Source organism: Gopherus flavomarginatus, chromosome 4 (genome assembly GCF_025201925.1).
Source record: "Gopherus flavomarginatus isolate rGopFla2 chromosome 4, rGopFla2.mat.asm, whole genome shotgun sequence".
Classification (NCBI taxonomy): domain Eukaryota; kingdom Metazoa; phylum Chordata; order Testudines; family Testudinidae; genus Gopherus; species Gopherus flavomarginatus.
The window spans coordinates 8,083,692-8,372,049 of NC_066620.1; the positions used below are offsets into that span (position 1 = coordinate 8,083,692).

At 43.4% G+C, this 288,358-nt stretch overlaps 6 protein-coding genes and 1 long non-coding RNA gene across 13 annotated transcripts; 4 read left to right on the top strand and 3 right to left on the bottom strand.

Moving 5' to 3' along the window:
• The first annotated feature begins 11,882 nt into the window (after nt 1-11,882).
• Nucleotides 11,883-28,210, top strand: CHGB (chromogranin B). The gene is made up of 5 exons (XM_050952095.1): nt 11,883-11,971; nt 18,046-18,089; nt 20,959-21,052; nt 23,517-25,312; nt 27,775-28,210. The coding sequence occupies exons 1-5, from the start codon at nt 11,923-11,925 to the stop codon at nt 27,856-27,858; spliced, it is 2,067 nt and encodes a 688-aa protein (XP_050808052.1). The 5' UTR covers nt 11,883-11,922; the 3' UTR covers nt 27,859-28,210.
• Nucleotides 28,211-33,041: 4,831 nt separating this feature from the next.
• On the bottom strand, nt 33,042-56,049 carry TRMT6 (tRNA methyltransferase 6 non-catalytic subunit). 2 transcript variants are annotated; one of them, XM_050952162.1, is made up of 12 exons: nt 55,866-55,955; nt 55,221-55,293; nt 50,884-51,011; nt 50,356-50,465; nt 47,438-47,529; nt 47,270-47,353; nt 45,807-45,931; nt 43,029-43,393; nt 42,552-42,637; nt 37,415-37,517; nt 37,246-37,332; nt 33,042-34,094 (listed from the first exon to the last, which is right to left on the bottom strand). In XM_050952162.1, exons 2-12 carry the CDS (start codon nt 55,232-55,234, stop codon nt 33,921-33,923), a joined length of 1,368 nt encoding a protein of 455 aa, XP_050808119.1. In that variant the 5' UTR covers nt 55,235-55,293; nt 55,866-55,955; the 3' UTR covers nt 33,042-33,920. The 2 variants fall into 2 exon arrangements, with proteins under 2 accessions (XP_050808119.1, XP_050808118.1); XM_050952161.1 differs by lacking the exon at nt 55,221-55,293 and having other exon boundaries at nt 55,866-56,049.
• Nucleotides 56,050-56,188: 139 nt separating this feature from the next.
• Nucleotides 56,189-90,048, top strand: MCM8 (minichromosome maintenance 8 homologous recombination repair factor). 5 transcript variants are annotated; one of them, XM_050952054.1, is made up of 19 exons: nt 56,189-56,392; nt 58,408-58,574; nt 58,784-58,858; nt 60,431-60,513; nt 60,668-60,817; nt 62,929-63,032; nt 63,555-63,753; nt 65,783-65,868; nt 70,352-70,503; nt 71,810-72,008; nt 73,092-73,122; nt 73,458-73,598; nt 79,389-79,530; nt 80,365-80,560; nt 80,827-81,046; nt 84,050-84,259; nt 85,504-85,580; nt 86,169-86,358; nt 89,322-90,048. In XM_050952054.1, exons 2-19 carry the CDS (start codon nt 58,445-58,447, stop codon nt 89,412-89,414), a joined length of 2,478 nt encoding a protein of 825 aa, XP_050808011.1. In that variant the 5' UTR covers nt 56,189-56,392; nt 58,408-58,444; the 3' UTR covers nt 89,415-90,048. The 5 variants fall into 5 exon arrangements, with proteins under 5 accessions (XP_050808011.1, XP_050808013.1, XP_050808009.1 ...); XM_050952056.1 differs by having other exon boundaries at nt 58,420-58,574; XM_050952052.1 differs by lacking the exon at nt 56,189-56,392 and adding an exon at nt 57,178-57,301.
• A 2,255-nt stretch (nt 90,049-92,303) lies between these two features.
• CRLS1 (cardiolipin synthase 1) lies at nt 92,304-104,268 on the top strand. The gene is made up of 7 exons (XM_050952209.1): nt 92,304-92,866; nt 94,077-94,214; nt 97,617-97,746; nt 98,687-98,772; nt 99,308-99,376; nt 99,753-99,844; nt 102,348-104,268. The coding sequence occupies exons 1-7, from the start codon at nt 92,429-92,431 to the stop codon at nt 102,433-102,435; spliced, it is 1,041 nt and encodes a 346-aa protein (XP_050808166.1). The 5' UTR covers nt 92,304-92,428; the 3' UTR covers nt 102,436-104,268.
• Nucleotides 104,269-106,844: 2,576 nt separating this feature from the next.
• Nucleotides 106,845-116,937, bottom strand: LRRN4 (leucine rich repeat neuronal 4). The gene is made up of 4 exons (XM_050952074.1): nt 115,363-116,937; nt 113,466-113,670; nt 109,357-109,494; nt 106,845-108,525 (listed from the first exon to the last, which is right to left on the bottom strand). Exons 1-4 carry the CDS (start codon nt 116,051-116,053, stop codon nt 107,226-107,228), a joined length of 2,334 nt encoding a protein of 777 aa, XP_050808031.1. The 5' UTR covers nt 116,054-116,937; the 3' UTR covers nt 106,845-107,225.
• LOC127050378 (uncharacterized) lies at nt 109,435-124,018 on the top strand. 2 transcript variants are annotated; one of them, XR_007774198.1, is made up of 3 exons: nt 109,435-110,246; nt 111,842-111,885; nt 123,871-124,018. It is a non-coding gene; the product is annotated as an uncharacterized LOC127050378 (long non-coding RNA). The 2 variants fall into 2 exon arrangements; XR_007774197.1 differs by lacking the exon at nt 123,871-124,018 and adding an exon at nt 115,929-116,029.
• Nucleotides 124,019-127,608: 3,590 nt separating this feature from the next.
• On the bottom strand, nt 127,609-155,686 carry FERMT1 (FERM domain containing kindlin 1). The gene is made up of 14 exons (XM_050952115.1): nt 155,517-155,686; nt 153,203-153,436; nt 151,928-152,074; nt 151,026-151,239; nt 149,043-149,145; nt 147,515-147,622; nt 142,740-142,871; nt 142,530-142,579; nt 139,366-139,490; nt 138,416-138,522; nt 137,156-137,377; nt 134,835-134,959; nt 132,437-132,578; nt 127,609-129,754 (listed from the first exon to the last, which is right to left on the bottom strand). The coding sequence occupies exons 1-14, from the start codon at nt 155,665-155,667 to the stop codon at nt 129,581-129,583; spliced, it is 2,034 nt and encodes a 677-aa protein (XP_050808072.1). The 5' UTR covers nt 155,668-155,686; the 3' UTR covers nt 127,609-129,580.
• Between the last annotated feature and the right edge of the window lie 132,672 nt (nt 155,687-288,358).

Genomic DNA, 288,358 nt, shown 5'->3' on the forward strand with positions numbered 1-288,358 from the left:
TGTAGCACTTCAGTGAAGACACTAGCTACACCAGTGGGAGGGATTCTCCTGTCAGCTTGGATAATCCCTCTCCCAGAGAGGTGGTAGCCAGGTCAATAGGCAAATTCTCCCATCAACCTAGCATGGTCTACACCAGGTGTTAGGTCAGTTTAATTGCACTGCTGGGGTGGGGCAGGGGAGGGGGATTTTTCACAGCCCTGAGCAACGTAATTTATACTGACCTAATTTCCTAATATAGACCAAGCCTGGTTTGGGATGGCTACTATTACAGGCATCGCTGTAGCACTCCTATGATTAAAGTTGCTCAACATTTCCTATTATAAAAGACTGTGTTGTCAGTTGCTTATAACTGTGCCAAACATTACGTATTTGAGCAGAAGTCTTCCATACCAGAAGTTTGCCTCAAGCTAAATGTTTTTGGAAAATTGGAACAAGTGAAAAGGATTTTTTGGGGGGGAGGAAGGGGGATGAAGGGACTAGCAACCTTCATCCTGGCACACATTGGGGTACAATACTTCCAGAGCACCTTCTCACAAGCAGGGCTGGTTCCCCCTTCTCATAGCTCCTCAAAAACTCTACCACCTAGTATAGCTGCTGCAGCCACTTGGCCCTCTAGCTAAATCAGTTGTGAAAAACAAAAGTTCATCCCTTGCAGGGTAGCAGACTTCCTTAGCACAAAACACACAGTCTTTGTTCCTGTCCCAAGCTGGGCCCAGCACCTCCTTCCCAAGGAGTCTCTAATTCTTCTGCCAACCCTCTAGGCTCAGCTTTCACCCTGCCCAGGGTATTTCCATCTCTCCCCTCAGCCTCTCCTTGGATCCTCTGGGTTATTCCCTGATCTTTCCTGAGCAGCCATTCCCCAGCTTTCCTACCTGGAGCCTTCCAGGGCCTCTGCATAGTGCTCTTCACAGAACCTCCTCTCCTCCTTTTCTCTCCAGGCAGCTATGATGTGAGGCCTTCTCCTTCTTTAGCTCAGGGGCCTGACTGAGTCACATGATCTTCTTCATTTCCCCCACCTGGGAGGAGAGTTGTGTGTGTCATAGGTAGGCTGAGACCCATCTCCCTTGAATGGGCTAGCCAGCTTGAGACATGGCTTTGCAACCTCAATAAAGTTCTTCTATTATATTTTTTAGTGTGTAATTAGTATTTACTTTGCAATAGTGTGCAAGGTGCTTTACAAGCACATGGGGTAACTGGCCCTGCCCTGAACAGGTTACAATCTAGAAAGACAGACCCAGAAAGGGGTACAACACACAAGAAATGTGCTCACACTGAAGATGGTATTGGCATTGCAAGAAAATCCCAACATGGTGTGCTGAGTTGTCAAAATCTCCTGCACTGCCACTCCCTGCATCCCCTTGTGCAGCACCCCCACAGGGCTTGAATTGGTTGGAGCACTCCCCCCCATAGGCCCTCCTCACTGGGATGAATTTCACCCCAAATAGGTTAAAATATTTCTGACAATGTCTTTAAAACATCTCATCGGGATTGCCAGGCTGGATCAGAGCCGAGGTATGTCTAGTCCAGTACCAGGTCCCTGATAGCGACCACCTTCAGGTGCTTCAGAGGAAGGCGCAAGGAGCTTTGCATTTAGGCAGATGTGGCCTAAACCAAGCACCAAAAGCTCATATGGCTATTTGACAGCCCAGAAATAGAGTGGGCATTTGCAGAAGGGCCAAACAAACCCTAGAACATCATATACAGCATTCAGTGGGGGAGCAGGAATGCTTGTTGTCATATGCTCTGCTCCCGAAACCAGGCTGGCCAGGGCAAGGCCCCCGGGGGAATGTGCAGTGGGGCATATGTTATGTTGTTTTGAAAAATGAAGCAAGTTCCCCCAGCTAGGGCATGAGGCAGATGATGGGGTATGCACAAGGCAATTTGGGGACAGGCTGACATTGTTGCCTTGCCATAGGGGCTGTGGTGCATGGGCCAGGGTGGGATTCAGTTCCGAGTGCTCCTGTCTGCAGCTCTACATCCTCTTCCCCCTTTGCAGCTGCAGCATAGCAGAGAACAGGACGTAGCCCCTTAGCATCTTGTGGGAATATTCTGCATTAAAAAACCTTTGTCCTGTTGTTCCCTGTCCTCCCACTCTTTGCCTGCACAAATGCATTCCAGGGCCACCTGTTTGTTGTTTTTTCTTTGGACAAGCAAACATACACAATGATGTGCATTTCCCAGTGTACCAGGAGAAAAGCGAAGCAGTTTCTCTAGCAGCATAGGCAGACCCGGAATAAAAATCAGCATCCTGGTCCTCAGGAGAAACTTAAGCAAAGAGCCAAAGGAAGAAAGGAAAAGGGCAAGAAGGAAAAATCAAATCTGCAGTTAAAAAACGTGGCAAAAAGTAGAGGAGTGGAGTGAATTTCCCACTGATTTTATGCAGCCTTAACTAGCCATACCGGGCATCAGCATTTGTACGATGTGCTAACTAACCTGTATTCTCCAAGCATAGTCCTTGGGCTGGCAGCAGCATTTCATAGAATCATAGAAGATTAGGGTTGGAAGAGACCTCAGGAGGTCATCTAGTCCAGCCCCCTTCTCAAAGCAGGACCAGTCCCAACTAAATCGTCCCAGCCAGGGCTTTGTCAAGCTGGAAACTTCTGGGGTCTATGGAGTTAACAGCCTGAGCCTTTGCTGCTTGAGCTAAAAGGCCATGCTCCTGAACTAAAGCCGTTCAAATCAATGAGACATTCTACTGACTTCAGCAGGCTTTGATCAGGCCTGAAGTTGGCCACTGTAGCTATCTCATAAACCTCTTATGTGGACTAGCCACTTGTGGGAGACAAAGAGCCACATTCTTCTAGCATGGGTGAAACTTGCTCGGGGCTAGTGTGGCTGTGTAAGTGTGGGGATGGTACAAGGATTCCTCCTTTGCCACAATTTCAGTCCCTGCTCCTTCCTGAGCACAAAGGCTCATCACCCACAAAGGTGCCTGGTGTGCTTGCCCCCTTTCCACACCAGCCAATGGGGATGGCAAGCTACAAAGAAGCATATGCTGCACCCCCTTTCAGAGGTAAAGCAGTGGTCATGCCTCTCCTGCTTCCCTTAAGCATGGGCTCCAGAATCACGATGCCTCCTGGAGCTCGTGCTGAGGCAATGCAGCTTTACACCTATCCCAGCATAGGCCCACAGCTTTAAAGGGAAAACTGAGCTCTCCTCCATATGAGATGGAGGTCACTGCATGATTAACGGCTTTAGTTTTCATTACATGCCAAACACCCCCAAGGAGCCATTTTATCCCCAGCTCAGCACATTGCAGTGTTTCCTGGTGCTATCATCTTGCTTGTCCCTTGCTGACAACTGAAGCAAGCTCTATTCAATCCAGGATTTTATAGCACTGGAGCTTCAGCTATAGTTGTTTTTGTTTTTCTCCCCTGCAAAGCTTCTGATTAGTCTAGCAGGAGATCATTCTCTTTCCTTTGGCTGGGATAGTTTGGATTTGAAAACTTTAGCCTTTCAGGAGCAGGAGACACACAATGAACTTGGAGCGGACCTTTTACAAGGGAAGACCATTAAAACTGCTTAGCTTCCAGAGCCCTCACTGGTTTGACCTGGTGAACTGAGTGGGCTCTTTTCAATCAGACTCTCACTTCCAGCTGTTTTTCCCTAGGGGCTATGTGTATGGCAACAACTGTTTTTCTGGGTGAGTTTCTGAGTCACTCTCCTGCCTAGAATGCCTGCAGGTATATTTTCACACAACGGCTGAAATATCACTCTCCAAGCTGTTACCTAGGTCTGTGGTGGAAGTGTGGCTCTCATCTCAAATGCTTTCATTCTGCAGACTTTGTCAGAGCCAGCTCTTCACACATAGAGTAAGCCCACTGAAGCTGCTGGAGGTACCACAGGGATGACTTCGACTTACAATACAGGATTACTGTAATGGGAGAGGCCTGTTGTCTTTAAGTGCAGAATTATGTGTGAATACATATTCAGATCATTTTTTTAAAAAGTATATTTACCCAATAAAATAGTGCTAAATGGAATCATTATAGTCTGTTGCATATATATATATATATATATACACACAGCCTATGGAATTGGAATTAGCCTCTATGAAGCTTCCAGGACACTAGCAACCACAGAGCAATATTATTCTTGTTGAATGAAGCCTTGTTGAAAGTTGAAACTCTATAAATATTTAAGTAAACAATTTTTTAGGTAAGCCAGGCTAGTCCCAGTCATTGTAAACATTAAGCAGAATCTACATTAGCTGGTAAAAAACTTTAAGTTCACAGTGAGGTGCAGTAAATGAGCTGTTTTATTGTCTAAAGGAGGATTGGTTAGCAGTATAAATGCATTTGGTAAAGTTGTTCTGTTTAATGGTAAATAGCACTTAGGTTGTTTTTCAGAAGCAATTTCCTTTCTTTGTACAGACTTCTCTATACAAAAATCAGTTTTCTCCACCAATTATCATACGAGTGGGATTGTGACCCTGCACATTTAGGTCCAGATATTCCCCAAAGTATTTAGACTCCTAACTAGCATTGCCAATTTTGGATGGATGAATTCCTGGAGGTTTCATCACATGGCATTAAAGATTAATCTTTCATTCCTGGAGGCTCTGGACAAGCCTAGAGGGTTTGCAACTCTACTCCTAACTTCCACTAAAGTATGTGTGTATGAAAGCAACGGAAGTCAGGAGCCTAAATACCTTTGAGGCATATCTGGGCCTTAATTTTCTGGGTAAATGACTAAAATGACCCCATTGGGCCAGAGTTTCACAAATGCTCAATCTGTCTCTTTTAAAAATCTGGCCATGAGTACCATAATCAGTGCTGCTGTGAACTGAACTGTTTTCAAAATCTGTGGTGGTGAATGCTTGAAATTCTGGCCCTTAAGGCACAACCCTGTTATAGGGGGCAGTTTGGAGACACACTGCCCCAGTGGAAGCTCCTGATATGGTTGGCCCTGATTCTCCATTGCCCTGTCCCTTGTACAGTCATTAGTGCAAAGGGAGTGTAAACCACTAGTATTCTACACTCAGAGTACACAGGTGAGTGAAATATGTAAATTACTTCACCCCTTTAAAGCTCACTCGCCTCCCACACTCTAAGAATGCTGGAAGCCATTGTGTTTCCCTAGGGCATTATGTGTGCACTTTCTTAGTGTTGGGCAATTCCAGGCTCCACAAGGAAAATTTGCAGTGGAGGGTGGGTAAGGCAGACCTGTGTCCTTATCCCATGGAGAAGAGGTTCCAGCCATTAGCCATAGAATTCCACCCCCATTCCAGGAGCTGTGATCTGATGGGATTTCTCACTCTTCCCCCATACAGAATTCCCCAGCAAGTTATTCCAGCTTGGCACTTGGGGAAGAGGCTTGACACATGATTCCACCTCTTCAAAGGAATATTAACAGCTGTTTAGCTTAATGATCAATTAAATTGACATGGTAGTCTGACCACTTTCCATTGCTTTTCTAAATTGAAAATCGAATACACCACTTTCGGACTGCATCTGGGAAAGGAAAATCTACACCGATGCAAGAAGTGACAGCCCAGATGCAAGCAAGAGACCCAAAAAAACCAGCTCATCTAATTCACCATTTTAGTATGCTAAAAATAATAAATTGTTGTGATGATTTATATTTAATTGATAATTATTAGGCAAATTAAATTTTACTTATCTGGGGGGGAGGGAAGGGAGGCGCGGAGAATCTAGATTTTGTTTCAGGCCCAAGTCCTCTTTTCCATGAATAACCCACAAGTATAATTACAAGAGATAAGTTACATTTGGTGCCTGAAGCAAACAAACCCTGCTGAGTTGCTGTCAGGAAAGTATTTAAGAAGTGGCCTCATTTTTTAGTGTCAAACATGCTGAGAATACAATATGGAAAAATTATTTTCACTTCAGCAGGCCCCAAAGTGATTTCTTTTTTAAAGTACTGCAATGTGGTTAAGGCTTCCTGTGTCACCAGATGGTCTGAAAATGTGACCCATTGGCACTGAGCTGACAGGGAATCAGGGCTGCAGGAGGTGGGATATTAGCATAATCCACTGGATCCACTGGGATCCACATTGCCCTGAGGGAATCAGTTGAGTTTGAGGCTATATCCCATCCTTCTTTGTTTACCTGTTTCTTCTTATTTATTTATTTATTATTTGTATTCCCATAGCACAGGGCCAGCCCTAGCCCAAATGGTGCCCCAGGCACCATGGTAATACAAATAATAAGTAATAATAATAACCAGGCAAACATGGCCACTGCATCACCCTCTGAGAGGGTTCAGTGTATGTGCTGTATAGCATTTGGTCGACCCTGTTGGTTAGTACAGGGGGAGGGCCCTAATCATGGCCCTTCCCACTTCTCATGCCTCCCCATGCCCTCTAAGGGTGTACCGCTGGCAACGGAAACCTTGACCTGCAGTATCTGAATTCAGAGAAGTTCAAGGATCTATAGTGCAGGCATGTGACTGTGTGTGCAGTAGAGCTTTCTTCCTTATTGTATACCTGCTCAGGGCATGGCACAGTAAAGTGTGATTGTAGCATGGGCAGATGTACCCATGTTAATTTTAATCATGATAGCACAGGTAACAATAGCAGTGTAGATGTGGTGGCACAGACTAACAACCAGAGTATGTACCCAGGGTCTCTGGAAGTCTTGTACTTGACTTGCTAACCCATGCTGAAGCCTGTGCCACCATATCTACACTATGAGATTAAAGATAACACAGGTATACCTTTGGTTCATCTCCTTAGCACCTCCAGAATGTAAGGGATGATTTTATTCATGAATTGGCCTCAAGATTTTCATCCCATAAAAATAACTGACAGCATGTCATAGACATAATCCTGCCTCCACATCTAATTGGAAGAAAACAATGCCCATGGTCCACAGAGCAGCCTGTTGAAATCTCTCAATACAAGATCAGCTTAGAAGCAGACATGAAATTTCATTTATCATCTTTTGAAATTTCAGCTTTTTAGGATGAGCCAAACGGTTATTAAAAAAAAGCTTTTATATTTGAGATAATCCAATAGAATGAATATTGTTTATTCATAAAGTGACAGATTGTCACAGCATTATGTGGTATGCATAACAATGAAATGAAAATTCTGATGCATCTGAAAAGCATGGGTAGGATGCGCCATTCATTTCACTGGCAGTGTGAAAAATTGCCGCAGCCTGCTGTAACCCTTACTCTTTAATGCAAACAAACCTCTTAGAAATAGTAACTTCAGCTCAATGGAAAGCCACCTAACAGATACATGCTTGTGAAGGTTTTGGTGATGACATTTTTGGAAAATATGATCTTGAATAATCCATCATGGAGAAATATTTGGATTATATGTTGTTGCCCGGGTTTTCCAGCACCAACCTAAATGTACTTCACATCATGGTTGTCCAAGTCACGATGATATTCTGTCTGTGTCCATTCAAGCTGGGGTGAAATCCACTCCATTTGACTCTGTTCCTAGTTCTGCTATAGACTTCTTGTGTGTCCTTTGGAAAGCTGTGTGAATTTCATCGGGCCAGATTCTGATCTCAGTAGCAACTCAGTTACTCTTGACATGTACTGATGTAATAGAAAGCAACATTTATCCTTCTTGGGCTATAGTTCCCCATCTGTAAACTGAAGATACAAAACTTCCCTACCTCCTAGGGGTGCTGTGCAGATGGATCCTTCAGTGCCTGTGGAGTACTCAGATTGTGTGGGGAGGAGCATGTTACAAAATCCTGTAAGTAAAAATAAAATATAAATAAATCAACTGCTAAGGCTGAATACAGGGTGGTAGCACAGCTTCCTCTGACTGCTAGTGCAGCCTATGGACTAGAATAGCAGCCACTGAAACAGAGGGATTAGCTCACTGAACCTACATAAACCTAGATATTGTGGGCCTGTCCCAACCCCAGTGCCACCTTCTGCAGCATGAAGCCATCTCTGTGGCTGCTCCATCAGCAATCCCTCATCAATGGGTCAAAAGTGGTGCACATGCTTTGTGTGGGTCTTGTGCTCTGGGGTGAATTTCACCCTGTATGAATATCAAACACATATTAAAATGGCCCAGCAGTTTTAAAAAATATACCTTGTACTGGCAAGTGACATGCCCCTTGATAGTGCAGGGCAAACACAGTGAATTAGTAACTACACAGGGACAACCAAGAAGTGCTATTTAAATAAATGGGGAGGCCAAAGAGCACTTTTAAATGGCAATAGCAAATATTTTATTTAAATCTTTTTTCTAATTAACTGTTGAAAATGATAATTCACAAGTTTTTGTCTCACAGCATTGCCAGGGCCTGAGCCACAGGCCACTGAAGTCAATGAGTTTCTTTCCCTGGATTTCCCACAATCAGTGAGCGGTATCAGGGAACAGGGACAGGGATTGCCTGAGGGGAGCACTGTTGCTTAACTGATACAGGAACTCCAAGACAGAGTGAATGCTGCCCAAAGCACAGACTGGATTGCAGTGTTAAAATGATCATAGATTTGCTTCTACATGACGGCTAACTTTTATTAAGTAACTGTATTAGGTTGGATTCAGATTCCAAAGGAAACTACTTCACACAAATTACAAAAAGGATTATGAAGGCCCTCCAACTTGACTGTATAGTTAAGGCTACCTTCTGACACAAGATTAAAATAGGGCATAAATTCCTGGTTTTCTTTATGCATAGACGGCTATTCGCTGTGAAATTTCATACGGTGTTATGTGTCCCTATGTATCCTGCTTTATGCTCTTTGAATATATATATCAGTCTAGCATCATCAGTGACAATTTGAAGAGGGGACTGTCTATTGTTCTAGGTTTCTACAGTGCCCAGCAGAATGGGATCTCATTCTTAATCTAGGTACTACTAGATTAATCATAAATAAGATAGTATAGAGTAGCTGCTGTTTGGAGACAATCAGTTCACCCATCTTCAGGAATATTGGCACTCAAACATAGGCTCCTGCAAACATGATTTGAAAAGAACAAATGCCTAATACAAAGAAATGGGAACCATCCCTCTAAGATTTAAGGGAGAGGGAAACAAAAAACAAAAACATAAAAACAACCCCCAAACCTGGCTCAGCAATATTTTTGCTTGGCTGTTTGTAGCTGTATTCAGAATTTCTCTCTGCAAAGAGTTTGTTATGAGATTTTATACTTTACATTTCATGGAGGAATAATCAGACAAGATGGGGTCTGTTTAAGAAATTATTTAAAATCTCTTCTCTGTGGGTTTGTTTGGTCTCCCTAGATCATAACAACAAAAGAGTAAATAAGAGGCTGGTGTGAAGATAGTTCATAAGAGATTTGTTTAGTATCACCTCTTGACGAACCATGTGTACCATTCATTCACCAGATGAAATAAGTAGCATGATGTGGAAAGATGTCAAAACCTGATTGCTGCAAAAAGGGCTCATTTACTATCAGTTCATTCTGCACTGCAAAAGGGGAGTATGATCTGTGCCAAAGGCATGGTTTTTTCCAAAGGCTAAGAGGTTGCAGCAATAGCTGTGCTATTGCCAGAATCCCAGAAAACTTTGATCACAAATGAAGTAGAAATGTGTGTGTGTGGGGGGGGGTCTCTGAAAACTATTCCACCCACCCCTCCCCACATGTATCCATGGAAGTAAATGTATAGCCTACCCTGATAATGGGAATGGAGAGTGAAGAAGAAGATTCCACATCCTTTAGCTTGGAGAAAAGGGAAGGGGAGCTCTATTTCCACCCTGGGGGAGATTAGTGAAGGGAAGGAGATTCTACCTCTTGCTACCTTGAAAGGGGGATAGGATGCAGGGGAGAAATAGAGAGAGGGGAGGAGGGAGAAGGGGAGAGAGCTCTGACTTCCCAGTTCTGGGAAGGGGGGACATGGAATGAGATAGGTGAGGGGTTCTTTTTCTGGCGCCTTGGAGATGGGGTGAATAATAGGGAGGGAATGGGGGACAGAGAAAGAGGCTGTGGGGTGGGCAGAGAATGGAAGGGATAAAGTCTCTCTGTGTTGGAGTAGGAGATAGGGAGGGAAGGGGGCATCTGTGTGTGGCAGGGGGGTGGAGTCTGTGTTGGAGTGGGGGTGGGTAGTGAGGGGAGGGGTTGGGCAGCTGGCTCTGTGCCTGGCAGGGGATGGGGTCTGTGTGTTGGAATGGGGATGGAATAGTGAGGGGAGGGAATGAGGGTGGAGAGCGGGAGCAGAGTCTGTGGGTGGTGGGGGAGCGGGGTCTGTGGGTGGTGGGGGAGGGAAGTGGGGTCTGTGGCTGGCAGGGAAAGGGATGGGGTCTGGGTGGTGGAATGGGGATGGACTAGTGAGGGGAGGGAATGAGGGTGGAGAGGGGGAGCAGAGTCTGTGGGTGGTGGGGGAGCGGGGTCTGTGGGTGGTGGGGGAGGGAAGTGGGGTCTGTGGCTGGCAGGGAAAGGGATGGGGTCTGTGTGTTGGAATGGGGATGGAATAGTGAGGGGAGGGAATGAGGGTGGAGAGCGGGAGCAGAGTCTGTGGGTGGTGGGGGAGCGGGGTCTGTGGGTGGTGGGGGAGGGAAGTGGGGTCTGTGGCTGGCAGGGAAAGGGATGGGGTCTGTGTGTTGGAATGGGGATGGAATAGTGAGGGGAGGGAATGAGGGTGGAGAGGGGGAGCAGAGTCTGTGGGTGGTGGGGGAGCGGGGTCTGTGGGTGGTGGGGGAGGGAAGTGGGGTCTGTGGCTGGCAGGGAAAGGGATGGGGTCTGGGTGGTGGAATGGGGATGGACTAGTGAGGGGAGGGAATGAGGGTGGAGAGGGGGAGCAGAGTCTGTGGGTGGTGGGGGAGCGGGGTCTGTGGGTGGTGAAGGAGGGAAGTGGGGTCTGTGGGTGGCAGGGAAAGGGATGGGGTCTGTGTGCTGGAATGGGGATGGAATAGTGAGGGGAGGGAATGAGGGTGCAGAGGGGGAGCAGAGTCTGTGGGTGGTGGGGGAGCGGGGTCTGTGGGTGGTGAGGGAGGGAAGTGGGGTCTGTGGCTGGCAGGGAAAGGGATGGGGTCTGGGTGGCTGACATGAGGGAGCTGGGTCTGTGTGTGGCAGGGGGTGGGATGCGAGGGCGGGGTCTGTGGTTGGCCGGGGGTGAGTTGGCCGAGGTCTGTGTGTAGCGCGGTGCTGGGGGTGGGGAACCGGGGCCCGTGTGTGGTGGGAGGATGGAGGAGGGGGGGCTGTGTGTGGCGGGGGTTGAGGAATTGGGGTCTCTGTGTGGCGGGGGGTGGGGAATCGGGGTCTGTGTGTGGCGGGGGGTGTAGGGGGGGCTGTGTGTGGCGGGGAGGGTCTGTGTATGGTGGGTGGTGAAGGAGGGGGTCTGTGTATGGCGCGGGGCCTGGGGGGGTCTGTGTATGGCAGGGGGCGTGGGGACCCGGGGTCTGTGTGGGCGGGGGGCGTGGGGAACCGTGGTCTGTGTATGGCGCGGGGCGTGGGGGGGTCTGTGTGTGGCGGGGGGTGTAGGGGGGAGGCTGTGTATGGCGGGGGGCGTGGGGGGGTCTGTGTATGGCGGGGGGTGGGGGGGGGTCTGTGTGTGGCGGGGGGTGGGGACCCGGGGTCTGTGTATGGCGGGGGGTGAAGGAGGGGGGCTGTGTATGGCGGGGGGTGGGGGGGTCTGTGTGGGCGGGGGGCGTGGGGAACCGGGGTCTGTGTGGGCGGGGGGTGAAGGAGGGGGTCTGTGTATGGCGGGGGGTGGGGGGGTCTGTGTGGGCGGGGGGTGAAGGAGGGGGTCTGTGTGTGGCGGGGGGGGTCTGTGTATGGCGCGGGGCGTGGGGGGGTCTGTGTGTGGCGGGGTTGTGGGGGGGCTGTAGCTCGGGCCCCGCCCGCCTGCCGGGGGCTTCGTGACGCAGGCTGCTGGCGGGATGGCGCCGGATTCCCCCCTCCCTCAGTCCCGCCGCCCCCGCTCCCCCTTTAAATAGCGCGGCACGGCGGCGCCGCCGGAGCAGCCTGTGCAGCAGCCGCAGCAGCAGCCGCCAGCCCGCGCCCCGCACCCCGCACCCCGCACCATGCCGCCCTTGGTGCTGCTCAGCCTGCTGGGAGCCGCCGCGCTGGCAGGTGAGTGCCTTCAGCACCCTGGAGAGCGGGCTGCCCCCGCCCGCAGCCTCAGCACCGGGCTCCGGACAGCTCCGGGGCCCCTGCCCCTGCCCCTGCCCCAGCCCCAGCCAGGCAGGGACCCCCGCTGCCGGAGCTAGAGACCAGTGTCTGGGCGAGAGCTAGAGAGAGAATGTCACCCACCCGCCCCTCTAGCGTGCGGGCATTATTCATGTAGCCATCCATGAATCGTACCCACCTTCAGTGGCTGTATCTACATCTCCTGTGTGCCTCACTTGTACACAGAGTATATAGTGTCTAGTGTGTGTACATATATAGAGACTATATTCTGTATGCTTCTTGTATATATACACAGACTGATGTGTGTGTGTGTGTGTTGATAGACACATAGCTAGATAGCCTGAGCACTTGCAAATACAAACACGCAAATTTGATCATTTGTGGCTCAGAGTAGAAACAACCGTGACTGTTTTAACTTGACTAGACTAGACAGAAATTAGAACAGCTGAAAGTAATTAAAAATAAAAGGAAGAAATTGTCCTCCTATTGGATTTAGGAGAATACAAACAGGTAATAAATGTCTGGAATCTTTGTCTCTTCTGCAACACCCATCCTCTTAACAGATTTATATGTTAAGGAAAATTCATTGTCTGGGAAAAGAAATCTACTGTGTGGACTCAGTTTAAAATGGTATGTGAACTAAAAGTCCAGACAGATTTTTTTGAAAAACTGGTGTTTGTTTTTTTAGTTTATGTTAGCATACTCTTACAAAATAAATCACAAAAATATGTCCAACCAACTGACCAAAAAAACCTCTTGCTGTTGGAGGGAAATTTTACCTACATTCAGAAGGGAATGTTTTGTCCTGGAGGATTACGCCATCTGTTGAGATTTTGTCATCATTTCTATCCATCCCACTTTAATTATTTAGACTGAGCCTGAATGGTGGCACTTTGCCTCCTTACTGTAACTAATGGATCACTTGAATCAATGGATGGATTTATTTGCTTCAACTGTCAAACAGACCTGAATTCTGGAAGAGGAAAAAAATAATAATTGAGTGGTTTATTTCTGTCAAATGGTCTGTGAGTTTGCATAGTCCTCTGCAAAAGCTGGACACAAAGAGCCCTGGAGGTTTAACAAGATGCTCAGAATGAATAGTATGACTATGGAGAGGTGCTTCGGCAGGCAACGGTTTCTATGTAATGAGTGTTTGCTAAATAAAAGGTGTTTCTAGAAATTTAAAGGGAAAGCATTAACAAAAATCGATATACTATTCATGGATGGTTAAACAGTAAAATTACATGGCTGGAATTCCTGTTAAATTTACCAATTAATTGTATTCATATGCCCGATTTTAGAAACGCTTTAATATGTTAAAGGAAGGATGCAATAACATAGTGTCTTCTTGAATGGCTTTGCCAATTTAGTCTTTCATAATCTGTATTTTTAGTCTGTTTTCTGCTTCTATTCATTTGGGATCTGATTCTGCTACCCTTACTCTCACTGTGTAGTACCCAACTTCTCCGCTATTCCCATTGATTTCAATGGGACTCATCACAGAGTAAGGCACTACTCAGGCTAAGGACCTTTTCATTGTAGTGCTTGGTAATCCTCCTTCCCTGCTTGTTAACTGTATAATTAGTGCTAAGGCTCATTTTTTTTAATACACCTTTTCCTTAAACTACTCAAAAGCCAATCAACCATCTGCTTACTTTGTCTTCAGTATGACAATGACATTGATATCTGAACATCTAATTTTATGCAAAATAAGTTAATTAGAAAGGAACTGGCAAAATGTAATAGCTGATTTTAAAGTAGCAAAGCTAGTATTTTTAGGTAATAGACATTTTTGTTCACATTGTTTTGAATTCACAGGTTTTTATATTAAACTTAACTCAAGCAATTTATATGAGCTATATAACTAAAACCAAAATGAGTGTTTTCTTATACATACTACCTAATTTCATTAGGGAAATTTAAAGGCTAATAGTGCATTTCTGGGATATTATTTCAGGTTTATATACACTAAGAGGCATCAAATGGAACGCAGAGTAAACCCAGCTCTAGAAGTGCAATAATTTCACAAAATGAACTATCTCAAGTATCTTGTTACTATAATAAAGCAGAAATGAAAAAGGAAGAGATAACTGCTTACGTATAGAGCCTGATCCAAAAAGCCCGCTGAAGTCCATCGGAGTTGTTCTATTGCTTCAGGCCTTTATTATTCATTTTTATTTGGCTGTGACATCACTGCCAACACTATGTATATGCAATTTCTTATGTTGACTATATAGCTTTCAAAAGTCACAGGGGTAAGTAAACTATAGGATTGGCAAACCTATTTTTTTAAATGACTAATTCCTGCAGCCTCCTGAATTTTATTTTCATTCCTACCAAACCTGGATTTATATGATCTTTGTTAAAAAATAATTTTTGCTGAAATTTCCATTTCAGTCAGAGATTGTGCTGTCGTGAGTCATCAGCACTAATGAAATTTTGAAACAGTGGCCTATTGGAGAATCTACATGGCTACACCAAGACAATCATAAATGGATGCAAGTAAAACTAATGCTGACTTATTGCTTACTTTTTCATCAAATGTGGTGAGCACTTGCAGTTCTCATGCTTTTAGTGGTATTTGTGATCACTCAACACCTTTGAAAATCAGGCCATCTAGTTTTCGTGTCCTAAATATATTTGATACAGGAGGGGGAAATGTTCATATGATGTCTGCCAGGTAGGTATTAAAAATAAAGTTAAGACAGTGTTTAAATATAGAGGTTGCTTTTCTGTACACTTCTTGGTTTTGTTCCTACTTTATCAAGCTAAAGTTGTGTATGTAATAGAAAAAATGTACGGGGCAGATTCACTGCCCTGCTCCAATCCTTTGTGCTGTTGAGGCAGTGAAAACATCTACGTCTCCCAAGCAGCTACAGAACCAGTGTAGAAAGTTCCTACATGCACCCATTGCAACCCAGTGCAGGATGATTATATAGCCAGAGAGCGCCATACTCCAGTTGTCCCCAGCTGGCAGCCAGTCCTTTGGGACTCTTGCCAGCTGGCACAAGTTAGAGCAATCTACAGCAGGGAAGAACAGAGCAGATTGGCTGCCCGATGGCTTCCCCCTCTGTTGCTTTGAGTGGGTCTTCGCTACAGCAGAGAATCTGCCTCATATATTTTTCAGCTCTCATGTGAATTTGATATTCATTTTATTCCCCTATGGAAGACTAATATGACACTTGTCCAATATTCACTATTTCTCCTGACGTTATGATGGCCTCACACCTCTCATTGGCCTTGGAATGTCATCTTTCATCAGACAAATGTTCCTCAAGCAGCATTTATCTGCCTGTGAAGAGTCTGACTCTTGGAGAAACTGGAGTTTTGGAATGACAGAATGGCACAGCACTGTTTTGATTCCTATATTAACATAATACTCAAGAGACTGCATAGAGTTAGGATTGTTCATATTTTAAAGTGATCAAGGGATGAAATAATTTTATATTCTGTCTTACCAAATTAAACAAGTGTCAGTCAGATGGTTTTCTCTGTGGCTGGATCATTAGAAAGAACACAAAACAGCTGCAGGAAACAGTTTATTCACATTTGTGCAGCAAACTTTGCAAATTCTCCTATGTTTTCTGATGGAATGAGTCACACCAACTCACAAAGATGAGAAGAGGCTATGAGATGGATCATCACCTCCATTACACTGTTCTTCCCACACTGGGATCCAGGGGACGACCCTAGAAAGGGACCCCAAGCACAGGAGCCTCTACTGTACTTAGTGTGTGTGGAAGGGGACAAGTGATGTGCTCTCAAGGGATAAGTTTTAACAGGAATTTGAAAGCTGCCACATACCCTGCAGGACATTGTATGGTGCCACATTTTCTGTTCTCTCTCTCAGAGAGAGTTTCTGCAACAGGTCACTGAGTGTCAGACTGAGGATGCAGGTAGGATAGATTACAGCACCATCAGTACTGTGGTTACTTGGTATATTTCTTCCTGTTATTTAAATAAATGACTTGCTTCAGACAGCCCCAAACACTAATGGTGGAGGAGGTGATTAGCTTTAAACAGCACCCTCACCTGCACCCTAGCTGAAGTTCTGCTAGAAATGATTGGATAGGGACTTATTACAGTTTGGAGGTGCATTAGCTACCTCTGGGTCCCCTCTAGGACTTTAGTGCTGCAGTCATAGGGGAAAACAAGCCTAGGGTAGCACATCTGCTATATCCATACTGCTGGATGAAGGTAGGCCATTGGAGCTACAGAGATTCAGTCATGCGTGAAACAGGCTCCTGACTCTACAAACCCACATACCAAGGGGCTGAAAGGTCTTGCTCCCAGTTGACAATGCAATACCACAAACTCCTCTCTACTGAGTGGAAGAGGTAAGTCTCACAGAATTTTGCTGGTTCTTTGTGAGAAGGGGCAGACGGGCTCAGTTTTCTCTTTAGTCTGCTTTATTATGCCTGTCTTCTAAATCCCACCAGTCATATGGTCATAAAGAAGGCAACAGTTGAATGTGATCTTTATTTGCATAACTATACACAATATGGTGAGGCAAAGGCACAGAGACCATCTTCACTCCAAAGCCCCTTACTTCTGCATAGTTATGTCTGGCTGGCCACCTTATCTAATTCCATTTCCGAAAAAACCCATAGAGAGTCCCATTCATGTGATTCTACAAGGTTTATTATTGGACAGTAACAATGTTTGTTAAGCAGTAAAAGAGACTACTGTAGCACTAATACATGAAATAGAGTAAAAGTGATATATTCACACTCAGCAGCTCCTTCCCAAATGTAAACAGCCTGGGACAGAGTCACTAACTCTGGTGCAGGGAAGTGTTAATTTTATCTCCGTAGTGCTAGCCGGGGGGGCGGGCATGGAAAGAGTGCGGAATTCTGTGACTTCCCTCTCTTGGGAGTTAGCTCCCCTCCAGGAGGCCATTGCATAGGATGCTGCTAAGAGAAAGCTTTGCTGGATCAGCCCATCTCCATGCCATCTTGCCATGCTCTTTCTCTCAACAAACGCCTCACAGTGTTTAAGCTTCACTGAACCTCTGGAGGTCCCAGTTGGAGGGGGCATGATGGCTGCTTTCCATTCTCAAGGTTGGGCTTTTGATCCCACTCAGAGCTTTGAGAGTCTCCCCAGTAGACCTTCTGCACCCTACCAAGAAGTTGCAGTAGAAGCTGAGAATGAATATGGGCCCTTAAAGTGATCACATCTACATGAACTAACTCACTATACAGCTCTTTACTTGGCCCCTGCACGATCAGAATGTTTCCTTCTTATGCTAGAAATATCCATAGCAGCCACAAAAATAACATGTGGGTTGAAATGTGTTGCTGAACTACTAGAATGTAGAACTGAGCTTCAAACATTAATTAAAGCCACACAATGCCCCTGGGAGAAAGCTATTCTACACTGTTACAAAAGGACACCTCTCAGAAACGAAATCACTTATCCAGAGTCACATAATCACTCAGAAGCAGACAATGGAATAGAACCCAAGAGTCTAGATTCCAGTTTCCTGTTCACTAATGCCAGCCCACAACCCAGGCTAGCAGTTGAGATAGGTATTGTCTCTTGAAAGGTATGATATAAAACAGGGGTAGGCAACCTATGGCACGGTGCCAAAGGTGGCACACAAGCTGATTTTCAGTGACACTCACACTGCCTGGGTCCTGGCCACCTGTCTTGGGGGGGTTTGCATTTTAATTTAATTTTAAATGAAGCTTCTTAAACATTTTAAAAACCTTATTTACTTCTTACAACAATAATTTAGTTATGTATTATAGACTCATAGAAAGAGACCTTCTAAAAACATTAAAATGTATTACCGGCACACAAAACCTTAAATTAGAGTGAATAAATGAAGACTCGGCACACCACTTCTGAAAGGTTGCCGACTCCTGATATAAAATAACTCTGGGCTGCACCTGCAAACTCCTCATCAAGCAAATAGCCCATTCAAAGTCAATTTTCCCAATGACTCTTGTCAGTGAAATTAACGGTGGCCTTTGTGTTGTATGAATCCATGATATTGTAAACTTTTCCCCTTCCAGGTATCAATTCCATGCCAATGGAAAAAGACCATGTTGAAGAAATGGTGAGTAGCCATATCCATAAAGTGTTGTATTTAGAGAGTTTCAATCAAAATACTCTCCACCAGTTTTCAAAAGCACTTAAGTGACATAGGCAACTAAATCCCATCAGCTTTCAATAAGTTCCTTAAACCCAGTGTTAAAAGATATTTAGGCACTCTGCACTCAGTGTTGCAATGCCTAACTGACTGAGGAGCCTAAATCTCCTTTGCAAAGTAGATTTAAGTGCTTAGAAGCCTAAATCCCATTGTCAATAGGATTTTGGCTCCTAAGTGCTGAAATCCCTTCAGGATATTGTTTCCAACACCTGACTGAGGATCCTAACAAAAGTGTTGAAATCCCTTCAAATAATTAGAAGCCAAAATCCTATTGACAATTAACGGGTTTTAAGCCTCCGAGTGCCTAAATCCATTCTGAAAATATGAGTTTTAGGCTTCTCAGTCTGTTAGATGTTGCAACACTGAGCTCAGCAATGCCTAAGTACCTTTAAAAAGCTGGGCCTCACTTTTGAAAATGAGAGTTGAGCACTTTTGAAAATTTTATCTTTTTTGTCTGCCTGAAAAATTACCTGAAATAGTCATTTGAATAAAACCAAAATGTGGTTGGATCACAAAGAGTGAGGTCACAAATTTGAAGACTTATAAATGTAGCATTGACGAATGGGTGAAATAAGGAAGACTGGTTATGGATTCTATGAGGAAATCCTCATGTGTTTTCCAAGAAAGATCTGAGCGTAATCTGAGCTCAAGTGATACATTTTATTTATCTGGTGCTCCATCATTAGCACCTGGGCCACTACTCTGTTCCCACTGGTTTATTTCTGACAGACCATGGTGCTGAGCAGCTTCAAGCAGCTGAGAGTATTTAAAAAGAAGCAATTTGTTGCAAAAATGTTTTCTTCTATCTTCACAATCAGCCCCTCAAAATTACATTGTCCTAAGGCCCAGGATGGGTAATAGTTATGTCTTAACCCAATGAGAGATTTGTGGTTGTGAATTATGAGACCTCTGGAGCTTTAACTATTAATAAGCCAGAAGTCCTGTATGTTTTGTTATTAGCTCCAGAAAGCCCTTAAAATTACATTACATTGTTATGTAGGGAAAAAGCTATTTTAGATTGTTTTTAGATTGTTTTTATTTTTACATTTTAGTAGTTAATAATTTTCCTTTCCTTCAGAGGACTATACAGTTGAACTCTTGCTACTAAGAGAGTCAGGCATTATAGAACAGACTTGGGAAAAACAAGAGACTCTATATCACGTTTCTGAAATAGCTGGCTATAAAACATTTATATCCAGAATATAAAAATGATGTGATCCGGTTTATTGGCAATCCTGAGCCATGTGGTCACCCCAAACTCAGCCAATAAAGCCTTTATACCACACCACATCCCTGTGCAATGCGATAGCCAGGAAAAAGATGTTTCAACATTCTGTTTTTTTAAAGTTATTTTTCTAAAGGCTCCTGTTTAACACCATGTGTTGTTTATGACAGTACTTTGCACTTCTACGGAATATTTACTGTAAGGAACTCTACAATGAGTGGATGCCTCCCAGGCATTCCCTCGTGACCCCAGTGCAGCTCTGCAAGTGGCCCCTCACCTCAATTTCCCTTTTAAGTCCCCAGTTACTCCATGGAAGCTTATCTTCTAGTCCACACATAGTTTATTAATAAAACAGTTGAAACCTCCCAAAGCATAATCTGTATCACCTCAGTGCAAGCAGACTCTCAAACTCACATCCTCTGGGTCACTGACATAACACATACCACATTCTGGCACCTTCCATCATACCTGGACTGTCAGTCCTCCTTTGTCCCTCTGCCAGGACAGCAATCCCAGCTCTTCCTGCTGGGGCGCAAACCCACTCTTCCTAAGAGGAACCCCCCTAGACTCTTTGCTGGGAGTATTGTTGGCAGGAAAGCATTCTGTACTCCCCCCAGCCCTCTCACTGTTCCTCAGGGTCCAGCTCTCCAGCAAGGAGACATCAGCAAGGAAGCCCCTCTGCTGCTCCCCCTTCCTTGTGCCTTCTCTGGCTTTTAACTCCATCTCAGAGCCAGCAGGCATCTCCCTCTGCTAGTCCTCCTGCCTTCAGCTCTCCAGCTGTGACTCTGTGGCTGGGGGAGGCCAGGGAGCAAATCCCTCTTCCTACTCTTCAGCTTTAGCCCAGGAACCACTTTCTCTTTCCGGCAGCTCTCTTCTCTTGCCCTTCCTGACTGATCTTTCATAGCCTCCACTTGCTGCCTTGCCCTCTTAATTGGTCCAGCCGGGAGCACATGGACAGGAACAAGAGAGCTGAGCTCAGTTTCATTTAATTGGCCAGCTACCCTGTTATGATCTCAATGAGATTTACAAATTAATTAATTAAGAGTCACCTGAGGCACAGGTGATTTGTGAAATATAGCCCAGTATTAAAACCAGCCCTCTATTCAAACCACTGGACACATTCCTTCTCTTTTTAAAATCATTTTACCAGTACAAATCCTAAATGCTGCTGATATTACTTATTATTTGTATGCTAATAGTGCAGATAAGTGGAGATCAGAGCCCCATTGTGCAAGGCACCGCACAGACTCATAATAAAAGGCCCACCCCTGAAGAGTCTGTTATGTAAAGTAGACAAAAGGTGGGAGAAACGAACCATTATTATCCCCATTTTATCAACATGGAACTGAGGTGCAGAGAGATGAAGTGACCTGCACAACATCATGTAGGAATTCTCTGGTAGAGATAAGAAATGAACCCAGATGTCCTGGAGTCACAGTCCAATGTTGTTATAGCTGAACATCTCTCTGATAGTGCATGATTGGACATATGCAGAATTTTTAAAAGTCTTACACTTGAAATGTGCTTTTCTCCAACTACTGCTTCTTCTAGGTAACACGATGTATAGTGGAAGTTCTCTCTACCGCTCTGTCTAAACCAAATGCTCCACCAATAAATCCTCTGTGCAAAGATATCCTGAAGAAGAGTAAGTGCAATACTAAATGAATTTGAGTCGCTCATTGAATCAGTGTCATTGCTGATGAAGAGAATTTGGTAGATGTGACCATTTTATAAACACAATGACTTTTTTAAGATGTGTTCTTATTTTATAGGGCAGATGCATTTGCCATTTTAATTTCACATATAAGAAAAATGTCTTCAAGGTTAATAGTACTTCTTAAAATGTTATCATTTTTGTTTTTTCTGAGCTCTGAATCCAAACCATATTTTTTCAAAAGTGTTATGAAAAGCCATCATTTGTTTGTTATTCCAAAATGCAAATATGAAAGGATGTAATTTTGTAACATGAACAGTAGAATAACTTATTTTTTCACGGTCAGTAAAGACCTCATTCTTACTGATAAGTTATCCTTAAAGTTGAGTAATCTCTTTTCTGTGAGCAATCCCATTGAAGTGGGAGTATATGCAAGTAACGAATACTAAGAAGAGTAAAAGGTGGAGGATTAAGCCTGTTGTTGATAACGCTAGCAAAATAATGTTAAAACAGTGCATTCTACCCAGCACTACAAACATCTGAATATTATAAGGCATGATCCTCTTCCCATTGATTTCAATGTCAAAACTATGATGGCCTTCAACAGATCGAGGACTGGGTTAATCTAGCCTGGCCTTGAGCTGATGGCTAACAATGGGTTAAGAATGCCAGGCCAGACAAAAGACAATGAACCAAATGCCTGATTTCCTATGCTTAGCTTCTCTTGCAAAGCATGAGAAAATAGATGAGTTTTTCCAGCAAGCCCTGAAGATTAGCAAATTTGGATTATTTTGGACAAAATAGAGAATGCATTCCAAAATGGAGGGAGTTTGCCAGCAGCTGCTTTTTAAACCAACAAGGTTCCAGCTCGAGTGCTTTTGCTGACGACAGCTGAATCAGTGTTACACTGGAAAGAAGCAGTGTTTCAAGTATGCAGGTACCAGCTTATTCCATCCAGAAACTACTTGGCAGCCAATGCTCTTTGCAGAATCCAGAGCATTGGAGTAATGCTCCAAGGAACTGAAAATTATCCTCTCAAGTCTTGTGCTAATAGCAATTCTCCTCAGTGTCATGGAATTTACCACAAAGAGAGAGGTATAAACCTGCTTGCATAGTTTATTAATAGCTATAGTGAAATGTGGCTAAACTTAACAGTGCGGCAAACTACAGTACTCACTTTTTTGTCTTTCCAACTGATGTTTAATTACAGAAAAATAAAAAGAGTTGTGCTTACCTACCAAGAAAACCAATAATAAAAGACCACAGTTGATACTTCCCTCCGTAGAATGATAATCCACAGCCTGGCACAATGATTAGAACACAGTGATTTTCAAATACAGCTGGCACAAATTTGGCTGAGATTTTCAAAAATCAAGAGTGATTTTGAATGTCTTAATTTTTGGGTACCCAATCTGAAGCCCTCTAAAGCTGCCTGATTTTCATAAAGGGCTGAATGTCAAGCACGTTTAAGGAGTCTCAAGTTGGAAATCCAAATATTGACACATTCAAAATCATTTGTCCTTTTTGAAAATCTTGGCCTTGAGCTACTGTATTATAGCTCTTTACGCTGAATGTGCTTATCCTTACTACTTTATCTAAGACCCAAACTGACAACAGGTTGGACACCTTGCATTCCATTCTTGACATCCTGTTATATAATTTCTTGTTGGCATATGTATTCGCTCTCTTCTGCTAAAGAACAACTTTTGCAATGTTAGAGGATGCTATAAATGTAGACAGACCTCTTTCTAGAGCACCAAAAAACACAAATGCAGTCTATATAAAGTAAGACATTTTAAACTGTGATGTTACAATCTGCATATCTAAGATTTTGATTCTGATCTCACTCACACAGGTGTAAATCGGGAATATCTCCACTGAAGTCAATGGAGTTACACTATACCATGTATACATATAATACTATTGCAACTGATTTCAGAATCAGGCTCTCATTTAACATTTTGGAAACACCACAGAGTGTGAGATTTAAGTCTAACAACTACAGGATCATAACTTGGTATCACTTTGGTATTATGCATTCAAAAACCTTGAAAGATTTTCCTATTTGCTTTGAGTATGATGTTCATTCTATACACCAGTCACTTTATTTGGGCAATTTGGAATGGTCTTAGGATGCATGAATTGGAATAATTAAGGACAGACTTTGAAAGATGGCGAGGATCTACATCTCCCATTGACTGTAATGTGAGCTAAAAGTGCTTAGTATTAGAGCCGGTTGAAAAACACCGGCTAATTAAAAGAAAAATGTATATCAATTTTAAAATAATTTTTAGAAGGTTTGACCAGCTTTAAAAATACATTGTATTTTTTTTTGCATAAAAAAGTCAATCTGACCAATTTAGCAGCATCAAAAACTACTCCACTTATTCTGAATGAAGAATGTGTTAATGAAGAGCTCGGTTAACATTTTTAAACATAATTTTTGTTTTTGTAGGCAGCAGGCATAAAGCAGAGAAGAAAAATGAAAACAAGGAGGAGCAGCTTGAAGTGAGGCATTTGAAAGAATCATCAGAGGATGAAAAACATCAGCTTGCGAGTGTAGAGGAAGAGAGAGGTCAGAAGGAAGAAAATGAAGAGAAACACCATCATGAGGAAGATGACAGCAGGGGAGAGGAGGAAAAACACAATGGGGATAGTCATTCTCATGAGGATAGAATCCATAAAAGAGAAAAAAAGCATCATCTGGATATAAGAGGTGAGGAAGAAGAGGATGATGATGAGAATAGCTATAAGAGAAATAACCACAGTGAAGAAGGAAGCAAAGAAAAGCAGCATCATGCTGAAGAGTCAGGAGAGGCAGAGCATGCGCTTCCAGACAAAAAGTTTCACTCTGTAGCTAAAAGCATGGAGGAGTTCTCTCCTGGGGATGATAAACACTCTACGGGTCATAGGCACTCTGAGGAAAAGATGCACAGCAATGAAAAGAGAAGCCATGAAAGTGAGGAGGAGGAGGAGGAAAGCAGTGAAAGGAATCACCATGAGTCTAAGGAACACGGTTTCTACCAGTACAGAGGGCGTGAAGAATCTGAAGAGAGTGAAGAAGCTGAGGAAGAAAAACGACGCTACAAACCAAGACATAATCACAGAAAGCACAGAGCGGGCGACTCCTCCAAAGAGAGGCGAGATCACGAAGGTGAGAAAAGGAACCTGCTTGAGGAATCCGATGAGGAAGAGAACCGATTCTGGGATAAAAAGAGCTACTACGAGAAACACCATTATGAAGAACCAGAGCATCATCGTGAGGAGAAGAGGAATTATTATGGGAAACACAGCTCTGAAGACGTGGAGGAGAAGAGGCACACCGGCCGCAAGAGTGAGGAGTACAGAGAGCAGTGGCATCAGAACAGGGAGAACAGTGAAGAGGAAGACAAGAGGCACCACCTTAGTGGGGAAAGCGAGGAAGAACGACATGAGAAGAGGCACCATGATGAACCACGTGAGGCAGTGAGACATCACTATGAGGGGAGGAAACACCACAGCGAAGAGAGTGAGGAAGAGCTGGATAAGCATCATGGTCACAGCAGCAGGGATGAGAAGAGACATCATGGTGAAGGAAGACACCACCTCCACGACAGGGAAGATGAGGAGGCACACAAGCTGCACAGTGGAGAGAGCAAAGGACAGTCAACAGGGCACTACAGCACTGAGGAGAGGGACAGTGAGGAGAAAAGGCACTATCCTGGCTATGACGTGGTGGACGCTGAAATAGAAAAGAGACGCGACAGCGAGGATGAGAAACAAGACAATGAGGATAGTACAGAGAGAGTGAGGTACCAGGAGAAGGAGTATAAGAGTTACTTCCCTGCAGAGAATGAGAAAAGAGCCACAATTCGGTACAGTCCCTTCTACCACCGCCTACAGTGGAAAAGCGGGCACTTGGACAAAAAGGATAATATGGGGGACCAGATTCTGGGGAGTGAACAGGAAAGTAGACCCAGCCTAAATGAGAAGAATTTCTTCCCTGAATACGACTATGACTGGTGGGAGAAAAAGCAACTTCTGGATGGTCTGAATCATGGGCACGCCGAGAAGAGAAATCTTGGAAGGCTCCACAAACTTGATATGAAAAGACAGTATGACAGGATGGATCAACTCGCCCAGCTTCTGAATTACAGGAAGAAATCGGCTGAATTTCCAGAATTGTACAATTCTGGGGAAGACCTAAAAAAGCGTCACATGATCAGCAGCAACAAGGGAAATCTCAGCCAGAGGCCTCTGACAGAAGAAGAGGTACGTGTTTATGAGTTTCTATGAAAAGAAAAGTGGCACTGATATTACTTAACAAGCTCAGATTTTAGCTCCATCTACAAAAATGGTATCAGCAGAATCTCAGAGCAAATCATCATAAAAAGTGTACTGCAGTTTCATTAAGGGCCAGGTCCTCAGCTGATATAAATCAGCGTGGCTTGACTGAATTCAATGGACCTATGCTGATGTGCTCTTCCAGAACTAATTTTAAAAGGTACATTACACACATCCTCACAGTCTCCAAATAGCCTACTTCCCCACACCAGGACACACACACACAGAGGAGATCTGTCACCTAACTGGGTCTTGGAGAATACAGATTGCTTTACAGACCATAACCATGAACTGCACCCAGAAGCATGCAGTAGCTATTTACTCTTGCTGAAGATGTGTCCCTTTAAATTGTAAATAACCAACTGTTTTGTAGAGCTGTTTGAATAATACAGGGGAAAAAAATCATAGGGAAAAAATATCTTGAGTTTCACATTGAGTTAAATTCTGCCCTCCATTGACTTCATGAGTGTAATGCAGAGTAGAATTTGAGACAGTTTTGTTTGAACTGTTCAGCATGTAGTGCTCATGAACCCCATGGCTAGATTTCACAATATGCTCCAGTACTGCCATTTAAATGAATGTTCTACAGGTAAGAGTGGAAAGTCAGCACACATCAGATGTATGCAGCTGAACTGGTGATGTGTTGCATCTACCTGATACCTTTGGCAGCAGGGAAGGAGGAAATAGGAGTTTTGTGCACATGGAATGGAGAACAATCCTCTTAATACACAGCAGTACATGCCTAAGAGTTTCCCTGGGAGGAATTTGATTTTGTGTGTGAATTTCCATATTGTGCCATTTATGTGTTTCACAACTGTGATCACAACAAAGATTACACTAACTTCCAACGAGCTTGCCTGGATCTTAACCTAAATGTGTGTGATCTCAAGTGGCTAGGATTAGCAACATGTGGAATACTAGCACAGAAGTAGCTAGCATAAGACTTAAAAGCTGATGGATCTATGGTTTGGCCTCAGTGCATAGAACAAGGATATTAGGGACATTCCTTGAGTGTGGTTAGTGAAGTACTCTGGATAGCAGTAGCAACAGGAGATTGCACATAAATTGGGAAGGGTGCTGTATGATACAGAGACAGCTGGCATGGAGTAAATCTTGTTTTTAAATTATGGTAATAGTCTGTTCTCCTGTACAGCCATATTTTTGCAGAATATACCCCTTCTGTATTAGGACACATGACACACACTGTCTGTCTGGGCAATTATTGAACAGAAAGCAGTGAGGCCAGAGGCAGAATGATTTCCTCTATCCTATAAATGTGCATGTGCAGTGATCACTCAAAACTAACCATTCACTCTAGACAACTAAATAACTTTACATCAATATTTATGGTATAAAAGGTATTTCTGACAGTAAATAGCGGGACATACAAGGGAATCCTGCAGCTACTGAGGTACCTTTATGTATGGAAGGGAAAACTAGCAAGTCATGAGACAACTGTACATTAACTGTTTATCCATCTACTAATCTATTTCTTTACCTTGGCACAAATACAGTCTTCCACCACACAATCTGAGTGCCTCACAGCATTTTAAAAAGGAAGAAGAAACATCAACTACATATTAATCAGAAATTTAAAGTCATCATTAGGTCATCAAGTGCATCCTAACTCACGTATATAAACCCCTATTCAGAACTCCTTACTAGAGCTGGGCAAACATTTTTGTTCATTGGCAATTTTGAAAACTGAAAAAAAAGTTGGTCAAAACAAATTAAAAATAAGTCAGCAAAGAGAAAAAAATCATTTTGGGTTGAACAAAATGTTTTGTTTTGACAAAATAAAAAATGATTCATTTTGACAATTTCCACATTTTTTTTTAAAAATAAGATTAATGTTAGCTTTGAAGCAAAGTCATTTCAAACTGAAAAATCGAAATATTTAATTTTGAAAATGACAGAATAAATCAGATTTTTAAAAAAAATTTTGGGGGGGAAGGGAGTGTCAGAAATGTTTCTGAAATTAATAGTTTGGTGAAATCAACACAAATTTAAAAACATTTTGGGCTGCCAACTCTGCATTTTTCTACTAAAAAAGTTGCAGTTGAAAAAAATTTCACCCACTGCTACTGCTTACCCAGGTAACAATACCATTGATGTTAATGAGAGTTTTGCCTGAGTAAACAGTGCTGACTTGGGCTCTATTTAGTTCAACTAGGAATTAATTTGGGGAGTTTTATAGTTCATGTTATGTAGGAGGTCAGACTAGATGATTCACAGTGGTCCCTTCTGGCTTCATCAGCTTTGACTCTATATATAATTGAATGGAGGTGTGTTTCAGTAAACATGTCTTAGTCTCTTTTTTTTGTAATACAAAAGAACATTTGCCTACCTGTTCCATGCCCTAAAATGATCTTGGTTTCAATGCTTCATAGGAAAAAGAGCTGGAAAATTTGGCTGCTATGGATTTGGAACTGCAGAAAATAGCTGAGAAGTTCAACGATAACAGGAGGGGATGAAGAATGTGTACAGTGGTATATTTCAAAGCTAGGTGTAGCTTTATTTACTTAAAATACCTATATTTCTTGGTAATTCACTGTCACTGAAGCGTTGTTTACCCTAAAACAGGAAATGCAGTTTACTGTCCACTGAAGCGTAGTGATTTGCACAGCCAGAAATGTCTTTAATTTGCAATTATGCTATTGAGATCCAACTAGCATGAATTCTAGTACATAAACTTACATGTAAGGCAGATATTTTAATATGCTTGTGAAAATAATTGTATTAGTGTTCTTCAGAAATATATTTGTCTGAGTTTGAAATAATAAAAACATTGATCTTGGACCAAAATTCTTCTCCTTGCTTGACTTGTTTTGGTCTAAATTTTGTGGATATTTTCAAAGAACCCAGATCAGAGAAACAGATCTAAATAAAATACTGAAATGTAGTTTCTGGATGTTATTTCTGAAGGTTAAAATAGAACTACATGCACATTTTCTTTATATTCTAGGTAGCAAGAGCATGCAAAACATGCCAGAACCTTGATGGTTTGCACCAATGACTCAAATTCATTGTCAGTAAATTAGTTTTGTAAATTAGTTTCAGTAAATAAGTTTTGCAAAGTTATTGTATCACCAAATACATGTGGTTGTTTTTTTGGCCATTTATAATGCTTAATTATGTTAACATGCACCGTTGTAAACTGTAAAAGTAGGACCAAATTATACCACGCTTGTTCAAATTGAGTAGTTCCTTACTCTAGGAGTACTCCATTAACTTGTGTGAGTAGGTGCTCCCCATTGTAGGACTTACATCATCTCATCCATCATTTCTCAGTAATAGGAGCTCTCACATCACACCACACTAGTCATCCTTTGCACACAAGTGCCAAATGATAAAGCATGTGGATTAGGAGTTTTACAGTATTATGTTTTAAATGGGCCCAGTTCCTCAGTAAATGAACAACTGGTACAGGGCTTGGATCTGCATAATACAGTCTGATTCCTTGCTAAGAACAACAAGTAGCAGGGCTGTAGAAATAGCTACTCATGAATCGTATGGCACCACACAAGAGCATAAGGAATTTTCACTTAAATAGCTTCAAAACTATTTGTATGTCTTGAGCTCAAGTTTAACCAGATTTATCTACGTTTTTTTTTAAAACTTGCCATGACAATGTCTCTTTTCACTGTATAACATGGGGGAAGGGATACTTATTTAAAGTGTGACGTGCTGCCTGCCTGGATCACAGCATATGTTCTGCCTTGGACTACTTTAATCCAGCTAGCCAGCTGTTTATTACAATATTTCAGCCTAAATCTAACACTGCAAAGCAGCGCAAAGCAAAACGATAGTTTAAGGTCCTCCTCCTGCAAACACTTAGGCACGTGCTACTCACATTGAGTTTAATGGGATTACTCAAGGGCTTGAATCTGTCCCAGTTAAGTCACTGAGGGTGAAACCCTGGCCCCACTGAAGGCAATGGCAGCTTTGCCATTGACTCGGACGAGGACCAGGATTTCACGGGAAGATGTGTCATTGACTTCAACTGGAGCATGAGCAGGCCCTAAATGCGTAAATATTGCAGGAAGAAATGTGTGGTCTGCATATTTCTTTCAGACATCTCCACTCTCTGGAAATGTACAGCATAATGCCATTTTTTCCTCCAGTTCTGACAAAAGAAACGAATCTTTGCCAGCAGCAGTAGTTTTCAGAAGCTTCTAGGGATATGACAAATTCCGCCCCCTCCCTTTTTTTTTTTTTTTAAAAGTATTCAATCACATCAAATACTAGGTTGACATCCATGTCTAGTACTAACTACAGTCAAGTTCATTATAGCATGTAACATTTACAATTCATTGAAGCTTTGCTTTAAAATAATTTAGGATTTAAATAGCGATTTGTATTTACAGCAACCATTATTCATAATAGTCAGGGATATGTGCCATGGTGAAAATATGATCATATAATGTAAGTATGTAATGTAAAGCCCTTTAACCACAACTTACTGAATGTGTGCTGCGAGTCTGTTTCAAAATACAGGTAAATACAGTACTGTAACACCATTTGCAATGCTAATTCATAGGGAATAATGACCTGATATTTTAGCTAAAGATTAAGAATTCAGTCTGCATTTTAATACACATAATGCTCAAGTCTGCTGCAATGTTCTCGGTCAAAAACTTCAGCAGAATTGAACCACCTCTTTGGTGGAAAACTATTCATAGGGCTCCAAACCCACCCCCTCCCCAAACCAGGATAGGACTCAGAAGTTGCTTGCTGCCGCCTCCTCCTCTCACACAGGGTTCTATCCAGCTCCATTCTGCCAACTTCCTGGTCAGCATATATAATTATGGTGATGAGGGCTGCAATTCCTCAACATCCAGATCTGTGCCAGCATTTCATCGGACCCAGGGAATACAGCTGACTTATTTCAGTGTCAGACAAACCTGAAACGCGAATGAGGGAGAGCTGGCCAAGATTCATCCTGGATAAGGGTGACAGGAAAACCACATGCCATCAACTCACTTTCAAGAGAGATCAGACCACCACCTTCAGTGCCCTCGAACTGAAATACAGCTAAACTCTGCTAATTAAAAACAAAACCAACAACAACAACAACAAAACTATTTTCACAAAGCCAGTTCTGCTCCATGACAGTTTTTTCCCTGTCAAAGTTCAACTTTTTAGCCACAGGTGTTTTGGCAGCACAGCTGTTAAAAAAAAGTGTAAAAATTTTTATTTTGTAAAAGTATTTTTCATTTCTGTTAAAAAACAAACAGCACAACTATTTTTACTCAACCTGTCAAAAAAAGTCACCCTCTGACAGGGAACAGGCCTGGACTATTTCATTTAGTTATGGCACACCTGAATGCAAGTTCTTTAGCAACTTGAATTATAGCTCTATTAGCACTCAAGCTCTAACACAGCACACCGGCTCTCTCAGCTCAATAACCGTATCACCAGTAAAGATTTCAGGAAGGCATTCAGGCTTATCTCAACAAACATGAAATTACTAGACCCATAGGACTAGCACAACCTGAACCAGTTTTTCTCACTGCAGCAGCCTTTGCAGTACTCACTGGTCCTGTAGCCCACACTCCTCTTGTTCTTATAACTTAGACAGGTTTTTTTTTTCATAATATCTCTCACTTCGATCTACCCTTCCTCACTTCCTTTACTGTCTACTGACCACGTGGTCACAATCCAATCACATCAATTTACTGTGTGATGTGGACTAGGTTTATGGTCTGTGTGACCAGTACTACACCTAGGTATCCGACCCTCTATTTTTTTAAAAAGCATGGAAACGGAGTTCTTTTCATGTCATCAACTTGATTTTCAATACATATCAGACACACACAAACCTTAGGTGCTGCAATCTAATTCTTCACATTTGCTCTAAAATTCCCTTAAAATTACACAGTAATTTGTAAAATTGCAAAGCCCAAAATACACTAGCAGCGAGCTTATGCAAATTGTAGCAATTATAATTTATTTCTTAGTGCTTTACTCTCCAAGACAGCTTTTAAGACTTTGTTATAGGTTTATATTATAATCAACATGCGTGGACATTTGTCAGCTACATAATATGCACAGATGCACTTCAGTTTGTTCTAATTTGATATGCACTTTGTTTCATGTATTACATTATGCATAAAATTGTTGGTCTGAAAAATGCAATATTCCACTTGACTGCTAATATATTTCTTATATTAAATGAATGCTCATCATATTCTTCTTGCAAGTAGCATTAACACTTGAGGAAAAGGATTATAGTGAATTTTAAAATTAGGTAATGTGGTTCAGTGACAGGAATTAATACTGAAACAGATTGTCAGAGTGTCTAAAGCAAATGAGATCAAGCTAATCTGAGGCATCCGGTTTTAAATAAGTAATTTCTCTCTATGTTCATGTTTCAGTCTCTTCTACAGCCAATTTCTTTTTGTAACTGAATTATACAATCCAAGTATCAGTCAGCATTTTTTTTTGAATTAGCACATCTGCATGACAAACAGCATTAAAATCCTGTTTCTCATGTTTCAAATGGGGTAATACAGTTTCAAAGGTTAGGTTGGGCAATCAACAGTAACCTTAATATTTATCACCTATACAGAGATTTACACCTTCACAGTAGTGGAAAGACAACTAATTAAGCATCTCAAGAACTCAATGAAAATGGCAGGTAGGTACCAGCTATGTCTTACAGGTGGGGAAATTGGGACATACAGCAATGGAGATTTAAACCAACATCACAGTGCAGGAAGTCAGTGGAGTCGGGATAACTAATGAATCCTTAACTTCCATCCCCATACCCCTCACTCTGGGCCAGGCTGCCTCACTTAGCAGTAATACATATATATGCAATAATTTAAAGCATCTCTTATCCCAGCTTCTGTCTTCACTGAAATCAAGTGCATGTGTGAGATAAGGAGTTCACCCCACACTCCACCCTGACCCCCTCCCCGCAAAAAAGGCCTAGAAAAATCAGATTAAATTCAGCAAGACTCTTCTCCAGATAACTAATTAAAAGGACATTAAGTCACATATTGGAATTTTTTTTACTGCTTACTTTTTATTTGTAACCCTTAAAATTACTGAAAGATTCGAGGAAACCATACTCTTTTTCAGTTCATTTTGTGTATGTGCCAGCACTTTCTCCAGTAAATTTTGCCATTTCCCCTATATAGTCAGTTTCTTCCAGTTCGTATGGGTCTTTCATTCAGTAACAAGGGAGAGAATTTTCATAAAATAGGATTGTAAAGGCACAAATTAGCAAAGGGACCTGGAGGCAAAAAACCCTCAATCTATTGTAATTATTTTACTCATGGTTAATATATTCCTAACTTCTTTAAAATGCACACATTTCTATTTTGATTAGATTATTAGTTAGTAGTATGCCAAAAAGTGTTAACCTTGTCTAATGATGAGCAACACTTCACATTTTAATGTAATCTAAATATTTTATTAAAATACACACTTGAAATATACTGTAGCTTCCATCCCTGAGCTCTGATTCTCCATTAGGATCTGGAGCCCTGGAATCAAGCAGAAGCCTGCTGATTCCAGTGGGAGACTCATGGGTTTAGCAGTTCATGCTACCGGATCCTGATATAGGATTTGGGTGGTTTTGTATCATAACCTCCCTTGCCCCCACCCAAAAGCTTTTTCCCACCAAAAGAAGAAAATAAAACAAAATGTGTCTCTTTTTAGAAGAAAATTCTTGAGAGTTTAATTGAAATGGCAAATGTGAAGTATTTTGCAAATTAACAAAAAGTCTAGACACCTAGTAGAGACAAAACAGTAAAATAAATAAGGAAATTTTCAAATTTGTCACATTAAAAAGAATAAAAACTAATACAAATCCAGCTTTCAAAAAAAGAAAATATGAAATAGTAATAGAAACATTTTAAACATTTGGTATTTTAATTTACAAACATACACCTGATGTTTTGCATTTCTTCCTTTCAGGAACAAGAGGCCAAGACGTGATGATTTGGTTTCAATATCCTTCTTTTTCTTTTCGTTTTCCCATTACAAATAAAAGTGCATGATTTTGCTGCATTCCTGACCGGTTTAAAAAAATTACTTAAAATGGCAGGGTTCTGCATTTGAGAAGGGAAGCAGATCACTGTACAAAATATTTTAATCTGCTGTAAAACAAGAAGCTAAATTAGGTATGTTAATTCAAACCCTACTTCTGTAAAGGACTTCAGAGTCTCATTCATTTCTGCAACAACCAAATAAGACGGTTTCATTAATCCATGAATCTCACCCAATAGTTTCTCTCAATGTGATCATCAGAAAGTGTTTCTCAAGTTAATAAACTGTTAACATGTCTGTTGCTTGAGTATGTTAACAATGATGTTCTGACACAAAGTTGCCTCTAAAATTTCTCTCCTTCCTGTCATGTTGTTACCAGAGGGAATGGACAAAATTTTCTCTACAGTACAACTCTGCGTCTGTTGGCAGGTGTGTAACAGACATGTTTTTCTTTGTTGTCAAGAGCACAGAAAGTACATTAGTTACATTACTAATTGTAAGACTCCTGAGAACTAAAAGTACATCAATTCTTCAGATGTTAACAATGAAGCTCTTGAAGTTTGCGCTTTTTAGATGTTGGCTCTTCAATTTTCTGTCCTTCTAAACTGCTGGCATCGGATTGGACCTTCTCCGCGGTCACAGTGATACCTGACAGAAGGTATCCCCCACCTCCACTCATCGTCAGTTTTGGATGGCTGCGATCTGGCAAGACCTTCACAAAGAAGAAAAACATTTGCTGTGAGGAGTCTCTTTTTTTTTAAAAGGAATTTAGACAAAACTTTGAGAGACTAGAATCTTTTAGCCATAAAACCCAAAGGAGGTCTGAGAAGTGCATTTGTATTACGCAATGATATTTAATCATTTGGAGGGCTGAAACTCATTTTTCCAGACTCTGGCAACAGAAATACATAGGGCTGTACATTTGCCATGGTGACCACTGGAGAAAAACAGTTTTGTCACGCAATTACCATAGAAGTTATAAATTCAAACACTGAGGTATGTGAAGCCAAAAAATAACTGAAAGCATCACAGGTTCCTTTGTGTTCCCAATCGCTCGATCTTTCCAAAAACTACCCAAAAGCCCCACTGGTCAAACACCCCATATTACTTAAATAGTAAACACAACAATGTCTGTCTATTGCTAGTTTCCAATTCTACCATCTCCATCAGTGAATTACCGGAGTGGTACGAAGCTTTAACAGAGATGCTAATTTCACCAAATAATAAAATTTCAGTGTGAAAAAAATCCTCATTATCAGATATTTATCATATTTCTACTTTGATTGTTTAAATCATCCCTAGATTTCCTCAAACCAACGTACAGAAATTCCTCATTGACTGCAGCTAACCTACAGATGGAGAGAGTCAATAAAATGCAGGATTCTCCTTAAGAGATGGACCATCTGCTTATAAATCAAAAAGGTGTTTCTGCTGATTTAAGACCAAGAGGAACCTCAGATTTGTATTCATCCCCCTTTTTCTCAAGAGGAAAAAAGAAAGATAAAAGAAGCCAGACAGATGTTTTTCTTGCTTAGAACCAGTTTTCACTGTTTGGGTACAGACTTGTTACTACTTTTATTTTGGAAAGTGTGCCATATATGACAGTACCCAAAACACTGACTTTAGATGTTACCATAGATATGTAGGGCTGAAAGGGATTTCAAGAGGTATTCTAGTCCATTCCTCCATGCAGAGACAGGACCAAGCATACTTAGGTCATCTCTGACAGGTATTTGTCTAACCTGTTCTTAAAAACCTTCAGTGACCTGGATTCCACAACCTCATTTGGTAACCTAGTCTCTTATTTAAATATCCTTCCAGTTACAACATTTCCCCCTAATATCTAACCTAAACCTTCCTTCCTGAAGAGTAAGCCAATTATTTCTTGTTCCCCAGCTCCACTGATGGTAGGACAATTGATCACTGTCCTCTTTACAACAGCCCTTAACATATTTGAAGATTTATAAGGTCTCCCCTGAGTCTTTTCATAAGACTAAACATGCTTTTTTTAATTATTATTTTTTAAACCTTTCCTCATAGATCAGGTTTCTAAACCTTATTATTTTTATTGCTCTTCTCTGGACTCTCTAATTTGTCCATATCTTTCTTAAAATGTGGTGTCCAGAATTGGCACAATATCCAGATGAGGCCTTACCAGTGCTGAATAAATTGGGACAATTATTTCCTGTGTCTTAAATACAACACTCCTGTTGATACATTCCAGCATATTTGCCTTTTTCGCAAGTGCATCACACTGCTGTCTGATATTCAGCTTGTGACCCACTTTAATCCTGAGATTCTTTTCTGCGGTATTGCCTAGCCAGTTATTCCCCCCTTTTTAGCTGCGCGCTTGATTCTTCCTTCCTAAGTAGTACTTGGCACTTGTCTTTACTGAATTTCATCTTGTTGATTTCAGACCAATTCATCAAGTTTGTTTTGAATTCTAATCCTATCCCTCAGAGTGCTTTCAACCCCTCTTAGCTTGATGTCATCCAGAAGTTTTATAACCATCCTCTCCAGTCCTTTACCCAAGTCATTAATGCAAATATTGACAGTATGGAATCCAGGACTTACCCCGTGGGACCCCACGAGATCGGTCTTCCCAGTTTGACAGTGAACCTCACTGATTACTCCTTGAATAGAGTTTTGCAACCAGTTGTGTACCCACATTATAGTAATTTCATCTAGACCACATTTCCCTAGTTTGCTTATGGCAGCGTTTCCCAAACTTGGGACACCGTTTGTGTAGGGAAAGCCCATGGCGGGCCAGGCCAGTTTGTTTACCTGCCCCGTCCGCAGGTCTGGCCGATTGCAGCTCCCACTGGCCGCGGTTCACTGCTCCACGCCAATGGGAACTGCTGGCTGCCGCTTCCAGCAGCTCTCATTGGCCTGGAGCAGCGAACTGCGGCCACTGGGAGCTGCAATCGGCCGAACTTGCGGACGGGGCAGGTAAACAAACTGGCCCGGCCTCCCAGAGGCTTTCCCTACACAAGTGGCGTCCCAAGTTTGGGAAACACTGGCTTATGGGAATGTCGTGTATGACTGTGTCAAAAGCTTACTAAAATCTACAGCTTTCCCCAGGCACTAAATCAGTAACCCTGTCGAAGGAAATTAGGTTAGCCAGCCATGATTTGTTCTTGACAAATCCATGCTGGCTATTTCTTATTATCCCGTAGGTGCTCACAAACTGATTGCTCAATAATTTGTTCTATTAGCTTTCCAGTTATCAAAGTTAGGCAAACTGATCTATAATTCCCCAGGTCCTTTTTGTTACCCTTTTAAAAGATACATTATGTTTGCCCTGCTCCAGTCCTCAAGGATCTCACTTGACCTTCATGAGTTCTTGAAGGCGATCACTAATGGTTCTGAGACTGCTTCAGCTAGCTCCTTAAGTACCCTAATGTGAATTCTATCAAGTCCTGCCAATCTGAATATATCTAACATACCTAAATATTCTTGAAGCTGTTCTTATCCTATTCTGGCTCACATTTCTTTCCCCTTATTGTTAATATTAATTGTGTTACGCCTATGGTCACAAATAACCTTTTTAGCGTCAAGACGGAAGCAAAATAGGCATTAAATACATCATACTTCTTGCTGTCATCTGTTTTTAGTTCTCCTTCTCGGCTATGTAGTGGACCTACATTTTCCTTTGTCCTTCCCTTACTCCTAATGTACAGAACCTCTTCTTATTGCCCTTCATGTCCCTTGCTATTTATGTTATCCTCTGAACACTGCAGGAATTCGGCACAAGAAGAGAAGAGTTTGGATAAAACTACTAATTCATGAGAAGCTGAGTATTTGACATTATTTTCTACAAGATTGCATTTCCCTGACATATAGGCACTCCCTGCAGCTCTTACCTGATAATTTCGTAGCCAGGTTTCAGAGAGCTTGAGGTTAATAACACCACCTTTTTCTCTCAGCTTTGTGTAACATTCTAATAATGGCTGGAAGAAAAAAATGAGTTAACTAAACTTGTCTCTAACTTAAAATACAAAAATAACTAACTATAACATATATTTGATTTACCTCTTTATATTGGCAATAGACAACAAAAGGTCTGGATGGAGCAACAAATTCCAATAAAGAAAGTAACAAAGGAGTTGGATGGAATCTGCTGGCTACAATTAAGCTGTAACAGAAATTTTACAGGTTAGTTTTCTGCTTCCAAGGGGGCAAGAGACTTGTTAAAAACCATCAGTCATCTGACTGCATTAATCACATAAAATACACTTTTAATTATTATAACGTAGTTCTCTAGAAACAAAGAATCAAAAGTATATTTCCAGTTTATTAATATTTTATAGCTATTAAGGGCATTGGTTTTAATATCTTCTTTGATGACCAGATGGTTAGTTTCATTTAGCTAATACAATTTTTAAAATGCTAGGTTTTGTACATTCTTTATTCAATTCAAGTTTCGATCCAAATGTAACCTGACATAAATCCATATACAAAATCATCATCAAGTAAATAAGAAATGCCATTCACCATTTTCTAACATACATTTTCTTTAAAAAATTAAGAATCTGAAAAAAATCTATATTAAGCTGTACAACTACTTAAATAACCAAGTATAAATATAGTGTATCCTCCTGGTTAGCAAAAAGGTGCCAAATGTAATATAAAGGCTATATTTGGCTGCAAATCAACATGTTTTTAATGATTGTATCAACCAATGAGAAAGTTTTTTTCCTAAAGAAAGGGTCAACATACAAAGCAAAACAAGATTAAAATCGATTATTTAAATCAGGGTTTACTGCTTGCTGACTTAAATAATCCACTGCTTTATAAGTAATCTTCATAAATAAAATAAAGTAACATACCAACGGCATCACAAAAGCACCTGTGTCACTATGCAACAACTTTAAGACCCACAATGACCCCAATGTTCTACAGAATTAAAATGCTTTCTTCCCTTGCTTCATCAGTATTGTGCAATGTGGACAGAAGTGTACTAAGTTTGCTTGCTAATACATCCTTTTTATCATATGTAAAAGTTTCTATGCCTGTCATAATGTCTTTCCTAGGAGTTTTTTTGCCACATCCAACTTTCTCCAAACTGCCCTCATTACGATTTTATAAAACAGAGATCTAGTTCCAAATTCACTTGTTAGATTTTTACCATAAACCATTAGCTCTGGCTTATTATTTCAATGTATTTTCACCCAATAGTCTTTAAACCAGGCAAATTCTATTTAAATGTAATCGTTTATTTAAAAAGGTTTAGAACCTAATCTTTATATTCACATTTGTGACTCAAGATCACATCGCACTGAGCTGTTGAAAAAAGAAAGAGTCATTGCCTATTTAATAGTTTCATGTTCAGTATCTTTCAACTCTCATTTAATAGTCCACTGTACAGCATGATCCAATTTACACTTTACAGTTTCCAAAGTTTTAATTAAAAAAGTTACCCTGCTAAATCGTACTTCAAGACACTGTTAACATCTTCTGGTAACTGTGCTTAGGGAGACGTCTATATAAGCTCTTTTTCTAATTTACGAACACTACATTAAAGTTTCAGAGGGGTAGCCGTGTTAGTCTGGATCTGTAAAAGCAGCAAAGAATCCTGTGGCACCTTATAGACTAACAGACGTTTTGGAGCATGAGCTTTCGTGGGTGAATACCCACTTCGTCAGATGCATGTAGTGGAAATTTCCAGGGGCAGGTATATATATGCAAGCAAGCTAGAGATAATGAGGTTAGTTCAATCAGGGAGCATGAGGCCCTGTTCTAGCAGTTGAGGTGTGAAAACCAAGGCAGGAGAAACTGGTTTTGTAGTTGACAAGCCATTCACAGTCTCTGTTTAATCCTGAGCTGATGGTGTCAAATTTGCAGATGAACTGAAGCTCAGCAGTTTCTTTTTCAAAGAGCTTCAGTTCATCTGCAAATTTGACACCATCAGCTCAGGATTAAACAGAGACTGTGAATGGCTTGCCAGCTAAAAAACCAGTTTCTCCTGCCTTGGTTTTCACACCTCAACTGCTAGCACAGGGCCTCATCCTCCCTGATTGAACTAACCTCGTTATCTCTAGCTTGCTTGCATATATATACCTGCCCCTGGAAATTTCCACTACATGCATCTGAGGAAGTGGGTATTGACCCACGAAAGCTCATGCTCCAAAATGTCTGTTAGTCTATAAGGTGCCACAGGACTCTTTGCTGCTTTTACATTCAAGTTCTAATTCATTAACTTGTTCTCCAGTAGATTACAATACTGGAAAGAGTCAAGGTTACCCAGCATGGGGAAGGGACAGTTATTTTGATGCACATGCCCAGGTCACTAAAAACGAAGCCGAAATGGAGGGGAGATCACTACTACTTTCCAGCCCATAAGCCCTTCTGCTCTGCAGAGAAGCTACACAGAACAAGGACTTCCTTTCAGATGCAAAGACAAGCTGAATTCCCTTGGAAAGCCATCAGTTCATGAATTAACCAAGCATGACTTAAAAACAAAAGATTCCCAAGCCTTCTCTAGTACAGTTTGGAGTGCTGCATAAATACTGTGAGGAACTGTGATAGATACCAGGAAGATAAGTGTAAGATGAGGTAAAGTCCAATAATCAAACTTTGTTTTCTTCTTTCACACAACGCCATATATTGGTGCCACCAGGCAATCTGGCCTACTTCACGATTAATGTGATGGACTAATTCTGGAAATACAACCAACCTCTATTTTTCATAACATTTGTAGACTCAATGATATTTCTGCTTACCACTTTATTTTTTTAAAAACACACCTCAGAATGCTTTCATTCCATCCTGTGAAATGGGTTTAAAATCTCCTGAATGGAATTAGAGAGATGGACCCCAGTACAAACATAGCATTATGATCACAGACAAGCAAAAATCTAGGGGAAAAAAGTATATTGCTGAAAAATGGAACTGAATAAAAATTAATCCATTCACTTTGAATAGTAAATCCAGAACACAGTTTATGATTACAACACCTGAGAGGAGCAAACTCATCCAAAGACGGGTGCTGAGTTTACCCGACTCCCATCTTTCTTCTTCTCCAGCAAGAAGCCTTGAGTCCTTCCCCTCTAGCTCAAAACTGAGATAGCTTCTACCTTTCCAGTCCTCCCTTGCTTCCTATGACAAGACCATTCCACACTGATGGCAGAAAGAGTTCAAAGCTCCCTGTCTGCTTCCACTCACATGCTGTACTGACAACCTGACTAGAGCCACTCTGGATCATATGCCAGATTATTTCTGCCCCAGCCTACTTCCCCAAGGTATGCCGCCATCCACTTCACTGTTCTCAGCCTGAGGGATGTAGAGGTAGGGCAGGCTAAAGGAAGAAAGGTGTCCCTGGAAGAGCCATTTGGAATTCTCTCTATGCAAGATTCCAGGAACAGGTTTGCCTCTCAGAAGCCAGAAATGTTCAGTTTCCTCTTACCAAAACATTCCCTAGTGACCCCCAGACAGTCCTTAAGAAGCTGGTCCCTACAGCATAACACATTATTACCAGCCATTATCATATGTCAGAGGAGGAGGAAAAAAATACCCAAATGATTGAAATGGTAGCTGTATTTCACTGACTATTTTGAATGACCTTTTAAGTAAAAATCCTAAAAACCAATATGGTCTGGAAAGAGTACAAAAGGAAACGAGAGATGGTAACTATAAATGTGACTCCTTATTCCTGAAGATGCTCAGCAATGGAAGAGTGCTTACAGTAAGTACTCCTCACTGCAGAAAAATTCAGTAGCAAAAATTGATACTCTAATCCTCACCAGACCCTCATATATAGTCAAATACATTTATTCGTAAGTGTGCAAGATGGACAGCAGTAAAAAGCCCTATTCAGCCTGTTTAATAAAGCACCATATGCAAACCCTATAGATCACACTGTCAGCATATAAGTAAAAATTCTTTCTACTGCCCTTCTGATTATTTTAGAATAGAAACAAGAGTGGAAACATATTACTATCTATATCTGATTCTTCATAAAAAATACAAGTGCTTGGTAATGGCAGCCAACTCATGGCACCTAGTGAAACACACACTAGAATATTTATTATACAGCAAAACATGAAAAAGTGTTGTTTCTTTATAAAACCAAACCAGTCACTATGCACCACACAAACAAACTTTGAAAAACTATTATTTCTACTAACATCTATACTAGGCAAAATAGCTCTCCTCCTAAAAAATACCACTCCCCCCCACCAAAAAAAATTGCACAAAAATAAAAAATGAGAGCAACATACTAAATTTCCTTTTTGTCTAAATCTCCCTTCTACTCCATCAGGATGTTTTAAATACCTGCAAGTATTTCAGACATATCCTCAGTACGATCTCTGTAAGTATGAGTAGCATAAAGAAACCAAATAAGCTTCAGAATAAATAATTTTTGGAGTTACGTCTTACTTTTCAATCTGTAAGTGCTTTTAGCACGAAAAAACTTAATATCAGTGTTGTGAAGTTACAATTAAAATAAGCCAACCTGAGTCACTTAAAGATTCACACTTGTAAAGGTTAGTATGAAAAAAATGGCCTTCTGTAGGAAGCATGTATACTGTACTGGCTTTGGGTTTTTAGAATCACATTTGCTATCACCTTTTTATATGAAGTCTTTATATAATTACCAGTTTAGTGCAACCAATTCTGACAAATCTGGGTTAAACGAAGAAAAAAAAAAGGGTTTCACATGTAGAAGAGAAATGATGTTGTCTGAATGGAGTAGTTACAACTTGGCAAACCGATGATCTAATTTATCCAATTGAAACCCACGATTTTAACTGAAATCACCAACTTCAAATCCAAAATATACCTGCTTCCTTCCTGCAAAGGATACTGATATTTAGTGAGAGTTGTTACCTCTAGAACTGAAAATCTGAAACTTTTTCATAGTGTAGACCACATCTTAATACACTGCTTAGTGGCCCATTGTCTTCCCCACCTATAATCATAACACATTTCTGGGAAACTATTTTTCCTAGCAAATACTTCAGTGTCAAGAAGCAGTTATCATTTCTGAAGAAAGTGAAGGCAGAGGGAAAGATGAATAAGACACCACACACTGAGTAATTGTTGTATTCCATATAAACTGATGAGTGTTTTCAAGCAGCATAGTTTTCACTTTTATTCCAGAGCAAAAAGCTATGTCCTTCAAAATATTTATATTAAGAATAAAAAGTATGGTCTGCAACAAACTCACCCATCAGCATTTTTCTCTTCCAACAAAGCAGCAGTTTCCACCAGTTTTCTCCTCCTTTCTTGCTGTTTTCTTTGTTTTTCCCGAATCTTTGCATACAAGAACAGAAATAACACTTTAACTGGCCAGGATACATCAGATACTTCACACGAACATAGAAACTGCTTTACTTTATGCAGCTTTGTGGTCTTGAATTTACAAAATACAACACTCCAAAGCTCCATTTTGATGGATACAAGAAGAGTCTATTTCGGTGGTTCTGATTCAGGGGACAACAGGTTTTAAACTAAGATACATTATTATAAAATAACCTTCTCCTGCTTTTCCCCCCCTCCCAGTCACTATATAGTTTAAAACTGCACTTTGAGGACTATTAAAAAGTTTCACTAACATTTTGGTTAATCTTTTCCAAGTTACAATACAGTTTGCTTGTCTATAGTCACAGTGACTCCAGGGAAAGCTAGTAAAAGACACACTTACATTTTCTTTATTTCCTTTTTCTTTGGTCTCTTTATATTCTGTATCTTCAGTAGCAAGGTCCATTGTTTCTTGCTCTTCTGTTTCATTGCTCTCCATAACTGCTTCAGTACTGGATTCCTCTTCTGTTTCCTGTGTCAAAGTCTGCTTCTCATCAAGTGACCCATTGCTTTCTTCTTCTATTGGAACATTATATTCGGGCTCTGAAGGCAAAGTCTCAGAAGAAAATGTTCCAGAGACAAGACTGTCCACTTTGCTGAGAGGGAATTCATAAAGAGCGTTGAAAAAAGATTCTGGAAATCCAAAACAACTTGTGGCTGCTCTAACAGGTCCCCCTCCTGGATACATTTGAATAATGGATCCATAACCTTTAAACACAAAATAAATAAAAGCAAATTTATAAGTAATCAGTGACAGACTCTAGTGCCCTCAAGGAGCTCACCTTCTAACCACATTTACCATAATGCCATTGACAGTATCATCACTGCAGGTCTGGATTCAAATCTCAATTTAGAAATAAAGAAATAAGTTGTCTAATGTTAATGTAACCTTTGCAAAATTTAACGTGTAAACAGTTTTTGACTGCCAGGAAAGATGAGGAATGCTTTGCTGAATGAATAATAGGTTACAATTCAGAAGGCACAATGTACCCCTTTAGACCATATGTATTTGTTAAGCAAGCATTTAATACTCCTGGGGGAATTCTGAGCCACTGTCCATGTGCAGAATTTATGTCCTCTGCAGAATTCTTTGATTCCCGGCAGAAAAAATACTTTCTGACAGGGAAGAAAAGGGAAGCCACAAGAATGGTCATGCAACCTTCCCCAGCTGTATGTTTTGGGTGCCCAGTGGAGCCGGCAGAGAGGTAAATCACTGTGGGGCAGAAACCTCCACAAGTCCTGGGGGGAGGCTGCAGAGTGCTCCCCAATGTCATGGTAGAGCCTCCACATTTATTTGACAAAATTGGCAGCATTTTAAAATATTGCATGCAGAATTCTTTATTTTTTTGGCACAGAAGGGCCTTGGGAGTAAGTTAGTTTAGCTGTATTCCCCCATGGTATGTGATCAGTAAGCAGCAGAAACTCACTAATGACACTGGCATTATAAAAAAGTTTGAAACTATTAAATTTCCTTTGGCGCCTTTTTTTTGTTTTTGTTAATGTCAATCAAATGGTTTGGCTGAAAGGTATAATCTGACTAGTTTAAAGGACATTAGAAAATGCAGTGATATATACAGCCTCTTCAACATCAAGGTTACTCCACCACAGACAAACATTTATCAAATATTTATAATTAATTTGGAATTACTACCGCCATCCCTCTGCTTCAGAGAGTAACCCTACTACCCCAAAGTCACTGGCTAGGGCTGCAGGTTTGTCATGGTGGAAGAAAAGTCATGGATAGCATGATTCCCATTGGTCTGTGACCTTTTGACTCACCTGGCAGTAGTGGTGCCTGTCCAGTGGGGCTGGGCCCACCTCCCTGCTTCAGATGTTGCAACTTGGCACATGGAGTCACAGCATCATGGCAATTTGGCATGCTGAACCCTATCATGATGAGGAGGATGAAAGCTGAGCTGCTTGCGCTGCAATCCTGCGCACCAGGTCTCAATGCCCAGAGCAGGGCACCGGGCTTAGCCCTGAGGGACATGAGCCACAGGAGCTGTCACTGCTGGGTGAGCACGGGGCAGGCTCTCTCTCCACGCTTCCCACCCGACTGGGATGGGATTAGGGTTGGCGAGCTGGGGGCGGGGGGTGGTGCTCCTGTATGTGGCTGGTGCCCGCTCCGAAGCACGAGGAGAACTTTTTAAATAAAAAATCAACGAGCAGTCACAGTAAGTTTAGCAACCCATGACTTCTACTACATTTACCTGGACTGCTCTGTGATTTTTCATTCAAAAAATGCCATGACAAATTAGCAGCCCTATGGGAATTGAAAAGCAGGCTGTCAAAAAACATTAAAATAAACCTAACAATGTGGTATGCGTTTGTCAGCGAATACACAGGAATCCTGAGTGCTAAGCCATGATGCTGCAACTTGTGCCTCAACACACACCAGGTGTGGGCATATCAGATGATAAACACACAGCCCATTACATATTGTTTACTTACACGTCCCATTTACCAACACTTCACTTTATTAATAAGAAACTGTCAAGTTGAATTTTTTAAATAAAAATCAAGTTTGATAGCACTCCCTTAGAAAATAAATTCTGCACATGCTATTTAGTTATTGTGTAAAATAGGAGGTTTTCTTCCCTGCTGATATTTACAAAGGTCTTTTTCAATCTGGCATGGTGGGCAAGCCCAAGAACATCTCCCACACACTTGGGGGCCCATTGCTGCCTCTCAAATTGCAGTTTTACTGCTGCTGTTACTGGTAACTTTCCACAGGTCCTGCAAGAGGGAGAATTTGCACATGGGCCCCCAAAGCCATCTTTGAGAGCGATGCATGAGACGGAACTGAAATGGACCAACACCACAACACTGAGACAGACTATACACAAAGTAATGTGGCATGTACAAAGTAAACAAAAATGAAAAGAGAATATATTTTTCTATGTTCTTTCAATTGCAGTAACCTTAGGTATGAACTTTTCAAATTGAAATGTGATTTTCAGTTTGACTGTGTCCCTTTAAATACCACAGAAATTACAAGCAAAACATTAAGCGTTGTTTTAAATTAAGATAAAGTGTTGCAAAGTACTGTAAACAAACACTTATTGCCTCAGTTTCAAACAAGCATCAGTTTTGTTCTTCTCTGAGCTGCTGTACTACTTACCTCCCATTCGCTCCATTATGGCGCCCAGAACCAAGCCCGCACAAGTTTCCATCACAATCATTTTGTTGCCAGCTCGGATATTTCCCAAAGTCAACATTTGAGCCAGAGTATCATATCGCAAATGGCTAGAAAAGAAATTGTTCTTTTACCTTCATTGCAAAACAGTTTTGTCTAGACTTAAAAACATTGTGCATCAGCCCATAAAACTGTCACCAGCAAGAGGCAGGTTAAAAAAGGAATTGTCCAGGAACTAGATCAATGACATGCTGGGTCAGGGTGCAGCAGAATACAACTAAGTCTGTTAATCAAGACTGAGAACAAAACAAACACGCAGTTAGACGCAGTGAGGCATTTAGTATATAAAAGAGTGTTCAGTGAAAGTATTAAAGGGTAGGAGATGGAACGGTGAATGTACTGATGCACTGATATAAGTGTGCACCAGCCAGAGTGCAAGTTCTTTCAAGTTCCTGTATAATTCTGTGAAATACCTTGGAGTCAGTTTTGTATGGACATGAACTGTCTTTAAAAGCAATTTTATTCCCAATAATGCACACTTTGTAATTATTTTTATAATATTTTCAATTCCCTCTCTGGAGCAGTAGCACCTACAGGCCCCAATCATTAATCAAGGTCTCATTGTGCTTGGTGCTGTATACATGCAATTAGAAAGTTAGCTAGAGCCCGAAAGAGCTTACAACACGACAAGAGTTAACAGATGAATAAAATAAATGAAGGAGGGAATGGAGGGGAAAGAAAAGATAAAAGTTTAACAATCATGACTAAAATAATAAGCAGCAGTCTAATCGATAGTCTCAATATCTTATGGCTACTTTATATGATTAAAAAACAATGAATAAGTCCAAGTTGGGAAGAAAAAACAAAATTATATATCTATATCTATATCTATACATACACACACACCCCCACCCCCACCCCAATAGGTGATTATTCCATTATATAATTTAAATTAAGTCAAATGTGGCTTTGTTTGTTTTCAACCCCAACTGCATTTTAAACATTTGGGAGGGTTCTGGAAAGTAATAATTATGTTTTTTAAACTCTGAAAAAACAAAGAAGGAAAGTTGTTTTTTAATTTTTTTCCCTTCTTTATTTCTGCTAGATGGCCCCATTTCTTGGCTGCTGACCCACAATACAGAGGCAGGATCCTGTCTGACCAGAAAGTGGGAATTGACAGCTCACCAGAACTTGTTCAGTAGCAGCTGAGGGGATTTATGTGATGAGATAAAAAGGTACAATTGGTCTCATATAGATGTTTTACTTTTCTTACCAAGTCCAAGGGGATATTAGTTCCTCAATTATTTTTCAATATTTAGAAATTTTGAATTGACAGGAAAGAATAAATGTATAATTCATCATTTTTAATTCATAACTTTAAAATATCATGTTTTCAATCATACTTTAAAAATGCATCTTCACATATACTTCTTTTAAAATATACTTACTTGATTTTCCCAGGTTCCCTTGCATAGTACATTGTTGAAAGAATGCGGGTAGATGGCTTTACAATTGTAATAACTGCCTCATATCTGTAAGTAAAAGCACAGTAATATTCTTAAAGCTCTACAAGTTAGAGAACTACTAAACTTCCCTGTTTTGTGAACTTAACTTACTTTTTCTTCTTCTTCTTTATGTACTTATCTTGGGCAAATTCTGTTTTGCCTCGAAACGTTGTACTGTTCTCTATTAATTGTTGAACTATTTCCTGGAAAAAGAGATTAAAGATTATTTTTATTGTATCCAGTTATTTCCCACTTATTTCACAAACAGCATACATTTTAAGGAAGGCGTTAACATAAGAAACATTTCTCACTCACTAAAGATTTGTTTGTGCAGTTGCCATTAACATCAATGAAAGTCTGTATGGTAAATTCCTGCTCATTATTGGAGCACATAAGACATCTGTCTCTTTCAACAATACTATGTAATTGCAAATGGGAATTAAAAAAAAAAAAAAAGGGCAGCAAAAATGGAGAGACATTCTTTCAAGAAATAATGGCAGCTTAAAAATTACATTGTGAGAATGTTGTTCTTTAGCGCAGGCATTGTCTTTTCAAGGTGTGTGTATAATGCCTAGCAAAATGAAGCACTGATCTTGACAGGTGCAACCGCAATGTAAATATACGGCAAACAACATAACCTAAGATCTCTGTAACTGAAATAGAAAAGAGCCATCATATTTTCAGTTTGTTTATTTTAGGCAATTGATAACACTTGGTATATAGTCAATTTAATAGTTTTCCCTGCAGAGTCAGTTTCCTCTGTGTGAGTCTCATGCAAAGTTACAGAGGAGAGAAAAATATTTTAAAAATAGGAAAATGTAACAAAAATCACTCAAGTTGGCAGGGAATCTCAGGGGCATGTATACTATTTTAAGCTACTTTAAACTCATTTTTAAAAAATTGACTAGATTTCAAATTAATAGTGTCCCTTTAATGTATTTTGGATGATGGAGGTGGCAAGAGAAGGATTAATTTAGGGAGTTTGGGCAATTTGTTTTTAAACATTTTCTAAAGTGACAACAGAACTGCGTTCTAATTTCAAGTAACACATACACGTGCCATTCAAATCTATACTAAAGAAAGTCTGCCAAAGGAAATAGTGGAAGCCTGCTATCTACAGGCATTTAAACATCTAGACATAACACCAGGGAAGAAAATTAAAACTGCCAGGAACAAGTCTGTTCTGACAAAGAAATTGGCTAGATGGCTTTTTCCAATCACTAACGCTGTAATTCTGTGAAACATAAATCAGTGCTCTTCTTCCAGTGTACATGACAATCTGTGCCACATCTACCACCAGCCCAAACTCTAATAAAGCGGTCACATTTTCAGAAGAACTCTGCTCTATACTGGGCATCTAAATTAAGTGGCCAGTTTTTCCAGATGTACTCAAGAGCTTCCACTGAGCATAATGCCAGATAGACAGCAAAATGAAGCATCAATTTACAGGGTGCTGAAATCTTCTGAATATCCGGTCCCAACTGAAGGTGCTGATCACTGTTCAAAAATTTTGTCCCCTCAAGGAACAAGCCTTTTCCATCTTTAATTTAGGAGAGTCTATGAAAACTTTTGACACAAGAAAATGCAGCTAACAAATTGTTTTGTACTTTCTACCACTCCAACTGCAATTTCATGAAGGAACACTGTCTATGGAAGCTAACATCACACACGAAATGAAGTCTTGGATATACTTCAGTAATCAGTTACCCCAAAGTAGAATATTTTAATAAACTGTATTAACAATATAGCACAGATATGGCACAGAGATGCTGATGATACACAGGAAAGCAATTATCCACATGAGATGTCTTCTATCACAGATGAGAACAAACAAAAGTTATTAAAGCTCTCAAACTGATTAGTGCATTCCTTTGGAACTGATGGATATCAACAGTTGCACAATAGAACAAATAACTCTTCAGTCTCTATCTATTAGAAGGCAGGAACACAAGCAACATGAGAGCTGCTTTGAACAGGAAGATAAAACTGGACCTTGCAAGGAGAATATAGCAAGTTTATTCGATATAAACATAAGAGATCCCCCAAACTCTACTAGAAAGGAAATACTGGAAATTTGAAAGTTTTATATAATGAAGGGTATGTCTACACTGCAATTAAACACCCATGACTGGGCCTTTTCAGCTGACTCACTTGCTTGCAGGGCTGTTAAATTGCAGATTAGATGTTCAGGTTTGGGCTGGAGCCCCAGGGAGAGTCCCAGACCCAGGTTTCAGCCCGAGCCTGAATTTCTACACCATAATTAAACAGCTTCACAAGTCCAAGTCAGATGACATAGGCCAGCCATAGGTGTTTAATTGCAGTGTAAACATACCCAAAACATACATGGGAGAGGTCATAAATTAAACATTTTAAAATCCTTTTATCTGTTGCTAGCGTAGTATGAAATCGAGTAATTCCTTCTTCAAGAAAGCAAAATTAACACCTTGAGACTGTTTAACTCTTAGCTATGCAGATGCATATAGAAACAAATTTATCAATGAAGTCTGCTTTCTAGGTACAACCTAAAAGTATGTGGTACTATATTCACATTAACATTTGCATACTTTCACATCCCTAACTCTTTCTTGGACCTCTGATAGTTACGTATCATTGTATGACCTTTAATATCCATCTGTACCATGGAAATATTGCATTATGTATCTGACCTTATTTAAATGAAGGTCAAAATTGAATGAAAATACTGGGCACATTATATACATTCTCTCTGGTTTCTGGGTTTCCCCCTTTTTTCTTTTGATGTCATGACAATTCTTAATGTGATAAGAGTTCACAAATCATGTTCCTCTTTACCTGTTCAATTGTCAACTTAAATGAAAACCTTTCCAGAAAATACTGTCTTTGTAAAAATACATTTTGAGAAGTTATGTAGAAAGGAAAAGTGAAACAAAATGTCAAAGAAAAAGTATTGAAGATTGTATTTCTACTAAAATTAAAAAATTGTCCCAATTCATAAACTCAAATACAACCATAAGAGTAGCACAGAAATGACACCAAAACCTTAATGTTACCTGTCCTTTAATACCCTTGTCCTTCAAAGCCTTTATGTCATCATGAGTCAGTTTTTGAGACTTTCCATCGTCAACTATGTTACGATTATCGGTACCTGCTTCTTTTGTTTCTAAAGAAAAGGATATAAATTTGTAAAATACTCTAGTTCTAAATATCTGTTACTAAAGACATGTATTTTAATTTCACAGAAAGCAGACCTCCAAGGATTCAACCCACATGCTTAGTGGCTTTACACTAAATTTCCTAAGCAATCAGCTAACCATAATAAATAAAATAAAGTATGTCTTTACCCATGTTAAAGATCAAGTTCTCTCATGCCAATATTAAAAATCTTTCCTTACTCTTCATAGCACTATTGAAATATTAGCACAGCAGAACAAAAAAGTGCACCCTGTGACAGACAAAATACGGCTCCTGAAAGCTCATAAAATTCTTAATTGAAAAATAATCTCTCTCTTTGTTCTCAGTAAGGAAGTCATTTACTTGGTGTTAGTTTTTTCCAATTACAAGCCAATCTCATCAAATACCTGTGGTAGTCTCTTCCATCTTTTCCTTTGGCTGAAGGCTCCCACCACTAGATACCTCAAATGTCGTTCCATAAATATGTCCAATGGCATTATCCAGATAGAACCACTGCTTTTCGAAAATAACTTTCCTGAAATAATTTTTAAAACTAAATTAATAAAAATAATCATTTCAGTATCAATTTGCCCAAGAGACTGTGAGATACAGGGTTAAAATCTACTTACAATTAAACATAGTACTATAAAATTCAAGTTCAAATATAATGTCCTATAAGAGTGATAATAAGCACGCACTTACTACAATCTATATACATCCATGCTAGCATGAAACTGACCAGGAGTGCAGCAAACTTAAAGGACCAAAGAAATTAGATTAAAAGAAAAAAATATATATTTTTCAGTTCATGGAAGTACACCTTTACCCCAATATGACGCAACCCAATATAACATCAATATGGATATAATGCGGTAAAGCAGCGCTCTGGGAGGGGTGCGGCTGTGCACTCCAGTGGATCAAAGCAAGTTCGATATAATACGGTTTCACTTATAACGCGGTAAGGTTTTTTGGCTCCCGAGGAAAGCGTTATATCTGCGTAGAGGTGTATTAACAACATACTGATTGCCAAGGTAACATAGCAGGGTGTAGTAATGGTATATCTTGAATTAGGTCTTAGAATAAGAATTGGCTCAAAAATGTGAGCATGAAAATGGAGGAATACAGCAGAAATAGGGTAAGTTTGGGGACTGTCATTCAGAAAGGAAAGCTGAGTGGAGACTTAGAAATCCATAAATCTTGCAGTGTCCCTTTGAAAGGACTTTAGCAAAAACTTGGGGAGAAGGTCTAAGAAACAGGTGGAAAGACTAGTTTTCCCAACACACACTCAAATAAGTGAAAGTTATCTCCTTACAGTTAAAATAGTATTACGGGAACCTTGCATTTTGGTTTAACCTCTGAGATTTAAAACAAGAAAAAAAAAATCAAAACAACAAAATTACTCCTTGAGGCCCTAATCCTGCAAGCTGATCAGTGCAAATGGACCTTTATGCTGAGCAAAGTCTTACTGATTTGTTTAAGCCAAGGGTAGGCAACTTATGGCACGGGTGCCGAAAGTAGCATGCAAGCCGATTTTCAGTGGCACTCACATTGCCCGGGTTCTGGCCACTGGTCAAGCGCGGGGGGGGGGGGCACTGCATTTTAATTTAATTTTAAATTAAGCTTCTTAAACATTTTAAAAACCTTATTACTTTACATACAATAATAGTTTAGTTATATATTATAGACTTACAGAAAGAGATCTTCTAAAAACGTTAAAATGTATTACTGGCAGGCAAAACCTTAAATTAGAGTGAATAAATGAAGACTCAGCACACCGCTTCTGAAAGGTTGCCGACCCCTGGTTTAAGCAATGTACCTGCCAGTTTTTGTGCCATACATAGGTTCGTATCCAGACTGTCTCTTACCAAGTCAATGAAACACGTATAGGACCAAGTTTTTAGACAGAAAAAAAACAAAGCAAAGAAACATTACATTCTTTGATATTCTAACACTCCTTTGCCTGGAATTTGTAATTCATATACATTTTTAAGTGTGCAATGATTATTGTACTTCCAAATACAATCAAATATTTAAATCAACCATGCAAAAATAATCAAAAATATGATGGTCCAAACACAAAATTTACTTGTATATTTATCTTAATAATGGCAATGAAAAAACTAATGGTATTTTACTTGCTTATCTAAAATACTGGCTTGTCCCTGGGCAACAGATCAAAAGAATTTTGCAAAGTTAAATACTAGAAAGACTATGATTTAATAAAAGCCAAGTAAATGTATATAAATGTGTCCTCATACTTCATGGTGACGCACTCAAGACAGAATACCCACACAGAATTCATAAGCCTGAAGTCAGGCTTTGAATTTGCTGACTCTTATCAGTTTGTGAAATAAAATAACCTGCTTAATGCTGAAGTTATTTAATTTCCTGTAGTAATATTGATTCTTACTGATATCTTGTGCCTTCATTCATAATTTGGTTTGAGAGTGGGGAAGAGACTCCTGGAAATTGAATGTTAAAAAAAAAAAAAAAAAAAAAAAAAGTCTATGACTTTTGGGATTTAACAAAAGATTTTAATAACAGTGCTGTGTAATAGTAAGAAAGATTTATTATTTTGGAGTTCATGCTACTTGGCAGTTTTTGAAAAACACACAAGTGCTCAGTCATCTGCTGGAATGGCAAGAGCTGAAGACACATATGGAAGTAATTTGGACATCTACTCCAGGGCAGTGGTTCTCAACAAGTGGGGGGCCGCAAATAGGTTTCAGGTCGGCCAAAATAAACCAGAGAGCAGGTCCGATGTTAGACTCACTGGGGCCTGGGGCTGAAGCCCAAGCCCCACTGCCCTGGGCTAAAGCCGAAGCTCAAGCAACCTAACTTTGCAGGCCCTTGTGGCATGGGGTCCTAAGCAATTGCCCTGTGTGCTATTCCCTAATGCCAGCCCTGGTTTTTAATTTATTGGATATGCAGAAAAAGTGTTGTTGGGGCATAGGTGGGCCATCGAGTTTTTATAGCATGGGAGGAGAGGGGGCTCAGAAAAAGGTGAAGAACCCCTGCTCTTGGTGGTAGCATTCTCCACTGTACCACCTCCTCCACAGAGAACAGGTGGGAGGCCCCTCTTCCAATGCATCTTTACCAAAACAATGGCATCTGTACACCACAGAAGAAATAGCTGGCTTTCTCCTACCACCTGAAAAGCAGTAACAGCAACTGATGTAGTCTCTCCGCACAATTAGGAAGATGTCATTGTATCTCCATCAAAACTGATATCCCGTTGTTGTGCAAATGCAATACTCAGTTTATCCCTTTCATAGCGATTATTTCAGATTGTCTGCGAGCAATTAACTGCTACTCTTCATCCACTTTACACAGATGTACCAGGCACAAAGTGAACACAAAGTAACTGTAAGGTCTCCTTATACCTGGCCGTTTTTCTTAGAACAACATAACCAGAAGCTGCCTTGCCCCAGTAGGATTCCCTGGCACAGAAGGCAAGAGTAGGGTAGGGCGTAGTCCTACATCCTGGTCACCACAACAGTCCAGAGTTGCAGCTAAATTGCAAATTAGTTAGAGCTATCCCTGAGGCTACTCTACTGTACCAGGAGCCAAAGCAGACCCTGACAGCCCCAGATTTGTCATGGTGCACTACCTCTTTTTTCTTGGTCCCTGCACTGCGATCAGCATCAGAGTAAGGATGAACTGGTACTTCTGTCTCAACAGATTCAACACAACATTGGTCTGCAGTCAGTTCATACTAGGAAAGCTTGTTTACAACCACAGTAACTGGAAACTTACAAAAATAAAATCATGGTACTTGCCCAGAAGATTGACACTCAATCTTGGCAAGTGGATTTTTCCAGCCCTGCTTCTTGGTATGAAGATTTTGCTCTTAAATGGAATAACACTCTACCTAAATATGATGTTTTTAGTTATTATTTTTAAAAATTGAACACTAACTTATTCCAACAATTTGTCTAAGAATTTAAGAGTGATACGCAGACTCTCTTAGCAAGATAACAATACAGGGTAAGAAGGTAAGTAGCACATCTGCAGACATGACAGACATGGGAAACAGACTACAGGAGTCCCGCCAATCAGACTTCTGTTCTAAGCAGTTATCCACATTAACAGAAAAGGCAAACGGTATTACACATAAAATCTGCATCCTGGATGTGTTTTTTTCTCTTTCCTGTCAAAGTCACATTATGTGTACAACAATGGTTTTCAGGACCAATTCTGAAAGAGTAAGCCTAACTTGAAAAGTGACCAGAGCTTGAAAAACTGACTTTCCCATAATGAGCAACAAAAACTTCTACATACTCAAAGCTTTCTGTTACGTTTCTAGCCTTTACGGTTGAAAGTATAACACTCTAAATGTGAACTAAATATAAACTAATGTAGTGATGTATTCCTAAATCTGCAGTCTACTCCAAAGGCTCTGTAACCATTTATAGCTGCAGAGCAAACACAAAAAAGTGTTGCCAGCTTTTTTCACTACTGGTACCCTGCCACCAAAGCCAAGATGCTAGGGCAGAGAAAGGTTGAGTAGCAGACCTCCTCCCCCGCATATAACTCCCCAGACACAAACCTTTGCTGCAGCCAGGATTGTCTATGGCAGAATAGGGAACAAAGAAAGGGCTTCTTCTCTACTTTGCAACAATACAAGCATTTAAAGTATTTCAGAGTTATCAGATGTATTAATATCCAGTTGTCTAAGAATGCAGACCCCAAACGAGAGGTAACTATTTCCCTGCAGCTACAGGGAGATAGATTGATTTCTCACCTGTGCACTGCCATTGAATAATGAGTATGTCCCGGCCACCACCTTTTGATCTCTCTCTCTGGCTCTTATATGTCTAGGGGCAAGGAAGAGAGACTGGGCAAGTCTGATAGGATGAGTTTGAAAAGTACTATTGATAGAGCAAAGTTTTGAGGGAAGGGCAAAACAAGATCCAGGGAGAGGGAAGAGAACAATGCTGAGAAAGAGATACAGACTGTGGAGGATGAGAGAAAGGAGACAGACACAGGACAAGAGGGAAAAGCTACATCTTATTAACTACGTTAAACAGAAACTAACATGTGCTTCTGTTTACAGCTTCTCCTCCTCCCCGGTGCAAGGGGAAGGAAGCGTCACACCCATTAGCTGGGCAGACCGTTAACTGATGGACACAGCGACCCACCAGCACCGGGCTCTGCCGCCGCGGCCCCCGTCAGGTGTCACCGGGACCGCTGGACACGGAGCCGCGCTGAGGGGAGCTCCTCGCCCAGGCGGCGGCTCAGGCTCAGTCGCGCCCCGCGGAGCCACAGCGGGGGCGCTATCGGGGGGAGGGGCAATGCCGGGACAGCCACAGCAGGGAACAGGGCTGCTCGGGTGAGGGAGCAGGGCCGGGCCGGGCCCGGCCCGGCCCGGCCGCTCGCCCGCCCTCACCTCCGCCTCAGCACGAGCACCGCCTTGAAGACCTCGTCCCGCTTGAGCACGACGCAGTCCCCCTCGCGGATGCGCAGACCTGGCTTCGCGCTCTCTTCCATGGCCCCGCGCGCGCGTCCCTCACTCGACCGTTGCCGGTTCCGTGTGCTGCCTGCTGGGCCCTCGCGCCCCTTCCGGTGGGGACCCGCACTGCGCACGCGCCGCGAACCCTGACCTACGTTCTCATTGGCGGCGGCCGGGTGCGCCAGCGCAGCGTTGTTTCTCTCAGCGGGGGCGTGGGAGGCGGGGCGGGGAGGGAAGGGAATATCACGTGACAGCGCAATAGGCTTTGGCGGACGAAACCACCCTTAACCAGTGAAAGAGGGCGGGGAGTCCCTTGCTGTAACCATGGTAACGTGGTGGGGCGAGGCATCGACCCAATGCGACCCTGTGATTGGTGTTGGTACCGGAAGCGGAAATAACACAAAGCTGGCGCCAAAATAGAATGGCTGAAGTATATCAATTGCCCTGGCACAGCAGGTGCTGAGGTGAGTTCCGGGCCGCTGTCTGTCGCTTTATGTTCCCTCGTTGCGGGGGTTCCGTGCGAGACACGCGGGTCGCTCCGCGAGGAGAGCCTGCCGCACGGCCTGTGACAACCGCCTCGCGTTGGGGCTGGGAGCAGCCTACCAGCGCCAGGCCTCTGCTTAGTGCCTGCTTGGCAGCCAGCCAGCCAGCCAGCCAGCGCCAGGCCTGAACGCTGAACAGATCTGGGGCGGCTCTGTCCACAGGGTTCGGGGCCTTGTGGGCCACGTTCTTCCTGGGCCAAGGATGGGGACTAGCCTAGGTAGTAAGAGGTCTGACCTGTGCCTAAATCTAGATACCCTGCTGGGAGCTGTGTAAAAGCCTGTGCCCTGAGCTAGGGTGACCAGCCAGCAAGTGTGAAAAATCAGGACAAGGAGTGGGGGGTAATAGGAGCCTATATAAGAAAAAGACCCAAAAATCAGAATTGTCCCTATAAAATTGGGACATCTGGTCACCCTACCTTGAGTACCATGATCAGCCCCACCTAACCCCCAACATAACAGCTGGGATGGATGATTCTTCCCTTGACCTACCAACTGCCAGAGGGGTGAGTTATCTCTCCTGACAGAAGAAAACTGTTCCATCCGTCTAGGAAGCACCTGTGCTACAGCTGGCCTTGCACTAATAAACCCAGAAACTCTCACCTGATCATTATCCTCTAGAGTTGGTTGTGCTGCAGATGGGATGCATCAAGGGGTAGTGGTGTGTGTGTATGTAATTAAATAGACTTATTTTATTTGCAGGTTAACAAAACATTTGAGTAAATATTTATAGGGATTAAATGAGTAGAGGTGACCAAGGCTTCCACAAGTAATGGCCATGTCATAAGAAAACCAGTTACTAAATGTTCCTGTATGACAACTTTCCCGTCCACGGTAAATGAACACTTATTTGCTTATCTCAATTCTCCTTTAAGAGCATCTGGTCACAGGATTTAGGAACATTAATTTATCTGTTCATGTGATTTACCAGAATAAAGATGCCTAGCCTTTGCCTTCTGTTTAGGTTAGGATAACAGGATCTTCTGACATTAGATCAGTGTTTCTTAAAGTGTAGGATGGGTTTGTTCAGAGTGGAAGTGAGCAGACAGGTTTCTAAATTGTTTCCCGGAGTTCCAATTTCCATTGGGGGGGAAGCCAGTTTCTATTTGTTGTGGTCACAAAGAAAACTTTCAAAACATGAAGCAAATGTAATCATGTGATACATCTGCCTGAGTTTGCAGAGAGACTGAAAAAGCACTGAGGAGTGAATTGCCCCTTGCATTTCAGTGAGGGCTACCTCAGATGCCACTGGTGTTGCTTTAAATGTCAGCGTTGTCTATTTACTGCTCATCAAAGCATATAAGAATGGAGAAGACATAAAATATACAGCAGTGTTTCCCTATGTCTGCATGGGGAGGCTGGGTGCGTGTGCACAGGACTAGCTGGAAGGGTACTCAAGATGTATGAATTAAGATGTGTAGACTCTTAGCAGCACAAGACGGGCACAGTTAGTTTCATTTTTCTGAAGTGGGGCTCGGCTTTCAAAAGTTTGGAAAATGCTGTTTTAGATTCAGCTCTTTGTCCCCCAAACCGATCTATACGTAAGAGAAAGACATTTACATGATCCATATCTTCATGGTATTTGAGAACCTAGATAGATTCCAACTAGTTGAAAGTACTAGGGAGTATAAATAAGAAAAAATACATTCTGCACTTGCAATCCTTATTTGTTATGAGGAGGCTGGGCAGCCAGCCAGCCAATGTTTTATAGAATTTGAAAAGTTAACCTCACACCCACTGTGAGTATGTAACCAATCGTATTTTCATCACCTATTGTTTTGAGAAGGGAGGATCCTGAACTCATTCCACATATGGCTGGTCTTCTCTTCTAAAAAAAAAAAATTTAAAAAAATAACAATATATTAATAACTCTTGGTTAAATTATTATAATCACCATAGATTATTACTATAACTCTTCATTGACAGTCTTACCCTATCAGTTTAATTCACAGTTTGCAATTTCAGTCACATGGTAACATGAGTAACGAATTAAGAGGTAAAGGATCTGGACGAGGAAGAGGTGGCTTTCAAGGCTGGAGAGGAAGATGGCGAGGAAGAGGAGATGGAGGAAGAGACTGGAAAAGAAACACTGGAAAGTCTGAGTCTGGTAAATTGGTTCTACATAACAGATTATCATTAATCTCTGATGCTAGAATACAATGATCAAGCATTTTAAAGCAGCAGTGCATGTTTACCTGCTCTTGTGTGCAACAGCTGCAGCTGTTTGCTTACTAGTGCTCTAAACAGTAACTGACAAAGTTTGAGATGCTACTGTACTTACACTGCTTTAACCAATCTTATTTTCATACTTTTCAGCACAACCTCGATTAATTCAGTCAACACTGGACCAGATTACTCCATATAAAGGGTGGAAGCTTTATTTCTCTGACGGTATATTAAATAATTTAGAATAAATATTTTACCTCCCTTTCTCCCCTAGATTTGTGTATTATAGGAGGAAAAATAGATTAGAGGGTTGAAGAAATGAGTGACATTACAGTTCATTCTTAAAAAAAACAACAACAAGGAGTCCTTGTTAGTTTGTTAGTCTCTAAGGTGCCACAAGGACTCCTCGTTGTTTTTGCTGATACAGACTAACACAGCTACCACTCTGAAACCAGTTCATTCTTAGACCCTTTTTAAAACCCTTTTTAAAAGTACAGTAGAGGAAGATGGTAATAAAAATGTAAATAATTTTGTCTTCTAAAAATGGAGGGAGACATGAGCAAATCCTCCTTTTTTCTGCCCTTTTTTGCAATCTTAGCCTTTGCTGCTCTGAAGCACTAATTAATCTTAAGCAGCTTTGTGATTTCTATCTAAGCCAGTGATTTTGAGTCTTGGTTGCACTCCAGGATCCTTTGAGTTGGCTGCTGTGACACCACCTTTGAAATACTGCAATAGCTTATGGAGAAGATCCTGGAGTGTATGCAGAGCATGAAAGAGCTATATACTCTCACTCAAGGACTCTATCTCCAAATCAGATGGATTGCTGGCCAGTGTTGCCAGTGGCGAAGTGTTATCTACTGCTCATCTTCCCTCATATCCAAAATAAATTTGAATGAACAACTTGTAATCTCTCTGTGGGCAAAGAGAGATTGTGTACAATGTAAAATGCGCTCCATCTTCATCCAACCTATGTTAAACGCAAGCCAAAATATTGAACAAATTCTGATGCTCGATAATTGTATTGCAGTTCACAAATCATACTAAATCTGCAGTCTGCTGGAGATGCAATTACTTACTATAATGCCTCACCAACAGTCTTCTGTTGGTCCTGCCTCATGATAGTCCCCCCCTACATGGACAACCATCTGCACCCCACAACTCAGAAGCATTAAAATACCCCTTCCATTGCTTCCTTTCCTTTGAGGATTGATCCCACATCATCCTGGCTAAAAGTATGTATCCTCATAGTTCTTAACTTAGAAGAACCGGAGTATTACTGAGACTTTCCCCAATCTTGGCACACAAACAACATAATATCACACTTTCTAGGAAAGGCAACCTGAACCTATTCTACCAGTCCTGTGAAATGCTGCAAGACATCATCATGATGGCATAAGACCTGCTATGACCATATCTTATTATAGGTCTGTCTTACAAGTTGGTACAGTTGGCATCCCTTCCCTACCTAACTTTCCTTTCTCTTCCTTTCTTTTCTGTCTCATTAACTTTAATTGTATTGTGATAAACTCGAGAAATTATTCTAGCCAGTCCTTTGAAGGAAGGTGGCTGTGCTGTAGATGTTTGAGAGAAAGGTGCAAAAACCATGGAGGGTAAAATGTGTGTGAAAGAAGTCTCATAGAAGGATTATTTAAATAAAATACCCATTTTTTTTAAATCAATGTCTTTAATGGATGAATTGGTTTCTATAATAAATTCTAGTTACAAATAAAGCATATGATGTGTTGATGTACATAATTATTTTTGGGTTAATGACTAATGCGATATGTATCTGATTAGCTTATGATGGCAGCTCTCCTTTTGTCCAGAAGATTCAAGCATTTGAAAAGTTTTTTACACGTCACATTGAACTTTATGATAAGGTAAGACACCTACAACAGCTGCTGCAATAGCATAATAGATCTGTATATATTTTCTTTTGTCTAGATTTCAGCTACAGTATCTCAAGAATATTAATCAAGACTTTTTGTTTTATCTCAGAATGAAATGTGTTTTGTGACTTGAAATGTTTTGTAGGATGAAATAGAAAGAAAAGGGAGTATTCTTGTGGATTACAAAGAGCTGATACAAGATAAAGAGTTAATTGAATTGATACCAAGTATATCTACTGATTTAAGGGATATGCCTCAGAAAATACTGGACTGCATGGGTTTGGCAATACATCAGGTAAATATGGACTCCAAATAGATGTTTAGTAGGATGTATGTATGTATGTAATTATCGCTTGTACTTTAAGTTTTAAACCACATTTATATGGAAGACCAGTGCTCACTGTCAGAAGGGTTTTTAACCAGAAACAAATGTATAATTACTACAGCTATGAAAATTTCAATTGCTGTTTTTAAACTCTTTATTACATTTAGAAATATTGACTTTTTAACAACTTAGTTTATTCTTAAAGGTTGATAGTTTTGAAGTGTGTGGCTTTCAAAAGATGTGAATGCCAAGTACATTTTGCAGGATTGAGGCTTTAATTTTTAAAGATTAAATGGTTTAATTTAATGCATCAAGTTTCCTGGGCCAAAAATTTGACCTAATTTACAATTGTTACGAGTAGAAGTAGTAAGTCCTCCAAATATTAAGTATAAAGGTTTTCTGACTTATAAAAATCTACTGCTTCACTGACCCCCCCCCTCCAAAAAAACCCCAACCCAAAAACAAAAAAAAACCCTCTTCCTCTGTACACCATTGTTGTGTGTCTTACAAAATCATATCTTGATAATACTTTGGGCTTAGTGAGCTATGCCTCATAACAACTCTATATTTTTTTTAATTCCCATTTTTTAAAATGGGACACTGAATCACAGATGTTAAAGTACTTGTTCAGAGTCACATAGGAAAACAGTGAACAGACCCTAGATCTCCTGGCTCTCAGTCCTGTGCTTTGAAAAGTCCTAGCCACCTTATGCAGGTTCTGCAGTAGCAGCAAATATGTTTGCAGATATCCTGAGATTAATGATCTCAGTACATACACATAGTTTAGAATTAGAAGTTACTCTATGTAGTAGCCAAGAGAAAAGATACCAAGTATTTTTAGGATATAGAGGTGAAATATAAGTGTTTATTAATATTGTAACAGTGAGCCTATAGTCCTCAGGCCTGTAAGATATTCAGCTTAGCCAAACAAGGCCTCAGGCCTGAAACAGGCTGGCATGATTAGTTGACCGGAAGATAGATAATCTTGTACTAGTAAAGTGTAAGATTACAGTAAAAGATGTGATAAGTGCTGATGTTCTGGAAACTATGCTGCAATAGACTGAAAACTATGGTGCAATGTGCCATTTAATACTGCAAGATGCCAGATAGTACCATTTTGCAGGATTCTGTTATAACCTCAAGTTGCTATGATACCCCATTGACATAAATGTTAATGAGAATAAGGGGAGCTAAAGGGATAGCCAATGAGAAACAGAACGCCCCTAAATTAGTGAGGTGTGGAAGTATGGATAAGGAAAAGGGGGTTGGAACATATTTGCATATGTATGAACCTTAGCAGGCATAAACATTGCTTTGGCTCATAACTCAGAATAAAAAGGTGTTGCCTCACCTGTGTGCTGGGAGTAGATGCATTGGGCGATGCCAAGATGACAGCCACAGATGATAACGATGAGGAGGAGGAAGATAATGATGGGCACTCTAAGATCTCCCAGTGGGAGATGTGAGCAGTGCAAATCATCGGGCTAAACACTTTGCACTGTCTATCTGCTATCATATTTCAGTGCTGTGGGATTGTTTATCTGCTTAGTGGATTTGTCGATAAAGGGACTTGTGACAAATTGGAATTGTTTCTCATGCACTTGTAGGGTCTCTTATTTTAGTGATGCTGATAATATTCCTGATGCTGTAGTCCTCAGGAGACCAAACCTTTTTTAACTACCCCGGTCAAAGAGATTAATAAATATTTGATTGATTAATCAATCAATCACCAATCCATTGATAAGGCTACAATGCATTCCGTTTTTTATTCAAAACAAAGATGTTAATTTAAGATCCATGTAAAATATGGAAGGAAAATCTATGGTTGTCAAATGGAAAAGTACAAAAGCAGTAAAATAATCCTCATGGTTGGGCTTAATAGTCAATGAGACCTTCTGCAGAGTTGTGCAGAGGTTTAAAACTGCAGGATAAAGTAGCAAAGCTCAACTGCAAATGAACTATCATGCCAAACCCAGGGAGGAGAGCAGCATGTTAAAGGAGAACACTATGAAAACTCCACTTCAACAAATACTATTACCCATTCCTTCCTAGCCTGTGTTTATTTTTTCTTGTCTATCTAGGTATTAACTAAGGACCTGGAAAGGTATGCAGCTGAACTACAGGAACAAGCAGGATTACCTATTGATGAAGAACCTATAATAAATGTGCCACATATTCATGCACGGTAAAGGATGTTTGTATTAATTCTCTATTAGGATTTGAAAGATTCATTTGCCCAGAGAGAGTAAGAAACTCTCATGGAAAATTGCCATCAAATGTTAGTCCTTTCTGTGCTTCAAGACTGAAATATGTGTTAAACCATGGCTGGGATTTACTGTGTTATTATAGGGTCTCCATATATGGTAGTTTCTATAGAGTAAATGGGACCTAAGAGTGTTTGTTAAGAACAGTGAAAGGTGTGTATACTATGTATTCTCTTATAGTTTGGGAATTCTGAACGTTAGAATTTGACTGGGCAGCCTTCACTTCCTCTTAGGGTAATAGGAGTTAACAGTTGTGTCATGTATTCTGGGTAGAGGTTAGATTTACAATAAAATATTAGATTTGTTTTCTGTTGATAAAACCTTTCCTCTGGCTATATCTCTGTTAGTGTTTAGTACATACATGCATGCATATTTGATAACAATATTTTTTGTTCTTTAAGGATAACAAGAGTTTTAAAATTGTGTGGTAACCTTTTATTTAGGGTGTACAACTATGACCCATTGACTCAACTGAAGAATGTTCGGGCTAATTGTTATGGGAAGTATGTTGCTTTGCGTGGCACTGTCGTGCGTGTCAGCAACATTAAACCTCTGTGCACCAAGATGGCCTTTATATGCAGCACATGTGGGTATATTCAGAGTTTTCCTCTGCCTGATGGAAAATATTCCCTTCCCACAAAGGTAATTTAAAATATTTTTTATCTTAAAAATTTCCTCTTTGCTATCTCCTGTATTTGGAAACTGTCAACACGTGGTGTTTAGATGTTAAAAAATAGTTATAGTATTTAAAGAGGGATGAAATGGATTTAATACTTCAGCTAAGTTAGTGATCCACAAAAATCACTGTACACCCCAATGTTAGTATAAGTCTTCTTCATGTGAGGTAGGCATTTTTAAAAAAAAAAAAAGCTGCCTTGATTTTGTTTGCCATTTAAAATGGAAAACCAAAAGTATAGAAACTTCCACAAATTTAAAAGAATTCTTCTCTTCTCTTCTCCCTGAACCCACCCCACCCCCTTTTAGAAAGGGCTATTTAGTGTTCTGACTGTATTTAGCAGTTTTATCTAGGACTAGAGCTGGCTGGAAAATGAAAATCCCTTCCTGTGAAAAATTTCAAATTTTTAAAGGAAAAAATTTTTTTGTCCCAGAATCTTCAATTTTTCCAGAAAAATTCCATTTTGGGACTACCAAATGGATTTTTTTCAGTTTGCTGGCTGCCCACCACAGGCTTTCTGGCTGGCTAGCTGCCTGGGAGGCAGTGTGCTGGGTAGTCCAGGAACTGACCAGCTGCAGAGCTTGAGTAGCCCATGGCTGTGTCTATACTGCAAAAAAACACCTGCAGCAGCGGTTCTCAGAACCTAGGTCTACAGATTTGGGCTTATGGAACTTGTGCTGTGGTGCTAAAAATAGCTAGGTAGACGTTTATGCTTGGGCTGGAGCTCAGCCTCTGAAGCTTAGGAAGGCGGAGGTGGGTTTCAGAGCCTGAGCTCCAGCCCGAGCCAGAATGTCTGCATGGCTATTTTTAGCACCACAATGCCAACCTGGGCTCTAAGACTTGCTGCTGTGAGGTTTTGTTGTTGTTTTTGGCTTTGATTTGGCTGGGAAGACATACCTCATGGAGCTGGTGAATGTGGTAGTCTGCCAGGCATGCAGTCTGGGAAGCCCCAGTTCCCCAGCAGGCTGCCAAGGAACTAAGGAGCAGCAGGCAGGCAGGTTTCCAGGAAACCATGCACTTGATTTCTGTCTAAAGTTTAGATGGAACCAACATGTTTGCATAGAACATTTTGATTTTGTTGAATCAGCATTTTCCACTAAAAGACTTTTGACCCGCTCTGTCCAGGATTTTGTATTTCAGTTTTGTTATTCTTCCTAGCTTGATCTAAGACCCCACAAGATATATAAACAAAATAATAATGAGGTAACTGTCTAATATTATTATTATGTGACCAAGTGAGAAGTTTTCTCCTTTTGCGGGGACCTGAAAATAAAAATAACAGACACTAAAGATGCAGTATTAACACGTTTTTGTTTTTTTTTCCTAGTGCCTAGGAGTTAAGATCGGTTCTGTTCAATATCTTCATCAATGATTTAGATAATGGCATAGAGAGTACACTTATAAAGCTTGCAGATGATACCAAGCTTAACCTTCTTAATCTCTGAGGATAGGAGAAGCAGCAATGGGCTTAAATTGCAGCAAGGGCGGTTTAGGTTAGACATTAGGAAAAACTTCCTAACTGTCAGAATGGTTAAGCACTGGAATAAATTGCCTAGGAAAGTGGTGGAATCAGTGGCATTTTTAAGAGCAGGTTGGACAAACACCTGTCAGGGGTGGTCTAGATAATACTTAGTCCTGCCTTGAGTGCAGGGGACTGGACTTAGATGACCTCTTGAGGTCCCTTCCAGTTCTACGATTCTATGATCTATGAATCTAATGCAAGGTGTTTAAACGGTGCCACAAGTACTCCTGTTCTTTTTGCGGATACAGACTAACACGGCTGCTACTTTGAAACCTGTTTGGGTGACAGTTTTCCATTAATTATACTCATGCCAGCTGGAATTCCTAATCTAAGATTAACTGTAGGTTTTCTTTTTATATGCTGCTAATGAGCTGCACACCAGTTTCAAAATCAAATGAGGCACCTTAAACTATTGTAATAAAGAGAATAATTTTCTTTATGTCAATCCTGACCGTCAATTCATACTGTTACAGTGTCCTCTGCCTGAGTGCCACGGACGATCGTTCACTGCAGATAGAAGCTCTCCTTTAACAATTACGGTGGACTGGCAGTCTATTAAGTAAGCAACCTTAGAGTGTCTGTTCCTTTCACAAACAAATTTAGTTTAACAGATTTGAAAGGATATCACATTTATTAAAGCAAATGTGCATTTTTATTCATATTATCCATTGTGTAAAAAGAAGCATTGATCAAAAGAATATGCTACAAAATATTTGTTTTACCAAAGCACTATTCCATATTATATATTGTCCCTACTCAGTATAATAGGTTAATTGAAATTCTTCTTATCTAGACTATAGCTTCATTGTGAACTGTTTCAGGTCATGCTGTGAACATGATCACATCCATTCTATAAATGTGATCACATCCATTATAAATTACCTTCTGTAATGACTGAGCTGTAAGGAAAACATCACAATGGTTGGCTAGCAGGGCATTGTTACATGAACTGAGAGAGCTGAATGAGTTGTATTGAATTTTAGTGTCAAAATCTTGGTTTAAAGTTGTATTGAAAAAAACACAAGCTAATCGGAATAGGAATGAAATACGCATACTTAAATCGTTTCCCTGTTTTTCTGCTTTCTACATCTAATCAAGTAAATATACCTTAAATTGTGAGCTGTCTGTGGCAGGGACTGGCTTTGTTGTCTTTTATTTGTACAAGAATAGAAAAAATGGGGCCTTTACATATTACTGCAATAGAAATAAATAATACACCTCTACCTTGATATAACGCTGTTCTTGAGACCCAACAGATCTTACCGCTTTATAGGTGAAACCGTGTTGTATTGAACTTGCTTTGATTCAACAGGGTATGCAGCCCCACCCCTCCTCCACCCTGGGGCACTGCTTTACTGCGTTATATCCAAATTCGTGTTATATCAGGTGGCGTTATATCGAAGTAGTGGTGTATAAACGTCAAGTGTTTCTTCTAGTCTAAACTAATCAAAACTATTTCTGAAATTGATTTTTTACAATTTGTTTTAGAACGGATATAAAGTTAAGCAGCATAGTATTTGGAAAAGCTCTTAGGCCCTATTCCAGCACAGCTGAATTTTATGCATTTGTGGGTTGACTTCAATGGGACTACTCAGAAGGTGAAATCCTGGCCCCATTGAAGTGAATGGGAGTTCCACCATTGACTTCAGAGGGGCCAGGATTTCACTGTGTGCGTGTAAGTCTTTGCAGAACTGGTATCCTAATTTGTTTGCATTGTGGGTTGGGGCTTTTTGGTACAGTACCTCCGTTGTTAAGACAACTTCTGTGGTAATCTGTCAGGTGGGTGTTATCAGGGGGACTAAATAACTTGATATCCTCTGCCTTCCTAATATCAGTATAGTGTCTCAGAAGTAATATTTTATACTTGCTGTACCCTGACTTCTTTTAAAATAACATTTTATAATAAACTGTTTATAGTAAACTACAGCAATGTTAAGGGTCTGACTTAGACCGATGAAACAAAAAAAAAAAAGATTATTTTACTGTTATAAAAATAGACTGTGAAAATTGTCACGTTGTTGCTCAGCAACAGATCTGCTCCCTGTGTATAATCAGTCTACCTGTTCACTTTAGTGACTAAAATAAATTCTTCCTTGTTTAGGCTCTCTCTTCTTATGCTTTACCTCTGCTGTGAAGTTGAAGAGATAGGATCAGACCTGTCAATCACCGGGCAAGGGGCTAGGTCTCTCCTTCAGGACCAAAACACAGCTGACAGTACAGACTGTCTCCTAGTAGTAGTAGCCAGAGGTGGTTCCTAGATCTCCTGCTTTACCTGAAATACAGAGTATAGGAAATGCTTCAAAGGATTCAAATTTGGTTCCAAAATGATCTTTTTGCTTGTCTCAGCTGGTAATCTTTGTGGGCACTTTTTCAAGGCACAGGTAGTTTGCTCCACTTTTTCCAGGAACTGTTCTCCGTTCCAAGCAGGAAAAAGCCTCACATGCAGTTCCTCTGCAGCCTTTGCTCTACAGATCCACTTTTGCCTGCCTGCTCTGGCTTCCAGCCTCAGCCATACTGCTGGGACTAACAGGTGTGTTTCCTACTAGTATGCAGCGCTTGGGATGCACTGCTCATTCACAAGCTAGTGTGCTCCACACCTACCTATGAAAGGAGGCTATCTCCTATGCAGTTGCTGAGCCTGAAAGCAGACCCTAAGGGTATGTCTACATAGCAAATAAAAACCCACAGCTGGCCTGTGCCGTGGGGCTTGGGCTGGGGGTCTGTTTCATTTCTGTGTAGACTTCTGGGCTTGGGTTGGAGCCTGAGCTCTGGGACCTTCCCATCCCTCAGGAAAAGTGCAACTGTGCGGGTGCATCTGCAGAGGTTGATAGCAACTACTGTAAGGCTTAAGGGGTGTTATATGCCCTTATGGTTTACCCAGCCATGCTGTGATAAGGTTTTCCCCTTTACTGCTGCCCTCTTGAAGGAGTAAGGGGTTGGGAGCAAGTCATAATTAAGACTTATGGATTGGGGGATGGGGAGCAATGACTCCTCTGTTCTCCCACAAAAGCTGAAATTTGGGGGAGCTGGCTCCAACAGGGAGAGGGATAGTTTCATGTCATGGTTCCCTTCCCACTGAAATCAACAGTATTAAGGCTTCTGGGTGGTGGGCAGTGGCAGGTAATGGATTATGGTTTGGGGGTGGGCGCGAAGGCTCTGAACGGTGATAGGATGTGTCTGAAAATTGTTTGTGGACTTGAGCTGATGTTCACAGGTAGGAGGAGGACCCTGTTTCAGTCTGACTTCAGGTGGTTTTGTGGTTCTAGTCAAATACTCTTATACAGCCCTAACCAGTTGCCCAGTTCACAGGCACACTTTTATCTTTGGAGGAGACTTAAAGATTTGTGCAATCCCATTAAAGGAAATCACTGAGGCAGTAAAGATATCACCCCACAACAGCATGTCAGAATCACTTCAAAGGATACGAACACTCATTCCCCCATTTCCACTGCACTCGTACCATCTCCGGTATTAGAGCAGAGTGCCTGCTCAGAAAAGTTCATGATGTTCCATTGTTTCTGTGCAACAATACCATAACACAGCTAGAGGCACAAAAGGTGGAATGTCAGTATAGAGAAATGGGACTCTTGAATTTACCCATCTTGGAGGTTTCGGTCAGAGTCCATATTTTCCAAGCTGACATTCTGTATCCAAATTTTACAGATCTAAGTATTAAAAACTTTAAAACAAGTTATTGTGAGCAGCACAGTCTTAATGTTGAGACCCCCCTCCCACAATTCCACTCTTTTTTTCATTTACAAACCCTTAGAAAATTAAATAAATAAATGTGTTAGTCTGTAAGGTGCCACAAGTACTCCTGTTCTTTTTGCGGATACAGACTAACATGGCTGTTACTCTGAAACCTTAGAAAATTAAGTTGTACCATAGCACTAACAGATTCTTAACGGTAGCACTAGGGGGTGCTATTAATATTTCCTGTAAAGAAAGGCTCAGAAGAGAAACCTTTGGAACTTACAAGTGTTACATACACATCCTAGAGTTCATTTAGCAGGACTAAAATACAACATAGTTAGGCAAAAAGACAATAATTAAAAGAAAACTGTCTATTTTGTTTTGAAATATCACTATGTTTTTAGTTTTATTTTGATGGAGGTGTATTTAATTTGGAAGGTTATAAAATTAATATAATCCATGATAGATAAAGACTGGAGGAAAAGGATATTTAAAGAATGGATATATACTTATAAATAAATGTAAATGTATTTAAAAGGGAAAGAGAATTCACTTAAGCAAGTGTAACACTAATATCTATGTTGGAAAGTATAGAAGAGCTACAGTAGTGTACAGTGCAAATTACCATTTATTATTTGTATTTTGGTAGCACCTAGAGGCTGCAGTCAGGAAGAACATCAGGGCTTGTCCACACAAAGCTGTGATGGTAGGAAAACCAACATGGCTGTTTTGTATGCCAAGATTATACTTGTGACTACTACTGTAAAACTGGCAAAATTCATAAAACTATAATTCTGATTTTCTCTCTCTGATCATCACCTCCAAAATTCTCCCTTTAGGAGGAGGATTTCTTTGCTTTGTCATGGCTCTAATATGGATTTTTTTGAACGCTTGACCCCATTACTGTAAGCCCTTTTTTAAGTTAGAGGATGAAAATAAGACACAATATTAGCGTTATCAGCATTTCCCTGCTCACTTCATGCAGATTACTGAAAACTGACAACATTTTTACAGTTCGAATGTACATGTAATTGGACCTCACTGAGTTGTAGAATTGACAGTTTTTTAATCTAGAGTTCCTAAAGTTAAGGTTCTTTGGAAACACGCTCTGAAGTATTTGCAGAAGAAAAACTGAAGTGCTTTTTAAGTTTCTGGTCCTGGAAACACTTAAAACTTTTGGAATTTCCTGACTTTCTTTTAACAGCACTATTTCCAGTGTTCTCAATCTGTATTCTCTCTTCTCATCAAATAAAAAACGATTGATTTGAAGCATAAATGTGAGGACTTTTATATAAGAACTTAAATAGAAACACTGCAGACTGGTCATTGGTATGTTGTGTGTATTTTAGGGTTCAGGAACTCATGTCAGATGATCAGCGAGAAGCAGGTCGAATTCCTCGCACAATAGAATGTGAGCTGATTCAGGATCTTGTAGACAGTTGTGTCCCAGGAGATATGGTCACAATTACAGGAATTGTTAAGGTGTCAAACGCCGAAGAAGGTACAGTACATCTGGTTTGAATTTTTTATCGCCTTCTGTATCTTGCACAATGCTAAACAAAAGCTTACTCTTTGTTCTCTAGTTGTTGATTTTTCTCTCAAAGCCTGAAGTCACTTATTTGTTGCATTTTTTAGAAATAAGTAAAAGGTATAGGGGAAAGCTGTTGAACAGATAAGGCTCTGTAGAGAAAAAGAGAGAGGACAAAATACGCCAACTGGGAGGAGAGCCGTGTACACCTTAGCATCCCCTGACCTTACCTGACTCTGGTGTAGTCGGCATTGGGCATGTCTTGTAGCAGCACTCATGCTCTGTTAAGGATGAGGAATTGCATTTCAACTATCAGTACAGGCTTCTCATGTTATAGAAAGTCAGTTGGATAGAAAGATCTTCCTTACAGTAGTAAAGGAAACAAGGTGTTGAGATGGATTCTGTTTTCCAGATTTGTTTCTAGAATAGTCTTATTGAGGCTAGCGATTTGACACTTTTTATCTTTCATTTGAAAGAAGTGGTTATCAAGGTTATTTAAAAAAAAAAAAAAAAAGGAGAGAGAAATATTAAGGGAACTGTTATGGCTGCACATTCTTTCATGGCTTGCTTCTCTCTGCTTGAAGAAATCTTACAAATGCTTTTAATGGAGAATGTTACAAAGAATTGTCATAATCAGTTTGTGAACCATGTTGCTTTATGACAGATCAGTAATTTTCTGTTAAGGATACAGAGAGTGTTTAATTTTTAACAACATTTTTCTATCTTTTCTGCTACAAGTCTTGTCTTTTATTTAAAATAATTGTTTTAAGAATAAGATAGTGTATAGTATAGTAGATCAGGCTAAAGACGCTTAAAATGTAGCCAGTTCAGAGAGGCAGAATGCTCTCTGTGTTTTCAAGGTTAAAATTTTGAATAGAACAAAATTAATCTTACATTTCATTCAGGCCCTGATCCAACAAAGCACTTGAGTATGTGCTGAACTTTAAGTAAATTAAACAACATTCCTTTCCGTTTATAAAGCTCTGAATCTGAATGTGTCACCAGAAGCTTTTCCTGGCTTTTTATCAGGCTTTGAGGAAGCAGTTGTTCAAAATAGTTTCCATTAAATTGTTCAAGGGCTATATCTTCCAGTATTCAGGAACTGTGATAATGGGTTAGACATTTTAATTTGTTATATGTTGTTACAAATATGTCCCAAGTTTTAATTAGCACATGGATTTTAATATTTCTGAATTATTTTAATCACTACCTGTGCATAACCCCAATACTTAGATGAAAACATGGCTTCCTATTTTTGACAGTCTTTGTAATCTAACAGGAGCATCTAGAAACAAGAATGACAAATGTATGTTCCTGTTGTACATTGAGGCAAACTCTGTCAGCAATGGTAAAGGACAAAAAGTCATGAATTCTGAAGATGGGACTAATCACCGAGTATGCATGGAGTTTTCACTTAAAGATCTTTATGCTGTTCAAGAGATTCAAGCTGAGGAAAATCTGTTCAAGCTAATTGTCAAGTATGTTGTCTCTTACATCTTTAGCAATTTAAATATAAAAGCACCACAGCTTTTCCCTTCTTGTACTTTCAAGTGTGTGGTTCATTATTTGCTATCTCACATCTTGATCCCTCCAAAACAGTCAATTTGGGACAAGTAACCTATACACCTTTGTGTACTTGTGCCTATGTCCCTCTTTTAGTCCAAGGGTGGGAGGTGAAGTTAATCACATATATTTGTAGTTTTAACTAGTTGTTGAACTTTCATTTGCCCCAGAATATGAATATTGTACTTCAAAAGAACACTGTTCTTAAAATAAATACAAACACATGTTCGCTCCTGTGGTATCTTGTTCTTCCTACCCTCCTTCTCTTTCCCCTATTTTAGCTTCCACATCTTGCACTCTTCTGTTCTTTGCTTTGCCCTGTGGCCTTTGCAGCACTGGGGGGGTGGGAGTGGGGGGGATATGAGAGCTGAGGGCATGAAACAGACAATGCAGGACCATGCGGTACCATTGGAGGATTACAGGATGCTGCAGCTAAACCTGTGGAGTACAAGACCACCTTCAAACTCCAGCACAGTTGAGCAATAGACTTATGATGATTAAACATAGTTCTGCTCCGGATAAGAGTGGGTGCAGCAACCACGGTGTAACAGGTTCTCATTTGTGCGTGTGTGTGTGTACAGATTTAAGTGAAGTACAGCTCTCTTTATAATGAAAAGCATGCTTCACTGTCCAAAAATTTCAAGAACTTTGATAGAGCATTAAAAAAAACCCTGGTTTTGTTGGGAATTAGAAAAGAAAGTGAATTTCTATGGAACTTGTTGCAGTAGAAAAACTAGTTTTGTAATTGAGATGGGACAAATGATCATAGCTCAATGGTTTGAGCATTGTCCTGCTAAACCTGCGGCTGTGAGTTCAATCCTTGAGGAGGCCATTTAGGGAACTGGGGTGACAATCTGTCTGGGGATTGGTCCTGGCTTGAGCAGGGGTTTGAACTATATGACTTCCTGAGGTCCCTTCCAACCCTGATATTCTATGATTTAATGATAAGAGATTTTGTATTAATCACATACTAATGTCAAATGTCTTGGGTTTTTCAGCTCACTTTGTCCTACTATCTATGGCCATGAGGTAAGTAATTTTAGAAGTCTGCTTTCATTCTAAATTCAAACTTCATTACAAATTTGCCTCAGTAAACTTCCAAGACCTTTTAAAGGTTGGCAAGGCGGAGAAAATGATATATTTTTTATTTTTGGATAAACAGGTTTTCTTTTTCCTATGTCAAAACAGCCATAGAAACCCCCAAATGAGAAATAGGTAGTGCATTGGGCAATGGTGGGAGTTCAGTTCCTTGTATGTTCTTTTCTGCAGGACACAATGTTTTCTGTCTGAATTTACTATGATGCAATTGTTAGTAATGGTAGCTGTTGTCTAATGCTGACTAGCATTTGTATGTACCATTATAGATTGTAAAGGCAGGTTTGGCACTGGCATTGTTTGGAGGATGCCAAAAGTATGTGGATGACAAAAACAGAATTCCAGTGCGAGGAGATCCGCATCTTCTGGTGGTTGGAGATCCTGGATTGGGAAAGAGTCAAATGTTGCAAGTATGGGTTCATTTACTACTATTAAACTTAGCTAATGAAGGGGGAATGGATTTTTTTCCTTTAGCTCTAAACTGGTGGTCCTCAAATGTTTTTTTCGTGGACCACTTGAAAATTGCTGAGGGTCTCAGCGGACCACTTCATGATCTTTCCAAATGTTGTCTGTACCGTTAGCTAACTCTTGTAATGCTCTATATAGAAAAAAAAAACCTTAATAATTTAACTTTTTTGTTCTAAAATAAAAGCACACAACTCATTTTATTATCAGTAGTCTTACCTTTCTAATGTGATGGATGTGCCCTGTCTCCCTGCAGTGGCAGCCCCCAAGCTGGGGCTAGGAAGGAAGTGGGGGGGGGGTTCTCCCTCTCTCCCCCACCGCTGCAGCACCCAAGCTGGGGCTGGGAAGGGAAAGTTGCCTCTTTCTCTGGCCGCTGCAGTCCTGCGCGTTCCTAATTCCCTGCACCCCCTCTTCTCACCCACTGCCCCCTCCCACCTACTCCCTAATCACCCCAAGGCCACCACCTCACTTTACATGTGCGTCTTCTCCAAGGTCCAGGCACCTAATTAGTGAAGCCATGCCTTCGCCGCCCCGCTAATTAGGTGGGTGGCCCTTCATTCTCTTGTGTGCAGCGGCCCAGACGCTCACCTCAGAGGGAATTATCCATGGACCACCTGAATGGAACTGGACCACAGCTTGAGAACCTCTGCTCTAAACCTTTATGTTTAGTCTTTCACTTACACACAACCATTCGTTCAATGAGAGACTGTCTCTTTGTATATAATTTATAAAATCTCCCTTTTAAAGTATATAATTTACCATGCCCCACATTTTTGTCCCTAGTTGTGAATTCTGACTAAAATAACGCTCACATTTTTTCCATTTGTCATACTCTCATTTAGACAATCACAGTTGTTACACATCAGTAGTTCTCCAAATAATTGCACAACCCTTCTGTTCTGTGATAAATACAAAATACATCTCTCGGAAGGGTTCTCGTTTTATTTTCATTTGTCACAATGACATCGAGAAGTGCGTAAGTGGTCAGTTGAGTACAGCAGCCAGTATAACTCATGCAAATTGAATATTTGTCACTTGGATGGCATGCTTTTATGTAATGAATGAGGGCAAGGATGGTCCTGTGGCTGAGACACAGAACTGAGAGTTGGGAACCCTGGATTTTATTCTTGGTTCTGCCTTTGATGTCCTGTGTGACCTTGGGAAAATCACTTGGAGATTTTCAAAGACACAAATGGCAGTTAGGCACCTAGCTCTCTGTGACTTCCAATGTTGATTGAAAATCTCCATGGACATAGACTTCTCACAAAGTACGGGCTGGGCAATGTGCCCCGGCAATGTGCACATCATCCTGATGAGCTCTGCATGGTCACCTGCGCTGATCAGCTCGCTATGCTGGCCAAACAGGAAATGAAATTCAAAAGTTCGCGGGCCTTTTCCTGTCTACCTGGCCAGTGCATCTCAGTTGAGAGCACTATCCAGAGCGGTCACAATGGAGCACTCTGGGAAAGCTCCCGAAGGCCAATACTGTCGAATTGCATCTACGCTACCCAAATTCGACCTGGCAAGGCCGATTTCAGCGCTAATCCCCTCGTCAGAGGTGGAGTAAAGAAACAGATTTAAAGAGCCCCTTAAGTCAAAAAAAGGGCTTCATCGTGTGGACGGGTTCAGGCTTAAATCGAGGTAATGCTGCTAAATTTGACCTAAAATCATAGTGTAGACCAGGCCTTAGTGTCTCTGTTTCCACATCTGTAAATGAGGATTATAATACTTAGTTTGCAACAATTATTTTATTGAGTTTGAGAACACCATGGTAAAAAGGACTTTGAGATATTTGGATGAAAGATCCCAGAGAATGACAAAGTATTATTATTGTTGGAGTTATTTTTTTGAGGAATGGTCATATTCAGAATGTCCAATTATGATAGCAAGGTCATGGGCTATATCTGAGACCTCCTGGTAAATCTACTGACAGTATTTTTGTGTGACACAGAGGTCCTAATGACATATTGCTAAGAGGAGTTAGTCTGATTATTGGTACATTCATTTAGAATTCTCATATTTCTAAGGTGCTTGTGCAGATATTTTAAAATGTGCATTATCGAGATCATTTCATGTTTTTCATAACATCACTGGCAGGAAATTGCATTTAGATGGAAAAACAGTAAATGTAAGTAAGATTTCCAGGAAAAAAGTCATTATTTTCTATGCGACTGATAATATGCATTTAAATTAAATTACTTTCTAAAGTGTATGACCTTGGTTACTATCTGGCATAAATCTTTCATGAAAAAGAAGAATCCTGATAGAAAAGCAGAATGAAAGGCAAACAGTGTGTTGACCGAGAAATCCAGAAAACAGATAGATAACGTGTGAATCTTTAAAATTAGAACATGTGATTGATAGAGGTAGAATTCAAAGAAGGAACTAAAGGAGAGGCAAATATTATGGAATACACGTATCTTTGCTCCACTCTCCCTCTCCTGGTGTCCTTCTCCTTAAAAGCATCTTCTGTTGAGAGCGGTATCTGTCACATGTACTTTATTCTATGAACAGTATTTGCAAATCACATTCTGATCAGTATGATTCTTACGTGCTCCTTTTCAGACCAAGTGTATCTGAGTGTTCTCTACAGTAATCTTTAAATATTTCACTTGCCGGCACAAAGCTTTATGTTTAAAATGTAAGCCTGTCAATTAATTGCAGTTAACTCATGCGATTAACTTAAAAAAATGAATCACGATTAATCGCACTGTTAAGCAATAGAATACCAATTGAAATTTATTAAATATTTTTGTATGTTTTTCTGCATTTTCAAATGTATTGATTTCTATTACAACACAGAATACAAAATGTACAGTGCTTACTATATATTTTATTACAGATATTTGCACTGTAAAAATAAGTCTTTTTCAATTCACCTCACGCAAGTACTGTAGTGCAATCTCTTTATCATGAAAGTGCAACTTACAAATGTAGATTTTGTTATGTTGTTTTGTTTTTGAGTGCAGTTATGTAAAACCTTAGAGCCTACAAGTCCCCTCAGTCCTACTTCTTGTTCAGCCAATCTCTCAGAAAAACAAGTTTGTTTACATTTACAGGAGATGCTGCTGCCTGCTTCTTATTTACAATGTCACCTGAAAGTGAGAATAGGCATTCACATGGCACTTTTGTAGCCAGCGTTGCAAGATATTTATGTGCCAGATATGCTAAATATTCATATGCCCCTTCATGCTTCGGCCACCATTCTAGAGGATATGCTTCCATGCTGATGATGCTTGTTAAAAAATAATATGTTAATTAAATTTGTGACTGAAGTCCTTAGGGGAGAACTGTATGTCTTTGTCTCTGTTTTACCTGCATTCTGCCATGTATTTCATGTTATAGCAGTCTTGCATGATGACCCAGCATGTTTGTTTTAAGAATACTTTCATAGCAGATTTTTCAAAATGCACAGAAGATACCAATGTGAGATTTCTAAAAATAGCTACAGCATTCGACCCAGGGTTTAAGAATCAGAAGTGCCTTCCATAATCCGAGAGGGATGAGGCTTTCAGAAGTCTTAAAAGAGCAACACTCAGATGCAGAAACTACAGTACCCAAACCACCAAAAAAGAAAATCAACCTGCTGGTGGCATCTGACTCAGATGATGAAAATGAACATGCATTGGTCCATTCTGCTTTGGATTGTTATCAAGCAGAACCCATCATCAGCATGGACGCATGTCCTATGGAATGGTGGTTGAAGATGAAGGGACATATGAATCTTTAGCGCGTCTAGCATGCAAATATCTTGCGACGCTGGCTACAACAGTGCCATGCAAACGCCTGTTCTCACTTTCAGGTGACATTGTAAACAAGTGGGCAGCATTATCTTCTGCAAATTGTAACAAGTTTGTTTGTCTGAGTGATTGGCTGAAGTAGAACTGAGTGAACTTATAGGCGCTAAAGTTTTACATTTTTATTTTTTCAATGCAGTTATTTTTTGTACATAATTCTACATTTTTAAGTTCAACTTTCATGATAGAGAGATTGCACTACAGTACTTGTATGAAGTGAATTGAAAATACTGTTTTTTGTATTTTACAGTGTAAATATTTGTAATGAAAAATAAATGTAAAGTGAGCACTATACACTTTGTATTCTGTGGTGTAATTGAAATCAATATATTTGAAAATGTAAAAAAATCCAAAAATATTTAAATAAATGGTATTCCATTATTGTTTAACAACATGATTAAACGCACGATTAATTTTTTTAATCGCGTGACAGCCCTATTAAAAAGTTTTTGAATCAGTTCAATTTCTAATATTGGCAAAGCTGTGATGATAGTTTAGCATACCTAAGCCAAGTTTGTATAAATGGCTTATAAAGAAATATTTGTAAAAGCAGCAGAGTGTCCTGTGGCACCTTATAGACTAACAGAGGTATTGGAGCATGAGCTTTCGTGGGTGAATACCCACTTCGTCGGATGCATGTTGACATGCATCCAATGAAATGGGTATTCACCCACGAAAGCTCATGCTCCAATACCTCTGTTTAGCCTATAAGGTGCCGCAGGACTCTTTGCTGCTTTTACAGATCCAGACTAATACGGCTACCCCTCTGATAAAGAAATATTTAAAGTACTTGTTCCTATTTCACCCTAAGAAGCAGTCCATTTGCACACCATGAACGATTTGTTTTCTCTTTCTTTACTAAATACTTTGATGCCATTCATAAAAAGTTGGCCTGAAGCCATTCTGAGATATGACAAGATCACACTGCAAGGTTTGTCCAGATCAGAATTTTCATGGGGAAACTCAAGTAGGAGCTGGTGCTGGTGGTTCAGTAGTCAATACTTTTCTCTTAGCGTCAGTGCTGAACAAATGTTGTTCTGGCATAACCTTCAGGAGCATTTTGCAGATTTGTGCTTTTGAATAAAACAGGTAGTGGCAAGTGACCAGCAAAGATTCTTTGGAAAAGAGCAGTGATGCTAACTGGAGTGCACTAGCCAAATTTAACCTGAGCTATTGCATTCTGTCTGCCTTCCCACATAAAAATGAAACTTGGAGAAATTTTATGCTGTATCTTTTTCACTTTTCTCAAACTTCTGTAGAGACCTAATGCTTCAAGTTTTAAGACAATATCTTAACTACTAGAGACCATGAGGAGACCTCATTTGGGGGACGGATAATCCCACATCTCACTCTTATTTCTGGGAGCACTACTTACACCTTCCTCCAAAGTATCTGGTGCTGGCCACTATCAGAGACTGGGTTCTAGGCCAGACAAACCTCCAGTCTTGCAATTCCTATGTGACGTGGCTGCATTTCAGTGATGAAGAATGCTGTATTTGGGTTTTTGTTTGTTTTTAATATCCGCTTAAGTCTGAACTGCTTTGTTTTTGAAAAAATATCAATATAAGATTCTGTTTAATATAGGTGATCTAGTTAACCTTTACAGCGCCATAATCTAGTACATTCAAATCCATGTCATGCAGCATAGTCTCAGGGTTTACTATAACATAGCAGATGGTACTTTGACCCCAAACATGCAACCAAAAATGATTCCCATCTTCTGCAGTTCTGGATGTATATCTCTAGGGGTACTCAGTTAATAACCATTATACTATTGACTCATATTAAATTGAAAATAGTAAAAAAAAAAAAAAAAAAAAAAAAAAGTCAAACACATTAACGTTTTCCCATTTGTGGTATTTTTCTAGTATGAGTAAGTTACAGTTCCACATAATATGGTTCTGTAACATTTTAAAAATTTGTGATTGTTTTCCACAGGCAGTATGCAATATTGCCCCTCGCGGTGTGTACGTTTGTGGCAATACCACCACCACCTCTGGCTTGACTGTGACTCTATCTAGGGATAGTACCTCTGGGGATTTTGCTTTGGAAGCTGGTGCTCTGGTACTTGGAGATCAAGGTAACACTAAACTGCAACTAAATTGAATGGACAAATGTGTTTAGCTAAATATTTCGTTCAGATTTTCCCTCAAACTGGGGGATAGCACTGCGATATTGAGTCTAGGATTAACATATGAATGATGCTACTACTAACTACAGAGCTGAGGCTAACTTTCTTTTTTAAATAAGATCTTATGCTTAAAAATAAAGTTAAGAAATTTGTGCAAATGTTCAAAATGTGATTCCTCATTCTCTGCTGGTCTCCTCCAGCTTGGCTTCCTCTTGGTGGGTCTTGAAAGCCCTGATAGACTCCACTGGTCTTTGTGGTCCCCGTTAGTGAGGCTTGGGTGACACACTCAGCTGAGATTGGGTGCCTAAAGTTAGGTTTCTAAGATTTGCAGAGAGTCTTTATTTATGTGCTTAAGTGGCCAGATTTTCAAAATTTAAATGGGAACTACTGAGTGCTTAGCACTTTTAAAAGAGAGGTTCCTTAGTTAGGCACCTTTTTTTTTTTTTTTTTTAAATGAATCTTGGTTCCAACTTTTTTTAATTGAAAGCTTAGATTCTGGAGTGCAAGTTGGCAGTCATCAGAAAATAGTGCACTGCCCAGACAGCTGTTGTGAGCCAGACCAGTTGGATCCCTGCCTTTAATACGTGCCCCTCCAGACTTAAAAATCCACCAGTAGAGTCCCAGGGGCAGCATAGAAAGGAAGCAAGCCACGCTAACAGGACTGAGGGGAACATTGCAATGAGTGGACTTAGGATCAGGCTCAAGGTGCATAGTGGATCAATATTTGGCCAATGACCTGTGTGTTTTCTGATACCTTTTATTCTGTGTTAATTATGTTTCCAGGTATTTGTGGAATAGATGAATTTGATAAGATGGGGAGCCAACACCAAGCTTTGCTGGAAGCTATGGAACAGCAAAGTATCAGCCTTGCTAAGGCTGGCATTGTTTGCAGCTTGCCAGCTAGGACATCTATCATTGCTGCAGCAAATCCAGTTGGGGGACATTATAACAAAGCTAAAACGGTCTCTGAGAATTTAAAGTAAGCACTTTTTGAAATGTTAATTATTGTAGCTTGCAAGAGGAAGTAGCTTTGTTTTTGCTTTTTTTTTTTTTTTGGTCAGTTTGTGAATAATGGCACTTTAGTTTCCTGGAGGATGACAGTAGATTTTTATTATAATTGCTTTGATTTCAGCTCTCAACACAGATTTATTTCTTGAGTTGTACTTGTGAAGCAGGGTAATAGGTAAAGTTGCTATAGAGTTCCATTGTGTCTGTTTTTATAAGCAATGTATTATTTTTGTCTAGAATGGGGAGTGCCTTATTGTCCAGGTTTGACTTGGTATTTATCCTGCTGGACACTCCGAACGAAGATCATGACCATTTGCTCTCTGAACATGTGATGGCAATGCGAGCTGGAAAACAAGCAGTACACAGCAGCGCTGTAGTGATTCGCACCAACACACAGGATTCAAACACCTCCATTCTTGAAGCAGTCTCAGATAAACCATTATCAGAAAAACTAAAGGTAGAATTTTCTTCTCTGATTTTTGTTTTGCATCTCCCCACCCTGCGTCTCCCACTGGAACCAGTGCAGGCTGCCCGCTGATGTTGAATCTCAGCAGTTTCCCCTTCCACTTTCCATGTGGGAAACCAACTCCAGCCTTAAAGAGCCATGGGATGTCTATAGGAAGTCCCTATGCTCCACAGGTCCTGCCAATTGCCTGTAGTAGCAGCTCTTGCAGGGTGGATGATGGTAAACTGGGGCAAACTTAATGCCACAGAACCACCTTTACACTGTCCCACCCTAGTGAGGCTCAGATTTTGCTCAATTTTTTAACTTTTATATTTTTTTGCTGTGAGGGATGGTGGTTCCTTCCTTCATCTACCAATGCTACTTTGTGGATTTCCTCACCCCTTCCTCCTCCGGTTTCTCCTTCCAGTTTCCACTCCTCCTATTTTTCTCTTCTGCTCCTCCGCCTCTCTACTCCCTGTCCTGTTCCTACATTCTCCTCCCCCATTTCAACCCTGGTTTCTCTCCTAAATGAAAACAAGTGTTATCCTGTCCTCACTTGTCCCACCTGCCTCCTTGTTTGGTTCTTCCATGGTGTGTCTCTGTCTTTAGCCCTGATCCTGCAATGAACTCTGTGTGGGTGGGTACCTGTTGATGTCTGTGGGGCTCTGTGACCAGATTCCCTGGGGAGCCAGCTGAGGTCACTCAATTAGGGTGAACTGCAAAGAATGGGGCAGACAGTCCCCAAAGCTGGTGAATATTCCAATACTTAGATTTACCAAGCCAGCACAAAACAGATTATTTATTATCTCACTGGTTACTCAGAAGTCAACAACACAGTTCTCTTGAAGTAACCCAGCCTCAGGCCTCCACCTAGACACCTAAGTCAGATATGATGAGGCTTAATGAATATCTTATTCATTATATATAAAAATTTTACCAATCCCAAAGAATAGGACACATTATCTCCCAGGTTAATGAATACTCCAGATCTTATCCAAATACATGCTTACAGCCAATTCTTATTAACTAAATGAAAATTTATTAAAAAAGAAAGAGAGTATGGTTAAAAGATCAATGTACATACAGATATGAGTTCAGTTCTTGAGGTTCAGATTCATAGCAGAGATGGTGAGATTTGAAGTTGCAAAGAATTCCTTTAGAATTTAGTCCATAGGTTATAGTCCATTGTCCAGTATTTTATTCAGGCTGTTCCAGTTTAGAACTGGGATCTCAATCTTTATGGCTTAGACTTCCCCTGCATGAAACCTCAAGCAGATCTGAAATAAAAAGGATTGGGACCCAAAGGTATTTTATACAATTCCAGACTTTTTTTGACAGGTTGGAGTCCTTAGCTGAACAATAGGCACTTGTGAATTTTGAAGTGGACTCATTTCCTATGCATAGCTGGTAATTATCCACACAGATTAATGTTCCACCATTCGCAGATGATTTGCTATACACTTCAAAGAGAGATGAATACAGCGATATTCTATGTTTAGGGTATGGCTACACTTGGAGATGTGCAGCGCTGGGAGTTACAGCTGTGTTCGTACAGCTGTGTAGGGAAAGCGCTGCAGTGTGGCCACACTGACAGCTACCAGCGCTGCAGTGTGGCCACATTTGCAGCGCTGTTGGGAGTGGTGCATTGTGGGCAGCTATCCCAGCGTTCAAGTGGCTGCAACGTGCTTTTCAAAAGAGGGGGGTGGGGTGGAATGTGACAGGGAGCGTGGGGCAGACAGAGAGATTGGATTTTTGGAGCTGCCACTGTTCTCAGCTCCCTGCCTTGCAAGTTCTAAGGACTGGAAGATACACAGTGCCTACCTTCAATCATTTCTAAAAGTTTTGACCTTTCCCCCACCTGTCTCTTATTCACTAAATGCAAATTGTGCACTCCTAAATAGTCTTTAGACCATATAAGCAGCTGCTCAATGCTACCCCTCCCCTCTCTCCTCAAGCAAACAGCTGTGAACATTCCAAAGCAATTCCCCTGCCTCTGCTCGCTTGCTGGAGCAAAGAGCAGCTGTGTTTGTTTTTTAGCTAAGTAGCTACGGAGATCGGAGTTCAGCCATTCTTCTGGTTTGTTGTGGACAGGAATTCTGGGATACCTCCTAATACCCTTGAGGCCAATAACAGTGCTTTTGGTGGCTACACTTGATGACCAGCGCTGCATCACCAGCGCTGGAATCGCTACACCCCAAGCAAACCAGGTGTACAGCCAGTGCTGCAACCAGGGAGTTCCAGTGCTGGCCGTGCTTTGCAAGTGTGGACACAGAGTGAGTTGCAGCGCTGTAACCCCATCACCAGCATTGCAACTCTCCAGTGTAGCCATACCCTTAGAATTAATTTAAATGTTAAGAGATTCTTTTGATCTTTGAATTAACAGACTACAGCATAGACAGAGACTGTTTGATTACATTGTTGACCACTCCCAATATATATGTAAATACACAAAAACAAAAACATTATTTCCCTCTGTTTTTAAGGGTTGAATTTGAGTCATTTATTTTGCAGGATGCTTAACCCTTTCTGGTCATGCGTCACAGGCTCCTTATGGGCACAGAGGTCCATTGCGTGGGATTAATTGCAGGATCAGAACTCTTCAGGGACCGTGTCTTATTATATGTTTATACAACAAGAAAAATAGAGCTCCTTCTCTTGATTTTTTTTGCCATAAAATTATATCTGCCAGATTCTAATCTTAAACCACACCCATGATTTGATTCAGTACAGTCACCTTTTCAGTATCATTCTCATTCATTGTGAAGAGTCTTTTTTGAAAGAGGACTCTTGATATTGCCCAGTTGCATTTGGCGCTTTCATTTTTCTTCACTGCAGACTAGAGGTTTCTGCTGTCTGGAAGAGACCAAACTAATACCATTTATAATGCACACCCAGTTGAGAACTGAGAATCGAGTTCATAGAAGAAAGACTAGAGTATAAAACCTACTGAATACTGTAATCCTGTTGTAATTTAGAGTCAATGAACACGAGTGATGTGTTTTGTAATTGACTTAGGTCATGCCTGGAGAAAATTTTGATGCCATTCCACACCAGCTATTGAGGAAGTATGTTGGATATGCTCGGCAGTATGTCCACCCAAAGTTATCTCCAGAAGCTGCTCAGGTCCTCCAGGAATTCTACCTTGAGCTCCGGAAACAGAACCAAGGGGTGGACAGCACACCTATCACCACAAGGCAACTAGAGTCACTGATTCGGCTTACAGAGGTACACTTCCAGCTGTAATCCTTTTTGCTTCTGGCACCCTAGCTAATAACACTCCCAGGAGTTGCCAGCAACTGACTTGTGGCTCCCAGCCTGCTTCTGTTCCCTCTGTTTTCTGCTGATCAGAATTGCTGTAGATCCCTGTAACCACTCCTTCACAGCACCAAGAGTGCCTAGTCCTTGCACTGATTCCTCCAGCTTCTCTTCTGAAGTGTCTGGATTCAAGGGTGCATTAGAGGAAACCAGGGGCAAGAGGCTCAATGTTAAGTTATAATATGAAACGTTGGGAGCCGTTGTTTTAGGCCTATGCTCTCAGGCGAGGCCAATGGAGGCAATGAGGTACACCTGGACAAAGAATCTTAATTTTTTTCAGCCTTTATGCCATTCTGAAAGGGCTAAGTGGAAGACAGACATTTCGGCTTATTTGTTCCTAGAATCCATTAGTCTGTGCCTCATTGCCTAATACGCCACAGCTCCAGCAGGGTGATTAAATTAAAACAGCTTTTCCATCCCAAACTGTGTCTAAGCCCATTCTAAAAGTAAAGGCAAATTGGGATGTTAGTTGGGTATCCTGGTTCTAGCTTATGGACCAACATAACATTAAACCAAATAACTGTCAAACTCGTAAGACTAAATGGCTGGTTGCAAGAGGTTCATAAAACCCGAACAGCTGTATAAGGAGCTGTGGAGGGCTTCCCCAGCCTTTCCATCACAGAAAAATCTACCAGGCTGGGAACTTGCCCATCCTTCCCTAGATCCTATTCCCCTTTTTCTCCCACTGCTGTATGTGCCAACAGGGAGAGGAGCTGGATTCAGGGATACCCACCTGGCTTTTCAGAAGAATCTTCTTTGACAGTATAGAGAAGGACCTGTGTCTGCTCCTCCCAGGCCTTATTGCTATTGCCACATATTTTAATGCTGTGCTCTAATAGCATTAGTCATGCATTGTTGTTGTGCAGCGAATGCAGTATTAAAAATCAAATCAGCAATTTCCAGACCACAACCCACTAACACAGTTTTGAAGGTAGAAGTACTGCTACTTATTGATAGGGCTTTATCCTGCAATTATTAGTCAAAAATTCCATTGAAGAATGTGGCTATGTTTGAGAGTCCTGCAGGATCAGGTCCCAAGTATGTCCTTAGAGCTTGACACAACCATTGTGACTGAATGATGAAGACTAAGCCTTTTTTATGTGGTGGCTACCACATAAGTTCAGCTTAATTGTTAAATATGTTTTTTGTTTAAGGCACGATCAAGGCTGGAATTAAGGGAAAAATCAACCACAGAAGATGCCAAGGATGTAATTGAAATAATGAAATACAGGTGATGTAAATTCAGAACAAATAGTGGTATTCATTTAAAAAAAATACTGTTTTTCTACTTTTCATAAACTAAGAGAATGCTTAGATAGCATGGTTCAGATCACTGATATTTATATACAAACTCTATTGCCAAAGTGTCTATCTTTGGGTTTGGCTGAATAGGGTAGCAATGTAGTAATGTACAACCCTGCCTTTTATGTTAATTTTATCATGTGAATCATGACCACTATGATTATAGACAACTCAAAGAATACGATCACACTGTAGTGTAGGGAAGATTCAGTCCTCTTTGCCTTTTAGTAAAGATACACCTCTAAATGTCTTCCATTTACTCAGAGGCCAAATTCTTGCTGTGAACTGATTAAGGCCAAAGGTGGTTGAGATAGACCCCTAGAGAAAGCCTCCAAACTGCTAGCTTTATTCTTAGTGGGAGGAGTTGCACAATTTGTGAGCCCCTTTGGAGACCTGAGACTTCAATGACTCATTCTTATATTTTTATATTTCAGACAGCTAGCAAGACCCTGCCCAACCAATCCATTCATTTCTACCTTTACCTTCTGTTGATTCTCATTTGGTTGGTTTTTTTTAGCATGCTAGGAACTTACTCTGATGAGTTTGGGAAACTGGACTTTGAGCGTTCACAGCATGGTTCTGGGATGAGCAATAGGTCACAAGCAAAGAGATTTGTTTCTGCACTCAACAATATTGCAGAAAGAACCTACAACAATCTCTTCGCATTTCAACAGCTTCGGCAGATTGCAAAGGAGCTACAAATAAAAGTAAGTGGGAAAATCCAGATTCTCTTAAAAAACAGTTTAGGAGTCATTAAAGTTATCAGCTGAAAAATTAAATGAAGATATTAAAATCAGAAACAGCAGCCATATCTCTCCATTAAACAGGGATGAGCAAAACATAATGCTGCTGTTCTGAGCTCTGTCATGGAGACATTTCCATTGTAAACTTTCTAATGTCGCTAGCCTTGCTAACTACAACATCTTGCATCAACAAGCACTAACTTTGCTGCTATTATTAACGTTTGTCTCTGCCTTTTTTCTGCCAAGGACAAGTTGGTCCCAGAACATTTTGCTTCCTCTGGCACCAGGACTATTTTTTTGGTCTGTTTGTATAGAGCCTAGCACAATGAGGTCCATGACTGGGACCCCAGGGCACTATGATAATGCAAATAATTCTTCTTAATAATCCTTATGATCATTTCCAATTTATGCTCCAAAAGTTGTGCCTGCCATATTGAAAATGTTCTTGTGTTTCTGTTCTGGTCTTCCTTCTGATGTCTGTAGGTTTTCATTCCTGTTCCAAACTTTCCTAATGTGAAAGTGTTGCTAATCAGACAGGAAGCATATCAAAAACACATACGGCAGCAAGTACAACATATCCTGTGATCTTCAACTAACCTTATACACATTTGATTTTGTCTAAGTGAAAATAATTGTCAGCTAATTCTGCATTTCACTTCATGGTGGAATACCTGAAACATCCAGTGAAAAGTGATCTTTTAAATATTTTCAGTAAGATTTTGGTGCTTGTGAAAAGTGCTGGAAACTGAATTTCTCTATCCATAGAACTGTTATAATGTGGGCAGTGATATTATTTTTCGGATAGCCCTCCTCTAGGGATGAGATAGTAGCGTCAATCTCCAAGCCCTCTCTGTTGAGGATGCTAATCAGGTTAAACGTTGTGGATACCTGTCCAATTGTGATTACCAACTCCTTTTACATAGGCCATCAGTCAGTCATTTGGTGACTATTTCCACTCCTGTCTAGGATGGGTTGTAGATCCCTGATGATGCATTGGAGGGGTTTTAGCTGGGGACTGTATGTGATGGCCAGTGGAGTCCTGTTGATTTCTTTCTTGGGTTTGTCTTGCAGTAGGAGGCTTCTGGGTACACGTCTGGCTCTGTTGATCTGTTTCCTTATTTCCTCATGCGAGTATTGTAGTTCTGAGAATGCTTGGTGGAGATTTTGTAGGTGTTGGTCTCTGTCTGAGGGGTTAGAGCAGATGCAGTTGTACCTCAGTGCTTGGCTGTAGACAATGGATCGTGTGGTGTGCCCGGAATGGAGGCTGGAGGCATGAAGGTAGGCATAGCGGTTGGTAGGTTTTCGGTATAGGGTGGTGTTAATGTGACCATCACTTATTTGCACCGCATCATCAGGGATCTACAGCCCATCCTGGACAATGATCCCACACTTTCACAGGCCTTGGGTGGCAGGCCAGTCCTCGCCCACAGACAACCTTCCAACCTGAAGCATATTCTCACCAGTAACTGCACACCGCACCATAGTAACTCTAGCTCAGGAACCAATCCATGCAACAAACCTCGATGTCAACTCTGCCCACATATCTACGCCAGCAACACCATCACAGGACCTAACCAGATCAGCCACACCATCACCGGTTCATTCACCTGCACGTCCACCAATGTAATATATGCCAGCAACGTCCCTCTGCTATGTACATCGGCCAAACTGGACAGTTTCTACGGAAAAGGATAAATGGACACAAATCAGATACTAGGAATGGCAATATACAAAAACCTGTAGGAGAACACTTCAACCTCCCTGGCCACACAATAGCAGATCTTAAGGTGGCCATCCTGCAGCAAAAAAACTTCAGGACCAGACTTCAAAGAGAAACTGCTGAGCTTGAGTTCATCTGCAAATTTGACACCATCAGCTCAGGATTAAACAAAGACTGTGAATGGCTTGCCAGCTAAAAAACCAGTTTCTCCTCCCTTGGTTTTCACACCTCAACTGCTAGAACAGGGCCTCATCCTCCCTGATTGAACTAACCTCGTTATCTCTAGCTTGCTTCTTGCTTGCATATATATACTTGCCCCTGGAAATTTCCACTACATGCATCTGACGAAGTGAATATTCACCCACGAAAGCTCATGCACCAAAACGTCTGTTAGTCTATAAGGTGCCACAAGATTATTTGCTGCTTTTACAGATCCAGACTAACACGGCTACCCCTCTGATACTATTTCCACTCCAAACCAGTATCCTAGGGGTGAAAGGCTCAGAATCCTTTCTCAAAACTCACAAACGTGTTACCCTTCCTTCCTCTTTTTACCTTTTTGTGAAACTAAAAAAGGAATTACAATTTACTGTTTTCACTGCATGTGTAAAATGTTTTGCCACATCCTCAATTCCACCTCTTTTCATAGCATAAAGACCTAAGGTGAAATCCTGACACCACTCAAAGTCAATGGGAGTTTTGCTGTTGATTTCAGAAGGACTGGGATTTCTCCCTAGAGCTTTTGTGTTCGTTCAATTGACAAAAGATTTTCATGCCTCTTTTTTTTTTTTTTTTTTTTTTTTTTTTTTTTTTTTTTTTTTTTTGAACCCACACTATCTCCCCCTTTGAAACACTCATTCTTCCGGAAACTCCCTCAGCAGATGAAATGTCATGAAACTTTGATTTAGGTATATTTCATTAATTTTCCATGTGGTAAAAACAGGAGCAATTTTATGTTGATATTTATAAACTGTACATTTTTTTAGTGAGGTGAAACAAAGCAAGGAAAGATACAGACAACTTTTACTTAGCCTTCAGGTGATCCAAATGTTTGTGGCGAAAGTTAAACCCTTCACACTAATTTCATTTCTGTGATTCATTTAAAAAATGTTTAAAAGAATTGCAACATACCTTGCTTTACATCAGACATAATACATATTGTTTCTCACACTGAATAAACATATTTCACTCTTTATTTTTCTTCCAGGTATCCGATTTTGAAAGCTTTGTTGGCTCTCTAAATGACCAGGGTTATCTTTTGAAAAAAGGTCCAAGAGTTTATCAGCTTCAAACTATGTGAAGGAACCACCACAATGGAAGCAAATGTTCTTGAGGCACAGTAATTCTATTTGAAATGGAATAATTGGTGGACGTGGTGCCAGAGGAGTCCATTACCCTATAACCTGCAGTCTACTAAGGATATTCCTAAATGTTATAGATGTCCAAAGCTTCTATTAGCTGAGACATGACACTCCCAGAAGAACTACCCTTTTAAAAGCAATACTTTCAGGAATGAGTGACACTACCATATTTACTTCCAGAAGTGTTATTAGAGAAGATGATATTTTGTGCTGCCATTTGGAGGTACTGTAGTTCAAATAAGAGTTATTTGAGATGAGGATCTCCATCATCAAAGATAATAGCACGAGGAGAATGTGTATTTACATTCATCCTAACAAAAGGACAATCATAGATTTTACTTCTAGTTCAAATAACTCATGATGCCTGAATAAATGAATAGAAATGTTACAGAAAGTATTTTCTCAATCAAACGGTAATATTGAAAAAATTTGAGAGTAACCCAGATTTTAGCAGTGTAATTAAATCAATTAAAAACTTCAGCACTATTTTGAAATGTTTTCAAGAAATTGATAGTTTTCATGCTGAGGCTCCATGCAATGTATAGTTTTAAGGAATGTGATATTTAATTGAAATAAATTAATTTGTTTATTTGAAGTTTCACTTTTGCAACTTACTATTTAATGAGCTGTATACGGTACTTGAGCTTTTATTTAAAATGTTAATCTGAAAAAATCAAACTCTAGTTGTACATATTAAATATTATAGAAGTGAAATAGAATGTGTTTATATACATACTTCATTTAAAATCTATTAACTTGTTGGTTGAATCCCAAATTTGTCTTTAAATGACATTAAATACTTAATAGCATGGAAATCTAAAGCAATTTTATCATAATGTACATTTTGTATATTAATTTGTAGTATTCCTGATGTATGTTAAACTGACTTAAATAAGGACATTCAACAGAAGTGAGTCAGTGTGTGTATATAAGATCTGCTGCTTTGATGCCTGGTAATCTAGTTTTTTCCTAAAGTAATTTTCCCCATAATATAAATGCAAGATGGGGAACATGTCTGGAATGTTATATATTGAGGTCACTACAAAGATTGATTTTATCAGAAAGGTAATATGAAGACTTTCTGTTTTAAGACTTTGTTTCTGATCCATCTTTGTTTCTTTTTTGAGGCAGATTATTACTTATTTAAGAGGAAGCATTGGTTTTTAAACAAATTCAATAAACTCTCCTCAAATTATGTTTAAAGAAGAGTCCTGTTCCTCTGAAGTTTTGTGCCTTGAGATGAAATCCCAGAGTGTGAAAGAGAGATTTAGGATCCCCTCACACAAACAGTTGAAAGCCCCAGTCCTGCAAAGGGATACAACCAAGCAGTTCCTTTACTAACATGGAAAATGAATAGAATTATATGTAGGTGTAAGGATCTATCCATTAGAAACCCTTCTTAGGATCACGACTTAACAGCAAAAAGGCAAATGAGGGGTAATTTCAGTTATAGCTCTTAATTTTAAAAAAACAAAACACCAACATGCATGCATCTGAGGAAGTGGGTATTCACCCACGAAAGCTCATGCTCCAAAACCTCTGTTAGTCTATAAGGTGCCACAGGATTCTTTGCTGCTTTTACAGATCCAGACTAACACGGCTACCCTCTGATACAAAACACCAACAGTTTGTATCACACTTTGCTTGAATCTAAAACTGAAAATCCTGATTGTTTTGATTTCTGTTGTGTATGACAATTCCCTACTGCTAAAGAATCCTTGTGCAGTATATTTCTGCATTGACTATCTAGTTTAAGATTTGACTGAAGATATATTTGATCTTCAGTTATCAAATACCATAGTATTTTCTAGGTTTATACAATGAATCCACTCAAAAAACTGCAGAATTTTCATATCCAGTTTTCCATAGAATCATAGACTATTAGGGTTGGAAGGGACCTCAGGAGGTCATCTAGTCCAACCCCCTGCTCCAAGCAGGACCAATCCCCAGATTTTTACCCCAGTTCCCTTAATGGTCCCCTCAGGGATTGAACTCACAACCCTGGGTTTAGTAGGCCAATGCTCAAACCCCTGAGCTATCCCTCCCCCCCATACTGTGATTTTGTTTTGTTCCTGTTTTGAGAGAGGTTACTTATTTCTGTAGGAGCTTCTATTGGCTTTGGTCACCTAGCTGTTAACACACATGTACTATAACTCTTCTGTCGCCTACCCTATGACTGAATTGTCTGTGCTCTAATTCAGAAACTGATTTACCCAATGTGGAATAGTTAATGAAGGCACAAAAACAGTACAGGAGTTCATTAAAGGTCTAGTCCAAAGCCCCCTGATGTCAACAGAAAGTCTCACTGACTTCAGTTAGATTTGGATTGCATTCTTGTAATTTTTCTTTAGCCCTTGTAAACCATGGAAAGTCAAGTGGCACTTAAAAAAACCCTTCAAGTTACTCAGTATCGCTTCAGTATCACAGCCCTTGCATGTACCTGAGAGCGTGCACCGCTTTGAAGAGTGAGTTACTTTAAGACACAAATATGCAACACGGGAGAGAATAGCAGGGTGCTAATATGTACATGAACTCTTAACGGGCAGTGAGTTTCAAATACAGTTTGGCTATTGCAGGCTGGTCGGCTGCAGCTATCAAATAAACCCCATTTCCCCGCGCGCCCTGGGGCTTTGCCATGGCTGGAAGCGCGGCAGAGCCCTCCAGGCCCCCCCACACAGATAGCACGCAGCCTCCTACCGTGCCCCCGACTCGCTCCCGCGGGGGCGGAGCCGCAGGACCACAGGCGCGGGCGTACGCCTTTAACGGGGGAGGGGGGGAGGTGATTGCCGTAAAGCACAAAGGCAGCTGTCGCAAAAGTCGCAAAGCCACCCCAGCGCCTTCAGGCAACATCTGTCCGGTGAACGGCGGCTGAGGGGTGGCTGCCCCCTCCCCTGCGCCTGGCCGGGCTGAAGTGCGCCCAGCGCCCTTACGGGGGGAGGGGGTGGACGCCGCCATGTTGGCCGCCGCCTGGCTGGGCAGGTGCTCCTGGGGGCTCCTGAAAGGTGCGAGCCGGCCCCTGGGGGGCAGCGGCGCGAGGCCGCTCGCGAGCCGCTCCCGGGCGACCGGAGGCGGCGCCTGGGGCGGAAACAGCCGCCGCGGCTTGTGCCTCGCGCCGGGCTCCTGCCCGCTGAGCGGCCTCGCGCCGCGGGCGCCTTCGTCCTTCCCCGGCGCGAGGCGGGAGCCGCAGCTGCTGCTGCGGCGCGCGCCCTCGCCGGCCCCGCTGTCCCCGGAGCGGCTCGCGAGCGGCTCCCCGCGCCCCGGCGGCCGCGGCCTGGGCAGCGCGCAGCGGCGCCCGCTCCCTGCCGGCGGGGAGAGCCCCTCGCCGAGGCGGCGCAGCGACGGTGCGGCCGGCCCGCCGGGGGATACAGCGCCGAGGGGCTACTCGGAGCTGGTACGTGCTTGTGAAGCAGGCCCTGCCGGTCCCGGGGCCAACACGCCGCTTTCCCCTCCACGCAGCCGCCTCAGCCTGGCCCGATCCCCTGTCCCCCGGCCGCCCCGAGGGCACCAGCCCCCCGCCTGCGGAAGGATCCTCCCACCGTCACCGGCCTGCCCTGGGGTCCCCCTGTTGCGCCCGCCTGGCTCCTCAGCCCGTTCTCAGGCTCCGCAGCAGCCTGTGCTGCAAGAAGGCCCCGAGTCCCTCTTGTACTTACGGGTCAGTGCGATGTTGCTTGTCAGGCACCTGCTAGTAACTGTCCCTGTTGTGCCCGTCTGGGCAGGCGCCAGCATGGCCTCTGGATCGCGTCCGCCCTCTGCTCTTCACTCAAGATAAAATCCTCGTGAAGACGTGAGTTTTCACAGCAGTGAGCAGGTTGAGTGTAAAAACTGAGCCTCCCCTATCTCTGCCTGCTAAGTCACATGAAAACTACAAAGTGCCCTGTCTTGACTAGGATCTCACATCAAATTAGTTAACTTGAGTTGAGAGCACATCCTTTTCCCTAGTGAAGTCATAGCCTGGGGGTCCAGCTGCAGGGAATTCCTGAGCAGCCAGAGGCTTGAGTGATCTAAGTGAGGTTTATTAAGAAATTAGTAAAATGAGATTCATACAAAAGAATCAATTTGCATAAAGTAGCTAATCTGCAGAAGGTAGCTAATCTGCAGATTAGCAGCTGTTGTTTGCTCGCCTGCGCTTAGTTTTGCATGCTAAGGTTGAAGATGAAGATGTTAACATGAAACCAACTCAGTCTACTAAAACTAAACTGTCACAACACTTGGAGCTAATGACAGCTCAGTTTTATCAAATAAAAAGTTCTAATAACGAGCATTATAAATTTTGAAATTTTTCTTTTCTAGCAAACTTACCAAGATGTATTTTGCATGTTTTAATACACATCATTCTTTTTATTTTAAAAAAAAAAAAAGGTTTGGTTGCTCATTGGTGGTCAAGTATCAGAATAAAATGGCATGTGGTTTTGGAGCTGTTCAGGCTCCCCTTCTTGTCTTGGTTATAGGCTCAGGTCTGGTCAAGAGAGGTTTGAGGTTTATTTTCCAGTATTTCAAGGCATTCTGGAAATCCAGGTTTCAATCAAATATGTATTTATCTTGAATATTCAAATCACATGCAAGGCTTGACTGACTCTTTTTTTTAACATTTTATTTTCCAGTATGAAAACCCATGGACAATCCCAAATATACTTTCTCTGGCAAGAATTGGTTTGGCTCCGGTTTTGGGTTATTTGATTGTAGAAGAAAATTTCAACATTGCATTGGGTGTTTTTGCTTTGGCTGGGATAACAGACTTGGTATGTTGCATAACAGAGTTTTGAAATGTATTTTGTTTTTTAATTTAAAATCACACTTACTGCATCACGTATAAATGGTTTGCTAATTCTCTTAAAATTTAAGTCAGTATTTTGAAATGAGATCAGCTAGTATACTAATTATTTTGTAGAAATGCCTGAGAAAGCCATGATGACAAGACAGGGCCAGATTCTGCCACTCTTTAAGGCTGCTTTGTGCTGCTTTCTTGGTGCAAAACAGCCTTAAAGATTCCCTAAACAGTAACTGAGAATCCCCCAGTGAGTTCTGTATAAACTGTATTTACACATGCAACTGCCTGCTTGCAAATTCAGCTTAAGAATTTCTGCATCCAGAAGAGGTAATTGTGTATGCGGATTAGATACATTTCTGACAATCAGGTGCACTGTTAATTACCTGGAATTAGGATGTGCCCACAAGCTTCTAGACTAGAATCTGAGTAGTGAGATGGAAAGTGTGCAATACGTTATTTATATCTTCTAACAAAGTTAACTGATAGGGCTCTCGATTAATCACAGTTAACTCATGCGGTTAACTCAAAATTAATCATGATTAAAACTGTGATTAATTGCGATTAATTTTTTAATCGTACGTTGAACAATAGAATACCAATTGAAATTTATTAAATATTTTTGAATGCTTTTCTACCTTTTCAAATATATTGATTTCAGTTACAACACAGAATACAAAGTGTACAGTGTTCACTTTATATTACTATTTTTATTACAAATATTTGCACTTGAAAATGATAAATATTATTTTTCAATTTACCTCATACAAGTACTGTAGTGCAATCTCTTTATTGTGAAAGTACAACTTAAAAATGTAGATTTTTTTTTTACGTAACTGCACTCAAAAACAAAACAGTGTAAAACTTTAGAGCCTACAAGTCCACTCAGTCCTACTTCTTGTTCAGCCAGTCTCTCAGAAAAACAAGTTTGTTTACATTTACAGAAAACGCTGCTGCCGTCTGCTGCTTATTTACAATATCACCTGAAAGTGAGAACAGGCATTCCCCTGGCACTTTTATAGCCGGCATTGCAAGATATTTCTGTGCCAAATATGCTAAACAGTCGTATGCCCCTTCATTCTTCAGTCACCATTCCAGAGGACATGCTTCCATGCTGATGATGCTCATTTAAAAAAAAATGTGTTAATTAAATTTGTGACTGAACTCCTTAGGGAAGAAATGTCTCCTGCTCTGTTTTACCTGCATTTTGCCATATTTTTCATGTAATAACAGTCTTGAATGATGACCCAGCACATGTTGTTCTTTTTAAGAACACTCTCACTGCAAATTTGACAAAGTGCAAATGAGGTACTAATGTGAGATTTCTAAAGCTAGCTACAGAACTTGACCCAAGGTTTAGGAATCTGCAGTGCCTTCCAAAATCTGAGAGGGATGAGGCATGAAGCATGCTTTCAGAAGTTTTAAAAGAGCAACAATCCAATGCAGAAACTACAGAACCCAAACTATCAAAAAAAACAACAACAACAACAACTTTTGCTGGTGGCATCTGACTCAGATAATGAAAATGAACATGCATTAGTCTGCACTGCTTTGTATCATTATCAAGCAGAACCCGTCATCAGCATGACACGTGTCCTCTGACATGGTGGTTGAAGCGTGAAGGGACATATGAACCTTTAGCGCATTTGACATATAAATATCTTGCAATGCCAGCTACAACAGTGCCATCCGAACGCCTTTTCTCACTTTCAGGTGACGTAAACAAGAAGTGGGCAGCAGTATCTCCTGCAAATGTAAATAAACATGTTTGTCTGAGCAACTGGCTGAACAAGTAGTAGGACTGAGTGGACTTGTAGGCTCTAAAGTGTTACATTTTTATTTTTGAATGCAGGTTTTTTTTCTTACGTAATTCTACATTTGTAAGTTCAACTTTCATTATAAAGAGATTGCACTACAATACTTGTATTGGGTGAAGTGAAAAATACTATTTCTTGTTTCTTTTTCAGTGCAAATATTTGTAATTAAAAATAAAGTGAGCACTGCACTCTTTTTATTCTATGTTGTAATTGAAATCAATATACACCTCTACCCTGATATAACGTGGTCCTTGGGAGACAAAAAATCTCACTGCGTTATAGGTTAGACCGCGTTATATCAAACTTGCTTTGCCCCCTCCCCGCCCCATGCATTGTTCCCTGACCGCCCCCTCCAGAGACCCCTTTTCCTAATCACCCCCAGGATCCTACTCCCTACCTCTGACTGCTCCGACCCCTATTCCGCCCTCCCCCCCGACAGACACTCAGCAGTGGCGGGAAGCAGAGCAGCCCGGCCCCAGTCTGCTCCACTCTGCCAGCTCCGAGTGTAGGGAGGTTAGGGAAAGGACGCCCCCCCACCCCCGCACTCACCTGCGGCGGGAAGCGGAGCGACGCAGCCCCAGCCCGCTCTGCTTTCCTTGCCCCGCCCCAGCCGTGTTGCTGGGATGCGGCTGGGGAAAGGTCCAACACTCACCTGCTGCAGGAAGTGGAGCGCTACGGCTGGGAGCTGGTGGAGTGGAGCTGGCTGGGTCTGGGCTGCTCCGCTTCCCGCCACCGGTGAGTGTGGCAAGGTTGGGGAAAGGACGTCCTCAGCCCGTTCCACTCTGCCAGCTCCCAGCCACAGCACTCTGCTTCCCGCTGTAGGTGAGTGTGGCGAGGTTGGGGAAAGGACGCCCTCTGCACTCACTGACAGCGGGAAGTGGAGTGCTGCGTCTGGGAGCTGGCGGAGGGGAGCTGGCTGGGGCTGGGCTGCTCCGCTTCCTGCCACTGGTGAGTGTGTTAAGGTTGGGGAAAGGGCGCCCTCCGCACTCACTGGCAGCGGGAAGCGGAGTGCTGCGGCTGGGAGCTGGCGGAGTGGAGCGGGCTGGGGCTGGGCTGCTCCACTTCCACCGATGCTGGTGAGTGCCGCGGGGATTCCTTCCCCCAAGCCCTCTCCACCAAGCGACACAGCTGGGGCCGGGGCGAGGGAAGCAGAGCGGGCAGCTCCCGGCCCCCCGCTAATCCCCTGGGCCGCTCTGGGATTGTGGGGCCCCCCAAAAGTGCCCTCCCACAGCTCGTGCGCCCCAGACCCTGTACTAACTTTACCACATTGTATGTGAACCCATGTTATATTGGGTCGTGTTATATTGGGGTAGTGGTATACTTGAAAATGTAGAAAAACTTCCAAAAATATTTAAATGGTATTCTATTATTGTTTAACAGTGCAATTAATCACAATTAATTTTTTTAAATAGCTTTACAGCCATTCTGATAATACTTTATAACTTTTTAATTACCTACATTATATTAATTTTGCTTATCACATATCCTGGTAACAGTAGTAGATGCTGATTTTTTTTTTCTAGCTCTCAAACATTCACATATTAAACTTGTATTTATAGTTGGATGGCTTTATTGCACGAAACTGGGCCAGTCAGAAATCTGCTCTGGGAAGTGCCCTTGACCCGCTAGCTGATAAAATTCTTATCAGTGTTCTGTATGTCAGCCTCAGTTGTGCAAGTCTTATTCCAGGTAAGATCGTGTTTAATTCATGTATTTTTATTTTTTTTCATAAGATAGTACTAAATAGTATGGAGAAGTGGATTTAATGCAGGAACACGCTTCTTATGTTGTCAAGGAGGAAAAGCTTACAACAATTTTGTCAATTGGGTTTTATTATTGGCTGTTTAAAAGAAAGTTTAAAGAACTTTATTGAAATATTAAATCATAAAATTCTGACTTTTAATTCTATTCTGCTGTTCAGCACCTGAACAGTCTCTGTCACTAGGTTCAGCTTCAGCAGTAGTTTTTGTTTTTAACAAAGAATATTTTTATTGCACTTTCCACTCATAAAACTCACATTTTAAAAGAAAACATACGTCTTACACAACTACATCAAACCACTGTTCTGAGACTGATATTTCTCACTTTGTCAATCTCTATGCTAGACTCCAGTTTTCCAATCTGAAATGGGATGATTGGGGCCACCCTTGCCAGTTAATTCAGTTTTGTCTTGTCTGCTCTGGAGTTCATGCTTACTGACAGTTACTGAAAATAGATGATGATGTTTCTGGCAGGAGGGTGTTTTTCTCTCCACAGACAACAATGGAACCAATTAACCTCTGCCATCTGCATGGGTCTGACTGTACAGGAAAGGTGCTGGTTGCAGGAAGTGCTGCAGGATAATATAATGCTCTTCTGATACCGTTAGATGTTGCCATTGAGTGCTAAATCATACATTTTTGCCTCCTACCCTCCCTCCCTTCTCAAATTTGCATTGCTTTTTATTTAGATGGAAAAGATGAATGGTTTGTATTTTCTTTGTGTTAATGGAGATTGCACATGTGAACATGTAGTAGTGTGGTGTATCATAGTGGACTTTGTCTATCTACATTTAAAAACCTGTTTAAATCAAATTTTTCAAATCCAGACAATTTCTTCTATATCTATATTTTGTTGATTTGTTTTTCAGTTCCACTGACTACTTTGATCATTTTGAGGGACATAGTGCTAATTGCTGCTGTTTTTTATGTGCGATACAAAACACTGTCCCCACCGGTAAGTGTGTGGCTTTAAAACAAAGTGCGATGGACATGAAATCAAATAGGTTTGAACTTTGAATAGGTTATCTGTCAGGATGCGTATACTGCAGGGGTAGGAAGCAGCAATTACTTAACAAACATATTGGCCAAAGCTTTGTTATGCAGCTTGGTGTTGATCCAAAACTTAGGGGGAAATAGTGAAGCTTTACCTGGCAGGAGAACAACATTACATATGAGACTATGAAATTTAGGAGACCATAAACTAATACTTTACAAAATGAAATCCAGCAATTATATCAGGGCACAAAAGCAAGGTTCCATCACTTCACTAGTTATTAAGTAACCCTTTTATTGTCTCTGTATTGCCACTTGTATTGTTATATTTCAGTTTAATGCTTTTACATAATTTTTTTTGATGTCAGTTTGTCATAGAGTAGATTAGCGTAACACAAACTCCAGTGCTGTGAGTGATTTTCTGTAGTGTGTTCTTTGTGGAGGTTTGTTTCAAACGCACACATTAAACATAAACAACCTTTATCTTTCTTTCACAGAGAACACTTGGTAGATATTTCAACCCCTGTTATGCCACTGCCCAGTTAAAACCAACTTTCATCAGCAAGGTAAAGGTGATCATTTTATTATAAATTACTGTTTCTTCAGCATCCAGGAGCTTTCACCATTCTGAAGCACTCTTAATTTTCTGACTGCTGTCTTCGGTAGCACTTAATATTGACAAATTCTTCTATAGGGCTTTATTCCACAAAGTCCTGAGTACTCTGGGTGTGAACCAGCAAAGCACATGTTTAATTATAAGCACATAAGTTGTCTGATTAACAAAACAAACATGCAGCAGCTATATCTCAAAACTTTTATATTTTGCCTGGTTTTCCATATGTTAGCTTAAGGTTATCAATAACCTCTTAAGTAATGTGTAGGACATTAGTGTGGTAAAGTTCTATTTCGGTACAGCCACAACTTATATTTAATTTTTACCAGATGAATACAGCAGTTCAGCTAATCTTGGTGGCAGCTTCTTTAGCGGCTCCTGTTTTCGATTACGTAGATAGCATATATCTACAGACTTTATGGTAAGTTACGTTTTTATTTTTTGTGACATCTGTAATGTGCTTGTAAAGAAACTAACATTCCGATTGAATTAAAAAGTTAAATTCGTGGAACAGAAGCATGTGCCTCATTAAGCCTAAATTAGATTACAGACATACATGGTTGAACTCTTCCAGATGAGATTTTCTTTTTGACTGAAACCAAACCAAGGAATATATCAGTGCTTAATTTGTTATGAGAGAAATAGCTGAACACATGAGGAAGCCAGTCAAAATCCAAGGATGAAAAGTTAAGAAACTAAGTCTTCCAAATCAGCATGAAGGCATTGCAGAAGGTATGCACATCCCTAAATTAAAATATATATTTATGGCATTTTTTCCAGTTAAAAGGGTTTCATGGCTAAAATTGTAGCACAAGTGATGCCAGTAGAAATGGACAAACTATGGCAGGTAAAACGAACTAGAAATTAACCAATTTGAAGAGCAAATAACTGTAAAAAAAATAAGTTCTTTAAGTATCACTGAAATAAGATGCTCGAGGGAGTCAGTGATGTCTGCTAGATTACTAGGGAGTATAGGTGCAATCTATGAAAGTAAAATCGTGTTTTTTTCCATCAGTCTTTCCTGGCGTAGCTGTTGTCACAGTTCAGGGCAACTGCACCTGTATTTTCCCTGCATGGGCCCTCAAAGGCACCGCCTCTAGGCTCCTAGCTCCTCAGCCATCACTTCTTTTTGGCAGAGACCCTCGTGTTTTTCCAGGATGCAAAGTTCCCTATCTATACTGTGATTTTACCAGCAAGCCAGATTGACTAAACACACCAGTGTCTTTGCTTTGCTTTCTCTCTGAAGGTTTATGAATAGCATAATTACCAGTAGTTACAAGTTACCACACAGCTCTTTAGAAGAAAGCACATTTATTCTTAAGGTGAAAACATTACAGAGAAAACATTAAAAAAACAAAAAAAAATAGTTTTTATGCACATGCTAAAAGTTCACCACAAGTTACTTATCAATCTTATAGGGCCTCAGTAGGCCAAAGTTCTTTCAACCTTTCCCAGGAAGAACTGGGACTCCTCTTGGACAGTTTGCTGGATCAGAAAGAAGGCCCTGAGTCAGTTTAAACTCAGGCTGGGCATCCCAAAGTCCTTTCTTTGTCAGTTGGTCTTTGGTGAATCCAGTTTGAACTAGTATATATGAGTCTTCTTAGTTGGTGTGATACTTCTCGGGAGGTGTTACAACCTGATAGAATTTGCTTAATCACCTGTACTACTGTTAGTTCCCAGAGGAGCTGTGGTTCCCCTTCCCTGTGAAATTATATTCAGTCACTGACCCACGATACATAAACTTAATTTAGCAAGATCTCCCAAAGATATTGCAGGAAATTGCCAAGTCTCTCTCAGCTGTTTTCAGGTATAAAGGTGAGACACTGTCAATTTAGGATGTTTAGAAAAAATTGATAATTTAAATTGAGGCAAGTGACCAGACTAGATGGTATTTGTCCATGAATTCTAAAGGAACTTACTATAAGAATGAAGTGGCTGAGCACAATCTAGTATTAGTTAGAAACTATACTAAAGAACTGGTGGATCCAGTATACCTATTTTTAAAAAGGTTCTGAGGAATTAGTGACCTTATTTCAATAACCAAGTAATTGTGTTGAAAAATTTATAAGCTGATACTATATGGAAGGAAGCTGAGATAGCTTCTGTAAAGGGCATTTTTGCTCTCACATATTAGGATTCTTTAAAAGTTAACAGAATAGTGAATAAAGGAGAACTGGTAGATATAACTTACCAGAATTTTGAAAAGATCTCACAAGAGACCATTCACATGGCCTCTAAATTAACTATAAAAACAAATTAGATTATACTCGTTTTTAGAATAGAGATTTGACTATTGCTTGCGTAGCCATTATCGGAGTGCAATTAATTGAAACAGTAGCATAATGGATATTTTAAGATGTAGCAAGCAAGAATTATTATCTTGATTTTAGTTTGGGGGGGCGGTTCTGGTAGCAGTTGTCATGCATATGTTTTTGCAAACAAGAAACCCTTGGAAGTAATCCTTTTGAACTGGGAATAGTCTTTCAGTGTCAGCCAGTTCTCAGGTTGGTGAACACTGCAAAAACACTGAGCCAGATTCGTCCCCACTTTTCTGTCACAGGTGTAACTGGATTAAAAATTCAGCCCAGTACATGATGAAGTCTATGGTGAAGCAGACTACTGAACAATGAAGCTTGCTTATGTGAATACACTTTGCTTTGCAGTGAGGTTTAGTTTTGAATATGAGATTTGTTGTTTACAGTCGAAGTTAGTCATTAAAATGAGAAGGGGTGGGTGAGAATTTCCCTAATCACACTTTCTTCAACCTTTGACCTCAGTCTCTGTGGCTAGCATAGGCTGTCCCATAATATACACACTTAGATTGTAGCAAAGAATAGGGAAACCATTTAAAATACAGTTTGGAACATTATTCAAATATTTAGGCACAAAGAAACTAATTTATATTAACCATTTTTTCCCCAAAGGTGCATTACAGCTTTCACAACAGCAGCGTCTGCATACAGTTATTATCGTTATGGTCGGAAAACAGTCCAGGTAATAAACAACAAATGAAATGTTACAGGAAGGACCATCTCATCACATCACTGTTTTTTATATTGCAAAGGACAATATAACTGGCCTATGAATAAGAACTCTATTTTTCCTTAGGACAGTTGTTTCAATTCAAACCATGTCACCACAATTGGGCTGATATGAAGTAAAAATGAAGTCTGATCATGTACTGTAAATGTATTGAATTTTCAATGTATTTTTGAAAGTTAAAAATAAAATTAAGAAAAATCACAATGTTCTTAAAGACACTTTTAAGTCACCAGTGGCAGTCTTGCATTTTGAATCTTGTATCTCTTTTTATATTGCTTTTCAGAAGCTAGAGTTTGCACACTTCCCACAGAATTGGACAGTTAGATTCTATCTAGAATCTAGATGTTAGATTCTAATAGCGTGCTGACGAAGCTCCCTTTTCTTCTCAGATCTAATATGCATGGAGTTATAAAGACAAACTGTTGTATACTGTCTTAAGACAGAATCACTTATTAGGATTTACTAAATATTATAGTTTGCAGCAAAGGAAAGCATTAAATAACTAGGGAATGATACCTTCAGAAGTGTAAAGTAATCTTCCCCCCCACCCCAAGTTTTTAAATCCTAATTGTGGTATGAATAATAGTCCATACAGTACTTCAGAGTTATTCTCTTTAGTAAAAATACCAAAATGTCCCCAGAGAGAAGGTTCTAGTGACACTAAGGCTCATGGTGTAGTGTCAAAGACGAAGATAAATTGAGTTCTTAAATAGAAGCATGTTTCTAGTACTGTTGGTTTAATAGTAGTTGAGAAACCAAGGTACTGAACTTCCTGTGTGAGCTATGCTGTGCGAGTTTAAAAACTGCTTGGTCAGTTTGAGATCTTCTTGGAGCAGAAATATCAATATAAATAGAACTGAGAAAAATCAAGGCATTTTAAATGCTTGTCCAAATCACGGGATTAATTAGAAACAGTTAAAGCTGCATATTCTGTGTGGGATTCTCCTATATCTCTGACTGCATTGTTCATCAGGCATTGCTATGATCTCAATTTATCACCTGTGCTCAAAGAATAGAGCAAAACTATTTAAAGTTACAGAATTAAACGCCTGTTCCTTGTTTATACTCTGATAGCCACAAAAAGTATCGGACAAGAGATTTCATATTAACAGTAATGAAATCTTCTTATTAAATACCTTGGAGCTAGAGGTGTTTTTTGCATGTAGTAGCAAAGAACTGAGGTGTGAAGAAGTAAAGTAACTGAAAAATACGTAATAAATGTTGGACTATGGTGCTCTATCACCAAAAGTGAATTTATTGTAGATACATACTGATTTTGAGGGGTTGTGGTTGTAGGTGTGTATATAAAACATTTTAATTTTTATCTTTTAACTTGTATAGAAATGGTTCAAAGACAATGCTGCATTTTTATTCAATATCTGTCTCATAGCTATCACCATATACAGCAGTCCAAATCTCTTATTTGCAATGGAAGGATAAATGTAAAGCAAATCCTTTAAAATGTTATTTCTTAATGTGCACGTTTAGTTAATTGGGAGTATTGTATTTCTTCAGCAGCACATTTTTAAAATGGAGAGATGACAAAGTCCATTCAGGTTATTCCTTTTTTTGTTCATAACCACCATCTCGAATATAGTGAGGGTACACCTGAATGTTGTTCCGCTAGGGGATGGCAAAATGTTGAGGCTACTGAAGGATCATGTCAGCATGCAGGTGCCTCAGCACATATATGAATACCATGGCTACACCATTTCATGATTTGTCTTTGTATGTAGCTTATTGTACAATTTCTTGGAGTTGTGTCTCCAGGATATTTATATTAAATGAAGTTGTTAAACAGTGCAGAGCTGCTGGCTGTTTCTAGCATGTACATTAGTTGCTGCTTCTGTCCTTACTGGTTTATTCTGGATATTAACTGCTTCTAATAAAACATAGCTAAGGTATCGAATTGATGCTCCACCTTACCCATGAGAACAATCATGGACTCAGCATCCCACCTCTTTGTTGTGCACAAATAATCACCTTGGGGCAGACATCTGAAAAGCAACTGAGTTCAAATGGCTGTATTTGTCAGGATGAAAGCTGTCCTTATTGGTCCATTCTGCAAGTGAAGAGTCTTTGAACAAGTAAAAAAAACAGGAGTACTTGTGGCATAACGAATTTATTTCAGCATGAGCTTTCGTGAGCTACAGCTCGCTTCTTCGGATGCACAGCATGGAACACACAGACAGGAGATATTTATACATACAGAGAACATGAAAAGGTGGAAGTATGCATACCAACAGGAGTCATCTAATCAATTGAGATGAGCCCCCCCATGGTGGCACAGTTATTGGCTGCATTTCCAGGTTTCATGGTGGTGAGAAACAATGCTGCTTTGGTTTGTTTTAAGTTCATTCTTTTCATGTGAGGTTGGATTGATGGGGAAATAGTTTAGACTCTCCCTGCAGACATGTAGTTATTTAGGTCTTAATGCTGTATGTTCCTGGAACAAGTAGAGCCAAAGTCAGACTAATTAACAGTTCTTTATAAGTGTGGAACAGCTTTTAAAAAAAATTATATATTAACGATAATAGGAAACTTAATTTGCAGGTTTTAAAATAATTTTTCCATTTTGCTGATGATGCCTGAAAAAATTAAAATTATGATTCATGCTTCCTTTCTATATCATAGGGATTGTGCTCTTTTGGTCTATTTTTCTGTTTGCAAGTCACCTTTAATATAGGTTTCATTTATGGAAAGTTAGTGAGCATAACTGACATCAGTGACTCAGAGTGGTATAAAAGATATTCTCCAAGGCATAGGGTAGTTATCAAAAGATGGTGCCAAGCATTAACTGCAGCTGGAGTGGAGCAGGAGGGAAAAAACTGGGACTCAGTGATGACAGGCACTAGTAAACATATTAAGGTTTGTGATACAGAATGAAAACCCAACAATCTTGACATCAGAGTACATGCTAGTGTACCAGAATAAAAATGATACTTTATTGTATGCTCCAAAACTACTGTGAAAAGAGATGTCCAGATTTCACTCCGATCAAACAGGGAAAAAAGTCCTGACCTCATTATTGTACACTTGTCTGTTGACTTTAAAACAAGAACAAGACTATGGTTATTTCATTATCATGCTGTATTTTTTATTTCCATTAGTACAGGGCATGTGATATTTTTACCATGGTAAAATTAACCATCACAACACAAATACCTTTCATCCGCAAGGATCCGAAAGGGCTTCACAGATTATATTTTCATACAGCACCCCTGATATGTAGCCACCTCTGCTAATGAACACCTGCAATCCTGAACAACAAGCAGGGAGAGAAATACTTGATCAGGGCAGCAGGATAACTCCTGTCTCTTGTGAACAGGACCTTGGGTGCTTTAAGGCTGAGATTTTCAAAGCTGCTTAAGGGATTTGGATGCCGAATTCTTATTTAAATTAAATGAATTGGAATCTAAATCCCTTAGGCATCTTGGAAAATCTCATCCTAAATGTCCACTAGAATGGACAGGATATCAGTTTTAAAGAATTTCTCAATTCCTGCCACACTAGGTTGCACTTATACTCAGGGCTTGGCTACACTGGAGTGTTGCAGCGCTGGTGGTGGGTTTACAGCGCTGCAACTTACTGTCCACACTTGCAAGGCACATACAGCGCTGCATCTCCCTGGCTGCAGCGCTGGCTATACTCTTGCTCTGCCTGGGGTATAACGATTGCAGCGCTGGTGATGCAGCGCTGCTCTGCCAGCGTGGCCACCAAAAGCGCTGTAATTGGCCTTCGGAGGTATCCCAGAATGCCTGTTCAGCCACTCCCAACAGCGCTGCGGATGTGGCCACACTGCAGCACTGGTAGCTGTCAGGGTGGCCACACTGCAGCGCTTTCCCTATGCAGCTGTACGAAGACAGCTGTAACTTCCAGCGCTGTAAAATACTGATCTCTACAGCTGAAAGGCACTATATACAGGTCAGGACTAATTTTCAGGCAGCTGATCGGGAGGTCCCAATGATGATGATTTTAAAATGAAGTGAGGGGGGAAAGGGGTGGCACAACCTGATGTGGAAGGAGGAAGAGGCATAATCCTGACGTTCCTTGGCTATAGTGCTTCTCTGAACTAATCTAAGGTGATGTTGAAGCACCTGGAAGAAAAGCCCTGATAGAAATAATCCCTAGCATGTATATAGTGCCTTTCAGCTGTAGAGATCAATGTTTTACAAAGGTGCAAGGGTTTATAGATTTTTAAAACCAGAAGGGACTGGTGTGATCATCTAATCAAACCTCCTACAAAACAGTGACTGTAGAATTTTGTCCTGTGATTCCTGCATCAAGCCCCTAATTTCTGGAAAAACATCCAACATCATATCACTATCCCCCTTGTACAAATGGGGAAATTACCAAGAGGAATGGCTAGATTTAAACAAAAAAAGAAAGGGGTTTTCAGGTGCCTAAAGGTTGTGCCACCCCTATCCCCCCTCACTTCATTTTAAAATCATCATCATTAGGACCTCCCAATCAGCTGCCTGAAAATTATTATACATTATAATAAAAAGAGAAACTTCACCCTGAACACAGATCTTTGGAAATGGAGAACAGAGATCTCAGAAACAGGCCAGGTGATGTCCTGTTGTAACAAAACTAAGCATTTGGAGCCACAGATGCCCCTGGTGTAATTTCTTTAGAATTACAACAGAGATGAAGTCAGTCCTGTGAGGAACTTATAACCAAGTGAGCAGCTGGATTCTACTTAAATGTGTTGCTATAAGATGTTTTACTGCAAAATATGTTGACAAAACTACCTAGAGCTAATTACGTGGCTGCAGTTTTAAGGGGTAATCAAACGCTGGGTTTTTATAAGAGATGAGGTGTGTGCTGTATTGCTCAGCATGAGGCTTTTTACATTTTTGATACAGACACACAGACAATACAATGGTGGTGATTAGGAAGACCCCACTTGCTAGGGACAAGACCACAAAGATGGATTTATAGCTGGGTTTTGTTGTAAACTGGGTGCATGGATTGCCCAAAATCTCACTTGTCGTCTGGCTCGATCCTGCTTTGTTAGAAGCAATCACGCACACCCAATAGGTGGTGTCTGGTGAAAGTTTGTATAGTGTATGCTGCCTCGCTGTGGGATAGATCTCATCAACCAGGATCTGGCTCTTCTCCCTGCCTTTGGCATGGTATGCAAGCTGATAAGTCTGAACGACTGAACTGGGGGCACACCAGTGGATCTGTGCTGATGTGTCTGTCGTTTCAGACACTTCTCTGAGCCTCGGTGGATCTGGAACAGTGTCTTCCCCAGACACCCCAGGACACAGACATGGGGACAACCTCTGAAGTTCAGAGCATGGCTTCTGGAGGTGGTGGCAGGGGTCGTAGTCACAAGAGACTATTATCAGTTGAGTTATGCTTTCCTTTGGTTGATCATCATAATAGTCATCTTCATAATCCACTTTTATTACAGCATGGGTAGGATTTGGAATAAGGTTTGCCTTTGTGGGGTTTTGCAGCCGTTGATCTGTCTGAGATGGACTTACTGTGCCAGGAGAAAGAGGAGAGTTTGTCCCTATTGGTCTTGTCGCTTCAGTGGAAAGGTTATTAGTAGACTGGTAGAATGTTTCCTCTTGAGGAAACAAAGCGGTGGTCGTTGTAGCATTTCTCTTCAATGGATCTGTTTTGATTGTACTCACAGTGCTTTGCTGAGTTAAGGAGTCGCTATAAAGTTCTCTCAGAATTGTTGAAGAGGTGGCTGCTGTTCCTTCAGAAGTGGGATCAGTAGTAGATTTGGAAAAAAGGTCCACACTTGTGCGATCATTCTTCATCTGAGCTGTTTGCGTCATACTTACCATGTTTCGTGACACCAAGGAGTCGCTGTAAAGTTCTTCAGCAAATAGAGTAGAGTCCATCATTGCTGCCACAGTAGTGGAATCAATAATGGGAAGGTTGGAAGAGTCTTCTGTGAAAGGGGGAGTGTTTGATGTGGGGAATGTGGTATTTCTCTTGGCCTGGCATTCGTCATAGAGTTGTAACAGCGAAAGAGACGATGAGGATGAAGGCTTCTCTCTGTCTTCTGAGGCTGTGTTGCAAATGGTGTCAGATGCCCTGCAGGATGAAGCAAATGAGTTACAATCAACATAATGGTTATAGGACAGCGTCATCAGTATCTATGAAACGTATTAGATAGTGAGCTGCTAATGCCAGTCAGAAACCTGTTCTCTCACATGAAATCTGGGGCCAAAGCTTAGCAGAGTCTTGACTACAGTTCTGCACTTTCAGGCTGATTTTCCTCCCCATATGACCAACTTGGCTGCATACGTTTTGCAAGGTGCAGCAAATATCCCTTAACTGGGAAGGTCACGGGTCTGATTCAACAAGGTGCAGTGGAAGTTGAAGGCACAACACACAAAGCATTAAGCGCCAAGGCCATGTTGAGTAATTCCTCTCCAAATCTGACAGCAGGGGACAGCGTAGAGTGAGGTATAGTTACTTTCACAGTATTCTTAGTCCCAGCTGGCTCAGGAATCAGGGCTCACAATTTGACTTCAGATCTCCAGGGCACGATGTCATTAAGGCCGCTGAGCTAGCTTACGTTTTATCTGTACTCGCAGCAAAGTACTAATGGGGGGAGGCAGAGAATAAATTATCAGTAGATGCCATCATTTTATAGTTCTGCTTGTGTTAACGGCATAGTGCTGCTTTCAGATATAATTAGCCCATACTTAGTTCTTGAAGGAAACTTTATTTTAGATGTCTGTCTTTTGAGGAACAGATAGTGATTCTGACTAATATGATGGGGTTTGTATTTCAACAGGAAAACTACACCATCCATGCATAACTTGTAGCAAAAATTGAAGTAAACAGGCTCAGGATAATCTTTATGCTCATTCCTACATTCCTGTTATGTGAGTAATATGCAACTGACAGGTTATTTACCTTTGCAGTACAACTCTCTCCGGATCAGAAAGTAGCCAGGAAAGTCCACAGTTGCACTCTAAAGGATTTCCATACAGGTTGATGCTGATGCTACCTGATGAGTTGATATTCCAAGGATTAAAGGAACTCAGGTTACAGCTAGGAGATGAAAATTTTGAGAATCTTTAGCAAGTATCGGCTAAGGGCCCAGGGCTGGATTTTGCTTTAATAGCCTAATCTGGGTAAGGGGTAGCATGCAGCCTTCTCTGCTCCCGGGGGAGGCAGTCATTTGTTCCTGGCTCATAGGAGATTACTAATCCCCCCTCAGAAAAACCAAGTTCATTCTCACATATTGCTCCATTTGCTCACGTATCTCCCTCACGCATCATCACATTCGCCTCAATTTAGATTCATTCTCTGCAGCAAACTTATGTTAAATGCATAACCAGAATGCAGTAGGAATGGCAGCTGGAAAGGAAAGGACCCTGTACCCAGCAATTCTGCTTTGGTAAAGCTTTGGCTTATCCCTGAACCCTGGTATTTATCTTGGATTTCACTTCATCCTACACCTATTCTCCTGCCCTATGGTGCTCCCAATTCACTCTCCAGCCTCCTTTCAACCCCTTCATACCATGTTTGGAATAGCTTCAGTTTCTGCATGCCAAGCATCCACCTTACATTGACTCATTTGTAGAACCCTGAAAATCTGCAGATGTCCACTTTATATCCATGGACCACATTTGCAGATTGCGGATCAGATGTGGATACAAATTTTGTATCCGCGCAGGGCTATATTCCTTGGTACAATGTTACCAGCTGTGTAATAATATTTGATGTTTTTCTTGAAGCTCCAGTTCCTGGAGTCCAGGAAACAATTTGAGACTCTCAGCATTCATTTAAAAAAAAAAAAAGTAAGTTTTGAGCCCTCATAGTTTCAGAGAAAAGCTTGAAAATGTGACCTGAGTGCACATGACAGGGTCAGAAACCAGAAGGCAAACAAAAGGCACCCCACTATTGTTGTTTTAAAAATATCAGGATTTTAAGCCAGTCTATGATTTTTAAGCATTATTCCTGAGTTTTGAACGCTTGGGGATAGCAAAATTGCTGTTGTCTCTGTAACTTCTTGTGCCTGAATTGTCTTGTGCTTTTTCCTTCTGAGTTAGACCTAAGCTCTGTGAATAGAGAGGCCTTCTTTGCCCATCTTCTATACAAGCACTGGGTGAATTCTGTACCAAAATCCAGCAGTGTAGCTGAGAGCAGAATCTGATCTTTTCTTTGTTCACTACCACTTAGATTTGTGTTTTGTTCTCTGTTCACGCATCCAGTGCCCTGTTTTTTCATTTTCTGCTACATTCATATTCCTGGCTGGTGGCTTAAAGGATTTTCCACAATATCCTCTAAATCCTTTCCTAATCAGTCCTGACTGCTCTATTTGCAATATACTTGCTATTCTGGTACATTGCCTTCACTGTTCACGTTATACCTTTAACTGTGTAACCCATGGTATATGATGCAAAATACATCCTTAGTGCTGCACCCTTCCCTGTAAAGAATCACAAAGTTGCTTTCTCCTAACATGGAACAAGAAACTCTTCAAGAAGCAATAACTACTGTCTCTGCTGCACTGCAGTTTCTACCTAGAACTCCTCCTGCCTAGCTTCCTGATGGAAGTTTAAATAAACAGTACACACACCTGTACACCATCTAGGGTGACCAGACAGCAAGTGTGAAAAATTAGGATGGGGGTGGGGGGTAATAGGAGCCTATATAAGAAAAAGCCCCCAAAATCAGGACTGTCCCTATAAAATCGTGACATCTGGTCACCTTAACATCATCCATAAATGGAGCACTGCTGCTATTCTGATGGAATATTGGTACTTTAAGAGATTGCTATGAGGTTCTGTTGCAACACGGGTTACAATGGACACTAGCAGTGAGGTACAGATTAGCATAGTCTAGTGGGCTGTGGGAGTAGGCACAAAAGCCAACTGCTTCTGCTAGTGACCTGGTGTTGACTTTGGCCAAGCTCCAGGATTGCCAACTCTCATGAGTCCCAGTTGTAGACTAGGCCCCCATTGTCCTAGGCACTGTACACATACAGACCAAAAAGACGGTCCTTTCCGCAAAGAGCTTGCAATCTAAGGGTATGTCTACACTACCTGCCGGATCGGCAAGCAGTGATCGATCCAGCGAGGGTCGATTGATCACGTCTAGTCTAGACACGATCAATCGACCCCCGCCCCCCAAGTGCTCTCCCGTCGACTCCTGTACTCCACTGTCGCAAAAGGCGCAGGCAGAGTTGACGAGGGAGCAGCAGCAGTTGACTCACTGCGATGAAGACACCACGGTAAGTCATTCTAAGTACGTCGACTTCAGCTACATTATTCACATAGCTGAAGTTGCGTAACTTAGATCGATTGCCCCCCAGTGTAGAACAGGCCTAAGTAGATATTTCAAGTTCCTGGTTTGAGCATGTCTCACTTATTGTTCCCATCTCTCTTCCTAGGGTCTACCCAGTAGAATTACTTAAGCCTGGTCTACACTAACAAGGTAAGTCGATTGAAGTTACGCTAGTTAAATTATGTAAGATATGTAACTTAAGTCGATGTAGCTTAGATCAACTTACAGCGGTGTCTACACTGCGCTATGTCAACAGGAGACACTCTCCTATCGACTTACCTTCCGCTCCTTGGGGAGGTGGAGTACTGAAGTTGATGAGAGAGCGTTCTCCCATTGACTTATCCCATCTTCACCAGACCCGCTAAATCGATGGCTGCGGAATTGTCACAGCAGCGCCAATTTACCCCATAATGCCGACAAGCTCATTCTCACAAATTTTGAAATCGTTAAGTCAATGAGCTGCACCAATTTACACAAGCAGGAGATTTTGCTCCATAAATTTCCGGTCCATCAGCCTTATAACGTCTGATGAGCGCACTTAGGCCTGGTTGAGGCTAAAAACTCCAAAGGTGAGGGAATGGGGGGCATTGGGTTTTCCCACAACCCAGGCATGATTAAGCTGCAGGGTTATTAATACTTTGGACCAGATTCTCAGTTCCATTCCTGCATCTCCACTGGAGTCAGTGCAGGTGAGAGGGAATTCTGGCCTTTCGAGTTCAGTGAAACAGACTGTTCTAAATCACCAGTCTGCCCAGGAAAGGAAGCTGTACAGAAAGAGCTGCACACTGACAGGTGCCAACAACTGCACCAGGCTCAGGCAGGGGTGGCTCTAGGGATTTTGCCACCCCCAGCACAGCAGGCAGGCTGCCTTCGGCGGCTTGTCTATGGAGGGTCTGCTGGTCCCGCAGCTTCGGCAGACCTCCCACAGGCGTGCCTGCAGGAAGTCCAAAGCCGCGGGACCAGCGGACCCTCCGCAGGCAAGCCACCGAAGGCAACCTGCTGCCCTTGCGGCGACCAGCACAGCGCTCTCCATGGCTTGCCACCTCAAGCATGCGCTTGGCGTGCTGGGGCCTGGAGCTGCCCCTGGGCTCAGGAGCCTCATTAAGGCAGCTTCAGGCAGTTTCTGCATCATGATGTGAGTTTGGCCCATGGGGCCAGAGTCTCTGCTACTCCCACTGGTGCATTAAGGCTGGGAGCTTGTGAAGAAGTCAGTCGTGTCTCTGATTCTGGGGACAGTTCTAGGACAGCGCTGGTGAAGTTTAGAGCAACTTCATGGCTGCTGTAGTCTGCACAGCTGACTATGGTCCTCTCTGCCAGCCAGAGGTCTCCAGAGTGCAGTGTACTCCAGCCACACCTCTCTAACAGGTGCCCGGCCTGCCCTCTAGCTAAAGGCTTCAGGGCGAGTAGCATAGGAGCCAGCTATGCAGCTTCCTGCTATAGGGGAACTCTCCCCAATAATGGAGAAATCTGCCATCTTTCTGGCATCTTTGCACCAGCTGGAGCAGGGAGGAGACTCTGGCACACTGCCTGGGAAATCCTATTTCAGCTGTGCTAACAAGGCCTTGCGAGAATTCCATGTGAATTGAAATGGCATCTCCCCCATGCACTAAAGACCTTCCTATTTGCATGATTCCAGCGGCATTATGGGGGCAGTGAGGGGATCCAGCTGTCACTAGACACTTTCAGCAGATAGCAGCATTTTAACACGAGTGAGCAAAGAAAACACCTACTTCTGGAAGGTGAGAAAGGTCAGGTGAGGAGCATCATCAAATAGCTCTGTCCTCACCCCGCTCAGCACACGGGAGTCCTGGCAATTCAGTTCTCTCAGCCTGGGCAGTGACTTGAATAGATCCGTATCGAAGCTCCTCAGCTGGGCCATCTTTGCAAGGTGGAGCGACCTAAGGCTGACCAAGTCCTGGGCCCACTCCTGCTGAACTGAAGCAGAGGAGATCCGGGTGACTGGTATGTGAGCGGAGCACTGTGCTGAATTTAGGACTGGCCAGTAAGCAGACTGCAGTGGATTGAGTTTTACTGACAAACTGATGCACCTGCTGGTTATAGAAAATGCAAAATAACACAAAATAAAATGAAAAACTCACTCTGCCGTGGCGGCTCGGCGGGGGCGGGTGCCTGGGCCTGGCTCCTTGCTCCGGGTATTGCAACCTGACATGGTCACATTGCTGCTCAGGTGTGGCCTGGCTGCTCTTCTGTCATGGGGGGCAGCTGGGCCAAAATTGAATAGTGCTGTGACCTGGGTACCAGGTCACGATGCCCAGAGTGAAGAGCTGGGCCCAGCCCTGGGGCACAGAAGCTGTTGCTGCGTTGTGAGTACTGGGTGGGCTCCAACCCCCAAGGTCCTCTCAGTTCCTGAGGGCAGGACCCATCCTCCCACCCCCCAGCATGGATAAAATGGATACATCAAATTAACGTGAAATTCCCAAAAAGTAAAATGAAAAATTATATATATAAGAATTTCCCAGGGTTTTAGTTATTTCTCCAGTGGTTTAGCAGTACACGTGTAAGGCAAAGTGCCCTCATGCAGGGCAGAGTGCTGGATTGATTAGTGACTGGGCTGGAACCTCTGCTAGGGAATCCCTGGATTTGGCTGTATGAGAACAGCAGGTTTATAGTCCCCCTTTACACATCCAAAGCTACTTTCCTTTGTCTCGCTCAAAGGATTTGAGCAATTATCCATTCACTGAATCTCACCAGGTAGGAATTATTTCACTCATTTGACTGGATGAAATGTTACAGGAGCCCAGGAGGGAGAGGGAGAGAGAGAGAAGGGACAGACTGTTGTAGAGAGGAGGGATGGTCTTGCAGCTAAGGGGCTAGACTGAGGAGATTGGGGTGCAGTCTGGGCTTTGCCACAGACTCTGAGTCACTGCCTCTCTGTGACTCAGCTCCCCTATTTATACTATGGGGATGATCATCCTCCCATGGTCCCATCTTGTCTATTTAGACTGTAAGCTCTTTGGGGCAGGACTTGTCTCTTGCTCTGTGGATTGATAATGCCTAACACAACAAGGCCCTGGTCTTGGTGGAGGCCTCTCTGTGCTGAGCCAATGATAAGACGAGAAAGCAAAGGGATTAGGCAGGGTTTAGCTGCGGGGAATGGGGGAAAAAGGAAAGGCAGATGTTAGGCCACTGAAGAACAAGAGAAGGGCTTTGGGAAGACTCTGGATAGGAAAAGAGGAGGAAAGGGAGAAGTTAAAGATAGCCCAAGGCTGAGAGCTCAGCTGGATAATCAGAGAGGATAGTGGATGGGGACAGAGGGATTACAAGGACAGATAAGAAATTCTGTTGTGGGCAGGTGTAGTTGCTTGTGCTAATAGCTATTTCTCCACTTTCCCCTCTGAAGTCTTGTCTACACAAGAGAATTCCCACCACTGCTTATTGTAACCAACGAGTAGGTGTGTTTTAGAGCTTCCTCTACTGTGCCTGATCAGTGGAGGATATGAGTCTGTTACAGCCCCAGCTAGTGACCTTTACCTCAAGCTGTCGCAGCTCCTGCCACCAGCTCCGGAGGTCTCCAGTTCTACTGCTGGTGGCTGTGACATTAACAGTGGTTTCGCTTCATCAGGTTTGATCAGGCCCCATGAGTACCACCAAAATCGTCAAACTTACTTGTCTCGAGAAAGGTCCCACTCAGGTCAAGCACGTCAATGGTGCTCCTAGCTCTGTTCCCGGTGTCTCCCTGCAACACATTCATGGCAAAGGCTGACACGCTAATCCCTCTGCCATTCTCATGCCCTAGCAGAGTGGCAGACAAGTTCAGGAACTGTAACTGTGGATAACAGGAGAAAGCCAGAGGCTGGAGTTCAGTGATGGGGTTTCCGGCCAGCGACAGCCACTTCAGGTTTGGCAGGTGGGCTGTCTGGCATAATGGCAGAGAGGACAATTTATTAGCGCTTAGGTCCAGGAACTGGAGGCTACCAAGGGCTCTGGTTCCCCATGCAATTTCTTGGATGTGGTTGTGCCTCAAGGAGAGGGCACGCAGCTTTGAGAAGTTCGCTATCTCCATGCCACTCAGCGAAGGCAACTGGTTGGTGCTGAGATCTAAGGCCTCCAGTCCCCCAGGCAGGCAGGCAGGGAAGGCTTGCAGGCTGTTGTTGTTCAGTCGCAAGTGGGTCCATGTCTTGTTCCCCAGATCCTCACAGGACATGCTGGTAAGATTAACGTCGTTTTCCCAGGGGTCTTGCTGGGTCAACTGGAAAAGAGCTGTGAAATCCCCCAACGCAGCTGAAGCTGCACTGTCTGTCAGGCCAGCCGCCGCCTCCCACGCCAGCAGAGAGAGAGCGAGCAGGAGGGAAAACATTCTTTTGCTTTTCAGGGTGGGGGAAACAAAACCACAATATAGAGAAGTAAATTAAAACTCTTTGGGGCTGCCATGAGCTATGTGAAAACAAAACACCGCTAAATGTTTTGCTGGTGCCTGCAGATGGTGGAGGTGATAATTAGAGTCTCTGCTGTAATTAAACTGCCATAAAGATGAGGCATTTGGGAAGGAAGTCATCTGAGCATATTTAAAGATACATAAAACCTTTCATCCCAAAGGCAACCAACGTGTGTCCCAAACTGTATTTGTTATTATTTATTAGTTGTATTATCTTTCTAGCACCTAGGAGGCCCACTCATGGACCAAGGACCCATCGCGCTAGGCGCTGCACAAACACACATGCAGCATTATCATCTCTGCCTAGCTGTAGACTCAGAACTGAAGGTCTGAGGGGAGAGCAGCAGCCAACTTAGGGCTGGTCAACACATGAAAGTTAGGTTGACCCATCTGCGTACTTAAGCCAACCCAAGTCCCTAATATTGACAGTTTTTGGTCAATGGAAGAAGTCTTCCGTCGATCTAGCTACTGCCTCTTGGAGAGGTGGATTTGACACAGCGATGGGAGAACCCCTTGCATTGCTGTAGTAAGTGTCTATACTAAAGCCATAGCGCTTTCTAGTGCAGACACACCTTGAGGTTGTAAACTCTTTTCGTTGTGTGTTTGTATAGCACCTAACACAGTGGGTTACTGGGCCATGACCGGGATGCCTAGGTGCTACCACAATACATATAAATAAGTAGTAAAAACAATATATACACAGCACGTGCATGAGGGGATAATTTTCAACAAAGAAAATGGGTAAATGTCTCCTCTTATGTGAAGTTCAACAGGCTCTTTAATTGCCATACAGAGCAGACAGGAGCTTGCCTCTAAAGGTCCAAAAGTCAAGTGCATGGGTAATCACATTTTCTACCTTGTCATGGGCTTGTTCTCTCATGACGTGGTGCACTGGCAGTGGTGCCCACGGCAAGGTGGCTCCTACAACGTGGCCTGCAGAATGCAAGTGTCGGAATCTTACGGGTTCTAAGAGAATGATCTTGGAGATTTTCAAAAGCCCCCAGAGGATTTAGGAGCACAAGGCCCATTGACTTTCCTTTCACTGGGGCTTGTGGGGAAAAGCAGCTGGGATCCATTGAAAGTCAGGCTCCTTTGGCAAGGTCTACACTAGGAGTGCTTTGATGTATAACAATACCAGAATACTGTACTGGCAGAGTGCTAGTGTTACTCCTGGGGGAATTCTGTGCCAAAAAATTTTAAATCCCCCAAAATTATCTTTGGACAATATTTAAAATTCTGCATATTTTATTTGTCAAAATGACACAACATAATCAGTCCAGTTTCACTTATTTTGGTAATTTATTTCAAAATAAATACAAAAGATGAGGCATTATGTACTGTGACAGGCCCAGACCAGTGGGGTACAGGAGTCTGGTAGAGGGCAAATATATTGGTCACTGGATGAGTAGTTTTCTGTTCCCTGAGTGACCAGAGCAGGGGCTGCACTAGAGTAATCAGGAACCTGCTAGAACCAATTAAGGCAGACAGGCTGATTAGAACACCTGCAGCCAATCAAGGCAGGCTCATCAGGGCACCTGGGTTTAAAAAGGAGCTCACTTCAGTTTGTGGTGTGCATGTGAGGAGCTGGGAGCAAGAGGTGCAAGGAGCTGAAAGTGAGAGGGTGTGTGGCTGCTGGAGGATTGAGGATTACAAGCATTATCAGACACTAGGAGGAAGGTCCTGTGGTGAGGATAAAGAAGGTGTTTGGAGGAGGCCATGGGGAAGTAGCCCAGCGAGTTGTAGCTGTTATAGGAGGCACTATAGACAGCTGCAATCCACAGGGCCCTGGGCTGGAACCTGGAGTAGAGGGTGGGCCCGGGTTCCCCCCAAACCTCCCAACTCCTGATCAGACACAGGAGGAGTTGACCCAGACTGTGGGTTCCAGCAGAGGGGAAGATCACTGAGGTGAGCAAATCTGCCAATAAGTGCAGGATCCACCAAGGTAGAGGAGGAACTTTGTCACAGTACTTTCAAGTATATAAAAGGTTGTTACAAGGAGGAGAGAAAAATTGTTCTCCTTAGCCTTTGAGGATAGGCCAAGAACCAATGGACCTGAATTGCAGCAAGGGCTGTTTAGGTTGGACATTAGGAAACACTTCCTATCTGTCAAGGTAGTTAAGCACTGGAATAAATTGCCTAGGGAGGTTGTGGAATCTTTGTCACTGGAGATTTTTTTAAGAGGAAGTTAGACAAACACTTGTCAGAGATGGTCTATATAATACTTAATCCTGCCATGAGTGCAGGACACTGGACTAGATGACCTCTTAAGTTCCTTCCAGTCATATGATTCTATGAAAATACCTGTCAACAGGTATGTCTGTAACCCTACAGACAACAAAAAAAATTCAGGAAAATGTTTTTTGACAAATAGATTCCTTACTAGGCAAATAATACAGAACTCTGGGTAATAATTTAAACTACAATACAGAAGTTTATTTCCCGCACCCCTCAGGCACAGTGCAAATGCTTCGGGGAGTCAGCTGTAACAGAGGAGCTGAGGAAGAGAGAAATAATTACTGGGAAGGAGCCTGGGAGTGAACCTGGAGGGCATTGGGTGTGGGTGGGAGAAGTATGGAACAGGTTTTTTGGAGAGAGGAGGGATTGTTAGAGAGTTGGGGATCCTCCCCCATGCAGACCCTGGCTAACCCCTAATCTCCCCCATGGACATCTGCCCCATCCCCATGTGTCCCTGCACCTGCACGCAGTAATCCCTCCTCCCATCCCCATGCATCCCTGCACCCCCAGTCACCTCCTGCCCACTTGCACCTCCCCACCCCCATGTGGCCCTGAACCCCATTTCAGCTACCCTCATTCCCATGTGGACCTATACCTCACTGCCCCCCTGGTGTCCCTGCACCCCCCACTTCCATTCAGCTCCTGCCCCAGTCTGTCCCTCCCACTAGCTCTTCTGAACCCCTGTTTGTATGATTTCCCCCAGCAATCCCGTGTGTTCCACTTTGTCTCCCCATACTCCATGCCTCCCCAACTGGCCCCATAGGCAGGGTGCTATGAGGAACACAGCCTCTCCTCCTCCTTATTGGCAGCTGGCTTCTACAATGAGCTGTCTGTTTGAGTGCCACAGCAGTCCCTGGTGAGTGAAAGGTGTAGCTGCAGCACCTCTCTGGCAGAATGTATTTTCTGCAGAGAAAAAAAATATATGCGGGGAACATGAATTCTGCGCTTGTGTAGTGGTGCAGAATTCCCCCAGGAGTATAGTGTGGACACAGCCTTTACCAGCATTGCTGTGGTTTTGCCAGTATAGCCGAGTCTACACAAGAGGATTTGGCCAACACAGCTACATCGGTCAGGGGGTCACACCTCTTCACATCCCCGATCAGCATTGCTATGTTGGCAGAGTTTTGTAGTGTAGCCATTGCCTAAGCCACTTCAGGGCTTTTGAAAACCTGTGCTCCTAAATCCCTTGGGCACTTCTGAAACTCTCCCCTTGATCTGCTTCTAGCTCTTTGACAGTTACATGAATGGCCCTTTCCCAAGTGGTGGCAGGGGCCTTGCAGCAGGTGACATTCCTGGTAGTAGAGGATTCAGTGTCACAGACTTGGGATTTTCTAGTGTCAATGATATATTACAGTGTATGCAGGGGGTCCTCATTGCCTTGCACCAAAATGGCCAAAACTCAAGAGGGACCATTTCCCCCTGCAGAAAGAGACCTGTCAGCAAGAAGCTGATCCCTTGGTCACTCACTGCTTTAGTGCACTCTGCTCCCATTCCCTACCTGAGCTCTGGAGCTTTTTACCTGGAAAAACCCCAGCCTCTGAACTGCTTGTTCTGGACCCTGTGACCTAGGTAAGGGGGTTTGAGTATTAGTAGTTCTTTTGTGCAGCTCTGGTTGGAGCCTGCTCCTCACCAGTCCCCATCCACGCAAAGGAGAGTGCATATAAATCTCCTGACAGCCATAGCTGTGAGGGGCCCCTTAGGCAAGGCCAGGGACACAGAGAATTTCCTGCTGAGGACTTGCAGGTGGATGAGCCATAATATGCATCACACTGCTGTGTGCAGCACCAGTGGGTTCGATCCACTGCCCCTCCCCAGAGCACTTCTGCATCAGAACTATATGCAGCTCCCACCCCCACCCCGTGCATTTCTCCTCGTGTGTGCCTACAGCGCCTGACCCTCCACAGCGAGGAGCACCCTCTGTTCAGCAGGGAGCTGAGGAGCCTGCACCTCAGAAGTGCTCAGCTCCTTGCAGGATCTGGCCTGTCATTAGTATCTCCAGTTACATCTGCCTTCCTCACCCCTCTCCTCTGTAGTGCTTGCTCTAGGTCAGAGCTGGCTGGGTGTGTGTATGCTGCAGCCTTCACCCCTCAGCCACCACAACAGCAGCTGCCAGGCATCTCCATGAAGTGCAGATGCCCTCCCTAAATTCCATCTGCTGCCTCCCCAGAGCCCCGTGCTGGCTGTGTACAACACGGCCTGTTCCACTGCCCCTGTGTGCAGCCTCTGCCTGGAACAAGTGGGAAGAACTGAATAGAGCGACAGCTGCGCATGCACACGGAGCTAGCTATCTCTGGTATCTATCCCCCCGCCATTGCCACAGTATCTGAGCAGCTCAGCCTTGACTGTATTTATCCTCCCAACCCCCTGGTGAGCTAGGGCAGTGATGTTATCCCACTGGACAGATGGGGAACTGAGGCAGAGACACACTAGGTCCTGTTTTCTGAAGGTGCCTAAAAATGCAGACAGGTGCCTAGTGGGATTTTCTAAAGGGTGTAAGTGGGTTAGGTGCTTAACTCCCATTGGATTTTTTTTAAATCAGAGGGAGTTTAGGCAACTCAGACTCCCCCTAGGCACCCAAGTACCTTTCAAAGTCTCACCCTAAGTGACTGGCCCAAGGTCACACAGGCAGTGTGTGGCAGAGTAGGGACTTGAACCCAGGAGGCTTAGGGCTCAGGCTAGTGCCCTAACCATTAGACCATCATTCCTGCTCTGCTGGTGTCTTAAAGCTGAACCCTCAGCCAAAAAAATCTCACTGGCAGGGTGATTCAAGCCCATTGCTATATGGCACACAGAGCTCAATTGTGTTCCCCTTATTGCTGTGCTAGGAATGGTTACCATTCACTGCTGCTGCAGCCCCTGCATTGGGCCAGGCATTTTCCAGTCCCGCTTGCCTTGTGTCTGCGACAGGCACAGGGGAAATGGGGTCTTTATGCCCCCGCTATCTGAGGCCTTGCAAGAGCCTGCTCTGCCCTCAGCCCAAGAGAGAGCAGCCTCAGGGTCTTCTGCCTCCAGTCCAGTCCTGGGGCAGCAGAAATGCCACAAGCCCTTGGGGACAGGTGGAAAATGGGCCGGTTAGAAACCCAGACATGTCAGCGCCCACAGCCAATCCCACCCAGTCAGTCTCAAGAGCATGCACATACCTGTCCAGGCCGCCTGTTGGGGTCCGCGCTGCTCTGATTGCCTGGCACTTGCTTTATACACAGGAGTGACTCAGCTGCCTCGGTTCTCCTCTTCCCGCAGCTAGGGGAGAGATCTGGCCTAGCCTCCCTCCTCCACATGCCAGCTTCCCCACCCTCCCCAGGAGGGAGGGAGGGGACAGGCCCACTCTCCTCCCCTTACCAGCAAGGTGGTGGGAAGATTTCCTAACAACCCCTCCCCAGGCAGGACCAATCCCTCCCCCACAGTCTGAAGGGGTGGGGGGGGGAAAGAGAGAGGGAGAACAATTTCTATACCTCGCTCCTCTTTGTTCACCCATGCTCGGGTGGGGGTGCTATTAGGTCTCTTCACTAAAGGGTTACGGTGAAGAAGGGCCGATGCTGAGGCTTGTCTGCTGACACCAGCCTTGAGATTTCTCAAGCAGCAGATAAAGTCGCCCGCTCGCTTACATTTCTCCGCAGGCGCCTGGAGACTCAAAGTGCAAACCCTGGAAACAGCCACACCAGGCAAGTGGTTTTTAAGAGCAGCCTTCCCTGGAAGGAGGCCCCGACTGAATGTCGAAACCAAAGTTCTCACCTCAAGTACCATCCCCGGAGATCTGAGGAACGGGGTGTTTCCCCACCACTGGCCAGCGAAGGGTGTAACCTGTGTTTGGCAGACTGGACACTTTGGAGGCATTGCTCATTAATTATAAAGCTGCCGTGGGCTCTAGTCCCAGCTCTGCCCTTAAAGCTGGGGCAAGTCCCTTCCCCTGGGTTTCCTCCCTCACCTTATGTCTGTCTCATCTACCTCACCTGTGAGCTACAGGACTGTGTTTGTACAGTGCCTGGCACACTGGGGCCCTGATCTCAGGTGGGGCCTCTGGGCACTACTGTAATGCAAATAATCATTAGGAAGAGGAAGGAGATGAAGATCTTATAGGAAAGCACATAGACAGCAGGGAGAGGAGTCACTAGGGACTGCACAGAAGTGAAAGCGTAAACAAAAGCCCAGGACCCCAGGTGCTACTGCAAGCCAAATAATCATCACAATGTGGTTTGTGTTCTCTTCGGAGCCTTTGCTCCCCCAGGAGAGTAACACATCTGTGCATGGCAGATCTCCACAACCCAATGACAAGACTTTAATCCATGCACTGCTTTTCCTACAGACCTTGACAGTATGTGCACACAAGACTTATCTCAGGCCATGTCATTCACTATCTAGGGGGGACTTGAAAACTAGCAGAACATCCAGAGAAACAAGATATGGTCTCTTAAGGGGACTATTGAAAGCCATTGTGGTTCCCAGGCGATGTACAGATTGTTCCCTTGTAGACTATGGAGTTAGTAGGCTCAGTTCTAAGACAAGGCAAAGGGTTTGCCGACCTAGTGCCTGATCCTGCTGCCTCATACACACCAGCAGCCCCACTGAGGTCTGGTCTACACTACAACCCCATATCAGCATAACTATGTCAGTCAGGGGTGTGAAAAATCCCCCCCCCCCAGCAACGTTGTTATACTGATCTAACGCCCCGTGTAGATAGTGCTATGTTGATGGGAGAGCATCGACGTAGCTACTGTCTCTCAGGGAGGTGGATTAATGACCTGATGGGAAAGCTCCCCTCGGCATAGAGCGTCTTCATGTAGACTTGTCCTCAGTTCTGAGGGACTGCTCACCGGACTGTGTAGCCTGGGCTCCTGCTAATGACACAGTGGGATACCCTCTGTCTGTGGCTTCAGCTGTTTTGTACCTGCCCCCGTTAGTTGATTCAATTACCACTTAAAGTGGGATTAGCCAAAGCGCTCATTGTGGGAGCTGAGTTAGACCAGTGCTTAGAGCTTATGAAAACTCTATCCTCAAATGCTACTTTTCTTTGGACTTCCCTCATCTCCAGACATCCTAGAGAGAGGGAGATGCACTCTCTTTGCCTTGAGCCATAAGGTACAGCTGGAGCATTTGCTACTGTGAGATTGGTATTTATGGGCAATGTATCTGCATGAGAAAATGGACTAATTACTTCACACTCTTAAAAGGCTGCCCCACTAAATTCTGCCCTCACTCAGTCAGCCCCACTGATTTCACCTCACAAGATAAACTAGGTAGCCTTTGGAGAGTTGGGAAAACAGCACGGTAACTAACAATGGGGCCATTCAGTTCAGCCAGTTCAGCCGGGGTGGAAACCATCACCTAATCCTGCCCTTTATGGGCCTGATCCTGAAAAGTGCTGAGCACTTGCAACTCCTGCCAACGTCAGTGGGTGTTGCCAGGTGCTCAGCACCTTACCTGGGCCCAATTCGGAGACACCGAGCATGTTCTGTAAGGTGCTGAGCGCTCTTGCAGGATCAGACTCTGCTTTTGTTCTTCCTCAGCATTCTCCCCAGCTGTTGTCCGCATTATGGATGGTCGGCTCTCCAGGGAACAGACTGCGCCTTCCCACAGGTTAGTACAGTGCCTAGCACAATGGAGACCTGATCTGACCAGCAATAAATAGCTACAGTCATACTGATGATGGCCGTATGGGTAGATAGTGTTGCCATCACCCTATTTTAAATCACACACACATTGCAATCTGCTGTAAACTAGGGTGACCAGATGTCCCGATTTTATAAGGACAGTCCCAATTTTTGGGTCTTTTTCTTATATAGGCTCCTATTACCCCCACTCCCTGTCCCGATTTTTCACACTTGCTGTCTGGTCACCCTACTCTAAACAGGCTTTAAGCTCTGCTGTGTGTCAGTTTCATCCACCTACTTTCACACAGCACCAGCCTCCACTGTTTCTTTAACTTATTTATTTTCTCCTCTTTCCAACTCTACCAAGGCTTCTAGCGACAAGGCAAAGGGAATGGCCACCATCTCAGTTTGGGCATGTTTTTTGATCAGGCCATTTTGCACAGACTGTGTATGTGGCTGGGTTTTGAAATCTAAAAGAAGAACCCACCTCTGCCTCTCCCTTGATCTGAGTCAAAGCCTCTGATGGTCTGAGCTGGAATGTTAAGGATGAGGCCTGCATTCCTTAATGACACAGTGAGATAAGCCGAAGCTAGCAGGGAGCAATAGAAAAAGGAGATGGTACCAGGTCGTAAAGGCTCCAGAGATGAGTGTTTCCCCACTAGGAAGGCAAAAGAATTTTTAAAATGAGTCTAACAATGAAAGTATGCAAAAAACCAGAGAATTACATCAAAAGCCAATAAAAGAAGAAACATTGATTGGCTAATCAAACCCCAGAGTGAGCACAAGTTAATTCGTCTCGTACAAGGAATATAAAGGCAAGAACACGGTTATTTAACCTGTGGTCTGAACAAGCCAGGAGTGTTTATGTTCTAAACAAGCCTATGGTCTGTGCGCTGCATGCTATTTGCTGTACGCATGTATTATAGGCCAGGACCCCATGTGCAAATCAGTGGTAAATCTCTTTTGTGGAATTCCTTGGGAGTTGGAGCAGGCCCCAGCTATGCAAGACATGTGTAATGTTTTACCCTGATCTGATTTTGCTTTGTGACATACAGAATAGGGTGGCAACAATAGACTATTATTTAGAGCCAAAGTATTAATTTCATAATGAATTTTGTTTTCATCTAGACAATATATCTGTCTCCATTCTGTCTCTGAATGCAAAATCTTATCTCCCTGGAGTTTTTCTTTAAATTCAGGGTAGGGACTTTGTAGGTACTTTTGGTGCTATGTAAATAACTCATCTAGCTAAAAGAGTTTGATCCTGCAGCCATTATTCACTTGAGTAAACCAGCTGCTATCTGCAAGCAAACACTGACTTCAGGGTGTGGGGGGTCTGCACTGCATGAGTAAGGCAAGCAGGCTGTGGCACACAGTAACTGAAATGCCAAGTCACACAAAGGGCTGGTTTGTGGGGTCTAGCAAAGCAGCAGGTGGCACAGTGTGGGTGGCAATGAGCTGCAGTTGGCCCAATCCTGGGGCTGCTCATGGGGCAGGCCAAACTCATGCTAGCTCTCAATAGCTGTTACAATGGCTTGGAATACTTGGTCATGATTGGGGCACTTGAATGGGAGGGCCAAGGGGCCATGCCCCTCACTTTTTACTGGCCATAAGGATGAGTGACAGGGGGAAGGGTGGAGAGGAGCAGGCGGGGAGGTGGGGAAGAGGCAGAATGGGAGTAGGGCCTCTGGGGAAGGGATGGTGAGAGGGCTGAGGCTCAGGGAGAAGTAGTAGTTTGAGGATGGGGCTTCTGGGAAATGGGTGTCACGAGGGCAGGGGCTTGGGGAGAAGGGACAGTGCAGGGGCAGGGCCTTGGGGACAGCACCACAGGCACCTGTGGGCACCCCCGCACTTTTAAGGCACTTCCGTTACTCCTAGTCATGCTCCCTTGTGCTGCTTGTGTGACAGACGCTCTATTCGACTCACACACCTGGGACTGAACTAGGGCTAAAAGCATTAGCTCGAGCTGTAGCAGCTAAAGAGCCAAAACACTCCAGCAGGGGACTGTCACAGCAGGGACCTTCAACACACGAGCACTTGCAGGAAGTCAAGCTGAGGGGCTTTTCACCTGGCTTTAGGGCAGCTTTTTTCTGGCAAAGCAAATCTATCCCCAGCGCACCTGAGAATCTCATACCCCAGGGAAAGCTCTGACTGAGATCCTGGAAACTCGTGAGGAGCCTCTCCTGCCGTTTTAATTTGCTTTTGACGCAAGGTGTCCCATGAGGCAACATTGCAAGAGAGGAACAGAGAAGCGAGGAACCTTTTTGATGAAGACATGAAAGCACAAGCATCACAGCTGTACATGCCAGCAGGGCAGCAATACACTATTTCATGTTGCGCAAGAATGCCAGGGGTCAGACTGAGAATTCACAAGTAACTGATCTGATTTAACCATGTATCGGGGGCAGCAATGCCTCTTAGAAAGATCACCAGCTCTTCCATTTTCTAATTATGAAGTGAAAATGTTGGGCCTTGTCAATACTTGGACAGGACTTTGAAAGCTCCAAGGAAAGCACAGGGGGTTGCATGTAGGATATCTGGTATCCTTCCTTCTCAGGACCTTCCTGCTTTGCAGCTAACTGCACCACTGCAAGTCCCTGCTGTAGATGCACTAAGTTACTTGTACCAGTGCTGCTTGCCAGTTTTAAACCAAGGTAAGACCCTAGTAAGATCCCAGAACAGACAAGCCCTGAATCAGTCATGAACCAATGTCCCGGCATGGTGCTAGAGAGTGATGTACTGTTGGAAGTGCCAGCGTTTGCACAATGGGGGTGCGGGGGGAGGAAGTTCTGGAATACCTGTGGTCACTATAGTCCAGGGGTCGGCAACCTTTCAGAAGTGCTGTGCCAAGTCTTCATTTATTCACTCTAATTTAAGGTTTCGCGTGCCGGTAATACATTTTAACGTTTTTAGAAGTCCTCTTTCTATAAGTCTATAATATATAACTAAACTATTGTATGTAAAGTAAACGTTTTTAAAGTGTTTAAGAAGCTTCATTTATAATTAAATTAAAATGCAGAGGCCCCTTGACCGGTAGCCAGGACCCAGGCAGCGTGAGTGCCACTGAAAATCAGCTTGCGTGCTGCCTTCAGCACGTGTGCTATGGGTTGCCTACCCCTGCTATAATCTGTGGTGCCTTTGTAACACTAGGGGCACCATATTGCTTGTCAAATCACCGGGTGCGTGCAGAGAAAAATATTGGCAATCTTATGTGTCCCCTGATAAACAGATCAGAGGCGGTGGACGATATTCCATACGGGGGGATGAGACTCAAGCTGGCAAAGACCCAGGAAGTACAGAATCTTTAGCATGACCCTTCTAACTCACTTGGGAGTGATGTCAATGGGCCATACGGGGTACCATTCCAGCACACCTTGGGCGGGAGAATGGTTTGTACGCTGCTAGACTTTTGAGAGTTCATGACTATAAAGGAAAAACAGGAGAGAGACGTCCTACGGGCTCCTGGATGAGTATACAGGGCTATCCTCCCTGTACTAGCAGGACACCACTGTTTGAAAGGTAGCCAAGTATTATCATGAGCGCGAAACAAAAGTTAAAGAGACCCGTGTGTTCGATACACAATCCCAGTGACAGCCTTCCTTGAATACAAAAGTGTGTATTTATTTAAGGGCTGGAACAGCAAAAATGTGTTACAAGCCAGGCTAGAGTGGGAAACATTTCAGAATCTTACTGCACAAACATTCATATATTCACAGCATACCATGTGGTTCCCCCCTGCTGCCTGCAGCTCTAACGCTGTAGGGTGTAGGCAGAACTCCCCACGGAATGAAGCAAAGGTAGAGTTCTTCAAAATCAACAGCCTGACACAGCCTGCACCTCAGATCGCAAGATCAGTTCATGCTGTCTCCCTCTGATCTCACAGTGTCGCCTAGTGGGTAGAGCGCTGGACAAGGACCGAAGCACCCATGGTTCTATTCCTGACTCTGCTACGGTCCTGCTGGGCAACCTTGGATAAGTCACTTCACTTCCCCCCGGCCTCAGTTTCCCCATCTGTAAAATGGGGATAATGACACTGCCCTCCTTTGTAAAGTGCTTTGAGATCAACTGATGAAAAGAACGACCTACTTCTGTGAGCAGCTCTCCTGCAGGCATTAAGTAGCATAGAAGGCCTTGTATGGTCCCTCTGCACCATGAGTGAATTTCACTAACAGAACACCAGTGGGTCTGACTCTTCCCACAGAGGGCTAAAGAAAGGGGAGCAGCACTGCTAAAAGAGAAGGGAACACTCCTCTTCCTGTCCCTGGCTTCGGTTTGTAGTGCTCCTCTACAGCTCCCCCTCCTGTTTCAATCCACTTGACCCCTCATGCGCATACACCGGTATGCATCAGGAATAACTCCACTGCAGCCAGCTGAGAGAGACTGGAGTAAAACCAGACCCAGTGAGAGAAGAATCAGGCCCAACGACAGCCCAAACAAACACCACCTAGCAGTGATTCTGTAGCGACAAATTCAACATTTCAGGATGCATGAAATCTTGGGGGTGTGAAAGTAACTGATGTACTGGGTGCTGTAGTTCCATGGCATTTAACTTGGCAGCATTTTATGACTGTACCTGGATTACCCTGTCCAGTGATCGAGCACTTTGCTGACAGTTGAGCATTACAGGCCTGAGCCAAAGCCCACTGAAGTCAATGAGAGTCTCACCATTAACAACTCCAGTCGACCTATCTGTCCAGCAAAGAGGGATTTTGTTTTGCAGCTGTTGTGAAGAGTAGATCTTAAAACCCAAGTCCAAAGCATTCAGCATTACAGATTTTAGTGTCAATGTTCCCCCAGATAATTCAGGTTTCAAGTTAGAGAATGGCATGTAATAATTTTTGCCCAGAATTTAATGCTATGTTCGTAAAATACCAAGGAAGCACGTTTACAGGCCTTTGTAAAAAGTGTTAATAATGGAGAAATAGCAATTAAAACAATTATTTTAACATCAAAATGAAAATATTCCCCAAAAGATTAATGTTTAGGTGCCAAGATTAATACCTGTGCTTAACTTTATGCACAGGAGTTGTGCCTTTGACTTCAATATGACTTCATGCCTGTGAATAGTCCAACAATGGCAATAAGTGTTCGCAGGACTGGGTCCTTAACTGATACTCGGGGATTGATAGTTCCATGTGCAAGACAGATCACGGAGTACTGAAAGGACCACAATATGTACATGATAGGTAGTATTTTGTTCCAGTAATATAGATTTCAAATGTATATTTATGTAGCCTTAGTTCTATTAATTCTGAGATAACCTAGAAAATGGGAGAGGAATGGCAGTTGCACCAGTGTAACAGAGAACAGGATGTGTATCTCAATATCCTCACATTCCTTGTTCAGGATGCTAAAATAGATCATCTAAGTTAAATAGGAAAGAATAGGAAATGTCCGTCAACAAATCAAGATAAAGTGAACCTTTGGTGAAATCTTCACGAAGCATAAAAACAACCAAAGAAGTCTTATTTCCCTAATGTTGATCAAGAGTCACCTTATTCCATCCCTCTGCCACAGGATAAGTACACTGTCTGTGCTATTTCATCAGCCAACAGAAGTAACAGTGTAAGAGAGAAAACCTTATATATTGTCTGGTCCTTTTTGCCAGCAAACATGGTGCTTCACTTCATTCCCGTCCTCCAGTTAATTTATGGAACAGATCTTCATCCAGTGTTTCATTTTGGTCTTTGGAACGAGTTGACAGGAAGATGTAACCTCCAATGTATTCATGGACAATCTTGCAATCTGCACTCAGGCACGTGAAAGCAATGGACACATTTTGATCAAACTCAATTGCAACCTAAAGAGAAAATGAACAGCAAAAACCAGTAATTCAAATAAACAAGATCATCTCTGTACCAGTGATCACATGAATCTTTAGAATAGACTGAGCCCAATAAATACTGGCTGGACTATAAATAAATAAATAGCTGGCACTGTTAACAACAGTGGTGTGGGAAAAGGATTTCTGAATCTGCAGTAAGCCTTTTTTCCCCACTTGTTCAGTTAGGGCCCTCTTGTGGTCAAATCTCCAATGTTTTTACAGCCCAAACAATAAGCCATTTCACAGATCACTCTAAGGTAACTTGGGAAGTTCCCAGCTTTTAAATGTCTCAGTGGGAATGTTGCAAAGAGCAGGAATGACCCTACTTTGAGTCTGTATACAAACAAGTTAAAGAACGTTATTATTTAATTATTGTTCATGATGTCACGTGCTGAATCTAAGTGTGATTTGGGGGCTAGAACTCTAGTTGTACGAAGCCACAAAATCCAACTGAACTGGCTTTTGGGCAATTCTGCCTCCTTGTGATCCTGGCCTAGCAGCTCCTCACCACACCCTGGCACACAAGGGGCATTCTTGGGGGGTAGCTGGAGCATCTCACACTTCTGTTATCCCTGGCTTCTGGAAAGGTCCTAGGGGGAGCCAGGTGTAAGCTAGAGCAGGGGCTTTCAACCTTTTTCTCTCTGAGGCCCCCCCAACATGCCATAAAAACTCTATGGTCTACCTGTACCACAACTTTTTTTTCTGCATGTAAATTGCTCAGGCATTGGCTTCAGCCCGGGTGGCAGGCCTCGGGGCTTCAGCTTACTGCCCTGGACCCAAGCAAGACTGATACCGGCCCTGCTTAGCAGACCCCCTGAAACTTCCTCGCAGCCAGGGAGCCCCAGATTGAGAACCACTGAGATTGTCTCACTAATTTATGTCAGGGGTCAGGCTGCTCTCTGGCCCCCGAAGCTACGATTCACAAAAGGCTTAAAGCCACCTTTGCCCTCCAATTACCAAATCCTACACTGAGCAAAGCTTGGCTGGACCAAGGAAGCTGAGAATCTCTGTAAAAATGACATTGCGGCACTCCATATTTACTCCTTTTTCAGTGACTTATGCATTTGAAGTAGCAGAGCCTGAAGATTATTTCCATTTTAGCCCTGCAAACTCAGCCTGGGATCTGAGAGTCAAGCTGGGTTCTTTCTGAGCCTCACATCATTCCCAGAAATCAAGGTTCTGCCTCTGGAGTGTAGAGAATGATGTGTCATGAAGACTGTAATCCCAGCTGACTCTGCTATCACTTTACTGGTAAAGCATTAAAAACAGGTTGGAAGCAGATTCTGCTCTTGAGTTCACCTGTACCATCCCAATGAAATCAGGGGCAGAATTTGTCCCTTTTCTAGTGAATTACAATGAGCAGATGTGACTTAAAGGCATACAGGGAGCAGACACATTAAGCAGGTGCCATTTTTCTGACTTTGCCTTAAATTTCAGTCTCTGCCTGTTAAAAAACAGCATAATACCAATGTTGTAGCCATGTCAGTCCCAGGATATTACAAAAAAGACAAAGTAGGTGAAGTAATCTCTTTTACTGGACCAACTTCTACTGGTGAGAATGTAGCCTGATCTATAGATTGTTATATTAATTATACTGACTACTTAAGAATGTCCAGTTATCACTTTGAGGGTTAACAGGTTCTTGTCCCAAGATCAGGCCCAGTGTTATTAAAATTATTGTAGAGGTGGGAACCCCGATGTGCACAGTTCCAACACTCTCACTATAGGAAAACTTCTGTATTTACAATAAATATGAGTACATTTAGCACAGTCACCAACTCCCCAATTCAGTAAGGTAGACAGAGATAATACAGAATGTCCATCTGCACATCCATGTACTCTTAACATCCCTTGTAGAACAGCCTGAAATGTTAGCCATTATCTTCCTCATCACCATCACCTTCCTCCTCATCACCAGCGGAGATCATTCTGGCACTTCCCAAAGGCTACATCTCTTTCCTACTGTCTGCAGGCTGGGACAGAACTTGTATAATATAGTACGCTGATGCCACTAGGTCGAATGCCTATTCAGTAGGGGTTCCTCCCCTCTTCCTTATTTGATTTCCTCATACTATTAAAGTTGAGGTGCCCTTCTCCTATAGGTTAGTATATCAGTGATCTCAACTTATCATCATATATGTTAATTCCTTGCCATGGCATTCTTCTCTGCAGATGTTAACTCATGTTCCTGTGGTTGACTGGCGTTGGTATGAACAAAATTTCCCCATACACATTCTATTCTCAGTTCCCCAAAATGTGAGGGTTACCATTGGGCCATTTATCTGTGCCAAAGTTCACAGGCCTCAAGCATTATATTAAGTGCTGAAGCTAATGTCGTACAGGGTACAGGCCTGTAGGTTCACTGCATTACTGCTGAATATAATAAAGACAAGCTAGCCCTAAGGGCTACAAGACAGACAAGCTTCAGAGAGCTCTTGTGTGGCTCAAAAGCTTGTCTCTCCCACCAGCAGAAGTTGGTCCAATAAAAGAGATTCCCACCCATCTTGTCTTGCTAGTATAATACCAAGTCACACAAATGGATTATTTAATAAGCCATGACATCAGAATAGTTTTTTGGGTTTAAAAATGATCCGGTGAAAGCATCTTCAGGTGATTGAAATGTAGGAAATCGGACATGAAGAGCTGTTCTGATTTTACCTGACGTATTTCCCAGTTCACATTCCACTGTTTCATACTGGAGAATCTCCATGTTGTGATAGGATCCCCAGTGGCTGCATCAATCCTAATCAGCCTGTTATAGGAAATTCCCAGCAAATCATCTTTCTTGCTTCCTTTAAACCTGGGGGAGGAAAAAAGCAGATTCATTCTGCAGCACGTTTCCCTAGTGAGATATTTCACCTGTCCCTTATGCAAGTGTGGCAAAAAGGGGGAGGAGGCTTCTGCTGCCTGGCCACAGGTCAGCCACAACGCAAGCACTCAGAGGCAGCCTGAGCAACGCAGGAGATTGGAGCAGTAACGGGCTTGAATCAAACCCGCTGATTACAACGTCCTGGAGCTTGGGAAAGGTTGGCTCCTTCTGATGCAGTGCGCAGCACAAGGCAAGAATATGGACTGGTAAAATATGGCAGTGGCTATGAAAATCCAGCAGAAGAGTGTATCATGGGAATGTAACTATTCAGCCACCAGCATTTTAGGGAAATAAAAGGAGGATTATATGAAAAACACAGGAAAAAAAGCTTATTTTAAGAGACATGTAAGAGTTCTGGCTTGTAAACACAGGCATGGCTGGCATATCTTTATTATTATTGTTACGATTTATCTTATGGTAGCACATTGGCACCCCAGTCATGGACCAGGACCCCATTGTGCTAAGTGTTACACAAACACACAACAAAAAGGTGATCCTTGCTCCAAAGAAGCTGATACAGGGACAGAACCCCGTTAAGCCTGGAGGCTGCTGGGAGTTGTAGTTTCCACACAAATCACATAATGGAGAGGGGGGTCCATTGACAAAGTGTCATGTGACACCTGCAGGAAATTATATAAAGGAATGCTCCTGCCTCACTCTGGAGGAGATGAGCATTTGAGGTAAGACCAAGGGAAGTCCTTCCATGGGAACTTGGCAAGGGGCCTAGGAGATAGCTAGGAAAAGCATTTCCTTCCCCCCCCCGCCCCCAAAAGCGCCTCTTTGGCTGACGGAAGGGTTTTGTGTTACTTTGATTCTATTTTGGAATCTCGTCTAAGATCACAAAGCTGGCCCTGCAGGAGAGGACTTGAACCAGATGAGAGAGAAAGAGAGAGAGAGAGAGTGTGTGTGTGCGCGCGTGTGTGATATCAGATATCCTGTAAACTGATAGGCAGTTATCATTGCACAAATACGTTCTATATGCTACAAAATCATGCATTTGTATCACAGGTTAGGACCTTTTGCAGAATTATTGATGAAACATGGGACAAACTGCATCCTAAATCATCTTTGTACAGGACAGTAGGTAGCAAATAGGGGATGTGTCTTATAGGGTTTTTTTTTTTTTTTTGCTCTGTAAATTTTGCCGAACTTTTTGGGGAGAGCAATTGTGACTCAATAGTCTAAATTCTGCCCTCAGGTGCACCCATATATCCCTACTGAAACCTTAGGAAGGCCCAGAGCAGTGAGAGATGGATGCTGCAAGGCAATAACTAAGAGCAGAATTGGACCCTATCTGTTTGGACCCAGCTTCCAGCTGACAACTGAGGGCAGGTATACACTATGGGGCTAAGTCGACCTAAGTTACGCAACTCCAGCTATGTGAATAACGGAGCTGAAGTCGACATAGCTTAGGTTGACTTATTGCTGTGTCTACACCACACTGAGTCGACGGGAGAAACTCTCCTGTCGACTTACCTTAGTCTTCTCATTCCGGTGGAGTACTGGAGTCGATGGGAGAGTGATTGGTGGTCAATTTAGCAGGTCTTCACTAGACCCACTAAATCAACCTCCGGTGGATCCATCGCCGCTCCTCGATCCCCCAGTAAGTGGAGACAAGCTCTGAGATATGGAGGAGCTGACAGTTTGCTCTTTGAATGCATATAGTACGTAATGAATTGCCAAAACAGGTGTGATGTTTAAAAGAAATGCAGTGTTGCATCTCGTGCTACTGGGAAAGAGCAGGCACGATGAAATGCAATGCAGAGTTGAGAGCACGGAGAAATAAATGGTGCTTTTTCCATCTTTGAGTTTGTGTGAGTGATAAGTCTAGTTTATTCCCCCAGGCACCTTACTTCAGTCAAAACTCATCATGTTTTATACAATGCCAAACACAATGGGGAGTAACAGGGCTCCTAAGTGCTACCACCTAATAGAAATATTATTACTATTTAGTACTTGTATTACCATGGTGCCTAGGAGCCCTGGTCCTAGGCCAGAACCCCATCATGCTCGGTGCTGTACAAACCAAGAATAAAGCTGGTCCTAAAACAGCATGCAGGTTTCCAGAATTTAAAAAGTGTTCTTTAAAAAAAAAAAAGTGTAAGATCATGTTCTTAGAACTGTGATTCAAAGGAGTCTCTCAAAATCACTGACCAGGAAAACAGCAGGGCAGTCTGACATTATTACCTTACAATGTAGTATGTTAAGCCGAACTCGGGGAGGGACTGCCACGCCTGGATAAAGCGCAACTTGGCTTCCACTAGCGGCATCTGTGCTACATTTTGGTGGGCTTCCAGAATGCGGGCGGCCAACTGAGAGAGACAGGGAGAGAGGAGGATTTTAGCGGGTTGATAACTGCTGTGCAAAAATGTCCTTTGTTTTCTTTAAATAAAATACTATCAGCTCCAGGGCCACATTCAGACACAAATGGTTCAGGATGAAGTAGTCACTGTCCTAAGTAAACAAGGTGCTGTATTCACTCAGGGACAAATCTTGACCTGTAGCCTTGTTCTGCTCAGCGCAGATCAGGAGAGTCTGGGGCATAAAGATACCTGCCCGATCCTCATTCTCTGCTGTGCTGGGATCCAACGTAAAGCAGAGCAACCTCAGGGCTGCTGTATTTTATGTTTGCTGCCCCCCTCTCCTAAGGAGCATTCTATAGCTGAAGACTTCTGGGATGTTAGGAGGCGCTGGCCACTCAATCCCCTGCTTTCTGGCCACATCCCCTGCACTGCAGGCCAGGTGTCGGGTAGTGTAGGAGCTCCTATGGTGGCTCTTTGCTACCCAAGGATTCCTCTAGGCAAGCAGGAACCTTGTGAAGACCTAATAGATTTATGACTGCTCTACTTTGCCAGACTGGTGCAGAGCAGCTGGTGTATACCGAGGGAATCCGGCCCTCTGTCGATTGTTTGCCAACAAAGCAACAGCACAGGAAGAGCTTTTAGTTTCCAAGCTGCACATTCAGTACAATATGGCCCTCCTATCCCAGCTAGCCTGGAGCGATGGCTCATTCCATCACCCTGTGCTGCCTCAGGCTAGCGATTCTCTGGCTGGCTCGTTTCTGGTTCTCATCCTTGTTTTGGCCTGGCACACTTCCCTGTTTCTGTTCTGTGCTGGGTCCCCCTGCGGCTGCTACCCCGACTTGCGGCCTGGTGACCACAGGAGCTCATGGCGTGGAAACTGAATTGATGTGTGCAGTGTCACTCCTGAGCAATCCTGCTGGAATGCTAAATATGCTGCCAAGGAGCCCTGCAGAATGCTGGGGAAATGGATCCTGATCACCTGCAGATCAGGTTTCAAGCCAAGGAGAGAAGCAGGCTCCTTTATGACACCAGGCTGTTGTTACATTTGGTACTCATTCATGCCCTTTGCAAGCTCTGGGGCTTCACTCGCACAATCTAGTGACAAGTACATCGGTGCACACAACGGTGCCCTTTGCTAGGGAGCAGCTTTACCACGCTGATTCCTGATCTAATGCCAGGGCCGGGCTCTGGAAGCCCATGAGGCCAGCAGCAGGGGGCCCCTCTGAGGCTGTGGCCCTATAAAGGAGAAAATCCTATGGTGAGGTCTGAGTTGCAGGTAGTTCTGCTATCTGGCTTTGGAGAGGAGCCTGTCCATACATTCTGGGAGGAATGGGCTGACTTGATTTGTTACACGCAACAATTCGTTATTCGACAATTGTAACTTGATCAATTCAAACCCACCCAAAATTTGAGACTTCAAAACTTTTCCTATTTTGCAACAGGATGAAACTGAGCCCTTTTACAATGAAAAATGAGAGAGAGAGAGAGAGAGAGAGAGAGAGAGAGAGATCAATCAACCCTTCACTCTAGAATAGCCAAGAGGTTCAAGTCCTTGGGCTGACTCAGGCAAAGCACAGCCTTAAACCTGGGTCTCCCACATCCACACGAGTGCCCTAAACCACTGGGCTATTGGCTATTCTGGGAGGTGGTGTTTGCAAGTACATACATACATACATATGTTCTCGCACCCCCTCCCCTGACCTAAGAAACCTTCTCCCCAAAATAGACCCTTTCCTGTGAACATTGCCTGTTTGAGAGAATTGGCTTTTTCCAACAAAAAACTGTTTAAACAAAAGTTTCCTGACCAGCTCTGCTAGGGGATGGCGCACCACAGGAGGTTCTTCTCTTCTCCCAGTCTAGGGGGCTGCTGGAGGATCCTATCTACCTAAAGTACAGACAACCCTGTCCCTCGTGCATCCTTCCAGATGCCAGCCACTGGCTTTGGAGACAGAGGGGTGGCTGCAGGGGGCTTCCTGCGAGAAAGCTAGTGTTGAGAGTCTGTGTCTGTGCTTGTTTTAAAAAGACAGGCCTCTCATTAAACATTGAGGAGAATTATTGTTGTAAGATATTCCTGGCTGTGCCAAGGAGCCCCTTGAGTAGTCTCCCAGCACCGTTCTGAGCCAGTCTGACCCTAGGCTCCATCCCACAATGTATCTGTCCTCTCCTTTCCCGGGGCCAGCCTAACCTCAGTGACGCCAGCCGTACCTGTTTGGACTTGTATTTTTTGGCATATCGTGGTGAGACAAAGCGTTCCGGTTTCATGTCCATGCTCTCTGGATCAGAGACCGCCTGCGGAGACGTGGTCCGGTTCTTCATCTTCAGGAATGAAAGGATTTTGTGCACCTCAGGCTGGTAAGAGCTGTCTGCCATTGTTCTGCCTTTGGCAGCTAAGACACAAGCAGCCATCCAGCAGGCATATTGATTCTCCTAAAATAAAAACCCCAATCATTTGCAATTACTGGCCAAATCCTTGCCATTTGTTGCTCACAAGCAGTTCATTATGATCATTCAACACCCAAAATTCAAGCTGTGCCGGTTAGTTAAGTTTGGACACACAGATCACATGTATCAATGCTGCTCTCTGATTGGGCTAGTGTCCCGGGAAGCTGATTCTGAGTTACACAATTACCATAGTGAGTTCCAAAGCTGCTTCCATGGAATATTCTTGGATGTTTATTTGAAATCAGCTGTTAACATTCCTGCTTGGTAGAACATTCACACAGGGCCTGACTTTGAGAAATGCCTACCATCTGTAGTTCCCATTGACTTCAGTAGCAACTGTGGGTGCTCAGCATCTCTGACTCACGGACAAACAGAACAGAAGCAAATTCAATATTTTATCCAAGTGAATATTTGTGGGAAACTATTTGATACGTTCTCCTGGTTCCAGCAGTGGCTACTGAGCCTACTCAGTAAAATAAAATGCTTTGGAATAGGGAAGGGAGGATATTTTCCAGGGAATTTTTTTTTTTTTTTTAAACCAGAATGAAAATTTTCACAGAGAATCTTCATTTGGGTTGACATGTTTTAACGACAAATTTCAATACAATAAAATTTAAAAAAATGTGTGTGTGTAAATCACTCTTACTTTTCGACTATCCTTCCCTCTGCTCGTTTTTCCAGTGGGAAAAAAAAGCAAGGAAATATATATGTCACTGAAAATTTAAGAACAAAACTTTCATTTATTTTGAAATTTTTCACCACACGCTTACTTGTTTCAAATGGCTCTACATGTGAATATATGAATGAACTCCGATTTCTCGTTACTTTATCCCCTTTACCAGCCCACACCCCGTTTGCCTGTTTTGTGGCATCATGTCTGACATATACATTGTTAGATCTCTGGGGCATCTTTATTTATCTGTACAGGGTCTATCACAGGTGCTGTTCTGTGGACTTGCCTTCCCAGGAAGTGCCATAATAAATATCCGGAATAAGGAATGTGCTTTGTGTCTCATTACTCACATTATCGCATCTCAAATACACTTCATTCATGCCATCAGCAACAGGAATTAGTAATTTAATTCCAAATTTTCTCCCGGCTACATTTACATCTGGGACAACTTCACATCCTATATGACAGAGGGACAAAAAGAAATGAAGGATACATGTATTTAGTTACTGAACCTCTGACGTTAACTATTATAGCTGTGGAAAAACTGTGTTTAATGGATGTTTTTGAGATCCGTGGGCAAGATTTTCAAACATTAGCCCAAAGCGCGGCCCCCAAATGACTGGTCTGATTTGCAAAAGTGCCGAGCACCTGTAGTGCTAAGAGCATGATGTTTAACTTGAATCACAAGAATATGACCAGTGAGATAAAGAAGATGTCTGAAATTCTCAACATGGATCTTAGCAATAATTTAATATAGCATTATAATAGAGACATGTTTAGTGGAATAGGGTAAAATTTCCAAAAGCACCTAAGTGATTTAGGAGGCTAAGGCCAATTTTCAAAAGTGACTAGTTTTGAAAATGGGTCTTGAGCACTTTTCAAATTTTACCCCAAGTCCTCTATTACCAGTTTAATTTTTTTGCAAGGACAGGGGTGAGAATTTGCCTTAAACATACAGTATAAATATCTGGAAACAGAAGTGTCACAAACAGAGGGTCTGATCTTCATGGCTGTAAGTTCTCTCAACTTCCACTGAGCTCAGTGGCCCTCAGCACTTTGCAAGTCAGGCCAGATAGGCTAGGAACACTTCCTTTTGGGCTAATACGGTTTGGCTGGGCCTCTTTCTATAGGTAAAGCCTGTATGATCAGGCCCCAAATAGGCCAATATCTGTGAACAGCCATACGATTAAGTGCTACCATATTGATCTTTTAGTATACAATTTACAGTGAGTTCTCGATTAATTTTTCCATACTATGAATGAAATAGAGTAAATATGGAAAAGGAAAAACAAATTCCTACCTTTTAGGTTTAGCTTCTCAATAGGTTCTCCGTGCCCAGCTTCCTTGTTTTTAAAATAAGATACTGAAGTGTCTTTAAAGACAAACCAGTACTGCTTGAAGGCTTTTAGTGTTAGCTTCTTGGGCCTACAAATAGAGGCCGTGAATCAGTTTTATGGCTTACATTACAACCTACAAATCGCTGGGCCATAGACTGCTCTCAGATACACCAGTATAGATCCAGAGTAGCTCCACTGAGGTCATTCATTTACTGACTTGAGAGGAGTTACTCATGACTTGCACCTGTGTAAGTGAGAGAAGGCTCAATCCCCATTGTCCAGAACAAACTCCAAGTTACCCTGAAGTCCAGGGATGTTTATACCCAGAATATTGATTAAGGACCATCTTTAAGTTTTACGTCAATAATCATTATCAATCTCTTCTAGAAAGGCTAAATGAGGTTTTGTCTGATAAATATACTACTGCTAATACAACATATACATTAATTCCGATGCTCCACTGTGGTTTCCAAGGCCTTGTCTTTATTACAAAAATTACATCAGTTTGACTACATTAATCTATACTTAGATTGTACGATCTCTGGGGCAGGGACTATCTTGTTCAGTGTTTGTACAGCACCTAGCACAATGGGGTCCTGGTCCTTAACTAGGGCTCCTAGGCACTAATAATAATAAATAATTTTAAATTCATCTAGTAAAACCGGTGTAAACCCCTCATTGACACACTTAAACCAGTTTTGACTCTGGCTTTAATCAATTTCATTTATTTCAGTACTTTACCAATGCAAGCTAACCCTCTTAAACCAGTTTAAATGCATCTGCCTTAGGGAGGAGTTGCAATTGTTTAATTAATTGAGTAACATTTTCTCTAGGACTATCCACAACTCAGTGTGAGTCTCATCTTGTTTATACTGGTCTAAATCAGGAGTGACTCCACTGAGAAGACACTAGCAAGAGGAGGATCAAACCTAATATGTTTGAAGAGACATAATTACTATTTTAAGTTAAAAAACATAATCTATTTAAAATATTGTTGACTTCAGTAGTGAAACCTTTCATGTCCAAATACTAAAAAGTCAGTATTGATCTTTAAGAATTACAGAACAGTACTGTCCATTTAGTACTGGAGCCAATTGGGAAATGAGAATGTTTCCATCTAGAAAATTTTGGCTTTTTGTAAAAAATCCAAAAAAAACTTTTTGGCAATGGACAATATTTGGTCTTCATTTTTCTGATGGGGAAAAAACCCCAAACCACAAAAATAAAACCAACAAACATTTCAGAGGAAAGCAGACACCAGCTGTGAAAACGTTTGTTTAGTCAAAAACCCAATTTTCCAAAAAAGAACAAGTTTGGACAGAAAATTTTCAACCAGTCCTACTTATTACTCATTTAAAAAAAAAAAAAAGATAGTCCAGCAGTTCTTGGGCCAGATGTGAGCGAACTACCCAATATTATCACCCATACGAATACAAATATTGTTTTCCCAATATGTTGCAATGACACACACTGTGATTCAACATGATGCATATGAATGCATCTGTCAGTGCAAACATGTTCAGGTTTGCAAAACAGTGTCTTCATCAGTGCAACAAAGCAAGTATTAGTAACAAAACACTACTAGCCTTTTAAAGGAATGTTTTACATCTAATCTGATTTTCATATATCCTTTGAAATGCCTTTGGTTTACTGTGTGATTTATAACATTCTTAATGGTTAAAATAACCACTGAATGCTGTCTGAAGATAACCGCCTTGTTGGGGGGCGGAGGGAGAAACAAACAATCCATTAACTAAAACTACGGAACTGATAGCACTTAAAAGGGTTGAGTTCGCTTTCATCTTAACACACCTTGAAAGCGTCATGACTGTTGAACTGATTTCTTTACTGGAAATGACCAGGCAACTTTCATATGCAAATATGACAGCTCTATATTGCTAAATGGCTGAATAAACCTGCAAGTGAGGTCAGTGCAATATGATTTGTCCAGAGAATGAAACTGATAAATAATCCCACAACAGAAGGCTTTGTTTCTCTAAAATCTGGGTCCGTTTCGAAACAACAAACGTTGCAGTTGCTGTGATGTGATTCAGTACAACATCCTACTCATGATTATTTGTAATGTGATGATGGAATTGTACTTTTTGGACCATCTCTTGTGCAGGCTACATGTTATTAGGCTTGGCAGAATTCAATTAATTTTTTTTTGTTGACATTTTTATTTTCAAGCTTTTTCCTAATTTTAATCAACTTAAATTTTCACAGTTGTGGGGACCTAAAGGGGTTCAGACATTAATTATTTAATGACAACACATGATTTAAAAAGTTTAAGTTTTCTAATCATTAACACGTCAAAATATACAAAGTTAATAGCCTTAATTCAAACTCTAGTAACTTTTCAAGTAGCATTTTTCTTACTTCGCCTATCTGCAAACTTTATTATTAATAGAAATAAGTTTTCATTAGTTTGTGGGTGTATGGTGAAATCGACCTTTACTAATAAAAATCTAATCCTTTGAAAGCTAGATATTAGAGACCTGACTGACCACAGCATTACTCCAATTGCAAACTGGTGTAACTCCATTTGAAATCATTTAAATCTGGCCTCATGTTTCTGTTACTGTTTCTAACCAGCTGTAATGTTTCAGTATTTACTATTAAAAATATTAGAAAGAAATGCAAGATTTTGAGGAGGACTTTTCCCCTTAAGGTATACATTTTTGGAGGCAAAAAATAAAAAATTGGTTTCAAATTGGAAAAAACAAACAAAAATTGTGAAAAATCTGATTTAGGAAAAAAAGGCAACTTTTTTTTTGGTCAAATAAAGTTTTGATGGAGAATTTTCAGCAAACTCTTATGTATAAAGGGCCAGATCTCTTTGTATATCAGTAAATCCGTATAGCTCCCTTGACTGCAATGGACGTACACTGATGAGGTGTACACCAGGTGAGGATCTGGGAAAAAAAATTAAGAAAAAGCAGCAAGAAAGGACATTATGCCAAAGTGCCAATTATGTACTTTGTTAAATACACTTACCAGATATCTTCACTGCTCTCCTCAAAATCATTGTTAGTTAGAGATCACTTGGACAGCATTAAAAGGCAACAGAACTGAAGGAATCTTCACATGCACAGCTTTGTTGTTTAATCTTTTTGTATTTACTCACCTAAATAGCCTAAGATTATCTGCAAGTTTCGGTATGTCTGTAATGTCCTCCTAAAGATAATGAAGGATAAATTTTATTATAACACACTTCTTAAAAGGTCTGTTACACCCTTCAGGTCCTGCTTTCTTACCCAAGTTCTCAGGATATAAAGCTAAGGTATTTGATTCAGTGACTTCATTGGGAGCAAGCTCGGGACCCCAAATGACATACCAAGATGTTATCCATTTTTCCACCTTCCAGCGTTACTTCCAGATTGGAAAGCGCAGCTTCCACTTCATCTACTTCAGATTCGTGTGTGAAATCTTGTGCCTCTGATGATAACGATAACTTGCTTAAGTGATACTGTAATCAAATACAGAGAGTTGGATTGAAAGGTCTAGTTTATTTCAAACGTACTGTAAATATCACTAGCTACTGTAAGCAAAGATTGAAAAGAGTGCAATCAATTTTCTAGGGTGGGGTCCACCTGCTGTGGGCCTCCATAGTGAGGAATGTCCATTGACTGTAGACAATAGGGTAGATACAGTAGGATTTCTAATGCAATTATTGCCAAAAAGCTTGTACAGCGATTGCCAATGGTGACATTCCACTCTTGGATAATTCTACATTCTGGCAGGGTGACCCCCTGGCCCAGCAAGCTTTTCTAAAAGATGTTCTGGTTCAAACAGGAATTATGCTGGGGAAGTTCTAGGGCCAGTTGCAATGGGGTATCCACTCCCCCACAAGGCCTGCAGGGCGTAAGCGAGGCCCAATTACCCATCTAGGCTACACCTGGAGGATGACTAGGGAGCACCAGGGAGCGAGGAGGACTAATTAGAGGAAGCTCCACTGGACAGGAACAGGGGGAACCTATATAAAGCCCATAACTGAGAGCAGAAGAGGGTGGGGCCGGGGTGATGGAGGATTCCCTGACCCCAAGTGAAGTCACTCTAGAAACTGAAGAAGAATCTGTTAGAGAGGGAGGATGGATACACAGGGCTTGTCTACACTTACAGAGCTGCAGCATTTAGTGAAGACACTACCTACGCTAGGGGTATAGATTTTCTGCCCGAGCGATGTGGTGGTACTGATATAAGTTTGTAGTGTAGGTCAGGGAAAAGTAGCGGGGGGGCAGGGGAAGAAAAGAATAGAAGCAGAAGCAGATGATATCAGCAAAAAAGCAAAGCTGAGGAAGGAAATAAACCAAAATGTTCTATTGGTAAGATCCCTAGCCAAAGAAATGAGATTAGATGATGTTAACCCTGTGAAAGTAGCTGCTTGGATTAAAACAAAAGGGTAGGGGATATTGTAAGAGTTAGGAAGCTGCGAGATGGTGATCTTCTAGTTGAATGTAAAAACAAAGAGCAAGCTGATAAACTGCTAAAAATTAAAATGTTAGGGGAAGTTAAAATAAGTTCCAACTGCCAAAGTATTTGACTAAAATAAAGAGGGCAATAGATGGAGTGCTGTTAGAACTGACCAATGATGAGATAACCAAAAGCATGGGAGAAGATAAAGTCTTAGTAGTAAGGAAGTGACTAATGAGTAAACGAAAAGAAAGCAAGCCATGCACAGCTGTACTGATTACATTCAAGGGAGCGACTCCACCTGGGAAAGTAACACTAGGGTTTCAGATATTGAGAACTAAGCGATATAACCCCCCTCTCTTCAGGTGTTATAAGAGCTGACGGTATGGGCCCGTAGTGGCTGCGTGTAAAGGAAAAACAAGATGTGGTAAATGTGGGGGAAACATTCCTATGAAAACTGTAGAGAAGAGACAGAGGTCAAATGTAGTAACTGTGGTAGTAACCACAGACTGGCATCTAGAGGGTGTATAGTGGCAAGCTAAAAAGATATAAAAGACAAAAACTGTATGGAGACTTTCAGAGCATCAGGTGGAGAAGAAAAACAATCAGCACAGGAAAAGGGGAACTGCAGACATAGCCTTGGTTCTATAAAGAATATGATAAATACCGCATAAGGAATAGGTGATGATCTACCAGTAATGAAAAAAGAAAGGTTTATTGCACTAGTGATAGAAGTGATGGACTATAGATCACAAACTGGGAGGGGGTGGGGAGAGTCAGAAAAAATGAAAATTATCACAAGGGCAATGAGAAATGCTTGTATATTAGCAACTTGTCAATAGACCACATTCGTGCAATTTTGAATGATGTGCACGGTGAAATATGACTAGTATGGGGATCTCAATCTTTTGTTGGAATGCACACAGCCTGATAGGACATGGTCAAGAAAATATCTTGGAAATGAAAGCTAAACCAGATGTCATATGTACCCAGGAAACAGGGCTGGTTGAAAAACTTGCCTTTAAAATTCTAGGGTATATTGCCGTTAGGCAAGACCAAAAACTAGGAAGAGGAGGAGGTGTTTTGTATTTTCATAAGGGAAAGATTAAACTGCATAGCAGTAGAGAATGAAGAAGCAAGCCTACAACACTGTTGAGATCCCAATGCAGAAGAATAATATTTCTTTAAGGATTTATAATATTTATAACTCATAGCAAATTAGGAAGTTCAGAGCTACAAGAGATAGTGAAGAATGCTAAAAAGCCATATGTTATATGCAGTGACCTAAATAGTCATCATAAATTGTGGGGAAGACAGACAACTGGTAAACATGATGCATGCTTAGAAAAGTTCATTCATGAAAACAATCTAGTAGTTTTAAACAATGGCACCTCAACTAGATTTAATGCAACAGATAGTAGCTTTTCCTAATTAGATCTGGGAATTATAACAGGTATTGCAAGTAAATGCAACTGAGAAGTATATATGGAAGAAGGAATGGTGAGTGATCATTTCCCTATACTTATTACTTCTCCAGGGCAAAGTAAGGTGGAAGATAATGGAAAGTTACCTACCTGGAATTTTAAGAAAGCTAACTGGAAGCTATTTACAAGTAATTGGTGAATAATCATTGGGTGAGTGATGACACAGAATTTCAGTAATCATGTAACAAAGGGATTAATAGCAGCAGCTACTGTAACCATACCTAGGATATTTAAATACCCCAAAATTAAAAAATAAAAATAAAATCACTTCCATGGTGGAATGGGAAATGCAAAATGGCAGTTAAAGAAAGGAACAAATCCTATTTAAAAAAAAAGCAAAAAATACAATGACTAGTGAAGAGCTAATGAAGTAGAAAAGAAGTAAGGCAATAGCACAAAGAATTATAAAAACCAAAATCAAACGAAGAGCTGGAGTAAGTACTGTGGGTGGATAAACTAAGTTCCCAAGACATCAGAAATACACAGGCAAATTAGACGAACAAATGGAATTCAGACTAAGGCTACATCTACAAGACATCATTTACAGCTGTGCCACTGTAGCACTTCTGGTGAAGATGCTCTAAGCCGACAAAAGAGAGCTCTCCCATTGGCTTAATAATTCCTGCCTCCGTGAAAGGCAGTAGCCACATCAGCAGGAGCTCTCGTATCCTGTCTGGGTAAAATTATGGAGAGAATGCTGAATGGAAGATTGGATGCCTATTTGGAAAACAATGGCATTATAAAGAAGGTGCAGAGCGTTTTACAAAAGGAAGATGCACCACTGATCACAGAAACTGTAATACAAAATAGTATGAGGTACAAAGGTATTTATTTTGGAGGAGAAGGACCATGCAGGTCAGAGTTGGGAATGTTATGTCAAATATATATACTATTAAAAATGGTACACCGCAGGGAAGTGTTTTTAGCCTGACCTTATTTAATATTATGATCTCCCAAAACAAGTAAGTGCTGGGGTAGGGGTCATTCTATTCACCCTGCTCTGTGGATGAGGAGCAAGAATACGGAGGTGGCACAAAAGAGACTCAAAGCAGTGCTGAGAGACCTCTGGCTGGGGAAATGCATGGGGTTTCAAGTTCTCCATTGCTAAAACCAAAGGATTGTTTTTTAGAAAAAGGAATGTAAACAGTATCTGTATGGAGAACATATATAGTTAAAAGGTTCAAATTCTTAGGGGTAATATCTGATACTAAATTACTTTGGAAAGATCATATAAACAATGTTAAAGATAGATGTACAGGAAGGATTAACCTGGGTCCAAGGCTTGCTGAGACTAACTGGGGAAGGATAAGAAAAACACTGCTGATGGTATACAGAGCCTTAATCACCCCAGTTATGGGCTATGGCTGCCAAGCTTTTGGGTCAGCACCAAAATCAGATTTAATGCAAGCCCAGGCACTACAAATGGTGTGTGGTACATTTATAACAACACCTCTACGTGTACTACAGATAGCTGCAAGTGAAATGCCAGTTACGCTGTGAACAAAACTACTGGACCTAACTTTCTGGGCCAAAGTTAATGGGAACTGCCACGATGAAAATGCTCAACAAATTTATGAGGGTGATTGGGAATTTGATAGGCAAACTAGAACCTACCATGTTAGAACGCTACATGCCGTTCAAGATGAAGTGTGGATGCAGGAATTGAAAGACAAGGAAAAGCAGAATGAAATCAAAACTTTCAATCATGGAAAAATTAGTTATGGATGGAAAGTCACATCTCCAAACATGGATTTATATTTATTTTATAAATTTAAGGGTAAAAAAAGAAAGAAACCCTCAGGGGGTAAAGTGGGATTTTGACAGGTAGTAAACAAAACAACTCTTGTCTAAAAACTCCTTCCAAACAAAGTCATTATTAAAAGGCTGCCCCGCAGGCAGTTAATACTGAAGAACAAATGCTTTCTGAAATGGAAAATAAATAGCTCTGATTTAATGTGGTTATAGTTGCTTTAGAAACTGTTAATAAATGGTTACATAAGGCATATGTGTTGCATGTAAATAATGGACATGGTTTTAATCTGAGCATGAAACACTTTACAGAATCCAACAATCAATCTCTGGAAGAACTAAGGACAACTGCAAACAACTGCTCAAATCCAGGAATTAGCATGTGCTCTTTCCATTATGTTCCTGCCCTAGCTTGTGTCTACCCCTCTTGAGAAAACCGGTTTTTCAGCTAGGATCAAGTACATGCCTGTAATGCAGCAAAGATCAACATTTCTTCCTCTGTGCAATCGATTTCTTCTAATAGGATGGCCCACCGGGCTTGCTCATATAGCTGGTTTATTCGCACCGCATCATACTGGAGGCAGAGAGATAAAATGCTGCATTAGTTCATGTAGGAACTCCTAGACTGGAGGAGACATACTGGAGGCAAACTTCCCATTGACTTCAGTGGGGCCAGGATTTCACCCCACATGTTTTAATCAGACTAGAAAGCACATTGTTATTTATCTAAAATGCCTGAAAGGAAACAATTAATTCACCCCCTCCCCAAAAAAATAATAATAAAAAGAGCAAGATTTTCAGCTGGTATAAGCCAGTACAGCTACAATTTACTATGGAACTTTCCTGATTTACACCAGCTAAGGATCCGGCCCCAATTAATTGATGTTTTTAAAAAGAAAACAAAAGCAGAACTCGACTTACTGTAATCTTTGTGTAAGTCACTATTAGTGCAAATGCAAAGAACTAAGGTGCAAGCTTACCAAAGCACTCAAGTAACTTTAGGAGCCCAAGTCGCAGTTTCAAAAGCGACCTAGGGCACTTGAGAGTCTAAATCCCATTAAAAGGCAATGAGACTGAGGTTCCCAGTGGAATTTCAGTGGGTGTTAGACACCTACATACCTTTAAAAATCTGACCCAAAGTGACTTTTGCAAATGAGACTTAGGCTAAGTGCTTTTGCAAATGTTACCCCAATTATTGTTGTTGCCCACACTGAGAGAAATGCAGGAAATAAACAAGCTCTTTTGAAAGTCTGACCACTTCTTCTGGTGGTCTTTGGACCAGGCCCTTAAAGTTAAGAAAATCTTAGAGCCATATCTTGGCAGTGCCACCTTAAGGGCCTGGAGCCCGGTTGGGGCTACACTCCCTGCTCACAGAGCACTGCATGCATCCTGGTTGAGTTCAGTGTCCTTGATGGGTTGCTGCCTAGGGGCTGGAATCTTTTGTGACTCCTGGAGGGAGGCTGAGGGGCAGGTCTCAGCTCTGGAGATCTGGAAAGGGGGAACAGAGAGGAACAGCCTACTAGGATGCAGAACTCCTCTGCCACGCAGTCAGGAAGGGAGGAGGAAACTGGACCCCCAGTGACAACCCCAACAGATACCAGGAATGTATTTGAAAGGAGACAATCCTGGGGACACAACTCTGGCCTCTCTCCTATTCTTCTGGCCTCATTGGACCCAGCCCAACTCCCATTGGGGCAAATGGGAGCCTTTCCACTGATTTCAAAGGAGCAGGAACAGGAGCAGTATCAGGCCTTTTGATACAGGAGGGGACCAGGATGTGTGAACAGCCACTTGGGTATCAAATACACAGCGAAGAGGGCGAACTCTTAGCTGAAAGATCCGCAAGGAGCAGAATTCACTGAATATGACACTTCCGAGCAACCCTTTATTGTGTTTTAGCCAAGAATCGCAAGAGGCTTGTGCTGCAGCTCCTGAACGCGAAAGCCGGCCAAACAAAGAGAAACGACAGAAACCAAGAGTTAAGAGACTCTTACCTTTGGATTCAGATCAAAGAAAGTGTAGTACTTAAAGCGTAAGAGAAGCTGATCGTCCTCCTGGACGCTTTGTTCCATAAGCGATTGTGATGAATCCAGCCAGCTGGAGAAAAAACAAAAAATAAAATCAGTTGTGCCAGGAAAACAATGTCAGATACAAAGTTACAGAGTAACTCTAATGAATGAATAGTTTTGGCTCCTGCAAGCACAGGCAAATTCACATAACTGAAGCATGCCGTATTTTTGCATGGGTGTCTAAAGTATTTAAACAAAGGAACACAAGAACTACCAGGATGGGTCACAGAACATCAGGGTTGGAAGAGACCTCAGGAGGTCATCTAGTCCAACCCTCTGCTCAAAAGGGTCAGACACCACATCCACCCAATCCACTATGTTCTTTTTCAACAGTAGCTAGGACCAGTTGCTTCAGAAGAAGGTGTAAAAAACCCTGCAGTAGGCAGTTACAGGGTAACCTGCCCCCCAGGGAAGTTTCCTCCTGACCCCTATTAGTAAGATGTTATTTAAGCCTTGAAGTATGAAAATTTCTGTCCCTTCCAAACCTCTTGCCTATTATTTTAGCATTTGCTATTAGAACTCCAGCTACTCTTGTCACCCACAGAAATGTCTAATCTCCTATTCAATCCTGCAAATTTCAAAAATCTCAGCTCATGTTCCAACACTTGAAATACATAAAAAAAAAAATGAGCTGTTACTGTTTTTGAAATGAACGCTATGAAAATCTAGTGCCTTTATGTTCTGCCATACCATACAGAGAAGACTGTGCAACAGCGTATTAACTTTAAGCACAGAAGTTAATGGGGCTACACTCATAAGTACTTTGCTGACCAGCTCCCTAAATGTCTAAATGACAAAGTAAAGGCTAAAAGACAGGATCACTGTCAGCGTGCAGTAGGTCAGCTTGTGAAATTACAAATCCTGATAGGCCCCGTCTAACAAGAGCACTTTGGTGGTCATCTCATGCCAAAGCATGCACCAATATCATCATATGTCAGCAAAGACCTAGGAGGAGTCTTTGTTGGTGCTGAAGAGGGAGCACACCACAGTCATTTTTGTAAATCTTATTGAGTAGAATTTGTCTGTGGCCTGCAGTAGTGCACTGTTTAGTCAAGGTGCATTCCTGGGAGGAATTACTGATTTGCAATGATCAAGAGGAGGGGGTAGAACCAGCTGGGTGCCAAAAAGCTGAAAAAAAATATGCAGTTTTCCTTTGTGGAAAGCGCTCGCAGGCTCAGTGATTCCTCTGCCAGGTCTTCAATTATGGCTGAAGTGTAGGCATGCATGCAGAGGAGCAGGGTCGACGCATGATCTACGGAGGATGTGGGTCTGTTACAGCCTCCACTTATACGGCAGCTGCCATCTTGGTCAATACACTAAAGATTGAACCTGGGTCCTCCAGAGCTGCAAATATAAGTCTACAGTAGGGCTGACTGAAAAATTTCCATCAAAAGTGCTTTTCTGTTAAAGTCCAAGCTCTTGAGTTTGGCTCCTGAGCTCAAGCTGTAGCAGCTCATGCTTTTCGCTCTGGAGGTCCCCAGTTCAATCCCCACTGTGTCAGTGAAGATGGCGGCCATCACACATGCCCTCAGCGCTTTATTTAAGAAGAAGCCACCATTAATAGATAGAGGGCCAAATTCTCCTCTCAACTACACCAATGCAATCTTACACACTTCAGTGGATTTGCAGTGGTCTGAAAGAAAAATTTAGTCTAGAGTCTTTTTATGTTACGCTGCTGATCACTTAAAACAAAATCACGCCCCAGAAAAGTGTTGCATAAAGGCAAAGAGTAGAAAAGAGTCAACAAAGCATTTATGGGACGAGAAGTAGATCAAAGGACCCTTTTAAAGAAACCCCGCAACTAAATGCAAGAGTTAGGTTTTCAAATTCTGTGTTTCATTTCTGAAAAGGCTGGATTAGCGTCAATTCAGCTAAGTGAGCTTACATGCCAAAGAGAAGCATCCTTACCCTGCATTAAGTTTGGCTTTGTCAGCTAAAGTCCGAGGCTGATACATTTCGGCCAGCGTTTCCGGAGAACAGTTGGGATGGCTGAACGCAAGGATGCTGCAGTTTGGTGCGGTCAGAGGGCTGTCACTGAACCAAGTCATAGTAGAAGGGACTGGTGTTCCATTGACAGGGTCATAAATGGGAGTCATAGTTTTACTGAATAAACCAGGACTTGCTGCAAGTTAAAAACAATAATGTATTATTAGAAGGGGAACCGGTAGCAACCGCTATCTTCAAGTTGCCTAACACTTTGTTATACAGGATTCTAACCCATTTCTTTGAGGAGCTCTCATACCTCCATTGTTTGAAGCAGGCCTTAGGTATGTGCCTGGGGAAATGCCAGCTGGGCAGAGAAGCGCCTTTTCTTTGTCCCATGAAATTCCACTTAGATTGGGCTGATATATAAAATGTTAAAAAAATCAGCAGTTCCATTCTTTCCCCTTGCAGCATGTCAGAAATGGCGGACCATTCTGAAGCCGGGCTCACGCTGCCAACGAAGCAGCAGTATATACTGTTTGCAGGGTTGGGGCCTTAGTCAGATACTCTTTTTGTGTGTGTGGTCTTTCAGGAGCACCGAGACAGAAAAACTATTAAAAAAAATAGTGATATAAAACCACAAACGCTGGCATGGAAACTCAAAGGCTGGGATAGGACCTGAAACTACTTTCAAATCATTTTTAAAAATCTGGCTAGATTTCATGTCAACAGTGTCCCTTTAACTTCTGCTTCCCTGTACACCTCCGTGCCTTCTCCTGTTTTAACTGCACAACATGAAGACCTGTTTCCCCTTCCTTGGCCTCAAAATATTTCTCTTTAAAAGAAAAAAAAATCAGCTGAATAAAGTCCATCTGGGTTTTCGTTACCTGGTGATCCTGAAATCACTGGAGAGTTGTACAGGTTTAAAATGTCTTCTATGACTGGTTCTTTGTTATTCTTGTCTTTTTTCTTTTTCTTTTTCAAAGTATCTTCCGATTGTTTCAACAGAGAGAGTTCTTCCGACCGTCTAATATCTGCAATGATAAGTGCTGAAGTAGAGGCTACGGAATCTTACAAGATAATGGCCAATAAAAACCTCACACGGCAGTGGCACTTGGTACTCCTCCATATTCAGGGCTGTATCCTACAAACACAGCTCCACGGAAGCACCCACAATCCAGCTGCAAGTAATCATCCACTGCTAATTGCTGCTTGGGAGAAATCCAGCATTTGCATACCAGGGTTGCTGTGGCTCAGGACTGTAGTATGTTGACAGGGCTGTGCAGGGAAGCAGGATGGATGTCCTGGTCTGAGCAGTGCTACAAGTTTCTTAAGCACTAAAATTTACTTCTTAATAGTAAAGAAATAAAGGCAATGGTAAAGAAATAAAGGCAATGGGCCTGATTAATTCTCATTTCATTTACACTAATGTACTCTGGGAGTAACTCCACCCACCCTGTGGGGCTACACAGTGGTAAGGCCGGTGTGAGAGCAGAACGGGGCTCAAACTCTTCTGCGCACAGCGTGAAATGGGTTGGTGGCTTCAGCCACCTAAAGCCACCCTCAGAACTCTCACTAATCAGCAACCACGCGGGTCACAGGAGAAGCTCCTGATAATGTTATGGATCAGGGACCTGTAAGGGCGGAGACCTACCCTGTTAGCCAACCAGCACTGGATACGGAACATAAAAGTCTGTGCTCTCTTCAGAAAGGTCCAGGCCTGTGGTCTGGGACTGAGCTTATAGAGTTTAGGGCCAGAAGGCCCCACCAAACCTCCTGTATAGCACAGGCCACCAACACCACCCAGCCACCCCCGCACCAAGCCCAAAAATCGGAATGAGACCAAAGGATAACAGCCCTCGAGAGACTAAACTATTGTTGTCTGCTGCAGCACCATGGAGGGACAGCGGTGCACCAGTGCGTGGGCCCTGGTAGTGGCAAGGACGTGATTAAGGGAGCTATGCCCACATGATCTTAGCCAGCGACCCTCGCCCCATGCTACAGATGAAGGCCAATCTGACTGGGGGAAAATTTCTTCCTGGCCTCCAATACAAGGGGTCTCTTTGAATGTGGTAGGAGTTTTGCATGAGTAGGAGCTGCAGACACTGAACCAACAGGAAGCTCTGAAACACAGCTGCAATCAGAGATGAAGAGTCACTTACTGAGGGTTTTGCAGATGTCACTGACAGCCTTGAACACCACTGAAGAGAAGCTGACCTTCAGCCGCACAGTTTTCATGTTTGGCAAACAGAGGCGCAGCATCTTGTGCTGCGTGGTAAAGAGCAGCTTGGCATCTGCCTGCACCCCACACTTATCCAGCGTCCAGTGGGTCTTCAGAAGCCAGCACTTCTTCTGCTCCCACCAAAGAGCGTAGTCTGACCAATCCCGTGATAAATCTAGGGCAATATCGAACAAAGGAATGCAAAGTACGCGATCAGTAACAAACTATAAAGATTATCTTTTAAATGCAGGATCTGCTAGAAAGAGACAAGGTCTTGTGTTTTGCAGCACAGCTTAGTGACAGTGCTAACCCACTGCTGGAAGAACAGTTTCCTTGGTAAAATTATTAAATTGATGGAAAATTTTGGACCAGCTCTGAAGTGCTTTTTATAGAAAATGTCTATTTCATCAAAATGGAATTGTCTGTGGGAAATGTCAAATTTTAATTTTTTCTCCTCAGTTTTCATTGAAAAACTAACAAACTGCCTCCCCCAGCACCCCAAACACAGAAATGTTTCAGTTTCTGCCAACCTGACATTTTTCTATTGCTCAGGGGAAAAATTTTAGGTTTACTGAAAATTTTTGCCCAACTGGCTGAAATTTTTCAGGTTTTGGTTCTCAAAAGCCAAACATTTTTCAAAAAAAAATGTTTTTTCTGTTGCCAAACCTGAACAACCACCAGTTTTTGCTTTTTGATGAAAAATTTTGATAAAAACATGGGAAATAGTGGATTCTCCATCTCTTGACGTCTTCAAACAAAGACAGGCTGCCTTTCTGGAAGATAGGCTGTAACCAAATCGGGCATCCTTGTGGCCTTAAGCTAAGAAGTAGCTCTCATTTTAAAACAAAAAATTAAAAATATATTGAACAAAGCAAATTCATTTGTTTCCAGAAAGTTGCAACATCGAAAGAAAACAGACACAGTTTATGTAGGATCTGGGGGCCGTGTTGCTGACCATCCAGTTATCTTGGTACTGTAGATTTCTTTTTGTTAAACATCACAAGTAAAAGTCCATGCAGCTGTTTGGCTAAAGGGGTGGAATGCAAGGGATTAAGGGAATGGACTTTGTGACCTCATTATTTTCCTTTGAGTTCTGAAATTACCCCGGCTTCCCCATCAGCTTCAACAGCTCCAGGCTGAATAGGACATAGCAGTCACTCTTTAAGCTCTTACAAATGAATCCAGTGAACTCTTTTCTACAACAGCTACCACCTTGGAAAAGAAACAAGTCACTCAGAAGCATGTTTGATGGTGAAATACCAGGGCTTTCTTGTGTGTGAATTCTTTGGCACCCTTATGTCAGCTGCATGCCAGAAGAACTGGCCTCTCAGTTTGGATGACATTGGTTTACACTACAAAATTACTTCGATGTAACTATGTCGCTCCAGCTTCTCCTGCCAACCTAGCTACTGCCTCTCACGGAGGTGGAGTTATTAACCGAGGGGAGAGGTCTCTCTCAGCAGCTTAGAGCGTCTTCACCAGAAGCGCTAGAGTGGTGCAGTTGCGCCACTGTAAATTTGTAGTGTAAACCTGATCTGAATTACAGTTCACAGTCACAAGAGGTACAGACAGTTAGTCATGATAGGCCGTGCTATGGACTGAGCAAGCTGACCAAAGAAGATGGCAGCACTTCTGTTGTGTACGGTAGTCACAGAAGCAAGATGATAAGTCAAAGATATGAATAGTGGGGCCCAGATAACACCTCTTCTGCACCAAGTGCTCAGCTCTGTAGCGGTTCCAAGTCAGAGGAATGCAAGTCCCACTGCATGTACACCTGACTAACATAGACAGGCCCTGCTCAGCAGTCAGAAGACGGTAACCAAAGATTTCTGAATTTGAAGAGAGAGAATCATGCTTGTGGAGAGTGTGGTGGAGAAAATACCTGTATTATGTGAAATCTAGAGACAATGACATTTATAGTCAATATTTTTTCAGGTATAGTTGTATCTGGAAGCTCCTTCTTGGCCTGTGTGGATCCAACTGCAAGATCAGGACCCTGGGATAATTATTTCGGGGTGCAGCTTATGTTAGTGGCTGGAACACTGTATTGTGACTCAGGAAATCTGGGTTCTATTCTTGTCTCTGCCACTGAACTGCTGTGGGACTGAGGGCAAGTTACTTCACCTTGCTGCATCTTTGTTTCCTCTCAAACTTTTCCTCTGCCTTGTCTATTGAGCCAAGGAAGGGGAGGAGGGGGAAATCTACATATGTAATTTCAATAACAGCATGCAAATTAACTCTTTCTCTCTACTCACTGATTTGTTCTACTAATTTGAGCATCACTCCACCAATATGTAGATCTCCCACGACCCGAAGTGTAAATTCCTTTTGCTCTTCTTCATACTGATGATCAACTGTGACAATGAGCTCCCAAGAATTGGATCCATATTCTTTTGAGGAAGTCATCTCAGCAACCTCTACTGTGAGTTCTACAGAGTAAAAGAAAGTATAAATCAACAGATGTTCAAAATACAATGCATTTAAACAAAACCAATAATCAAGAAATGGACTTAATTAAGGGCCTGATGTGGGCAACAGCTCAGACAGAGAAATAGTGGAAACTTAAACAGAGGTGTGGCATAGGTTTCCTCCTGAATCTGCTCCTATTGGATTTGAATGATTTTAGCCACAAAGTCAGGAGATATTTCTTCAGAACAGGGGGGACTTGAACCAGCAAAAGAGCAGAGACAGCTCTGTTCAAGCAAGCTTTCCACTTCCTGAAGCAAACCCACTGATCACGACTTTACAGACGCTATGGCGGAGGCTGTGAAGTTTTGTCACTCTGTCTATGTAAACTCCTGAATGCCATTTGATTTTATGCACTCTGTTTATGACTGTGACCGTCAGTGTGGATTATAGCTTCCATTTTATGGTAGAAAATGCACCACATCTGAAAATCTGAAACAGGGCCATCAGCAACTGTATAGTCTTACCCAGATAGCTCCAGAGGGGTGCCAGGCAGAGCCTCTAGCTTTTAGCAACCCTCTGCCACACAAAGTGGGGGAGGGGGAGAATGGAAAATCCCCCAACACGAGAAGAGAAGCAGAAAGAGGTGTCCAACCCTGCTTTTCAAAGGACAGGCTCTCTAGCAAAGGGACAAAGACCATCACCAGAACGAGGAGACTGAGAAGATGTAGGGGGCAAGATGGACCTGGTCCCCTATGACCAAATCCTAAAGGACTCTCAGGAGTGGTGAAGACTCTGAAGGAGAGAACTGCGTTCAACTGTGCATTGTTTTTTTCCATAGGTCTGTAAATCTCTTGTGCCGTCTACGAGTAAGGTGCATGTGTGTTTAAGAAGGTCTTGGCAAAGCCTGAGTGAGTACCTTGTGTTATCTGCCATGTGTCACCAAAGAGTTAAACTACACGCTGGAGCACCCACAAAGGTAGAGCTCTATGGAGTGTGTGCATAGGACTTGGGGCAGGTTCAGAACTGGTTTGGGGACCTAGGGCAGCTGGACTGTTGGGTCCCACCATCCCACAGAAGGGTGTCAGACAGAATGCGCCCAAGAGGTAAGGACTAGAGATAGCATCTGGACACCGCTCAGATTCCGTGGGCTTGGGAGCGCATGGGATCCAAAGACTGGGTCCAGTAGAGCAGACTGGTGACCGCCCACTAGTGAAGACCCTGGCAGGCCTCCAACAGAGATAAATCATTTCTTTGCCTACTTCACAGCCACAATGTAAGATTTTTAAAAAAAAGTCTTTGTATCCCATTTGGTCAGATTCAGGATAGGATTTCTGGCACTGGAACGCCAGCACTCCCCTCCTGCTGCATTTGCCACAGGTCAGCTGTAAGCCAAGGTGACCTGTTAGACCAAAATCCAAGAAGAGGATGCCTAGGGGCAACCTTGTCAATGGCGGAGGAAAATTAGCCTTATGATTCATCGAGTTTAGTCCTGCTTCAGGATGTGTGTGTGTGTGTGTGTGTGTTGACCTCTCAAGGCCCCTTACAACCTTATACTTCTATGATTAGCTCATCTAGTCTCACCCTCTATAGAACACAGGCAAGAGAACTTCAAAGAAAGCATTTATGTCCTGAGGCGTAGCAGGCTGGAGAACACGGGCAACGATCCTACAACCTCTCACATGACATTCCACTAGATAGCACAGTCTGTCAGGGGAATGGCATTCTCCCTCAGCTTCCCACTCAAGTGTCATTAGTTTCTGAGGGTGAACCATCCAAATAGGTCCCCTCGCGAGGGAGAGGGAAACTGAGGGAAGCAATGGTCCAATGAGGTGGGATTTGATTACTCACCCCCATCCCAAACACAAGGTCCAAAGTGGGACTCACTGCGAGTTAAACCAACGGCCTCCTTGGTTAGCATCACGGAAGCCACAAAATCCTGGACCCCATTCAGAGGACTTGTCATCCATATGGATGTTAAAGTCACTGATCACGAACAGGATCCCAAGCTCTGGTACCTAGATACTCTTCCTCATTCTCTTCAGTTTGGGTTACAGTAAAACCTATGGTTGTGTTTAAAGCTAGGAAGGCATGTTAAGCCCCAATCCTAAAGTTGTATTCATGTGGATGGAACCTTGTATCTGGGTTGAGAGCCCCAGGCTTTCACAGAGCTCCCTGCAAGCACAGCTTAGCACCAAGATGGCCTGGAGCTGCTCTGTAATAATTTAAGAATGCCATCCGTGAGCTGGTTATTGGGATATTCACTGTATGACTACACTGGGTGAAACAGGAAGGCTAAAGAATGACTTGAGATGATACCTCAGTGCCTACATGGCGGTTGTTACAAGGCAGTGGAGACTGGCCTGACCTCCTGTTGAGACTTCCAAACGCATTTTGGTCAGCAGGGACCCAAAGCCCACAGACCAAGAGAACAAAGAATTCTACAAACAATTTTCTCTCTCAAGACAGGGAGACCACTATTGCTGAGAAGCTGGTCAGACCCAGACACATACAGACATCTGCTGAGGAGGCGTGAAGAAGTTAGACCATCCCTAGGAAAGCCTATATCCATGTCAAAACCTTCTCCTCCCCCTTATGTTGTGCTTTATTATTACTGTTGAAATCAAACAAATTCTTTGTTTTAAGGTGGCCATCTGGACACTCTGTTCCCTCAAAGGGAAGAACTACAGGTGCTGAACCCAGCTAGGAAAGCTGCTGGGAAAGCATGGTGATATACAGAGTATTTCAGCCGCAGGCCTGATCTAAGAGTAGGAGAATCCCATGATTTCACCCTGTAGATTATTATTATTATTATTTCACAGTTACAGAGCTAGTTACTGCTAGCTCTGTAACTGTGACAGGCGCCTTATTTGATTTATTTCTCTAAAGCCTCTCTTCAATATTTCCCTTTCAAGCCAGAGGTTTTGTTTGTGATAATAAAAACAAACAGTAATAGATAATCTAGCAGGGAAAGGCCTAATGGGTACCAGTGGCCGGAAGTTAAAACCATACAAATTCAAAGAAGAAATAAGGCAGACATTTTTAACACTGAGGATGATTAACCACTGGAGCAAGCTACCAACAGAAATGGTGAATTTTCCATCTCTTGACATCTTTAAATCAAGACTAGATGCCTGGCTGGAAGATATAATTTAGTCACACACAAGTACTGGGCTCAATCCAGGCATAACTGGGTGAAATTTTACAGGTCAGACTAGATGATAATGGTGCCTTCTGGGCTTATATATGAATGAAGGTATTAAATTGATTAAATCAGTGGTTCTAAATAGTGTCATAGCAACAACATAATAGAAATCATTTAATTGCTGGGAAACACATTACAGTTACCATCTTTAGAAAACACACACTTGCACAGATAATAAATCCTAGCCCTTACTACTCCAAACGTTACATCCTTTAATTAATTTTAGAGTAAACAAACTGGTATGAGGCCCAACCCTTCTTCAACTGAAGCCAATGGGAATTTTGTTTCTTTTTTGAAAGGGGGCTTTTCCTTAAATGATCACACCAGTGCAAAAAAACAAAACAGTAAAATAAAAATATTAACAACAACAAAATGAACTCTATTTACCATAGGTATTTCTTAAGAACCAATGGCCTTGGCATTTAAGAGCTGATACCAAAATTTATAGCACCTATTTAAAACCACGATATTTGGGTTAGGAAATCAAGACTCTCAAATGTAAGTTTTAAAACACCATGCAAAACTCTTAGGAACCAGCTTGCTGAACCCACTGAAGTCAATACCAAACTTCTACTGGCTTCCAGGACTGCGGGATCTGGCCCAAATTTCTTCAACAGCAAACACTTGCGGGCTACCCAAGAGTGACAATGAAGACAGGACAATTTCTTGATTTAAAGGCTACCAGCAGTTAAAGTCAGAAAATCTGTTTGCCCCACATTCCTCCTCCAACTCAATCATTTCAGCGTGTGCTTAGAACTGCTGTTTGCTCTAAAGCGGGTTTTTACACGCAGAAGTCTTTAGAAGCCAGGTGGAAATCAAGAAAGCTCCCTGCCTATTTGTACAAGCCGAGGACCTGGCCTTAGGTATCCAGATCTCATTCTCCAAAGGACCCATTAAGGCCATTAGGCTTTAAAAAAAAAACAAAAAAACAAACACACCCTACAATTAATACGTTTCCTCACAACTAACTGCCGTTTGCCCTAGGTTACAGATACCACACAAAGCAACCTGGTCTCTCCTACCAACATAGCAGAAGCTGCCCAGAGACCTGCAGAGTAGGACTTTAAGGAAGAATCATCTTCCCCTTTCAATCGCTCCTGCCAGAAGAAGCCAGGGGAGAGCTGGGGAGCAAAGCACGGGCTGGGGAGCTGCCCACGGGAGAAGGGGTCGTTCCCACCCACCAGCGCTCCCGCTCCCACTCACTTGCCTTGGCCAAGGGCAGCTCTCGCTTCCCAGACCCGCGGCTGCTCCCTCCAGCAGCACCTGGCGCCTAAGAACGGCGAGGGGGAGGCGCCCTCCTCCCGGCCCTGCCCTGCGCTGCGCCGCGGCGGGGCCCCGGGGGGGCTGCAGGGAACCAGGGCGCGGCGTTAGCGCTGCTCCTGCAGCCGGCCCGGCCCCGCTCCCGCGGGCATCCCGCCCCGTCTGGCAGCGGGGCGCGGGCAGGTCGGGGCGAGCCAGCCGGAGCGTGCAAACCACACAGGGGCGGCTCTGCTCGCCTCTCTCTCCAGCTAAATACAACACTGTAAAAATTATCTATCCATGGTGCTGCGCCAGGCGTGACTATTTATCCTCACAGCCCCCCCGTGGGCAAGGCTATCACCCCCCTTGGACAGATGGGGACACTGAGGCACAGGGATGCCTCCCTCATTGGGATTAACAGCAGCGAGAGGCATCTAAATACCCTTGAGGATCTGGATGCAAGTGACTTGCCCAAGGTCACCTGGGAAGACTGTAGCAGAGCACTTTTCCAAAGTAGCTTTTTGCCCCTTGGAGTCTCCAACCCCTGCACCTTTCTCATGGCTCTGGCAAAATACAGGTCGGTCCCACTGGTGCTTATTGACGGGCCTTGCACGCCGAGGTTCTTGTGCATTAGTTCAGATAAATGGAACCACAAACGTGCACGAGGCCAGACTTTCTGGAGCCTTGGGAACTTTCGCTTAGGATATCAACAGCAGCCACAGACAAAGTATAATTGTCAATCCCCAGCTCCTGCTCCTGGGGCAGATGTTACAGAGGATGGGGATTTCCAGCCACTCCTAAAGACTGGGAAAGTATCAGACTGTTGTCACCAGCTGCTGCGGTGGGTCACCACACCCTAATGACCAGGTAGTTCCCAGCTTCTGCTGCAAGTTGCCATGGCTGGTGTGACCTTCCTCCGCTGCCAGCAGCCCATGGAGGGACAAGGCGGACAGCAGCCCAGAAGTGAAAGAACAAGTAAGTAGGAAGGGGCCTCCTGGCCCATCGTTTCTTTCTAGCCCTGCCACCTTCTATTTTATAAGGCCAGAAGGTTCCGCAGTATGTACTAGTCCCCCTTTATCCTGGTGTCACCACCCCATATACCTGCGGTAATTTCCCCTGATGGACAGAGACTCTCTGCTTATAAATTAGGGAGATTTTTACCTGAAGGAGAAGCCTCCTCCCTACTCAGGGCCTTGACAAGGACTCAAATCATGGTAGGCCTGGCCTCAGCCTCCCTCCTTTACGCATGAAAATTCAAGTGGCATCAGGCCAAATAAACATGAACTGTCACATGACATCCCGAGTGCTCCCATGTGCTTTCACCTGACACCCTGCATGCCCCCACCAGCAATATTAGCAGGAGTGGACAGTACTGCAAACATGGTCCTCCTTTGGACCTTAGCGTCCAAAATATGGGGGTTAGCATGAAAACCTCCAAGCTTAGTTACCAGCTTGGACCTGGTACCTGCTGCCACCACCCAAAAAATTAGAGTGTTTTGGGGCACTCTGGTCCCTCTGAAAAACCTTCCCTGGGGACCCCAAGACCCAAATCCCTTGAGTCTCACAACAAAGGGAAATAATCCTTTTTCCCTTCCCCCCTCCAGATGCTCCTGGAGAGATACACAGACATAAGCTCTGTGAAACTACACAGAGTGACTTGTCTGTGTATCTCTCCAGGAGCATCTGGAGGGGGGAAGGGAAAAAGGATTATTTCCCTTGGTTGTGAGACTCAAGGGATTTGGGTCTTGGGGTCCCCAGGGAAGGTTTTTCAGAGGGACCAGAGTGCCCCAAAACACTCTAATTTTTTGGGTGGTGGCAGCAGGTACCAGGTCCAAGCTGGTAACTAAGCTTGGAGGTTTTCATGCTAACCCCCATATTTTGGACGCTAAGGTCCAAATCTGGGACTAAGGTTATTACATGGTGGCAGTGGGTGGGAGATAGACTAGAATCCAGAAGCCAGTAGGAATATTATATTTTTCTTTTCTCTGCTAAGGGCTTTTTAGCAGAGAGAAACGGTTGGCTTTAAAAGGGAACCAGAGAGAATTTTTTTTTTCTGCTCTCTCTCGCAGTTTGTGGCTTGCATGTTAAGGGTCTTTTGTCATGCAATAGCCCTCCCATTAGGAGGCAAGTACCGGCACTTATATGCATGCAAATAAAGTGGTTTTTCTGGTTTCCTTTCATTGAACATTAGCTAGAGAGAGAAAAGGAAAAAAGCACTGTTGCTAGGCAGACTTCAGGAGGCAACAGAGCCTGCAGTTCAGAAGATAAACACCGGAGGGCACCCCAACACAAGAAAACAGGAACCATGACTTCTAAGGCAAAAATTGAGGCCGAAGAACAGATCAAAGAAGCTGAACACAGGCGACAACTGGAAATAAAACAAAAAGAGATGGAGATGAAAGAAAGAGAAGAACAGATCAAAGAGGCAGCCTACCAAAGAGAACAGGCAGCCAAGGAGGCAGCACACAAAAGAAAACTAGAAGAAGAAGAGGTGGCCTACCGAAGGAAACAAGCAGAAGAAGAGTTGGCCCACAGAAGGAAGCAAGAAGAAGAAGAGGTGGCCTACCGAAGGAAACAAGCAGAAGAAGAGTCGGCCCACCACCGAGAAATGGAAAAACAACAAAAAGAGAATGAAGAGAAGGAAAAACAGAGAAAACATGAACTGGAGTTGGCAAAAGCTGGGCTGCCTGTGCCGGCCAACCCTAACAACCCGGCGCCAAATATTGCTCCACAGCCCAGGAAATTTCCCACCTACAAGGCAGGTGATGACACCGAGGCCTTCTTGGAAAATTTTGAAAGAGCCTGTCTTGGGTACAGCATTCCCGAAGACCAGTACATGGTAGAATTGAGGTCACAGCTCAGTGGACCTTTAGCAGAGGTGGCAGCTGAAATGCCTAAGCACCAAATGAATGACTATAAACTTTTTCTAACCAAGGCCAGATACAGGATGGGGATAACCCCAGATCATGCCCGTCGGCGCTTCAGAACCCAAAAGTGGAAACCAGAGGTGTCATTTCCCAAACACGCCTACTGCATTGCAAAAAACTATGAGGCCTGGCTAACAGGAAACAACATTCAAACCTTGGAAGAACTGAACCTCCTCATACAAATGGAGCAGTTCTTGGATGGTGTTCCTGAAGACATCACACGGTACATACAAGATGGAAACCCCAAGAATATCGCTGAGGCAGGGGAAATTGGAGCCAAATGGATGGAACTGGCAGAAAGCAAGAAAGCTACTGTCAAGGGGAACGATTACCCCAGGGGGCACACAGACCATAAACCCTACAACCGAGGACAGCCAAAAACCCCACATACCACCCAAGTAAAGCCACAGATACCCTACCCTTCAACCTCACCAGTCTCCAGTAACTCACCTCGGCCCAGTGACCCATCAGATGGAAGATGCTTTAAGTGTAATGAACTGGGACATATCAAGGCCAAGTGTCCCAAGAACACCATGCGAGTGCAATTCATTACACCACCATCACACCAAAGATCCCCAGGCCCGGATGCCTCTCAAATACCCTTGGAGCGAAGGGAAAATTTGAGAGTGGGCGGAAAGAAGGTTACTGCGTGGAGAGACACGGGGGCACAAGTGTCAGCTATCCACCAATCCTTCGTTGACCCCAAATTCATCAACCCAAAGGCCAAAGTTACAATTTACCCCTTCATGTCACAAGCTGTAGACTTGCCTACAGCTCAACTGCCTGTCCAGTACAAAGGCTGGTCAGGAATGTGGACTTCTGCAGTCTATGACAATTATCCTATCCCCATGCTACTGGGGGAAGACTTGGCCAACCAGGTGAGGCGGGCCAAGAGAGTGGGAATGGTTACACGTAGCCAAACCAGGCAAGCTTCCAGACCCATTCCTGTTCCTGAACCGTCCACAGAGGCCCCGTCTGTGTCACCAGAGACCCAGGCAGAGGTAGTGGACCCGGATTCCATGCCTACCACTGAAACAGCCACAGCATCTCCAGTCCCAGGCCCGGAACTGGAACAGCAACCGGCACCAGCAAGTGCAACCACATCTTCAAACTCAACACCAGAGGGCGCCAGCGAGCCAGAACTGGCAGAAGCAAAAGACAGCCATACCCAAAAGGCTCAGCCAGAGCCTGAAATACCCTCAGGTGCACCAGCGGAGAGCGGTTCACCAGCAACGGAAACAACCCCATCACCTACATCGCTTCCAGAGGGACCAAGCCCAAGTCCACAGTCTGAGGAAGAACTGGTGACCCCAGACTCAAGGGAACAGTTCCAGACTGAGCAGGAAGCGGATGACAGCCTTCAGAAAGCTTGGGCGGCGGCACGGAGCACCCCACCGCCTCTCAGCTCTTCTAATCGATCCCGGTTTGTTATAGACCAAGGACTTTTATACAAGGAAATTCTTTCTGGTGGACACCGGGAAGAATGGCAGCCGCAAAAACAGTTGGTGGTTCCAACTAAGTACCGGGGGAAGCTCTTAAGCTTAGCCCATGATCATCCCAGTGGCCATGCTGGGGTGAACAGAACCAAGAACCGGTTGGGGAAGTCCTTCCACTGGGAGGGGATGGGCAAGGACGTTGCCAAGTATGTCCGGTCTTGTGAGGTATGCCAAAGAGTGGGTAAGCCTCAAGACCAGGTCAAGGCCCCTCTCCAGCCACTCCCCATAATTGAGGTCCCATTTCAGCGAGTAGCTGTGGATATTCTGGGCCCTTTCCCAAAAAAGACGCCCAGAGGAAAGCAGTACGTACTGACTTTAGTGGACTTTGCTACCCGATGGCCAGAAGCAGTCGCTCTAGGCAACACCAGGGCTAACACTGTGTGCCTGGCCCTAACAGACATCTTTGCCAGGGTAGGTTGGCCCTCTGACATCCTTACAGATTCAGGGTCTAATTTCCTGGCAGGGACCATGGAAAAACTGTGGGAAACTCATGGGGTGAATCACTTGGTTGCCACCCCGTACCACCATCAAACCAATGGCCTGGTGGAAAGGTTCAATGGAACTTTGGGGGCCATGATACGAAAATTCATCAACGAATTCTCCAATAATTGGGACCTAGTGTTGCAGCAGTTGCTGTTTGCCTACAGGGCTGTACCACATCCCAGTTTAGGGTTTTCACCATTTGAACTTGTGTATGGTCACGAGGTTAAGGGGCCATTACAGTTGGTGAAGCAGCAATGGGAGGGGTTTACGCCTTCTCCAGGAACTAACATTCTGGACTTTGTAAGCAACCTACAAAGCACCCTCCGACACTCTTTAGCCCTTGCTAAAGAGAACCTAAAGGATGCTCAAGAAGAGCAAAAGGCCTGGTATGACAGACATGCCAGAGATCGGTCCTTCAAGGTAGGAGACCAGGTTATGGTCTTGAAGGCGCAACAGGCCCATAAGATGGAAGCATCATGGGAAGGGCCCTTCACGGTCCAAGAGCGCCTGGGAGCTGTAAACTACCTCATAGCATTTCCCAATTCCTCACTAAAGCCTAAAGTGTACCATGTTAATTCTCTCAAGCCTTTCTATTCCAGAGACTTACAGGTTTGTCAGTTTACAGTCCAGGGAGAGGATGCTGAGTGGCCTGACGGTGTCTACTACGACGGGAAAAAAGACGGTGGCGTGGAAGAGGTGAACCTCTCAACCACTCTGGAACGTCTGCAGCGGCAGCAAATCAAGGAGCTGTGCACTAGCTTCGCCCCATTGTTCTCAGCCACCCCAGGACGGACTGAACGGGCATACCACTCCATTGATACAGGTAATGCTCACCCAATCAGAACCCCACCCTACCGAGTGTCTCCTCATGCCCAAGCTGCTATAGAACGGGAGATCCAGAACATGCTACAGATGGGTATAATCCGCTCATCTACCAGTGCATGGGCATCTCCAGTGGTTCTGGTACCCAAACCAGATGGGGAAATACGCTTTTGCGTGGACTACCGTAAGCTAAATGCTGTAACTCGTCCGGACAACTATCCAATGCCACGTACCGATGAGCTATTGGAGAAGTTGGGACGTGCCCAGTTCATCTCTACAATAGACTTAACCAAGGGGTACTGGCAAGTACCGCTAGATGAACCTGCCAAGGAGAGGTCAGCATTCGTCACCCATGCGGGGGTGTATGAATTCAATGTCCTTCCTTTCGGCCTTCGAAATGCACCCGCCACCTTCCAGAGGCTGGTAGATGGTCTACTAGCTGGACTGGGAGAATTTGCAGTTGCCTACCTCGATGATGTGGCCATTTTTTCAGACTCCTGGCCCGAACACCTACTACACCTAGAAAAGGTCTTTGAGCGCATCAGGCAGGCAGGACTAACTGTTAAGGCCAAAAAGTGTCAAATAGGCCAAAACAGAGTGACTTACCTGGGGCACCAGGTGGGTCGAGGAACCATAAACCCCCTACAGGCCAAGGTGGATGCTATCCAGAAGTGGCCTGTCCCAAAGTCAAAGAAGCAGGTCCAATCCTTCTTAGGCTTGGCCGGATACTACAGGCGATTTGTACCCCACTACAGCCAAATCGCTGCCCCACTGACCGACCTGACCAAAAAGACCCAGCCAAATGCAGTTAAGTGGACTGATGAGTGTCAAAAGGCCTTTACCCAACTTAAGGCAACGCTCATGTCTGACCCTGTGCTCAGGGCCCCGGATTTTGACAAGCCATTCCTAGTAACCACCGATGCATCTGAGCGTGGTATAGGAGCAGTGCTCATGCAGGAAGCAACAGATCACAACTTCCATCCTGTCGTGTTTCTCAGCAAGAAACTGTCTGAGAGGGAAAGTCACTGGTCAGTCAGTGAAAAGGAATGCTATGCCATTGTGTACGCCCTGGAAAAGCTACGCCCATATGTTTGGGGACGGCGGTTCCAACTACAAACTGACCATGCTGCACTACAGTGGCTTCATACTGCCAAGGGGAACAACAAGAAACTTCTTCGTTGGAGTTTGGCTCTCCAAGATTTTGATTTTGAAATTCAACACATCACAGGAGCTTCTAACAAAGTAGCTGATGCACTCTCCCGTGAGAGTTTCCCAGAATTCAGTAGTTAAAAAGTGTTCTTAAAATGTAGAAGTCTGTTAGTTATATACTTAGGAGTATATGTAAAGGTGTATGTGTTGTATTAATCTGTTTATTTTCAAGTTCTAGAAGGAAATCGCCGCCAGTGAGCTTCCCCACTGTCTGCAATTTGGGGGGCGTGTCATAAACAGATAGCTAAGGGTTAATGTCTCTTTCACCTGAAGCACCTGACCAGAGGACCAATCAGGAAACCGGATTTTTTCAACTTTGGGTGGAGGGATTTGAGTGTCTTTGTCTTTGTTTTCTGGCTGCCTGCTTGCTCTGAGCTTTGGAGAAGTAGTTCTACTTTCTAGTCTTCTGTTTCTAAGTGTAAGGACAAAGAGATCAGATAGTAAGTTATATGGTTTCTTTTCTTTGGTATTTGCATGAATATAAGTGCTGGAGTGCTTTGATTTGTATTCTTTTTGAATAAGGCTGTTTATTCAATATTCTTTTAAGCAATTGACCCTGTGTTGTATTATCTAATACAGAGAGAACATTTGGATGTATTTTTCTTTCTTTTTATATAAAGCTTTCTTTTAAGACCTGTTGGAGTTTTTCTTTACTTCAGGGAAATTGAGTCTGTACTCACCAGGGAATTGGTGGGAGGAAGAAATCAAGGGGAGATTTGTGTGTTGGATCGCTGGCCTGATTTTGCATTCCCTCTGGGGAAATAGGAAAGTACTTTTGTTTCCAGGATTGGGAACAGAGAGGGAGATTCCCTCTGTGTAGTTTCACAGAGCTTGTGTCTGTGTATCTCTCCAGGAGCACCTGGAGGGGGGAAGGGAAAAAGGATTATTTCCCTTGGTTGTGAGACTCAAGGGATTTGGGTCTTGGGGTCCCCAGGGAAGGTTTTTCAGAGGGACCAGAGTGCCCCAAAACACTCTAATTTTTTGGGTGGTGGCAGCAGGTACCAGGTCCAAGCTGGTAACTAAGCTTGGAGGTTTTCATGCTAACCCCCATATTTTGGACGCTAAGGTCCAAATCTGGGACTAAGGTTATTACAACCTGACACCCTGCATGCCCCCACCAGCAATATTAGCAGGAGTGGACAGTACTGCAAACATGGTCCTCCTATGTAAAACCCTCTTGCCCCACAGGCTTCTCCCTGGAGAACACAGGGTTACAAATGTTTCATGCGGATACATGGGGCTTTGGTCCTAGAACTCAGACCCTGAAGAGAATCAGTTCCCGGCTGTCTTAGCGCTACAGCAGGTGGCTTTCTGGAAAGCTGAGGCTATTCAGAGTCATTGGAATAGTTGACTTACAACCCTGGCGCCTGCCAGATGCTCTGGAAAAGAATACAGGTCACAGAGCAAGGTGAAGCAGTCCTTGAAGTGAAGGAGGAGACTATACCTCTTTGCAAGCAGTAGCTAAAACAAGTGCAAGATGGTGAGGCGAGGTCACGGGCTGCCCCTCAGTTGGCTCAGAGCTCTCTGCTGACTTCCCACCAAGCCTGGCTGGACTGGTGACTAGCTCTTTCAGTTGAGGAGCAAATGGCTGCCTACAGCTTTGATCAAATGAGGTCAGTGGGCATGGTCCAGAATGGGTAACCTATGGAGTTATGCTAGAATTACAGGAACAGCTGTGTCCTATTCACAGTCTTGGCAACTCCTCCAAATGCCACAACATAAGTGAAATCGTCAGTTATCTACTTCTGATGAGAGCATTACAACCCAATCCCCATCCTTTTTCTAGCCACGGAGAATCGAGGATAAGCAGAGCAGGGCCCCAGCTGAAACATAACTAAGTTCCTACAGGAGATTTATCTTCAAAGCATTTACCATCCTCAACAATTCTTATGCTTTGCATACGGAGGGCAGACTTTTTCTTTTCTCAGCTTCTATCATTACCAGTTCCTTGATTCATGGATTCCAAGACCAGAAGGGACCATTGTGATCATCTAGTCTGTTGTGTAATACAGGCCATAGACCTTCCCCCAAACAATTCCTAGAGCATATCTTTTAGAAAAAAAAGGACGATTTTCCATCAAGATTCAATCAGGTTAATTACTCACTTAAAAATGTATCTTATTTCTAGACTGAATTTGTCTAGCTTCCACTACCAGCCACTGAATTGTGTTATGTCCTCTCTGCAAGAGCGAAGAGTCCATTATTAAATGTTTGTTCCCTATGTTGGTACTTTGGATTAGTCTGTCACCACTTCACCTTCTCTTTCTTAAGATAAATAAATTGAGCTCTTGGAGTTTATCACCTAAGCCATCTAATTCTTTAATTATTCTCGTGGGTCTTCTCTGACCCTCTCCCATTTATCAACATCCTTCTTGAATGAAGGACACAAGAACTGGACGCAGTATTCCAGCAATGGTTGCACCAGCGCCAGACACAGTGGTTAAATAACCTCTACTCCTACTCAAATTTCCCCTGGTTATGCATCATAGGTCACATTAGCCCTTTTGGCCACAGCATCACGCTGGGAGCTGATTATCCATCCTGACCCCCAAATCTTTCAGTTACTGCTGCCCAGGATAGAGTCCCTCAGCATGTAAGTCTGGCCTGAGTGTACACAATCTTTGTTTACATACACTTAGTCATATTAAATTGCTGTATTGATGTGATGTGCTCTCAGGGTCTGTCTCCAGCATCAGAGGAGTACTAATATTGGCTTTAGGGAAGAAGAAAATTCACTTATCTTTTTTTGGGCAATTTTTCTGATCAGGGTCCTGAACAGAGAAAATTGAAGTAAACGCACCGAATAATCAAGATACTCCAGGAGCTGAAATTCAGGACAGACGTATGGGGCCAGGAAAGTCTGTCATTGGCCTGGGCTGAGGACGAATACTGTCAAATACAAAGTCTCAGCTCAGGAGAAGGTGACCATACTGGAAAACAAGTGGCAGCCCAGAGACAAAAAATAACTTCTTATGGGAGCCTATTGGGAATGTTGATCTCATCCAGACTTGTGTGAATGAGCCAGAGTTCATATGATATCTATCCAGTAATTCCTATTATATGTCAGGCTGTTTAAGATGCTCATGACTGTAAGTGCCAATCTCCAGGCAGACTATTAAGAAACAGGACACAAACCCCAAACTGATTGGGTTGATTATACGTAGATTTCACCAACCGAGTAATCAAGTGTGAACTCCTCAAGCACTGAAACAGCCTTAACATGGAGTCAGACAGTCCTTGTGGGAACTCCAATATATCCTGCCACCTAGGCAAGCCTGCCTTTGTGAGAGATGGTCCCTTCCAAAAAAATCACAACATTCAGGTTACTCCCAGTCCCAAAGGACCAGTCACTTACCCACGTCAATTGTACCTTATATTTCTCATCAAAGACAATGCCTGTAGCCCATCCTGTAATAAACTGATTACGGATTTATTAACCAAGAAAAAGAAATAAGTTATTTACAAGGTCAAAGCAGGTAAACACACACACGAATGAGTTATGGTCTTAGGTCCCAAAAGGTAATAGAAACTGCTGCGATATTCAAGCTTTCTATGACCTCTAGAGTTAAGCAAAGCAGAACGATTGCCCTCTCCACTTTCCAAGCAGCAGGGTGATAAAGTTCCTTCTGGTCAGGGATTTTTATTCCCTTCCCCTAGAGTTCAAACTGATGGAACAAGTGTCAGCACCTGTCTCCTCTTCATGGGTGTGTGTGGAGGGGTAATCAACAGAGTCGGTGTTCTTTGATGTTTCACAATGGCTCATTTGGTTTCAAAGGGCCTTATTGTGTGCAGGACCAGCACTCCACACTCATTATTGCTGCTTTCCTGTTGGGTGAGTTACACAGTTACAGAGATTTACAATGCAAACACTCAGTGGATGCAGATGTTATAAGTGAAGTCAGCGCATGCAGCATCCTACAAGCATTTCATCAAGTCTAAACACTAAACACATTCTTATCAACTTAACATCTCTTATAATAATATTAACACACAGGTGAGCCAGACTGGTTTCCAGATGTGCATTTATCTGTGTGCAGTGAGGCCTAGGGCCTTGGCATGAGCTGGCACCTGGTCTGCCAGAGTCACAAAACATTCTCCACTCCCTCAACTGTGGAATGCAGAGAATCAGATTATTTGAGGGATCCTCCCAATTCAATCCAGGAAGTGGATACTAGAAAGAGAGTGGGTTAGCTTAGCATCCACCAGATAGAACACAATGATTTGTGAGCACTGCTTCTTCCACGGGTAACAGACCTGGGGGAAACCCAGGTTCCTGGTCCTGCTCCAAATTAGGGAAAGCAGGGATTTGAACTGTGGTCTCATATTCCAGCTGATTGCTCTAGGCTCTTCTCTCTCCCCTGAATGTCTGAAAAGCAAGGGTGGTTTCATTTCACGCTGGAACGAAACCAAATGGCAAAACCTTGAACTTTTTCATGAAACAATTCTTGTTGTCTGGAGGGCTGGCCACATAACAGCAGCTTTGGGAGAGACTGTGAGACCTGGGCAATGGGGTTTGCAAGAAATGTGCAAAAGGAATGTACAAAATGGGGAATGCTCCGTGTAGACTGCATGAGATGTCCTTCTCTTATTAAATCCTTTTTATTGTTAGCAGAAATCAGTGGGCTGGGCTCCAAAAATTAGTCGGCATTAGTGGGAGGAAACGCACCTTGGTAGCTCACAAGCTGCATAGTGGAACAATGGTTACTTTGATGTGCTCAGTATGCCCCTCCAATATCTTCAATAAGCTCATGTCATGCAGCTGGCAATGACCTGTATTTGCTATGGTGAAGATAATGGTATTGGAATACAAGCTGGCATTAGCAGAGGCCCATTGTTGTAAATGTGTTCCTACAGCTGATAGCCTGATGGGCTGGAGGGATGGAAGAAGTGGGGAAAAAGAAAAAAGAATTTACTTTTTTGTAGGGATTTTGATGCTTCCCTTTCCCACAGCTGCATCATCTGCCACCTACAAGGGGTTCCTCTGATCCTGTCTTTGTGGGAAAGGAGTGGCTGCGTCAGCTGGTTAGTTTGAGACACAATGTGATCCTTAGTAACTTAGTTTTGATGATATTGCTGCCTTCCTTGCACTGAGCTACGGCTCCCTGATTTTGTGATGGGACTTCCTGACTTTAAGGGTAGGCAGGTGACTGCCCCATTATCTAGAGGGAAGGATGATGTGTGTGTTGTATTGGAGTGGTTGGGGATTATGCCCCTGCTAGTCCCTTTTGTGGAGGACGTTATCACCAAGGCTGGAGAGGAATTTCCTAGGCTAGGGCTGGGGAGTTATCACAAAGAATAATGGGACGTAGTGAGGAAAATGAATATGTGGAAGAGTATCCCAAGTCTGAGCTCCATCAGGCTGTGGAATAGTCTTCCAAGGAGGGAGGCCTTAACCCCCACCCATCTCTTGGGACTTTAGAACTAGATTTGAAATCCATCAAAGGTAAGAGTTTAACATAATCACAGGGATGATCCTAAAAATCTTTGGCATCTCTAATGCCTATGAAATTCTTTGTAAATTCCCAGGTGCAATATCAGAGTAAGAGTTCCCCTTCACTGATGGTGCTAAAGTCCAATCTCTGCAAAGTGCCACTGACATTCCAGGGCACCACCCATTCCCACTACATAATAGTTTCTTCCCTCTTCTGTGGATGATATTAATACTGCAGAGCCACTGCTCCCACCACGGAGGGAAAGGGTTATCTCCTCTGAGGCTGCATTGCAAATATGTGGCCAAACATGTGGCATTTCCCCTGGGACGCCATGCTCTGCTTCTCCTCACAGCAGACACTGCTGCTCTGTGCTCTACCCAGGAGTGACCAAACGTGTGAGAATTCGGAGACAAGCCATCACCCCTTTTGTCCTCAAGTCCTTCTGACCCTGAACCCAGAGGCTTTTCTGTTCTCTCTGGGTGGCCCAGGGACATTAGAGCCTTCGCTGCCTCTGGAAGAGCAGGTGGGGATATTGAGCAAGCCCTTTTCTAATGCTTTGTCTACACTTAGTGACATGTAACATACAGGAGCTACTCACGTAGCTACGCGCCACAGTGCAAGGCTCTGGCGTGGGGGAGGCAGCGGGGAAAGGCTTTGGCAGCAGGGAGGCAGTGGTTCACTACGTGCAGTGTAGTCATGGGAGGCCCTGCTTGGGTGTGTCGAGAGCCTTGTTGGGCTCACTTGTGTATACACCCTAGGGTTCAGGCATGTAGGGCACTCTACTTGCTTAAGCTGTATCCTCATTGTCTCCATTGCTATTGGAATACCCATGCTAGCTGAGGGTGCAGTGTCTGTATTCCACATGCCACCATAAGCATAGCTGTACCTTAAGGGTATGTCTGCACGGCCAGTGAAGGTCTGATTGTAGCATGGGTAGGCCATGGATTTGCAATATAGCATCAGAAGAGATAACAGGTAATAGGTGACAATAGTCTTGTAGACATAGTGGCACAGGCTTCAGCAGGGGCTAGCACATGGAGTACAAGACTTCCAGGGACTCTGGGTACATATTCTGGTTGCTAGCCCAATGCCACGACTGCTATAGTTACCTGTGCTAGCTAGATTAAAACTAACAAGGGTATGTCTACCCATGCTACAGTCAGACCTTTACTTTGTTTGCAGGGTACACATACCCCCAGAGGCAAGTTCCCTGCAAAACATCCTTTGTACCTCATTTCTAGTTGCAGGTGTTGTTCCTTTTCCAGAAGCAGCGAGACAATCAGACAAGGGCCTGGGAGAGAACAGAGAGAAAGGTTCCTTGTCTTTCTAAAGTCTAATTTTCAGGGAAATCCTGTCTGGGGAAAATCAACAAAGAACCTGTTCTGTATGCCAGTGACTGAACTTGTCAGCCCTCGAACGCTGTCCAGTTGTGTCTGGCTCCTGAGCTAGAAGGGTTGCGGGTGTGTGGGGGCAGTGTGGGAACCTCCCGGTCAGCCCTCTGATAAGGTCTACTGCATGTGGTCCTGACGTATCACCTCCACATGATTAAGGAGTGTAGTTTATGGTGTGTGATTTGGGGTCCCGTGTTCCAATCCACCTCTAGGGTGGGGAATCACAGATGGGAGAGGGTAAAGGAGAAATCCTGAGAGCCGCAGTGGAAACATGTAGTGCCCCACCTGAATGGCAGCAAAGTAGGCTTGCGAGCATTGCCCTAAGGCCTCCTACCCAGATCTAGTCTCTGAGATGCCACAGCCACAGTGATGGTTTCTCCAGTTTCACCATTCCACTCGCTGAGTTCTCCTTGATGGCCCTGCCTATCCATGCAGATTCAGACTACTGTACAAATAACAGAAAGAGAAGTTCCCACGCACTTCCTCTATATATTTCCCTTTGGGTCTATACACTACATTCCTACAGGCCATCTGGGCTGTTTGATACACTTGTTTTATGCATGTGTGATGGTCCACACCCTAGGGTAAAGGCAGCATGGGCTATCTGTCACAGTTCGTAAAGCAGCCCTTAGGGCTGCGTGGCCTAGTGGCCAGAGGTATGGCACCCCCTTTGGTGCAGGGCAGCGTGGCCTCACGGCCAGAGGCTATGGCACCCCGTTTGGTGCAGGGCAGCGTGGCCTTATGGCCAGAGTCTATGACATTGGGGTTTGACAGCGCCAGTAGGGGGGCTCAGGCCCACCAACTCCACCAGGCCCCAACCCAGGGCCTTAACAGTGGCATAGCAGCTTGCCACTGAGTCAGCAGGGGGGTCCTACCAAAACGCGCTGAGTTTCCCTGGGAGGCAGGTACCACTCTGCCACCCTCCCTGGGTCTCTTCCTACCAGAGTCTGTGTTGGGGTTTCCCCATGAGATGTCGGGTTCTCTCTGTTCAGCAGGTCCAGTCATCTCCAGGATCTCCTCCAGTCGCCGTGGTGCAGGTGGGCCATGAACAGCCAGAGGTGTGAATCCCCAGTTGTAGTTGCCATTGCAGTGCAGAGAAGTTTAGGCTTGTGGAGTTTAGGCCATGCTCAGCCTGAGCCTACGCAGAGGTGATGTTTGTGAGCTCAGACTTGCAGTCCTGTTCTTCTATCCTCCTTCATTTGGCAGGGCAGAAGAGAGGAGTGAGGAGATCCACAGAGCTCCAAGTAAATTGTAGGAAAGTCCCTCTCCCCTGGCTTCCCCGATCTATACATATTCTAAATGAGCCTCACTTGATGTGACCTCATGCCTGAGTCAGACCTGACATTCCCTCTACAGGTTGATTCCTCCTGTTCCTTAAGTGTCCTGTAGAGATAGTTATAGTGACAGATCAGGCTGCTATTCAGAGATGGGCACAATTAATGCAACATGGCTCTGGAATTGTCCATCCCTTGCTCTGCGTAGTGGGGACTCCACAGTGCTCAGTTCCCACGCTTGTTAGGCTATTGGGGAACTGGGAACTGCAGTGGAAATTCTGGAATGTGCATATTTAGTATAATATGTACCGCCCATATCCATAAATATACAGTGCTTAAAATGCAGAAAAACCTCTTAACCACAGGCATAAAGCTCTCACTTTATCATGCCTAAGTCGCATGGAAAATCAATGGAATTTAAGCTTTAAAAAATATGTATCCAGTTATTTAGCAGCCTAAGTATCCAAAAGATAAAATTCCATCCTCCTGTGCTTTTTTTATATAGAATTTCAGCCCCTGCCTGTTCAGAGTCTTAAAGCCTTTTTAATTATGATTAATTGTATTGATTTAAGATCCAAGACATTTTGAAGGGGGATAATTTAGGTGCAGACATAAGACAGTTCCCCCACAAGAAAGAAAGCGATGCTTGTGCAAATTTTGTGCATAGAAAAGACTTCAGGCTTCAGAGCTGAGTGCTGGGCAATCCTGCCAACAATCGATGATCCTGTGTGATTCACGCCTGTGAACATGTCACCCCTCAAGGCCTGGATTCTTCGTGGAGGATTTCAAAACGCTGCCTTTCCTTTATAGCCGGCTCTCATGCTTGAAAAGCAGACTGAGGAAGTGGTAGCATGACCAGTGTGAAATCTGAGACACTTAAAAAGCATTCTAGAAAACCCCTGGAGTGTGAGTAACAAGGAGAAGTGAGCAGAGGGGGACTCATTACTCAGAACAGAGTTAGGGCAATAACGCATGGGTGTGCATCACAATATGTATTTTCCCCAGACGTCTGATGTAATGACTTTAACCTTTGTCATGTTGTTTTTGACTTGAGTTCTGAAGGTCTGCACAGTATCAGTTGCAGCCAGAATCATTTGTCATATCTGAGGATTAGCTAATCCATTAAGCCTACCACTCAGTCTTTCTCCTTGATTCAGTACAGCAGTGGCTCCAACACACACACACACACACACACACACACACACACACACACACACACACACACACACACACACACACACACACACACACACACACACACACACACACAAAACCCCAGCGAGTTGGAGTGTCTTGCAAGATTGATAAAAATAATGAATGGGCCAATTGTGAAAGATGTGAGGCAATGATGGTGAGATTAGGTAGTGCTAAGGATTGGTTTTTAATCTCAGTCCACTGAAGTCAATGGTAAAGGGGGGGCAGTTGGACCGATGTAGGATGCTTTTGAAAATCCCACCTTTAAATCCGTAGGTAGGCACCTAAGCAGAAGTAGCCTCTTCTTCAAAGATGCTGGTCACCCAGAGCTTCCTAGCAGAAGTCATGGGTGCCCAGCACCTTTAAAAACACTGGTCACTTTTATTTAGGTGCCTAAATGTGGACATAGGTGCTTAACTTAGGAGCCTGAGTTTGAGAATGTTGGCCAATAATAATAACTTACCGAAATACTATGCCTTTGTATAGCGCTGTGCATTTTGGTGCTCAAAGCAATTTTTATCAGGTTGGAAATTGCTCTTTTTCTCACTTTGCAAATGGAGAAACTGAGTCAGAGGGACTTTGTCCCTGGTTGCATAGATTGCCAGTGACAGGGCCAAAAATAGAACCTCAGTGTCCTGAAAATTAGTCCATTGCTTTAATCACTAGACGTACTCCCTAATGCAGCATGTTTTGTGTTACACACATCAAACACTTCATGTAATGTCTTTTGTTGCTAATGTTCCCGCAATACAACTATTTCCCATTTAACAATAGGAGGGCATCTGTGATCTAAAGGATTGTGCAGAGGATTGTGAATCCTGGGTTATGTTTCCAGTTCTGCCACTGATTGAACAAATCACTTAACTCGGTGCCTCAGTATCCCCATCTGTAAGCTGCTTGTGATAAATGAAGTGGGGGAGGGTAGCTCCCTTTTATGGACACCCAGCCAGCCAGTAGCTATAAAATCCTTCTTAGTAGGTGTTCTCTAATTGCTCTATCTGTAAATGGTTAAAAAGTCTCATTGTTATGCATAGGTAAAAGGAAGTGAGTGGACACCTGGCCAAAAGAGCCAATGGGAAGGCTAGAACTTTTTAAAATTTAAAAAAGACCCCCCCACTCTTCTTTTGTCTGTCTGTCTGTCTGTTGTTCTCCAGGGGGAGAGGCAGACAAGGCAGCAGCTATGCTGTCAGAAGCTTGGGCCAGGTATGAAAAAATCATCAGTATCATACCTAGAAACTACTCATGTAAAACCCCAGATATGTAAGTAGATCAGGAAATGTCTAGAAAGACACGATTAGGTTTATCCCTTTTATTTCATTATGGCTTGTGGATTCCTCTGTGCTAACCCCAAGTGCTTTTGTTTTGCTTGTAACCTTTAAGCTGGACCTCAAGAAAGCTATTCTTGGTGCTTAATCCTTGTACTTGCTCTTTTAAAATCTAGCACTAGCCTGAGTTCCGAGATGTATTTTCTTTCTTTTTTTTAATTAATAAAATTTACCTTTTTTAAGAACAGGGTTGGATTTTTGTGTCCTAAGAGGTTTGTGCACATGTTGTTTAATTAGCTGGTGGCAACAGCTGATTTCCTTTGTTTTTCTTTCACAGCTCTTCCCCAGGGGTGAGAGGTGGTGGTGAAAGGGCTTGAGGGTACCCCACAGGAAGGAACTCCCACGTGCACCTTCCTGGGCTCAAAGGGGTTTCTGCACTTGGGTGGTGGCAGCATCTACCCATCCAAGATCAGAGAAAAGCTGTAACCGTGGGAGTTTAATAGCAGCCTGGAGTGGCCAGTGTTAATTTTTAGAATCCTTGCGGGCCACCACCTTCTGTACTTAAGTGCCAGAGTGGAGAATTATCCTTGACACTGCTAATGGTGTACTTCCATCGTTGTATCCTGCTGTGAGATATAAGGATGAGCAACACTACATGCTGTTTTGTGACACGCCAATACGTCTGTATTAGGAATGCAGTTATTGGGCATCTCCACCTGATGCTGATTTATTGTAGTGCTGCACTGTGTAATCAGAGAAATGCGAGGTGAAGAAATCCCACGGGGTAACCTACGACCTGATTCCACTGAAGTCAAAGCGAGTTGGTCTGGGTCCAGATCAACCAATGGCTTTATCCCATCTAGTCTTAAATGTCTCGGGCAATGGGGATCCCACTGTTTCCCTTGGGAGACTATTCCACAAGCTAAAAGAGCTCATAGTTGTGCAGCTTTCTGAGATAGGCCAAATCCAGTGCTTAATACTATGCTGATGGGAAACCTGGGAAAAATTGGAGGTAGATAGATTCTCCTTGTCTTGATTATTTTTACCCCATTGCTCCTATTAATATTTCCCATAATAAGTCCTATTCCCTGCTGAACCCCACTTTCAAGTATGGATAGAGGATAGCTAAAAATAGTATTTTTGTTTATTTTGTATTATAGTAGCACCTAGAGAACCCACCTGTTTAAGGCCCCACCGTGCTAGGCACTGCAGGGACACATAATAAAAGACACTCCCTGCCCCCTCAAAGAGTTTACGGTGTAAATAGGCACCACAGAGAGAGTGAGAGGGGAAATAACTTTCTGAAGGTTACACAGAAGATTGGTGGTAACACCAGGAATAGAACCCAGCTCTTTAGAATCCCAGTACAATATTCTAGCCACTAGACCATACTGCCTCTTAGTGCAGAATTGTGCAGTAGTTCTATACTATAGACAGCTATGAACTGAAACTTCATAGAAATCTTTATGGATCCTGTGGATCCAGATTTTTAATAATTTTTCTTTCAATATTACTTTTCCAGATCGATGTGATATCTACTGCTGACACAGGTCAGCACTGAAGCTTTAAAGTTCAGCCATTTTGGAGTCACTCAGAGTCAAAAGAAGTCCTGGTAACTTGTTGTTTGAATGGCAGGTGTACACTTTCTCTAACACAGCGTTTCTGAAACTGGGGTCCACGAGGGTATTCCAGGGGGTCCGTGGGCCCTGCTGATCAACGCCTCCCTCTTCTTCCTTCAACTGCCCCGCTCCCTCCCAGCGCCTTCTGCATGCTGGGGAACAGCTGTTCAGCAGCGTGCAGGAGGCAGTGGGAGGGAGAGGAGCGGGGTAGACAGGGACAGGGAGGCAGAATCATTTATGGGGCTGCTGGCCTCACTGATCAGCTCCTCCCCGCCCCTCGCAATGTGTCTCCCGCATGCCAGGGAACAGCTGTTCAGCAGCATGCAGGAGGTACTGGGAGGGCAGGGGATGGGGCGTGCTCAGGGAAGGGTGTGCAAAGAGGTGGGGAAGAGGAGGGGCAGGGGTGGAACGAGGGTGGGAAGAGGTGGAGTGAGGGTGGAGTGGGGACTGAGTGGGGCTCTTGGGGGTCCCAGAAAATTTTTAAATCAAAATGGAGGTCCTTGGGTTGCTGAAGTTTGAGAACCGCTGCTCTAATATCTCTAACTCAATGAGTGGATCCTTCCTCAAAAGAGTGTTAGATCATCTCTGAGTTGAGATCAAGTGTGGAAATGAAGGATAATGCATGAGAAAAGTGACGGACTATTTACAATCTTAGGCCCTCCATCTTGCAAAGACCTGTGCTGGTGCTTATACGTGTTCACATGAATAAGCCTGTTGGCTTCAATGGGACTACCCATATGTGTAAAGTTAAGTACACCTGCATAAGCCTTTGCAGGCTCTGGCTCTAACCCAGAAACCTGTCAATAACAACTTCCAACCGGTGGCATTCTCTGGGTCACCATGCTCATAGATTTGCAACAGTTGGACTGAGGCAAAATCCATCCCTTGGTTAACTCCACTGACGTCAATGGAGTTATTGTCAGGGCTGAATTTAGCCGTAGGTGGTGTTTTTGATGTTGAGGTACAGTGCAAAGAGCGACATCATCAGTAAGGCCAATAAGAAGAATTGTCTTTTTCTTAAGAGTGTTAAAACATAAATTGTTGAAAACTGTTCCCATTCCACTTCTGGAGATTTTTATTTTTTTAAATTAAATTCAAAATTAAGGGCCAGATCCTGTAACTGGATTTGTGTGCACTTGAGTCAGATCTCTGGGCAGCTCCATTTACAGGAGCTGGCCCTTCCTATTACATTTCCACTGTGAAAGGGATCCCTTTCCCCAGCGGTGGGGGAATTTCAGCGCACCAACTATTTAACAGAGCACAGGACCAGTGCGTTGCTAACCATGCTGGGCAGGAAATGAAGGAGATGACTAAACTGAAACAGCATGGGTGAATTTTAGGCCGAGAGAATGTGAGTATTCAGGCTATGCTGATTCAAACCAGCTAAGGATCTACAGTGACGGAAGAATCCCTTTCAGCGGTGTAGTAAGTGCGGCAGCTGTAGCGTAGACACATTTATAATGTAGACAAACTCTCAGTCTGGTTCTCTCTCTGTTCAAACTGCTTTATTCCACTCAGTGGGAGCATCTATCCTGGTCTATCCAGGAGAATGGCTGTTCCGTTGTCTGGACAGTTAGACCCACCTAGTCTCAATAGGTTGTAACTAGAGCTGCTTTTTTGTGGAAAATTGTGTTGAAAACAAAAAAAATCATCTCATTTCCCAGGGAAAAGTTAGCTCTCCAGTGAAAAACCAACCTCCCGAGTATTTCAACTCTGAAATGCTTGTGTGATGCCTTATGCTCCAATTCCTCTCTATTGGTCAGGCTCCCTGGTCAGAGTGCATCTCCCATGATATACTCTGGTCTCCCCTCATGATTGTTGAGGGGATGTGGCTGTATTATCAAAGTCCTTGGCCATGGCACATCATGGGATATGTGGTCCAGCTGGGGAGCTTGGCCCATAGAGGAGAATTGGGACAGCAGGAACTAAACTGCAACTCCCATGAGGCACCAGTGTGTGATATCCTAATTATATTATTTTGATTTCTGGCCAAAACCCAACATCTTTTTGGTTTAGGGATATCTGTTTTTGTTAACAAAAAACTGAAAAATTCCACATAAAGCAGATACTTTGAACGACCCTTTTAACAAAATCAAAACCTCAATTTTCTGTCAACTGTTTAGATGGAAAAATGATGTTTGACCAGCCCTAGTTGTTATCACAAGTCTAATGACTGTCTTCCCCTTGTAGGTGAGGGTGTTGAATCTGTCTGATCTCCTTTGTAAATCAAACATAGTTTTAGAAGGCAAACACCTAAACCTCCTTTTGGATACAGATCAAAATATGCAATTAATACAGACACTCATGGTCGTGTATTGTCACAGTAGCTAATGTCTTTTTTAAGTGCACGTTAATCTTATTTTTAGCCCTACAATTGTTTTAAGGGACTTCTTAGAAGCAAATAAATAACAGTTGGTTAACAAAAGGATGAGAAGATACAAAAGCAGCAAAGAGTCCTGTGGCACCTTATAGAGTAACAAACGTATTGGAGCATGAGCTTTCGTGGGTGCATCCGACTGCTTTTACAGATCCAGACTAACACAGCTACCCCTCTGATACAAGATACAAAAGCTATTTCTGTGTGAACTTTTCCAAACCAACAGAAATGTAATCTGCTTACCAGGCTATGACCAGTAGATGTTGCTATAGTCACATTCTCCAAACTTTTATGCCACCCTTTGTGGCTTGTCAAATTTTAGCTCAACATGCAGATTTATTGCTATTTTATGACTTCTTGAAAGCCCTGCTTTTCTGTCCTGATTCATAGATTCATAGATTCATAGACTCTAGGACTGGTAGGGACCTCAAGAGGTCATTGAGTCTAGTCCTCTGCCCTCATGGCAGGACCAAATACTGTCTAGATCATCCCTGATAGACATTTATCTAACCTACTCTTAAATATCTCCAGAGATGGAGATTCCACAACCTCCCTAGGCAATTTATTCCAGTGTTTAACTACCCTGATTTCCCACCTTTTCTCACTATATACTATGCACCCTTTTAACACCAGGTAGAAACCTGGTGGCATCTCAGGGATTCCCTGAGAGTCAACCAAGTCATTATGCTTCCCTCCAAAGAGCGATGGATGTGTCCAACTGCTCCCCAGGGAATGAGAGTTCTGAGACTATTGGCAGGTGTAGGTGCCTTCCTATGGTTGGCATGGCCTATTGCAGTACTTAAAAAGAATAAATCTCCCATTGCATCTCAAGAAGATACCAAGTGCCACCTTGTGGATGAAACAGGTGGCTCTTAATAAATAAGAGACGTGCCCTGCTTCCTTAAACACCTTGAAGCCCCTATTTAGAATCATAGACATGTCAGGCTAGAAGGGACCTTGAAAGGTTATGAAGTCCAGCCCCCTGCACTGTGGTGGGACCAAGTAATCTAGACCACTCTGACGGGTGTCTGTCCATCCTGTTCTTAAAATCTTCCAACAATGGATTCCACAATCCTCCCTTAGCAGCCTATCTCAGAGCTTAACTACCCTTATAGTTAGAAAGATTTTCCTAATATCTAACCTACATCTCCCTGGCTGCTGATTAAGCACATTACTTCCTGTCTTATCTTGAATGGACACAGAGAACAATTGATCACAGTCCTCTTCGAAACAACTCTTAACATATTTGAAGACGATTATCAGGTCCTCCTCAGTCTTCTTTTCTCAAGACTAAACATGCCCAGTTAGAACATAAGAACAGCTGAGTCAGACCAAAGGTCCATCTAGCCCAGTATCCATCATCCAGCAGTGGCCAATGCCAGATGCTTCAGAGGGAATGAACAGAACAGGTAATTGTCAAACGATCCATCCCCTGTCACCTATTCCCAGCTTGAGGCAAACAGTTTTTTAACCTTTTCTCATAGATCAGGTTTTCTAAAAGTTCTATGACTTTTCTTGCTCTCCTCTGGATTCTCTCCGCCTTGTCCACATCTTTCCTAAAGTGCAGCATCCAGAATTGGACACAGTACCCCAGCTGAGGCCTCACCAATACCCAGCAGAGCGGGACAATCACCTCCTGCGTATTACGTAGAAAAACTCTTGTGAACACCCCCTGACTATTAGTCTTTTTCAGAGTTGTATCACACTGTTGGCTTATAGTCAATTTGTGACCCACTATAACCCCCAGATCCTTTTCAGCAGTATTACTGCCTAGATAGTTATGCCCCATTTTGTAGCTATACATTTGAGTTTTTCCCCTTCCTAAGTGTAGTACTTTGCACTTATCGTTATTGAATTTCATCTTGTTGATTTCAGACCAAATCGCCAATTTGCTGTTCTTGATAGAGACCTCAGGACTATTGGTACAGGCTGGGTGAAAGTTTCCCATTAAAACTCTTCTGCCACAGATCAGGACCCTATGGCTTGGTGCTGTACAAATGCAGGGCAGAAACAGTTCCGTGCCCCAAAGAGCTTACAATTTATGTACAAGACAAGAGATGACAGATACAGGCAGATGAGGGAGTCCAAGGACACAGTGAGACAATATTGGCCAACATGACTGGCAGTGATGTCAGCACACCAGCAATCTAGCGGTTGTCCATAGTTGAAGCAGAACAACATTCCAGTGTTGACAAAGTTATACCTGTTACAGAGGCGCGTGTATCGCTGTAGCTTATTCTTGGAAAGGTAGGCACCTTTACACCAGTATAACTGCATCCAGCTAGGGCTTGTACTGCTTTAACAGTGTCAGCTTCTAAACTGATATAAACATAGCAACACAAACCTGGGCTTTGGCAAGTCCCGACCCCAAGTGTCCAAAAATCACGTCAGCCCCCTCAAATCAAGAGATTATCTTAAAAATCATGAGATTTATATGCTATAAACTACTATGTACTTATAGACTATAAAGGCAAAAAATGAATGGGGATGCTTTTTATACCCCTCTGGTTTCTGAGCCTTTAGATTATACTTGGGTCATGTTTTCAGTCTCTCTCCTGCAACCATAATGGCTAGACCAGGGGTAAGCAACCTATGGCATGTGTGCCGAAGGCGGCACACAAGCTGATTTTCAGTGACACTTACACTTCCTGGATCCTGGCCACCGGTCCAGGGGGCTCTGCATTTTAATTTAATTTTAAATGAAGCTTCTTAAACATTTTAAAAACCTTATTTACTTTACATACAATAGTTTAGTTATATATTCTAGACTTATAGAAAGAGACCTTCTAAAAATGTTTAAATCTATTACTGGCACGCAAAACCTTAAATCAGAGTGAATAAATGAAGACTCGTCACAGCACTTCTGAAAGGTTGCCGACCCCTGGGCTAGAAACTGACTTTAAAAAAAGTGCCAGCTGTGATTCCCATGTAAAATCACTAAATATCCAGAGCTATCTACCGTGTAACGCTCTCCCAGGTGCGATGGCTCTTCCGGTGTTTTGGGAAAACTGGAACCAAGCTGGGCTTTTCTCATCCCTCTGTGGCAGAGCACAACTGTGCATTTCTCCAAAGGAAAAAAAATGAGCTGAGACTCTTTTGTGTGTGTGCGCGTGATTGAACCTAAGAGTCTTTTGTCTCCTTTTGTGGGCTCTTCTAAACTGATTACTCTATTGTGACTGTTTCTGTAATTTAATTATCTCTGCACTCAAGGAGGACAATTTAATTAGTCTCTCCTTTGCTGGATGAAGTGTATTAGATTTTCTACATGAAACCTTATGGCTTTTGTTTCTTTTCTTTGTGTGTGTGTGTGTGGGAGGGGGCTGTTTTTGTTCAGCACAGCTGGGCTTTCTATTGCATAACCTATAGCTGGCTTTATAGCTCTCCCTTTTTATAGGCTGGACAAAATTGCCCCTAGGGATTTGCAAATGTAGGTCAGTGGTATAAAAACACAAGTCTCACTCATGCATTAAAGTTTGCTCCTAAACGACTGATCAGCATAACTTTCAATCTCTTTGGCTTATCCCACTGCACTTTTCCTTTGAAGTCAAGACGCTGAGTGTGTGTGCAGTGTAATTGTCAGGCTTTCCAGGGAAACGCGGTCTTGATAGCTTGCTTTTGGAAATGAGCTTGTGTTTTGTTTTGTTTTTTATCACAGGAAAGGGTTTTTCTTTCGGAAAGCTCCTGAGCCTAGCCTTGGGCTACAGTAGCATCAGAACTAAGTAGGGCTGGATCTGGTCAGTGTTTGGACTGGAGACAACCAGTCCTTATGAATCAGTAGCTGACACACATCCCTCCAGGTACAAATGCCACAGCGGGCTGAGAGGAGGTACAGCGCTGCTGGATGAGTCATTGAAACCAAGCATTGAACTTTTACCAGTCATTAAAGATCACACAGTACTTTCTGTTTGAGGGGCTGTTCTGATTGACTTCTCACTCCAGGACCAGCGACTCTACCTCCTGAGCCTCTGCCCCTACCAGCAGTTCCAATTGCACAGTTATGCTCTGCTGTCCTCCTAGAACGATGGCATAATGTGTCTGGGACACTCAGCAGCCCAGAGGAGATCCTCATGCATATCCGAAGGGCAGAACTAGAGGGCCAGAGCCCCAGGTGCTGTAAGCTGGAGTAGCTCCAGTGATCTATGCCACCATGAGCTGAGGATTTGTTCCCCCTTCACAGGAGAAATCCACCAAAAGAGGTCAGGAAACTGAGTTTCAGGTTGGGGAGTTTCGTCCTACTTGTTCCAATCAGCAAGTGAGGCTCCTATTCCCTTCCCTGCAATGGGGCATGAGGCCCATTCTAGCTGCAGATGTCTGTGTAGATCATGGGACAGCAGTGTTTGGTATTTCCGCAGATCTTCCTGGCTCACCCTCTTTCCTTGCTGGAGCCCCTGTGTGTCTCTTGCATATTCTTTGTATCTGATTCCCCATCTCTGTGCCTAGCAAGCTGTGCATTAGGGATGTTGTGGCCAGGGATATCAGGACCGCAGCAGCTCAGATGCATTGGGAAGTACCTGGTGTTAGAGCATGGCTTATGCACAGCTGCTTAGCTGCCCCACGCTAGCCTCAGGCCGGTGATGGTCCTGTTGTGTTGTCCTTGCCCAACATGAGAGACAGCTGCTTTGTTTGCAGTGCGGTTTGTGACTTGGAGGCCATTCCCAGCTTTAGGGGTTGTGGGTCAGTGCAACGGCCCTGTGTAGAAGTGGACATACCTTTCAGGACACTAGCCATGCTTGTTTATTATTTTACTTTTCAGACTGATCTGCGTTGTGATTTACCCAGACTTTGGACTCTCAAATACTCCTGGGATATTCTCTCCAGTAAGATTCCTCCTTTGTGTCTCACCTTGAGATCTTTCACTTTGCACAAGATGCCTGATACAGCATTATATTTCCTGCCAAATCTGGCACTCGACAATGGTAGACACCCCCTCCAAGTGCCATGGGAAATTGCAGTTCATAGGGCAGGTGTGACATTGTGGGGTGCAATCCAGACCAGTGAGGGGCTGTCAGCCCTGCCCTGCAACCTGCCTCACAAGGCTTTTCTGCTGTAGCTCCCAACCTGGGATCTTCACAAACAGCATGCCAGCATGCAGCTCACACCCTGAGTGTCTGTGTGTAGTTACAGCCCTGGTCCAGCAGCTCTGACCCCAACAGCCTGTCAGCACCCACCAGTCACCTTCTGGCATCTACTACTCTTGGTTATCACTAGCAGGGTGACCCCAACACACTCCTAATCCTGGATTCCCCCCCAACCCCCCCAAATGTGTATTTAGCACTGTCCAGTCCTTTCCTGGACACTCTAGATATATTAGCTGCATTGCCCCTTTAAGGGAATCAAATTACAACAGTTTGCCGCTTTAAATGGAATTACCCACACAATTCACAACACTGGATTAGTTTTTAATGAAAGAATAAAACAAGTTTATTGAACTACTAAGAGTTTTAATGAGTACAAGTATAAGTCATGAGGCATAAAAGTCAGGAATGGTCACAAGAAAAATAAAGATAAAACACTGCCTAGTACTAAACGTAACCAACCAGACTTGGTTCAAAGTGAACTTCTTAGCAGAGGTTTCCGGTAGCACTGCTGACCAAGTTTCAGGTCAGGATCTGCTCCCAACATCCAACAGATGCTTTCTTTTGTCCTCTTAAGAGAGAGAGAGAGAACTTGGTGTTTTTGCCCCTCAGTCACCCTTTGAAAAACACTTTCCTGAGAGTGACCCCTGCATGAAGTTCTTTCCCGCTGAGAGCAAAGAGACATGGAGTCTGGGGGGAGGCAGTTCCATGCTGTTTCTTCTCGGCTGTGTATGCTGACATGCAGATTTGCCTTGTCTCTTGCCTTCCCCCACGTTCCATGCCAAAGAGCCGCCACATGACGAGTGATGGCCCATCAGCTTTGATGACACCTGGCTGGGTTCTTTGTCTTTGTGAAAAGAGTTTACCCACTTCCCAGACTTGTCTAGTAAACACACATTGGTCCTGATTTCAGCTTGTGTTCATAACTTTACATACATTTCACCATGACATTATTGACCACTGCATTACCAGTTTTCAAATGACACTTTACAAGGCATATTGTGTACAAAGATCATTACAGTAGTGTGTAGGGTGTGAGTATGGGCGTGCATTCCGTCACAGCAGGACAAATTATGCCAGTTCGTTTACTCTTCTTTCATTATGGGCCTGATCCAAAGCCCTTTTGAAATGAAGGGAAAGACTTCCATTGACATCAACATGCTTTAGAAGAGACCCTATAAGAACCAGCAAGGGAGGCCATATCATAGCGGTGGGTCATGTGTCTTGTGTCTACAATGCTGGGGAGCTGATGTCATGTTTATTATAAGCCAAGATCAGAGTTCACAGGCTCAGGAAACATCTGCAGAGTTTAGGAATGGTTTGTAGCTTCTATCCCAATGACAGGTTTATTTGGCATTTTTTGATAAGTGAGGTGTTTGAAATTTCCTCTCCAAGTCAGCAATTTGTAATTCCCACTTGAAAGGGCTACTGTGGGGGATGGTATTTGAAAGCCATTGATGGTGGTTCATATCCTGGCATATGTCATCCAGGAGTTCTGTGTTCGTTTTGTATTGGTTTGATCTCTTCAAAACAACCTCGCTATACAGAAACTGGAAAATGAACAAAGATGTTAGAAATATTTGAAGTCCCTTTATGGCCATAAACAAAGCTAGTGATGAAGCTAAGTACTGTTAGAAATGGGGTTTCATACCTATATCTTCTCCCTTTATTCTGATCACTGTGTCTTTTACGACCTTCAGTGCATTGTTCTCCACTTCTTGCCAAACTAGAGTCATTGTGACACTTTGAATTTGCCAGTTTTGAGCAAGTTGTGCTGATTCACAATCCTCTTATTTGGAGCCTGGCTTCTACTTCTTAAAGAAGCAACAGCATCATTTTGCAGGTGTTGGGTCTTTCTGAATCCTTCTGTCGGCTGCTGACGCCAGGCAGATAAAGCTTTGTTAGCATGCTTCAGTTTAATCATGTGTGTCAAGCACCATTGTGATCCCTGGTTGAAAGACGCATTATAGGCTCCTTACAGCATCATGATTAGACCCCAGAGCCAGTCGGAACAATGGCAGTATTGGTTCTCAGTGATCATGTGGATTTGTGAGCTTTGTTTCACAAATTATGGGGGTAACTGTGCCTTTAAGGCACAAAGTTGGGCAAGAACCAGTTCCTCCTTCCAATAGTGGGAAATCGAAATGCCTGAGATTTTCAATTAGGCTTAGAGTGACCAGATAGCAAGTGTGAAAAATTGGGACTTTTTTTTTTTTCGGGGAGGAGGGTATAGTTGCCTGTATAAGACAAAGCCCCTAATATCAGGATGATCTTGATAATACTGAGACATCTGGTCACCTTACTTTGGCTTTTCCCTCTATTCCTGTCCTCTAAGTTTCTCTATTATTCATTATTATTTATTTATTGTTCGGTAGCACTAAGAACTCCAGATGAGATCAGCAGGTTCCGTGCTGAGCTCCCATTGATTCAAAGTTGGTTAACAATCTGTTCCACCTGGCACTCTGAGAACCTTTCCCAGACTGGAAGAAATGCTCAGTGGAGCTCAAGAGTGTGTCTCTTTCCCTAGCAGAAGTTGGTCATTAAGATATTACCTCACTTGTCTCTCATACCCTTGCTTAAGCGCTCTTGAAAATCCCGCTAGCCGCCTAAGATCCTTCAAAAATCTGGCCCACGTCTGAAAATGGGACTTCAGCTCCTAAGTCACTTACGTGCTTTTGGAAACTTGATCCCGGCTTCCTCTCATGCTAAGCACTGGCGAGACACCTAGTCGGAGAGACACGTTGCCCTGAGGTACTTGCATCCTGAACAGAAGAAATGTGGTGAGGGGAAACAAGCACCCATGGTCACATGGCAGGACAGCATCGGAGCTGGGATGAGAATCCAGATCTCTTCACCCCTATGCCAGAGCCCTGCTCACTGGCCCATGTTACAGCTATTGTCTCTTTGCCCCTTGGACTGATAAAATCTAGTGACATAAGGTACATCTATTTGCTTCAGTCAGGGAAATATACAGTCCCTGTTGAGTTAAGTGGCTCTGAACAAGAGTCAGTCTTGAAAAGCACAAAAAGTATCATCTTCGCAGCCTAACCAGGACCCCTCTCTTCCATTCTACCTCTGTTTGCCCTGAGCATCCTGAGATTTTTGGAGGTAGGCCTGAGAAATTGCACCAAAGCCTTAGTCCCAGACAGGTAACCTGAGTCGAGGCAGGGCTGTATCATGCTGCAGGGACAGCCTATGTCACCTTTTGACAGTGCATGCCCCCAACTGGGCAGGGTGAGCTTTGTTGGCCAGTGCTCCATAGGATTGGGTCCCCTTCCGGGCTTTTGGGCCTGAGATCATGTTTCCCCCTGGCCCCTGCCTACCTTCAGTGGCAGCTGGGTACAATGCCTAGGGACTGGGCTCATCACAGGAACCTGGAATCCTAGGCTTGGGGCCCAAGAAGTTATAAAGGAGGGTGGTACTTTCTCACGTTCATTTTCTATCGCTCCTTTTTCTGAACCCCCTCTTGGAATTAATTCCAAGAAGTTTGTTGTACAGGCGGTCAGATTGGATGCTCACAATGGTTCATTCTGGCCTTAGAATCTAACCTAATCCGAGATAAAACCAGATGAAATTATTCAAGTTTGTTTACAGTTTCTAATTCTTCCTATATTTACATCTCTTGTTTTGGACCATTTGAGGGCTTGTTCACAACCATTTCTCAAGACCTTGGGGGAAAATTCTATTGATGTTGAATTGTAGGCTGAGAATCTTGTTTCTTCCAGCAGAGGGCAGCATTATTTAATACATTTCTCTATTTCTCAGCTGCTAGAACAGGGCCTCATCCTCCCTGATTGAACTGACCTCATTATCTCTAGCTTGCTTGCTAGCATATATATACTTGCCCCTGGAAATGTCCACCACATGCATCTGAAGAAGTGGGTATTCACCCACGAAATCTCATGCTCCAAAACGTCTGTTAGTCTATAAGGTGCCAAGGATTCTTTGCTGCTTTTACAGATCCAGACTAACACGGCTACCCCTCTGATACTTCTCTATGTGTGTGTCTCTTGCAAGGAACAGTTAATCTTACCCCTGATGTTTTACAGAGCGATAATTTGTCATACTTTTGACGTAGCATCTTTGGTGAAGTGTGAATTCTTCAGTGGCACTTGTACAACAAAGTGCAAGGGATATAACAGTATGACTAGAAGCCAAACACTCTATTTGTCCTGGTGGGGACAGACATAAAATGCTGGACTTCGTAGTTTGAAAATAACTGTTTCTGAGACCTTTGAAAAACTAGTCACTGATGTTCAAAGCGCTGATCATTTTAGGTCTGCTCATATACAGTGAAGCTTGCCACCCAAATGAACAGCAAACAAAAACAGACCTGTGAAGGTCCAACACTCTTATTGTAAACTTTGGGATATTTTAAAGCAGTTGCTTAAAACAGGAAGTGTGTGTGTGTGGATGGTAGTCATCAGTGGAGATTTCATGGTATCTTCTTCACATGCACGTTGGGTAGGATTTTCAATTGCACCCAGCTGAAAGTCAATGGGATTTGTGCTCCGAAATCACTAAGATACTTTTGAAGTTCTCATGCTTAGGCCCAAATCCTCAACCCTGCAGCCAGCCTGAAAATGTGGGTTTGGGTATTGAGTAGTCTAGTGAGGCCAGCTGGGAAGGAATCCACGCATTTAGGCTCTGAAACAGCAGTAAGCCCGCACTGTTCAAATCCATCATGATTTTTCCAGCAGTTGATAGTCCCATATCTGGGATTTAAAACTTAACACACTTAATAGTTCAAGATACCTTATTTAGACTGTCAAAAACCAGACCAGACTTCTTATTTTATGGACCAAATGCACCTTGAATACCACTAGAACTAGCAAGTGATTTGAAGCATATTTATCTGTGACAGAAAGCCATGACTGCACGTAATGGCTCTTGGTTACATTGGTTTTAAATCAGTGGAACTCCATCAGCTCCAGTGGAGCTACCCTGGATTTACACTAGTCTCAAAAACATGTATATATGTAACAGAGGCAGTGTTATCTAGTGGGTAGAGCTCTGGACTGGGACTCAGGAGACTGGGTGAGTTTGGGCAAGTCACTTCACCTTTCTGTGCCTCCATTTTCCCATCTGTAAAATGCGGATAACAAACACTGACCTCCTTTTGTATAGTGCTTTTCATCAGTAGATCTCAAAGCACTGTATAAAAGTTAGGTATTAATGCTAATTAATTATAATTGTAATGGGCCCTCAGCAGGAATCAAACCTGGGATGTCTGATTCTAAAATGAGGAGCTCCTAGCAGAGAACCATATGGGATGGGTATGGGTTATATTTACTGACACTGTGTGTTAAGATACACAAGCAAGGAGTGAAGCCTGAAGCATTTTGTGATCTGGGGCACTTTTGCTGGCAAAGGGAAAGCGTCATGTGCCATGGGGTAGGGGCACCATTTTGCAGTATGTGTGTTTATTCCTCTGTCACATGCCATGCACATTAAGAACCTGATCCAAAGCCCGTTGAAGTCAATGGATTGACTTGATTTCAATGGGCTTTGGATCAGTCCCTTACAGTGTTATACAAATAGCATCACATGTGGCTTTCCGTGTGAGTCCTGCCATCTGTGTTGTGTCATAAAACAGCTAATCTACAGCCTGCTGGCCTAGCACAGATGAAAAGCATGGCTTTCCCTTGCTGATGGGAATGCCACAAGCCACACAATTTTGCAGTTCTCGATCAAATGCTGGATAAGCCATTCCTCTTCTTGTGGTATCCATACCCAATTCACTCATCTCAGACCTCTGAAATGTGAACACTTATTTATTTATATTTGGTGCATTTATATTTGGGTAGGACCTATGGACCTCAACCAGAGCGAGACCTGAGGTTAACAGTCTAGAAGCAGACGAAGAAGTGGGCAGAGAGGAGGGGAAAAGGGAGAGGGATATAACAAAAAGAACAGGATGTTTTAGCGCACATGTGCTGTATTATTTGTAGACAATTAGTAGCAGTGACCACAATTCATCCCCTTTTGTATTGTCACTGCAGTAGGCTCCCTCTTCCCCACAAGCTGGGCTGCAGGTGCAGGAGAGGCTGCGGGAATGGAATGGAAAAAAAGTGCTGTATTTTGTGCATGTGCCCAGCTCTAGGGGAGGCCGATCCTGTTCTGGGAGGGCCTTGGCTGCATTAAAGTTTATTGGCCTTAATGGGGGTCTTACCTCATTCATTCAGTACCATTATTGTTTGTATTGCAGTAGTGCTTCGGAGGCCTACTCAGGGATCAGGGTCTCATCGTGTGAGGTGCTCTCCAGGCAGCTAACAAGGAAGACAGTCCCTGTCCCACAGAGCTCATAATCTAGGGCTTGGCCTACACTTAAAAATTAGGTTGACGTAGTGACGTCAGTTGGGGTGTGAAAAATCTATAACCTAACTCCCACTATAGACACAGCTTTGTTGAGGGAAGAATGCTTCTGTCAAAGTAGCTACTGTTCCGACGCCGAAGTAAAACCCCTTCTGTTGGGATAAGTTGCATCTACTCTAAGCAGTTAGCCTGAATTACAGTGATGTAGCTATGGCAGTGTAGTCTCCATAGTGTAGCCATTGTGTCAGACTGGACATGGTGGGTAAGCAAAACAGACAGACTGGGTAGGAGGGTGATGCAGCAGTAGAAACAGGGATTTATCAGAAAAATGGAAGTCTCTGTTTAGCCCCTGCCCAACTAACAGCCGCTGGGAGTAACTGGGCATTATCCGAATGAGGATAAAAGGGTGGCTTTATGAGTGTTGAACTCCTATGTGTGTTGTGAACACCAGCTTAGCTGTTATTCGATGGCAGTCTTCTATATACATTATGGCAGGGGTGAGATAACTGGCATATCTATTTAAAGAAAGCCTGTGTGTTTATTCAACGACCCATGTTCAAAAACAACCTGGCGAAGCTGGATTTACAGAGCAATCAAAAATGAATATAAACCTAAGTGATTCCTATTTATACCAGCAATAGAAAATGGGCCCAAATTGCAGTAGGGAAAATCTCAAGTACCAGGTGAGTTCCTGTGTGTCAGTGAACCTGATACCATTCCCTGTGGGACAGTTCCATGTTTTCAGTAGCAGCTGTACTTTGAAATGTATGGAAGTTTCCACTTGGGTGAAAGTGTCTGCTCTACGAATCAGGGGCTTTACGGGAACTCTCATTCCCTTGTTGGTTCCTCTCTCTGAAAGAAGGGTCCCGCTCAATAATGCTGGAGCACTATGAATTTCTGCTCGGTACTCAATAGGATAAACTGTCCAGGCTGTAATTTCAAAGGGGCCCTTTGGTTTTCAGTAGGAGTTGGATACCCAGGACTTAAAACTCCTACTCCTAAATCTTAAGTATAAACAGACAAAAATGACCTACAGTGACAGTTAAGATTGTGACAGGGCACGGCCCTTCCCCCTAAAGTCTGAAAAGCATAGAAATAAGAAATGAAAGGGAAAGACCTTCCACCGTGGTATCACCTATGATAACATTTCACGTGACTTTCACGTCCATCTCCAACTGGATGCCAAAGCAGTATGTGTCCCACCTTCCCAAACCTTAACAGTGACCTCCAGTGCTTTTATATCACTTATCCCAACGGACCGCCTTGCATCCCAAACGTGCAAAGTGATTTGGTCTTACCGTTACTGCAGGCGCTGCCAAGGTTTTGTACTAGAGTTCAGTGACATTGGGGTATGTGTTGCAGCAGGACTGAGGTCTCATTGTACATGGTCTATAACCAGCTAGAGTGATGTGATCTCAACCCCGAAGATTTCTCTGACAGGCTTCCTGGCTTCTAACAGGTCCAGGGAAAGAAAAATCAAAACCAGCATGACAGCAAAACAGACGGAAGCTGAGAGTGCACCCCGGGGCCAAGCTGAGAAGGTGCAGTCCAGAGGGATGGGAGGGAGGGCAAAGTTGGCCACCTTTGTGCCCTTCTGATTCTGGGCTGCTCAACGGGCCAGCAAAGGCAGGCGATCTGTCTGGTTTTAAACCCAACAGTCCTGTTTTGAAATGGCTTGTCCGCTATCTCGTACTGAGACAAAGTGTCAAGTATCAGAGGGGTAGCCGTGTTAGTCTGGATCTGTAAAAGCAGCAAAGAATCCTGTGGCACCTTATAGACTAACAGACGTTTTGGAGCATGAGCTTTCGTGGGTGAATACCCACTTCGTCAGATGCATGTGGTGGAAATTTCCAGGGGCAGGTATATATATGCAGGCAAGCTAGAGATAATGAGGTAGTTCAGTCAGTGAGGATGAGGCCCTGTTCTAGCAGTTGAGGTGTGAAAACCAGGGAGGAGAAACTGGTTTTGTAATTGGCAAGCCATTCACAGTCTTTGTTTAATCCTGAGCTGATGGTGTCAAATTTGCAGATGAACTGAAGCTCAGCAGTTTCTCTTTGAAGTCTGGTCCTGAAGTTTTTTTTGCTGCAAGATGGCCACCTTAAGGTCTGCTATAGTGTGGCCAGGGAGGTTGAAGTGTTCTCCTACAGGTTTTTGTATATTGCCATTCCTAATATCTGATTTGAGTCCCTTTATCCTTTTCCGTAGCGACTGTCCAGTTTGGCCGATGTACATAGCAGAGGGGCATTGCTGGCATATGATGGTGTATATTACATTGGTGGACGTGCAGGTGAATGAACCGGTGATGGTGTGGCTGATCTGGTTAGGTCCTGTGATGGTGTCACTGGTGTAGATATGTGGGCAGAGTTGGCATCGAGGTTTGTTGCATGGATTGGTTCCTGAGCTAGAGTTACTATGGTGCGGTGTGCAGTTACTGGTGAGAATATGTTTCAGGTTGGCAGGTTGCCTGTGGGCAAGGACTGGCCTGCCACCCAAGGCCTGTGAAAGTGTGGGATCAAAGTGGGATGTGGTTTGTCGAGTATCATGGAAGGGGGGTTGCCACTATAAAGAACATGCAATGCTGCCCTCCCTCCCCCCCAGTGTGACTGGCATCCTCGGTGCGTGCAAGGTCATGCCAAAAGGGCAGGGCCATGCAGTTGAAGGTGGGCCCACGCCATTGCGAAGAGTACTGGAATGCCCAGGATTCTAGAGTGGCATCAGGAACCATCCGAGGCCATGGTGCCACCTGACATGAAGAAGAGCAGGCAAACTACAGTGCCACCCACCAGATCCCTCCTTCTCCACTCTCCATCCCAGCTGCCTGCTTTGCTCAGAATCACTATGGTTTTTAGTTCCCCTGCTGGTTTTGATATGCCTCCTCCCATTGCCAACATCCCCTTCTGCTGGAGCTTGAGTAGAGCAGCCTGTGGCTTCCCCAGCCAGATATGGGATCACAGCAGGCAGGAGAATCCTTCCCCCTCCTCAGGGTTGTTTTCCAACCTCCCCTCTCCTCCTTCCAGTCCCTCCTCCAATCTCACTTCTTTCAGCAAGGCCTCTGCTGTGAATCAGGGGCTGGTGAGTTCCATTGACTTCAACGGAGCAGCATCTATTTCTACCAGAGGGGGATGTGACCCAGGGTTGAGATTTCCACTGTCATTCTGTGTTTGCTGAGGTTCAAGTGACTGATTCCTCAGCCTTGCTGTTGTATTAATGCTTGTATTCTTCACACGTAACTTACTTTGGTTTCCTTGCTTTTAAGGAAACACAGTTGCTCCCATTGCTATCAGTTCCCTGTCCTGGATCTATTTGGCTCAATGCCTCCTAAAAACTACCAGCTCAAACTCTGAGTTGGCTTAAAAGTTTAGACCCCTGCAAAAGCTCAGGTCAGTTCTTCAGTTTAGATCTATCAAAAACACTCCCTCACCAGACTAAACTGGACTAGGTCCTCAGCTGGTGTGAACTGGTGACAGTGACTTCAGTTGAGCTTTGCCAACTTATCCCAGCTGAGGAACTGGCCTCAAAATTCCACTGGGTCTTTGTTTCTGATAGTTCGCACAGGCAGGTCTTCAGGTAGAAAAACGCTTAAGAAAATATCACCCTTAAAAATTCCTAGGTCTAGAGCAGTGGTTCTCAACCAGGGGTACGTATACCCCGGGGAGTACGCAGAGGTCTTCCAGGAGGTACATCGACTCATCTAGATATTTGCCTAGTTTTACAACAGGCTACATAAAGAGCACTAGCAAAGTCAGTACAAACTAAAATTTCATACAATGAATTGTTTATACTGCTCTATATACTATACACTGAAATGTAAGTACAATATTTATCTTCCAATTGATTTTATAATTATATGGTAAAAATGAGAAAGTCAGCAAATTCTCAGTAATAGTGTGCTGGGACACTTGTATTTTTATGTCTGATTTTGTAAGCAAGTAGTTTTTAAGTGAGGTGAAACTTGGGATACGCAAGACAAATCAGGCTCCTGAAAGGGGTATGGTAGTCTGAAAAAGTTGAGAACCCCTGGTCTAGAGTTCTGCGAACTCCATGTTTTGCAAACCTCACCCCACTCTCCCAAAAGCCAAAAAGTTCCAGAGCTTGGCGAACCATGGCCTCCACAACATTTGCCCATCCCTAATGACAAGGCTAAGTAATACTATCATGTGCGGCCTGTTAAGTTAGCTAGTAATGGTAATGGTGAGGAGGAAGCATTCCCCTGCATGCGGAACACTCCCCTTCCCAATAAAAATAGTAAAATCAAAGTTTATGTTCAGAAATATCAAAGTCCCTTGGGCGTCAGCGTCCTTTGAAGTAATTTCTTCCACTGCAAGCTGCAGTCAGCTTCCTATTTATCCAGAAACACTGCAACGTCTGTGGGAGAAAGAAAGGCACACGAGCGAAGCCCCTTGGTCCGGCAGGCAGAAGGAAGCTACATGCACTCAAGAGCTGTGGTTTATTTTTTGGGCTCATTTGAACGCCTCCCCACACGCTCTGATGCCAAAGGCAGAATGAGGGCAGTCTGGATTATCCAGACCCCCAAACTCAGATGCTGATTTCTGTGCCAGTCTACCATTCATGCAGTCATGCATTCCAGAGGCATCAGCCCTGATCCAGCAACCTAAACTTAACAAGCTAAGTGAATTTAAAATCAAACAAGTGTTTCTCACCATAAGTCTGGCTGGGTTGCTTCAGCCAGGATCCCCCTGCCCCAGGTTCAGTGATGTTTCCTTTTTCTTTCAGACTTTGTTGATATAGTAAGTAGAGATGACGGGAGAGAGGTAATTTGGGATCCTCTGCTTTTTATTCTTATACCCTCCTCGAGGATTACCTTCAGCCAGGATTCGGGTAGTAGCAAGTCTGTTTACATGGAAACATGCAGTTGTTCCATTGCCAATATGTAAAGTTTTCGCTCACACCCCGCTTCCTGCCAAAGAATGGCCGCTTAGCCAGATGATGGTCCATTTGATTATGCTGATAGCTGGCCGCGGGCATCAGTGTGTCTCTTGTCTCTGAAGAACTAGTCTGGGTCTGTCTTTCTAACTCTGGAACATGTCATAGCAATGTTATACAGTAGAATCTTCTAACTTTACATACAACGTTGATACACATATTCTACCAAGGCAATAGTGTTCAGCAGTGTATAAAACATATGAGTTGCACAAGAACCAACAGTAGAGGAATTTTCAAGGCGATACCTAGAACTTGATCTTTCTCTGTAGAATCTCCTCAGATTCGTTGTACGATTTAAATGAAAAAGATCCCTTGTCTTTCTCTTTTGTATTTTGGTAGGATTATAGGATAAATTAGCTTGAAACTAAAGAGAACTCCCTAGAATGTTGAAAACTGTCTGAACGAATAGGGATGAATATATGGAACGAGATTTTTTTCAAAGTTAGGTGCAAGCAATTCCACATGACCAAGATTTGCAAAATCGGGGACCTAACATTAGGCTTCTAAATCCATATTTATGTATCTCAGCCCAAATCCTCAAAGGTATTTAGGTGCCTAACTCCCATTGTCTGGGCTCTAATTAATGTCCAGACTATGGGCCCTGATTTTCAAATGTGATAAGCAATCAGCAGTTCCCACTGACTTCAGTTACAGCTACTGGGTGCTCAGCACTTTTGAAAACCAGGCCATTTGACCTCCAGATCAGCAAGGTATGTAAACGCGTGCTTAACTTCAAGCATGTGAGTTGTCCTATTGTGGTATGGCTTATTTAGGTGTGGGTTGCTAGTGTGACAGACTCAGACCAGTGGGGTACAGGAGTCTGGTAGAGGGCAAGTATACTGGTCACTGGATGAGTAGTTTTCTGTTCCCTGAGTGACCAGAGCAGGGGCTGCACTAGAGTAATCAGGAACCTGCTAGAACCAATTAAGGCAGACAGGCTGATTAGAACACCTGCAACCAATCAAGGCAGGCTCATCAGGGCACCTGGGTTTAAAAAGCTCACTTCAGTTTGTGGTGGGTGTGTGAGTAGCTGAGAGCAAGAGGTGTAAGGAGCTGAGAGTGTGAGGGTGTGCTGCTGGAGGACTAAGGAGTACATGCGTTATCAGACACCAGGAGGAAGGTCCTGTGGTGAGGACAAAGAAGGTGTTTGGAGGAGGCCATGGGGAATTAGCCAGGGAGTTGTAGCTGTCATGCAGCTGTTACTGAAGGCACTATAGATAGCTGCAATCCACAGGGCTGGAACCCAGAGTAGAGGGTGGGCCCGGGTTCCCCCCAAACCTCCCAACTCCAGATCAGACACAGGGGGAGTTGACCCAGACTGTGGGTTCCACCAGAGGGGGAGATCACTGAGGTGATTAAATCTGCCAGTAAGCGCAGGACCCACCAAAATAGAGGAGGAACTTCGTCACACTAGATTAAGGAGTCTAACTTTAGGCAGGCCTGTCTGAGAATCTTAGTCCACAACAGCTGGGCATAGCTGTGATGCACAACTAGCTAACATACATCAGTACATCTGGGGTGGTGTGCATGTGTGAACACCCACTTTGGCACCCAGCTAGCCATGTGCAGTCCCAAATCTACATTCACACATCCACCTCTGCTGCCAGCGTGCAAAAGTTAGATATGCATGTGTGGGTGTGTACATTTGTATGTGCCCAAATTTGAAAATCTGGCCCTTCATGTTTACTGCTTGTAAATTCCCCTTTAGAAATGACTTGTAGTGGCTTAATCTTCATCACTGTAAACATTATTCTTCCAAGGATTGCTTTTTCCACTTTTATTAGACCTTTTCTTTTTATTTAGATGTCAAGACTGATATTTGTGCTCACTCTTCTTTCATACAGAACAACGGGATTATTTAGGTATTAATGGATATTTATAGTTAAAATGGATGTTGATTCTGGTTTTCAAAAGAATATTGGAAGCAGCTGTCAGGGGAAGAGTGACAAAGCCATAGATTGGAGAGCCAAACAATTAACATAGGAGTGGAATACTGTAGTTACATCAGTCTTCCTTTAAAAAGCCAGATTTTCTGCCTTATTCCCAAAAGTGCATTATTAATTCTCTTGGCATGTAACATAGCAAAATGAATGCATTTATGAACTTGACTACTTCTTTTAACAAGTTCCAATAATGGCTTCCTAAATCTTGTGTTTTTATATCAATTACATACAGTGAGCATTGAAATCAACCAAAGAGAACTGCCGAGGCCAAGAAGGGTTATTTATGTTAAATGAGGATTGCCAACTGCCAAAAGTAAAATGTGGATATAATTTTATAACACCATTTTATAATTAAAGTCATAAGTGAGGTTTCCTGCTATTGTTTAAAAATGTGTCACAATAAATTTAAATCAAGGATAAAGGCACAGAGTGGGCTGTTGAGGAACACATCAATGCAGCAATGATGGTACGGGATACATGTCCGTTGCAGAAGAAAAACATGTGCTAACAATTTCAGTGAAATAATTGCATTTATTGCATATAGATTCTGTTATAGGAACACTTAGAAACAGTTTTAATTCATGTCAGATTGAGGTTAATTTGTTGTTACTGTACGTCTATAGATAGATTTTGCTGTCAGAGAAATTTAATGTGTTGGTTTAATGATAAGACAACGTTTTAACCAGACTAAATTAAAAAAATGCCCCCCAAATCCAGAGAAAGCTAATAATCTTGTCTATTATTTGTGTCCACAGCAGTTGGGAGTCAATATTATATCAATAAATAAAAGAAAACTTTGGCAACAAACTACTACTGGCATCTTCTGTATGGCTTCAATCCAGGAAAGCACTTAAGCACATGCTTAACTTTAACAACTTCAATGGGACATTGGTTTTAATGGGGCTTAAGTATGTGCTGAAAGTTAAGCACATGTCTAAGTATTTAAACAATGATGAATCAAATGATAAATTTGAAGTGAAATCTAAATTAAAATAATCCACATGGAAAAAGGATTAGATCAATTTTACTTCTTCGTTTGCAAATTACAAAGACGTCTGAATACTTATTTTTGCTAATCTACCATGGTTCCTAGGATCTTATCCAACATCAGCTGAAGTCCATGAAGAAGTCTTGCCATTAACAACACTGGATTGACCCCATAAAACCTAGTAGTAGTTCATAACGTTGTCTTTCTCCCAGAAAGAAATGGTTTGATTCACAGATATAGGTAAGATGTAATCATTAGAACATTCCTGACTTTGGTAAGTCACCTTCATTGCATAGGTAGGTAACTTACAACGAATCATTTTATTCAGCACTTTGCTGATACAACCCATGTGTTTCATATCAGAACTGAAAGGACATGAATCAGAAAACACCACTTCTGCCAGACTTATTTACTCTATGTGAAGTCCCTGATTACATCTCAAATGTCAATATGTGGAAAAAGCTGCACAATAAAATGCAATAGATATCACCTTTTACATATGTCATTTGTACATTCATTGAACCATAAATTGTGGAGCCAGAACCTACAGTAACAGTGCATTGGAGTTACATAGTTAAGCACTCAAAAGTTAGGAAGAGCCAAAGCCGAGTTTACAGTCTTAATTATGCCCCCTTGTGCAAATGTATCATATGAGACAGCTTTTAATTACAGGATAACAAACGCTTTCTCCAATAATTAAATATTTTTTTCATCTTTGGACACTACTTCTGCACCATCACAACTTTCAAGGGATGCAGGAGCCCTCCCCCGATCCAGAGGTGTCCCTATCAGTTTTACCTTACACTTCAAAAGGAAATAAAATTGGGGGGCGGAGGGAGGAGAAAAAAAATGCTGGTTTTGTGATTGACACTGGACTGGAACTTGGGGGTCTGGCCTCAATTCCTAACTCTACCACAGACTCCCTTTGTGACGTTACGAAAGGCACTTATGCTCCCCATCTACGAAGTATGGATGACTACACTTTCTTTTGTCTGCTTAGGTTGTAAGGTCTTTAGGAACAGATGCTTTCTCTTCTTTTGTATTTGCACAAAAGCCCTGACCTCAGTTGCGGCCTTGGTGCAACTGTAATGCAAGTGATTATTAACAATAAATAAGAATGAACATTTGGGCAGAGGCCACCTCTGAAAAATTTCAGTCTAAATAGTTAAAAGTTTGCCGAGAGTTATGAGTGACCTGAAAACAAGGGCTTAGAATGAAAACAATTCTATAACCTTAAGCAAGGGGGTCCCTGTTGTTCCTGCTCTAATACATGCTTATAAGCATAATCTTAACAATATTGATTTTGATTTAGTGCAGTGTTTCCCAAGTCAGGCTGTTTTTCTGAAAGAGCTGCTCTAGGAATTAGTTTGGGGAAGTTCTGTAGACTGTGCGATATAGGAGGTCCAACTAGATGGTGACAATAGTTTCTTCTGGACTTGGTATCTATAAATCAAAAGAAGTCTTTCCATTGTCTTCAATGAAGTTTGGATCAGGTCCTTATTACTAACCCTTTTGATTCTAGTATACATTGAGGGCAGGGTCTGGAGTTGACTAAAGGAAGCTTGAGAAGCATTTAAGTATATCACAGTTCTTTGCTTTTTATAAACGACATCATTTTGGGTTCTTATTCCACTCACCCTTTCGGAAGGTGCATTGAACTCTTTTTTGATATTCGACATGAACTTGTCCTTAATCAACACCTGCTCCATTATCAGGATATTTTTGTCAGTCTAAATCACCACTAGACTTTATTGCTCGACCAGGGGAGACAAGGCAAGGGGGGCAAAACAATGTTTTTAATATGTAATAAATATCCGGGTCATAAAATGATCTGAACGAACGTTTCAGTTTTTGAGAACTGATACCGAGTGACCTCAGGTTAGCCGCCAGGGATTGCATAAATAACCAAAATTAAAATACAGTAGTGCCACTAGTAAAAGGTCCTCCAGATTACAAATAATGAGTATTTAATGATGAATGACTCAGTTCACCAGGACACATGCTCCTGAATTCTCAATTATCTCTAATGTTAGCAACAACTTCTTGTTCCTCAAATTTTTAATGTATTTTGGGGCTCCGCTGTCTCTGCTTATCATTACAGGCAGTTGGAATTTTTTAAGCAAAATGGCTTGTCATTAAATAACCTGTTGAGTTTTTTGAAAATTTGTCTTTCATGGAAATTTTCATAACCATTCCATTGAACTTTTTATCAAAAGCATTAGAGTTAATGTTTCATTCACTGAAGTAAATGAAAAACTTCTTTATATATTCTCATCAAATTTTGATGAAAACATTTTAAATACACTCTAAAAGTGGCCCATTCTGAAACCTACAAAGTAGATATAAATTTGAAATTTCAGAATTTTTTGCATTTTGAATATTTTTTAATCAACTCTACCTATAATGTTACTGGTATGGATTGTCCAGCACACAGCAGTACCCAAACATAAAACTGCATTAACAGAAGGTTAAGCTCGCAAAGTGAATTATTCAGAGATTAGGAAATGCCAGAAATAAACTTGCCTGTGCAACCTTAATTTGTCTTTGTGTGAATGTGTCATGACACAATCTTTAATGACATGAACACATACTATTGTTTCCAATTTCATCCTCCCCCAGCCCTTTGTCTGATCTTAGTTTTCCCATTCCCCTGACTAGCAACCGGTCCCAGTCTCCTCACCAGCTCCCAGCCCCAATCTACTCTCTTGGTCACCACATGCTTATCCTCTTTGCATCTGAGCCAGGCTGATTCCTCCTCTCTGCTGCCTGGGTACCAGCAGGGAGAGCACTGAGCACAGAAGAGACAGTCTTCTTCTCTCAGTTCTGGTGCCTCCCACCCATAGCAGCCAGGAAGAGAAATTGAAGGGCATGGGAGTAGATTTAAGTGCATTGGGCAGCGTTTCTCAATGACCAGTCTGTGGACTGGCTCTGGTCCCTGAGATCTCCCTGACACAGGTGTAGGAAGGCAGCAAGCTGGTCCCTGGTATCAAGAGGAGAAACACTGCTCTAGGGAACTTTTTGTGTGCGGCAGCAGGGTGCACATAGACAGGTAGCACACAGCTGGTTAGGGCAGGGTAGATTTACACTCCAGCTTGCTGAGCAATTTGTGTAAGCAAGCATCTGTTCTTTATTCTGTATGAACCACACCCACGAAAGCTCCTGGGCACCTTCCCATTGACTCCACTGGGTTTTGGATCAGGTCCTATGTGTGTTGTAGATTAACTAGCAAAATGAAATGAATGCAACTTTTGAATAACCTGATTATCACTCCATTCTCTGTGGAGATGCCCTTCTTTTCTGACTATCTCACTCCTTTTTATTAACAAGATAAACTGGGGGCAGGCTTCCAAAAACACGCTGCAGCTTTGCTAGTGTAATTAGCATGGCGAGAGATACTAGGATTTTAGTCATTTGATTTAATTAGAAGCTAGTGCATGCATTGAGCTAGACTCCTGCCACTGGAGCTCCCACCTTCTTAATGAGCATGAAGAATTCACATGGTAACTTTTAGAGAAGTCCCAGCTCCACCTGAAGGAAATCAGGCAAATTCCCCATAAAGAGCAAAAGGTGGCTGCAGTAATGGGAATGAGATTCAGCTTTAAGTGCTGGTGAAGCCCAGCTGAGGAGACTGAGTGAGCTCCAAAGCTCAGAGAGTAAAGGAAAGCTTGGCTGGCAGGCTAGGCCTGGGAGAGGTGCTGATTAAGCAGGGAAGAGGTGGAGAAAACCCAAGGAGAATTTAGGAGGCTGGATAGGAAATGGCCCACAGAAAACTACAGCACAGAGAGTGCAGCAGACCTAGCTTGTTCGATACAGGACCCTGGGCTGGAACCTGGAGGAGAAGGTGGGAGAGGGCTCCCTTACTTGCCTCAAGGGAGAGGGCCTACAAGCCCAGAATAACGATTTTTGAGCCCAGCATGGAGGCTACAGGCTGGGCTGAAGGCAGGCTGAGGAAGAGCCCTGACACGAGGAGGGATGCCTTTGGGACTTTGAGTTTGGACAGGTCTAAACCTGGAAGGGAGAGACTTAAAACAGTGACCCAACCAGAAGGCCGAGTAACTGGCAGAGGAACCACTGGAGTGACCATCAGCAAGAGATGCTAGCCTGGTGAGGAGAGGGTGCCTAGCGGTGAGTGGACCCTGTTACAGAGAGGAGTTCATGGATTGATGTTGAAGGGAATGTGAATGTGATTATTGAAGCTGAGGGGTAAATAACTTAGTCCACAGATATGATCTCTTTCAGTTTGTGACTTGTCCATGAACTGTCACTTTTTTTCTTGCATTTATCTGCCCACGAGCAGCCCATTGTGTGCACTCGGTTGGTGAAGATGGAGCTGGGTTGGTTAGTGTGATGGAGCAGGCTGTCACTGAGCGTGATTGCTAACTGTCTGGTGATAAGTTCAGCTATACAGACTGCTCCAGATGGCAAGAATCAGTCTAGCCTGGAGGCCTGATATAGACAGAAGCCTGCTTCAGCTTGATGGATTTGCATCTGCTTTGAAAGATCTTTGTCTAGCTTGGTTTAGGTAGAGGCTAGATATAGTTGTGGAAAGCTTAGCCTGGAAGCCTAGCAAAGGGCTGCATCAGCCAGGATAGATCTTATTTGTTTTTTGTCCTAGACAAATCTTGTTCTCACCCAGTGCTAGATGCTGTCCATTCGTAATGAGACAGTCTGTACTAGCCAGGGTTTGAAATCTGAACAGACAAAAGGTGGGGAAACTGAGGCACAGAGCAATGGAGGGCCTGATCCAAAGCCTATTCAAGTCAGTGGAAAAACTCCTATTGTCTTTGGATTGGGCCTTAGGAGACGTGCCAAAGTCACACAGGGAGTGAGTGACAGAGCCAGGAACTGAACCCAGGTCTCTAGGGCCCCAGCACCCAAACCCAAGGCTGCCTGTCTTTGCAGACACCTCTTAAATAGTCTAAATTGTGCATTTGGTCTTACAACAGCCACTCACCTACCAGGGTCAACCTGCTCTTGCAGAACCTCGTGACTCAACCAGTTCAACAGGCAAAGCAAACTCATCTATTGGTTTTAGAGGATATTTGGTGGAAAAAGCTTTGAAGTATTGGCTCAGCTCTGCTACCGAGGTTTGTCTAACTCTGCTGATGCCCTTCCCTTGCGTCCTCAACAAGCAGGGCAGTGATTTTCAGTGGAGCCATAGAGATTTAGACACTCACATCCCATTGAAATCCCTCTGGCTCCTTTGAAAATCCCAGATTAATATGTGTCACTGTCCTAAATGCTCCTCTTAATTCATGACAAGTGTTGAAAATATCTTCCCCCTATTAAACAATCTGCAATAAGTAAGTTAGGAAGACTCCACCAGGGAAGTGTGGGAACACACCTTCCTACTATTGGGGGAGGTGTGTTTAAACAGCCAGAAGTCTCAGCTGTTTGTGGATTACTCGCTGTCAGAGGGGAAGACCGGGTTTAAATCACAGCATTCTGCCTTTTAACAGCATCAGAAAGCATTTTGCCGTGCTCCTTCACTGGATGCTCTCTGACCAAAAAAAACCTGCATGTTTCTCTCTTGTGAAATTCAGCTGGAATTCTTGTGAGTGGGGTGGGAATCAAAGTACTGCATGCCTTGACTGCTTGACATTAGCAGCAAATACTGCTAGGAGGAAGGACGCACGCTGAGTATCTTGTGTCCAAAGTGACTCCAGCCTAAGCACTAAAAGCTTCTGCTCTTTGTCTCCCAAGGTAATCAGTTGAAGAGAGCTGTGAAGCTTCTCTTTGGAGAGGGAGGGTTTCCTCACATTCACAGGCATTTTTCTCAAATCATTTAATAAAGGAATATGGAGCAGACTGTGGCTGACCAGAATATGACCTTTCAGGGTGTGGCGGGATGCTTACCCACTCCAGCCCAGACAGGGTTAAGGGCAGCCCTGGGAGAGGGTTGGGGCTGTAAGGAAAAGCCCAGGTGTCATAAACAGATAGCTAAGGGTTAATGTTCTTACACCTGGAAAGAAGTTCCTGAAACACCTGACCAGAGGACCAATCAGGAAACCAGACTTTTTTCAGATCTGGGTGGAGGGAAGTTTTGGGTGTGAGTCCTTTGTCTTGAATCTATCTCTCTCGGCTATGGGAGGATTTCTGTTTCCTGCTTTCTAATCTTCTGTTTCCAGGCTGTGAGTACAAATATAGTAAGACAGTAAGGTTTCTATTGTTTTCTTTGTATTTACATGAATATAGTTGCTGGAGTGCTTTAAATTGTATTCTTTTTGAATAAGGCTGTTTATTCATATTTCTTTTAAGCAATTGACCCTGTATTTGTCACCTTAATACAGAGAGACCATTTGTATGTATTTTTCTTTCTTTTTTATATAAAGCTTTCTTTTAAGACCTGTTGGAGTTTTTCTTTAGTGAGGAACTCCAGGGAATTGAGTCTGCAGCTCACCAGGGAATTGGTGGGAGGAAGAAGTCAGGGGGAGATCTGTGTGTGTTAGATTTACTAGCCTGACTTTGCATTCCCTCTGGGTGAAGAGGGAAGTGCTTTTGTTTCCAGGACTGGAATTAGAGAGGGTGGACTCCTTCTGCTTAGATTCACGGAGGTTGCTTCTATGTATCTCTCCAGGAGCACCTGGAGGGGGGAAGGGAAAAGATTTATTTCCCTTTATTGTGAGACTCAAGGGATTTGGGTCTTGGGGTCCCCAGGGAAGGGTTTTGGGGGGACCAGAGTGCCCCAAAACACTCTAATTTTTTGGGTGGTGGCAGCAGTACCAGGTCCAAGCTGGTAACTAAGCTTGGAGGTTTTCATGCTAACCCCCATATTTTGGACGCTAAGGTCCAAATCTGGGACTAGGTTATTGATACCAGGCTGCTTAGGAAAGCAGGCACAGCTGGGGCCATGGCCCAAACAGAGCACAGCAGGTCCTTATAAAAGGCTGCTAGCTTGGTACTAGAGTCTCTCTCTCTCTCTCTCTCTCTCTCTGGTCTTGGAGGGAGCAGGGCCTGGCTGTCAGTAGTAAAGGTATTGGGAGTGAAGCAGGGCTGGGGAAAGGCCAGAGGAGCAGGGGAGCTCCAGCCTGGTGCCTCCCCAGGCTGCAGGACCTGGTGCTAGGCCCACCCCTGAGGTACTAGAGGAAGGCAGCAGGTCCTACCCCCTTGCCTGTGATGACTGGCTCTTATACTGCAGTCTGCCCCAGGGAGAGGGGGCTCATTGCTGACTGACAGTAGCCACTGGCTGAGGCAAGGTGGGATTAGGGGGTTGGGGTCCCTGGGGAGGAGAGACCCTGAGAGTGAGGGGTTACTGCCAGGGGGCAGAACCCCAGTGGAAAAGGGCACCAGGGTCCAGGAGGGACACGAGGGGCCAAGCAGTAGCAGGACACTGGCCTGCAGAAGGCGCTCCAATGGCTGGAGAGTGAATTCCCAGAGCGCCCAGCAGGAGGCGCCGCAGGGGTGAGTCCCACACGGTTACACAGGGGCATAAGGAGGGATAAAACTCAAGCATCCTTGCAATATCTCAGCTCTAGTCATGGCAGTGGAAAGCACAGACCCACACATCTGCTATTCCCCACTCCGGGTGGATAGGTGGAGGGAGGTGGGAAGTGGGGGAGCCTGGGCTCTCCCCTGCCACTCCCACTGCCAGCCAGCCAGCCGAGCTAAGCAGCATATCAGAGGCATCTGTTGAATCTGCGGAAGAGCTGTAGCAAAGGTTTCCTTATCCCCAGTAGCAAGTGGGAAAGTCATGGCTGTCCAGGGCTCTGCATTACTCTATACTCAGAGCATTGAGCAAAGACTCTCCCCTACCCCGGTATGTGCAAGGCTAGCGCCCAAACTATTCAACCCCCCCCCCCCCCGGGGTAAGCGTGCTCCTATGCAATCACTACCATGGTGCAATCGATCTGGTGCCAGAATGTCTGCTCCAGTGAACACCAGGGTGAAGTCAATGGAAACTCACTCACCTCCTTGGTGGGGTGAAATACAAATAACCTGACAACCAGCTCCCTGTGGGAAAGATTCCCAACTCCTCTGAGAAGGCCCAAGATGATTGGAGAGATCTATTGTCTGTTGTAACTGACTCTAGTTTTATGCCCAGATTGTAATGTGTGTTCAGTATTTACATAGCCCTGGATATTATGGTATCTGAGCGCCTCACAGTCTCTAATGCGCTTAGCCTCACAGCACTGCTGGGAGGATGTTTTACAGATTGGACACAAAGACTAAAGCCCAGACTTTATTAACAACAAAAGGCATTTAGGTGTTGCTGTGTTAAGTACTGCAATCCCTACATTTCATTTTCAAAAGGGATTTAGGCACAAATTTAGCATTCTAAGTGCTTAAATCCCTTTTGAAAATGAGACTTTGGTTCCTGAAGTAGTTTGCTGGTGCAGCAGTGCCTAAATACCGTGAGAGATCGGGATCTAAGTGATTTGTCTGTGGTCACACAGGAAGCCTGTGGCAGAACAGGGAACTGAAGGCAGGGCTGCCAAGTCCCAGGCTAGCACTCTAACCACTGTGCCATCCTCCCTCTGGCATGTATATTCTGCTCTGGGAGAGGAGTAGCATGTAGTAGCCCCACCTCAGAGAACAAAGAGTGAGTCACAGCTCCCTCTTTGGCTGGGGCGTCAGTAAATTATATCACCCCTTTTGTGGATCACCCCCCTGTGCGCCTGGACACCTGCTCCAGCTGGTGGGTGCGGGGGGAGGTGGCTGAAGTCCAAGTTCCTCCTCTTTCCTGCCTCCTCCACCATTTCTCTGATGGGTGATTATCAGATAAGCAGCCCCTGTTCTCCCACTGCAGTAGCCATTACAGTCTGAGCAGAGCCCAAGTAAGGGAGGTGGCTATCAAGCCCTGAATGACTTTTTGTCCAGGTCCTGCTCTCACTGGAGCTTTGCTGTTGACTTCAGTGGAAGCAGGATTAGGCCGGTTAACATGAAGTGAAGTCCCGTTTGCTTCTTGTGCAATCAAAAATTCAGAACAACCGACGGGTGCCTGGTGTGCTGCTTTTAATGAGTCAAGGGGAGCTTGTATTTAGCTACTACATTAGTTTTATTCACACATTCACACATCATGTAATGTCACATTCTTGGGTGGGTCATCAGCATTGGGGATTGAACCTAGGACCTCTGGAGCTAAGTCTTCACTCCTTGAGATAAAAGACCCACCTCTGATAGTCAGCGCTTCAGTAGATTTATCAATCTTTATATGGGGCCCAGCCACCACTAGAGGGAGACAGCACCATACGGAATGGATATGTGTTACAATTACATAGCACTGCAAGACTGCCTGCTGTAAATCACAGCCAGTCCATGTGGGTTTGTCTACGCTGCAGTTAGACATCTGTGGCTGGCCTGTGTCAACTGACTTAGGCTCCTGGGGCTGAGGCTATGGGGCTGTTTAATTGTGGTGTAGATGTTTGGTTTCAGCCTGGAACTCAGGCTCTAGAACCCTGTGAGGTGAGAGGGTCCTGGGGCTCAGGCAGTGTTGACATACCCTGTCTGATCTGCCTTCCACAATGGATAATGATCTTTGGTCTCTGTAGCCTCACTCTACATCTAGAGCTGAATAGGAAATGGGTTTTCCCATCCCAGGAGAGTTCTTGAGGCTATGAATTTTTATCCCATCCTGAATTGGGATGAAAAATTAATCTCAAATGTTCACAAAACAGTAATCAAAAGCGTGTGGGGGTGGGGGTGGGGGCGGTGGTGTTTTTTTTGTTTAAGATCAGGTCAAATGAAACCCTTTTAACTTGATAATTCTGAAATGTGTTTGGTTTTGGTTCTTAAAAAAGGGGGTTTAAAATGTTTAACTGTAAATTTAATCTAAAACTTGAAATGAAAAGCCATTTTGAAACTTGTCATTTAGAAAATGTTGAAACAGGACATTAAAATTGAAGAAAAAAGTTTTGAAATGATCAATCAGATTTGTTGGCACTGAGAAAAACACTTCACCAGATTCACGGGGAACTCATTTGGTTTTGTGGTTGGTTACGAGCTCAAAATGCCCACCAGGTTTACTGAAAGATTTGCATGAGTTATTGAATGCTTTTGAGTGACACTTATCAGGTGAAATTTGTGGTTCCAATGAGACTCCAGAAGAATCTTGGTTTTTCCATTTGGGTTTTGCTTCAAGACTTCCTTTTTCCAGGGTGTGGCGAGAGCTTCACTTGGCCCTGACACAGTGAAGCTCAAGAGGGGAAAACTGCTATAGAGCACACGAAGCAAAAGGCTTTTACCGAGTCCTGTAATGCTATAGTTAAAGCTGGGTTGAAAACTGAGCAGGTTTTTTTTCTTTTCCCCCCGGACAGGATGAGAAATACAGGATAAAACTAAACCTTGCAGAATTGCCCTACTCTGATTCCCACAAGGGAGAGGAGTTTCAGGCCCCACCAAGCTTTAGGTTTCACCAAGACAACCAGACTCTGTCCATTATTCTGCCAGTAGCAGCACCTAGGAACCCCAGTTTAAGATCGGGGCCCTGTTGTGCTGAGCACAGTACAGAGAAGTAACAAAGCTTGGCCTTGCCTTTCAAAATTTAACAAACCAGGCTGGACATTTCAAAAGAGCTTAAAGGCGTGAAGTGCCCACACTCCCTTCATATTCAATGGGAGCTAGTCACCTTTGGCCTCCTTGGAGAGTCTCCGCTCTAGGTGTCAGGCAGGACACAATAGATAAACTGGGCAAGAGGTGGGGTGTTGAAGGCAAGTTAACCAAACAAAGCTTAGCAGAAAACAGAAGATCAAAGGCACTTGTACTAGAGCCCCATGGCTGTGTTTACAATACCGTGGTCATAAAGCCTTTTCTTTTTTCTTTTTTTTTTCTCAAATTTCAACCACAGGTGCCTGTTTTTATCCATGAATTTCCCGTGGCTGCTAGCACTGGTACAGGTCCGCTGGTGAGACACCAGCCTGCACAAGAGTCAACAGCTGATTTTTTTAGCCATCCGATAATCTCACCCTGCTCAAAGCAAGTTGAAATGACTTGGTGTGGTGTTAATGCCTCCACAGAAAGTGCCTTATTTAGTGCTAGTGCGCTGTCCATTCTTAGTGGTGGAGATGCACCAGTATTAGGAAGGGTGGGGCAAAAATCTCTACTGTAGCCAAGGTGAATGTGCCATTAGATGTGCCCTGGGATAGCCTCCAGTGGTTAAACGATGTCTGGAGTGGCTGCTGTCTTCTAGCACTTCCCTCTACACTCAATTGGCCACCAACGCATAGTTGGCATGGAGGGGTTTCCCATGAGGCCTGGGGAGCTAGCCATGGAGTTGCTACTCCTCTCCTGATTGAACATATTGTGAGGGAAGCCACCAGTTCGTAGTTCTGTGTTTGCATTTAGTCTAACAGCTAGAACTGGTCAAAACAGTTTCTGAGAAACTTTAACCTAAATACAAGTTTTTGTTTTGAAAAATTACCAGAAATTTTCACTTTTCAGCTAAACTTTGCAATGAATATTTCATGTTGATGGAGGGGGGCGGGGGAATCCCTTTCTCCTTACTTTTAAAATATTTTGTCCCCTACTGTTTTACTGGAAAGGTGGGTGGGAGAAATAAAATGACACAAAGTGTAGAAAATACCACTCTCTTTTTCCCTCTTCACCCCCTGCTTCCCACTGGGGAAAAGACAAGTCAGTGTTACTTTCTCTCTCTGAAGGAGACAGAAATTTTATGTGGAGAAAATACTCAGTGGTAGAGGGGTCTTCAATTTGGTGTTGAAAGGCAAAACGAGAACCAATAGCTGGAAGTGGAAGCCAGACAAATTCAAATTAGAAATAAGGTGCCAATTTTTGACAGTGAGGGTAATTAATGACTGGAGTGAACTACCCAGGGAACGAGTGTCAGAGGGGTAGCCGTGTTAGTCTGTATCCACAAAAACAACAAGGAGTCTGGTGGCACCTTAAAGACGAACAGATTTATTTGGCGTAAGTTTTCATGGGTAAAAAACCACTTCTTCAGATTCTACCCAGGAAAATGGCAGATTTTTCTATCTCTTAAAGTCTTTAAATCACGGTTGGATGCATTTCTGAAGGGTAGGGTTTAATCAAATAAAAACAAATTACTGGGCTCAATACAGGGGTAACAGGGTGAAATTTAATGGCATATGATGTACAGGAAATGAGATTTGACGACCTAATAGTTCCTTCTGGCCTTAACGTCTATGAATCTATGAACAAAAACCAAGAGAGTGCCCAAAGGGTATTACTTTCTGTGAAAGTGAAAGCATTAAATTCTCTTTACCTTTGATTTAAAAAGAAAGCCCTCCCCCCATGCCCAAATTTTCCAGGGGGAGGAGGGAGGGAAGGATTGTGGAAGATAAAATAATGGAGAAAAGGTGGGCATTTCCCCACAATTTCTACATGGAAAACTTCAAAAATATTGAAATTACAGGGAATCCTCCCCAATTTTTTCACTTCAAATATTTTTTTCAAACAATGACACTTAATTGAAAAGTTTTTAATTTAATAAACAAACAAACTTGGAATGAAACTCCCCTTTGTTTTGGTGTTTAAAAAAATATTTTTTGTGATAGGATTGTTTCCCTCAGTTTGTTTAGAATCCAGTGGTATTTTGGAATTTCAAAATGACTGCTAAAATGCTAGGACTGTATTGTGGCTTTTCTTTCCTAAAGTAGGTTGTGAGAGGGCCTAGTTCTAGAACCTCACATCAGGATACTATCTTTTTGGTTTCCACACTTTTTAGGAGTGTTTTAAGAGAGCGTGTGTCCAGCAAAATTTCTCCTTAACAGTAGCCTTCGGGCAGCTATTCAAAAGACAAGGCTCACAACTGAAAACAAAACCACAGGCAAAATATTTGGACTGGACAATTTTTTCCACTGAAACTAGTTTTTTTAATGAAAAATATTTTTTTCCATGCAATGCAGATGTCTTAATCATAAACCCAATTTTTCACAGCAAAACAACCTCCTCCTCCCCCAAAACCTAAATATTTCGTCCAAAAGCCAAAATATTTTGATTTGGAAATCCCTGCTGCAGTATCTCCTGGGAATTTCCTCATGTCCCATAGAGGAGAATGGGGATAGGTTTCTTAGCTGAACTGCATATCCCATGATGCACCATGGTCAGAGTCCCATGATGCAACCACCTTCCCTCATTATGAGATGACATCATGGTGCATCAAGAGGGATATAATCTGAACAGATAGATAATGGGCACATGAAACACCTGAACTTCAGCTCCCATAAGGCACTGTGGCAGGTTTTCCAAATTGAAATCTTTCTGGTTTTGGCCAAAAGTCAGTTTCCCCCATCCACTCCCCCACCAAAAAAGGCTTTCTTCCAGAGACAATTTAGCCAATTTTCCAACCAGCTCTACAAAATACCTTTTGAATCCTTCCCATTCAATTGTTTCCTTTCTAGTGCAACAGCCACCTTCTTCAAGTTTGCCTCTATCTGCTCCTAGTAACCAGATCCAGATACCCCCCCCCCGCCATTTCCTATCTCTTAATCACCTGAGGGAACTACTCTTCTGGTCTTGTCTTGACTATCTTTGTAAGGAAAACTGGGACACTGGGATCCTAGTCTGGATCCTAAATATTCTGATCCACCCATCATGCACAGTCCTTGAGCTAATTTCTATATTCAATTACAACCCGTACAATCCCAATGAGAGACGCCATGGCAAACCTTGGCCCAATATACCTGAGTCTATGCTCAGAACCCCCCTGCCACTGCCATCCATGAGCATATGGAAACATAACTTCCGCTGACATCAGTGAGCACTTAGGGTTCAGCAAGAGAGGGAACGTAGCCTTAAAAATCCATATTAAATCAACCTCATTTCCTTGGGGATGTAAGAGTACTGCTGCACTGATTTCAACTTAATCAAAACAGATGTTTTCTACACTGCATGAAACAGGATATGGAAAATGTGGCGAACTAATATAGATTCAAAGACAAATTCCTCACAACCACCACGGAAACCATGAGTGCTCGCTAACTACTGCAAAGTGAGGCTGTGCTTTTTAAGTGCCACTCTCTGCCTTCTACAAACTATTGCCTACGTTCTACGGACTTGGTTATATCCCCAAACCAAAGGTAGTTGGCCAAATCCTGGTCCTCTGGACATAGAGGTTTTTGCTATTAACGTAAATGGAGCTGTGATTAGGCCCAGTTCCTACGCATTAGCAAGATAGGAGGAGTGGGTAATAAGGGTGCACATGGGCAGCATTGTACTGCGAAAGGATTGTTATAGAAGTGAATCCATTCCCATAGTTTTTTTGCAGAGCTGGGGCCCCAGCCAAGGAGTTTAGGTGAAAATTTGGCTTCAGATCTGAATTTCAGGGTGTTTGAATCAGGAATCTTTATTATTCAGCTCCATTTCTAAAAATCTCTTATCGAATGCTACCAGAACTGGAACAGAGCTGCTAGAGAGGTGATTCAGGGACAGAAGAGGTAACAGTGGTTATGTTCTTGCCAGAAAAGCCCTGGCTGTAAGTGCATGCTTGACTGAAGACTGTGAATGTGTCCAGCTTACATAATGACCCCCTAACAGTTGTTGGGGCTTGAACCTAAAACCTTTGCATTTGAAAAGATGATACTCTCCTGTCTGAGCTAAAGAGAATGCTCTGTTAGCTGAAAGGCAGTAGCAGACCTCTACGGATGGCCTTGCTGTGAGAAGGGACAAATAGCCTCTCCTGTTTTAGCATGGGTTACATTTACATCAGGTGTGAGTTTGCCCCCTGTTACAGTGATGCAGCTGCCATAAAATTAAATGAAAGAGAGCCTGTCATTCCACAGAGCTGCTTAAATTATAGGGCATATCTTGTTCTCCTCAATCTGGTATTTAAAGGAAGAGCTTTTCACCTCCCACTGTTAAAGGAGTGGACATGTTCCAAATCCAGGTGGCTGGGTTTCACTGATGGGTGCAGGGTTGGCTCTAGGGATTTTGCGGCCCCAAGCACAGCAGGCAGGCTGCCCTTGGCGGCTTGCCTGCCTGCCACCCTTACGGCAACCAGCAGAGCACCCCCTGCAGCTTGCCACCCCAAGCACGTGCTTGGCGTGCTGGGGCCTGGAGCTGCCCCTGTATAGGTGAGTTCAAATCATTGCTCCACAGAAGGGGGAACTGAACCTGGACCTTCTACAAGAGTAGCAGGAGGCTCCTTTTTTACAAGAAAGGGTTTTGATGCTCATGAGTGTGAAAGTAAAGATAGGTTCCTTTCTCTGGCCTGGATTTAAGAGCTTAACTCCCTCCAAGGGGAGGGTCATCACCATCTCCTCAGTATTTCCTTTTGGGTAGCTTAGTTGTGGATGCCATTTTGAGTGCCAGCTTCTCCTCATGCAGTGAGCCTGGGCGCCCAGCTCAGGCAGCAAGACACCTGAAGATAGGCATTGTAGCTCTGAGCTTAAATCCCACTTTGTGGTTCTAGGTCTCCGAACACGTCTTTGGGAACGAATATGAACTGGGCTCAGTGTAGATCCTAGGAAGGTGTCTTGAGCAGTCTGGTTGATTGTTCCAAAGTCGTGGTTAGGATTTGGCGGGGATAACCCCAGGGTGTTATGTATGAAAACATCTATTTCTTGATCACAAATAAAAGCACACACCCATAAGATTTGCCTGGGCTTGTATTCTCCTCAATAGAGGAATACCAATCCCTTCTTAAGGTTCGCAGCAAGAGCACTTGCAATTGATCAGCTCCATTGGCGCTTGGCCATCCCTATTTGAATACTTAGTGCACTAACATTATACCCGTTTCTCAATGGAAAATTAGGAACTAAATCAACGTGTTCCAAACCAAACAGAAGATCGACACACATTATTGATTCTCAGTCATTTAATCCAGACCACGTTTCTCAGCAAACTGATATGTTCCCATTGGTGATCTTGGCAGTGCATTACAGTGAGTTATTCAGGAGAAGAGAGGAGTCCTGGGAAATCATAAGCAATTGATCCTCTTTGTTTCAGAGTGTTTTTATTTTTCAGTTCGTAACTGGTAATCCAAAGTGGATGTATATTTGTGGTGTTTGTGGAAGAATATTTATTTCATGGCTTTTTAGTTAGGGAAATCAAATGCACTCAACTAATAGTCATATCTTTGGCTTCTTGACACAAGATAAAAACACGAGGCCTTTGCTTTTGGACTTCTGTACGCTTACTGTAGGGAGATGAATAACAGAGATCAGAAAGAGACCTAATATGAAGGGCAGATTATCCCACGTACACTACTGTGGGGTTCTTACATGTTCCTATGAAGCATCTGTTGCGGTGTCGGAAACAGGACGCAGGACGAGACAGATCTCAGGTCTGATCTACTCCTGGCAATTTCAGGGTTCCTATGGTTTCTAAATTACACAGTTCAAATCCTGACTGAAGCAGTAGGTGGCACTGCAGACTCTTGTTAGGTAAGTTTCCACAGTAGTAATTCCGGGCCAATTTAACCTGAGCAAATGCACACATTTCCAAAAATAACAGAATGGTTTCCAAGTATTCCTCAAATATATACACCACTGTTTAGTCATTCATAATCAGGTCTTTGCAAACGCTCTGGATACGCCACAAAAGAGCAGGACATGAAAAAGGAAGAGCCTTTCTGCAGGATTCCTGGTGTCCGAGAGAGGCAATGGTGCTGGAGGCAATGGGATGGTTACATCAGGGCCAGAACTACCAGGATTTCCCCACTTATCCACTTTACACCCCTTTTGAGGTTGCGGCTCATGTCCCCCGTCCTTCCAGTTTAGGAGAACTGGGTAGGCTCCCTTTGGAATACCACTCTTCAGTGAGCTGGTGGGATTCTGGTGTTGTTCAAATCACTCCTTCTCCCATAGCATTACCTGTCTGGTGCAAAATGGTGTTGAAGGGACCTTGGGCCAGATTCTGACCTCAGTTTCACCAATATAAATCAGTACTAACTCCACTGACTGAGACCAGAGCTCACCCTGTCCTTCTTACACCATTTTAACTTCATCTTTTTGTTTCAGAGCCAAGCCCCAGATTCCTGGAGGTGAGTAACATGAAATGTAAAGTGATGTATACGTCATCTGGCCCTTAAATCATAAATAGCATCCAAAGATCTAAAATAAAGGAAACCAAGCCAGTTTCCTACTAATTACTAATTCATTGTAACAATGAGGATGTACATGCAGAAGGATCTAAGGGCAACGGGCATACGATAGAATAGATTGTGTGAAGTTGCAGGTGTGAAAAATTCTCAGCAGCGAAACCAGACAAAAATGTTTGGATTTGCTAAAAAACTGACACATTTTGAATTGCGTTGAATTTGTCTAGAGAAGGAAAGGTTAAGGGTGATTTTCACGCATTCTTGCGAAGTGCAAATGTATTTTCTTATGGGCCAAAATCTGCCCTCAGTTACATTCATGCTACTCCAACTGTGACATGTAACCTACCCCACTGGGGCAGGCATGGTTGGTCGAACCCAGGACCGTCAGCATTAAGACCATGAGCATTTGGCATGCAGCAGTAGTAGGAGACTCACAAAACCTGTTATGTGGCTCAGACATTAGCTAGAGACATAAATGCACACTTTTCTTCTTCCCCACATATGGAGTATGTTCTCACGAGTGACTAGGCAGCAGAGAATGCGAGTGTACATATGAGAACATGTGTCTGAATTCGTTTGCACGATTCATTATGGCTATAATTTTCCCTATACCTTCTTCTGGCTCTTTCTGATAGGTGTTACTGGGTGCTGAGGCAGATGGGAAGCTTAATGAACCCACCCTGGATTTTGAGGAGGTCCATGTTTCTCTTGGTACCAGCGTGCCAAAGAGAAAAAGTTTTGGTTTTGTGCTGAAGCCCTTGTCCCTTTCACCGAGGGCTCACCAGAGCCCACCACATGGTGAACCATGGGGGAAGCTGTGACATAAATAATATTGATTGTTCTAGACAACTGCATTGCTCCGGAAGTGGGTGCTGTTTTTAATTTGATTCCCCCATCACCCTTCTCTTTCGAAGAACGGTTGTTTATCTTTGATATCTCCACTCCAAGAGCTCTTGGTGCGAAGGAGAGAACAATAAATACAGACAGCCCAGAAGCAGCATAGTTGAGGTTTTCTGCCGCTGAATAAACAAGCTGTTGATTATGTTTCCCTTTGTCTGGAATCCACACCAGGAGCACAGTCTTGGAAAGCCTGAATCAATTAAAACAAATCAGTGCCAGGGAGCTGCAGAACAAATGTAGATATAGAAGAACCCAGTATTACTCAGCTGCTTTCGGACTGCAACTCCGAGAGATCAGACACGCTCGGAAAGGGGACTGTGTTGGGTCAGGTTTATTAAGCGAGTCATGGTTTGTGAGCCGTTCTTTATCCTTTTTAACTTGCCATCCACGTGAGAGTCTCTGATCCTGCTGTTTGTGTGTCCCACTGCTTCTGTCCTGCCTGTGGTTCCTTCCTGGCTTCAAGGTATTCTGTTAGAGTGGGAGGAAACTAAGTTTAGGCCTAGGAGCTGGGTTTGGGTTTGCAGGCACACACCGCCTCTCCAGAGCTGCTCGCATTTGAAAAATGCTTCGCGGCTCAATTCTCACTAAATGATCTTGGCGTTCAGGGCTATGTTCAGATGGATTTTAGCTTATTTTTCATGGGCTGAATCCTGGCGATCCATGTGCAGCCCGTGTAGCGGGACGAACACTGGTGTTGTCTTCAGACACGTGGAGGACAGGAATCCTACAACTCCCAGTGCAGGGGCAATCTGCAGGGCCGCCCAGAGGAGCGGGGGCAAGTGGGGCAATTTTGCCCTGGGCCCTGCAGAGTCCCCCATGAGAATATAGTATTCTATAGCATTGCAACTTCTTTTATGGAAGGGGCCCCAGAAAGTGCTTTGCCCCAGGCCCCCTGAATCCTCTGAGCAGCCCTGGCAATCTGCAGGCTGGGCAGGCCCACAGCCTGACTGCTGCAAGCCCTGGAGTTGTTCCCGGAGCCGGGATGCAAGTTAGGGAAGCTTTCAGGACTGGCCTAAACTGCAAAAGGAATCAAAGCCGGTCCCAGAAGTCCACAGGGGCAAGCTACTTCCCAGCACGGGCACAGGAATGAATTCCCTTCCTTGGGAGAGGTCTGACTTTGGCAGCGGCAGCTCACGTTTCCCCAGTTTCTAGCTGGAGGAGGGCAGCTGGGTTCCCGGGCAGTGCTGTCAAGACTAAATTGTGGTGTGGACACCAGTTGGTGGGACTGAGCCAAAGGAGCTACTGCAGATTGACACCACTGTGACAGGGGTCTCTTCCTTGCATCTTGGCCATCAATTCTCTTTGAAACAATGCTCCTGTTTCAACACCCACGTAACCAATCCACCCACTTCAGTACTAACTTATTCTGCCATTAGGGTAAAGCTTGTCTGTGCAGGAGACAGCTTTTTCAGCGGCTAGTTGGAGACTGCAGAATGAGCTTTCACAGGAGTTCAGGACCTTCTGCTCCAAGCACATGGCACACTTCTCCAACCTACCTTCTGTGACATCCACACACAGCAGCACAGGCCTGTAAATAAACAGCAACCCAAAACCAAGATCCTACTGAAACAAAACACTCCAGAGCACCCCATGTCTCCCTCTTGAGGAGAGGAAATGAGTGAGAGAACACCATACGTGGCAGATGTTTAGGGTGACCAGCTGTCCCAATAAAAATCAGGACAGTCCTGATATTTGGAGCGTTTTCTTATATAGGCACCTATTACCCCCCACCTCCATCTTGATTTTTCACACGCGCTGTCTGGTCACCCTACCGATGTTAGTCATGTGGGTTACTGTTCTCCAGGCAGGTGTTTAGATAGTACGGTGAGGAGGCCGGATTAGGAGCCTACAGATACTAGAATATAATTACTTATTTGTATGATAGAAGCACCTAGAGGCTCCAACCAAGATCAAGTCTCCATTATTTTAGACGCTGAACACACACACAAAGTGAGAGACAGTCTCTACCCTAAAATCTTGCAGTCTAAATAGACAAGACAGGGGCAACTGAGGGGTGATGTGACTTGCCCAGGTTTCTGACTCCCAGTTTCTTAGCCAGTAGACCATATTGCCTCCCACTGGGTTTTATTATGCAATTCTGGTACCAATAAATAGTGATCCAAATGGCTAGTTGCATGTGCATTCTCTTCCCCCCAGCCCCAGTGGCTGGCTTGTAAAGCTGAAATGTCATATTTGCTGCATTCCATTTTGATGAGTCAACTCCCCTGGAAGCAGAGGGAAGTGAGGGGGTACAAAATCGTTGCTGAGCAGCATTGCCAAATAAGACACCTGCCACGCGTGGTTTTGAAAGAGCTTAGATTTCTGCACGAGGGATTTCACATTGCAACAATCTCTTTCAGTTCACCATGTCACGTAGTCCATGCACCATCCTTTCTAGCATGATTTCCTGCTGAGACTGTCATGGTAATACAGCTATTGTCACAAGTCGAGGCTGCCCGTCAGATCTTAGTTACTGTAAAATTACACTTGTGCAACATGGGGGCAGCTCTCAAAAAGTGTTATTTGGGTGGTCTGAATTCTAAGGGCTGAGAGTCAGCCGAGCTAGATGGCTTTGTAATCTGCAGCTGTGTCTTCACAACCTCCCTGCCCCTCCCAGACCTGCCAGGGGCTTTTAAAAAAATCAGTGGTTTCAGGAGCTTTTTGAAAAGCTTGATTTATTTCTGGATGCTTCGCTTTCCCATGCTTGTTTGGGAAAGGATGTGGAAGCTATAAACAGCCGTGTGGCGAAGTAGCTAACTGATGTCTACGGATGGGAGAATACGAGTCAGAGCAGCTTTGATTAACTCCTGCTTTTTGGGTCGCAGAGGCGAGAGATGCAATGGGACAGTGGTCAGCGGATATAAGGAGGAGGAAGTATCATAACAAGCAAGTGACATAGCAAGTGACACTGATGTTACCAGTTTGTTTTCTCTGGTTCTTGGTGCGGGTTGGGGCAGGGGGATCAGTTGGTTCCAAAAAGAAACCAGACCTCTCCCCTACTCTCCTCTTTATGTAAATAAAGAAGCCTTTGCACATGTCGTCAAGCTAGTGTGCTAACCCTGGTCATGGAGCAGGGGCAATGGCGAGCCGTAGCACGGGGCAATCTGCCCTGAATACAAACCCGCCCAGGTCCTGTGGGTACGTACTCCAGGCAGTGGGCCCGTGCTGCCATTCCTAGAGCTGCTGGTCTTTCACTACTATTTTTGACACACTGGCATGATGAGAGCCAGCGCAAGTTGGTTTTCATGAGCTGGGAATCGCACCCTTGGCTCCAAGCATAGACTCGGCCAATGGTGAAGAGCCATGACACAGGTGTTGTCGTTAGGTCTAAACAGCCTGCTGCAGAACCAGGAAATTGAGAGAAGATTGCACTGAAAAGAAATCTAAATGTGTTGAGGTCACAAAGGCACAGTTGGGGCACCCAAAGAACCTTAACTCTGCCCTGTAGTGACCATTCAGGGGGAACTGTAGGTGCCCATTCAGTCCTTGAGGGGGGAGAGCTCCTCCCTCCCCTGCCCGATCACCATTTCTTCCAGGGAAGTGGGGTGTATGTGGAAGTCTTCAGTCCAACAAGCCTCTTTGTTCTGACACTTGACCACAGGGCCGCCCGGGGGGGGGGGGCAAGAGGGGCAATTTGCCCCCGGCTCCGCAGGGGCCCCCACGAGAATTTTTCGGGGGCCCTGGAGCAGAGTCCTTCACTTGCTCCAGGGGGCCCGGAAAACTCTTGCGGGGCCGGGCCCCAGAGCTTCTTCTGCTCCCGGTCTTTGCCGGCGGGGGGGGACCTTCAGCTCCGGGGGGAAGGACCCCCCACCAGCGAATTACCGCCGAAGCGGGATCTGCTGCTGAAGTGCAACCCGGTCTTCGGCAGTAATTCAGTGGTGGGGGGCCCTTCTGTTCCGGGACCTGCCGCCAAAGTGCCTCGAAGACCCGCGGCAGGGGTTCCCCACCACCGAATTACCACTGAAGAGCGGGCTGCACTTCGGTGGCGGGTCCCGCTTTGGCGGTAATTCGCCGGTGGAGGGCCCCCACCACGGGTCTTCGGGGCACTTCGGCGGTGGGTCCCGGAACGGAAGGACCCCCCACTGCTGAACAGGGCTGGCTCTAGACATTTCACTGTGCGGGGGGCGCCCTGCCGCTTGCCGGTCCTGCGGCTCTGGTGGACTTCCCACAGGCATGCCTGCGGATGCTGGATCGGAGCTGCGGGACCAGCGGACCCTCCGCAGGCACGCCTGCGGGAGGTCACCAGAGCCGCCTGCCGCCGATGGCCCCAGGCCCCCGGAATCCTCTGGGCGGCCCTGCTTGACCAGACTCTAGTACAGCAATGAGTCAGGGAGAGGCTGAGGTCATGAGTCTCTAGCACCTTCAAAACTCTTCCCTGTCTGCTTGGAAGACAATCAGTGGAGGAGAGCTCGCCAGCACATGAGGGCTGCATCCCCCTCACACACACTCGCTGTTTTCCAGGAGCTCTTATGCAAGCTGTGACCTAGCCTGGGGAACAGGGCTGGTTCCACAGGACACTGCTAGTTGGTGGCTCTTTTTTTTTCAGATGATGAAATAAATCATGCTGAGCCCCCACGAGAACCACCAGATTTTCATGGGGGCTCAGCTCCCAATGTGAAATTTATGACTAGATTTTTCAAAAGCGCCCTGGAGCACTTCTGGAAATGAGGCCACTTACTTATTTGTATGAGCTCTTTCAAAAATCTGACTCCACGGGTCTATAGGACATAAAGCAAGTCAGAGCTCCACACAGCAGGGCAGCAGTGTCACAGGCCTGCCTTTATTTGCTGTGCAACAGGCAGGGAATTTTCTTTTCATTACTGCATCCTTCACGACTGGCTGCTGCAGGGCCAAGAATCACATAACCTTACCCTGCACTCACGTTAGCACAAATCCTTTAAATCAACATTGCTATTGGAGGAAATTGTTGTTTGGGAAATTGGGAGCATCCAGTGGTTAGGTGTGGTGGGGTATTTTTTTATTTCTTGCCAAGTCTCTCTGGACTCAAATGCCTATCTAAATACAGCACCCCTAACACTAGCCATGTTGTCTCACCAGAGTGGGCCGTGATTTCAGTTCACTACATCATAAGCTACAGTAGCAACCAAATGTTGTCACTGCAATTATTTATTTTTGAGAAAGGCATAGGTCTTGTCTATGCACAGAGTTGCATCAGCTTAACTAAAGGTCTGGCTTTAAACTGATTTCGGATATGTCCATTACTGCAATCCCTGGGTGTGACTGCAGCTTGTGTAGACACACAGATGGTAGCTTTGATGTAATCAGAGCAGTGAAACCTTCAGTGCACACTGTCTAGAACCCTGGGTAATTACTTGTGGGACTAGTCCACGCAGAATCGTGTGCTGCTTTACTGCTCTGCTAGCTAGTTGAAAGCTAGGGGCTTGTCGGCATTACCTGCTGGATCAATAGGCAGTGATCAATCCAGCGGGGTTCGATTTATCGTGTCTAGTCTAGATGCGATAAATCGACCCCCTAGTGCTCTGTCTTCGACTCCAGTACTCCACCAGAGCGAGAGGGCAGGTAGAGTCGACGGGGGAATATCAACTGTTGACTTACTGCAGTGAAGACACCGTGATAAGTAGATCTAAGTACATCAACTTCAGCTACGTTTTTCACATAGCTGAAGTTGTGTAACTTAGATCAAGCATGAACTTAGATCGATTTTCTCCACACACCCCCAGCATAGACCAGGCCTAGGTCAGACATCTCTACGCAAGAGGGGCCATCACACCCAGTGACCGCAGTGCACACATACACTTAGTGTAACTAGTGTAAAAGGTGGTGACATCATTGTCAATCTCGTTTTTCCAAAGCCAAGGTTGGGTAGGGTTGAAGTTATGAGCAGATTCCATCCACATCTGTTTTGAGCCACTATTTTAGCTTGAGGTGTTGCCTGGATGATTTTATAGACCTGGCTATACCAGTGTGTCCTTGGCCATCCATGGCCTTTCTCCAAACACTTGTCCATACAGAACAATTGTAGGCACTCAGTATGTGCAGGAGCGGTGCCAGTGTTTCTGGAGCCCTAGGCAGAATTCAGGGAGTGGCATTTTGTGTGCTCCCCACGGAGCGCGCGGGAGCTTCCGGTTCCGCTCCTGTTGCGCCGCTGAAAAAGGAACCTCCGCCGAAATGCCGCAGGTAACAGCAGCAGTCATTGAGCTGCTCAATTGCCTGCCGCTGTTTTCCGCGGCACGTCGGCAGAAGGTCCTTCTTCGGCGGCGCGACTGGAGCGGAGCCGGAAGCTCCCATGCGCCCTGTGGGGAGCGCACAAAATGCCGCCCCCCGAATCCTGGCACTCTAGGCGACTGCCTAGGGTCGCCTAATGGAAGCGCCAGCCCTGAGTATGTGATCATTTTAACAACATGGCCAAACCATTGCAGTGAGCGCTTTTTGAGTGTAGTCACATACTGCACTTTGTCATAATTTTTTAGTCTATCTAGCCTTGTCACACCTGCGATAAGGTGGAAGCACTGCATTCCAAATGTTTGCCGCTTTTGCTCTGGGCTTTTTGTCAGTACTTATGTTTCACAACCATCAAGTAATGTGGAAATAATAAGTGGTGTATATAATCCAGTTTTAGCTGTCCTGGATGCTCATTTAAGATTCCAAACATATTTATTCAAGCACACAACCATTCTGCTGGCAGCAGCTAGCTGCTTGTTGATGTCATCTTCGGAGCAGTTGTAATATGTTATGATGGAGCCCAAGTCACAAAACTCTCTACTTATTCAATGTCTACATCATTAATTACTAGGTTAGCCAGTTTCTTGATTCCCCCCCCCCCCGAAGTTATGCTTAATTTGGTCTTTTTTTTCATTCATTTTAAATCCCCATTCTCTGGCTGTAGTATACAGGTTACTTGCTGCTTTGTGATTGTATTTCTCTGTCGGCATTATCACGATATTGTTTGCAAAGTCAAGGTGATTGATAATTTGCCCTGATATCCTGGAGCCTTCACCAATGTTACTGAGGGAGTTAGATGAGATGTTGTCTAAGTATAGAGCAAAATGAGTATGCATCCTTGGTTGACTCCAGTTTCCACTTCTAACGATTCTTTCAGTTCATCACTGACTCATACTGTATTGTCAAGCTGTACTGCAACTTCATTGTACTATCACCCCACCCTCACTTTCTGACAACAAAAATTAGGACACAATCCCACGCCACAGGGGGCCTCAGGAACCTAAGTTGCTCCCACTTGGCCTTCATCCCAACATGGAGGGGCTCAGGCTTCAGCAAGGCTGGCATTAGAGTCACTGTGGCCCAGGGCAGAAAGCCCAAGCCTGAGCCCAAAGCGTGGGGCTGAAGCCCGAGTCCTGTGGGAATAAAGCCCTCGTGCTTCTGCTTTAGCCCCTCATGGTGGGACTCAGGTTTTGGCTTTCTGCCCTGGGCCCCAGCGAGTCTAACGCCAGCCCTGGCGGCCCCATTAAAATGAACTCGGGGCCCACAGTTTGAAAACCGCTAAGCTATACTATACAGACTGAAGATTTTGAATCAACTTGCTGCCAAAGCCATACCATTTGAGTGCTTTCCCCAGACCCTCTCTATTAATGGAGTTAAGTGCTTTCTTAAAATCAACAAATGTGCTAAACAGGGATTCATTGATCTCTGTGTCTCCAAGATTTGACAAAAAAAACAAGTATCTGATCCATGGTGGAATATCCAGGTCTAAAGCCAGCTCATGACTCTCAGGATTTCCTCTGCTCTCCTTTTCATTCGGCTTAGAAACACTGTGCAGAATGCCTTGTTAGGAATGCTTATAAGATTGCATCTTCTGTAGTTGTTGTAATCCGTCGGGTCACTTTTCTTAAAGAGTGGTACAATGATTGAGCACGGCCAATCTCGGGGACTTCACCCCTCATCCAAATGAGGGTAAATAGTTTACAAAGGAGCATGATCACATTTTTTTTTTCTGCCAGGTTTTAACACTTCAGGAGGTAGACCATCTGGACCAGGGGCCTTGTTGCTTTTCAGGGACCTGACTGCATATTCAATTTCTGCATCCAGTATGTGTTCTTCGCCTGTGCTTCACAGCTGATAGCCTCAAGGAGAGCTGGGTCAACTTGACTTTTCAGCGGCTGATGAATATATTCTTTCCATCTTTTACGTTTTTGGTCCTAGCATGAGTGATGTCTTTCACCTCTGCCTAAAGTTCTACTGTTGCAAGTCTAAGAGAGGGGGAAAAGCGAGCACCAGTGGTGTTCTGAAGGGTCACTATAGGGTCTGCATTCTTCAGAGCTTTGACACTATAGACTTCCATTTTTGTGTGTGTATGCAAATTTTAAAATATTAAGTCTGATCCTGATTATAGCAATCACTGCCCAGTGATCTGAGTCTATATTTAGGCTTCTGTAGATCCTGCAGTCTAGTATGTTTGATTTCCACTATTGTCTTACTAAGATGAAGTTGATCCTATTTCTTGTATCAGCATCATTAGAAATCCATGTTTCTTTTTTGCCTGAGCTGAAACACTGTGTTTGTGATTGCTTCAAGTCTGTGATATCTATTGCCCCACTTGTTTCTTAATCCTATTCCTTTCTCCATGATGATCTCTCATCTGTATTATCACTTCCAATCTTGGCATTAAAGTCCCCTGTTATGAGCAAAAAAGGCTGCAAAAGTGAGCCAAAGGCTGCTTGGATATGCTTATTACAGATTAAGCCAGCTCATTTCAGTTTAGTTTAAGTCAGTTAGGAATGGGTTTTAGCAAATTCAAAATAAGCCACTCTTAAATAGAAATGTGTCCAGATGGGAGTTTGCACCAGTTGGATTAAACTGGATTAACCAATAAGGGCAAAATTGTGTGTAAACAGTTCAAGAGGAGACTTCTGGAGAGTAATTTGTGCACAAACTGCTCCTAAATCACTTAGGCATATCCTCAAAGGTATTTAGGAGCCCATCTCCCATAGGAACTAGGCACCTAAATACCTTTGAGGATCTAGGCCTTAGAGGCTTTTGAAAGTTTTACCCTTGGTCTTTAGAAGTGATGTTAACCAAAGCATGAAAGTATGTGTAGAATCGTTATTGTAGACTGTAAGGGCCGCCTACATACTGCGTCTCCGCTGTGTTGTGTATGGCACTGAGCATGTTGTTGGCACCCAATCAATAAGCAATAATGCACATTGTACAGTGCTCGCACATATTCGATTTACTCATAATCACCAGGGGCTTGATTTTAAAAAAAAAAGCCCTTTAATTTAAATAGCTTTTGGATCAGGCCCTAACAGTGTTTCTACAAACTTAGACTGGAAATATGGACTTCCTACACACAATCCGTTGGTCTTCAAGCAGCAACATAATAGGCCACGCATAGCAGGAACATAGAATAAAAATATGAAGGAACTCCTTGATCATTCAGTGCATGAGATGCTGGAAGAAAATTGTTCTTTGCCACCATTACTTTAGCCTGGAATTAAAGCCAGACAGAAATTCGCTTTTGGGTGCCATGATGAACCTAGGGAGACTGCAGATTTGAGAAGTTGCATATGTCTCCAAAAATGTTTCAAAATACATTTAAAGAGGCAAAAAATGTTCTGTGTGCTGCAGAATAACCTTGCTTTACTTTCTACTGTATGTAACAGAACAACCTACGTTAGGTAAGGAAAAGGTCTATTAAGTCCTCTACTTCATGTTCCTTCCTGTGCATTCTTTGTCAGCCGTAGACATTTGCTTCCAGAGCTGTTTCTATGTGACTGCAACAGTGGGACTTCAAACTCCTTTCCAGCCCAAGGAAATGGCAGGAGTATGTATAGTCTTGGCCAATAAGACCCGAGAAGGGTTATCATGCTCTAATGGATTGGGAGCACATGGATGGAAAAATGCTTTGTGGAAAAATATATTTCATTGGGAGTGTGTCTGTGCGTGCTTTGGGGGGCTATTGCTAAAGAAAGGTGGTTGGGCCGGGACTCAGGAAATCCAGGTTCAGTTCTGTCTAAGGTAGTTATATGGCCCCAGTGACCATCTGAGCACCCCCCAGTCTTTCAGTGTATTTACCCTCACCACCCCTGAGAAAAAGGGAAGTGCTATTTGCCCTCATTTGACAGGCGGGGGAACGAGGAAGTAAGTAACTTGCTCAGCAGCATGCAGGAAGTCTATAGTGAGGTGCAAACTTGAATGCAGGTCTCTCAAACCCATGCTACTGCCTTAGCCAGTGCACCAGTCTTCTTCAGAATTATTTGCTCTTCCATGCGCTTCTAGTGTGACCTCGGACAAGTCACTTAGCCTCCCTGTGCATCACTTCCCCATCTGTACAATGGGTATAGTACTTGCTCCATCTCAGATAGGTGTTGTGAGGATAAATGCATTAAAGACTGTGACATGCTGAGTAATTGTTATGGGGGCCAGATAAGTACCTAACTTAGAAGTGTAATTTCAAATGCACCGAGAGATCATAAATTATACTGGGTTTGCAAATGCTGTAGTCTTCGAAAGACATCCAGATTAAAAAAAAAAATCTGGGGAAATATTTTATCTCAGGATGCTAAGACGATAAAGATGCTTGGGATGTGTGTTTGAAAGCTGTAAATGCCTTATACCAGCAGCTGCTATTTTGTGAGCTTGGGATAACAAAATTAGTTGTCTTTTGGATAAATGTGTTCCTGTCATGGCATCTGATAGCTAAGCCTCCGTCACTGTACTCACACCTTGCAATAAGGCTGATAGTTGTAAACTTTTGCTCTGATTCCTAAATGCTGTTCTTTGACTTTCTCTTATCATGCCAAACAGATCACTCTAAATACAATTTGTTCTGTTCTTTTCAAGCATATAATCCCAGTACAAAGCACCACTTGGGTTTGGTTTTTTTAGGGCATTTTTCAAATGTAGAGTAACAAAAGCAGAGACCACTTGTAAGTTGAATTGTCACATGCAGTTGCACTGATAAAAGAGCAACCCCCTAAATGCCTCTACTGTTCTGGTACATTAGAGGCAGTGAAGTTTCTCTAGAGCAGCTGCTTTTCCCCACTGTTATCTGGTTTCTCACTGAAGCCAGTATCTTTCTGCCCTTCCTATGGCATTGCTAACTCTGTCTAATGCACATAACACAGGCAGTATCAGCAATGGAGAAAAGATCATCTGGTACCTGGTTTTGAGAGGTCTTGCTGTCCTCATTAGTTTATAGCCGGTGGCACTTATGTACTCAAAACAAACCAGGTGATCAATCTTAATTTTATAATATTCTAGGACTGTGGACTCTTGGCTGGAACTCTTCCTTTTCCATCACAAACAGAGTAAAACGGTGCCTACTAGAAATAGTAATCCTATTCTAAAAAACAAGATCAAAAGCACATCGAAACATGTAGCTTCCCTGCTTTCGCGGGTCTTTGGAATCAACCATGTCTCTATCCCACTTACTTTTCCTGACCTTTGGGTATCTAACCTTGTGCCTGCTTCCTACTCTATCCACCACCTCTTTACTTAGAAACAGGTGGATATTGTCATAGCCGCCATAAGGTCACTTCCAAAAGGGGTGGAGCTGCTAAATTGGTGTGGGGAGGGGTTGTAACAAAGCCGAGGATCTGGTCAGCCTAGCAGCTGTGTGGTGTTCTGTCATGTGAGGGGATCCAAGTACAGAATGGATCACAGTAATTCAGTCCTTTTAAAGTATGTAGAATCGGGGCACATCAATAGAGTGACCAGATGTCCCGATTTTTGGGTCTTTTTCTTCTATAGGTTTCTATTACTCCCCCCATCCCGATTTTTCACACTTGCTGTCTGGTCATCCTACACATCAGACTGTGTGCATGGCTGAGAGGGGCAGGTGCTAATGTAACTCAGATCTTATATGAGGACTCTCTCTTTACTTGCAGCTGGATACTGGCATGGTACCAGCAGGGACACTGCGTTCCTGAGTGGAGAATGAGTGCCACGTTGGCAGAAGGAGAGCTGGACATACATGGGAACAATAGTTTGTTGCCATTGCTTGGCCTCCTTATTGTAACTAAGCAGCCAGAGCGAAAACTGCCCAGTTCTGTTTAGTCTGAGCTTTCGCCAGGAAAGCTATTTTTAGAATGATGGTGGTGGGGTGCCGGGGGGTTGGTCATTTACAGCCCATTGGAGTTGATGTTAAATCAGGCTCTCTGTCTTCCATCATGAGAGAGACCACAGCTCCTCAGCACTACCCTACTTCTGACACCACTGTGATGCCTGCAGAAGAAATCTTGATGGGCAAAGGGAGCAAGAAGGAAAAAAGGACCGCCAGGCGATCTCAGATACAGCACTCACCTAAAAGAAGTGTCTGCATCCCCGTCTCTGTTCTATTCCCATTCCTCTTCACCTCCCCGCTGACAGGCGCTATCTGCAGCCTGGAGGCGTGCCAACACCAGTACCACTTTGTGAGTCAAGTGTCAGGACATGGCATGGAGTGATACTGCCTGAAGCCTCCCCCTGTCCTTAGAGATAACAAAGCCAGGTGCTCCTGAGAACCAGTGTTCAATTCCCATCACCTTCCGTCAGGGCTGGAATCTCAAAAGGGGCAAGTGGCAAGTCTGCGGCTGTTGACAAGTCTGAGGGGAAGGGGTTGCTCCATGTAGTGACTTCCTGAGGAGTGGGAGGGGGTTGAGTAGGGCTACATGAGCACACTGGATACTCTGTAGTGCGATGCTGATTAACACCAGTTGAGGTCTGGCCATGGATTATAAAATTAAACAAGAGAAAAGAAAATAATTAAGGTTTCCCACCATTTATTTATTGCAACAGTGCACATAATTCCGATCAGGATTGGGGTCCCGTTGTGCTAGGCACTGTATGTACGCTGATGGAGCCAGAGACATTTCCTCAATCAAATTGCCTACCCATAAAAATAAAATTACAGCCAGGATTATAAGGGAGCCTAAAGGATTTAGGTACCCAAATCTCATTGAAATTCAACAGGAGTTGGACACTTGACTTCTTTAATAACCTCTGAAAATTCCAGCCTACAGATATAACCCAACGGAATGTTTCTTAGCTCAGGAAGCACTGTCACCATTCATCTACTCCCATTCCAAAGCAGGGCAGATCAAAGCACACTAGAGAACTTTTAGTGTGCAGTAGCAGAGTCCATGTGACCAGCGAGTGTATGGTATGCTGGATTTACACCTAGCTGGTCATGCACCTATGTGTTCATCTGGACAAGCCTTTAAGGAGCTTAGTTCCATGAACTACCAGCAAGATGACCCAAGCCAATTGCAGCAACACTGTTGGGTCATTGAGCATGTGGTGGTCTCTCCTACTAATATGGTTGTGTTTTCCACAGGGGGCTGAGGGCGTCCCTAGTGTGTTTTATCAGATAATGCCACAGAGAGCAGAATAAATGAGGGGAAGTGGAAGGAAAAATATTTACAGCCCATTACAAGAGTAACTTGCTTCTGCAAAAATGAGACCTGAGAGAGAGAGAAAAATAACTTGGGATATGTTCAGTTAAAATAAGACTGAATCTCAACATTTTGGCTACGTTAAGTGGAAGCATCAGATACTAACTCCACATCTGTGGCCAGAAATGTTTTGGACTCAAATGTTAAATGATCAAATGCATGTAAAGTGTGGAACTCAATTTAAATCCAAATGTTCATACCACTCAGAAGATTTACAGAAATTGATCCCCAATACACCTTTTAGCAATACATCTCTACAATCCAAGAGTGTTTATTGCTCAATAAGAAACAATGTTGACAGGAAACTGATGCAGAATAAACATGATCTGTGCGACAATGCAGAAGTAAAACATAAGAAGCCAATGCTTTCTTCTTCAAATTCTTAGTTCTTCGGTTTAGATGATATTTCCTCAGCTGTGAGTGTTATCAAAGAGTTGGAGCTTAATTTAACTATTCAGTTTTTTAGGCGTATGTAACATTTGGGATGTTTAACTGGCTCTTTGGAAAGTTTTACTGGGTTCTTCAGGGCCTTATTTGCATCCCAGGTTTGTTAGCAGCAATTCAGCTCCACTAGTTGTAGCAACAGCAGTAGGAACTCTGATACAGACTGGTGGCATCTACTAGAGGTCTAACCATGTTATCAACTAGGCCTTTAGAGCAGTGGTTTAAATGCAGTCAACCTATTACAGCTAGTCAGTGTTTTTTGTTCAAAACTTTTGGATGAAAACTGGTCATTTTATGAAAACGGAAAGTTTTTCAGCAAAACTTTTTTTTTAAATTGAAAGCAGAAATTCTGATCTTTTGAATTGTTTGATGGAAAAAAAATTCTCCCACTTTGCTCTTTTTCTCACCACCCTTTTTGACAGGAATGCAGTAAAACAACCAAGTTCAAAAGTTCCAATAGGAAAGGAATCTTTGAAAAGTTACAGCATGCCAAAAGTGGGGGGGAGGGGGGAAAGAAAAATGAAAAGGTAAAAAACACCATCCATTCTTAATTCCATTGTATTCAGTGACAAAAAGGAAAGCTTTAAAAAAAGCAGGGGAAGAAATTAGAAAAAAAACCCAAATTACATTTTCAAAATTGGGGTCTTAAGTATTTGAACTAAACTAAAAATCATTCCCCTTTTGGAATGGAAAATTACTTCAAAATTTTAAATGTTTTTCTTCTCATTATTTCTCCTTTTGTCAACCATCTGTTGTCTAAGGTAGAGCTTTCATTAGTATTACCTGTTCAATCAGGACTTCAAGGGTAAATATTTAACTAGGGGAGATCTTCTTACCCTTTTACCCTGTCTTTATTTGTTAAGATAAACTGCTTTTGTTTGTTGCTTTAACGAAGGCATTAGTATCCCTGTATGTTCTAGCTGTTCATGGAATCATAGGCATGATCTCGTCCGATCCTTGGGGTCCAGTGCAGGATTATCTGAGCCATGATGAATAGCAATTTAGTTTGGAGCAAACCGATCCCTATGGACTTCGTTTTCCTCTCTAGTGGCCTCCAGCATCTCTGAGCTCTAGAGACTTCAAGTGTAACCACATCTTAACACAAGATACAAATCAGAAGGAAGTGTACTTCAAAATAATTATCACCCTACCTGAATCTACACCACCTTCAGCCTCTTGGTATTTAAGTATTAGGGGGTAGCTGTGTTAGTCTGTATCCACAAAAACAACGAGTCCGGTGGCACCTTAAAAACTAACATTTATTTGGGCATAAGCTTTCGTGGGTAAAAACCCCACTTCTTCAGATGCATAGAGTGGAAATTACAGATGCAGGCATTATGACACATGAAGAAAAGGGAGTTACCTCACAAGTGGAGAACCAGTGTTAACAGGGCCAATTCGATCAGGGTGGATGTAGTCCACTCCCAATAATAGATGAGGAGACGTCAATTCCAGGAGAGGAAAAGCTGCTTTTGTAGTGAGCCATCCACTCCCAGTGCCTATTCAAGCCCAAATTAATGGGGTTAAATTTGCAAATGAATTTTAGTTCCTTTAGTATTTAAGTTATCCCAATGTAGAGTCCAACACATCGGTAGAGTTGGGTATAAGTTACTTTAAGGGAGACTGGACTAGGTCCTCAGCTGGTGTAAATTGGCATAGCTCCACTGACAGTGACAGAGCTATGCAAATTTACACCAGCTGAGGATCTGGCCCCTGAGATAGTATAAAGGGTCTAACTTGTATGCCTCCTCTGTATTTGGCCTTTAGTCTTTAAAGTAGCCAGAGACAGCAAAGAAATTCCCTTTCAGACTCCTCTCTGTAATTACCTAGTCTCTTCTCAAGCATTGGATGGCCTTGTTTGGAGTTAAACAGACGCTTCCCAGGTTGGCAGTTGATTTTTTTTTCCTCTAGCATTCTCTGCTAGACTGTCTTAAATTTGGAAGCGGCGGGTCTGTTTTCTCATTGACAGGAGATGTTGACAGATTCCTGGAAGAGCAAGCCTCCCAGGGCGGATGGAGATGAAAGAAATGGGAAACAAACTGACTTGAGATCTGAACCCTCTGTGCTGAATAGCTCTTGTTGAAACTTACTTATAGCATCTGACTTCATATCTAGCTGAGGTTTTCATCTTTGTGCTAGTCATTGGGTGCATTAAATTTTCATAATTGCATCATCTGTCACCTGGCCTACTAATTACTTCTCCAAGTTCATTTAACTGATGTGTGGGCGAGTCTCCATGCTTTCTCTGGTACTCCCACATTGTAATGCACCTTTCGATAACCAGGTTATCATCTGGTGTGTATCCAGCAACTAGAGCTTCCTTTTATGGCTCTCCTCCTTTCTGCCTGTGTGGGGAGGGATATGTTCCAGGGTGCCTTGGTGTTTCTGAAAGTGTCCTGTGCCAGGGTCAGTCACCTTGGGGCATGAGGCAGGGAGGGAGAGGCAATGCTAAAACAGCAACTTAACTGAATATCTTTGCAGTTAGTGCCCTTGATTGCGAGCAAAGAAGCCTGGAATTCTGCTGCTGACCTGCTGTGTGAGGGTAGGCAAGTCTCTGTGTCTCTGTTTTCCCACCTGTAAAGTAAGGGCAGTGGTACTTGCCTCTTCATGACACAAAATGAGGGGTACCATTGTTAATGGAGAGGCTCACTGAGGATACTCACAAGGTCTGTTTTTAATATGTATTCTGGCACAAGGGCAAGGGATTTACTCACACTGGGCCAGATCCTACTCCCAATGACATAGGACTCGCTGTGCAAATAAGAGCAGGATTTGGCCCCTTAAGATGTTCCCATGGCCTTAGATCAGCTCTGGGAATGGTTTTGACTGGTCTGATCATTCAACTGGGCCTCGTTTCAGACCCAACCCTGCCTCCATCTCAGTGCAGTGAGACTCAGTTCTACTATAGAACACTATTGACACTGAGGCCATGTCCACACTACAGAGTAAAATCGAAATTAATAAAATCGATTTTATAAAACAGATTTTATAAAATCGATTTTACGCGTCCACACTAGGGCACATTACTTCGGTGGTGTGCGTCCATGGTCCCAGGCTACCATCGATTTCCGGAGCGGTGCACTCTGGGTAGCTCAGTAAAAGAATGGGACCAATAACTTTGATTTCCGTCCACACTAACCCTAAATCGATTTAGTAATATCGATTTTAGGGTTACTCCTTTCGTTTAGCTGGAGTACAGAAATCGATTTTAAGACCCCTTAAAATCGATTTTAAGTGCCTTGTAGTGTGGACGGGTACAGCGTTAAATCGATTTAACGCTGTTTAAATCGATTTAATGCTGTAGTGTGGACCTGGCCTAAGAAATGGAGCCCACACATCCCCACGCTGATTTTTTCCTCACTTATGTCCTTCAACTCACCTTTAGGCTTCAGCTAGTTTGGCCCTACTGTGAGGCTTCCTGGGGGTCCCCAGAGTTGCTAGGCAACCTGCTCCCACTTGCCCTCAGTGTGAGGAAGCCTTGTCTGTGCCTGTGGGGTCAGTGCCTCAACTCCACCAGCAATGAGCAACAAAGCTTTTCCCACTAGGCCTCGCAGGGCCCGCTCTCTCTCTAGGTTAGCGATAGGCATGCGCCTAGCCCTCTGAGTGTCCCCCGGATGCTGCTGGAATTCACAGGTCTGTTGCTCCCAAAGCTGCAGCAGCTGCAACCCTCAGCCTCCCGTTAGATCGCCACTCGCTTTAAAACACAGCACTTAGATATGTTTCTAGTGAAAAGGAGCAAACCTTTATTTAACAAAGAGCAGAGATTTAAACGACCGCAAATAGAAATATGGGAACCAAATGGCGACATGTAAATTAAAACTGTGACAGTCATTCTAGAAACTAGTTACTGTCGTGTCTTTATAGTGTTACTCACCAGCGTTTTTCAGCCAGATAGGCTGTGATCCCTTTTCGTCATGAGAAAAGTGGAGGCCGTGGCTTGTTTCCTCACTAAAGGATCCCGTGTGTCTCCTTGCATTCTCCTGATATACCAGACTAATTCTTTGACCTCAGCCATGAATAGTACCCCTTGCTGTGTCTTCCTATAGAAAATATGCTCTCTTGTCACCTTCTCAGTCTTGATTAGCAGGTGGTTCTGTATGCAAACAGATTTTCACTGTAAAACACAATGACCAGCTAGGGAGATGTCTGCTCCCCCAGCCTGACCAGAACGTATTTGTTACCTTCTGGTGACTTGTCTTAACTTACAACCCTTAAGAATGTAGTTTTCATTGTAGATACACAATTTATGAAATATTATCCTTTCATACATTTTGCAATGATTATGATCACCGGGCTATCAGCCTGTGGTAGAGACCTTTCACACCACCCTTTGGCTAACAGTTATGTGCATCCCTGCTCCCCCACAGACTTCCTGTGTGACCTTGGCTTAAGTCCCTTAGTGTCACTGTGCCTCAGTTTCCCCATCTGTACAACAGTTAAAATAGAATTGCCCTACCTCACAGGGATGTTGTGAAGATAGATATATTTTAAAGAAAGATTGTGAAGTGCTTTGAGATCTGCTGATAAGAAATGCTATGTAAGAGCTAGGTATTAGCATGTCCTACTCGATCACCTCTTTGTGTAAGTTGTAAACTCATTATGCAGATTCAATGATTGAGGGATCTCAGACGCCTCTGAAAGGAGACACAGAGAACAGCATTAAGAGGAATGATCCTGGGTAAAGCAACACCAGGAATTTCACCAACGGGTGTTTTAAAATTAGGATGTGTTTTGTGGCAGGGAAGAGACATCACACAGGTCCAGTTTGAAACAGCCTCTCAGGACCCTTGAAAATAAAATTTTAGAGGAACTCTTAAAATTCAGGAGCCCAGCCCCAGGAGGTGCTGAGCAGCGCACGAATAGTGCTGAAACCCTTCGTTCACATCAAAGCGCTACTGAATGTGGAAGATGCTTTGCTCTTCATAGGAGGCAATGACCACACTATGGGCCTGAGCCAATGCCCGTTGAAGTCAGTGAGTGGTAGACACTATTATTACAGGACCCACTGTGAATCATGTTTTTGTTAGACTGCAAGGGTCGAATCCAGCCCTGAAGAGTAGTTTGTAGGAATCTTGATGGCCAGAGGCACAAACCAACCAGCACAGCTTACATCAGATTTGCCTCTTGAGTGCCAGAATTGGGAGGCCCAGAGATTTAACCGTGATTGCATCTCCACAGATCTGCCTAACCTCTGAGTTTTGGATGAGGGGTGAAATCTTGGTACCACTGAAGTCAATGGGAGTTTTATCATTGACTTCATAGGAACCAGGATTTCACCGTGGGGCTCCAGCTAGCTACCTTCCTGCCAGCTTGCTTTTGGCCAGTTGCTGGTATGGATAGTTTACTGATTTGATTTAAATTTGATATGCCATTTGCTCAGCAACAAACAAAATACAGGAGCATGTTAAATGAGAAGGAAAAGGAAGCAGGACACAATAGCTGCAGAGTTAAATATTAATGTCACAGCAATGCAAACACTGGGCCTGCTCCTGCTTCTGTTGGGAGCTAATCTAGCAAAAATCCACCTAGCTTCAAAGGATCAAGCCCATAATCTATCTGATTGCAAAGGATAAGACTTTGTTTCTGCAGATACCTACTGCAACAAAGATCAAGTGGAATTAGGAGAAAAGTTTCACATTTTCTAAACAGCTCAAAATTCAAATGCCTTCTCACTTCCCTATATTGCAGCATTGCAGAAATCCACATGCCTGCCATATGTGTAAAACACAGCACTTCCAGCTCTTGTGGTTTCATCACAAGACTTACAGTATTTGTTTTTTTGTTAAAGCCCCAGCTGCTGGAGTCAAGTGATTCAACTTTTGTTTAAAGACAAAAAGTCAATTTTTTCCATCCCTGAGAAAAGTTTGCTGAAATTCCATTGACTTTCAATGAAACCCAGGCTCCCAAATGAATAACAACATTTTTGAAAACGGAACTGTTTTAGGCCCCACAATTGTATAGGTGTGGTTTTAAAAATTTTGTCTAGAAGCCTAATCTTTCCCTGGGCTGTGTGAGTGCACAAGCAGAGGATGAGAGTCATGGAAACCAGGATTCCTATTTAATGCGCTAGAGAGGATCACAAGTGGGGTGATCTTCTATGACCTTCCAGCCAAAGCGTGATCACCCACTAGCGAACAGATGGGCCTTTGTCTGTGACATATCCTGGTCAGGTGGCATACTATTATTCATAGGTGCAGCAACTGTCTGGTACTGCCGCCCAGTCTGAGTCATCACCTCCAGTAATACCAAGGAGGTTCTCGGTAGTAGTAATGTTTAAATAGTACCGCTCTGTCCTTGCTCCTAGGAGAGAGGACAAGAGCTGGGTGAAATCTTCAACCAGAAAAACCCGTAAATCCATTCTTCACACACCCAGTTCTGATAAGGATGAGACTTGGAGCGAAATGCGCTATACTAGAAATGGACACAGTCAAAATCGTAGAGCCTCTTCCTTTGGGGAACTTTGGATTCAAAATTTCTCATCTGAGTCTATCACCTGCAGTAACAGCGGGACTGCAGAAACTCCACTGAGTACAGAGCCCCATCATGCTAGGTACCGTATAAAAATGTAGTGAAAGACAGTCCCGGCCCTGAAGCGCTTACACACTGAATGAAAAAGATAGACAGAAGGTTGGAGAAAGGGAGGGTTGTTATGCCCATTTTACAGACGGGGAACTGAGACAGAGTTTAAACTATTTGCCCAGTGTCAGACTGCGAGCCCCTGGCCTGACTTTCAGTTGTCTACACACAATCTGCTGCAGCTGGTTCCCTAATGTTTGGGCTCCCTTAAACATCCAGGCTGATCTCTGCCCTATGTTTCTGGCTCTCTTCATTCTGAAGATGGGTTTGAAAACACAGTGCCAGGGTTGATAGTTTGTCATGTGGATTTTTCTGAACAGTCCCAGGTTAGTCATGGTTCTCCTTACCTGAAACTGCAGGCTTCTGGGTGTCCAAAGCCCATGCTCATTTGCCCCCTGACATTTTGTTTGGTGCCCACAAAATGAAAAACAAAAAATCCCCACAAATCTGGCTGACACTCCGCAAACTCCTGAGGCTGGCTCCCTCTTTGAGTACAACCACAAGTTTCTCTCACTCTAAGCCATATTTTCGCCTGCCAACTGCTGCATCTTCCCATCCCTCTTCTTCCTTATGGGGAGCTTCATTTCTCTGCTTCTGGCTGCCCTCTCCTTTTCTGGGGGAGAGCGAGCCGTGTAAGTAAGTCTTGCCTATTCTACTGACAGCATGGCAGTCTATGATTTGTTTTCCCCCTTCTCGCTGCTCTGAGAAGATTCCACACAGTGGAAACAGTGTAGGGCCCCTCCTTTAAAAAGTTCTTGTCTTTCTTTATGACATGGTTCGGGCAGCATGCTGCTGGTAAGAGGGTGCACAACCGAGGTGGTCTTTCTGCTTCAAAAAGAGAGAGCGCCTTGTTCTGGACTGCAGCTCTGAAATGAGGCTATTAACAGTTAAACACGGCACTCACCTAACCCTGATAGATTGCTTCCAGCCGGGCCCTGTGGCACAGATCTCCAGCGTCGTTCGTATCCTGGCATCACATGGAGTGACAGCCTTTGGGTCTGGACTTTGGGGGAATCTGTGAAAGAAAACAAATCAAGGCATGTGCCCAAGGTTTCCTTACGGCTTCAGCACATAGCTGTAAAGTTTCTGGATTGTTCAAAGGTGACCTGTAAATAATTTTTTTAAAACCTAGTTAGTGTTCTTAAGCAGTAGAGAGGCCAAATATCATTACCTTTCATTGGGACATATTTTCTCCCCACATGAAATACAGAAAACATTTCTACTGCAGGGGATCTGGGAACACTTAGAGGCATTTATTTGTAAGATCTATTTTTAACCAACTAATCCCCTGTAAAAAGAGAGTTCTTCATGAATTGTTCAAGGAAGGAATCTGGTATTTAACATTATTTGAATATTAAATTTATTGTAGGAGAATCTTGTGACAACTTCTGGACAACCAGCCATACTTAGCTAATTTCTTGAGCAATCTGAAGTTGGTACAATTTCCAACATACTCATCCTCTTATGTGCATCCGTCTTTGCATGTAATTTGTTTTCTACCGTGGGTGGAGTTAAGTGGTTGCAAATTTACAGTACTCCATATGGGATTGGGAGCCCATGGCCTTTTTCTTTCCTCTTGGTTAATGGTCTTATCAGTGCCAATGTTTTCTGACTGGAAAAAGTCTCAGAAGTGTCATGATTGGGAATCCGTAAATTATTTTCTAAAGGGATCCTATTGAAAAACACTACTATGTATGAAGGAGAAAGACTGGTACTCTCAGAGCTGGGGTGAAATCCTGGCCCTTTCGATGTCCATGATGAAACTGCCATTAACTTCATTGGAGCCAGGATGTCACCCTTTATTTTTATAATTCCTTTAAAAAACTTTGGGTATGAATTTTGTGGCAGCGAATACAGCATACATGCATCCTGGACTCCTAGGGAGAGCCCAGCAAACAGTGAAAAGCCTGCCCCCTGCAGGAAAGAAGGGGCCATGAAGGCAGTCTATTTTGCCCATGAAAACAGAGGGGATGTGGGGAGGGGGGGAAGGGAGTCAACTGAATAGGGCGGGACAACAACAAAATCAAAGCAAGAACAGGAGTGAGGTTAAAGGTTCAAAATAAAGACTCCAGAGGTAGACGCTGAGCAGAAAGCCCTGAACACCATGAGAAGGAGGCTCTTGCCAATAAACAGAACAAGAGGCCCTACCCCTGACAGGGGGAGAAAGGCCAAAGGAAAATTGGGATCAACTAATTATGCGGGACAGATTATGAGAAAGCAGGGACAGATGTGCACTTTATAGGGCCAAACAAAGGGATCTGGCGGAGGAGACTGAGTGGAGAACTCCAGCCAAGAAAGACTCTAAGGTGCTGGTGGATGCTACCCAGAGGAATTCTTCTTGGAGATATGAACACAGAAGTGCAAGGAAAAAGATCCCATAGTTATGGAGAGACCCCTCTTTCACCCCTGTCCAACTTCCTTTTCCTGGTTTGAAGCGTGGCATTTTGGCCAGTGCTAGCAGGAGGCAGACAAGGCAGACTCTGGCCTTTTGTGGGGACACAAACAGGAACTGCATAAAGGAAGAAATGTGGGGAGAAGTACAACGGGAACCTCAGCGGGAGATTCTGGAGCATGGCAGATAGGCCCCTGCCAAGCTCTGCCATGGAGCCAAACTGACAGCACTAGAGACTGTAGTCCTCTCTCAGCGATCAGAGTTAGGTGAGCACCTCTATTGTCGGACAAGGTTTAATATGGGCAGCGGCTGCACGGCAAGCTTCCCCATGCTACCCTGCCAGGGAGTCTAAACCTAGATCCAGAGAGACCACTTCCAGAGGCCAGCTCATTCCAGAGCCTGCCACTCAGGGTGCCCATTGGTGCTGCGGTGATGGGTTTTGTGACACATGTTCAGGGCGAACTAGATGTGGGCTACTGGAACTGGCTCTTGATTCTGTAGAGAGCATCTTTTCCTCTCTCATACTTGTGGGAACTAGCTCAGCTGGGCACAATCTGCCCCTTGCCAATGCTGGGTGCGTTTTGCTCAGCTTCTCAAAGAATCTATTTCCCTAAAAACGCTGCTTTCTCTAGAGTTGACAACGTCAAAACCATGGCTGGGTTCCGGTAAAGAAAGATTCAGCCACCCCAAGTGAGGTGGGAGAGGAATATTTTGGGTTCTTCTGGAAGGAGAGAGGATAAATCGGATCCAAATACCTGCCCATCTCCAGACAGTGGGAACCAAGGAACCCTACCGTGACTTCCAGCAGCCAAGAATAGGCAAGGATACAGCAGCTACGTACTGTGAGGTTTTGTCCTGCAAACTGTCAATTCCACAGCAGCTGGAAGTGAACCAGAAAAAAAAATCACACATATGGGGGGTTTTATCGGATTAAAAACCTGAGGATCAAATGCTTCATTTGAATATTTGGTTCACTTAAAAACATCTGTACCTCGGATAAGCTCCGGAGACTCAAACGGCGGCAGAGTTTGTATACTGTTAGAAATCGACTGCTGGGGCAAAGCTGGGCTTGGGGCCCTGCTGCAGAATTTAGGTGTATTGTGCTGCAGAGTAGATGGAAATCAGATTATGGAAGTGAATAGACTGTTATCTTTGCTTATCGGTTGTCTCTCAAATGACTGCTGCCGTTTATAGATAGACCTGCGACTAGTGCGTATCTCACTTAGAAATAGCGGCAATTACAAAGGCAACACTTAAAAGGTCTCTGTTTCTCTGATGGCGGTGCCCAGAGGCCCTTCGTGTTGGAGTCCTATTGGGCCAGGTGCTGTAGACAAGTAGGCATGATCCCTGCCTCTAAGAGCTTAAAATGCCTGGCTGGTGCGTTTTGCATACATGCTCAGGGTCAAACTGATTGCCAGATTTGGGGTTGGAAAGGAATCTCTCCCCCCGGCCAAATTGGCAGGGACCTTGGGAGTTTTTCATGTTCCACTGCAGCATGGGGCGTGGATCCTGCTGGGGTCATCTGGGCTATCTCACCTCCCTGAATTCCTGTTATTGCAGGACCCTCAGGCATCCGTGGTCTCTCCTGTTCCCTGCCTATGGCACACAACAGTAGAGCCTGCTGAGGACTAGACACTTGGCTTTAACTAAAGCCACTGGGTTCAGGATTGGGGACTTGGGTGAAATGTAATGGCTTGTGATATGCAGAAGGTCAGACAAGATGATCTAATGGTCCCTTCTGACCTTAACAATGCTGTGTAACGAAAATCAGTGATATGAATATGCAAATGTTCCGGAACACAAGTTAAAAATCAGTTCAGCTTTTGAAACGTCTCAGCGCTTCAAACCAGACTTGGGTAAAACAATGTGCACACTGGGAGTGATTTTCCCAACAGATTCCGTTTCTCACTGAAATTGGTCCTGAGCGGTTGTGTGAGCCATCCTGAGTAAGGAGTGCTTAGCGACTGTGGTGCTGAGGGCTACAGATTATCCTGCAACAGAGAAGTAACAGTAAAATGGGCACTGTAGAAAACCCTAGGAGCCAGACTGATATCCTTACTCACATTCAATAGTATTTTACTCAAAGCCGAAGTCCCATTGAAGTCAACAGCTCGTGGGGCTCATGGAGTAGAGTGTTACTATAAGAAGACTCAGAGTATCAGATCCTGGCTCTAAGATGGACTGGTGGAAGCATGAATGGAGACTGATTGTAATATTGCCCCACTCTTCAGACTGGCCAGTTAAAAGGTTCATTCTTTTGCATCCCTCCTGTTTCTGTTGTCAGCTTTTCCCACAGCCCTTTGGACAGCTCAGTTCAGATTTTTTCCATTAAGAAATGTTCTAAAGGAGGTTCTCAGGCCATCCCTGCGAGGCACCGAGCACTGTGATATCACTGTTAGTATGGAAAAGGAACTAGTGTGTCTGCATGTAATTTTTAAGCAAACATGGAACATGCCATATAGAAAGGTTATTGCACTTTGCTTCTATCTTGTGAATGTCATGCTTCTGTGACGTTGCTTTGGCTATCTTTTAATATAGGTTTCATTCAGCAATAGAATCAGGTGTGCAGTTTGGATAAGCAGTCAAATATTTGGACTGCTCATGCAAAAGTCCTCTAAAGTTGGTCTGTATATTTAGCTGAAAATCTCATGAGATCAGGGTTTCTCATGAGATTCTCTCCCCTCCCCACCCCGCATACTTCCTGGAGGAACTAAGGGCCCCTTCATTCTAAACATAAATGTATTTGAGGCAAAGCCAGGGCGTGAAGGAGCTATATTTTAGAAATAACTATATTACTAGTGAAAACAGAGTGGAAACCACTAGTTCTTCAAGTCTCCCCCCCATCAACCATTTGTGTGAATATTTGCTCTAACACAATTCCTACCTTCTCCTCCTTGTCTTGGAGAAAACTGGGCAGAGTAAAGTGAGGTGTTTTTTGTTGTTGTTTGTTTTTTTTTAAAGATTTTTTTAAAGATTTGGATTGGGTCAATTCTTATTTTGTAATCAGCTTGTCCCTAATTCCAAAGGCATATTTAGGTGCCCGCCTGCCACTGATTTCAATGGGAGCTCGGTGTCTAAATACCTTTGAGGATCTGGGCTCCCATGTGATCACTGTTTTCATTCAATCATTATTCAGTGTTTTGTTTTTTTTAAAGGAACTGAAGGGCATTCATCAACCTGTGAGCAGACAGATCACATCTCAGTACTCCCCCCCCTGGAAGCTCAAAAATCGTGAGTCAGCAACCCTTCCCCCCATTGCCAAAAAAGAGCTAAGGCCTTTATAAGCAATCACAGCTGTAACTTGAAGGTAAGCTGTGGGTATACACCAAGCGGAAGTCTTGTAAAGTTCTAATCTTACTGAATGCCCATTTAAGACAAATACTGTCCTGATTTGAAAAAAGTTCTTCCTGATAGCAATAGACTGTTATGTCGTGAGCTGGGATAGTACCTTTGACTTACACGGAACAATTTTGTTCATGCCAATCTAGCCTCTCGCGGATAACTTTCTTTCCTGGAAGATACTTATAATTAGGGCTGGCTGCAAAACTACAAGGCACATTTTTATTTTAAGATTTCAAAGTTTGTTTTCATTCTGATGTAGAACAAAAATAAGACTATTTATTATAGGCACACACATTCTCTTAAATGGCAATACATATTTAAGCAAATTAACGGTGGAACTAAAATACTACAGTTTGCTATGATGTAAAGGGATCACAATTCCTCCCCCAAATATAACTTTGAAATGAGCTTTAATTAATTTTTTAATCAGAAAAATAATTGGATTTCAGAGTCAGACTCAGTCAACAACAGGCTGATATGTAATACGTGGATTCAGACAAATTACAGAGAAAAAGTTGATCTTTATGTTTGTGAAACAGGAAAAAAGGAGGAAAAAGAGCTTCAGTGACCCCAGAAATTTTTAGCAGCATCCTGCTTTACACCTGGAATAAGGTATTGGGGTGGGGATTAGGGAGAGGCTCTTACCATACACTCCTGTCCAAGTAGCATCCCGATAAAGGTTTTTCTTGAATTCCTTTGCTACCCCGAGCCACAGCAAGTCTCATTCATTACTTTATTACAGATCTCCATTCAAACAAAATATATGCTGGGATCAGACAAGCTCTCTTCATGATTGCCAAGATTGGGGAAATTTATTCCCCAATCCTCAAACTCCCTGCTTGAAATATTAGAACATGCTTCTTCTGTCTTACCTCGAGGCTGGGCCCATTCTGGCCCATAGGAAAACTTGCATGGACATGAATAGTGTGGGGTCAAGTGCTCTGTGCCGCTTCCACCAGGACGGGAAATGCATTAACCCATTTTCCTGGCCTGCTGCCCGTAAAAGGAGTCAGAAAGCAGGATAGCAGCTCTCCTGGCCTGGTAGCCCAGAAGAGACATCTTTTACCTCCATCTGCAGTTTCAAGTGGTTTCCCCTTCCTGATGCTCCCAATTATTTCTTGCCCAAGAAGATGAGCGCATGGGAAAATCTGCAGGGTGAGAAATGTTGGACTGTTTTTGTATTCTTCCTCTTTACTGAGAGCCTGTTCTCGCTCATTTGAAGCAGATTGGAGGTTTGCCGTTGACTTCAGCAGGATCAGAGAGGATTTTGACTCTCACGCAGCTTCAGCAGTCCCACTTCATGTGGAAAATACTGCCCGATTCTCATTTAAATGTTTGTTTTCCTCCTGGCTGTTCCTTTTTAAACCATTAGGCCTGATTCACAGGTTTCCCATACTGCCCGTAGTGACCCATCGTGGATTCTTGAATGTGGGAAAAAGTTAGACAGGTACAACTCCGGTCTTATTTCTACTGTAGATGTCCTTAATTCAGATCCTTTTTATGACACAAGTTTTAATTCACTCTAATTGAAAAGCCATACTGCAAGTGTTCATTGCAGGGGGAAAAAAATTGTTCAAGGTGCATGGTTCATTTTAAAAGATGAGAGCCGGCTTTGCTAGATAAAGATGTCATTGCATTTAACTCAGTCTTTAATTATAACCAGATGGATGAATTATTTTAATCGCTGCTATATATCTTAACAGTAGTTTGTACATTGACATAAAGTTGCAAACATCAAACAGAAATTAAATGCTAGTGCAGGAAAGCTGCCAACCTCTAAGGGAAGCAGTTGATCACAACCTGTCATCTTAAAAGGCTCAAAGAATGCAAAACAAACATTCAAGATTAGTGTACTAAATATGGTTTATCAGCCCAGCTCTCTCCTCTGGTAATTCAGCTATACTATTTATTTTAATACTCTGCCATGCATATCTCAAGCTCTGTAATTAGACAGCTTCAGGTATTGCCTTCTTCCTGCCTTTGAAAGGGCTTGCTTTGAGGCGCTTCACAAAGAAGATATTATGATAGTGCTATTTGATGAGTAGTACAAAAGAAAGTCTGCATAGAACTATCCATTCCTGCTTAGAACAATCTGACTCGAGTGAAAACAGTTAATAATGGCCACTCAAGTGACTGCTGCTTTTCAGAGCATAACAGGTTTTATGATGCAGCCCTGGTGGTATGGAGGGTTATTCTTCCAAATTGAGATTTTACTGGCCATTAGGAGAGATGACCATGGAGATCGAGTGATCTTTGGCAAAGATTTCTCTGCACCTTCCCTCTAGCACTGTGTTGATTTATTCAGGGAGGGGACTATATCGTGCTATGTTCACCTGTTCTTTCATTGAAAAACTTAGGGGTGGGTCATTCAACATCACTCCACACTGACCTAACTCTGGTTCTTTAGCTTGAGTGGGAGTGGAGTTAGGCCCACACCGAGTGCTTTGGGAAAAGCCACCCTAGGCGATGTTGCTTGTTTGATGTCTGATTACACAGCGATTTCTTTACAGTTAGGGTGTTGATTTAAAGATGCTCACTGTGCACGTGACCTAATCCAACTGCTATAATAAAAATGCACTTTTTTTTGAACCAAGTAATGAAGATGTTAAGTAGGATCATAATGTTGGAGAAGATTTCAAAACCATTAGTTGTCACACAGGAATGTTCTTTATTACACACCTCTACCTTGATATAATGTTGCCCTCGGGAGCCAGAAAAGTCTTACCGCATTATAGGTGAAACCGTGTTATATCGAACTTGCTTTGAGCCGCTGGAGTGCTCAGCCCCGCCCCCCAGCAGCACTGCTTTACTGCGTTATAGCCAAATTGGTGTTATATTGGGTGGCATTGTATCGGGGTAGAGGTGTACTCTTTCAATATAAAGCTGCATATACATGCTTGAAAATAAATGACTTATTGTGCTATCATACAGTTTGAATGTTCTCCTTAAGACTTACTGTTATGAAAGTAAATCAAACACTTTGAGCTAAATGCAATTCTAGGGGGAACATGCTAATGAACGCGCATCCTTGGAACACCCTAAACAATGGACATTATGGAACTCACAAGCTGTGATTGCAGAAAGAATTCTCACACCAGCCACTCAACTGATACATCAACCTTTAAAGAGGATTTCCTCTATGACCAGCATTGAAACAATCCTGGGTATGTGTAGAACTGGCCCTAAAGCTGGGAATTTTCCTGTGTAAATTTTCCCACCGGGAAATTCTGATTTTTCCCATTGGAAAGTTTGGAAAATGTAAGGGTAGTCTAGTGGCTAGGCACTAGTTGTGCATTTGGGGGACCTACCTTTGAGTCTCTCATCTACAATAGGCTTTCTGTGTGACCTTGGGCATGTTACTTAGTCTCTCCGAGCCTCAGCTCTCCATCTGTAAAACAGCACTTTCCTACATCATAGAAATATAGGGTTGGAAGGGACCTCAAGAGGCCATCTAGTTCAGCTCCCTGTGCTGATGCTGGACCAGATAAACCTAGACCATCTCCGATAGGTATTGGTCCAACTTGTTCTTAAAATCTCCAGTGATGGGGATTACACAACCTCCCTGAGAAGCCTATTCCAGAGCCTAACTACCCTTAGAATTAGAAAGCTTTTGCTAATATTTCACCTAAATCTCCTTTGCTGCAGATTAAGCCCATAATGTTTTGTCCTACCTCCAGTGGACTTGCAGAACATTTGATCGCTGTCCTCTTTATAACAGCCCTTCATGTATTGGAAGACTATCAGGTTCCGCCTCAGTCTTGTCTCAAGACAAAAAAAATTGGGCATGTTTAAACCTTTCCTCAAAGGTTAGATTTTCTAAATCTTTTATAATTTTTGTTGCTCTTCTCTGGACTCGCTCCAATTTGTCCAATTTCCCCTAAAATGTGGCATCCAGAACTGGACAATGTATGCTAGCTGAGGCCTTGGTAGTGCTGAGTAGAGCAGGACAGTTACCTCGCAGGTCTTGCATATGACACTCCTGAATAGAACACTTGTGATAAACGAGTGCTTCGTCCATCATGACTCCCTGGAGAGCAAGTTGCCCAAAAAGAGGTGAGGAGAACATAGGGCTGTGGCCTTGTCCCTCCCACAACCCCTACCACCAGCTCACGAACCAGAGCTGATGCACTATAGCCCTGAGAAACCCTAGGGTTGGTGCAGCGCTGCATGTGAAACATGCCCTCTTGTCCTTAGTGTCCTAATTGAACAATTAGGCCTTCTGCACATGTCTCCACTCTCTCTTTAACTCAGCTGTTCCTTGGAACTTTCTGGATTGTCACACCCACAAGATGCATTAGTGCATCATGATGAACAAACTCCTGTGACTAGCTGGGCCAAGAAAAGAGTCAAATAAAACCTACATTCATGGGACTAAAGACGATGACAGGCAGAGAGCAAAGATGATACAAAGCTGACCGCTGTGGCACACGTCACCTCTCTTAGCCAGGAAAGCTGACAAGTAGATTGCCCAGGACAGGCACTTACGGGTTACTCTGTCAGCTACTTGAATGCCTTGTCTTTTATCTGCCACCTTCCTAGGGGAGTAACAGAGAGTGCCTGTGCTCAGCTGATGAGTTGGTTCAAACTGGCATGTCATCAAGGTTTTGCAGCAGAAGATCACAGTGGAGTCATCCAAGAGCCACAGGAGGCTGTTTGGAGTATTTTATATAATATACATTAGCCCTGTATACACCCTCGTGCATTTAAATGCATCATTTGAGGCTTGCTAGAAATCAAATTCTTCTGCACCTCCTGGGAATTCAGAACTTTCTTGTCACATCGTCCCGCTCCTTTGATTTGATTTGGAAAATACGATTGTAAAACGCAGAACAGTTGCAGGCCCTGTGCTTGCTGGGGTCACTGGGGAAGTGGGGAGAAGAAGATGCCTTGGCTCTGCGAACAGCAAAGGGGAGGAGCAAAGCAGACTTCCCTACAGAAGGCTTGGGGAGGACTGGCTTCGAGCAGACAAAATGCTGTGCTGCCTTTTGGAAGGGTGTGACCTGCGCTCGGCTCTGGAACAGCCAACGCCGTTTGCCCCGGTGTGTGTGGTTGAGAGGTCAAGGGTCCCTTCCCTCTTTGGGGAGATTAGTGTCTTATGAAGGCACAAGAATCCCATTGTGGCTAGCCTCTATGCCAAGAAACAAGGGGAGAAGTCTCCTTTTTCCTCACCTCACACAGGGGCCTGTAGGGAAAAACCCTCTGAGGTCATGTAATTAAATACTGTATCATAATACATCTGATTTGGGGGGAACGGGCAAATTAGACTTGCACAGTGAACTTTAATTTCCCACTTCCTAACTTTTGACTTGACTTTGCAACCTAAATAACGCTCAATGAAGGGAAGATTGCATGGAATGTCCTAGCTTTTTAAAAAACCAAGATGTGGCAAATAGCAGCTTGCCACATCTTATAACTCAGTCCAACCTAACCAGATTTTCATGGGGGCAGTCAAAGGCACCTGTCTGACCTCAGCCCCTTGCTCTGCCCAGTTCCAACCTCTTACTCCTAACCATGAAGATGCTACAACTATTCAGGCATCACTACCTAATGTTCCCTAGCTTCATTCTCAGAAATGGCTGCACCATTTTCCCTTAAACTTTCCAGAAACCATTAGCCTGAGACCCCTCCAAAGCATGGAAATTTTTAGCCCCAATGGCTAAAGTTTGGCCAAGTTATCAGCAGCTGAAAAGAGAGGATCATTATGCCACTGTTAGGCAACTTTAATACAGGTCTTCCTACTGCTCCTTGTATAATTAAGGACCCATCCTTTTTCTATTGGAGCCCAAGATGAAACTGTTGTTTCTCTCAGCAGGCTGTAAGGCCCTGATCCAGCAAAGCACTCAGGCACATGCTTAATTTTAAGTACATGACTGGTCCCATTGATGTAAGTGCTTTGCTGGGCTGGGGCCAGAACAGCAGTAGATAGTGACTACTGTAAAGCCAGACTTTTTGAAACTCACTCTTAGTGGTGTCATCCAGAACTTGACTAGAAGTCAGGAGTTTTACCTTTATAAGGACTCATAAATATAGACTTTCTGTAGCCTGCAAATTATTATAAAGTCTAAGCACTAGATGTTTCAGCAAACGTAATTTTTTTAATGTTTTCCCTGTATGAACAGTGTATCCAATCTTTATATAATATGTCAGCAAATGTGTGTGATACAAGAGTTTGAGGATTACTTAGTTAATGGTGTAACACACTTTCAAGATGTGTAAATTCAAAGTATGATGGGAGTGAGGATACATTTGTGGGGGCCACAAGCCATTCAGGGTATTGTCAGTAATTACTGACAAGTCTCCTTAAAGTTTCAATAGCAGCTTTTTAATTGGCATAAATTTTTATATCTACATCATAAGCAGGCAATTTTTTTCCAGCATAAATAGTTTATGCAGCCTGCCTTTGTAGATTCAGATGATTAAACAAATCACAGGTATTTTCAGGCCAATAGTCTGTTCCCTCAATGCCTAAAAACATGAAGGCTATGTATTAAATCCCTTCCTGGAAGTTGGTTGTAAGTGCGGTAGGTTTTAAGATGCTAAACATTGTGATAAAGAATAACACTTATTTTGCTCATCATGTTTCATGGAGGCAGCATATCCTAGTGAGTAGAGCATTGTCCTATGATTCAGGAGATCTGCATTCTAGACCTGCTTTTGTGGTAGACCTGCCTGAGCAAGTCATTTCATCTCTCTAAAATATGGTCATTATACATGTTACTAACACCATCTTTGATTCATTCCCAGCTAAAAAATGACATTAGGATGGAGCTATTGCTGAAAGTATCTTTGGGGGATAATGCTTTTTACCCTTAACAAACATTACAAATCCAGTAAATTCAGCACTAAGGTTACTTTTAAAAAGAAATCCAAACACATTAAGGTATGGAAATGCACAGTTTGCATTTGTGATCCCAGATTAGACTGTATTGTTACTGAAAGGCAGAAGAGTATTTGACTGGCCTGTGAATTTTCATACTTTAACAGTTTGGATTTCTTTAAAGTTTAACTCATTTAGGCAATGCCTTCATTGCAAAGATAGCTATCCTGATGTAAAAATACACTTATCCTGAGAGTAGAGCTGGGGGATTTATTTATTTTTTTGATTAAAAAAAATTGTTTCAGCTGAAGGAAAATATAAAAATAAAACTAGGACCTGTTGGAGAGTTCTAACATTTTTCGAAACAGAATGGAAATTGGAAAAGAAATGTGAAATCAAAATGATGTTGGAAACATTTTGTTAGACCCAATAAAAAAAAGTTTCATTTTGCTGAGAGAAAAACCAAATCAAAATAATGTTTGGTTCGGCCACTGAGCTGGAAAATAAACACAACGCACAGTCAACCTGTGGAACTCCTTGCCAGAGGATGTTGTGAAGGCCAAGACTATAACAGGGTTCAAAAAAGAACTAGATAAGTTCATGGAGGATAGGTCCATCAATGGCTATTAACCAGGATGGGCAGCAATGGTGTCCCTAGCCTCTGTTTGCCAGTAGCTGGGAATGGGAGACAGGGGATGGATGATTGCATGATTACCTGTTCTGTTCATTCTCTCTGGGGCCCCTGGCATTGGCTACATCCAGAAGACAGGATACTGGGCTAGATGGACCTTTTGTCTGACCCAGTATGGCCGTTCTTATGTCCTTAAACCCCAAACGTTTGTTCAGCGCTGTACAGGTAAGTTTCTAGAGGAGACAAGTACTAAAGTTTCTACCTTGGTGTAGCTAGTTGAGGTCAACTTCAGGTGAGGGTCATAGGATTGACCTCAGCTAAGACAAAACCCACCTGTGCCTTGTCTTCACTTGGATTTTACATTGTTGGCTACCTACTTTTTTCACTGAAGACCTAGCCTCAAACTGGTGGCAACTGGGAGTCATTCCATTCTCATCCATTGTAAAACAGGTTTTAAGGGAGAAGATTGTGTGGACCATTATGTCTTGATGATGCCATTGGTAGCTGGGGATACTCTGTGACAGGGAAATTGTCCAGCAGAGGGTAGGATTTCAGTTTACCTTGGCTCTAATGGATGAACATTGTTACTATTAAAAAGGGAACTGAAACAAGGAGGCATGTCGGCCTGAGCTTAGGGGAAAAGCATGTTTGTTTTGAATACTTTGGAGAAATTGTCCAAAAATAGTTAGTCTTTGTGAAAATATTATTCCTGGAATGTTACCAAGAGCAGCAAGACCCTGAATTATCAGCTTTGTTAATGTTCACATAAATTCAAGCTGTCAAACATTAACTTGTCCAACCAAGATTCTATAAGAGACTTCAATTTGCTCTCCTTTTTCTGTGTTCACCACCTTTTTCAAAAGTCACCTCCTGCCTGTTGGGGTTCAGAGATGCTGCCATTCCATGGTGAAGCCAGGTATTTAGGGGCCCGATTTCCACTTTGACTTAAATGAGGCAGGAGAGCTGGGGACTGTTACTTCTTCATTCAAAGCCCACCCCCCACTTTCCAAAGGCCCCTTCAGAGGCATAATTCTGGCAGGAATCTGGCTGTAAGTATTTAAACAGTGAACTGTTTAACCACTGAATAAAGAGGAGCTGCAACGTCATAGTGAATTATGATAGTGATGGGTTAAGCATGTAGGGTCCTCATGCAGCGTTCAGTTCTGCAAGGTGGTGAGCACTCCAGCCCTGATCCAGCAAAGCAATTAAGCACATGCTTAAATAAAAGCACATGAAGTGCCACTGAGGTCAGGGAAATTTCTTACGTGCTCAAAGAATTGAGTCTGGTGTATAGCAGGAGTGACTCCACTGGAGCTTTGGGGTTTGATTTTCCGTTCCCTTGTGCAGTCACTTCCATCTGTGCAATTAAATGCCAAATGCTACCCTTCTGGCCTGGTAGCATTTTATATCCACAGTGCACTCATTGACCCAGATCCTCAGGCATGCCAGAGCTCCAAGGGGAGGCAGGACAAAGGCCAGCTTTTTGTGATCCCCAACTCCTGGGACTGTCAGTGACCACTCTGCATCCTGGTACAAGCTAGAGAAGCCTTGGTACTGCTCTAAACTGATGCCAAATTATAATGCCCCTCCAAGGGTCATTACACGTGCAAAGATCCCTGGAGCCTAGCGTACCCCTGGCAGACCTCCTGCACTAGGGCTGGCACAGAGCCAGCTTTGCTCTAGATGCTACAGAAATCTGCAGCTGCTTGTTTACACAGGCACTAGACAAGTACTTTGCCACAGCAGAGAATTTTGGTAAATTAAAGAATCCAGACAGCTACATCGAACATCTTATATGAGCTGTGTTATTAACAATGTCTCAGCCCCTGATTTTTGTGCTGCAGAGAGGAAACAATGGGAGACCCAGAGTCATGTAGTCTCTATATTTATTCCCTATTAAGACTAATCCTCTTTCACTGTTATCTACAAAGTAGCTGTAGTGTGGCTTCTCCCTCTTTTTCCCTTTCACTCGTAGCACTTTAAAACAATAACTCCGTGTATCTGACAGACTGATAAGAAATGAGAAGGCCTAGAGGTACTGGTGACATTTCACAGGATGAAGTTAAGAGATAACTGACCTAATGTGACACGTGTCTTTTTTCAAGTCTTTGCTAATAGCAGTAACCACTTAGAGTCCTTAGGTGTATGTCAAATGCCATGGGCGGTCAACTGCATCATGTCAAAAGTCTGCCTCTGCTGACTAAATAGTCTCATATCAGCACAAAGCCCTGTAAATCCACTAGGTGTACTTTAATCATGTAGCTTTCAATGGATTCTGGTTCACAAGAAGGCAGGAAGAGGCTACATGTATTCCATCTGTCATGACAGAGCTAGCAAATTGCCCTCCCCACTTACTGCTTTACCGCATGGGCTGAATCTTTAGTAGCTGCAATTCTTGTTTCATTTGTGCTTTAAGGGCTTGATCCAAAAATCCCCTGTGGTCAGTGGGAGTCTTTCCATTGATTTTACTGGGCTCTGGATCAGGCCTACTTTGCAATGTTGCTGAGGAAGACATGGTTACTAGGTCTTTCACAGGTTGTAATGTTTGTTCGGAAGAATCCGAGGGAAGAGTTTTCAAACTTAGGACCAAGATTTTCGAAGACAGGAACATAAACAGCCTCCCAAATCCATTCTTAGGTGCTAACGTTAGAGTGGTTGACCCCTTCTGAAGCTGTGACTTCCAATGAGTTGATGGAAATACACTTGTGTGAGGTAAATCTGCAATCCTTAACCTCTTGAGCAGGCCCGCAGCCCTCACTCTGGTAAGCTAAGTGGGAGTTTGCCTCAGTAAGGCCTGAGTAAAAGTGAGAACCAAATGGTGTTTGGTCATTGTATGGCTGCACAACGGCAAGATGGGTACACAGGATGTTGGTACTCCTTAGGCACAGCTCACTCAAGGGCCAGGCACACTTAGTTCTTATGCTTCCTCTGTAGACTCCTGGGAAAAGAGCGATAACATAGATGTGAGACGGGATGGGTGGTCTTCTAGTTAGGTTGCCACCCTAGGAGATGTGGGTTCAATTCCCTGCTCTGTCACAGAGTTGAGGAAGTTATTTAATCTTTCTGTGGCATCATGCCTGACCTGTACAAGGGGGTTAATAGCACTTCTAGATTAAGCCTGCTAAAGAGACCTGATTCCGTCCACATTAATATGCAGAGCTGGGCTGTAGCTCTTTACAGAATTCAGCCTCCACACTAGCCATGTTATGGCTTCTCCATAGGGCAGATCCTCAGCTAGTGCACATAACAATTTATACCAACTCAGGGTCTGCCCCCGGGTCAGCCACAGAAGACATCTCTGGAGTGGTATTTTTGTGGTTGGGCTAAGAATCTTGTAACTCCAAGTAAATTACTGCGCAATTTGTAGTTTGAGTAACACGCTATAAGGAAAATGCAAATTGCACAGATTTGTTCCTTATAAGTGCAGACACAAAAAATATTGTACTAGCATCACTACAATAATTATACCCTGCAGAGTTCTGAACATGAGCACTACAATTACAAATATCCTGGAGAGAGACAAGCCCCCAAGTTATACCACTCCAACATCATGTAGTAATTGTCCGTTCGGGGTGCAGTGCTCAGTTATTTTACTTTACTAAAAGTTTAATGATATTCACACACAGGCTGGTCAGAGGGTTTTCCAGTTTCTGCCTATGCACAGGCAGTGTTGCTTAGTGGATAATGCTCTGAGTTGGGCCTTTGAACACTGGGGTTATATTCCTGGTTCTACTACTAGCCTGCTGGGAGACCTTGAGTAACTTACTTTACTTCTCTCTGCCTCAGTTTCCAGATCAGTGAAGTGGAATTAAGATATCCACCTCCTTTGTAGAGTGCCTTGAGAGGCATTCATGCAAAGTGCTATATACGATCTAGGTATTGTATTTTTTAATCCTTGCATTAGACAGCCATGGATCAGGGCCCTATCATGCCAGGCACTACATAAACACATAACATGATGGACCCTGACCCAAAGAACTTACAGTCTAAGGTTATATCTAGTCTATGAGCTAGGGATGGGATCGCCCTGCTCATCTGCACGTACTCACGTTTGCACTCATTGAGCTAGTGTGAGTATGAATAGCAGTAGCACGGGTAGCTTCAGTGGTGGCATGGCTGAGCTGTGCCAGGTCACTCCCTACCTCCAGCTTCCATGGGATCTTGATTCCACACAGCCTTCTCTCCCTACTGTGAGCTGGCTAAGGTTCCCTGCCCTTCTAGTTCAGAGACGCTACAACAGCCTGGAAGCCAGCATGCAGTTGTCAAGTTTTCTGTAGGCCTCATGGCAAAGGAGAGTTTTAAGGAGGACAATGGAGTTTTGCAGAGGTCTATGGGGACCTCCTCTTAAGTGTCAGGGCAGCAGGGGAGAATGCATGAAAGGAATTGGTTTTACCAAGTGGGCGATGGAGGCTGGTATGTTATCAGTGGCTGATTGAAGATGGAAGTCAATGTCTCAATAGCATATGAGAGATGCTAGCTAGGGTTGAGAATAGGCCATAAAGAACCATATAAGTGAGGACAAGGAATCTGTGTTTAATGTGGAGAGGAGGGAGACAATGGAGGGATGCAAAGACAGGGGTTGCCCCAATCATGATGCAAATCCAGTATGGCAATTACTATGTAAGTTCCTATTCTCGGTATGGGGAGAAAAATTACCACCTTTTGGGATTTCAGATATCAGTGGATGGTAATTCACCGCAAACACTCTGTTTTTAATAGAGACCATTGCATTTAGAGTCTGCCTCTTTTATTTTAGGACCTATTGTTAGGAAAAGCTTAGCTACACACACACACACACACACACACACACACACACACACACACACACACACACACACAATGCCTTTAACAAAATTGAAAATCTCCAAAGACTTGTAAGCCAACGTGAAAGATTGACTTAATAGAGCAGTATATTTTTCATTTGGCAAAGAGCCCCCCAATCCCCTGATTAGACTGATATATAGATTTTCCAGAGATTAGCAAAATCTGAAATACATTAAAAAAAATCCAGTGTGACAAAACAGTTTTGACAGCATAAATACAACCTAAAGCCATGTAAAATGTAATTACTGCAGCTATTCCCGTGACCCTGCACTATGCAATGCCTTTCCCTTGCCTTGAGCAGGGCTTACTTTTATCCATGTTTTATTCTTCTTATTTGTTTTTCCTTTCTTGTTGGTACTTTTATTTATTTTTTGGGAAGATTCTTCTATATTTCGGCATAGGTTTTGGTGAAAAGATAAAATAAATAAGGACGTGGAAGGTTATTATTTGGGTTGTAGGAAGTTCAAAGACAAACTGGTTCATTGTCGTGTGCTCCAGTCAGAGGTGTGCAAGTGCTTTATTTCACTGGCATAGGTTCAGCATGACGTGCTGGTTATAATTCATATTGAAGTAGGACCTAGAGTCTCTGACTTGTATCATGATTCCATTGTGCTAGCCAGTGCACATACTCATTCTGAGAGAAAGCTCTTGCTTGAAAGAGCAGGTGGTCTGAATGGACAGAGGGTGGCGAGAACAGACAGAAATGAAGTGATTCACTCCAGGGCAATAGCAGAGCCAGGAGCAGAACTCACGTCTCCTCAGTCCCACTCCTGTGCCCTATCCACTGGAGAGCACTGTCTCCTAAAAGTTAGTTCAGCAGCGTGGGAGTGGAGCTTCACCTACACGTGCACCAGAGGAGATTCACCTTGGGTACTAGTCCTTAAATACCCTCTTCTAGTGAGCATAGCTTGACATTCTGACCAAGACTCCCAAGAAGCCCTGCTGGCATAGACCACTGACAGGTGCTGAGTCAGCACATCACTGTCAGCTTGGCTGACTCAGCCCCCCCACTGGACTGCCCCTGTCGGTTTTTCTGGGCAATGCTGACCAGCTCTGGGCTCCCTGACTGAGCAGGGGTTTCGGTGCTCCAGGCAGACTTTCTGCCTCTAGAGCCCATGTTCCCTCAGGAGAGCCAGGAGAGTGAACCAGGCCTTACGATGTGCTGTAAAGTCTGTAGGGAATAGCACACAAGAGGGCGTGCATTCATCAGCCAATTTATGCACATCCTGGCTATGTCAAAGCAAGAAGGGTGGTCAAGCGTCCTAACACTGTCAAGGTGAAGAAAGAACGCAGTTGGAAAATGGTCAAAGTCCCTGTTCCAGTGAGTTTACATTTAGCTAGATAAGAAGCGTTATTATCCCCGTGTTATGGATCATAGAATCACAGAACTGGAAGGGACCTCGAGAGGCCATCTAGTCCAGTCCCATGCACTCAAGGCAGGACTAAGTACTATCTAGACCATCCCTGACAGGTGTTTGTCCAACCTGCCCTTAAAAATCTCCACAACCTCCCTAGGCAATTTATTCCAGTGCTTAACCACTCAGACAGTTAGGAAGTTTTTTGTAATGTCCAACCTAAACTGCCCTTGCTGCAAGATAAGTCCATTGCTTCTTGTCCTATCCTCAGAGGTTAAGAAGAACAATTTTTCTCCCTCCTCCTTGTAACAACTTTTTATGTACTTGAAAACTGTTATAGATGGAGAATGGAGGCACAGATACTAAAGTGACTTGTCCAAGCTGTCACAGGAAGTGTTGACACTACTGGAAATGGGATCAACCTCCCTGCAGATGCACTCTGGTACCTTGACCACAAGATGACCCACTTCTTCTTTGAATAGTGTCCCTATGGGTGCTCCACTTCGTGTGCACATGTGCCCCACTCGCCTTTGATTGGAAATTTCATTAGCAGTGTCCGTTCGGCCCACACACAGACCGTTGATATCCTTGGGCTCTGCACGGAGACTATATCAGTCTGTGTGGGTAAAGCCCCCCTCAGTTCCTTCTCAGCCACCTTGGCCTGAGATGAAGATTAGCTTGTCCACTTTGCATGTACCTCACCTGCTACTGAGCTTGTTTCTTTCTTAATTTAGTTAATACTTCCTTCTGGTTTTTAAACAAACCAATCCTTCCCTCCCCGCCAACAATTCATTTGTTTCCTCCGGGGAAGCCTTTCCTGTTAGGGGCATGCCCAGTTTATTGGGGTTTAAATGTTGCCTCTCATGTAGAGAGGCTATCCTGGTCTGTGACAGACACTCAAAGTGCATTTGCTGCCTAGGAGAGTCACATGCACCACAGAAGTGTCACTTCTGTTTAGCCCTCACATCCAGGCTCGGAAGAACTGGGAAGTCAAGCTGCAACTATTTGACGATGAAGCGTTCCCTTCGCCCGCTTTGGAGCCAAGTCAGGAGAACCCCTCCCCTGCATACATCAGTCCCCAGGGGTTTTTAGGGCTCCTTAAACCTCAGCACAACACTGCCCCAGAAAAGATAAATCCACAAGAACCTCCTCTAAACATTCTGAGAAGAAGTGTTCTAATTCATCTCCCAGAGATCCCACCTCAAAATGACCTTTCCCTACAACCAGGTTGGCAGCCTCAAACATGTCATCTGTGGGGCTCAATACTATGGAGGCAAAGAGCTTCTCCAGCACTGGTGAAGTGGGAAAGTCACACAGCCCAAAGGCTAAACATAGCTCTGGGAAGGCTCCATCACTATCTAGTGGAGGTGGTCACAGCAAGCACAGACAGTCGGTACTGTCAGACTTTACCCCTCTCCCAGTGCCCTCACTGAGTTCTTCCATACTGTGTAAGCCTACTGCCACCTCAACGCAATCGGCAAAGTGCTCCAAGCCATTGGTACCATCCGGCCAGGCTAAGTATACAAGTCTGTTGGTGTCGCAAGATTTGAGATATCCAAACAACTATCAGTGACTGCTGAACCAATCTCAAATGCTGGCAGATACCAAGTGTGTCTCAGTACCAAGAATCTCTTGGTCTCTGAAACTCTATACGCTGCTGGTACCATCACCTCCCTTTTCATTTGGGGCTCCCCCATTAGAAGACCTCCTTTCAGCATCATCGATATCTCTTTTTGAGGTTCCCCTACATACCCATATACAAATCTCCTGTCTCAAAGAGGCAGGGAAGATGTTCAGGAACTTCATCTCTCCTGGTGGGAGCAGCCCTGCATGCCGACCCCTCCCCGATATGGTCCTCAGTGGCCATATTGGGACCCCTGGCAGCTTATCACTGGCTGTTCTTCAGGGCCCTGACCCTCTCCCATTGGGATGATAGGGAGACTCAAGCTTCTTCTCCCCAACATCAAGAGGAAATGCTTGAGGATCAAGAGATTCAGGTGCACAAAGAAGCCACTAATCAGACTACAATCTCTTTTTCACTGGATGATACAGTAATGCCAGCAATGATTTTCAGCCATTCTAAGACCTGTTTAAGTGAGTGGGAGACTCCGTGCAGATGCCTCCTGAGGAGGTCAGAGAATCGCAACACAAGCTGTTGGATATTCTTCACTCTGCGATGCCATCAAGAATTGTCTTCTCTATAAATGACGCTTTGCTGGAACCAGTGAAAACCATTTGGCAAACCCTGGCAGCAATACCCATGTGTAAGAGGGACAATAAAAAAACCAAGTGTGTTCCCACCAAGGACTCTGAGTTCTTATTTTCTTACCCGCCACCCAATGCTCTGGAGTTGATGCAGTGAATGAATGGGGCAAACCACATCAATATAAATTCACCCCGTATAACACAGACCAGAAGTGCCAGGACCTTCAGGAGAGAAAAACTTATTCACTGGCAACCCTACAGTTCTGCAATGCAAATTACCAGGTGCGGCTGGCCAAATACAACTTTACAAATTATACAAAATTTGAATAGTTTATTCAACACCTTTTTCCAGACCAAAGGGAACAGTTTCAGATCAATATTGCTGAGGGACAGTTACTGGAACATCTCTTTAGGAAGCTCTTGATGCTGCAACTACCAAGGCCGACTCCATTTCAACAGCAGTGGTGAAGCGTACAGCTTCCTGGTTACAGTTGTCTGGTTTCCCCAGAGAAGTCCAGAATATGGTAGGCCGCCTCTCGTTGAAGAGGCTGAAGTTGTCTGAGAAGAATCCTGATGAGTCATTGCATACTCTTAAAGCTTCTAGAGCCATATTATGCTCATTAGGCCTCTATGCTGCTGTGAACAAAAAGAAAGTTTAGTCGACTGCAAATGGCTCAAAGATCCCGCCTGATGCAATTCTCTGGGTTTCAGTGACTGATGGAACCTCCTAGAAAAGGACCCAGGTTCCAGAGGAAGCACCCCTCTAACTCACCCTGTGCAGCAAGCTTCTTTGCTCTAATATCAGCTTTGTTGGGATGGTCAAGGGTTTGAATCCCCATTAGCCTGCCATTTTGCCTCCCCCATTTGGAAATGGGAAAGTTGGTCTCCAACAAACATGGCAGCATATCACCTTGGACAAATGAGTTTTGTCTGCCACAAGGACAGCACTTTCTGTGTTCTTGGAGTTGAGTCTTCAGTTGAACATGGAAAAATCCACACTGAGTCCGGTTCAGAATATGCAATTTATAGGGGCATCCCTGGATTCCTTGGCATCCAGCACCTTCCTTCCCATGGACAGCTTCATAACATTATCAGATCTTGTCAGAACCTCTCAAGGGAGCCCCCAGACTTCAGTTGGAAACTATCTTCAACATTTCGGATACATGGCAGCTTGCACCTTCGTGACAGAGCAGGCAACGTTACGCCTTTGCTGTCAGGGGTGGCTCAGATCAGTTTACTCACTAAACTGACACAGTCTAGACAAGCAGATGTCAGTTTCCCAGCACGTGAAGCATTCCCTAAGCTGGTGGAAAGTCCTATCGCAATGTAGGGGTAGGGGTTCCCTTCCTCCAACCAGTGCCAATGGTAACAGTGACCACGGATGCATCTCTGCTAGTATGGAGGGTGCGCCTCGATTCTCTAACAGTATATAGCAGACGGTCACTCCAGAAACCATCCTTCATATCAACCCGTTGTAACTCAGAGTGCTCATAAATGTCTGCCTTCATTTTCTGCCGGTCATCGGGCACAGCTCCATCAGGGTTACGACAGACAATGTGACCTGCATGTTCTATATCAACCAGCAGGGAGGATTGAGATCCCCATCCCTTTATGCCAAAGCGATTAAAGTTATGGAACTGGTGCATAAAACATTGCATAGGAATTTCAGAAATGTATCTCCAGGCAGCATAAAGATGCACGCAGAAATCAAACAGAAGAAAGAACATCCAGAAAGGGCAGATCATCAACCGCCCAGGCTGGTGTTCTCCATCAAAGCACCACCCAATCCAGAAAGATGAGAGCCTGAGTTTGCCTTGGTACCAGTCCTACATTCCATGGTCAGCTGTTAGTTATTCAGAGTAGAACTTCCAGGAGATGCCTCCACATGGAAGTGCAACTCACTGCTCGGTATATGGGATGAATTCCTCCCTGTGTCCCCTCCACAGCGGATGTGAAGACAGAGCCTGGCTCTTTAGTCCAAACAGTAGAGCCTCATGCTTTTAACTCTGGAGGTTCTCAGGTGGATCAGAACGGCAACCATCATAGAAGCATCAGACAGAGTCCAAGTTCCAGCAGGGGCTCCAAATCACCAGCAGGATTTTCCTTCATTTTGGCAGTCTCAGGGAGGTCTGACGGCACTTTCAAAAGTGCACTTAGGCTAAAATCCTCAATCCAGCAACTTGGCAGGGCTAGGATGAAACCTTCACCTCAGCTGGAGGATTGGCTGCACAGGTGCTCTGTTGATCTTTCTTTGGCTGGAGAAGGCTCCACACTCCACAGAGTTTAATGCAGCCTTTCTACAGTGCAGAGGAGAGGAGAAGCCATGCAGCAGCAGACCCCTGGGTCCTGCCCATGCCATAGAGGGAACCTCTGTATCCCTGAACTCCATGGTGGGCAAAGAGGCAGCACTCCTTCTGGACCACTCCCCACCCACTCTTAGCTAGTGTAATTGAAACATTTCTACTACCTAGAAAGCCTCTGCATGCATAGAAACAGGAGAAGATTTGGGACTTAATGAGACCCAGTCCTGTATCTAGTCAATATGGGTTTTGCCATTGAGTTACAGCCTAACCCTGAAGCCCTTTGCCCCGTGAGTAGTACCCCTGAAGTCAATGAGAGAGCTCAAGACCTGCACGGTCAGGCCCTTACATTTGCAGCTAAGGAGAACAGTGTTTAACCTAAAATTTGGATTAAAAGCTGCCACTATGTACTAGCAAGTTAAAGTCACCTAGGGCCTTACCAGACAAGATGCAAAGGAGCTTTTAGACAGGCCACTAGGTAGGGGTTGGCCCTTGACTCAAGACACTTGTATTCCTTTCCCAGTTTTGCCATTAATGTATTTTGTGACCTTTGTCAAGTCACTTCTTCGCTCTGTGCCTCCCATTCTCTTTCCACCTTTTGTCTATTTAATCTTCAGGGCAGAAAAAATTCTCTTAGCATCTGTTGACACCACAATCAGACGTGTGACCATTTCCTTATGTTTTTAGCTTTGATCTGTCTAGCTTGAATAAAAATAGCCATGAAGCTGTGCAAACCCTTCTGGAATCCTGAGTAGGTTCTGCTGTCCCTACTGCTGCGGCTTCACTGCTGTTGTTCGAGTGAGCTAGATCAAAGCTAAACTGCATATGTCTGTACAAGTCACACCTCTGATTACAGTGTAGATATAGCCTTACTGTTTTACAGTGCCTTGCACAATGGATCCCTGATAACAGCTGGAGCCCGTAGATACTAATGTAATGTAAATAGTTATAGTACAGGAAATGCCATCTCTATATTTCCATGTAAAATGGTGACCATTTACCTATGCCCTGGAGTTTAATACATTTTAGATTAATTAATGGCTGGAAAATCTATACATCAGTTTAATCAGAGGATTTAGGCTTCTCTAGTAAATCAAGAATATAACGCTCAATTAAGTCCATCTTTCACATCAGCTTAGTAGTCTTTGGAGTTTTCCAAGTTGTAAAGGGGAATTTTTCATGTAGGATTTACTCTTTTATAACAATGGTCAAAAACAAAGAAGGAAAACAGAAAACCCACAACACAAATAGATGCTAAAGTCAACCATTACCAATGGAGAGCATAGTGGGTATTCTGACTTTCATGCATAGGCATTTAGTTAGAACATAAGAACAGCCACACTGGGTCAGACCAGTGGTCTATATAGTCCAGTGCCCTGTCTTCCTACAGTGGCCAATGTCAGCTGCTTCAAAGGGAATGAACAGAATGGGGCTCTTTTCAAGTGATCCATCCCTTGTCATCCAGTCCCAGCATCTGGCAGTCAGAGGCTTAGGGACACCCAGAGCATGGGGTGGCATCCCTGACCGTCTTGGCTAATAGTCATTGGTGGACCTATCCTCCATGAACGTATCTAATTCTTTTTTGAACCCAGTCATAGGGTTGGTCTTCACAACATCCTCCTGGCAATGAGTTCCACAGGCTCACTGTTTGTTGTGTGAAGAACTTTTTGTTTTTGTTTTAAAACCTGCTGCCTATTAATTTCATTGGGTGACCCTAGGGTGACCAGATGTCCCAATTTTATAGGGACAGTCCTGATTTTGGGGGCTTTTTCTTATATAGGCACTTATTACCCCCCACTCCCATTCCGATTTTTTACACTGACTATCTGGTCACCCTAGGTGACACCTGGTTCTGCGTAGAACTCAGAGCCTGAGTAGAAAGGGGTTAGTATGAAACTTTTCTTCAGTGCCCTTTTGCATAGGGTAAAACCAGCGAGGTCAGGGTCCAAATCAACCCCAAAGTGTAGATAAAGTCCACATGTTCCTGTTAACAGTAAGTTTTCATTGAATCAACATTTTCCAGCAGAAAACCGTTCCAGATTTTCAACAACCTATACTTATCAAAGTGTTTTTATTACTATAAATAAATGCTACACTGACAATAGTATAATGACAATACTGTGCACATTCCTATAGCACCTGGAGCTTGTCCCTTGCCAGGTTATAGTTAGGAGTAACTCCTCCCCCGCCGCCGCCCAGTTCTGGAAGAGATACATACCTCATGCTTGAAGGTACAAGCCAGTCCGTTACGGGAGTAAGGCCGCCAACTGTAGGTTTTATCTAAGATATCCCAGTCTAAGCCTGTCACCCTGTAATGTATTTTTCCTTCCAACACCCTGGGAAGTAGGGATATGCTATTGTGAAGCATCTGCTAAGCAGGGGACTACAACTCCCATCACCCACTCCCCACTGCACATCCCCTTCCTCCTGGCCAGGTGAGAGGAAAGGATTCCTTGAACCAGGGAATAGCCGGGTTCTGTTTGGAAGAGGCGGCTGCCTGGTGAGCCAGGAGCTGCAGAGAAGCTGGCTGCAGAGTAGAATTCCCAGGAACTGTACACAGAACGGTGTGTGGAACAGGCTGCAAATGCTGGTCGTTACACCTGGGTGCAGGACTTCTGGGGGAGCCAGTGCAGAGTGGCCCCAATGAGAGACAGTAACTCAGCTTGGCCTGGAAACCCACAAGCTTCTATTGGTTTGAACAAAGACTGGACTGGAGAGGACACCTCAGACACTAGGGGTAAAGAGCCTGACTCTCCACTGGACCGCCCCAGTGACCCAAACAAGACCTGCGATTGCTCGCTTTGCACTGTAACTATTGAAGCCTCTGTACCTAGGGTATCTACAACCTTTCCTGCCAACCCTAGGAAAATACCCTTTCCCTCAGCCGTGTATCTGGGACCCACCAAGGCTAGCACCTTCAAGGCCTAGCTGCTGAAGCACCTACAGCACTTGCCTCTGGGACACAGTGCACCAGGAGTACTACTGGCACCCTAGGGTTTTGGTGTACTGAGCAGTCTCATTAGCTTATTATCTCCATTTAATAGGTGGGGAACTGAGGCACAGACTAACTGACTTGCCCATGCTCACCAGGAAGCACCTGGCAGAGTAAGGAATTAAAACCTGTTCTGAGTCTCAGGGCAGTGCCCTAACCGCTAGGCCCTACTTCCCCCACTTGTTGCACCATCCTCTGAAACGACTCTTAGAGGTGAGATAAAAGACTAGAGCTCTGTTACAAAGCCACTGATGTCAATGGGAACCATTCCATTGAAATCTGTGGGCTTTGTATTGTAGCCTGATCTAGGCTAAAGCTCCCAGACGTACGCATGCTAACTTGCCTTAGCTCAACATACAGCATGTGGCCTGTAGGTTCCTTGCGTTATGGCCAAAAATGCTCTAGTACAAATCGATATTAACCTGTTATATGGGCTACACTACCAGGCTCTAGCTAGATCTCTGGTCTAATCCAATAGAATTGCAATGTTCCTATTTTGCTCTTGGATCAAAGGCCCCAGCGGCAGCATTGCCACCATAGCAGACAATTTACCGTCATTAGGCAACTCAATTTATGGTTATGCAGCAAGACAGAGACTGTCTATTAGGAATAGAAAAGCTACTGCAAACCTCCTAACACCTAAGTTATTAATTTCACACATGGCTGGGAATGAGAACAAAGCGCTAAGTCCGATGGGTAGCAGCCCATTTAAAAGTTATTTATTTGCACTGTGTGCCAAAATGCTGCTGTGTGAGATGGGATAATGTGGCGAGATGTTAGTTAGTACACACACAGTTCTGCTAAGCTTGACTGATGTCTTGGGAAAATTAATTTGGTATGTGGCCCATCTGTAAAGATTTTAGTGGTTGCAATAGCAAATGTTGTGAAAGTTGAGTTCTAATCCTCCCCCCTCCTCCCCATCCTACTCTCGTAACTTTCTCAGAAGAAAGTTTTTGGCCTGAAATTTTCCAAGCTTGGGCTTAGCCCTGAGCAGATTTTGAATTATGGGAGCAGGATAAAAAAAAATGCTTTTCTCACCATGATTTGAAAGGAACTTTTGTGTTCTCAGAAGCATCTAAAACTAAACTCTAAATCGGTTTGTTTTATATCCTCTCAACGGTGAAAACGCAGTTCAGAATATCATGCAGTAAGGAACTCTCAGTTTGGGGTTACTATGTGTAGTTACAGCAGCTTTGAAGGCCTAGAGTAACATTTTCAAGTATCTAAGTGACTTAGGAGCCTCAATTCTATTTCCAAGAGTGGCTTGGGCACCTGGGAGCTGAAGACTCATTGACTTCCAAGGAGATTTAGGAGCCTGAGTGCCTGTTTCAAACAGTAATGTGGCAGGGTGCACTAAGGAACTTTTCGGTGCGGCAACAGGGTCCATACAAGCCATTAGCATATTGTACATTCACACCCTGACTTGCCACACACTAATTGCCTGTATAGACAAGCCCTGACATTATCATTAGTTATTACTTGTATTATAGTAGCCTCTTCAGGCTACTTCCTGGACTGGGGCCCTGTCACGGGGTGCACTCACCATCAACCCCCACCCCCTCGGGTCAGGGCCCAGCATTTCAGGGTCTCCTCCTACTCTAATGCCTCACTTTTATCAGGTAATCTGGCTCTGAAGCGATCCTTCTTTGGCTGATCCAGCCCTCTGGCCAGGTCACACTTAAAGTTCAATCCAATTCCGGAGGATCCACCTCCAGGTGGAACTGGTCAGGCTCCAAGATGGCTTCTCCCAGCTGGCCTTTTCAAAGTCCCCTTGCCACTATCCCAGCAGCAAAGTCCTTCCAAACCAAAAGAGCTTAAAAGAATGACAATCTTCTTTTGCAGAGTAGCAGGCCCCAGTGCTTCTCCCCGGGACCTCTCAGTATAACTTAGAATTACAAACAATTACACACTACTGAGGCATCTTTTCTCCTTCTCCCGGCTTGAGTGTCTCACCTCTTTTGGACTTTTCTTCAGGTCCTGCTTCCTCTCCCAGGACACCACCCCAGGACTGCCTCTCCAAAGCCTGGCAGTTTTCCCCAGGAGTTAGCTGCGCTCCTGTGGTTTGGCTCTCCAGCCGCAACCCAGCTCAGTGGCTCTCCTCCACCCACAGCCCTGACTGTGTTCTCTTAAAGTCTTTTGGAGGCCCGGGTTTTTCCACCATAACACCTGAGTCCACACGTCCCACCCCCTCAGACTCAGAAGCAGTTAGTTACAGCACAGGTGGGGCCAACCCCAATTAAAGAATTTGTCTCCATTGCATTGTAAACCCAGCTCTGCAGGACCTGGGCTGGTGGACTCATAGACTCATAGACTTTAAGGTCAGAAGGGACCATTGCACATGCACATCCTGCTCACTTCAGCATCCACAGTGCATTGTAAACCGAGGTTTACAGTAGCTGGACCCAGGTCTCACTGCTGTGCTAACGCCTCCGTACTGCTCCACACTGACCTTCTGACTCGGGCCTGCAGTGTGAGCTGCATGCGCACTGCAAAATGACAGGGCTTGGTCCTGAGTCTCAGCAGGATGTTGGCCCAGACTCCCACTTCTTTCCCGGGTGGACCTGACCTGCATCAGACAGCTGAGTGTGTGCAGGAGAGAAGAGTCTGGGCTCAAAACATATTCATAGAGGCTGGTCACCTGGTGATAGGCACCATATAAGTGCTTAAGAGAGCGTGCCTTCCCCCAAAAGCTTACAGATGACATAGCCAGGCTGGACAAAGGGCGTATCATTAGCCAGCTATAGACCTGGGGAATTGAGAAAGAGATTAAATGAATTGTTCACATCCACACAGGGAGTCTGTAGCAGAGGGAGGAACTGTACCCCACTTTCCTGAGTCCCGGACCCTCCCGGTTGTCAAAGGAGGCATTTGTTAGAGACTTCAGGACAAAAATCACTCAGGCCCCAGGCCACTTTTTACTGGTATAAAACCTGGGGGCAGGAAGTCCATCGGGCGGGGGGGGGAGGGGACTTTGTGAACATGAAAGAAGCTACAGCTTCCCCTGCACCCAGGTGAGACTTAGGGTGTGTGTACACTGCATTTGGACACACAGGGCTGACCCAAGCCAGCTGACTCAGGCTTGCAGGGCTGTTTAATTAAAGTGTAGATATTCAGGGTTGGGCTGCAGCCCAAGGTTTGGGACTTTCCCACCTCACAGGATCCTAGAACCCTGGGCTCCAGCTTGAGCCCGGAAGTCTACACTTCAGTTAAACAGCCCCTTAGCCCAAGCCTGTGTCAGCTGTCACGGGCCAGCTGTGGGTGTCTAACTGTAGTCTAGACATATCCTTAGTGGTCAGCAATGGACTATGGCTTGGACAGCTGGAGCATACCAGTTCAGGAGAGGTGGAGCATACCAATTCAGTAGCTCCTGTGGATCTCAGTGGAATGTGAAGCAAAAACCTGAATGAAGTTGTGCAGGGAGGGGGAATTAACAGCTTGGCTTGGTGCCTTCTTTCATTAGTCCGGTCTCCTTCAGTGAAGAAGGCTCATGGTCTATTTTTCAACCATACTGAGCATCTGTATCTCTCACAGAAGTCAAAAATAACCCCACCCACCAATCAGTCTCCTAAGGAGACCCAGTGAAGACCTCCTGAATTAAGAATGTTTCATTTAACGGGGCTTCGGGTAAAGCTGCCTGAAGCTAGGAATTACAGAGGCTCCTTGGGCAGTTAGGCTCACAGGTCCCATTTCATTTCCAAGCGACTGGGGACCTTGACTCGCGTAGGCTCTTTTGGAAAGCTTGGTGGTATTTTATGATGAGTGCACGAATGGATGGCTTGAAATTTAGCAACACTCCGCTTAGTCTGTGGAAAAACTTCCATAACAAGCGAATGCAAAAAAAAGTAGCCTCAAAGCAATGTTAAAGCCGAAAAGTCAAACAGTCAGATGCAAGGAGGTTCCCAGAGATGTGGTTCGTATCACTAGGCTAGCTCTGCTTTGGTTGCATGTGTGCAGGGTGAGACGGGAGGTATCTTTCAGTCCACTTTTCCAGCTTAAAATGAATGTGAACACAGTACCTACAGATACATCTCTCTTGTGATGTGATCCAGTCCCCATTGAACTCAATGGAAAGACTCCCACTGGCTTCAGTAGGATTTATATCAGACTCCTTTTCCCTGTAAGTTTTAAAGGGGCATTGGCAAAGTGGTCAGAAGCACGTGTGAGGGAAGGAATTCCTGCATGCACTCACCAGCTCCTGGCTTGTGATATAAGCAGGAATCTACCCCACGGGTGGAAGTTTCTTTGCACAAGCAATAAATTCATTTCAAACAATTACAAAAATGGCCCACGAAACCATGAATGAAACCCATGCAAGACAGAATACACAAGGGGAACACTCAAATTGACATCACTGCCTTATCTTTCTCTCCCTCAGCAGACAGGCTGGGAATCTGTCCCTTTAAAGGTACAGTACATTTAAAAAAAAACCCCAAAAAACCCAACCTCATAACATCTTCTTTAACTAGAACCACCACATGTACCTTTCTTGGCTTTGAAATTCTATATTTGTTTTTCTGAAGAGAATTCCCTCCCCAAACACACACATCACACTTGCTGTATATATTAAGCAGCTGGTTGCATTACTAGTCAGGGAACAATTATCTGCTCTGGATTATGGAGTTATTAATGCGCTGCTACTGATAATGCTTAACAGTTCACAAGACTATATCAAATGTTTTCTTTTTAATGCTGCCACAGAATTTTAGCAAGCTCTGGAGATAATGTGACAGGCCAATAGAGTTTGATGTATGTGTCTGGAGAAAGGGAAAAGAAAAAAGGTTAAGATCCTCCAGTCAGATCAATGTATTTAATGGCTTCCCTAGATTAAAATAAATCCCTATGGGAAATCCACTATAACAACAATTCTTATACGGATTTTCCAGTCACTGCCTCTGTGCCACAACCATTCTTTGAAACTGTTTATATTAGCGAATGGCCACTTTCTCTGTGTGTTTGAAAGAACGTGCTTTAACTCCATTAAGAGCATCTGAATTCTCACTTTCCTCCTTTGGCATTAGTGTACCTATCAGTCCTATTTCTTCCGAAAGCTTGACAATGTGAAGAAATGTAAAAGTCAACTCTGGCTGGCTTATTAAGGGCAGCATAGTGTTTATACTCAAATATTGTATTTGCAACAGGGGTGAATTCCTGCTCCAGTCCTTTGGGGATAGTAAAGCATTAGGTTGCATGATAGAAAGCAGGACAAAAATAATGCAGGCACTAACGAGGTTGGATTTAAACTGAAATTGAGAGAGAGAGACTGGAAATCAAACACACTTTTATTTCCGTTGAAATGTAATTTCTGTACAAATCGAACCCAGCAGTTCCTTTTCAGCCAGATTCTTAAACTAGGGAGACTTTTTTCTTTTTGAAGTGTGGTTTGGCATTTTCCTTGGTTGAGGTAAAAATCTATCTGTTTTGCCAACACCAAGCAGTTTCCCCTTCCCCCGACCAAAAATGAGATGAGATAACCACTCTCCCCCTCTGCCCCCCTGCATTTTGGTTTCTTTTTATTTGCCTTCTGCTTTTTGAGCCTTTAGGTGCACCTGGTCACATTTTGAAGCATTTCCCCATGACCATGAGGGTTATAAACTTAAAAAATAACATAAAAATGAAAGCAGTCACAGGAGTCCAGGAGCTGAGGCTTGAAGAAAAACCTCAATTATCACAGGGCTGATATTATTAATTAGAGGTGGCAATGCTGATGCCTGGTGGTCTGCTCTTCAGATAGATTCCCTTCCCCTCCACCTGCATTTTTATAAATCTACAGAATCTACAATAATCTGCACTTTGATTTCAATCCGTGTTTGGTATCTAATGTGTTTTGGCTTCTCAGACTTCTGACCTAGGTGGTCCCTGGAAGCAATGGTTTGTCCAAGCCATTGGCAGGCAGTCCCTCATAGTAGAGTTACCCTGGTTCCTACACAGTGCTTGTCATGAATTCCCACCAATATCCGTATTGGTCTCCATCATTCCATCCAAAATGTAGCTGCTAGAATTAACTTCCTTGCCTGTTTAACTCGCTTTCCTGAATCACTCTACTGGCTCACCCTGGCCCATCTCAGCACATTTCAACTTTTCATCGTCGCCTGCAGGGAACTTTGCAGCACCCTTACCTACCCCTCAGATCTCATTTACTTACGAGTCTCAAAGGGGAATTCCTCATTGAGGAGCCTAGCAATGGAAAATTCACCAGGAGATTAGCTCAATCATGGGCAAAAGCCACAAACTTTTTTGCCCCTGGAAAGATTTGGGCTGATGCCAAATCTCAAAACTGGGTGGTGGGGACCAGCTTCTAAGTCCCTATCATTTCCATCTCATGCCTATTACTACCCACATGGTTAAAATGAACTGCCATTCTCACCCTTTCCTCATTAAAAAAGCTCCTAAAGACTTACTTTTTCCCTTGACACCCAGTGACAACTCAGGAAGCCTCAACAAATGTTATTGAACATCTCCTGAATCTACCAGTGTGTCTTGGCTTGTTGTTTCTTTTTCAGATGATCAGCTCTTCAAAGCAGGAGCCCTACCTACCTTTTTCCTTGGTAGCACAGAGCATGTCATGAGCAGTTAAGAAATGCTAGCAATATAGAAACCTAGGTCCGGATCCTCAGCTGCAAAATACAGAACTGCACTGTTTTATATCAGCTGAGGGTCTGGCCCATGATTGACAAAGATTGACAAACCATTCCATGAGCACCTCGTATCTGTCAGTTCCAAGATAATATGTCATGTTAGCTCAATACTGATCTCACCCCCCGCCAACCCCACTGTTCTCAGGTTCCATGTTGGGACACATGGATAGTATGTTGGCCCTGTACTCCTAAAGGCATTGTATTCCTGCCATTAAAAGTGTCAACATTTTGCCCACAATTCATAGATTTTGAGGTTAGAACGGACAGTTGGGTCTATTAAATGTACTGTTGGCTGCATGAGACTTCCATATATTGTCAAAAGGTACTTAAGATACTCATCCTGTATTCTAGTTTGATTCATGGGTCTGTACCTGATAGCCCCTCCTGGGCTTTGTTAGTTAGTACATTGATCCATATGCATTTAAGATCCTGAGTTCTCAATAAAAAAATATGTAACAGTGTTTTTAGAGTACAGTGTCAGAACCTTTCCCTCCCTCAGCCTCTTTCACCCACTCCATCCTTCTCAAACAGGTAAAGTACCAAACACCGGTACCCGACACATATCTGTTATTTCTAATTTCAAGTGCAAAAGAAAATTGCCATCTCCAATACAACTTTGTGATGACATTGGGCAAATGTTGGCTTTATAACAGCAGTCACTAATGTAACATTACAATTCTGACAAAGGAATTATTTATTTTTCCCGCAGAACATTCACTAATAATGTTAAGCTACATTTGTGTTATTTATTGTTTGGACGGCTGTAGCACCTACAGATTCCACATCCAGGATGAAGGCTCTCGTGTGCTAGGTGCTCTCCATAATGAAAAGACAGTACCTGTTCCAAAAATAAAAGTATAGAGCCCAAGTCTAAGTTGAGAGCTAGCAGACATGGGGACCACAAGGTAACAGCGAGACAGTTATGAGTTGCACAATAAACAGGAGTTGCAGCACACCAGCTGCCTGATCATTGCCAATTGTTTTGTAGACATTCTGGCAGAGGTGAGTTGGAAAGAGGGAGTGAAAAGGAGGCCACCATAGCGGCCTTGTGGATTTTTGTCAGGGGCAGCATGGGAGACAGCACAAAGGTGCTTTTAGGAATATTTGACAGTTGGGCAACGTATTGTTGCCTATTTGTCTGAGACCAGTATCCCATTCTGACACCAGGGCTGTCAGGGCCTTGCAGACCAGCTTCTCCAGAAGAAGAGTCAGGGAGAGTGTCTGGATATATTTTAAATGCCATTTGTTTTATTTACACATATACACCATTCCTGGAATAAGATGGTCACACAGCCCCCAGGGCAGGGCAATCCTCCTTCCAGGAATCCCAGCCCAGCTCCAATGTCCAGGCCCCAGGGAGCAAGAATGATCTCTAGTCAGAGCCCAGGGTGGAGAGCACACTCTCCTACCGCTTGCACAGCTCCATTCCCTCCTCCCCCAAGCTGCCTCTGCACAACCTTGCATAACCCCAGACTAAACACAGTGTGTCTTTCCAAGAGTCACAGCTCATTTGCATGCCAAGAAAAAGAACTTGGAAGACCACGTGTCACCCCGGTGAGCTCCCATAACACTATTTACAATAGCAGAATGGATCTGAAACTTGAAGACATCTGTCTTAGCTTGGTCTCTGTCATGGCTGCAGCATAACTGCACCTGTATTCCCCTTCTGTGGTCCACTCCAGGAGTTCCCAGTCAGGTCTCAGTCTGTGGGATGCTTTGTCTTCCTCTCCCTTCTGAGCTGATGGTTTTGAGTCTGGACAGCTCCCTGCCTTAGACTGTGATACCCTCAGCAAGCCAGTCTGCCTCATGGCTAGCACCCGTGCTTTGCTTTCTCTCTGAGGGCTATGAACAGTGTATTGCCCACAGCTACAAGGTACCTCACAGCTCTTTCTAAGCAAGCATATTTATTCTTAAGGTAATAGCATTACAGCGAAGACATAAAAGACAAGAAAAGCTTTAATGCATACCAGGAGTCACCCATCGCTTTTATGGGTAAGTCTTTCCAATCCTTCCACAAGGGTTGGGGGGCCCCCTTGGACAGGAGGCCCTGTCTGTTTGTGGATCAGAAAGAAGGCTCTGTGTCAGTTCAAACTCACCCTTTTATACCACATGCCTTTTCTTCATCTCTTAGCCTCTGAAAAACCCTGCCTCAACACAGTACATGCAAACCCATCCAGGGAGTGGTACCTCTCTAGAGCCAAGTCAACATGAAGGGGTTAAGCTGTGATTTGTCATAAGGCTTTGGAGAGAGAAAGTCAAAGTTAACACAACAGCTTTAAATCAAAGTGGGCTTCGGATTCCATGACCTTCCCGATCTGATCAATACCTAGGTGAAAGTTCAGCGGTATAGATATTGTTTCAGAAAGTTTTTACATGCTCAGTTAGAAAAACACTCTGCTGCTCTAACAAGTGTTCACAGTTCAATTTGTTTTAAGAGCTAGAAAAAAATCAACATCTCCTCTCATAAATCCTCTCGCTCACAGACAGAGCTGCTTAAATGAAAGGACTCTCCAGCAGTCACCCAACTTTATTTTAAAGCTTTTCAGCTGCCTTTCCTGTTTCCCACACATTGCAGTCAGCAACCTTTGCCCAGGGCAAGATGACCGTTGATTAGCATGGAAGACTTCAGGCCTGCCTATAATCCCGAGGATGCTATGACAAATAGAATGTTCTCTGACCCATTTCCACAGGCAGACTGAGGGAGGGAGGAATTTCTGGAATGATCCAGGTTATTTAAAAAAAAAAAAAAAAAAGCAGCTACTTTTGGCAGCCCCCTGAGCCGTCGTTGGTGGCTCTTTAACGTTGGTCTGAAGCTATGTTTCATTTATACCAAAAAATTCCAGCAAACTGGTTGCCTAGGGCCAGCATCCTGGTTTCAGTTTCTTACAAAATTTTTCCTCCGTATGAGGAGTTTGGCCATTTGCCACGTCATAATTTCATATTATTAAGACTGAAACACATTTTGTTCTATCCTCTCCAGCTGCATCCAGGCTATTTTCAAAGTTCTCCGGTGCCCACTTCTCCAACAATGGTCAGTAGACTACTGTGCTGGATCCTATTCAGTAAGCATTCATATTCCTGTGAATTTTGTCATGGCCCTTGCCTGATTTGTTGTTAGGAAATAGAGCAATGGACTGGTAGTCAGATCTCGGTTCAGTTCCTGACTCTGCTACTGACCTGCTGTCTGACCGCGGGCAAGTTACTTCCCTTCCCTTCTCTGTACTTTTATTTCCCCTTTGTCAGCCTTGCCTATTTAGATTATATTTTACTCTAATTTAGTATAGCACCTATTGCTGTGGGACCCTCATCTCAGCTGGGACCTCTGGGGACTTCTGTAACATAAACCATCATCACTGTTATGTGGCTTCATAGATGCATAATGTTGCTCTTGTACTGTAATCCACTCCTCCAGTTAGCATGGGCTCCTACCTTAAGAATCTGACACAGTGTGATTATAGGTTTCAGAGTGGTAGCTATGTTAGTCTGTATCAGCAAAAAGAACGAGGAGGATTATAGCCACTATATTCATTAGAGGGTCTAAATGAGTCAAAATTGATATCTTGAAGGCTGAATTTTAAAACTGTTGCCTTGAATTATAATGGACTGGATGAGAAAAGCTGCCCAAGAACTCCAGCCATGAGTAAAAGACTTTTTGATGCATCGTCTATAACCGTTCTAGAGGCTTTCATGTTATAGCCCCATAAATACTTGAAATAATCGTGTAACCCAGTCAAAACACCTTTACAGTGTTGTTATGGAAGCTTAGTTAGAACTTTTGAAAAAAAATTCTCCTTCAAAGACACAAAATGTGGGTAAAGTTTTGTCCTGGAGCCTGTTGTGACTTTTTAAAGCCTAGTATGGTGCTGCTTCGGAGAACCATGAGACAGCATGAGTCAGAAGCTGGTGTAGTTTTACTCTAGTGAAGTCAGTGGTACTGTGCCCATTAACAACAGCCGAGGACCTGGTACTACCTGTGTTTCATTAGCAATAAGTTATGCAGCAGACAGGAAAGGTTGTAGAAAGATCTTTACTAAGCATGCTGAGCAGCCAGTGTCATATTGTCAGACTCTGCAGCTTGTCCTTAGTTTGCATCTGGTGTCACATCAAACTCGTACCCTCCTGAAATCTGATCTTCTTCGTCCAGTTCCACTTATATTACTCTATGTACAATAAAAAAAAAATAAGGTTTTTTATAAAAAAGCTGCTATTAGCAGGGACAGACTCTTCCCCCATATTTCTTGACCACAAGAAAGAAGACAAAATATTTTTTAAAATCTTTTAAATAGATCTTTATTTTTTCTGACCTAGTGAATAAAGCACTGGACTGGGACTCAGGAGACCTGAACTCTATTCCCTGCTCTGCTACTGGCTGATTGTGTGATGTTGGGTACATCACTTCACTGCCACATGCCTCAGTTTCCCCATCTGTAAAAAGGAATAATGATTCTTACTTCCTTTGTGGAGCACTTTGAAATCTACTGATAAAACGTGCTATATAAGAGTATTATTTCAGCTAGAACTGGGTATTTCCTTATCATTCAGTCCATCTTACAGCAGATTTAAACTACAAGGTCTCCTCTATAGCCTTCAGGCTTCAATGGGTTGAAGATCCACACAGTTGCTGAGAAGAAGGTCCATTTGAGTTAAGTGGATACATATGCTGCATAGGGTTTCTATAGCAAGCAAACATCCAGAACCTTATTATCAAGATATAGGACAAATGCATAAAAAAGGTGATCCTAAATAAATTCCTACACTGTTAGATGAAAAGAATTTTGGGTACTCTCTATGGTACTTTTAGGGATCACCATAATATATGTGCACCTCGCAGTCTTTAATGTATTTGTCCTCACAACACTGAATTAGGTTGGGAAGTGCAATCACTTACATTTTAAAGATGTAAAACCGAGGCATTCCAAGACTTATTCAAGGCATTACAGAAAGCCCCTGACAGAGCAGAAAATTGAATCCAGGTCTCCTAAGTCCATGGCTAATGTTCTAATCAGTGACCCATGTGTCCTCTCTCTTGTGAGATTATTTCCTGATGGGGACAGGATTAGAACTGGCTGGCTCATCATAAATATTTCCACCAGTGTTCTCATGATGAAAAGTGTACTTTTGATTCAACCTTTTTTCATGACCTTCGCATGTTTGATTTCTGCAAGTGTGAGATGGCCTCTAGGAGGAGCAACGGCAGGGGGTCTCCTGCAGAATGCTGGATTGGAGCAAGCTCAGTGGGCTCTGTGGCAGTCAAGCATGCTCAGTGAAGATGGAGTCTTCCGAACATTTTTCTGCCAGCGTCCAACAAGCCCACTATTGCCATCTCCCAAGTCCCAAAATCATAAGTCAGATCTAGAACTTCCCCATAATCAAACACTATGAGATTGGTCCCAAATGAACAGGACTGTCTTTTGATTTTGATGCTCCCCTGCCCACTCCCTGGGTGTGGGTGAGTAGCAGTGGTGCCAGCTCTCCCAAGTTGATGGGGCAAGGAGATACGGCCCCAACTGCAGGAACTCTCACTGGCAAGCCCACCTGCGCTCAAATGACAGAGATTTGCATGGTGGAGCAGAGCTTCCAGCTTCTCCCCAATGGAGAACCTAAATTCCGGAGTTTTTAATCATTTGAGTGCTTGACTTTGCAACCTAAGAAAAAGAAAGAGGTAAAAACAGCATCTATGATTTGCAGTCCTTCCTCAGGCATAATAGGTTTGAATATTGAACCGTCTGTATAGCTTGAATTGCAGGAGAAACTACATTACCTGGCAGCAGCAAAAGGTCGTTCTAACAGGTGAGGCAGCGAGAAATGAGGGCCCTGTGCTGGCTCTGGGTAGGGCCGGCGGTTCCATTTAGGCGGCCTAGGCAATCGCCTAGGGCGCCAGGATTATTGGTGAGCAGCATTTTGCCGGAGAGGGCGGCAGGCGGCTCTGGTGGAGCTGCTGCAGTTGTACCTGCAGAGGGTTGGCTGCTCCCGTGGCTCCGGTGGACCTCCTGCAGGCATCACTGCGGCAGCTCCACCGGAGCCAAGGGACCAGGGCGCGGGGCGGCGAAATTGCCATGCATCTAGGGCGCTAAAACCCCTAGCACCAGTCGTGGCTCTGGGACATGACTGTCTCTTGGGCCCCATCAGCAGGAGGAAGGTTCTTGACTCATATGGTGTCTCTAGAGGAGAGGATGGGCTATTGAGGCCATTTGTTGCTCCAGCAGCAGCCAGGCTCTTTGCTTTCAGGGTTCCCCATGGAGCGTGAGATGCTGCTGCTGCAGCAGCGTTGGCAGGGGTCTGAGCCCAGCTCTTTGGAACTTTTCTGTTTTGTTATCGGTTTGGCAAGCTGCCAAATCTTTGCTGCCCATGTAAGTGACACCAGGGAAAAAGCACATTTATATCTCAGCTGAACCTGCTCAGAATTTCATGGGATAAAGAAAAGGTGCTTCTCTGGCCTCAGGGCTTTCTATCTACTGAATTTCAAAGGCTTGCTGAAATTAATGGAGGTGTTAAAGTATCTCAGAAAAGGTCACAAGATTCTTTCAAACTGGAAAGTGTCAGATAACCTAAATATAAGAGTTGCTGTCGGCTCCACCTCTGATGTAACCCTAAACCTATCTCAGACTTGACACCTGTATGCTTTATCGGAATCCAGAAAGCAAGGCTGAAGTACAGACTTGGACCCTTTTCTCAAAGGAACCCCCTCCCAGCCACATGCACTAGGACTATTATATGCAGTACTATTCTCAGAAGTTCCTATAGGCTTAGATGTCCTTAGAAAAGGCCATTTTGTTTACTTTTTGTGATAGCATCACAAGATATCCATAAAGCCTTTGATATTAATGGTGCGTCAAGAAACTGACTATATGGAGTATATCAAGGGACACAATGTGGTTTCACATTTCTAAGTGCAGGAATCACACGTTTCATGTAGCACAAGGGGTTGTGAGCCGCAGTGAAGGGGGTTCATGAAGGAATTATTCTCCTCAACTTTTAAAAATACACAATAGAAAGAAGAGAGGCTTCTATATTTTGTCTGAAGAAAACCCCACATAAAATTCAATCCCAGCGTTAGATAAACCTGAGAGAGTGATGTTTCCGGTACTGCTAACAAATGCAGGTATTTGGAGACCTTCCAAGGAAAATCTTTTAAGTGTCATAGGTCTAGATCCAGCTGGTGAAAATCAGTGTAGTTTCATTGCCTTCCAGGGAGCTGTGTCGGTTTACACTATCTGAAAATCTGGTCCATCATTTTAAAGTGTCCTCCTCTACTCTGTTTAATGCCCTTACCTCCCCATGATCTGCCTCCTTCACAGAGCACTATTTTAGAAGGATTGGTTAGAGCAGAGATCTGTAAAAGGTCTGTGCTCCCTTTCTAGAGCGGGATTTTCGAAAGCGCTTCATGGATTTCTGTGGGAACAGGGTTCAGCCAATGCTGAACACTTCTGAAAATCCCGCCTTACTGTTCCCCTGGGATCTTGGCTTTGGTGGCTGAAGCCCCATGTCCACGGAATAAATCTCTCTACAATAGGATCTATTTTTGTCTCAAGCATTTTTTTCCCTCCCAAGCTCTTGCAGAGTTAAGGCCTGAAAGGCAGGGTCATCTGTCAGATGATATTTTAGTGGATGGATAATTAAGAGACAAAATAGTTTCGCTGTAAAATTTTGTGATTTGTGATTATTTCTCTTGTCAAATTTATGTCCATGACCTGAAAGAACTCCAGCTGTCTACTTTTTTAATAAAGTGAAATGCGAATCAATTTTATTTTATTTTATTCTTTCAGTGCTTTCCAATCGGCTGCCCCTTCTGAGCTACATTAGGTGCTTACAAAGCTGCTGTGTCTGTTTGATCCACCCAACTTGTTTTTATTTACTTGATACCATGGTCATGGGTTTATACTACTTTGGTACAAGGAGTTTCAGTTAAATTAGATACCATTTAATAGAGATCAGAGGAACTGCATTTCAGTTTAAGCCTAGCACCTGTGGGTATCATAATCTACTCATATACCTGTGTGCATATGGGCATGCCCTGTCGCTGTTTCGAGAAGTGTCATCTCTCGAGGAAGTTCCCGATAGCATGACACCATGTGAATGGCCAGTTATCATTCACACTGTTGCAGTGTTTCCCTCCTGCAAGTGCACGGTCTCAAAGCTTTCCTGATGCCTAGCAGAGAGCAGGAGCTAGACTGCAGAGCAGCTGGCAGCTGCTGATCCTGGAGGAAACTGAAGTGAAGCTAGTGGTAGGAAGGAAGCGCTTTAAAGAACATCCACAGCAACCCCCCCCCAGTTGGCAGCATGGTCTCTGCACTGCTCTTGGACACCCAGATTGCACCCAGTTGTTGAGAGGGTCACTCCCTCGCCAGTGAACCCCCACATGGCTCAGTGGGGTGCAGCAGCCTCATCTGCTTGGGCGCCTCCTGTTTCCAGCCCCTCCACACCTGCAGTGGCTGGCCCTTCTCACGACAGCCCTCCAGCCAAGTCGCTTCAGGTGTGTCTGCACTACAGTTAGACCCCCGTGGCTGGCCCGTGCTGGCTGCTCGGGCTTGCGGGGCTCAGGCTAAGCTGCTGTTTCATTGCGGTGTAGACACTGGGGGCAAGGCTGCATTGGGACCCTGCCACCTCGCAAGGCCCTAGAACCTAGGTTGCAGCCCAAGCCTCTACACTGCAACTAACCAGCCCCTTAGCCTGAGCCAGCTGGCCTGGGCCAGCCAGGGGTTTTCAACTGCAGCGGAGACATGCCTTTATAGTCCCCTCCCCACTTCCTGGGGAGGAGAGAATCCAACAGACAAAGAGTAATGGCTTTATGCCAGCTCTGCAACCGCACCCTGGGCTCTGTGGTCCTTGCCCCCTTTCACCAGGAGGGCTTTTACATCCTTTTCCTGGTGGCAGACAGGGGAGCCCAGGCCCTCCCTCTCCTCTGGGTTCCAGCCCAGGCGCTCCGTGCCAAGCAGCTCAGGGCTGCTCCCTCAGCCTCACGGCTGCTTCCTGGGGCCACTTCCCACCTTCATCTGCCTCCAAGCCCCTTTCTCAGAGCTGCTCCTTCCCGTTCTTCCTCCCTGCAGGGTCCAGCTCCTCGAGCCACTTCCTGCCAGCTTGCAGCAGAAGCAGATTCCACTTTGACTCCCTGGGCGGCAGGCTCTTCTCCCAGCTGTGGATGGTCCCCCAAGTAGCCACTGCTGAAGGGGTATCGACTCTGTCTCTGAACCTCTTCACAGACTCAGGCTTGCGGGGCTCATGCTGCCGTGCTAAAAGAAGCTGTGTAGACTCCCGCCCAGGCGGGAGCTCAGGCTCTGATGCCTAGGGAGGGGGGTAAGCTTCAGAGACCAAGCTACAGCCTCAGCTGCAACTTAAAAGCACTGTCTACACCACTATTTTGACCATGAGCCCTGCAAGCCCAAGTCTGTTGAGCTGGGCTTGGAGGCTCGCTGCTGCAGGCTGCTACTAGCTATGTAGATGTGCCCTGAGTGTCTGTGGTTTATACACCCCATCTCACGGGCTGCGGTGACCCACGCTTTCCTGCCATCTGGCCTTGACTGCTGCAGTTCACTGTGGGTGACATTCCGTGCTGCGCAATGCAGGAGTAGGGGCCGTTCTGGTGGCATTTAACATCCTCCTGATCCTAGGCTGCTCCAGCAGCTAGAGACGAATGTGTAATTGAGACAGCCTTGGGCAGTGGAGACCTGTCTAAGATATGCCAGCTTTCCTGGGCTGCCTTATGGCTATGCCCACAGTGTTGCCTGGTATCTCCACAGTGCTCCACGCTGTTGCCGCGTGTTGTCTAAAACATTTATGCTTCAGAGATATCTAGACTAGCAGCAACAGGCCTTTGCTTTGGGTTGAAAAAAAAATCTCTTACTTTTATTAGGTGCAAAGGAAAACAAACTCAACGCCACACGGCCTTGCTTCACAGAGTGCACTGTGCCGCCTGGCGTGCCCACCTGCAATGAATACTTGGAGACCACCTACTTTGAACACGCCTCTGATTTTCCACTTTCTTTAAAGTCCAATAATTTTGGCAGGGCAGGATGAAAGCAATTGTGAAAAGTGAAAAAGTCCTTGTTTGCCTATCCTGTCAGCTGAGGTCTATTTCCTTGAAGCTGAAAATGAAGGTAACTCGCCTTAACGCTGTAGGACAGCGTTTAGTCTAATTGAACTGTGCATCAACATGGATCCAGGATTGAGCCTTCGGTCTTGGGTTAATCCCTTTTATTGGCTTGGGTGTAGGTTATCAGGCCTTCTTATCGAACAAGGACCCCTTTCTTCTAGCTCAGGATCAGAACTAAAAGCCGGTTGAGAAAGAAACGACAAATGAAAAGCTTCCCAACCCCTCCTCCCCCAAAACCTGCACATCCATGGGTTGTTCTCCAGCTCACACACTTTAGCTGCAAGGCTCAGCTGCATTGTTCTTCGCTAAGAGGCTTTCCCCACTGTGATTTTTGTAGCAGCGGCTTCAAAGCATGTGGAGTTGGAATTGTTTTGCCCAGCATTTGCCGATCAGCGTGTCAGATTAAATTTATAGGCAGTTGATTAGCACTTTAATATTTGAACACCTGCCTGAGCCTCCTTTTTAGGCCTAACTTTTTGAACAGAGGTATGTTAAAGTCATAAATGATGGTTGCAAAATTCTTATTTTGATTCAGTAACATTTGTTTACATGGCTTTTGAATAAAGGCCGCAATTAGTGCAACTGTGCCATGCAGCTGGTCAGACTAGATGGTCACAATTGTCCCTTCTGACCTTAAATTTTATTAATCTAGATCAGTTTTCCTGCATAAAACAAAAGCACATTTCAGTATATTCACTAAACCATTTTAACATTATTTGTGGCCAAATCATTGAGAAATTTATAAATATTAAAATTAAATAAAAAAATTAAATATAATAGATAAAAGGAGATAAAAAGTAGATAAAAATTTAAAAATATAGGGAAAATAATCCAAAAGGAACGAACTTTACAACAAAACTCTCTTTTAAATTATAAATTAAAATTAAGCTATTTATCTTATATTACTGATTTCTGAGATTCATTGAGTTGATCCCTGCATTCCTTTAAAGTTAATTTAAAAGTGATAAAAGGAAATACTCTCCCCACCCCCCGGCAACACACTGCATGATTGGTCTCTGGAACTCATTGCCACAAGTTGTTACTGAGGCCAAGAGATCAGTAGGAATCATACAAAAAGACTGGACATTTAAATGGAGAACAAAAATAACCAGAATTCTAATGGCAAAAATAGTTTAATATAAAATATAACAGTAAGAGAGAGTTTTGTAAATGAAAGAAACCCTCATACTTCCACTGCAGGATTGCTTGTGCCTTCCTGTGAAGCATGTGGCACTGGCCACTGTCAGAGACAGGATATCAGACTCGCTGGATCTTTGGTTTGATCTAGTCTGGCAATATGTAGGCTACTTGCACACCCCTTGGGGTGAAAGCAATGCATAACCAAGTGCATATTGATGTCTTTGTAAGAATTTGTTTATGCTTTGACTTCTAGATCAGTGGTTTTCAGACTGCAGGTTACGACTCAGTACTGGGTCGCAAAATGTAAGGCACTGGCTTGTGGCGGCTCTGGTCAGCACCGCCAACTGGGCCGTTAAAAGTCCCGTCAGTGGTGCTGCTTGGCTAAGGCAGGCTAGTTCCTACCTGTTCTGACACTGCGCTGCGCCCCGGAAGCGGCCAGCAGCAGGTCTGGCTCCTAGGTGGAGTGGTCCCAGGGCTCCACGCGCTGCCCCCGCCCCGATAGGCTGACCAGATTGCAAGTGTGAAAAATTGGGACAGGGGGTGAAGGGTAATAGGAGCCTATATAAGAAAAAGCCCCAAATATTGGGACTGTCCCTAGAAAATCGGGACATCTGGTCGCCCTATGCCCTGAGCACTGGCTTCACGCTCCTATTGGCCAGGAACTGGCCAATGGGAGCTGGTGGGGCGGGTGCCTGTGGGTGAGAGCCGCACAGAGCTGCTTGCACACCTCCATCTAGGAGCTGGACCTGCCGCTGGCTGCTTCCGGGGCTCAGTGTGGTTCGTGGTGCCAGGACAGGCAGGAAACCTGCCTTAGCACCCCCGCTGCACCGCTGAGCGGGAGCCACCCAAGGTAAGCCTGCGCCCCAATCCCCTGTCCCAGCCCTGAGTCCCCCCAAACCTGGAGCCCTTTCCTACACCCCAAACTCCTAAACCCCACCCCAGAGTCTGCACCCCCAGCCCAGATCCCTGACCCCCTCCGACATCCCAACCCCCTGCCCAAGCCCAGAGCCCCCTCCCACACCCTGAACCCGTCATTCCTGGCCCCACCCTGCAGCCCTCACCTCTGCACCCCAACCCTCTGCCCCAGCCCTGAGCCCCTCCCACACCCCAAACCCCTCATCCCCAGCTCCGTTGGGTCACGGGCATCAACAATTTTCTTCAACTGGGTGTCCAGAAAAAAAGTTTGAAAACCACTGTTCTAGATCATTGGGCCAAATCCTTCATACACTTCATTGTACAATTTTAAAAATATTTTCCGAGCAGACATCCCAGAAGGGAAGCTTGGGAAGGTCTTTTAAAGCTCTCTCTGCCTCCGTGTGGGTCTTTAGTTGAAAGCGTAGCATAGCTCAGATTTTTTCTTACTAAACACTACAAGACTTGATGGCCTGGACATCCAAAAAATACAGTTGTATAGTTGTATAAAGTCCTCAATAAGAGAGAAAAAAAACCCTAATAAAGTGGATCAAGTGCCCTTGGAAATATTAGCACACAATGACTACTAGTGCAGCCAATTGAAACAGCAGATTGGTGTAAAGATACAGGAAATATTAAAACAGCACAGATGGCTCAAATTTACGTATTTACAGAGGAGTTGGAAAATCAACTAAAAGCTTCCAGTACAGTGTAATTTACTAGATCATAGAGCCGTGGTTAAGAATGAACCTGAAGACTGTTGTAAACAGAGGTTTAATCCTGGTGTTTTTCATTCATTTCTGGAATATTAGAAGCACCTGGCTTCAGTGAAAAGAGATACTTAAAACATGGGAAAATGTGTCATTCCATTGCAGAACGTGGGATCGAGTTGTTGCAGTGAGTTGGAAGCCTGTTATGTAATTGCTACCGTTACTATGTAATTAGAAGGGCTCTGGCTCTCCTCCATGGTATGGCTCAAAATGAGATTTAAAAAAATAACCAGCTAAAAAACGTAATTAGAAACAAGGTAACTTCAGCACTGACAAGAATATCTGCTGCATTCAGAATCCGCAGCTCACAACCCTGAAATTAAGACTGGTCTTGAGAAGAAAGACTGTAATGCTTTTCATCAGTCGATCAGAATGTGCTTTACAAAGGAGGGCAGTATTTTTAGCCCCATCTTACAGTGGGGGAAACTGAGGCACAAACAGGCAGTGTGACTTGTCCAAGATCACCCCCAGCAGCTTAATGGCAGAACTGGGACTAGAAGGTAGGATGCCAGAGTCACAGTGCAGTGCTGTATCCATTAGATCATGCTGCCTACCGTTGTTGCACTAACTGATGTTACATTGCAGGCAGTCTTTGCATTCTGCACAGTAAAGTAGCTCAGGAGACACTAGAAGCGGGTAACTGAATTGAGGAAAATGTATTTTGTGTGTATACATGCATGTAAATGTAAATGCTGCTGTTCTTATTTAACATGTACATGTAATATCATTAAAACATCTGGGCACTTAAGTCATCTGAAATTAAAACAAATGTACCATTGCCGTGTCATCCAAAGCAACACTACAATAGCTATGTTATTAATGGAATATTTACTTCTTGGACTATTATCTGTTTCATCATTAAATTAGCTTCACTTGGGAATGTTAATTTAGATGAGCAGAAGCCTCAAGTTCTCAATTTACCTGCGGTTGACAATGCCTCCATCTGAAGTGCACCAAACAAAATCTGCATGACTCATGGGAGAAAAATCTCAACCAATAACACGAGCTCATTAAATCAAAAAAACCCAAATCACCGTAGCAACTAAAACCACAACATAGCAACAACACTTCAAACAGTGGGAATGGATGGGTGAAAGAGCCCCCACGTGCAGCTTTTTAAAGTCGGGCTGGTTAGCAATGCTGTGAGGATGGGGCAGGAAGGGAAGGTTGCTTGCTTAGAGTCTATAAGAAACTAGCAATTCATATTGTTTGGGAAGTCACATCTTGTTCACTTCCAGGCCTCTCTCAGCTCCTCACATTTACTGCTTGGCTTTTCCCAGCAGTTTATCCCTCAGGGCAAAATACAGGATCCTAGTAGGAGCCTTGAAACTTCATATCAAGTCCTTATCCCAATCCCAGCATCCTCTACCCAAAGGCTGGAATGAGATCCCCTCTGTCCATTGTTTCCCACCTGCTTTGGCAAGGAGGGGATGTCACGAGGGAGCTCAGCAGAAGAGCTGAGAGCTTGGGGTCCAATTCCCCACTGCCTTGACCTTGTGTGGTCTTTCTACATAGGTTCCAAGGGAGAATAACGTTGCCAAGTCAGTGTTTGCCCTTTCACACTGGTGGGAGCATTTTAAACCTCACAGGGCTTGATTCTTGCATCCATTTTTTTTTGCACAATTCCTTTGTAATCTAGCATCCTCTTTGAGGCCCCAGCTTAGGGGCACTTCATGGGGGAAAGGGCTCGTGGTTGGATAGCTTTTGCCCTCTCAGGGTACTCCCAGCTCTCAGAACATCAGAGCATAAGCAGAACATAGGCAGCAGAGCATAAGTTGGAGCAGCCCCGAGGCAGCTGTAATTTAGAAGCATAGCTGAGTCACTTTTATCCCCTCTGGGGTCCCGCGCTGAGCATGGTGAGACCTGGAAATTTTGGCCACTCTGTGTGCTCACGCCAGTTTTATCCCTGCATAACTTCAGGAAAGTTTTACATGCTTGACACCTGATTTACATCTGTGTGAGTGAGAAGAGAAGCTGATGGATCAGCCCCATGATGCTTTCACCCCCTGCTGGATTGTGGAGTGAAAGATTTGATCCTGAATTCCAACTCATGGCATTCGAGAAATGACAGTACACTAAACCCAAAACACTGAGCGGCCCAATCCACAGCCATTGTAAACCCAGAAAGAGAGCTGGACAATGTTCACATTCAGTCTGGAGCCGCAGCACTCTCACATTTACTGAACCCAGCCCTAACAAGTATCTGAGAAAGAGAACAGAAGAAAATTAAATTATAGGCCTTGTACTGCTTGCACCATGGTCAATAGGAAATCTTCCATGAACTGTAATAGGAGCAGGAATGGGCCCTATCACAATCTCCATTAAACAACCATCAGTAACCAATGGTTACCACATACAGCAGTATCTGATTAACCCAGTTTCTCCCTATAATTAAGATACGATTAGCTGTAGTGGTGACTGTATGGTAACAGTAAATGTTGACATTTTAAAGGCTACCACTGATGGTTTAAACTGTATGTACAATATGTATATGTAACCCTTTTTTGTTTATAAGCTACTTGCCTTTTTATCAATGTCTATACCTTGTAAAGATTAATATATGATATCAGACCTTAGCCAGCTTATCATTTTCCTCTGCAAATATACATACAGGGCCAGATTCTCAACAGGTATACGTGAGCATAGTTCCATAGGCTTCGCTGATTTACACCAGCTAATGCTCTAGTCCACAGAGTTTATTTATCGAATGACTTTGCTAAATACTGTTGTTTTTGTGCTTTGATAGGTACCTAAAATAAATGACTAAAACATCGTGGGATAATAAAGTCTTCAGGACATGGACTATCTCTTCGTGAGGAGAAAATGCCTGGTACCAAAAGG

What these genes read in the sequence shown, in the direction of transcription:
- CHGB (XM_050952095.1), top strand. Translation starts at nt 11,923, where the DNA reads ATGCCGCCCTTGGTGCTGCTCAGCCTGCTGGGAGCCGCCGCGCTGGCA. An exon ending in GGGAGCCGCCGCGCTGGCAG is followed by an intron (nt 11,972 to 18,045) that starts GTGAGTGCCTTC and finishes TTCCCCTTCCAG; the next exon opens with GTATCAATTCCATGCCAATG. An exon ending in CAAAGATATCCTGAAGAAGA is followed by an intron (nt 21,053 to 23,516) that starts GTAAGTGCAATA and finishes TTGTTTTTGTAG; the next exon opens with GCAGCAGGCATAAAGCAGAG.
- TRMT6 (XM_050952161.1), bottom strand. Translation starts at nt 55,966, where the DNA reads ATGGAAGAGAGCGCGAAGCCAGGTCTGCGCATCCGCGAGGGGGACTGC. An exon ending in GTGCTCGTGCTGAGGCGGAG is followed by an intron (nt 51,012 to 55,865) that starts GTGAGGGCGGGC and finishes AAATTATTTCAG; the next exon opens with GAAAGTTATTTTCGAAAAGC. An exon ending in AGGGAACCTGGGAAAATCAA is followed by an intron (nt 45,932 to 47,269) that starts GTAAGTATATTT and finishes TTTCTTTTCTAG; the next exon opens with CCATTTGCGATATGATACTC.
- MCM8 (XM_050952051.1), top strand. Translation starts at nt 57,281, where the DNA reads ATGACAACTTTCCCGTCCACG. An exon ending in ACATTGAACTTTATGATAAG is followed by an intron (nt 60,514 to 60,667) that starts GTAAGACACCTA and finishes AATGTTTTGTAG; the next exon opens with GATGAAATAGAAAGAAAAGG. An exon ending in CTGTTCAAGCTAATTGTCAA is followed by an intron (nt 72,009 to 73,091) that starts GTATGTTGTCTC and finishes TGGGTTTTTCAG; the next exon opens with CTCACTTTGTCCTACTATCT.
- CRLS1 (XM_050952209.1), top strand. Translation starts at nt 92,429, where the DNA reads ATGTTGGCCGCCGCCTGGCTGGGCAGGTGCTCCTGGGGGCTCCTGAAA. An exon ending in CGAGGGGCTACTCGGAGCTG is followed by an intron (nt 92,867 to 94,076) that starts GTACGTGCTTGT and finishes TTTATTTTCCAG; the next exon opens with TATGAAAACCCATGGACAAT. An exon ending in TGGCTGGGATAACAGACTTG is followed by an intron (nt 94,215 to 97,616) that starts GTATGTTGCATA and finishes TTGTATTTATAG; the next exon opens with TTGGATGGCTTTATTGCACG.
- LRRN4 (XM_050952074.1), bottom strand. Translation starts at nt 116,053, where the DNA reads ATGTTTTCCCTCCTGCTCGCTCTCTCTCTGCTGGCGTGGGAGGCGGCG. An exon ending in TGGGACCTTTCTCGAGACAA is followed by an intron (nt 113,671 to 115,362) that starts GTAAGTTTGACG and finishes CCTCTGCTTCAG; the next exon opens with TTCAGCAGGAGTGGGCCCAG. An exon ending in GAGAGAGTTGTACTGCAAAG is followed by an intron (nt 108,526 to 109,356) that starts GTAAATAACCTG and finishes TTCATCCTGCAG; the next exon opens with GGCATCTGACACCATTTGCA.
- FERMT1 (XM_050952115.1), bottom strand. Translation starts at nt 155,667, where the DNA reads ATGACTTCCTCAAAAGAATATGGATCCAATTCTTGGGAGCTCATTGTC. An exon ending in GATAATCTTAGGCTATTTAG is followed by an intron (nt 139,491 to 142,529) that starts GTGAGTAAATAC and finishes CTCTATTTGTAG; the next exon opens with GCCCAAGAAGCTAACACTAA. An exon ending in TGTATTTGAGATGCGATAAT is followed by an intron (nt 137,378 to 138,415) that starts GTGAGTAATGAG and finishes TTTTTATTTTAG; the next exon opens with GAGAATCAATATGCCTGCTG.